The 210,229-nt window shown below is 40.0% G+C and overlaps 14 protein-coding genes, 3 long non-coding RNA genes, 2 other non-coding genes and 5 pseudogenes across 29 annotated transcripts; 12 read left to right on the top strand and 12 right to left on the bottom strand.

Annotated features, from left to right (window-relative positions):
* Window positions 1-12,761: 12,761 nt before the first annotated feature.
* LOC125315834 lies at window positions 12,762-13,547 on the top strand. Its single transcript, XM_048281778.1, has one exon. The coding sequence runs from the start codon at window positions 12,762-12,764 to the stop codon at window positions 13,545-13,547; it is 786 nt and encodes a 261-aa protein (XP_048137735.1).
* A 769-nt stretch (window positions 13,548-14,316) lies between these two features.
* LOC115745259 (oleosin L-like) lies at window positions 14,317-15,121 on the top strand. Its single transcript, XM_030680708.2, has one exon. The coding sequence runs from the start codon at window positions 14,450-14,452 to the stop codon at window positions 14,888-14,890; it is 441 nt and encodes a 146-aa protein (XP_030536568.1). The 5' UTR covers window positions 14,317-14,449; the 3' UTR covers window positions 14,891-15,121.
* Window positions 15,122-18,834: 3,713 nt separating this feature from the next.
* LOC115745232 (zinc finger CCCH domain-containing protein 54) lies at window positions 18,835-20,172 on the top strand. The gene has a single exon (XM_030680681.2). It carries the CDS (start codon window positions 19,265-19,267, stop codon window positions 19,973-19,975), a length of 711 nt encoding a protein of 236 aa, XP_030536541.1. The 5' UTR covers window positions 18,835-19,264; the 3' UTR covers window positions 19,976-20,172.
* An 806-nt stretch (window positions 20,173-20,978) lies between these two features.
* Window positions 20,979-23,578, top strand: LOC115740649 (probable transcription factor At5g61620). The gene is made up of 5 exons (XM_048281777.1): window positions 20,979-21,264; window positions 21,571-21,788; window positions 21,904-22,098; window positions 22,192-22,266; window positions 23,501-23,578. Exons 1-5 carry the CDS (start codon window positions 20,979-20,981, stop codon window positions 23,576-23,578), a joined length of 852 nt encoding a protein of 283 aa, XP_048137734.1.
* Window positions 23,579-26,409: 2,831 nt separating this feature from the next.
* LOC115745242 (blue copper protein) lies at window positions 26,410-27,427 on the top strand. The gene is made up of 2 exons (XM_030680691.2): window positions 26,410-26,697; window positions 26,956-27,427. Exons 1-2 carry the CDS (start codon window positions 26,442-26,444, stop codon window positions 27,339-27,341), a joined length of 642 nt encoding a protein of 213 aa, XP_030536551.1. The 5' UTR covers window positions 26,410-26,441; the 3' UTR covers window positions 27,342-27,427.
* A 6,912-nt stretch (window positions 27,428-34,339) lies between these two features.
* On the top strand, window positions 34,340-36,160 carry LOC115740694 (histone-lysine N-methyltransferase, H3 lysine-9 specific SUVH5-like). Its single transcript, XM_030674257.1, has one exon. It carries the CDS (start codon window positions 34,340-34,342, stop codon window positions 36,158-36,160), a length of 1,821 nt encoding a protein of 606 aa, XP_030530117.1.
* Window positions 36,161-37,782: 1,622 nt separating this feature from the next.
* On the bottom strand, window positions 37,783-38,578 carry LOC115743110 (putative glycine-rich cell wall structural protein 1). Its single transcript, XM_030677744.2, has one exon. The coding sequence runs from the start codon at window positions 38,561-38,563 to the stop codon at window positions 37,973-37,975; it is 591 nt and encodes a 196-aa protein (XP_030533604.2). The 5' UTR covers window positions 38,564-38,578; the 3' UTR covers window positions 37,783-37,972.
* Window positions 38,579-40,473: 1,895 nt separating this feature from the next.
* Window positions 40,474-40,557, bottom strand: LOC115746225. The gene has a single exon (XR_004016004.1). It is a non-coding gene; the product is annotated as a small nucleolar RNA SNORD34 (small nucleolar RNA).
* Window positions 40,558-40,772: 215 nt separating this feature from the next.
* LOC115746218 lies at window positions 40,773-40,857 on the bottom strand. The gene has a single exon (XR_004016003.1). It is a non-coding gene; the product is annotated as a small nucleolar RNA SNORD34 (small nucleolar RNA).
* Window positions 40,858-42,359: 1,502 nt separating this feature from the next.
* LOC115740710 (ATP-dependent DNA helicase SRS2-like protein At4g25120) lies at window positions 42,360-67,342 on the bottom strand. Of its 4 annotated transcripts, none has more exons than XM_030674282.2 (30): window positions 67,046-67,342; window positions 66,598-66,914; window positions 54,603-55,021; window positions 54,463-54,504; window positions 54,043-54,206; window positions 53,522-53,720; window positions 52,754-52,810; window positions 52,542-52,647; window positions 52,325-52,458; window positions 52,141-52,215; window positions 51,910-52,035; window positions 51,694-51,825; window positions 51,527-51,610; window positions 50,697-50,810; window positions 50,478-50,578; window positions 49,667-49,733; window positions 49,233-49,283; window positions 48,753-48,830; window positions 48,248-48,457; window positions 48,085-48,123; window positions 47,128-47,199; window positions 46,954-47,040; window positions 46,819-46,875; window positions 45,804-46,006; window positions 45,613-45,706; window positions 44,990-45,040; window positions 44,128-44,190; window positions 43,914-43,973; window positions 43,065-43,127; window positions 42,360-42,679 (listed from the first exon to the last, which is right to left on the bottom strand). In XM_030674282.2, exons 1-30 carry the CDS (start codon window positions 67,195-67,197, stop codon window positions 42,590-42,592), a joined length of 3,507 nt encoding a protein of 1,168 aa, XP_030530142.1. In that variant the 5' UTR covers window positions 67,198-67,342; the 3' UTR covers window positions 42,360-42,589. The 4 variants fall into 4 exon arrangements, with proteins under 4 accessions (XP_030530142.1, XP_030530150.1, XP_030530157.1 ...); XM_030674290.2 differs by having other exon boundaries at window positions 54,603-55,025; window positions 66,602-66,914; XM_030674297.2 differs by lacking the exons at window positions 66,598-66,914; window positions 67,046-67,342 and adding an exon at window positions 55,341-55,583 and having other exon boundaries at window positions 54,603-55,209.
* A 6,533-nt stretch (window positions 67,343-73,875) lies between these two features.
* LOC115740685 (pectinesterase PPME1-like) lies at window positions 73,876-75,659 on the bottom strand. Its single transcript, XM_030674246.2, has 4 exons — window positions 75,152-75,659; window positions 74,732-74,938; window positions 74,406-74,647; window positions 73,876-74,261 (listed from the first exon to the last, which is right to left on the bottom strand). The coding sequence occupies exons 1-4, from the start codon at window positions 75,647-75,649 to the stop codon at window positions 74,102-74,104; spliced, it is 1,107 nt and encodes a 368-aa protein (XP_030530106.2). The 5' UTR covers window positions 75,650-75,659; the 3' UTR covers window positions 73,876-74,101.
* An 875-nt stretch (window positions 75,660-76,534) lies between these two features.
* LOC115740742 (uncharacterized protein At1g28695-like) lies at window positions 76,535-78,419 on the bottom strand. Its single transcript, XM_030674326.2, has 3 exons — window positions 78,228-78,419; window positions 77,693-78,070; window positions 76,535-77,129 (listed from the first exon to the last, which is right to left on the bottom strand). Exons 1-3 carry the CDS (start codon window positions 78,375-78,377, stop codon window positions 76,629-76,631), a joined length of 1,029 nt encoding a protein of 342 aa, XP_030530186.1. The 5' UTR covers window positions 78,378-78,419; the 3' UTR covers window positions 76,535-76,628.
* Window positions 78,420-86,085: 7,666 nt separating this feature from the next.
* Window positions 86,086-91,751, top strand: LOC115740751 (superoxide dismutase [Fe], chloroplastic). Of its 4 annotated transcripts, none has more exons than XM_048282679.1 (9): window positions 86,086-86,324; window positions 86,446-86,498; window positions 86,638-86,712; window positions 90,015-90,203; window positions 90,432-90,603; window positions 90,724-90,812; window positions 90,993-91,019; window positions 91,165-91,188; window positions 91,304-91,751. In XM_048282679.1, the coding sequence occupies exons 1-9, from the start codon at window positions 86,261-86,263 to the stop codon at window positions 91,400-91,402; spliced, it is 792 nt and encodes a 263-aa protein (XP_048138636.1). In that variant the 5' UTR covers window positions 86,086-86,260; the 3' UTR covers window positions 91,403-91,751. The 4 variants fall into 4 exon arrangements, with proteins under 4 accessions (XP_048138636.1, XP_030530194.1, XP_048138637.1 ...); XM_030674334.2 differs by having other exon boundaries at window positions 86,091-86,324; window positions 90,730-90,812; XM_048282680.1 differs by lacking the exons at window positions 86,086-86,324; window positions 86,446-86,498; window positions 86,638-86,712 and adding an exon at window positions 89,548-89,848.
* Window positions 91,752-95,677: 3,926 nt separating this feature from the next.
* On the bottom strand, window positions 95,678-171,739 carry LOC115740676 (annotated as a pseudogene).
* LOC125316015 lies at window positions 100,561-101,830 on the top strand. The gene is made up of 2 exons (XR_007199308.1): window positions 100,561-100,819; window positions 101,464-101,830. It is a non-coding gene; the product is annotated as an uncharacterized LOC125316015 (long non-coding RNA).
* Window positions 138,710-145,850, top strand: LOC115740642 (annotated as a pseudogene).
* LOC125316013 (translocase of chloroplast 34, chloroplastic-like) lies at window positions 151,549-152,587 on the bottom strand. Of its 3 annotated transcripts, none has more exons than XM_048282682.1 (4): window positions 152,332-152,529; window positions 152,070-152,231; window positions 151,852-151,973; window positions 151,549-151,677 (listed from the first exon to the last, which is right to left on the bottom strand). In XM_048282682.1, the coding sequence occupies exons 1-3, from the start codon at window positions 152,476-152,478 to the stop codon at window positions 151,863-151,865; spliced, it is 420 nt and encodes a 139-aa protein (XP_048138639.1). In that variant the 5' UTR covers window positions 152,479-152,529; the 3' UTR covers window positions 151,549-151,677; window positions 151,852-151,862. The 3 variants fall into 3 exon arrangements, 2 of the variants coding, with proteins under 2 accessions (XP_048138639.1, XP_048138638.1); XR_007199304.1 differs by lacking the exon at window positions 151,549-151,677 and adding an exon at window positions 152,555-152,587 and having other exon boundaries at window positions 151,707-151,973; window positions 152,332-152,400; XM_048282681.1 differs by lacking the exon at window positions 151,549-151,677 and having other exon boundaries at window positions 151,707-151,973; window positions 152,332-152,528.
* On the top strand, window positions 152,679-157,703 carry LOC115740733 (annotated as a pseudogene).
* Window positions 158,160-162,863, bottom strand: LOC115743694 (annotated as a pseudogene).
* On the bottom strand, window positions 165,968-167,980 carry LOC115740775 (annotated as a pseudogene).
* A 2,401-nt stretch (window positions 171,740-174,140) lies between the features above and the next one.
* On the bottom strand, window positions 174,141-174,381 carry LOC125316014. Its single transcript, XR_007199307.1, has 2 exons — window positions 174,333-174,381; window positions 174,141-174,302 (listed from the first exon to the last, which is right to left on the bottom strand). It is a non-coding gene; the product is annotated as an uncharacterized LOC125316014 (long non-coding RNA).
* A 360-nt stretch (window positions 174,382-174,741) lies between these two features.
* LOC115740670 lies at window positions 174,742-176,020 on the top strand. Of its 2 annotated transcripts, none has more exons than XR_007199305.1 (3): window positions 174,742-174,942; window positions 175,441-175,601; window positions 175,916-176,020. It is a non-coding gene; the product is annotated as an uncharacterized LOC115740670 (long non-coding RNA). The 2 variants fall into 2 exon arrangements; XR_007199306.1 differs by lacking the exon at window positions 175,916-176,020 and having other exon boundaries at window positions 174,758-174,779; window positions 174,877-174,942; window positions 175,441-175,616.
* A 20,148-nt stretch (window positions 176,021-196,168) lies between these two features.
* On the bottom strand, window positions 196,169-198,933 carry LOC115740330 (translocase of chloroplast 34, chloroplastic-like). Of its 2 annotated transcripts, XM_030673824.2 has the most exons (8): window positions 198,605-198,933; window positions 198,097-198,204; window positions 197,903-198,027; window positions 197,567-197,831; window positions 197,344-197,412; window positions 197,082-197,243; window positions 196,848-196,969; window positions 196,169-196,673 (listed from the first exon to the last, which is right to left on the bottom strand). In XM_030673824.2, the coding sequence occupies exons 1-7, from the start codon at window positions 198,701-198,703 to the stop codon at window positions 196,859-196,861; spliced, it is 939 nt and encodes a 312-aa protein (XP_030529684.1). In that variant the 5' UTR covers window positions 198,704-198,933; the 3' UTR covers window positions 196,169-196,673; window positions 196,848-196,858. The 2 variants fall into 2 exon arrangements, with proteins under 2 accessions (XP_030529684.1, XP_030529679.1); XM_030673819.2 differs by lacking the exon at window positions 196,169-196,673 and having other exon boundaries at window positions 196,705-196,969.
* Window positions 198,934-200,415: 1,482 nt separating this feature from the next.
* On the top strand, window positions 200,416-204,187 carry LOC115744755. Its single transcript, XM_030680083.2, has 4 exons — window positions 200,416-200,830; window positions 201,931-201,984; window positions 202,402-202,527; window positions 203,594-204,187. The coding sequence occupies exons 1-4, from the start codon at window positions 200,456-200,458 to the stop codon at window positions 203,786-203,788; spliced, it is 750 nt and encodes a 249-aa protein (XP_030535943.1). The 5' UTR covers window positions 200,416-200,455; the 3' UTR covers window positions 203,789-204,187.
* The last annotated feature ends 6,042 nt before the right edge of the window (window positions 204,188-210,229 follow it).

Raw genomic sequence — 210,229 nt, 5'->3', positions numbered from 1 at the left:
CACGAAGATGACTATTTTCGACAATGAAAACATTCTTCAATTGATATAAATATTTCATGAGTTATAATCGATCGTTTTTCAAAAAATATTTTTCAAATCACATATTTTTGCGAAACAAACGGAGCCTATATTTATATATCATTAAACTTTCACACTACATACCAACAAATTATGGTCTATTCTATGAGGGTTGGAGTGATTAGGCTTAGCGAAGGTGGAGTGCACTTTCGCTTGAAAAGGTATGTCTCCAATTCTCTTGCCCGCAGCCGGCGAGGCTGCCCTCACCCGGACTATCGAGGCCGTCGCGGCTAGCGAGGGCCCAGCAATCGTCGCCGGCCATAGTAAGAGGAGAAAAAGATAAATAAAAGAAAATAAAAAACAAATAAAAAATCTAGAAATATGAAATATTATTAAGAATTGTTCACGTCGGTATCGCCGGTGTCCATGTCAACGATTCGTTGCTAAAATTGACCGGATGAATTGAATCGATATAACCGTAAAAAAATTTATAACTCAATTGACAAAAAAATATTAAAGACTGAATTAGCATAATTACAATAGATTTAAGACTTTTTTGTTTTTGTTGTTCTTTCATAATTTCATTAGCGGCGATATATGGCTTTTCGTCAACATCAAATGGTGCGTTAGCTTCAACTAATTCGAACCGGTAGTTGCGGGGTTTTAATTTGAAAGCTCCACAAATTCAAAGATTCAACTCTACGTCTTCTAAGTTTGATGATCTGATTAGAAGGAGTGGTTTGAGTTTAAAGCCTAAATATAGGAATTTTTTTTTTTTTTTGGAAATAAAATAAGAAAGCGGCGTGGAATTTTTTTTTTTTTTTTTTTGTGGACTAAAGTGGGGCGTGGGTTTGAGGACGTGGATTGTGTCGCGGAATTCAAAAGCCATGTGCGTTTGAAGTTTGACTCCTGGGGTCAATAATTTGAATTTTACGTGATGCGCAAATTCCGTCACGACAGAAGTTGCTTTGTGTGCGTACATTCTTTACTTTGGTGGGGCCCATCCGAAGGGCAAGAAGGTCAACTTTTTATCAAGTGGCCACTGGCCACTGTCAGAGAATCGCGGCCCCCTCTCTTGCCACGATATTTCCCTTGTTAGTGGCTTAAATATAAAAAAATGACAAATTGGGTTATTCTTTTTAAATGCAGACGTGGACAATTTGTTTATCCATAGTTCCAAAAAAAAAAATATATAGAAAAGTACGTGGGCCAATTGGTCAATTGCTTTGTTAGACTCGAAATCACAGGATTTGTTCGAATTTGCAACCTTAAACTTTTACCCTTCAAAGTTCATGCCTAAACGTAAGTTCTAGGACGATCACGATGGCCAAAAAAATCAAAACTAGGAACTCCCGCGATAATTTCGAAACCGCAAGCATCATGTCGGATTACCAAATCAAGGAGGATTCGATCCCAATGGAAACGAAAATATACTCGAGTCAAAAGGGACATTTCTCTTTGTTCTTTCTCTCTCATATCTCCCGAGAATGTTGGATCTCATTTATAGGCAAATTAGCTCATTAAGTGCGGTATGGGTCACTCTAGAACAATCTCAATCGAGTCGGGCCAACTTTCGTGCGACATATTGGCCAATCTTCGGATGGACGGAAAAATCTTCACATATCTCAAGAGACAAACGGTTCACACAAAAACGAATGATTGATCAACATCAGCATAGGAGGAACCTTCACCAAATCCACCAAATCAGACAGTCCTAGATGGGCATCTTCTCTTCAAATTCTATCTTGAAAAGTGATCGACCCTTTTAAGAGTCATCATAAAACACAAGACGTACAGATTTATATGGATTCTACTGAGCCACAAAATTACTTATTATTGAAGGCGGATTATGTTGGATTTAGGTGGATCACTAATAAGTTTGACCTAAATTTATCTATTTGAGTCATGTCGTCCTATTTATTTTCTAAATAGTTTAGATGACCAATACCCAATCCATCCATATCCAACTCAAACCCATCCATCTAACACGTCCTTAAAAAAAAAAAAAACAGCCCATCGAAAAAACATTGAAAAATCCCAACTTTTTGTCCTTCAAAATCACATGCAAGAAAACATTGAAAAATTAAGCTCCTCCTCTTACTCCGCCGCCGCCGCCGCCGCCGCTGCCCTCCATCCGCCTACCCCTCCGTCCCCCAGCTGCAATCCCCAACTATCGCTAGTTCCAAGCTCCCTCACATCCTCTCTGCCTCCAATGTCTCTTTTAACTCCACCTCCGATCGCAATCCTTCTTAGTGCGTCGGCGGCTCGTACCAGTACCACCAGCGACGCAAGAACGAGCTCATGAAGCTCCCTGACATCCTCTTTGAATCAAGCCCTACTCACTTCCCACGAAGCCTCAAATCCAATCGCCGGCTATTATCCAACCGCTTTTCCCAATCAACCTACACGAGCACGATGTCGCAGGCCTCTTCTGTCTGGAACCGGGGGAATTTCTACCCTCTTTATCCTCCCAACTCCTAGTTCTTCGATCGACGGACTCGCACCAGTAATAAGCAACAACCACAGCTCGAAAATGATGAAGAAGGGGATGAAGATGCGCCGGCCTCGGAGTGCGATCTCTTCACCCGCGATGTCCTAAGCAAAATTCAGGACGTCATTTCTGGCGAAGCCGCTGGCAAGATCGGCCACCGTGGGCAACATCGCCAACGACACAAGGGCATTTCTGGCGAAACAGAGTTCTCTGTTTCTTTTTTTTATTATTATATTTCTTCAGTTGTTAATATTTTTAACCTAAATGAGTTGCGAATAGGTTTGTCCTTAGACCGATTTAAGCCCATATATCATTAAAGTTACGACTCAAACCTATTGATAACTCATTTATTGAAACTTGACTAACCCATGTATGACCAAACTCATAAAATATGCATTAAAAATGTATTTTTAACCCATTTTGATACCTATACTTATCATCAAATTTCATGCATCGCTAGCTAGTCGAATATCGTGACCATCCAACTTGGTGGTCACGTGTTATATATGCAGTGACTCCATCAGTTACTAATGTGAATTTTAAAATGGAAAATTGTAAAAGGCCGTGCCATACAGATATTTGCTGCATATACATTTGATACTAAAAAATGAAAAACTTTTGATTATAATCGGCAAGTGACTTGCTTAGTCAGTAAAAATAGATTTTGGCGATCAACGAAAGTAATTGATGAAAAAACTATTGACAACTTGAAAAGTGTCAACATGTTGACAGATATGCGAATTGAATGCCAATCTCGGTCAATCATGGAAATGCAGCAGATTGCAAGGAATCAATTATGATAGGGTTAATACCATGAAAAACCCTAAACTGGTACACCCGTGACAAATTTACCCTAAATTATTTTTTGACCACGAAAAACTCCAAACTGGTACACTTGTGACAAATTTACCCCAAACTATTTTTTTGACCACCAAAAATCCTAAAATGGTATATCCGTGACAAATTTACCATAAACTAATTCTTTTGACCACGAAATACCCTAAACCGGTACACACGTGACAAATTTACCCCGATTAAATTGATTTAATATCACGAAAAATCTTAAATTGATAAATGCGTGACAAGCGGATGGTCAAAACTCCATACTGGTATACCCGTCAACTGTCACGTGTCACCAAATCAACAGTTTGATGCTTAAATTTAACGAAAATTAACGGAGGGTAAATTTGTCACATGTGTACCAGTTTAGGGTAAATTTGTCACAGGTATACCGGTTTGGAGTTTTATGTGGTCAAAAAAATAATTTGGGGTAAATTTGTCACAAGTGTACCGGTTTGGGGTTTTCCGTGGCATTAACCCATTATGATATTTTGGGATGAATTGTGAATCGAAAATTGATTTAAATTGATCTTATTATTCTTTCCTTTTTTACATACACTTTTTGTATTATAAATGTAGACATACAATTGTAATTCCAACATATATAGAAAATCTTCTCCTTCTTCTTCATCTTGTTACATGGTATCGGAGCGCTCCACGATCCTAAACCTAGCTTCCGCAAACCTTGATCCTAAGCTGGGATTAGACCGTCGTGAGATAGGTTAGTTTTAGCCTACAGATGATAGTGTCACAATAGTAATTCAACGGTACATCAAGTTGTTGGGGTCAATCAGCCGGTATCTTATGAACAATACCAGCAACTAATGAGAGCTCTAAAACTCATGGAAGTGGATAACAAAAAGGCTAGCTTCTCGGGTATTTCCTATTGCTTGATGAACTCAATTATGAATATTGCATGGGTGATTGATTCAGGGGCTAGTGATCACATTATTTGTGATGATAGTCTACATTCCTTTGTTTATGAAAAACACGATTCATCCACATTTGTACGACTCCCAAATGGAAACACCACTCCCGTCACAAAAATTGGCAAAGTTGAACTCGCTTCCCACATTACACTTCGAAACGTCCGCTATGTCCCACAAGTTACATTCAATCTCATTTCTATTTCTAGGGCATGTGAGGATAATTCCCGTCGGGTCCTTTTCAATTATGATAACCGTCTATTTCAGGACCTTTCGACTGGCAAACCAATGGGCTTGGGTAAAGTTTCAGAAGGGCTATATTTCTGGACTACATTCCCAAAGAATTTTCCTTTTCCTCATATTTCCCATAAAGGGCAATCACTATGTAATTCCAATAATAAAGTTTCCATTCTTCATCGGCGTCTTGGGCATAGTGCTTCTTATCCCTATCCTCAATGTCAAATTTGCCCCCTAGCAAATCAAGAATTCCTTTTCCATCAAGCAATACTCGCGCAACGAGTATTTTTGCCCTTATACATGTTGAAGTTTGGGGCCCATATCATACTCCAACCCGTGATGGGGCCAAATTTTTCCTTACAATTGTTGATGATTTTTCTTGAGCTACATGGGTATTTCTAATGCAATCGAAGAATCAAGTCTTTTCTAAATTGAAAATCTTTCTCCTAGTATCAAAAAATCAATTTGGAAAATCTGTTCAAAAAATTCGAATAGATAATGGGAGAGAATTTTTCAATCATGACTGTGAAGATCTTTTCTCTTCCCATGGAATTTTACATGAGAGTACTTGTACCTACACCTCTCAACAAAACGGTGTTGTTGAAAGGAAACATCATCATATTCTTGAAATCGCTCGTGCCCTAAAAGTCCAAGCCTCCATTCTTGAGACTTTCCGGGGCGATTGTGTGATCACAGCTACCTACTTAATTAATCACATGCCTACTCGAGTTCTCGGTGGTAGGAGCCCTTTTGAATTGCTCTATGGTAGGAAGCCCGAAACCAATCACCTTAAGGTTTTCGGGTGTCTTTGCTATGTTACAAATGTGGGTCCATGAGATAAACTAGATCCACGTGCTTGTCCTTGTATATTTATGGGATATCCAACCTTGCAAAAGGGATATCGTATATATGACCCCTCCTTTGGAGATTTTTTTCTCAGCAGAGACGTCATCTTTCATGAATAAGTTTTCCCCTTCCAGGAGATTGAATCTTCAATTGACAACACAGAATCGTCCTCACAAAACAACAAGTTCTTACTAGAAGAAGAGTTGATGCCAACCGCGCAATATCAAATGGCTATACCGACGAATGTACCAACTATTTTTCCAACGATTGAGAATGACATTCCCTCAACCAGCCACATTGGCACTTTCACTCCACCCACCGAGGAAGAAGTTTTGCCATTTAGAGGACATTTCTCTTCGGACATCGCGGATAACTCTAAATCTGAAAGATCTCTCTCTCCTATGATCGAGGAAGTTGCGCCACGGCGATCGGGCCGGATTATCCATCCCCCCACATGGACTAAGGATTATGTATGTACTTCATCCTATACAGCAGGTACTCCATATCCTATTTCGTCCTACGTATCTTTCGAGCGATTATCCCCGGATCATAAGTGTTGCGTCAGCCGTATTTCCGAGGTTCGGGAACCAACCTCATATCACGAAGCCGTTCGTGAACCACGTTGGCGTAAGGCTATGGAGCGCGAATGAAAAGCCTTAGTTGACAATCACACGTGGGATATAGTGCCATTACCCCATCATCATAACCCAATTGGGTGCAAATAGGTGTACAAGATTAAATACAGGGCTGATAGGTCAATCGAACGATACAAGGCACGCCTTGTATCCAAGGGGTTCACGCAGAAAGAAGGTTTTGATTACCACGAAACTTTCTCTCCTATAGCTAAGGATGTCACTGTCAGGTCCTTCCTATCCGTTGCTGCCGTCCGTGATTGGGAGCCGCATCAAATGGATGTTCACAACACATTCCTTCATGGCGATCTTGATGAAGAAATCTATATGGTCATTCCGGAAGGATTACGGAGACAGGGGGAGTCTAGAGTATGTCGTCTCCATAAATCCTTATATGGGCTCAAGTAGGCTTTGCGATAGTGGTACGCAAAATTCACAGCATCTCTCACCGGAGCAGGTTTTACACAATCGAAGCATGACTATGCCTTGTTCACGTGGAAAAAGGGTATGTCATGTATATATATGATAATCTATGTGGATGATATCCTTATCATGGGAAATGACGATTTGGCCATAGAAAGCTTGAAAGAATATCCGCATTCTACTTTTCATATCAAAGACCTGGGACCACCCAAGTACTTTCTAGGCATAGAAATTGCTCGCTTAGATTTTGGGATTTCTCTTAGCCAATGAAAGTTCATCTTGGAGATCATATCAGAGGCCGGATTGTCAAGATGTAAGCCACCTGTTATTCCTATTGAGCAAATATCAGGTTGACCACAGCTGAATATTATGAGGGAATATCATTCGAAATTAATGATTCGTTGCTCGAAGATCCATCCAGTTATCAGAGGTTGGTGGGGAAGCTAATTTATCTCACATGAATGCTGCTCTAAAAGTTGTGAAATATCTAAAGAAGTCACCGAGATTGGGTATTCTTTTATCTCGAGATTGCAATATGGAGATGACTGCCTATTGCGATACCGATTATACCACATGTCCGAAGAGTTGAAGATCGATCACTGGATTTTGCATTAAACTAGGAAAATCCCTACTTTCGTGGAAAACCAAGAAACACCCTCTTGTATAGGGGTGAGCATTGTTCTAGGGTAGAATCGAGAACCTAGAACCAAAACCTATAGGATCCGCTCTGGTTCCGGGTTTTAAGGCATGCGGGGTAGGTTCCGGGTTCTAAAAATTGAAGAACCTGTTCCAACGAATAGGTTCCAAGTTCCACTACCTAGAACCTAGAACCCGGAACCCGGACCCTAGATTCTGAAATAAATTTTTATATTTTTCTTGGTATATATATTTTTGCACAATCATACAATGTTATATGGCATCCGATGATGAGTGTATAATTTGGAGCCAAACAATTTTTTATGTTTCGGGTTCCAAAAAATGATAAATGTGTTCCAATGGATTGATTTCGGGTTCTAAATGTCACATGTACAGAGCCTAAAATACTCACCTCTACTTTCTCTTAGATGTTGTAGCGTTCACTCTCATTTTGCTTAACTAAAAATGAAAAAATAAAAGAAAATAAAAGAAATTGATAGGTTGTCGGGTACCTTGGAACCGACCCTAGAACCTATGACATGGTAGATTTTAGGTTCCAAGATATGATAGGTAGGTTTCGGGTTCCAAAAAATGAGAAACCTGTTCCGACGGGGTAGATTCTAGGTTCCAGGTGAAACCTATAAGGAACTTGGAACCGCTCACCCCTACTACTGTATCCCTATCATCAACCGAAGCGTAATACGGGGCAATGGCCAAGACCGTGTGGGAAATAGTCCGGTTACGAGGACTTCTCTTAGATCTTGGTATTCAAGTCAAGGGACCAACTACCTTATTTTGTGACAACGATGCGACAATCAAACTCACAGGGAATCCTATATTTCACGAGAGGACAGAGTATATAGAAGTGGACCGTCATTTCACCCGTGAAAAAATCCAGGAAGGAATAATCAAGACAAGTGGAATTAACACCACAAAACAACCGGCGAATATTTTCACCAAAGCCTTGTGTCAGAGACAACATGCATATCTATTGAGCAAGCTAGGCGTCTTGGATATATATAAGCCACCAGCTTGAGGGGGAGTGTTGACATATATGCAGATTGAATGCTAATCCTGGTCAATCATGGAAAGGCAGCAGATTGCAAGGAATAAATCATGATATTCCGGGATGAATTGTGAATCGAAAATTGATTTAAATTGATCTTATTATTCTTTCCTTTTTTACATACACTTTTTGTATTATAAATGTAGACATACAATTGTAATTCCAAAATAAATAGAAAATCTTCTCCTTCTTCTTCATCTTGTTACACGACAACTCATCCAAAAAGCGATCAAAATCGATCGTACTACCGAGCGTAACGATGTTTTCGAACATGCAACTTCTTTTAAATAAGTTTTACTATATAATAGGATTAGAAAATTATCTTATTAAATTCAATAACTGTTTTGAACTGTCAATTGTTGGTTGTAAATGGCCACATCGCATGCTTTGTGAATTTAATGTTCTCGTAATTTATCTTTATATTTACTTCTTGCAATTTAAATGGCCGGGCGCGATTACCTCTAATTCTTTATACTTTAAATTCCTTGTCATATACTTTTATATCCAAAATAAAAAATTTTTAAAAAAAGTCCCTTCATATGTATTGACGGTTCACACATTCATCCATCAATACTTTGAACGACATTTCATGGATTCTTTGCAGTGGAACAAGAGTCCATCAATGTTGCTGGCCCACTACCGCATAACTGTAACGAGGAGAAAATATTCTATGTTTTACGACGCCATGTGAATGGTCGATGTGGCATGCACTTATTTACTAATATCCAATTACATCTTCACACGTGGATATCAACTTGGACATTGAAAAAAAAAAAGTTCTCTCTTTTCCTACTCCATCTACTCCCACCGCTCCGCCCGAGCTTGGCTATCTCCACCGCCCAAGTGGCTGCTGCCTCCATCCATTAGCCACTGCCGCACCCTGGCCAACACGGTCAGTGGAGATGCTGTTGTGCTCATTGCCGGCAGCCATGTACGAGCCAAGATTCGAGCTCAAAGCGTTGAGCAGCAGACCGGCTTTGGCTATTGAGCGACGGTCGGCCACCGCGTCCAGGCTGAACTCCCCGTTGTCCCGAAAACTCAGCCTTGGCCACGAGCACTCTCTCGACCACAAATCTGGAGATGCAGAGCAGCGATCAGCCAATGGACGACCTCTCGTCCACATATCTGAGCGCCGACCTCCCGCGTCCACCCTCTCAGTCGTCGTGAACGTCCCGTCATTGCTCGCGGCCAAGGCTCTAGATCTGGTTGAACTTCCAGATGTAGAGCCATGATCGTGAGCGAAGGTTTCAGATTTGGAAGTTCACCGACCTCTGCGTCTTCCCCTGTATCGTCGTGTGTGAACGAGCTGTCATCGCTCTGGTACAAATGGAATTGGTTCTACATAATCGTTTTCTGTTTTGGCCGCATATCAACAAACCCGTACACTTCCAATCCGTGGATATTCTGTTGAGAGGTGGAAGGAGGAACCATCTTCATTCATGGTTTCTCTTCCGACCAAATCCAGTCCCTTGCCGGCAGACCTGGAAGTGAGGCATCGGCCGGAGGAGACAGGCAAGCTGGAGAGATGCAGCCCCAGCGTCTTCACCGGTGGCAATGGCGAAAGGAGGCACAGAGGTTGGGCTCGTGGCTACTGATGGAAGAGGAGGAAGGATGAAATCCAGTCTAATTTGGTAGATTTGTAATATATTATCAATTCCCACATTAAATATATATGCATCAATTTGTGCATTTTAATACTTCAGCCGTTGGGAAGCGGCGGAGGATAATCAACGTGAGGAAGTAGATCTTCTGATGATCACACTGATGAACAATTGAGGGAGATTGAACAAAAATCCAACATGGCGTCAGTCATGAGAAGAGTGTTTGAAGAAGTGACATGGACAATTACATTGTGAGTCATATAGCCGACGTGATCAAGCCGATTATCACGAATGCTGTGAATGATGTCCTCTTGATGGAAGGATCGTTCGAGGAGTGCATTAGTCCTTCTCCATTTATTGATGTTAATAATATTAGAGTAGTCAACCCCTGTAAAAATTATGCAAAAGCCTGAATCTTCTAATCAAGATTAGAATTATGAGAATAATTAGTCCAATATTGGACCGAATAACCACATATGTAATAGTAATTTGGAAAATCAAAATTGGTCGACAGGTTGGTCAACTGTAAAAAATGTGAGGCCAATGGCTCCATTGGTACCACTCAATATGAATATCCCTCTTAGGCCTATGATATTGATTAACGTAAAAATCCAGCAAGACCAGCATCGCCGCCTAGGGGACAATATGGCCAATTAAATCCACAATTTTATCCAACATAACTTGTCTAGTCTATGAAGTTCAATAACAATTGGGATTAGACAGTGTTGTTTATTATACCTGTTTCTAGGATGCCACATCTCAAATGCATTGATAATCAGCTTTTTTCAAGAGGTTTCAAAATGCCTAACTTTATCATTTTTACTGGTGAGAATGAACAATTGACCATCGAAAACGTTATGCATTTTATGGTCCGGTGTGGGGAAGCATGAAGACATGAGTTTCTAAGATTTAGATAATTTCATTTATCTTTGCCAAAACCTGTTTTTACTTGGTACAATTCCATTCTCATTTTTATAGAACAATACCTGAAGTATCATTGCTGATTTGGCTAGACTTTGTTTATATAATAATGAGTTGGTTGATTAATATGTTGCTTGATTTAAGAAGGCTAGGAATAAATGTCTTACTTCACTCTTAGAAAAAGAGTTTATGAATTTGGATTTCAGTAAATCAAAATTCAATTTAAGAAAAAAATTTGAAGGCCAAGACTTTGCCAATTTAGTTCAATTAGCAACAAGAATATTTAAGTATGAGCAATTTCTTAAAGGTAGAGATGAATGGCCTCGAGAAAACTTAGTACGAATGGTGGTTCTAATTAATGAAAAATTATGAGCGAGAGTCTGAATCTGATATGAATGAAAATGTTGAAATAAATGCGACAAAATAATGCTTGACGAGACTAACATTTGTCAATTCTTAAAGTCTGCCAAAATAAAAGAAACAAGAATAGTTAGGGCTGAAGATACTCAAGTTTACTCGTTTGGCATTAATAACTAGGCAAAATTTCGATTTACTCAATAAAGGATGGCAAGATAACATTAACGGAAGGCCAAGCAAAGAAGATACAATAAAAAAAATTATTGCAAATGGCATCATTCATGAAGTTATAACACAGTTTGTTGTGTCATTTTCAAGAAAATAATTCAAGGGGCAATTTGGTTGGGAAAAATCAAATTTGCTTTTAACAAGAGGGCATTCGATGACCCCTAACTATCTAAATCAAAAGAATTGAATGATCGACGAGTTATTCAATTCTTTTAACACAAGGCATATGTTGACACAAAAAAATGACGAACTTTTGGTTAGAAGTGACAAACCGAGCCGATAAAACCAATGTTTGGTGAACAAAAGAAGTCATCCGTAAAAAGAGCAATTGACAATTTGAAGAGCATCGGCAACTCGTTAATAAAGTCAATCACATCAATATGTAAATGCTGAGTAGTTATATTTTCGAATATATAATTTTTTTAAGACAAGTTTTTCTAGATAATAGGTAACTATTGGGCGGTTATGGTTGTTACCGCTATTTTAGGAAATCGTAATTTCTTGTGGATAACAACCCTAAGTTGGGTTAGGAAGTTACTTATTTTGAAGATAGGATTATGAAGTTTTCTTTTTAAATTCAATAATAATTTATAACAGTTGATTGTCGTTATAAATAGCCAATGATACTCTTTGTAAAGCAACCGCCATCATCAATCACTGAACTCAAGGTTTTCATAAATTTGCCTATTTACTTTCTTACAATTTAAATGACTGGCTGCGATTGCCTCTCGTCATCATACCTTTAAATTCCTTGTCATTTATGTTCCTGTCCAAAATAAACAAATCACCCTTCATGTCCTTTGTCGATTTACACATCGATCCATTGACACTATGAAAGATATTTCATCGACACTTTTCGGTGAAACAACTTCATGAGAAGGATGGTTTTGATTTTCAAAATATTGATTACACAAAAATATAAAAGTTGGTTTCAAAGGTAGGTGATGGAAACTCTTGCTATCTCATTAGTTTAAGTGGATGAATAAAACATTTTACAGTTTAAGTGAAAGGGGTATAAAATCGGGGTCTCCCCATCCGTAGGAGCAATAGATATACCATCTCCACTATAAGCATGTAGATTTTCTCGTCTATGCTTGCTAAACAATAGAGATAGAAAGACGCTATCGTGTCAGTTCTTTCCCATCAAACGATATTTCTGATCTGGTGAACATTTTCCAATCGACGATCACTTCTAATTATCGAGCAGTGTGTGCACGAAAAGTGAAAATTGATTGCGATTGGGTTCCTGATTCTTCTGGTGTTTGAAATATCCGTGCGTACGAAAAGGGGAGGGACCCTAATAAAGAACTGCACGGGTTTGCGTTTGCTCGTACCTTTTCTCCAACCGCATCATCACAAGTTCCCTCCAACTTACATTTATTACCAATTTTCCTTCCACCTTTTTCGCCCTTCTCTCAATGATGTTGGTCCTCCTAGTGAAGTACTATGCCAGCTACTACAGATCTAATTTCTTTTCTTTTGCCTATACAAAGGAGAACGTGATAGTATGGAAATGGCTGGCGAAACACACAAAAAGCAATGAAGAGCGAGAAATATCACCCGAGAGCACTCGACCTCAATGCCCCAATTCTGTCCACTAGGCGTCCTCCGCAGTCATCTTGTTGCATCAGTAAGGCATCGTCCAGAAGGGGTGTCCGTGATGGCATTCCGTTCTCATGGGAACAAGCTCCTGGCAAGCCCAAGACGAGCATCGGCGATGTGGCGGTTGGCGACTCGACCAGGGACGCGGACACACCCCGCCCTCGTCCTCCGCCTCGAATGGTCACGAAACCGAAGGGATATGGCGATGGCGGCGACATTTCTTCGTTGAGTAATGAAGAGGATGTGTTTTCTAACGCGGTGGACGTGTTCTCACTGTCGGAGGCGATAGACATCCTCGAGAGAGAGGAGAGACCGGACCACCGGCCGAACGATAACATCGACCAGCTGAAGTTGAGGATTGCGGAGTCAAGCGGCGGGGACTTGTCGCCCAACTTCATGATCAACCGGTTCCTCCCAGATGCCAGCGCATTGGCGTCGGCGGCGATGTCTTCAGCCCTTACTAATTACCATCACCATCCTTCTTGTAGCGAGGATGAGACCAAGGACTTGAGCTGTTGCACGAGGCAGGTGAGTTCATCATGTAGGTACAAAATAGAAGGGCTGGGATCATCAAGGGGATCAGCAACAACACAAGCTAGTGGAGCTCAGAAAGGGTGTGGAATGGAGAATCTCTTCCTTTGGCGCATGAAGCCCAGGTTCTGTGGTGTTCAAAAGGCTTCCCATGTTCAACCCTTCGCTACTTCCAAGCCCAAAAATATGTAATCACCTCTCAGATTTTCTCTTCTTTTGGTTTCCTTTTGTTGGCTAAACATGAGAAAATGCTATTAATTTGTAGTGATAGATAGGTATGTCGTTCATGCACATCCGCATTCTTGAATGTTCAGGATGGCGCATCATCTAATTTTCCACGTAATGATTAAGGAAGTAGTTTGCCTCTCTGAATTATGAGTGAAGTACAAATTCAAAAAGTTATAAAATTTGATTGCACAGAATAAAACTTATGATGACCAAGTTCGGGAACGCCCAAATCCCTAAACTTACCAGGAATAGACGTGTACTCAACCTCCTCCTAAACTTCATAGATATTTGTGTCCATTGGACTCGTGTTTAGGGGGCTGATGATCTATATTCTGGGCTTGTTGGGAAGAAACAAAATGCGGATTTAGGTCACGAGCTGGAGCAGAGCTATAATGAGCAGCGAGTCTAGTACAAAGTTTTGTTATCGCTAGAGAAATTTAGGCGATCCGAAACAAGAACGCACTCCGTTTGACTGTGCCAGAATGACTCGACAACCTTCTCGTAGACTCGATCAGCTTTCAAACGGAAACGGGGAAGGCTTTTTCGGGAAAAAAGAAAGGAAAGAAAGGAAAAAGAAAACATCAAACTCTCAGACAAAGATGAGGAGATAACGTACGTGTCGCGAGGCAACGACTCATGGCGACACGCAAGGCCTGCATGGGAAGCTCGTGAACACGTGACACTCCCTCCCTCAACACTTGCCCTCTCCCTCTCTTACTCACTCCCCCACCGTCTCTTCCTTCATATACTAGAAATCTCTCGCTCTGTCTCGCCTTGCCGATCTCCCCTGCTTCTTTGCATCCCCGTTCTGCTCAGAATTTCGCTACGCTTGATAGGGTTTGCGTTTGGGTCGTCTCTGACTAACCATGGCCGAGCATCACCCTTATGGCCAACCACAGTACCAGCACCCCCAGCAGCAGCACCGGCAACAGCCCCTGTCCCACCAGGTGGTCAAGGCTGTGACAGCCGCCACCGCGGGCGGATCCCTGCTCGTCCTGTCGGGGCTGATCCTCGCGGGCACAGTGATCGCCCTCACCATCGCCACGCCGCTGCTGGTGATATTCAGCCCGGTGCTGGTCCCCGCGGTGATCGCGGTGGGCCTGTTGATCACGGGGTTCCTGGCGTCGGGAGGGTTTGGGGTGGCGGCAGTGACGGTGCTGTCATGGATATACAGGTACGTGACGGGGAAGCACCCGCCGGGGGCAGACCAGCTAGACCAGGCGCGGATGAAGCTCGCGAGCAAGGCTCGGGAGATGAAGGACAGGGCCGAGCAGTTCGGGCAGCAGCATCTCACCAGCCAATCGTAGAGGGAAAGCACAGATGAACCGGTTCCCATGGCCGTTGATATCATGGAATCTTTCTTTCTTAGTGTGTTGCATGCCGGCATTGGTCTCTTCTCTCTGTGTAGAGATCACGAGGACAGATTCTGGCCCCCGAAATGCTGCTTTGTTTTTCAGTTACTCTGGTCTGTGTGGTTTCGTCTAGTTTGCATGTGAGTTTTGTCAATAATGAATTGATGGACGACTGGTCTTATCGGATATCCTTTTGGTTGGTGGATGAAATTTGAACTCAATCCGCAACCCAATTCCACATTTCGAATCAAAACAACTCCAATATTCCGATGGGAATTTGATTGATCTCCTATCAATTGAGAATCGACTCATCGCGGGGACTGAAAAACTCGGGTGTGTATGTACAAAAAGTGCCGTATGCCCCGTAAAGCTCGCCCATGCTCCTCGTTCTAACATTTGCTTTTATTTTCCTAAATGAGCATCAGCAAAGCTGGGTCCCACCCACCTCGAGTTTTACCGATGATTTCAACCTTAATGCTCGTGCAAATTTTGTGCCGGCTTAAGTTGGCCAGTGCCACGAATTACTAGCAGGCCGCGGCTGTAATTTTCATGTAAGGCACATTTATCACTTCTGCTTTATATACGGTTCATATGTTTAGATGAACCATTTACGTTTGTGCGATGTCGCACGTAATCATATCTTATTCACTGGGACATTTAACATGATTGGTTAGTGCTTGTGATGACTTTTTATGAATATGTTAGTGGAATATGTGAAACCTTCATTATTTTGGGGATTTATGTTTTGATACGTGCTCACAGAGACAAAATGGTGTGGTTTCTATGTTAAATTGAGAAAATTATTGCCAGAAAAAGTCTTAAACCTAGCCGATTCACCTGAATTTTTGTCGACAATTCAAGAGCTAGTCCTTATAATTAAATAATTTAGATTTTGTAACCACAGTCCAAACCCGTTTGCCCAACGATTTGGCCCTTCAATGATTAAATTGAAATAAGTGCTCATTGGGGACCCGCGAAATTTGAGTTTACATTGTCAGTCAAGGCTCGTTAAGATGCAAACACAGCCCATCAATTTATTACTTTGACCATGAAGGCCTTAGTCCAGGCGTGGGCTGATATTCCGGTCCACGAGTCGCCATCACAGGCAATAAGAATGGATCAAGCGAACCGCGGAGGAAGAAGGAAAATTCAAAAGAAAGAAAAGAGAAAAGAAAAGAAAATTTAAAAATAAAATAAAATAAAAATTGGATTTTTTAAAAAAAAATTGGTCTAGATGGACCGGGGTTTGGGTGCTGAGATCCCGCGCATGGGCATAGGAGTCTTGAGCATGGCCTTGATGGACCCGAGCCTGACCTTGATGGACTCGAGCTTTGGGTATCGAGGTGCAAGCATGGGCGCATGGTCTTGAACCTGGCCTCAATGTACCTAGGCAAAGGCACTTGGGACCTGGGCACGACATCGATTGAGCCAAGTCTGCCCACAATGCACCCGAGCGGGGTTTCGGGATCAACTTCAATGAATCTAGGCTCAGACGGTAGGGTCTTGGGCTCGAATGTCGAGGACCTAGCCACGGGCCTCAAGGTGCTGGACATGGGAGCTGTTCTCTTGAGCCCAACCTCATGGACTTGGGATCAGGCCGGACAACTTTAAACCCTGGTTATCTCGGCCCTGGCCTCTAAACTCGGGCTGGCTTCCAAGGGCTTGGGAATGAGTGTGGGGGTTCCGTGCCCGTGCATAGAGTTTATGGTCCAATCCCTGATAAAATAGTCATATTTTGAAAATTGATTTTCAATTGTTTTAAAGAGGAAGTAAAATTTTTGAACTTAAGCATAGATTTTCTATTTATTAGGAAAGTATTTTTTTGTTGACTCATTTTTGTAAGTGATCCAAACGTCGGAAAATGAAGAAAGTATTTTTTGAGAAATAAACGGAGCTTGAATAGACAAATAATTTCCCAATCCTTTTTGCGGTTATAATAAGTTGCACCATCCCCAATATCCTATTATTTGGCAATATTCATCTAACAATAAGTGATAAAAAAAATCCCAAATTAGCGGCTATAGACAAAACCGGTCATTAGTTATGTTTTTATGTGAGATTGTTCGTTGTCTATGACTTTATAGATAAATTCTCAAGTCTTATGCTCCGTTTGTTTCGCGGAAAATATAACATTCGCGGAGAATGTTTTTCGGGAAGTCATTTTCCAGGAAAATGACTTCCCTTTTCGATGTTTGGTAAAAACTTGAAAAAGTTGCAGAAAATATTTTCCGCCGTTTGGTAAGGAAAATTTGTCTTATTTTTTTTCAAAACAGGACTGCGGCGCTCACTATTTTTGAAGTCTCCTCTCTCTCTTAGCTTGCGTTTCTAGAGATAGAGAGAGAAACCCCGAAGGAGAGAGGCGTTGCGCAGAGGAAGCATGAGGCGACGGTACTTGGAGCTTTGGCGCCGCCCCGGCCCTCGATGTTGCCGGCGTTCACCGAGAAGCGTGTGGTCCCCGTTGATTGCGTCGCGAAGGTCTCGCGGCGCCTCCCGAGGCCACCCTCGGCATCGACCGTCAAATGCCTTGCCAACCCACTCGTCGACGTCAACTATGTCGGGGCGATGAGCCTCAAGACCAAGAAGGCCAACGTCGTCCCGCACGTCGAGTCCACCGCCGAGCTCCGCATGGAGCACAAGGAATTCGGGACGAACATCACGACTTTGTTCCTCGCTATAGCTTTCCTTGCTTGAAGCCGGAGCCACCGATTGCAGTCATGGCCGGTGACCAGTAGAGCCGAGGGAGAAGAAGGAATACTAAAAAAAAAAAAAAAGCGAAAAAGGAAAAAAAAAATAGAGAAAGTAATTAAAAAGTAAATTTTATCACAAAAATAAAAAATAAAAATTTCAAATTTTGAAAAAATAAATAAAAAAACGAAAAGAAAGCAAAAAAATAATTCAAAAGAAAAAATAGTTGAAAGAGAGGAGGAATGAAAAGTGTGGAAAATGTTTTCCTTTTCTCAAAATAAGGAAATCATTTTCCTTAGTTTTAGAATGTTTTTTTTGTTGACCGGAAAATATTTTCCGTTGACCGCTCATTTTCCGCCCCCCAAACACCAGAAATTGAGGAAAATATTTTCCAGAAAAATATTTTCCGTGAAGTAAACGAAACCTTAATGAAAGCCCTCGTCGATAAATTTCACATTACGTAGTCGACGACTTCATTGACAAGGCGTCGTCCGTTCATGTTTTCAACTCTTCCATCCTATTTTATCAATCAGATGTCAATTCCCTTCGATGTTTATTGGCTGACTTCTGCTTTTCATCAAATTCTACTCTTATCTACTAAAGAGCGTCGCTTGTCCATAATAATCGAAGGTTGATCAAAACATTTTTTTTTCTGGTTCTCGATGGATAATGATTACGTCGCATCATATAATCTAAAGGTCGAGTCCAATGAAATTCTGCCACGTCACCTGATTAATGCACCAATTTCGTAGGGAGCCTTGGATGTGCACATACACGTACACGTAGCATTGCGCGACGACAGAAGAAGGGCCAACAAAGTGAGGGAGTGGGCATGCGGGACACAAGTCGAGTCGGATCGGTGGGGGTGCTCAAACGCTGTCCGATTTTCTTCGGGATCACCTCACAACTGTCTCGCTGCGCCCACTCATGTTCACCTCTTGTCGCTCTTACCTTAACTCTCTCTCTCTCTCTCGTTCTTCCTTTGGTTTCTGACCTCACTCACTTGACTGTCCCATTGGGGAAACGTTGTCCGTTACGGTCAGGTCAGCTCAATGGCCCAAAACCGACAAACCAACAAACGTCGAGTTCACTTGTAACCTCACATTGGTTAAGACTGGACTACCTTAGTCCCTCCTAACCCGACCCGACCCGACACATTTTCCTATAAATGAATCTCCTCTTTCCCTCTGCTTCCAAACTCATCCCCATCTCACTCTGTGTAATTCAGGGTGTTGGCGTCTTTTTAGTAGTTTCTTCACCATTATCGGTCTCGTTGATCTCTCTCTCTCTCTCTCTCTCCTTTGTCAATTACGCCATAATTATCCAGTAACATTCAATTCAAGACTATACGCATTTCACGTGGGCCCCTTAAATTTCTTTGCACCAGTTCTATCGTCTTCCTCCTTCCCCTTCTGTTACAGAATACTCCTCCTTCGCGCTCTCTTCGGTAGAGTTGGGGTCGCTCGTTTCATCTTCAGGCACATATGTAACAGCCATCCTCCAACCTCTCCAGACGATACCGTCTTTTTGAAGGATTCGTCGCCTGCATGCACACATTGGTCGCTTTCATCTTTCTTCGGAGACAAGAGAGAAATCGAAGGGGAAGAAGTATTTCGACGCCCACCTCAGAGGAGGCCGCGTAACATGTTGAAAGGAATCAAGAATCGGAAAGGTGGCTGGGATTCCCTGGATGACCCCGCGTGCAACGTGCAGCGTTTCTCCGACAAGTTTGACGAGATTTACGGCTCCGACGAGTTTCGCATGTACGCGTACAAAGTGAAGCGCTGTCCCCGGACGCGAAGCCACGACTGGACGGAGTGCCCCTACGCCCACCGCGGCGAGAAGGCTCAGCGTCGCGACCCCCGCAAAGTCAGCTACGCCGCCGTCGCCTGTCCCGCCTTCCGCGTGGGCACCTGCCTCAAGGGCGGCTCTTGCGAGCTCGCCCACGGGGTCTTCGAGTACTGGCTCCATCCCGCCCGGTACCGCACGCGAGCGTGCAACGCCGGCGAGTTCTGCCAGCGCAAGGTCTGCTTCTTCGCCCACTCGCCCGACCAGCTCCGCCCCGAGACCAAGTACAAGTGCACCCGCGCGCACCGGACGCGCGTGGCGGAGATGGACGGATCGCGGAGTGCCACGCCGGCGAGGACGCCCCGGTCGGCCAGAGGAAACGTGGGGTCTGAAGTGGACGTGGGTGATGGAGTGTCGGATCTTTTGAGGAGCCTGAAGAGATTGAGCATAAGAGGCGGCGACGACGAGGACGGCGATGGTGAATCGGAAAAAGCGAAATCTGGGTGGGATGCCTCGGTTTTGGATTTATCACATCTTGGTTGGATCTCCGATTTAGTGGATAATTAGTTAAGTTTTAAGAAGATTAGATTAAACCTGTGACGAAGAACGTAATCTTCTGATTTGAGAAGTGGAAACTTATTGATATAGGCTGTAGTCTGGAGAAGTCCTAGGTTGTTCAGATTTCCATGTACGAGTCAATCGCGCCCCTTTTAATTTCGTTCTATCTTTGTATGGAAACAGTTAGTCAGGCCGAGAAATTTGATCCGAACAAGGAAAACAGGGATTTTATTTTCAATTTCGTTAGCTTTATGGTTAGATGGATTTCATTTTTGATATTTTTGAGAGATTATTACATTTTAATGTCTTCTTGATGTTTTATATTACTCATCAAATTATGATGTTTGTGATTTCTTTATCCATAATTTGTAAGACACGGAAAGCGGTCTAAATCACCTCGTTGAATCAGGATTTTCTGTTCAAAAAATAAAAACGACAGAAGTGATTAGTGATGATTAATGATTACACAGCATAAGTACGATGAATTTCAAATGATCTAGATAGAGACAATCAACAATTAGCTTACTTAATCTCCCCCGTTATATACTGTCCCAGGTTTTTTTTTTTTCTCTCTCTCTCTAAACCTCCTCGAACCTTTTATCATGGAAAAGTTGTCCAAAACCAGCTAGGCTTTACCTAGTTGGGCTGCGAAAGTCTCCTCCACCGAATTTAGAGGATCCAGCTTATTATCTGATTCATTGAAATTTGTTAAGCCACTTAAAGATAGCGAAAGCCAGCAATGACTAAGTTATTTTTACAGGAGAGAGAGCAGGCGTCGGATATCAAACACCTTGATTGTTTCATTAGAGAAAGAGATAAAGATCGTGCCAGAATCCTGACCAAAACCGCCATCATCCTCTCCGTCTGTTAATCGGATCCGACCATAAACCCTCGCAGGGCCATAAATATCTGCATGGTGCAATTGGGTTTTGTTCGATTTCGGTTCCGGAAACTGAAGAGAAGGGCTTGGAGCTCTCTGTTCCTCGAGCTGTAAAAAGAGTCGAAGGAACAGATGGTGAAAGAAGCGACCCCGTGCGGGGGTCGAAAGTGTTCGCATTGCGGGCACAATGGTCACAATGCGAGGACGTGCAACGGGAAGGGGTGTGTGAAGCTGTTCGGCGTGTACGTGTCGGAGAACTCGCGAGCGTCAATGAAGAAGAGCTCCAGCGCCGAGAACATGAGATCTCCGTCGTGCAACAAGAGCTCGGAATTGGCCGGGGTCGATCTGCTTGGTTATCTCTCTGACGACCCCAATCACCATTCTCCGGAAGCCAAAGCTGCTCGTGAAAGGAAGAAAGGTGTGTGCTTCTTCTTCTTTTCTCCAAGAACAAAAAGGAAAATGTGATTCTGCTCGCTTCTTTTTTTCCTGATGGTGTTCCGGAAACGAAAGAACAAGAAATGGAGCAACGATGGATTCTTTATTACATTACAGATATCCTGTACGTATGATCTTCATCATGATGCCCCAAACGATGTCGAGTTCAGGGATCGCTTATGTCACTTTCTAAAGATTGACCAAAGCGGTTCTGGTCCCCGACAAGTCATGTTCGGAACGAGCAAATGTGGAGAAAATTGTTCACTTTGTGCTTTTGAAAGTTTCTCAGGAAAACCATGGACTATGGAGGAGCACGTGACGTTTTTGGAGGGTCTGAAGAAGCTTGGGAAAGGGGATTGGAGAGGGATCAGCAAGAACTTCGTGCCCACCAGGACGCCAACTCAGGTCGCGAGCCATGCCCAGAAATACTTTCTGCGACAGGTGATCAACGACAAGAAGAAGCGCCGGACAAGCATGTTTGATTTGCATTCTCAAGACCACGACCATGTAATCTCTTTCTTCCTGTCTCTCTGTCTCTTTAGAACATTTCCAAAACTAGACCAATATGCTGTATCGTGAGTCGGAAGGACGATTCGATCTCATTTCTTGACTTCCAATGCAGGATGATGCCTCTCCAGATTCTCCGGTCATGCGTCCAAATGTGGCAACGGAAGCCCCAACATCACATTCACAGGCATGTCTCTCTGAACTCATAAGAACATGCTTTGTCCTGGATTTTCATTGTTCAAGGCTTACAGTCTTATCTTTATTGTTCCAGGCAGTTACTTCATCAAAATCTCTAGATGTCGCAGCACAGGTGAGCGTTGCTAGTAGCTTTTCTTTGTCATTTTAAATGAACATGCAAGAATCGTAATATCCGTCACTGACGACCTCTTTTGTCAATCATTAGAAGCAGAATGCTCTGCAAGTGGTGGAACAGTTTCCAGCTCTTTGCTTGGATAATCCTCCTGTCGGACCATGCCCGGTAAGAACAACTTATTCCATACTCCATCTTGTGTGTAATTGGTTTACATAATGTAAAATTCAATGCTTACTTTAAACGTTTATGGATGACCTTATGAACTTTCCTTGCCAAAACTTCAATGTTCTCGGCGCTGATTCTTCATCATAACTACCTTGATACCGTCATTCTTGATTGCCATAGATTTTAAACGCTCAATACTCATAGAATGTTGCAATTACATGACATCAAGTTGAGTTTTCACTCATGCAAAGGCGGGAAAGCTAGAAAATACTCTGTATTGACTGGTTGAAGTATGGTGTTTTGATTGTCTCAAAGAGAAAAGATTAGTCATGTATCATTCTTCTTCTTTTGAGCAAATGATATGATTTCTCATTGATATCCGGCAGTATTAACCATACTAAGTTGTGCAGGTAGGAATGCAGATGATACAACCAAACTTCCCACCACCTGATTGGAGTTTTCCCTTGTCATCCTATTATCAGATGGGAAATTTCCAGAGTTTTGTGCCCGGAAGCTTTCACACTTATTTGAACCCTCAAGTGCATCGCCCTTATATTCCTTTACCTTTGAACGTCCCATCTCAAGCTCGGATGGATCTTCCAATGTTGTCGCCGACACTTCGCGATCCCACGGAACTTCAGCTCGGAGGACCGCAATCCCCTAAAGAAGCGAATCGACAATCTTCCAAATCCGTGGCGTCCATACAAGTGAAATGACATGACGAATCCCCTTTTTATCCGAAAGCAACTCGGAGAATGAGTGTGCATATCTTTCAGCGACAGAATGCAGTAGACTCAACATTTTTGCATCACCTGGTTCTGGTTGATCCAATAAGTTAATTCGTGCACAGGCTAGAGGAACTCTTAGGCTGAGAATTTTTTTGGTGTTATAGTTTGTACTGTTTAATGAGCTGTATCAATCATTGCTACAAATTGACTTGTTTTTCCAATCCATTCACACTGAAAAGAGTTGAAACTACCACGACCATTTGTTCTTCAAACTAAGCTAAGATCTGCAAAATCACTGGCAGCCAAAGATATTCAGGAAATCCCAGGAACTACTCTCGTGATCACCAGCTCTTGTGCAGTCCGCATCTTCTCATCCATGCCCAAACTGTGGAGGCTAGCATTAGCCATCCATGGAACATAAATGTTCAAACTAGTCCCCTGTGGACCAAACTTGTGTACAAGCCATTCGTCAGCACTTCGATATGGTCTCCAATGTGAACCTGCAGCGCACCGTCGATGTTGGGTACTGGTTTCCACGTGCCGCCGTCCTCGGCATTCCTCTGGAGGCCCGGCGAGCCCAGTAGCAGAACTGTTGGGCAACTGTAGTCAGTGTGCGGGGAGCCCTAGTGCAAGGTCCGGGTTGGGGCCACGGTGGACAACAATTCACAGCCATCACTTGCATGCCATGGAACAGTCTGGGGGTGAGATCCGCTGATCCAATGCCCAGGCTCTCTGTAATGGCTTCCGGGAGCTCTATTGCAACTCTTAACCGTGCAAACTGCTTTCCCATCTTCTCTCTGTAGTGAGAAGAGTTCTCATATAGTAGAAATTTAGCAATGCTTCATTTTGCTCTTTGAGTAACACCGCAATGCAATGCCAAATGGCAACGTATCTGGGCCTAAGAAAGGAAGCCCTTGGCCAAACTATAATTATTGTGAAGAAAACTTTCGGACATAAAGGGTGTTGCCTTAGGGTTTTAGGCCTAAACGCTTGGCTTGTTCTATGGTATTGAAACACGTTTGATAGTGACATAAAATTCTTGTTCCTGGAAAAGAAATATTAATTTGATAATAGAATAAAATTTCTACTGTTACCGACCGAAGATCGGTAGACGACCATCGAAGACCGGGGATTGGGCGACGGCAATTGGCACCGGCAGACGCTAATCGGCGACCAAGGACGCGAGAGAGAGGGAGTGAGAGATGAGAATAATTTTGTTTCTTTTTCCATTTCAAAAATAGAAAAGCAAAAAATTTCTACTTCTCATTTTTGCTCTAAATCTATTTTTGAGCTAAAAATTTATCTAGGAAATAGAAAAATGAAACCACTTTACCGAACGGATTTATGTTCCAAATATGTTTTCGGAAACAGAAAAATAGAAAAACAGATAAATATAATGGTTATCATTCACGCCCATATTCTAACTCTGTCCACCGAGTTGACGATCAAGATTTGGAAATTTTTTTTTTTTTATGTCAACAGAGGGACAAGTTTCTACAGCTCTTACAAGAATTTGAAAGTTTTTTCTGCCCTTGCCTTTATCTAAAACCTTTAGATTGGCTTGGGTCTTTAGTGAAATTTCATGTGATGGTAATTCTTATATAACGGTCGGCATGGTCCGTTTCCCTCGAGAACCGTGGACCAGACCGGTGGTACCAATTCTCAATTTCAAGAACAGTGGACCGAACCGAATGTCCATGGAACCATGGACCGACCGGACCACCGGTCTAGTCCGGTTCCTGGTCGGTCCAATGGAATCGGTAAAATAAAAATAAAAAATAAAATGAAAACAAAAATATGAAACCCACATAACAGTTTGGGCATGCAAGAAAACCTGGAAAGATGCATGCGTGAAAATGAGATAGAGAAAACCAAAGCTCAATAGAAGAATATTGTAATTGGGCCACACCAGTGACCCAAAAAATGACTATTAGGTTTCCTTCTATCTTTTTTTAGAGAATCAAAATTGATTTATTTTTTTAATTAACTTATTTATTTAAAAAATAAAAATAAAAATTAGTCGGTCCGAGCGATTCGGTTCCATCATAGAATCGAGAACCGGACCGCCCGAACACCGGTTCCACTTTGAGGAATCGGGGACCGAACCGATGACCTCGAGAACCAGACCAAACCCGTCGGTCCAGTGCGGTCCTAGCGGTTTCCTATTCGGGTGGTCCACTTTGCTCACCCCTATTCTTATACCCAATTTTGTATGGTTGGATAGAAGAGATCGTAAGAGAAAGGAAATGAAGATATAGGCAATTTTGTTTCTCCTTTGAAGATACATTTATTCCTTAGGAGTGGACCTACCACCACCAGACTAGTTCCTTAGTGGCTGTGCGAGGCTTGACCCTCACCCGAGGCCGGCGAGGCGCAATTCAATTTCACCGGCCCTCACTTGTGGCTAGACCTACGACAGGAGGAGGAGAAAGAAGGGGGAAAAGGTAAGAAAAGAAAGAAAGAAAAAATCAATCTAATTTGCTTGGTATTCTGATAAATTGGAAGAATAAAATTATTTACATCAGTACTAACCATGTCGCATAGTACGATTAACGTTGACTAGACGGTTACATAAGCGGTTTGGACGGAATGACTAAATTGACAAATCGTCAAAAGGTTCATGATCGGATTGGCACAATTAAAAGGTTTAGCATTGAGTTTGATTTTCTAGACAATTTTCACAAGGGAAATACATGCCCCTCTCCGTAATCTAATTTGTTACATTTACGAAACAAGAACCAATTTTCAGAGTCTCTTTGCATAGGGTCAAACATGAAAGCAGAGGCGTTGGGAGGTGTTTAACTGCCTTCAACGGACAAAGCCCACCCTCCACCGACTCCAACCAACTCTCTGATTCCTAGATTTTCTTCCCTTACATTTGAGCCGTATCGGGCATTCCCTCGTATTTTTTCTAATTCGTTCTTCAATTACATAAACAAACTCCTAATCTTTTTTACAACTAATTATCACCCAATTGACCTTATCATATACTTGTTATCTTTTGAAAAAGAGAATAGATGGCCAGTTTGAAAACATCACGCATGTTTTGTCAAAGCTTGTTCACAAGAATCGATTTAAGACACTACTCTTTCTTAAAATATGTCAGAAATATCTCACATCGATTGTGGAAGAGGGTGGTGGTCGGTTTATGAGTGTGAGGAAAAACCTCATCGTTTGAGCTAATTTTCGAGATGAGAGAAACCTAAGACCGCTTAAAGAAAACTAGCTCATCTCACATGGAAGGAATATAAGTAGTTAGTACTAATTTCTTCAAACACGGGAACTTATACTAATAATTATCTTGCTGATTATTAGGCAATTAAAACTGCGCTGATGTGAATATTTGGGTACTCCATCCCATTAAAGTAAGTATTGAATTCTCAACCCGGGACAAGTTAGCTCAACACTTTCTTTAGAAGTTAGGTAATCTAATCGTATCAGTAGGCCATGCACACTCCCACATATATATCATCAAGATCAAACCCAGCTGCTCCAATCTCTTTCTTACTCCGTGTGGGGTGGTCGATCCTCGAACTCGAAATGGCAAAGCTGCTTCCGATTTGCATCGTCCTCATCCTCGGCGCCGTAGCTTCGACGTGCAAGGCCACCACTTACACGGTAGGGGACTCCTCCGGCTGGGATATTAGTACCGATCTCAACACTTGGGCCAAGGACAAGACCTTCGCCGTTGGCGACGTTTTATGTAAGTTTCTCATGCTAAATATCGCCCCGTGAAGTAGTCATAATTTCTATGCAATTGCACAGATCACGATCCCGTTCCATGTCTCTACCGACACTTTAGTAGATGGAAGTAGTCGATACTTTGTAAATCACAATCTTCATGAGTAAAAACCAAGGCGTATATCACAAGATTTAGCATTTGGAACATAAATGTCGTGAAAACCATGGAGGTTTAACCGTGAAAGGTTCTCTTTGTGTGCTTGCCATATCGTTGGTGAAGCGTTTCAGTACCAATCGTCGGAGACCGTGGAAGAAGTGAGCAAAGAGAGCTACGACAACTGTAGCACAACCAACGCTCTCCAAACATACTCGAACGGCAACACGTCCGTCCCGCTCACCAGATCCGGCGCGTGGTACTTCATTTCCGGTAACCGGTTATATTGCCTTGGAGGGATGAAGCTCCAGGTCGACGTGGTGCAGGCCGCTTCGCCCGGCGGCGCACCGCAAGCGGCTCCCGGGCCGGGTGCTCTGACCAAACCCGGTTCAAAGAGCAACACCCCATCTACTTCTTCTTCTTCAGATGGGCTTGTCCATGGTCGAAGTCATAAGGTGGTCTCGGGTTTGATAGGCCTTGTAGCCACTGTCCTGTGGGTGGCCCATGTATGATTGTTTTATCATTTACGAAATCAAATACGTTCATGTATTCAGAGAAGTACTTGTTTGTCTTATTTGAGGGTATTGTTGTTTCTGTTTTTTTTTTTTCCTCATTTTATGGGATGGAGTTTTTTTTTTTTTTTGGTCGAAATTTTATAGGACGGAATTATTGAAACATTATTTATGCACTCAAAATGACAAAATTGCGTGCTTTTTACTGCAGCTTGTGTGATAATCACCTAAGATCTTAGGAAGTTCGGAAAAATTATCAAAAACATCCTAAATTAAATATTACAAAATTGATCGAATAAATTAAAATGACACAGATATAAAAAAATTTAAAGCTCAATTAATATAATTACAATAAATTAAAAACTCTTTTTTTTAGTAATTTCCCTACAAAGTCTCGATCTAAACAGTAAACACCATCTTCTTGCTCTAAAAAGAGGCTACCCAGTGGGCACATCCTATGAAGTACTGTGTGTTGGTGTCGAACACGTGTCGCGTATCGAACACATCCGGATTCGCGGTCAACGAGGCGAATACGCCGGCGACACGCGAGTTGGCAAAGGAGGTGGAGGAGAGGTGGTGCGCGAGGTCGAAGAAGGCGAGGTAGGCGTCGGGGACGGCGGAGCGCTGAGAATCCACCGTCGGCGGATGTTCGCTTCACGAATATAAGCGCTAGTGTTTGCCAACCACCAGCAGATTAGATGTATGCTTCACTCGTCGGAAGTAGAAAATGAGCCGGAGCCGTCGATGGGCTCTTGAAGGGGACGGCGAAGGCAGCTTCGTTCTTGAAATTTCTAAGAAAATGGGAGGGGCAGGTCATTCTCGAGAGAGAGCAAAATTTGGGAGAGAAGAAACTAGGGATTGAAAAGGGAAAATTCTAAAAAAAGGACATCAAGCATCCTTATTTTCTCAAATAAGGATATGAAATAAATCTTATTTTAAATAAGGGCATGAATAGCCCCGATTGTGTCAAAAGGGCCTAAAGTGCATATTGTTTCAAGTAAAGGCCTAAAGTGATTATATTAATCTCAAAAAAGGGCTCGAGTCATTTTAGCTTGGAATATTTTGGTCATTTACTATTTTATTTTTTCTTTTTCTTTTTCTGTTTTTAAAAAAAATTTAAAAATTTAAAAAAAGGAAGAACACAGGCGGGGGATTTATTTGAGAAAATGAGGGTAATTAGGTCTTTGTCTTGAAAATTTTCCGGATTGAAAATGAGAAGAGGAAGCTTTGGCTCGAGAGGCGAAGAGGGAGGCGGAGAGGAGAGAGGCAACGGGTCGCGTTGCGTCACGTCAGTGAAGAGTCGCGTCAGTGAAGAGGGAGAGGGCAGGAGGAAGAGACGGTGTGTCAGAAACATTTCATTAATGGAGGGATGGAAAATTAATGGAGAGAGAGACAGAGAGAGAAGCCTGTCCGTTCAAAATTCTTGACAGTGGGACCCGTTTACTCCTTTTTTTTATTTTTATTTTTTTACTCTCTTTGTTTCATGAATTATTGAAATGAAGTTGGAATCAAATATAATTGAATTTGTAAATTCCAAAATAATGAATGATACGGTAAATAAATTAATTTATCATGTTTATATAAAAATATATCTATTTACATTTCGAAAATGCAACATCCCAAAGTATTTCTAGATCTATTTTGGGCTGAGGTCCTAAAGAGGTATTTGGAGATGCAATTGCATATCTTTAAAGTTGAGCAAAAAACAGATCACAAGCCATTTGTATTTGACAAAAGAACTTTAGGGCACCAAAACCTATTTGTAATGCTGGAACAAATGGAGCCTTGGTTGTGCATGTGAAAGTGTAACTCTCATTACCCGGATCCGGATCCCCTACCATAATAAAGGTAGGGGTGAGACATTGAGGGATCCGGGCCGTCCATTTCAAAATGGACGGTCCAAATTTATCCACATCACCTTTTATAAGAGAGGAAAAAAAATTTATGAAAAATTTCAAAATTTTAAAAAAAGTGGTGTGAATCAATTTGGACCATTCATTTTTTATTTGGACAGTCCGGATTAATCATGTCACCCGGGATCCAATTGCCCCATTACCCAGCCTCCGTTCAAAGAGCCGCAGGAGCAATTTCTTTTTCAAGCTCTCTGCTCTTTTAACTCCCCCTTCTTTTTAACGTTTTCCTCTCGGTGTCCCCCCCCAAAAATCCTCTCAGTTCAGTGAACGTTCGTCCCCTTCGGTGGTGTGCTCACAAGTTTTCTGGGTGTCAAGCCCTCTGTCCTCACAAGTTCCCATGAAAAAGCCCTCCATGAGCGCTGTCTTCCCTTTCCTTTTGTAGCCTGGAGGCCTGTTGCCTGTCGGGATTAGCAGGGCCATCCCAACTTCCTGTCTCCTCGAAGGGAAAGTCCGACGACCAGCCCAAAAAATGGCGTTGGTCTCCTCTGCCTTCTCGGTCAAAACCTCCCTGGAGCTCTCCCATGTTTCCATTTCGTAACCTGGGGCACAGCCGGAGGATCAAATTCAAAGGACCTCCTGACGTATATGGATATGGTCCGGCGTCTTACGTCGATGCCTATTCTGTCCTATTCTTACGAAGGGAGATGACGCCGCCTCTTTTTCTTTTTTCTTCTTTTTTGTTTTCCTCCCTTAAAACTAGCCAAGAGACCCCCGACTCCTCTTTTCACAGCTGCGTCCTCTTTAGGCCAGCTCATACTTTTTGTCTTGACATGCCTAGAGTACGTTTTTTTTATGGATTGTAAATGAAAACTCCAAAATGAGTCTAAAATATCTTTAAATTAGGTCAAACATTCGAATGTGCCCGAATTGTGAAATTAATTCGACCAAAAAGAAATTAAAAAAAATCTCTAAATCAAATGTCATAACTGAATCAAAATAAGAAAATAACTACAAAAGGTTCAATTTTTTTTGTTCGATTAAGGCGTGAAATCTCACGAGCTTGAGAAAACTATGACCCCAATCAAAATTTTTTTTATTCGAATTAGTGAATATTTTTTTACTATTTTTCTGACCACATTTAGCATTTTTCTCAAATTTTGACTATTTTCAAATTAAAATAAATTCCAAAAATTCTATAAAAAAATATGGAAAATATTTTGAATTTTATGAATTTTTCTTGATCTTCAATTAATTTTTCAAAATAAAAAATAATTAAAAATCAAATGTCAACGTCTACGCGTACAACCGACTATTGAATTGGTACTCCTTGATAGTATGGAGCCGTCATAGTGGCCCAGTGAAGCTGCGGTGGTTGTATTACATTATATAAATTTTAATTTAAACGCTTGCAAAAAGGTCGACAAAGACATTCAATTAGACATATCCGAATTATCATTTTACTTTTTATTTTTTAGTTTTATCTCTACATATTCACCTTTTTGGGTCGAATACATAGTCACTCGAGTCCTTGTGATCAATTACGTCCATTGATAGATTTTGTTACGTCCGCGATGTGATATTCTCGAATTTTCTTTTTTCATGTAGTTGCATTTCAAAATCTTTCCATTTTGATGTATATATGTCAAGTGATGAAAAATGCTTGATCTCGATATATATGGATTAAGCTTCGCAAGCGTCTATAAAATAAGAACCATATATTAGTGATAAGATATACATTTCTCGAACAAACAACCGAGATTAATGTCTTGAATTTAAATGCGATTTAACAATACGAAATTAAAATTCGAAATCCATTTCATAATTAAAGGGCGGCTCGCAACTCGTTTACATTTAATCCAAAATCAAAGCCCAAATTCATTTCATGATTTGGGGATACTTGACCCCGTCCATAAGGCGACCCTTGATCTTCCTCACTAACTTGACGAGCCAGTTCATGGAGCCATTCATTTTAGGGAAAATTTCAAATAAGGGCCTCGAGTGCCGTCATTTTCTCAATTAAGGACTTGAAATGAACTTTGTTTTTAAATAAGAGCATGAAGTGCCCTCATTGTTTCAAATAAGGGTATAAAAGTAGATATTATTTCAAATAAATGCCCAAAATGACCATATCAGTTTTAAAAAAGGATCGCTCACCAATTGATTAGGCGTATTTTCGTCATTTTTTTCTTTATTATTTCCTTTTTCTATTTTCTTAAAAAAAAAAAACACGGGCACAAAGTCAATTCCCTTCGGCCGGTGGGGCGGTAGAGGTCGGCGACCCCGCCAAGCTAAAGCGAGGGCCTTTGGCGCTTGCCACAGTCGAGAGATGGCCATCCCTCTCCTAGATCTAGAGGCAAGGGTCGTTGCCCTTGGCCGGACCTTAGGCGAGATATATGGTATTGTAAATAGAACAGATTAAATGAGTCGATTTGAAACGAATTATTTATGACTGGGCCCAATTTCACTTTTTTGACGAAGAAATTATTCAGTGGTTAGAATTCATCACGTCATCGCCTTACGTGGCGAGCGGATCCACATAAAATGCGACACTTGTCTTAAGACATGTCTAATTGGAAAATAAAAAATGAAAATGAAAGGGTTTCTTTTTTCTCTTTTCTGGTTTGACAGACTGAAAATGAAACATGCTTAAGTTGAAAAATTGCGCTTAAACTTCTCTCTCCTCTTTTCAATTTTGAGCGGCTTCTTTACTGAAAAACAACCAAAACACCCTACCCTCTCTCTTTCTTCGGTCCATCCCACCCCCTCCGCCTCTCCAGAGAGCCCCGTTGGTCACTCCGAGCTCCGATATGCCTCTGGCACCGCCTTCCCCAAGAGTCCTGCCGGTCGTAGCTTATGGTTCCCACAACCTCCAAGTCTAGTCCTGCTGGTCGTGGCTCTCTAGATCTCGATCTTGTAATCCACGATCTTCGCGTGTTGGGATGCATTATCACCTGCTAGCTCCGATAGCTTGCGATTTCGTGCTAGATCCGTTGCTTCGTTCTTGATTCTGTCATAGCTCGTTGTGTCGGTTGAGCTATTTCTGCGAGAGGGTTTACGTCCTCACGATGATTCTATTTTGCCATTGTGATCTTGTTGTAAGGAGATTTGGGATTTTACAAGGTTAGCTTCCATGGAGCGTCATCATTTCCTTCTACATGTGATGAGTTTCTATTAATCCCCTAGTCAACATTTAGTGGTAAAAATCATACCAGAGCTCAACCACGAGTTATGAATCTAGGCGATGCCTATGAAATGATCAATTTAGCGCCCTTACGACCTCTTATTGGCATGCAACAACACCTTACTAGCAAAAATGTCGATTGTGTTTAAGTACAACACCTCGCTACGTACCAAACATTGAGAAAGGGCTTAATTTCTGCTCATTCAAAATTGCAAATAATGCCACAATAGATGAAACAAAAAAGAGGAAGCATATTTAAAGGGCAACTACATATGCCAAAAGTTCATTGCGAAAACTAAATCCTTCGAAATTACATGATTACGTCTCAAAACAATCATAACAATTAAGCATAAGCTGGTGCTACGTCTTGCCTTGGTGCGGCTTCCGTAGCTGCATCACCACCAGCTCCATAAATCAGCAAATAAGCCAAAAAAAAATTCCATCACCAAGCTCAAAAAATAACATTATTTTCAAGGACAATCAGATAATTAAGAGCCAAGCTCGTTAAATTATTCTAAACCACTCTTGAACCAGTGAGGGACGTTGCGGATCGCCAGTTTCACTTTCAAGCTTTCGCACTCCAGTTATCTAAAAACAATGATTAAATACAATTCAATGTGAGACGAGGAGATTTGCACTTGCACTATGCTATCGCAAGAACGAGAGCACTTAATTTTTTACTAAAGAACGAGAACCGAAGAACGATAGCACTTAAGTTTACTTTCTAAAATTGCCGTCTTCTCATCCAGACCTCAAAGCTTCATCGAGTATATTTTCAAGCCCCTCAACTCTGCAAGTAACGAAAATAGAGGTTGTGTCAGCATTAACGACTTTCGATCCGAAAAGCGGGGAAAAGAAAATAATCGAAACTTTAGTGGTTACCAATCTTAATCCATATTGGATTCTTGCGTACATTTATGCCTTAGTAGATTTGAGATCACGACTCACGAGGTGCGGTTGTGGCCATCGACGATGCCGTCTGGGGAGCTCAAATGCCCGGAGAATGATGGCATAAAACTTAAAAGAGAGGTGGGAGGCGAGACGAGCAGACAAATATTACAGGGGGAAAGAGAGAAAGGAGAGAGAGGCGGAGAAGGGGAGCTAAGCCTAAGGGTCTTTAGAATAGTCGGAGGCGCAATGACTAAGACAAAGTGAAATGAAATTATTTGGTTTTGACGAAATTTGGTAGTGAATTTGTCATGACTGTACCGATTTAAGATTAATTATGATTAAAAATTAATTTGAGATAAATTTATTAAAATTTTATCACTCCGGAGTTCTTTACGGTAAAAAAATATGTCATGAATTTGTTACATATTTACCGATTTGAAGTTTTTGATGGTATTAATCCCGCGTTTTAAATTTTTAATGAACCGACTTATCCCAAATTACGAACCCGCGTTTTGTTATTCCACACTAGCTTCCCAAAACGCAGGCCGTTTTGGCCCCTGTTCGCAGCTTCAGCAGCTTTACGTCTAGTCTACTCATTTCATTTTGTTGTTCCGAGGCGGTTTTCAAAAAACACACACACACACACACTCTCTCTCTCTCTCTCTCTCTTCTTCCTCTTCTTCTCCTTCTTCGTCGTTCAGAACGGGCTTTCCTCTCGTTCTTCGCTCCCGTCTCGAGGCTTTACATCAGGTTCTCTTCTTCTTCTTCTTCTTCTTCCTCTTCGCCTTCCTCTACGTCACTCTTTGACTCAGCCTTTCTCTCTTCTTGCTCGCGCCATTACTACTTCACTTCTTCTATAGTTGAACTCATGTATCGTGTAAACCTAGGGATCTTTTCTTTCTCCTCGTTTTCGGTTTCCGGCTTCATGCTTCGCGCATCTTGCATTGTCGCTTTCTAGCCTTCTGTTCCCCCTACTCTGCTGTTCGCTTCTGATAATTTTCTGTTTTGCACGGTTCTTGCCGGTCCTGATAGCGACCAGAGTGCTTCGCTTTTCGTGACCTGCGGCTTCAGAAATGGGAGATAGGAGGTTTCACTCCCTGGGAAAGCGACTGAGAGTTGACAGCCCCGGAGGATGTCGTAAACCAGACGAACGCACCGAGTCCGCAGAGAATGGAGGAGGCAAAGGTGGCTGTTCATCCAAGAGTCGTTTGGACGGAGCCGGTGCTTCTTACTCCAAACCGGACGATGAAGCCGCGGTCGCCGTTCCAGTGCGCTCGAAGACGCGTCCTACTGAGGTAAATTCTGCCAAAGTGCCCTACGTTGATGCTTGCGGTGGTGTTGGGAGGAGAGACTTGAGAACTTCTGCTGCTCAAGGCAAGGAAGGTGTTAGTGATCAGATGAAGGTGAAGGAGGCGGTTCGCGCGTTTCACAAGATTTTTGAAGAGGTTAAAGGTGCGCGGAAGTCAAAGCATGTGTTTGAAAAAGACTCTGGAATTTCAGTTTTTAGCGAGGCTTTGGAGCGAATGAAAATGTCAAAGAAGTGTGTTAATCCTGGGAAATTGCGAGGCCCTGTGCCTGGTGTTGAAATAGGGCAGGAGTTCTGTTGTAGGGCCGAGCTGGTTGTGACTGGCGTTCACGGTCAAATTGTGAAAGGCATAGATTGGGTATCGAAGGACGGGAAACCTTATGCCACGAGTATTGTTGAGTCTGGCCAATACTCAAATTGCATGAAGTCCAAAGATGAGGTAATTTACTGTGGCGAAGGTGGAAACCGTGTATTCGGGGGAAGGGGTTGCCTCAAGGATCAAAAGCTTAGTGGGGGTAATCTTGCCCTGAGGAATAGCATGCATTCCAATCATCCCGTGCGCTTTGTTCGCAGATATAAGCTTACGAAGTGTGGTTCTGGCCCTAGGCATGCCAACCACGAGAGACTTTCTAACTGCAAGTATGTTTACCAAGGTATATTCTACGTGCGACGGTATTGGATAGAAAGAGGGCCTTTCGGAAAGCTGATGTACATGTTCAGATTGACCAGAGACTTGACGAGAAATAGCCATGATGGGACTTCGAATGTTTCAAGAGCTCTTGAACGTGTTTGTGTGGATGATATATCTCGAGGGAGAGAAAAGGTACCGATTCGAGTTTCCGGTGCAGTTGGTAAGGATGGACCTTCGCCTTTTAATTACATTGTTGATATCATCTATCCAGAGCAAAAGGATCTGTCTCCTCCAATCGGTTGCAATTGCGAGGAAGGATGTCATTCCATGATATGTTCTTGTGCAATAAAGAATGGAAGGGAATTGCCATACAAACAGGATGGAAGAATTTCCAAGTTTAAGCCCCTTGTTTATGAGTGTGGCCCATACTGTTCTTGCTCGCACTCTTGCATAAACAGAGCGAGCCAAAGCGGCATCAAGTTTGACCTAGAGATATTTCAAACTCGAGGAAAGGGGTGGGGCGTTAGATCACGGTCACACATCCCGTTAGGAAGTTTTGTCTGCGAGTACATTGGCAAAGTACTTCCAGATGTGTTAGCCTCGCCGGAGTTCAACAAACACCAGTACTTCTTTAATATCGGGGTTGTTGGTGCCACCCATGAGGAGAATGGTGAGTACTTTACTATTGATGCCAAGGCAAATGGAAACATTGGGAGGTTTATCAACCACAGTTGCTCTCCAAATCTGTATGCACAAAATGTGCTCTATGATCACGACGACAAGAGCATGCCTCACATAAAGTTTTTTGCTTCGAAAGACATACTGCCATTAACAGAGTTGACTTTTGATTACACAGTTAGCCATGTTCGTTGTGCTGATGTCCTGCAAAGGATGAAATGTTACTGTAATACTGTAGCATGTAAAGAAAAGCGTCCCAATGAAGAACGAAGTCGTTAGAGGTCATGCTGGAATATACATTTCCCTTTTTGACATTGCTATATGGAATCTAGTGTTTGTTTTCTGACTTCATCAGTTGTAAATTTGTTGGAGAACAGTCGGTAATATCAGCAATCATGCTGGAATATTGACTTTGTCTTGATGGATCTATTTCACAGAAAGTTGCATGACACTCTGCTTCCCAGAGCTGATGAAGGATTGTACAAATGGTTTTAAAGTTACTCAACTTTAGCTATGCATGTTTATCTGGCGGTTGTTTCTTTACCTGCAAAGGATAAGAGAGAGGTATTGACAAAGTTTTATTTATAGAATTGCAGGGAGGGAGAATTATCTTTTGGCTGTTTAAAGCTTAAGTTTCTTACCCTTCTTTTGCGTGGCTCTCACTTTTGATCCAAAATTTTTTTTCCCTTGGAAGGGCTGTGCTGCTGCAAAATCATGCTTCTAATCTACTTTTTATCATATCTTGGCTTAGTCATGGTTACAATTTTTGGAAAAGCAAAAAACTATGATCCATCTCTCTTTGCTCCGCACCATCCAGATTTTGCAAGCAATTTCAACAAAACTGTGCATTTTCAATTTTTAAAATTGGTCAGGAGAGAAGTTTTATCCGCATGGATCTCATTGTGAAGATAGTTGGCTTTCTAATATGAAGGCTTCAGATATGCCTGGACAAGGTTGAAGTGCTCGACATCAGCAGCAGTGATGGTAATTAGTTGGTTTATTTTACTGAAGCTGATTCGATCTGAATAGATACACATATTGAGCTTGACGAGACCACAGCTTTTAATAGGAATGTGGTGATGAGGTATGCTAATGGGCTCTGACAGCGTGCTCCTTTACAGTTTTGACCAATATGTTTTACCCCTCATCTATGTTATCAAGTCGTTGACCTTTTTAGACCCAGGGACGTACCTGTGAATCGAATAATGGTTATGCCCAAGGATCGTTTGGGACCAGGCTAGGCTTGGCTTGGCTATTTTGTTGAAGTTGTTCATGCATTCCCATGTGGAAGCTGAAGGCTCATGGCTCAGAAGCGCAACAACACGTCTTTGTTATGTTTGCTTTGTCATTGCTTGTTATTGTTTTGGCATTTGTTATTGCTGGAGAGCGGATATTTCAGCGTAGTAGTTGCTCGTTCCTTTGTTTTTATCTTTACTGATCCAATCAAAATATTGGGATTGGACTCACGATTCAGAAGCGATTGAATCTCATGGTTGTGTTTAGATCAAATGCTCTATGATGACCGAGAGATTTTGCAGTATACTCGGTTCCAAATGTAGCTGGAGCATGGTAGGGTCAATTTGTACGATCATGTGTAAGCTGTGTTTCTCTTTTGGTGTATCGAGTGAATTTAATGATTTGAGATGGATGTATCTGTTTATGGAGTCGTTAGTCTCATTGACCACAGTTTTATTTAATTTTCTTTACTTTAAGGGTGTGAGGAATGCCTCTTTCCATGGGATTCCTTATTGAAATTCTATCCTTCCAAAAACAAAGGAGACTTGATGTTGGTTTTGCTTGGAAGTTGAGGACACAGATTATTTGGACCGGAACTGACCGACCGACCGACTTTTGTTTGGTTACGGCTATTGGGCTGCTCTCAGTTAATATGTGCGGGCATGTGATCCAGAACATACATTGCTAATTCTGGTAGTATTAGTAGTATAAAAGATGGACATTGGTACTATCCTGCTGACATTATTCTGCCCATATATACCTATATCTCAGGCTGAAAACATCATCTCGTACATGGGGACTCTGTATTTTCTATAGAAGGTAAGCTCTTTCGTAAGCTTAATATGGCCTGCCATATTAACCAAGGTGGTCTCTGTCTCTAGAGTAGGATGGGGAGTGACTGCCGGAGCCGGATTCACCAGAACTGCTGCTCCAGCTGCCTGATCCACCACCTCCAGATCTGCCAGAGCCGCTTCCAAACCCGTAGCCTCCGCCGCGAGCACCTCCACCCGAACCATACCCGAACCCAGATCCTGATCCTGTCCCCGAGCCAGAACCATACCCGAATCCCTTGCCGAATCCAGTAGGCGAGCGGCCAGACCCCGAACCGAAGCCCCAGCCACTCCCGGGGCTTGAACCCCAGCCCCAGTTGTAGTCCCAGTTGGGGCCGTGGCCTGAGCCAGTGGCACCTGTTGGGCTCTCGGTTCCGCCGGCCTGGCCCGTGGACATGTCAGCCGCGGCTAACGTCCTCGCAGAACTCACCGACGATGAGAAGGCTATTGCCAAGAGCACGGCGAAGAGAAGGAACTGTGACATAGTTGAGGGGGCAAATGCAATTCCAGATTTGTGCTTATCTTGGATGGGAGCGAGTTTTATATAGAGCGGAAAAAGGCGGTTAGTGGCGTGTGACCTGTGAGATATATAGGGGCATGTAACCGAGTGCTGCATTTTTGTGGGTTGATGTTGATAGGAACGCCCGTGACTTGACACTTAGAAAAATTTAAATGGTGGGATACAATACTTGTCGGGATCTCAGATAAGTGTGCCCACAAACATTTGGGGCTTTCAATGACGCCGTGCACTGCACGCACCACCGCCTCTCAACTTAAAGAATTGACATCCATTTGATTGCTGCCCATTTCAGTTCGAGTCTTGCCTTTTGATTTTTCGTTTTTTCTTAATTTGCTCGTGTCCTACGGCTAATGAGTTCGAACGTTGAACGTCTATGTTATCTCTTCTGCTTCAAGATGAAAGTTATTCCCACCAAATTGGTACTTCACCGTCTTCAGCTTGAGGGCATTCGCTTTTTTGCGCTCACGTCGATTAAGAATGATGTCATGTCTAGGTTGCCATCACCAAATACAATGTCATGTTTGAGCTGACCTCACGGTCGAAGAATGGAAAACGTGTGAATTTGGCAAGTAGTACACGTTCCATCGTTGTTACCACCAAAGCAAATAATCTCCCATTGAAGCTTAGTTTATGCAATGAGCAGCGGACTCTATTCTTTTTATTCAGGTGGGGATTTCTGCTGTTCTAAGGAGTTGTAAAGTAGCAATATGGCAAAATTTACTTGGATATTTATTTTCCAGAACTTGGCCTGAAATTGATTCCGGAAGAAGTGGCCCTTTGCATTTATGAAAAGAATATGTGCCTCTATGTCGGCATAGAAACTAAAGTAACAAGGAACGAAAGATTTCCGTTGAATATATAGATTTTACCAGTTTTGTTTCCATTCGAGTTTACATACATTTGTATTTTCACAATCGAGTGTCCGTATTTCAGATCGAAGTTTTATTGGAGTACTTTCTTATTTCTTGCGAGAAGAACTGGGATCATAACGCGAACATTCAATTTTCAGTGCGCCGTGAGAAATATCTTGGGAGAAATGGAGGAATGGTCCACCCTCCACTCCTTGTGGTGCTTAATTTCCCACCGGCCGACCCACCAACACACGTGGCGACGTCGGCCTGCACACCGAACAGCGAATTCCAATCCGGTCAAGCAACATGATTTTTGGATGCCAGTCATAAAAATGTCATAACTGAAGATCAGAAACTTTGATCAGCTTATTGCTTGCTTATTCCCATCGCTTAGATCTTAACACGGAACAAAATGGAAGTTGACTTACTGCTGCACGTATTAACGTGTAAAGTTTCCACCCATTTCTGCAACAGCAAGAGACTTGTCCAAGAGGACATCTGAGAAGTTAAAAAGAGTAGATGGACCACATGATGTCTGCAAAGAAATCTACACAAAGATGGTTAAGAGTGACCCCAAATTTAAAGAACCCCCAGACTTATTGATGTCCACGCCACTGGCCAGACCTCACATGCCCGAAAGGCATTTTCATTGGAAAAGCATGCTCAGTTGAAGCCAACAATGCATTTGATTCCCAAGCTCTTCACAACCCCAGAATTCAATCTCTGTAGGGCTCATCCAGTTGCATCATTCTCGTATCTTTTTCTGCATTCTGCACTCGCAATTTCGGAACTCTGTGCAGTCTTTGCTGGACTCACGTACTGTATCCAAATGCATCACAGGCAGTGCCCAAGCATGAAGCACGTCCCCATCACAAGGCAATCCGCAAGCTCCAAAACAGTAAATAAACAGACTGGAGAAAGCTCAAAACAGCTAAAGAGTCGTATAAGATTCTACAGCAGCAGAGTGACAGTCCTGACAAAGAATTTTGATACCAACTTAAGGAAATTCATATTTGTGAAGTCAGCCTGGCCATCTCAGAAAAGTGTCCTTAAGCTATACTTAAGCTATATTGAATCAAGCTTTACGAAAGGGCGAGAACGATAAACGAGTTGAAAAAACAGAAAAGTGTCCTCAAGCGATCAAACCAAAATATAGAGAGCCTCGGAAAGTCGATGACATAATCATACGTATAGTCAGGCAATGTAGGCAAGACTGTAAGAAGATCATCACAGGCCTCCACTAACACAAAAACAGAAATCAAACAAAACGGGATTGTCCATATCAAGACAGGACACCAAAGAAAACCAACCAAAGCCAACGTAGAAAGAGAATTCGGTGCTACAAAAGAAAAAGACTTTAGCGACTCTATAGAGGAAAAAAAGCAAGGGATTTAAACCAAGCTGTAGCTCATAGTTTCTTAAGCCAATCAAACCAAAGCATTATATCTTAGCCAAGAGGCCTCAGAAAAGTCAATGACATAATCATAGATATAGTCAGGCAATGTAGGCAAGACTATAAGAAGATCATCACTGGCCTCCGCCTGACATGATAAACAAAACTAGATTATCCCCCACGCTTTTCAAGCAATCGCAGTATTCCGCAATTGAAATAGCATCTGAATCCTCCGTGTAGCGACGACTGGATCGAGAGAGCTTCGCCGATCGCCGCGCTTGGCGAAAGAAGTGATAGTAAAGAGCAGCCGCTGCAGGGGAAGAGACGATCGCTAGGGTTCATCGTCTCCGCAATCGCATCGCCGGAACGGGGAGCACATTTCCAACGGCTTGTTCTTTTGGGTTTGGGCTTGGGCTTCCCGGCCCAACATTTGACATCGAGAAGCCCGTGTGAGATAGAAACAAACCAAAAGGTGAAAAATGAGGTGAGGAGCTTGTCATCTTTAAAATAGATAAAATAAATAAAAAGGGTCCATGACCCAAATATGCGAGATAGGCATGTGTTACAAAGGCCGCACGATAAGGACGGGTAAAATAAAAAAAGTCATAAATCTACTATACTCTTACCAATTTAACCCTAAACTTTTTAATTATATCAATTGAACCCTAAATATTTTCACATTTTGCCCAAAAATCTTTTTTTCTTCCCTTTTATTTGTTCAAAGGGCCGGCAGCTGGCCCTTAGGTGAGGGCCACGAAGCCCTCACCAGCTGGGGCCGAGGGTAGCAACTGGAGGTGAGCTAGATCTGGCGAACCCTTGCTGTGGCCGGTGAGGGCGTCGCTAACCCTTATATTGCTTCTACATTGTACGTCTAAGGGATGTATGCGGATGAGGGAATGATGAAAATTTGCAAAAAGCAATGCGAGTGCACCCACGTGTGTCACATATGATCAAAACTAATGATTAGCAAGACCTTTAGCATGTAGATATTGATAAGTTAGCATTTGAAACAACCAAATACAAGTCAGCAAGCAGGCTGAAATAAGAATTGGGTATTTCTATAAAAATAAGCAGTTTTAATACAGCGATAAGCTATGCAAATAAACACTGGCAATTTACATAATTATTACTTCCACTAGATGGGCAGTCACCGACATGTAAAACTAAACAAGTTATCAATTAAAATTTTAGCTATCAACGCATTTTGAGAAATTATCGACACGGAATATTGTTCCGTATTTTCATGCATTGACGGATCACCAGAAATGTCAATTGCCTGTCCTCTCTTTCGTCCACTACAAGGTGTATCTTTTTACCAAGTCGTGCATTAACCGATCCAATTTAAAATGCGGAAGCTGAAACGAATTGGAAAATTGACAAGTACCCAAAGGCTAAATCAGTCCATTCTCAGACCAAAATTTTTCATTACTCGCAACATTTACCATTCGATTGTCGCTGCTAAACTTGCATGTTGCTGTACAAACCAACTCCCAATTTTTCCCATCATACAAAGATGCTATGATCGTAAGATCGCATGTGCGTTAAATAGCCGAGTCATGAAGGGATAAAGCTGCTTCCAGTAATTTCAATGGTGGCAGCTGGAATCTGAAGAGGCATAACCGAGTCATGAAGGGATAAAGCTGCTTCCAGTAATTTCAATGGTGGCAGCTGGAATCTGAAGAGGCATCCTTAAAACTACCGTTTGCTGCAGCAGATAGCTGAATGAGATATGTCGCTCATCATCCAATCAACGCATCTAGCGCTCCCAGTGCTCCTCGCCTTGCAATCTTTTGACTGAATTCAGCAACTCAATTCACACATTTCATCAGATGTTGCATCCGGAGGCAGCAGTCCATCTTGTTCAAGGCTATACTTCATTTACAGTGATTTGTACTGCTCAATCAGTCTTGAAGCATGGAGGCGTGATGTCGGGGCAATTGTACATCCCAACTTTTGCAGATAAGAAATCTGTTATTGGACAGGAGAGGCAATTAGAAAAAGCTCATTCACGTCTACTTTAGAAACAGTTCATTCAAACTACATTTTTCTTGGCCAATATTCAAACTACTTCACATTTAGACCTTCTAATTAATTGAGGTTCAGCATCCTATCAAAAAGACGGTATGCAATACCAGTTGCAATAGCAGATGGAAATGGAAATGCAAAGGTACTGAAAGATTAACGTAGGGAGGAAAAGGACATTGGTGTCGTTGAAACTTTTTATCAACATATCACCATGGAAATCCACCTTAGGTGTGTCTCACCAGCCACTAAATGACATGCAAAGTCACTGAAGCAAAAACACTGTCAAAAGGCAGAAATACTTATCCATGATAATTAGAGCGCCGGATACCTGCTTTGATGTGGGTACTGCTGAACCCATGGACTTCTCTATCCTTAGTTTCTGGAAGTGCTCCTGCAAGAGGGAATACAAGAAGTTAGGAATGCAGGCAAGAATCAGCGCTTAGACACATGAAGGTTTGCGGGCAATGATCAGAAGTCCATGAAGGGTCATCTGCCTAAACAAATTTAAATAGTTTGGTCAGAAGAATATGGGTGTCTTACAGAGCAGTCTTACGTGCCCATCTGGGCAGCTCCCATCAGATGGCGACGAATCTTAATTGTCAGAACTACTTGTTTTTCCTCTGACATCAAACACTAAAAGACAAGTGCAAATTGAATATTCCTAGCACTTTTCAGAGGCTGTTGTAAGCTTAATCACTTGGTAGAAATTTCATTGAAATAAAACAAAGAAGGTTCAGCTTTTTTAACTATTCTGCCTAGATAGAAATAATGACCTAGTCTTAAGTTACCAAAGCTGAAAGTGAAACACAAAAGGTCTTATGATGGGCGGCCGGATCAAACCATATGACAAAAATGGAGTCGATAGCTTTTCCTAATATGCAATTCACATCCGAAGTTCCGCACAAAGTAAACATGAGTGGAAACAGTTGCATGGAAGTACAATGCGAAGAGGAAAGGAACCGAGGTAGTAAGCTCTGAGTTCCACCAAGACGAGACTCTACTGGTACATCCACTCAAGACTCTGTTGTTTGCGGATAAGCACCAACAGAAAAACATAGTAGCCCAAATAAGTTGCAGTACATTTGCATGAAAATACATCCTATACTATGGATTATTGACAAGATAGATGATCAGGATATTGAAATTCAGCGATAAAAGGAAGAGTTAAAAAAATTGCCTGTTTCTCCTGCTTCACATGAGCACGTTCAACAGCAGGCATTTCTTCCCACCTCAAAACCTAGTGTTACACAGATATCACACCAAAAAAATTCTTAAGTACTTCCCAACTTTTAATGCAAATATTAGCGGTACTAATCAGTGAGTTTGTGTTATTGTCCACAAACTTCCAATGACATCTTAATGTTATTTAAAGAAACGATAAAAGTACTCACGTATTGTGCATAGTGAATTGCATCATCAGACTTCAAGCAACACTTCAATGCATGCAGGAGATCCTGGATTATCATGTATGAAACATTCAGGGAGACAGGAAGTAAATTAAATGAAAGTAGACGGGCAAACTTACATATAGGAAATTTGCGATGTAAGCTTCACACCCAAATTTACACATGCAACAAAATGGAAGGCATAGTTCAAGTGTATCCTATCCACATTTCAATTGACACGATGGATACACTTCTCTAATCAGATTAAGCGAAAGAACAAAGATTTTCATTTTTGCTTGTTAATTGCGAAAGACAAAATCACCCTGTAAGAACCAGCTGCCTTAACAAATATCGGAAAAAGTTGAAGAAATGTGCTTACTGAAATGTCTAGCTAAATCATCATCTACTAAAGTCGATTTTCCAGGACCATTGCAATTATGGTTCAATCAGCTAGAATTTAACTTAAAATAACTCCTAGATTTCCTTGAGCAAGGTAAGACCAATAGCACATGAGTTCCTATAAATTCCTCGTGCACTTTCCATGGTGATGTTCCTCTATCTTAACCCAGATATCAGATAGTAGATAAGAGCATCTATGTACGCAATCCCTGTCTTGGCTGTTCACAATGTCCTCCTTGTCAAGTAATAGAAAGCCATATGGATCATTGCCCACTTCAACTTCTCATAGGATTCTTTTACTACCGTGGATGAAAGATAAAGGACCATAAGCTGTTAGAGGGGCGGTGGCTCTAACTATAGAATGCTTAATCCAATCTAGTCTCCATTGAGGACAACAATTCATGAAATACACAAACGACATGGAGGGCCCTGATTTTCAGTGTCGTAACTACAGATAAAGTTGCATGACCTTGTGCTTGTTCTTATTGATCCTCAGCCGCTCATCGATCACGAAACCAACCTGCAAGGAAGAACACAAGATTAAAAAAGGATGTAATTTAAAAATAATTAGATCCACACTTGAGTTGACTAAATAAAGAAAAATGATAGACGTGAACATAATCATTTTGCAGATAATAGACTAATTGATTTACTTAACAACTATAGCTCAATAATGTCAAAGCAATGTTAGAGTAACTGGAAAGATTCCTTTTATCTTTTTGCAGATGAAATCCAATGAAGAGAAAACCTATGATTCTTGCATCCTTTTTCTCCAGCACAAGCATAAAAATGGTTGTCTGGCATTATTCACTCATTCAAATTTGAATATAGAGATTAAGATTAGAATATTTCTTTCAATATGAATAAGATGAGCCAAAGAAAACAACCAGTAATCAACAAGTCAGCAGATACCGAAAGATCAATTTTAGGAGCTGGTTTAGTGGCAATCAAAAGGATAGGCAACTAAAAGCAGTACGAAATAATGGATTCCGAAAAGATAGCCAGACAGGCCAAAGTTGCCTTTCATTTACTATGAAACCCGGTAATTACTTTAGACTGATCAAATATCTATTCAAGGGGACAAGACATCACCTTATTAAGCAACCTTTTGGGATCTTTAAATGCTTGCTTTTTGGCCCATTGATGGAACAGATGAGAAACAATTGATCTGTCCTCAACATTAAATCTGTAATGAAAGAGATTACATAGACCAGTTACAGTTGACAGTCATTACGCAATATTAAATATTCTAAGTCATGAAAAATGGTCCACAAGGAAGTGACCTTTTCAAGAAACTATTTCCATTATAGACGTCCACCATAGCACCTGAATCCTTGGCAGCCATGTCATTCTGATAGCTGTGCTCACAGGGCAACACTCCGCCATCAGGACATTGTATTTCTCTTGTACAAATGATGGGAAACTCCACATTGTCCTTTGAAATGACTTCATCGTTGGGTTTTAAATCTTTTGAACTCATTTCAATCTACAAATCACGTGGCCACACATTCATGAGGGAATTGGTGGTGAAGGCTAAAAGATTGGACTAACCGATAGTAATTTGCAGAAAGAACAAGTGAAGGGGACAGGTATATTTGATCATGTAATTATAATGCTGAACACTAACCCATCTCTGCCTTGAAGAAGATGATACTTGGCAACCAATTTATCTCTTCTCATTTTTCTTGCTTTAGACAATAGACACGATTTCACTAAAAATTAGTTCTTCTTATCCAAACACAGGAAAAAGCGCACGTCACTGAGATGGAGCCAACATTACCATACAAGCATTTTTTATGACAACAATAAAAAACAAATCACACAACCAGAACACTAAAGCAATCCATAGCTATGACAAATAGGCCCTCTAACTTTCTCCTGGAACAAAGAGCAAATGCATGTCAATATTACTTACCTTAATGTAATAGAAAGCAACTCAAATTTGGAAAAGTCGCTGATAATTTCTGGATTCATTCTCCAGAATGATTCATCAAAGAAAAGCGTTCCTCAAATTACTTAATATCAGCAAGTTCATAAATCCATCCCCCTGCCCCCGCAAAATAACTATGGTGTCCTTCATCGATTTCATTTTATCTATTTGGGCTACATATCTCTTTCCCAGGTGCCATTTTCAAAACAAAGACAAAAAATTGTCCCCCTGGTGTTTCAACCTGAATCCAACTCACAACACTGTTGAGAAGGCTATAAAGTGTATGCTCGATCACCTCAGGCAACAAGAATGATCTGACCTGAAAAAGGAATTGAAAAGGTATAGTTAAGTGGCGCTTTGGTACTTACTTGAACATCTAGAAGATGAACCGGGAGTTCTCTTAGAAAACGTGACGGTTGCAACATCTGAAAAGGAGAGTAAAGGATTATATAACTAACTTGACGAAGAAATATAATGACTATAAAGTTTGATATAGGCCAAACCTGCCAACTAGAGTCCATCATAACATACAAAATGAAAAGTTTCTGTCGGGCTCGAGTCATTGCCACATATAAGAGGCGCCTTTCCTCCTAAGATTGAAAAAAAGTATCACGCCAGTTGTACATACTCCTCAGGAGCTGGTCATGGCTCTTAAAGAATTTATGCACCTAGCTAACCTCCACCGAAGTCCCAATCTCCGAAGTAGCACCGTCAAATTCATGCAACAGTGGGATCTCAGATTCATTTGCCTATAGCAACAATTGGAAGATATCAAAGTTTCACATATTTTTGCTTATGAAGACCTCTTCTTGGATAAAGAAACAAATCCAACAGACAGCTTTGTGTTGTTAATAATCAATGATACAATGCTGAGTCGTTCACATCACTAGTGCTTATCAGCATCTACCGGTGGACTGCCAATGCAAACCAGTGACTTGTTTTTACTATCAAGACAATTCTCTAGTATGTCTTTCACATACTGATTTAACTAATCATTTATTTAACAATGCTTCTTGTTATTTCCAAGTATCTTCAATGGAGGAGCTTAGCATGAATATAGATGCAGTGTATTCCTGAAACAAATTAGCAAATAGCAAGTGCTAAATTTGGTGAAGCCACTCCCAAACATTGTACTGAATAAAGGAACAGAACGCATGTTTTTTTTTTCAAGCTATGTAACAAAAAGATAGCACATAAGATGGTAACTTAAACTTGAGAAATAGCACTACAGATAATCTAACATACACAGAGAGCATGATGTCAATACATTCTCCCACTCATTCATAAAATTCTGCCACATCAATCACCAATTTAAACATACTTGTGCAGAACGAACATTACATGTATGAATTGAAATAAAATGCCCATAAATAACATTATCTAGAGTGTTTTCTCCTTAATTTAATCAAAATAATTAAAGAATAACTTAAAGTGGACCCAGATAATTCCAAAATTGAAAGTCTCAAAGTTATACAAGTGACAACAAATAAGGCTATGGAAGTTTGACACGGTGAGAAGTAACCATCACGATATATAGTAGAGGAAATGAGAAATCGAGTAAGGAAAGGCATATCAAGTGGCCAGTAGCTTAAAAGACTAGGTAAAGTAAATATGGCACACTGCTTAAAAAGTACCTTCACTATGAAAACAATGTCCCACTCTAAGCCTTTTGACTGCAAGTGAAAGAAAGCATAAGAAGTTTCATACCAGAAAGACCGGAATGCACAATAAACAAAACCAGTAAGAACAAACTTTTCCTTCAGTCTAGTGATTACTTATTATGTCTGAGAAAAGTACCTGATGAATTGTGGTCAATGTTATGGAATTTTCATTGTCATGTCTCCGAGTGCGAAAATTTTTGCCTTCTCTCTCACATAAATGATCAAGAAAAGCTTTGAGCACGTTGCCACAGCCTCCTACTTCTTCCTTTGCGTGTGTATTGCCTTCTACAGCAAGTGCACGAGTTGATAAGAAGCTTGAGACATCATCCAGTAGGTACTGAAGAACCTGCAGAGAAGAGGAACCCCATCCAAATTGGACTCTAAATACATCGAACACACTCGAGCTAACATTCATGTATAATTTTTCTCTATCAACATGGCTGACATAACATGATGATGAAATTGTCAAGGTGATTATTCCGTATAGGTAACACTACAGTACCTTTGACAGAAAGCACCTAGGACTGTCAGTAATTATGCCGTTTTGGTTTCTAAAAGATAAATATACATCATTATGGACAAATGTGGCTGACTAGGTGATTAAGATTCTGCATTATGGTTCTCAAGGACAAAAAGCTTACAGATCTAAGGTCATTGTCTTCATTCAGCAGCTTTCCTCCATCCACATCTAGAACTGCTCGTTGCTCAAGGAGGTACTTCTATGGGAGAAAATCATACAACAATTACTAAAACATAATCCGAGAAGCAATTAGCAAATTTATTGGAGACCTCTATAGCTATTGCAAGAAACATAGAAATTGCTTTGGATATGATCTGAAATGATAAATGTTTGTGAAATACTATTTGAACCAACTGATTAAAGATCTTCATGACTTATTTTATATGAGAGAAGGGACAGTTTCATTCCCCTTCATGTTAAGGTTGATGGAAGTCATTGTAATTAACCAAAGACCAGCACCATGATCTACAACTGGTGGACTGAAAAAGGAATGGTGGCTGTGCAAGCCCGAGTGCGTGCGCGATGATGACTGTGTTGTACCTGAAGTTCTGAAGAACTAAAAAATACATTTATTAATTCTAAAATGGCAATGCAGACGGACCTGTGGAATCATATTTGCCACTGAAGCAATCACAGTGGAAATCGATTGCTCCTGCAATGAAAAAAGACTACAATAACGAAGATCTATTCTGAATGAATATAAAGTCCATGCTAAAAAAGAAACATTCACAGATAACTACCCATGTTTGGAAACAACACCCCTACTTGAATTAAAACATTCACAGAGAAGATTATAAAGTCCATGCTAAAAAAGAATAACACCCATATTTGGAAACATAAAAGTTAAGTTTTGCCCCAAAGCAAGAAAACTGCCTGGTATTCTCATTTAACCAAAGTAAAATTCAAAGAAAGAGAGGTTTGCAATGCTGATTTTCAGAAATAATATTTTCCCTCGAAGGTATCAGACGATTCAAAGCAACTATAACCTCTATTCATACTGACAAGAGGTCGAGGAACTTAGAAATAGCAATTTACCCTGCAAACCAGTCTAGATATCATCTCCAGAGTTGACAACACCTTGCGTCCTTGCGTAAGTTGACTCCTGTAAAAAGTACCGATCAGATCCTTAATAAGATGTCAAAAGAACAGAATAGCAAGATAATAGCACGAGATAAGATCCACGAGGCAGTTCACAAACTCAGGTAGCTATATGAATGAAATGCTACCGACAACATACATTGGGCCAATTTAACATCCTAGCATCCCAACTTTTACATCATCATGAGTCTCCTACTGCACTCTTTAATAATAAGTGCCATGACAAAGAATCAAATGATAGAACACCCTTCAGTATCTAGTTAAACCTAATACATGTATACCTGCTGGCTGTTACACATAGGGGCATATGTCAATTGTGGGTTAATAAACAATGTTTTTATATCTGTACCTATGTCATTCAACGGGAAATCTTATGCTATTCTCCCCTATTACAAATGACATTCATGAAATCAAACAATGTAATAGGTATCACATCACTTAAACTAAAAGCATAATAACTGTTCCATCCCTATAACTTTACAGCATATAAGCATGATACATTTCATGCTTATAGCATTACTGCAATCAAACGGGCTGCTAGGTTGCTTCACAAATCCCATGGCTGCAAAACCAAGTAATCCTATTTGAGAATAGACATCTGAATTAACAAAATCAAAGAGGAAAGCCGGGAAAACAGTCGTTATATATACTGCCAGACAGTAAACAAATGATGTGTAATTCAAGGAAAAAGAAGAAGAAATTCTTGTTCTCATCACATGATATTGTGTTTAGAGTCGAGAAAATAAACCTCTTAAATGTTCCAGAAATTTTTGCACTGAAGATGTCAGAGGCAACGGACATGAAGCTGCACTTCCTCACAGTTGATATCTTATCTATATGGTTAATTACCTGTCAGAGAGAGAGAGAGAGAAAACGAGTTCAACACTTGTTGGAAAAATTAAAAGGCATGCATGAATATCTTGCATGCCCTAATAAATTGAACCAGCCATCACTCGAAGACTCATACCCTCTTCTTTTCCTCTTTCTCAAAAGGAAGCAAAACCTTCAAGACTTGTCGATATGGACCATCATCACAGCCAGGCACTGCTGACTTCAGCATAGCAATTATGGCTCTAACTACCTATGGCAGAAGAAGGTTTCAGTCAACAAACAAGCATAATTCTTGTATGAAATTCTGCAGTTTGCCAGCGAATTAGATCAACTATTTCAATATTAGAGAAGGAGTTGTGTGTAAAGACTTTACAAATAAGTTTGGTTATGTCAAAACAACATTTTGGTCCTTTACAAGAGCTCAAATTTAGTTAAAAAGTCATTAGGAACTTCAAATCCATTTTCACTGGAAACTTCACCGTATTATGAAAGAACTGTTATGAAACATAACTATGCGGTAAAACAGGAAAGACAATTCAACAAGTTGTTCGCTCATATGAGACATCTTAACCAGCTAGCAGACTGCTACATAAAGAGATCCCTATATAGTCATAAGCAAAAATGAAGTCCATGCACACAAACTCGGTAGCTTCTGAGACATACTCCGGTTGATAAATTGCACCAGTTTTTATCATAAGGGCAAGCATAGCAATCATATATATGGGCTTGGGAATGCAGCACAGAAGATTTGAGAAATAAGTGGCTTTGGAAGAAAAGAAGGGCTACAAAAAAACTAGTTCGTGCATACTCCAATGGAAATATCAGCAAAATAATAGATTAACTCTGTTATTAACAGAAAATTGTTCTAAGTTTCCACGTATGTTAGAGACTTAATACTGAAATTTAAGATAAGGATATGACAGAGCCTTGAGAGTATGGCGATCCAGAAGAATTGAGGGGGGGAACCTTTTTTCTGTAAAAGGCCACACCATGCAAGTTGAAAGGAATTTTTCTTTCTCGAAAGGCACTTTGGAATGGTTTCCCAGAGACCTACAGAACCAGGATCATCAGAACAAATAGTCGCTAAATGGCTCTTTCCATCTATATAAAATAGAAGAACAATGAAGCTTGACCTGCCTACGGTAAAGGATAGCAATATCTCCATAAGAGCAATTAGCAGTGGAACCACCAGACATGGCTTCCAGAATCTTGTCAATAACAAATGTACACTGCGCATCCTCATTGCGACATTCTTTGACAGTAATCTACATATTTTAATCAATTCAGTATAAATTTATTGCTTGTGCCCCAAATTATTCTTCTACCAATAGGAAAGCGACAATAGACACCTTAGATCCTGTGGAATTGTCAGTGAGAACATTCTTAAATTGGCGCCTCTTCACATTATTTTTAATAAGTGATGATGCAGCCTCGACAATACACCTTGTGGAACGATAGTTTTTGACTAATCTAATCTGCACCATAAAGGCTATGTCAAGTCTAGTATGAAATACAAGCTCTGCTATTTTAAGACAGAGATAGGGAAGGGATCATAGAAAAAGCAGATTAGGGAAGCTGACCTCTTTATGCATTGGAAAATCTTCACGAAAAGAATCGAAACCAGATATATTCGCTCCACTAAAACTGAATATTGACTGCAGCACGAGTACGGGGTTTAACTCCAAAAAATGTAAAGACATAAATGTTTTGCAGTGACTTGCCAAAAATGGTCAAGATGTGGAAACCAAAAACGCGTGGACATACTTGATCATCATCTCCAACAATAGTTATGCGGTTATGAGATGCAAGAATCCGCAAGAGATTATACTGCATGGCACTCGTATCTTGGAACTCGTCTATTATGATGGCCTTATACATATCCTGACATTCCTTGAGCACTTGAAATTGGACATTGATAGATGTTAACTAGACTTGAACAATAGTTACTAATTTGAGGACTTCATATATAGGAAGTACTGACCTTCTGGAAAATCAGTGAGCAACTTCACGGAACAGCTAATTAGGTCATGGTAATCCAAAGCATTACAAGATCTCAATATATCATTGTAGTTGTGAAGAATTGCAGCCTAATTAAGGTCAAAACAAGAACTCAACAGCAGAATAACAAAAGAAAGTAAAGGAGCGAACTTTAATATTTAAGCTGAAGATATATCTAAAAGAGAATCAGCTTACTCCAGTATCATTGCCCGGCTTACTGCAATCTCGAGGTGTTTTTCCGGAAGCTTTAGCCTGAAAGAGAGAGCCTAATGTTTTGAAAAAGTACCTTTATACTTTTTCCCAGGTCAAACAGATGATATCCAAACAAAAACAAGTAGATTCAAGAAGCCACAAACATGTACTTGCTTGGACTTTGTTGCTCGTTGAAAGGTGAAAAGGTACTAGAAACCAACTCAAACACAAACCTAGGAGTCATTTATAGTCCGTAAGATACACATAATCCAAACAAAATAAGATGAATGATTTGAAGTGCCATGGACCCTTCATGAACCATACTCCCTCCCTCTCACCCCCCCCCACAACCAAAGAGAAGAGAAGCTTTAGCCTCAAAGAGAAAACGGTGCCATGACATAGAAAGTGGCCTATTCTCACTCTCTCCCTCCAAAAACTTTAGCCTGAAAGAGAGAGCACAAGTGCCTTGACATGTACAGTGCCCCCGTACTTTTTTCACTGGAAAAGCAATAAATTTTCCCAAAAAAGAGTAGTTTTAGGAGTGCCAAAATTGTGCTTGTGAAAAAGCGTTCCCCTTCCCTATGCTTTATCTGCACCTTTCACCTTTAACCAAATCACATGGCATGAATATCTGCGAAATCTAGGAGATGACATCAACTGAGAGATGATATTTCTTTCTTATATGAAGATAAATTTTACTGTAGCCCAAAACTGAGAATCTGAGAATGATTTTTAAACTTCAAGCAAAATGCTGCATAGCTGGCCACTGACCTGAGTAACAAACTTCTGCCACTTCTTTGATCTATCCTTGAAATGCTGAGGAGATGTCAAGCCATTGGGATCTTCAAAAAGGTCACCCACATCATTATTGTGTTTGTTATTTTCTTGTTCTAACAATCTTATGGCCTCAATTACTGCTTTTCTCTGTTGTCCATGGCCAAATATCTGAAACTCTGTTGTACGTGCTATCCTATATAACAATCAAATCAAACTTTAAATAAGTCAATACTTCATTATGAGAGGGAAATAATTAGGATAAGAATTTTGCGAAAGAGATGTCAACATTGGAACAAAGATGATCCTGAAAGAAAGATGAAAATTGGAAGTGAATCATATATTTGTGAAACATGGGAAGCTCCGGTGAATGCTGGGAGGAGATTTAAAAACCAATATTGGGACTACAGAACATGCAACCAATATACTGCTTTCATACACAAACCCAGAGGCAAAAAGTATGTTCTCTTTAAAGGTATAGATCTTGGAATGAAAAAGGTAAAATAAAAGAAGTGTACTTTTCAGCATGACTACGGCAGAGTTGCAAAGAAAATGAATGGAATGTGCTGATTGTAAGGTCTTTAACTGCTTCCTTCCCAGCAATAGCTCCAATTCTGTCTCTCATTTCAGAAGCAGCTGCAGTAGTGAAAGTCATTGCTAGAATGTTTGAAGGATCAAGACCCTGGAAAAAGTATCAGTTGAGAAAGAATACTTAATTGAGATGTGAGACATTCCACGAACTTGGAGATATGAACTGTTTCAATTTTAATTGAAGCAAAAAATCACATAGGACTTCTTTACCAAAAAAAAAAAAATCACATAGGACTTGCTAATTGGAACATAAAAAGGACCAAAAGAAAAGGTCAAATAGAAAGTAGAAGAGCTAGCTTGTTGTTTTATGCCAAAGACGAACAATCCAAGGATGCAGTAGGAAGTACCTGATTAAGTAATGTCAAAATGCGCCCAACCATTGTTGAAGTCTGAAATGAGAAAGAAAGGGAGTCACCGTTGCTGCGGAAGAAATGGTAAATCATTTTTGGGACGAGTGGAAGAAACAAATGACAAGAGAGAAGAAGACCTTTCCACTGCCTGGACCAGCAACAATCATCAAAGGAACTGAGATATCAGTGCAAGCCGCTTCTTGTTGCCTTTCATTTAGAGAATCCAAGTATTTTGAGTACCCTTCAGGCATGCTCGTGCTCTTTACAACCCTAAAGTCATCATCATTAGGACTTCCTTGGTTACCACTCCCAGTGTAGTCGTCAACAGCAACAAAAGCGGCACCGGTGTCAAGATCAGCAGGGCAGCTTACTTGAGCTGACGAGTCCCCTTGAACGAGGCCACCGTGACCTCCTGACCCGCATGCCGAAGATTTGCCCTCTGACAATGCATCAAGCTCTTCCAAGAGGACATCGTCAAAAGCATCGTCTAGAATGCTACAATTTGAAAATGAATCCCCAACGCTGCAGCATTCAGCTTGTTTCACCGGAGTCCTAAAAGAGTCCAATTCGCATCCGTCCCGTCCACTAATCCTCGCCTCTCGAATCTCGTCGACTGACTTAACCTCACTTAGACCGCTATCTAGTGGCTCAAATCCCTTCGACAACGGTGTGTTCGTCGAGATCTCCGAAAGAGGAACTCTTCGGATGCTCGATAGTGGGGAACGCGTAATCGCATTTTCAAGCCTGAGTTCGACACGACCGAATGCATACAATCACTGAGCACCAAAAGGAATCGATTGCATAAAACCCAAGCATCGGCAAGAGAAGAAGGTGGAAGAGGAGCGAAGCGAGTGACATATGGAGATCGACCGTACCTGCGGCGGAGAGGATCGGGGAAGGAGGGAGAGAGGGAAGGGCGCTTGCGAGCGAGCAGGGCCTTGGCAGCTCGGAACTTTTGGGAGATTCGAGCCATTTGTGCCTCCGTGATTTGTTCTTGAGACGAGGCGTCGGCGTTGTCGCTCGACATCTCTTCGAGGTTTTCGGGAGCGAAAAAGACGCTTACGCAGTCGCAGCACAAGCCTAAGCGCGGAGGTGAAGGCTTCGACTTCGAGCATCTGCAACTGCTGGAGACCGGAGCTGGACTTTCCCCCCTCTGCTGCCGAATTTCAAAAACTTTTTAAATGCTGGGTCTTTTTGGCAAAATGCAAAATTGCTTTAATTTTTTTTTTTCTTCTCTGTTGTGACAAAAAGGCCGGCCCATCTTCCTCCATAAATCTATAATAGGAAAAAAGTGACCGAGAGCGGATGATTTATATCAGATTATAAGCACAACTTGAAGGGCTAGACCAATCACTATTTGACAATTTCCATTGTAGTCTATGCGGCCAATTTTGACGGGATATTGATGACTTGAACGCCGGCCACTCTATATAGCCACCTGACGATGACATGGAAAATTTTTGAATTTTTTGAAAAAATAATTTTGTTTCCTTTTTATTGTTCCCGCCGGCCATTGGTCAAGGCCCGGCGAGCCCTCACCCACAAGTCCTCACCAACCACAGAGAGAGTCGCAACCCTCACCCAACTTTGAGTCGGGGTTGCGAGCCCTCACCCAAATCTGAGCGAGGGTCACAAGCCATCCTAACTTCATTAGCTGTTGGCAAGAACTTGTTGCTCTCATCCCGTAGCTCGCAAATGCCGGCCCTTAAAAATAAAAAGAAAAAAAAAAAAAGAAAGGAAAGGAAATTAAAAAAATAAGAATTTTTCATGTGAGCGTCAATCATGTCACGTAAAATGGCTAGCGTTCTCTTCATCAATATCCGGTCAAAATCGGCTAAATGAATTGCATTGACAAATTGTCAAAAGATTTACTATTAAATTGAGCAAATTAAAATATTCAAGATTAAATTGGCATAAATGCAATAAATTTAGGATTTTTTTCGATAATTTTCCAACAAGGAGTGACGGTCGGCACGAGCACACCTCCTTGATACCTTTCTCTCCACCTTGCACCTCTCAGAGTCACCGCAACGACATCCCAAACACCCCATATCACCAACCAAAGCACAGCTATCGCCACCATCATATTCCAACTTTCGGATTATTCTATTCAATCCTCGAGTTGGTTGATGGCGAATAACTCCGTAATTAGGATCAAGCGATGCTGAGTGCTTATATAGAATATTTTCTCATCGTTCTCCATGAATCTGGTCAACATCGACTTAGCCTGGCGGCGGGCTCAAATTATGCGCCAGGAGAATTTTTCCGAGTCAACCGATAGTATTTGTCAAAGACAAAAGAGAAGATACTTAGGCCAACATAATGAAGTTGCACGAATGTCATAAAAAAAATAATTATCCCAAAATTGTTGCAACAACAAGCACCACCACCATCATCATTCATCAGTCAGCACCACCAATCTATGCTTTTGCTGTGATTTTCTCACTAATTTCATGGAAATCAGCCGAACATGTCATCCTAAGTCACTTACGTTTTTGGTCAGTCAAAAGCTAAAGTCAACGTCGAGGGTCCCATTATACACTATAGTGTGGACTTGTGGAAGACTCGCAGGCCACATTCATTCACTTATAGACCAGATCCGTCATGGACCCACATGTACGGATCTAGCTGGAGTTATTCTTATTGGGGGCTCAAAATATGTCTATAATGACAAACAAATCAAGGAGGCGTGTTTTAAACATGAAAGCAATGTTCTTGTACGTAACAAATCTACCAAAAATTTGTACAGCATAGTTTTCGTCTATACATATATAACAGTTATATTGTTGGGACAGTGTATTAACCTTGTTGTCAATTCACGTGGGGGTAATTTGCCTTCAATAGCGATTTTCTACATTTAAGCAAAAGTAGCGTGACGGGTCAAAATAAGTGGCATATATCTGTCATAAGATATTGCGTGATGGTTTGAAAAGTTTTGAGAAGTACAAAATTTGTGAAGTTACAATTTTGTAAGCACCTTTGTTGTATTTCGTTTCTTTTTAACTCGTAAAAATGACGGGCCTAGCTCATTTTGGCATCTTGGGTGAGCATTTTCCTGACAACTTGCTATTGCTTGAAATTGGTCAAAACTTGATGAACAATGCAAAATTCTCATGAAATTAAGTGGCCGATATCAACTGGTCCAAGATTATAGGTCTCATGCATCAAGCGGAACGGATTCAGAATAATTTTCAAGGGCAAGCGTAATTACGAGACGACACCTCTCTCGAAATCTTTAACACCGGACGACATTTCATAATAGATTTCGGAAAGAAAAGAAAAGGGAAGATTGGCTAATACAAGAGAGACGTGATAGTTTTATTGATCCAGGCCATAGCTACATTACATCAGAGTGTCTCCAGCGAAATCCGTCGCGCTTGAGTATAATCTCTTATTCAAGTAAACCCTTTATTGTAGTAGCTATAGCGCAACCGCTTGCGGGATCGATCCTTGCTCAAGGGGTGGTGACACCTGCACCCAGTAAATTGACACGTTCAGAGTCAAGTCATCAGCAGGTTCTAAAGCTTCAGTTTCGACGATAAAACTACAGTAATGGAAACAAAAAAGGGGATGGAGATGAACTGATCATCATTGAGCTTCCGGCCGGTTGGTAGACACACACATAGAGAGAGAGAGAGAGAGAGAGAGAGAGAGAGAGAGCGCGCGACGTACTTCCACATTTTAAGTTGTGAGGGACGGGCCTTCCACAGCCCTCGACCTGCTTGATGGTGCGATCAACACCGAGAAGGGCAGCGAGTTTGGGGGTGACATAGGGGCACACGCACTCGAGATGGGTTGCCCTCACGTTCGCGCAACACTGGGGAGAGGGCTGTCTCCCGAACCTCACCGGCCAGCAGTTAGTCTCCAATTGCTTCCTCTCTTCCCTGCACTGGCCCGGGCTCGGCTGGCCGCTCACTGACTCGATGCTCATGGTCGCGACTGTCGTCACAACCACCACCAGCATCATCGTCACTCGTGACACTGATCTCATCCTTGATGCTCTATCTGCTCTCTCTTACCTTTTCTTTTCTTGGGCTCTCGAGTCGTACGAGGCTTATGCCTAAGACCGAAGAAATGCCCTTCAATTTATAGACATCATGAGCGGAGAAATCTGGCCGGCCACGAAGTAAACCGGTCCGCCGGAACACATGCTTTATGTTGACATCTACGCAAAAGATGTCCAAGACCAAGGAATTTACGACATGGAAAAAATGATCCAGTAGTGTGTTGATGTTACGTTGGGAGACCTAGGAAAATCGTGTTAGTAACGAGACTTTTCAATAGAAGCGCAGTTAAAACTACAACAATGTGTAGAAGACAACATTCATATTGGAGTCATGCATAAACTTCATAAATAATTTCGGTGACCTAACACATACTAAACACCCATATTCATGCGAAAACCGGACAAAGACAAGAAAATTATATTATCTCTTGAATGTGTGAAGTATCAAATGGAGGAAAACTTACGTTATATATCCAGCAAAATGCATGATTTAATAACTTCTTCTAGAGTCGAAATGAACGTTCTTAAATAACATCTATACTGAACAATAATAAAGTTGAAAGGTAATTCTTGAACGTAGAGTAGAGGTTAGCTACTGGAATGCGGTGACTTTGGAAATCACATATGACTGCTCTCTTTCTAGTTTGGCCTTCAGCTATTGTGGGCTTTCGCGATTCATGTTGAATTTGAAAGTTGAAGTAGTGCTGCCCCAGCGATTGCGATTGCGATTGCATAAGTTACCTTCTGACTACTTTCCCACAAAACTGATGAAGATAGGTTGACTGCGTAGTTGACCCGCAAAAGACCTACTATTGCAGAATTCTTCTCCGAAAGTGATACGATGAATTCTTACTTGAGAGGTAATGGAACCATTTGGTTGCGCATTTAACGGCCATTTGACTATCAAATCAGCATTTCCGTCCAAGCATTTGAGGGACTGACTAATATTACGCAAATCAAAGAAAAATCTAGAAAGCTGCTTGTCTAACAATCTAATAGTAGCGTCGGTTATTTCTAATCGCATGATTTTCCATCGGTGAGTGTTTTATGCAAAATACGCAGTAATGGTGTGTGGTGTTAGAATATATTATTATATAGGCTTTATTAAATTATTATTGTAAATATTAATTGGTCTAATAAAGAAAAAATATAAAGTTTCCTATTTAGTCTAATATGGAGTTGGATAGTGTGAGCTGAGATAAGCCTCATAATGAGGGGATAGGTTTCCATCTCTATAAATAGAGCTCAAGTTCTTCCTCTAAATCCTAATGTCCACATAACCTCACATAAAGAATGGTCGGAAGCGATACGTGAAAGGACGTCTCATTGAAGCCAATGCATAAAAGGGGTTCATAGAGAAGAAGCTCTTGAGCATTGGATCGTCGCAATTCCGCATAAAAAATGATAGATTCGAAATAAGGTGGGTAAAATTTCTCTACTTCGTTACGATAATTCATGTATCTAATCATGGTGATCTTGTGGCACTGCTAAAGTTTGTGATCGCAGCTTACATGTGGTATCAGAGCCGATATGATTTAGGTCACGAATTCACGTTTTGGGTATTTTTTTTTTTCAGAATTTTATTCGGTAAAATATATCATTGATGCTTTGATTCAGGAGTTTTGGGGTATTAATTAACCACCCCTCTTGCGCGAAAAATTTGACAACGATTCAATGATTGAACAGAGGGAAAATTCCAATTAAGGGCCTCAACTGTTCCGATTTTTTCAAATAAGAGCTTTAAGTGGACTTTGTTTCAAATAAGGGCTTAAAGTGCCCTCTTCATTTCAAATAAGGGTCTGGCCGAAGGGTATTTTTGTCTTTTACTTTTTTTTGCAATTTTTTTTCTGCTTTCCTTTTCTTTTCATTTTATCCTTTCCTTTTTTCTGTTCCTTTTCACCCTCCCCTCCCTTCCCCCAGCCACGGTCCACCATTGACATCTGACCTGCGCAGCTCAATCCTCCAAAAAAGAATGGCACAGCTCAATCCTCCCAAAAAGAAGGCACTCACCGTCTTCTCTGGAACAATGAGCACCTCCTCTTCAGGTCCAGGCTGTCCCCCCACGTTGTCCGCTCTCCATCCGTCCGAGTCTGTCGAGCAGTTGCTGGCTCCGCCGGATGGTGCGGCAGCCGCCGGTTCCACATCCCAAGCCACACCACCGGCTGATGGCGAAAAGCCTGAAGAAGAGCCACCTAACGAAGATGTGCCGCCGCCGGTGCCACCATCGACTGAAAATGCTCCTCCAAACGTCGATATTACTGTAGAAACTAAATCGCCCAAGACAGCAGAGGCAACTTCAGAGGACTCCCAAGAAGTGCCGCCACCGTTGCCGGCACCATCACGAACTTCCATGAGGCCCAAAATGGATGCAGCCTCTCATTGTGCATGCGGCGGGTCCTACACAGAGACTTCTAAGATGGAGGAGGACTCCGGCGCATCGCGGCCGAAAGCGAACGTCTAGTCCCACCTGAAGAAAGCGGTGAATGCGCTCTTGCGCGCGGGCTTGGACTTGATGTGAGTGTCGGAGAGGACGATCTTCACGACGGGACTTCCGTTGGTCGGCAAGTGCCGGGCTTTGACCACCCTGACGAAGAGGCAGTGCATCTTCTCCACCAGATCGAACGACGACCGCTCTGTGACGACGTTGTCCAACGAGTCCATTGTGTATGTCCTGGTCATCAGCGGCATCGGAGGATGTGGACCATTGAACCCCGCGAATTTGACTTCGAGGACTGATGCCGAGACGGAAGCAGCCATCACCTCCGGCGGCAGGGGAGGTGGAGGCACCCAATGAGAGGCTGCATCCATTTTGGGCTGCATGGAAGTTCGTGATGGTGCCGACGACGGTAGTGGCACTTCTTGGGAGTCTCTGAAGTTGCCTCTGCTGTCTCGGGTGATTCGGCATACTACTTGGCGGCTTGGTAGGGGAGGGGGAAAAGAAAAAGAATAAAGGAAAGGAAAAAATGGAAAGAAAGGGAAAGTAGTAAAAAAAGAGAAAATTGCAAAAAAAGAATGAAAGATAGAAATACTCTTCGGCCAGACCCTTATTTGAAATAAAGAGAGCACTTCATGTTCTTATTTGAAACAAAATCTACTTGAAACTTTTATTTGAGAAAATCAAAGCACTTGAGGCCATTAATTGGAATTTTTCCTTAAATAGATTTTGACGCGCTCTGTCGATGAAGGATTTGACGCTGTGGATATTTGTTTGAAGTCAAAATCTTTTCTTGTTACAACAATAGAACTACAAAAAGAAGGAAAATAAACAAAAAAATAATAATAAAAGAAGGGGGCAAAAACTGGTCCATCAAGAATCCAAATGCATGAAAGGGTTTTTTCCTTCTTTTTTTGGCGTTTTGTGCCTACACATTCGCCTAAGTTGGCGTGTTCTTCTTTTGTGGGGTCAAGCATGTACAAATCAAACTTCCTCCGACTCATCGTTGAATTCCCTTCAAAGAAAATCAGTACTGTTACTGTTTCGCTAAATAAAAAAAAAAGGCTATGTATATATATACATGTTCGGATTATATGGAGCACGCACCAAACAGTCCCGCGCATGCTAGATCTGGGCCCGCACGTGCACGGCACATGCAAGCTAAAGCCACCTGACATCACTCAAGCCCGGGTGACTCGACCCATCCAAGTGACTCGTCTCGGCCTGTGACCCCGACCCGAAGCGGTTAACGGTTGACCCGGGCTTCCCGGTCGAACCGATCGTTGACCGGTCAGATCGGTTAGCACGACCTAGTCCGCTGGTTCGATCAAGGGAAACAGTTGGACATATTTTCGCATCTGACCGAGACCGAACAAGCGCACATCACGTGTCGGTTCGTGGGGACCACGAGCAGAGAGAGAAAGGCAAGCGTGAGGGCGCATTTGTGATCCGTTCGAGGTATTTTAGGTATTGGCATGCTCGTATGCTTATGTTTTTATCAGGTGGTATATTTATTTTACATGCTTTGTGCTTTTTATGAAATGAAAAATATCTATGAAACTCCAAATATGTGTATTGTTTGGGGTATTTTTTGGTGTATTTCTATGTATTTCTATATAGTTTCGTAAAATAAAGGTGCAAGCTCACATGTAAGTACCATATACAAATATGTGGAGTGTAATTTATTTATTACATGTATGTGGTTTAACATGTATTATTGGGTGTATCAATGTGAATTAGCACGGCATGTGATTTTGTGGATAATTACCCCTAATTTCTAAAATTACATGCATACAATAAATATGAAATATAAAGTTTATATCCCAAATTAAAAAAAATCAATTGGGTTGTGACCGCCAAAGTGGCACATTTGATTGGGTTTAATAAATAACGGTTTATAAATTTTTGGGATGTCTCCTGTTTTAATGCGTAGTTATACTCTCAAAGGTGGTATTGTTGTATGAAGGGTTACATGTACAGTACATGATTGAGAATTGACTAGTCCAAGTGTTTTCATACACCTAAAAGGTGGTGATTAATGAAGATTAAAGAAAATTCTCACTTCTGCTGTAATGTAGAAAGCGTGCAACCGTATATCATGTTTTTTACCCAAATATGATTGTATGATGATGAATGTAACTATGAAGGTAAATTTTCACATTATTCTAATTATAACATTGATTATTTTTTCAGTCACCGTTTAAGGGAACGACAACTCTGTTAAAATTGAGGTTCATATTAGTTCAAATGTTAAGAACTGAATGGGGATTTTTTGTTTACAATGGACTGGCGAATATTAAAGATGTTGCTCTTATTAAATATAAATATGCATATCTCACTCTCATTAGTGAGGAATCCTGAAAAGCACTATATGTTGCTAGGGATAAGAGCAATAGAATCTGCTTATTTTTTGCTATAAAGAAATCCATTAAGGAACATTTGAAAAGTGTTTTTGCCAGTTGATTGTACTGTTAAATAGATGATGAAAGCCTTGGAGGCCTGGAACCATGTCTTGCCTAACATTAAGAGCGGTACACATATGCAATGATTCTTCAACATCGGGTGTGATGGTTCCGGTAAGATTAAAGATTACGTCTTAAAAATGGTAGATTTGTATATTAAGAGGTTTAGAAATCATATTCAAAAAGGAACTCATAAACCGCCGGTTATTTTGACGATTTGGGTCCATGAAAATTTTTTTTTAAGAGGGATGATGATCGTTACTTCTTTTATAGGAAGAACGGTCACATAAAGAAATACTGCAATAAAAATAAAATTTGATTGTTTAAATGTGAGCATAAAGATTATGATTCTTTAGTATTTCTTTATGAATCTAATATATCAAAAGCCCCATCTTGTTCGTGGTGGCTAAATATCGGCGCAACAAATCATGTTGCGTTTACCATAAACCGAAAGATACCAAATCAAGTTGAATCAAGCTCATTGTAGAAACAACTAAATTCGATGTTGAGTTTATGGGAATGTCATTTTGGATTATGGTTTTAACTTGACATTAAGAAATACATTTTTATGCACTTTTCTTTAAGACTGGACTTTGTTTCCGTATAAAGTCTGGACTTGTGTAGCTATTCTGCTGAAATAAAGGACACTAGTAGTTCTATGTTCTTTGACTTAGATAAGGTTGGGTGCTGCTATATGCCCAATGGATGGTACATATTGTGTTTAATTCCCAATAACATATACGTCGCTTATACGGCTGAAAGATTGGTTTCAAAAGATCTTACCTAAGCAAAAGTCTTACTCGTTATGGTATAAATGTCTTGGTCACATATCTAAGAAAATAGTGAAAAGACTGATAAAGACAAATATTCTGCCCACTCTTAAAAATGACCTAGACACAAGAGTAGATTGCAGTATATGTAAGATGACTAAAATAAAGAATCAAATTGCAGTCTACAGTTATGACCTATTGAAGGTCACTCACACTGATATAAGTGGATCATATACGGCAATATTGTGTGGAAATTTTTATTTCATCACATTTTTTTTTGGAATATATTTCATCACGTTTAAATGATGATTTTTCTCTATATGGTTTTCTGTACTTGATTAAAGAAAAGTTTAGGTTTCGTGACAAGTTCAAGATATTTCCAACTATAGTCAAGAAACATTTCAAAAAAAAAAAAAACATACAGGTCATCGGTTTTGACCGAGATAGTGAGTATTTTTGTAACGTCCGAGGGTTCCACTTGCACACTATTGTCCGCTTTGGGCTTTGCAACTCGCATGATTTTGTTTCTTTGGGCACCTAACCCAGAAAAGGCCTTATGCAAGTTAAAGAGCCCCCAACCTAGCCCATGACTCCCTCCTTAAGCGATGTGGGACAAAGAGATGTGCACCCCCTTAGCGGGATGTCAAATACTCTCCCCCTTCAGCGGCATAGTGTTCTCGTTGTGCCCTCGGTGGCACTAGCGAGTGCCCATTGCGTCCCACACGCTATCGGGAGTTGGCTTTGATACCAACTGTAAGGCCCGGGGATCCCACTTGCACGATATTGTCCGCTTTGGGCTTTGCAACCCGCACGGTTTTGTTTCTCTGGGCACCTAGCCCAGAAAAGGCCTCATACAAGTTAAAGAGCCCTAAACCCCTTATAAACTAGCCTATGACTCCCTCCATAAGTGATGTGGGACAAAGAGATGTGCACCACCATAGCGGGATGTCACATTTTGGCAGGTATGGTGATGCTGGATAACTTAAAGAGTCATTTACCAAATACTTAAGAAAATTCTGGGATAGTAACTCGGTTTGCTATTCGTGGGAGTCTTGAATTAAAAAGGTGCGGCCGAAAGGCGCAATTGCACCTTTATGGATATGAAGAAGATTATGATTTATAAAACCAACTTATATGATTTTCTGTGGGGTGAAACTTTGAAAGTAGCCCTCCTTACCAAAAAAAAAAAACTTTGAAAGTAGCCCTTTATATTGTAAATCGCGTTACTACCAAAACTGTTCCACTGACTTCTTTTGAGTCATAGACTGGATGTTAATATAGTTTAAACCATATTAAGGTTTGAGATGTTCCAGCAAGCTAAAGTTACATAATCCAACATTAGACAAGTTGGACTCCAAAATAACTCAATTTTATTTCGTATCTAACCTAGATCATTTAAAGGAGTATTGATTTGGAACAAAGACGATCCTGAAGGAAAGATGAAAATTGGAAGTGAATCATATATTTGTGAAATATGGGAAGCTCTGGTGAATGCTGGGAGGAGATTTAAAAACCAACATTGGGACTACAGAACATGCAACCAATATACTGCTTTCATACACAAACCCAGAGGCAAAAAGTATGTTCTCTTTAAAGGTATAGATCTTGGAATGAAAAAGGAAAAATAAAAGAAGTGTACTTTTCAGCATGACTGCGCCAGATATGCAAAGAAAATGAATGGAATGTGCTGATTGTAAGGTCCTTAGCTGCTTCCTTCCCAGCAATAGCTCCATTTCTGTCTCTCATTTCAGAAGCAGCTGCAGTAGTGAAAGTCATTGCAAGAATGTATGAAGGATCAAGACCCTGGAAAAAGTATCGGTTAAGAAAGAATACTTAATTGAGATGTGAGACATTCCACGAACTCGGAGATATGAACTGTTTCAACTTTAATTGAAGCGAAAAATCACATAGGACTTGCTAATTGGAACATAAAAAGGACAAAAAAAAAGTTCAAATAGAAAGTAGAAGAGCTAGCTCGTTGTTTTATGCCAAAGACGAACAATCCAATGATGCAGTAGGAAGTACCTGATTAAGTAATGTCAAAATGCGCCCAACCATTGTTGAAGTCTGAAATGAGAAAGAAAGAAAGGGAGTCATCTTTGCTGCGGAAGAAATGGTAAATCCTTTTTGGGAGGAGTGGAAGAAACAAAACGACAAGAGAGAAGAAGACCTTTCCACTGCCTGGACCAGCAACAATCATCAAAGGAACTGAGATATTAGTGCAAGCCGCTTCTTGCTGCCTTTCATTTAGAGAATCCAAGTATTTTGAGTACCCTTCAGGCATGCTCGTGCTCTTTACAACCCTAAAGTCATCATCATTAGGACTTCCTTGGTTACCACTCCCAGTGTTGTCGTCAACAGCAACAAAAGCGGCACCGGTGTCAAGATCAGCAGGGCAGCTTACTTGAGCTGACGATTCCCCTTGAACGAGGCCACCGTGACCTCCTGACCCGCATGCCGAAGATTTGCCTTCTGACAATGCATCAAGCTCTTCCAAGAGGACATCGTAAAAAGCATCGTCTAGAACGCTACAATTTGAAAACGAATCCCCAACGCTGCAGCATTCAGCTTGTTTCACCGAAGTCCTAAAAGAATCCAATTCGCATCCGTCCCATCCACTAATCCTCGCCTCTCGAATCTCGTTGACCGACTTAACCTCACTTAGACCGCTATCTAGCGGCTCAAATCCCTTCGACAATGGTGTGTTCGTCGAGATCTCCGAAAGAGGAACTCTTTGGATGCTCGATAGTGGGGAACGCGTAATCGCATTTTCAAGCCTGAGTTCGACACGACCGAATGCATACAATCACTGAGCACCAAAAGGAATCGATTGCATAAAACCTAAGTATCGGCAAGAGAAGAAGGTGCAAGAGGAGCGAAGCGAGTGACATATGGAGATCGACCGTACCTGCGGCGGAGAGGGTCGGGGAAGGAGGGAGAGAGGGAAGGGCGCTTGCGAGCGAGCAGGGCCTTGGCAGCTCGGAACTTTTGGGAGATTCGAGCCATTTGTGTCTCCGTGATTTGTTCTTGAGACGAGGCGTCGGCATTTTCGCTCGACATCTCTTCGAGGTTTTCGGGAGCGAAAAAGACGCTTACGCAGTCGCAGCACAAGCCTAAGCGCGGAGGTGAAGGCTTCGACTTCGAGCATCTGCACTGCAACTGCTGGAGACCGGAGCTGGACTTTCCCTCCTCGGCTGCCGAATTTCAAAAACTTTTTAAATGCTGGGTCTTTTTGGCAAAATGCAAAATTGCTTTAATTTTATTTTTCTCTGTTGTGCCAAAAAGGCCGGCCCATCTTCCTCCACAAATCTATAATAGGAAAAAAGTGACCGAGAGCCGATGATTTATCTCAGATTATAAGCACAACTTGAACGGCTAGACCAATCAGTATTTGACAATTCCCATTGTAGTCTATCCGGCCAATTTTGACGGGATATTGATGACTTGAATGCCGGCCATTCTATATAACCAGTAGACGATGACATGGAAAAGTTTTGAATTTTTTGAAAAAATAATTTTGTTTCCTTTTTATTGTTCCCGCTGGCCACTAATCAAGGCCCGGCGAGCCCTCACCCACAAGTCCTCGCCAACCACGGAGAGAGTCGCAGCCCTCGCCCAACTCCGAGTGGGGGTTGCGAGCCCTCACCCAAATCCGAGCAAGGGTCACGAGCCCTCCTAACTTCATTAGCTGTTGGCAAGAGCTTGTTGCTCTCATTCGGTAGCTAGCAGATTTCCGCCCTTAAAAATAAAAAGAAAAGAAAAAAAGAAAGGATAGGAAATTAAAAATATAAGAATTTTTCATGTGAGCGTTAGCCATGTAATGTAAAATGGCTAATGTTCTCTTCTTCAATATCCGATCAAAATTGGCTGAATGAACTACATTGATAAATTGTCAAAAGATTTACGATTAAATTGGGCAAATTGAAATATTCAAGATTGAGTTGGCATAAATGCAATAAATTTAGGATTTTTTTTTTGATAATTTTCCAACGAGGAATGATGGGGCAAACACACACTCTGACCGGAGTGATGGCCGGCATGGGCACACCTCCTTGATACCTTTCTCTCCTCCTTGCACTGCTCAGAGTCACTGTAGCAACATCCCAAACACCCCATATCACCAACCAAAGCACAACTATCACCACCATCATATTCCAGCTTTCGGATTATTCTATTCAATCATCGAGTTGGTTGATGGCGAATAACTCCGCAATCGGGATCAAGCAGTGCCGAGTGCTTATATAGAATATTTTCTCGTCGTGCTGTCTTGTCTTCTCCACGAATCTGGTCAACGTCGATTTAGCCTGGCGGCGAGCTCAAATTGTGCGCCGGGCGAATTTTTCCGAGTCAACCGATGGTATTTGTCAAAGACAAAAGAGAAGATACCTAGGCCAACATAATGAAGTTGCATGAATGTCATAAAAAAAATAATTATCCCAAAATTGTTGCAACAACAAGCACCACCACCATCATCATTCATCAGTCATCACCACCATTCTATGCTTCTGCTGTGATTTTCTCACTAATTTCGTGGAAATCAGCCGAACATGTCATCCTAAATCACTTACGTTTTTGGTCAGTCAAAAGCTAAAGTCAACGTCGGGGTTCCCATTATACACTGTAGTGTGGACTTGTGGAAGAGTCGCAGGCCGCATTCATTCACTTGTAGACCAGATCCGTCATGGACCCATATGTACGCATCTAGCTGGAGTTATTCTTATTGGGGGCTCAAAATATGTCTATAAACAAATCAAGGAGGCGTGTTTTAAACATGAAAGCAATGTTCTTATCCGTAACAAATCTACCAAAAATTTGTACAGTATAGTTTTCGTCTATGTATAACAGTTATATTGTTGGAACAGTGTATTAACCTTGTTGTCAATTCGCATGGGGGGAATTTACCTTTGATGGGTACAAAACCCTATTTAGATCTAAAATCTAATTGCGAAAACATGCCCAATGTTACACTTGAATCATTGATCGTGAATGATATATCACGAGAACATACCTTAATTGTCACAGGTTAAGAGCCCATTTGCGATCTTGGAAGTCCCTTGATGTTGATTGTCAATCAACAGTAAATTTTGGGAGAGAGAGCGTACGTTTTCTCTGTCGTGTTTTCTTGAACAAATGGCAAACAGAAGAAACGAGAGAGGAGTCGTTTCTTTTTACGTCCGTAAAGGAACGTGACTCATCACGTTTGAAAAAACAGATGATTGCTAGTGGGCGGGTGATTGCCCGCATGGGCGCACATCGTAAGTCCCACGCCCCAACAGCCTTCGATAGCGACTTTCTATATTTAGGCAAAAGTAGCGTGACAGGTCAAAACAAGTGACATATATCTGTCGTAAGATATCGCGTGATGGTTCAAAAAATTTTGAGAAGTAGAAAATTTGAGAAGTTACAATTTTGTAAGCACCTTTGTTGTATTTCATTTCTTTTTAACTTGTAAAAATGACGAGCCTAGCTCGTTTTGGCATCTTGGGTGAGCATTTTCCCGACAACTTGCTATTGCTTGAAATTGGTCAAAACTTGATGAGCAATGCAAAATTGTCACGAAATTAAGTGGCCTATATCAACTGGTCCAAGATTATAGGTCACATGCATCAAGCGGAACAGATCCAGAATAATTTTCAAGGGCAAGCATAATTACGAGACGACACCTCTCTCGAAATCTTTAACACCGGATGGCATTCCATTATAGATTTCGGAAAGAAAAGAAAAGGGAAGATTGGCTAATACAAGAGAGACGTCATATTGTTATTGATCCAGGCCATGGCTACATTACATCAGAGTGTCTCCAGCAAAATCCGTCGCGCTTGAGTATAATCTCTTACTTAAGTAAACCCTTTATTGTAGTAGCTATAGTGCAACCGCCTGCAGGATCGATCCTCGCTCAAGGGGTGGTGACACCTGCACCCAGTAAAATGACACGTTCAGAATTAGGTCATCAGCAGGTTCTAAAGCTTCAGTATCAACGATAAAACTACAGTAATGGAAACAAAAAGGGGACGAAGATGAACTGATCATCATTGAGCTTCCAGCCAGTTGGTAGATACATACAGAGAGGGAGAGAGAGAGAGAGAGAGAGAGAGAGAGATGTACTTCCACACTTTAAGTTGTGAGGTACGGTCCTTCCACAGCCCTCGACCTGCTTGATGGTGCGATCGACACCGAGAAGGGCGGCGAGTTTGGGGGTGACATAGGGGCACACACACTCGAGATGGGTCGCCCTCACGTTCGCGCAACACTGGGGAGTAGGCTGTCTCCCGAACATCACCAGCCTGCAGTTAGTCTCCAACTGCTTCCTCTCTTCCTTGCACTGGCCCGGGCTCGTCTGGCCGCTCACTGACTCGATGCTCATGGTCACCACTATCGTCACAACCACCACCAGCATCATCGTCACTCGTGACACTGATCTCATCCTTGATGCTCTGCCTGCTCTCTCTTACCTTTTCTTTTCTTGGGCTCTCGAGTCCTGCGAGGCTTATGCCTAAGACCGAAGAAATGCCCTTCAATTTATAGACATCAGGAGCGCATAAATCTGGCCGGCCACGAAGTAAACCGGTCTTCCGGAACACATGCTTCTGGAATGCGGTGATTTTGGAAATCACCTATGACTGCTCTCTTTCTAGTTTCGCCTTCAGCTATTGTGGGCTTTCGCAATACATGTTGAATTTGAAAGTTGAAGTAGTGGTGCCCTAGCGATTGCGATTGCCACCTTCTGACTACTTTCCCACAAAACTGATGAAGATAGGTTGACGCGTAGTTGACCCGCAAAAAGACCTGCTATTGCAGAATTCTTCTCCGAAAGCGATTCGATGAATTCTTAGTTGAGAGGTAATGGAACCATTTGGTTGCGCATTTAACGGCCATTTGACTACCAAATCAGCATTTCCGTCCAAGCATTTGAAGGATTGACTAATATTACACAAATCGAACAAAAAATCTAGAAAGTCGCTTGCCTAACGATCTGACAAGATCGTCGGTTATTTCCAACCACATGATTTTCCATCGTTGAGTGTTTTATGCAAAATATGCAGTAATGGTTTGTGGTGTTAGAATATATTATTATATAGACTTTATTAATTGTTATTGTAAATATTAATTGGTCTAATAAAGAAAAATATACAATTTCCTATTTAGTCTAATATGGAGTTGGATAATGTGAGTCGAGATAAGTCTCATAATGAGGGGATATGTTCAAATCTTTATAAATAGAGCTCAAGTGTTTCCTCTAAACCCTAATGTCCACATAACCTCATATAAAGAATCGTTACAAGTGATACGTAAGGCGCCGTCTCGTTAAAGCCGGTGCATAAAGGGGGTTCATAGAGGAGAAGCTCTTGAGCATCGAATAGTCGCAAGTCCGCATCAAGAATGATGGATTCGAAATAAGGTGCGTAAAATTCCTCTACTCCTTTATTGTGATTTGTGTATCTAATCATGTTGATCTTATGGCCCCGCTAAAGTTTATGAATGCAGCTTACATGTGGGTCTATGATTGAGATTACACGGTTTCCTGACAATACTGTCGGAGAAGTATTTCATGAAAGATGATGCAAAAGACAACATTGCCAGAAGCGAAAAGCTTATAGACCCTAACGCCATTGTCCCTTCGTTTAATCATAATGCGATTTCGCGGATGAAAATATGTATTTGGATGTTTGAATAAGAAGTTACGACATGACCTTTAAGTTATATTTTAGTTCGAATGCATGAGTCCTGTTCAGAGCGCGTGAACAACAAGAACTAAAATGAAGTCAAGTCGTTAAAAGGGAAAAAAAAAAAATCCATAGAGAGGGGAATAATTCCACGACTATGTAGACCCGTCAACCGCGACGACCCGGGGTCTTCGTCTTTGAATGGAAAGGGATGCAGCAACTTCTCTTTAACGTAAGGGACAAAAGGATTTTTGACAATCACGACATTTCCCAATATTCTCCTCAAACTAAAAAATTTGATATATTGTAGCTTACTTGACTGCTCTTTACTTTTCAATATTTGTAGCACTCTCTATAAATCTCAATTGATCTAAGTACAATTCCGTAGCGAAGTATACCAAAATATTCGACTACTCTTCTATTAACTAATGAAAAAATAACTCCAACATTACCTTTGTATATAAAAGTACGTGTCAAATTTTGAGTCGGAAGACTTATTAAACTAATTAATGCCATCCATGTTTTGTCACAATATACCCAAAGGGATACGATTGTGATGTCAATTCTGAATATTTTGATGACCCCTTTGGCGATTTAGAGATATTCAAAAGGATATTTGTCTCATTTGAAAATAGTGAGCTCCCTATGGTGTATAAGACATAATCGCATGCAATCATTACTATTTAAATTTCAAATTTGTGAATCAAGTGTGAAATATTTTATTTAGGAACCTAAATATAAACTTTGAACTTTCCAATTTGGCCAAAAATTCTTAGACACGTTGTAAGAATTTCGATTCAGTCATAAACTTTCTAATTTGGCCAATGTAGTCCTAAACCTTTTAAGATCATTCATGTTAGACGTTGGCCATGTCGAGCGGGATAGCTAAAGCTGCCTGGACCACCATATTAATGATTTTCAATCCAAATTATCCGGATGGAATATAATGGCATATTATCCAAATATTTAGGACTATATTGGTCAAATTGAAAAGTTTAGAACTTAATTTACATCTATACAATAGATATATGACTTTTTAGAATTTTTTTTTTAAATTATGAACTTCACAATTCGTAAATGCGCTATAAGCTACGTGAGCTTATGATCATGCAACTATTTGGTGAACTAAAAGGAGGGACAGAATGGAGAATAAACAAAGGGAAAAGTGAAAGTTAATATAGACTTATGAAAATGATAATTAAAAGGGAAAAGTGAAAGTTCATATAGACTTATGAAAATGATAATTAAAAGGGAAAAGAAGAAAGGAGGGAACAAAAGAATATGATATCAATTTAGTCAGCATATTAACTCTCTAGTGGGTGAACATATATATAGCCCGCATTCTTTCTTTTGTTTATATTGAATTTGCCATAATTGGATGATTTCTTCGACTCACCGACACAATCAATATTCCACCATTCGTGGTATTTTCTTTTTTTAAACTTCCATGCATTAATTTAAAGAAAACTAAATTCTAAGTGGTAAATAAAAAGTTCAACGAGATTGTACACATCAAATTCAAATTGATTGGATTTACGTGGGATCATGTCTTTATATTTTAGAACTCACTTATGTGTTAAAATTCAAATTGACTTAATTAGAAAAATGTTTGATATTTGTGGGGTTTCTACAATTTTCTTTCTTTGGAATGTGGCTAGGAAAAATTTGATTAAAGGGTAAATTTCATTGTGACCTAAAAGTAATCCAATTTCACTTTTACGATTACAATAGTAAAGATTCGGACCTATCGATTTCATTGAGGACTGGACAGCAACATGAGCACTTCAACTATTTAGGCATTTGAATCTTAGGGTGTGTTTGGTTGAGTGAAAAAAAATTCGTGAATTACTTTTCTCAACTTTGATGTGTTTGGTTGTTGAAAAGATCAGTTAATGAAAAATAATTTATTATTTAAAAATATGCACACTTAAAGTTCGGGAAACAAACTCTCTAACCTAATAAGGGAAAATCATGTTCCTGGAAAGCAATTTAAAATGTTCCAAGATAATTTTCAAATTTCGGCCGCTATGACCTCATACGTTGTGCTTGTTTGAAGAATACAAGTACAATAATTCAGACAAAGACGAGTATGCTCACGGGAAAACAATGCAATGTTTGCAACAAGAGAGATGTGGGAGGCATGAACAGTGCGACGGGATTGCGCCACATCACAATTCACTACATAAAAGATATACTCGGCAAGAGCGTGCTTTAAATAATTCAAAACGGTAGACGACATTCAGGCGGTCGTCGCGTTTTGGGTTGATCCAAATGGGAAGAGTTGGAGTACACACATCTTTCTATACTCTAGGGGGAGGAAGAAGCCATTTGGAGCCCACGATATAGGTCAAGGAGATGTAAGGCTGGACTTCTGCATCGCCTAGCTGCTTCCCGAATTTCGCCCGCCCCGCCGGGTTCGATCCCGGGCCGGAACACTTGTACTCTCCGAACATCACCGTCCTGCCAAATGTGAAGACCCTTTTTGTTACAACTTGCTATAAGAAACCCTGCATGATCTTGCTCAAGGGACTACGTCCGACCATCCATTTCATGAACTAGATTTGCGTGCAATGAAGCCTCGTGGTGAATGATATTGTCACGTACCTGTCGCGGTCGGGATGGAAGTTGTTGGACCAGCCGAGGGGGTTGATGACGCTGCTCATGTCCGTGTAGGAGTAGATCACCCTGGGGCTGGCCTTCCACGCTCTTCCCAAGTACGTGCTGTTGCCGGTTCCAGTGATGCTGCAATGCACGAACGAGTAGCCGGTGTCCTCCGCGTTGCTTTCCCTTGCTTGAGCCGTTATCATGGTCAATCCACTGTCTCCCAGGACGTGCAACTGAGTGCTCTGCAATGCGATTGAGCGTTTTTCAAAAAGGATCGATAAGTCTAAAGATCTTGGAGAATGAGTAGGGAGCAACGGTATGCATACCAAATAGAGAGAAGTCCCCGATCCGAAGATGAAATCCACGGTGCCTTCGATGTAGCAATCCTTGAAGAAATGGAAGCCCCTGTCGTCGCAGACCGTGTCCTGAAACCCTAGCAGTCTGCAGTTATAGAAGGCAGATTTGTCGCCGGAAACTCTCACGGCCACCGCTTGTGCGCCTGCTGTCTTCCCATCGGGCCTTGGCGCAGAATTCTGAAACAAACCGGGTCGCGATCAGCATGAGAACTCAGTACGCATGCGATGACGCATGCAACCGGTACAAAAAAAATTTGATACGTGCTATAAAAAAAAGAGGAAGCGGAAGAAAAGAAGTGTCAAGCTGCATCTGAAAGCTTGTAAACCTTGAAATGACGAAATTAAGGTTTCAGAATAGTTAAAAACACGAAGATTGCGATTGAAACGCACCGCGATAATAATGTTGGCAGCCACGAAATAATCGGACTCAACAATGAGGGTGGCACTGTCGACCGTCCCAAACTGAGCAGCCGTCCCTGGAAAGGAGAGCCTCGGCATGGCGTTAGGCGATCCGTACAAGGTCACGAAAGGCTTGGTCCTGTCGATCCTGATCTTCTCCTTGTATTCGCCGGCCCCAATCGACACGATCACGCGCTTGTTGTTCCCTGCGGGAATGCTTTTGACGGCGTCGGTCACCGTCTTGAAATCGCCGCTTCCATCTTGGCGTACCCTGATCACCCTCGAGCCAGCCTCGGCGGCCTCCAGGTTCGGGTCCAATGTGCCCTTTCGAGCCGTGTAAGGCTGCACGTTGCGTTGGAACCAGGCGTTCACCTGGGACCTATCAGCGGGAATCGGGTCGGAAACGGCGACCTGAGCGAGTGCGAGGAGGAGGGGAAGGATAGCAATCATAAGAGGAGGGAGTCGTCTCATTTCTAATGTCTTCGCCATCTTTTAAGAGTTGAACCTACGTAAGAATTACGAGATTGAAGAGGAAGAGTGGCGAAATATATAGGGAGGATTATGGGGGAAGAGTAATCCAAAAGTTTGGGAGGTGCAGAGAGGTCGACGCATGTTGCTTGTCATGTGTGGCCAAGAGCTGAGGATGAAAGTTGGCTTCTCTCTCTCTCTCTCTGCCTCTGTCTCTCTCGCACTCATATAATTAGCGTACCAATATCTAAATTAACTCCTTACATCATCGCTTTACACGTCATTTTTTAACGACAGAAGCTATTTTAGTGGATTCACTTATTGTCAAATACCATTAATTTTTTTTAAATTTGTTTTCAGCGCAAACAAACATTAGAAAATGGGTTTACATTCTTCGAAATTGAATTTCCTAGAAAAATCTTCCAGCAACAAAATGTTTTCAGTGAAACAAGTAATATGGTTAACTAAGCTAAACGCTATTTAGTTTTCACAATTAAAATTCTGATTTTTTCTTTTCGAAATTGACTTCTTATCAAGTTTTTTCAGGCAATTTGTTCGTAGGTTTAGTTAAATAAAACCATACAAATGTTGGTCGGCAGCTCAAATTGAAAGTTGGTAGGAGACCGTTTTCTAATTGAGGTTGTCAATTCTAAAAATAGTTGTAATAAAATGTCGGTAAGCAACTTAACTAAAAGTGATAACTCAATAGAAATGTTGGTGAAATAATAAGATATGGCTAAACAGTCTAACGAATATTGGTGACCCAAAACAAGTAAGTAACTTTATTAGAAACTAGTCGATAAGTCACGCGATAAGAAGGTTTGTAATTTCAGATAACAGTAGGTAAATTTAAGTCGTCGGTAAATAAAATTTGCTTATATCACATACATTAGAATCGACTCCGGTTGGTCAAGTCAAGCAAAGTTATAATAGTCAAGAATCACCGATCAATTGCTTCAAAGATGAATCTAATAACCAGGAGCTGAGGCCAAAGCTCTGCCTAATGCCACGAATCTTCGCAAGCCGAGTGCCGCGACCAAGCAAACGGCGCTGTACCATTTGCCGGAGGACTACTCTTGAACCTGTTCCAGTCATGGACAATCTTGGTGAGATCGGCCACTTTGGCCTTGATGGTGCGACAGCAGTTGGCGTGAACCGTGGACACGACCCTCACGTCCCTGCTGTCTTCACAGAACCCACTGAACAGGGTCGTCTCCAAGAACCTCACCCTTAGGCCCAGCCGCGAGAACACGCCCTCGTGCATCATCCGGTCCAGCACGTCCTGCTCCTTGAGCCCCAGGGACGTGTCCTTTCTCCGATACCATTCGCGAAAGAGCGCGACTGTCTTGTTGTTGGACCGGGCCATGTAGAAGCCGGTGTTGATGGGATTGGCTTGGCTCCACTCGTCGCCATCGAACCGGTCGTTGCTGATCTGGAGGTCGATGGTGTCTTCAGGGCTCAACCTTGGGAATGGGTCCCTTAGCCACATCACGTCCGTGTCCTAGCAAAGGCGAGCACGAAAATTTATCTAGCTATACTTCAACTCAGTGCAAGCCAGGTTGCGGCCAGAATAATGGAAACTTGAACAAGTATCACGTAGAGTTGAACTTCTTATTGTTTTAGGCATGGCTACGATAACTCGTCATCTATACTAGAGTCTCAAATGGAGCAGCACGGATCCTCGGTGGTGCCTGGATCAGCCATGGTACTTGGCTTTGCCTACTTTTAGAAGTCAACTCTAAAATTCTCTTGGCTTAGAGTTGAACTTCTTATTGTTTTAGGCATGACTACGATAACTCGTCATCTATACTAGAGTCTCAAATGGAGCAGCACGGACCCTCGGTGGTGCCTGGATCAGCCATGGTACTTGGTTTTGCCTACTTTTAGAAGTCAACTCTAAAATTCTCTTTTTCCCTCAACTGCAATACTACCACTACGTCTAAATATCAAGCTTACACTACCGAAATGTATCTGGAAGATTTTGCACAAATAAAAGTACTCCTCCAAACCATGAAAAATGCGAAACATTCGTAGGAGGGGATCGGACGAAATTGAAAGACATACCGTGAAAATGAAGCTGTAACCTCGCTCGAGCACGTCGCCCAAAAAAAGAGTTCGCCTCCACGTCATATCGATGAAGTCCTGAGACATGTACACTTTCTCTCCAGCTGAATCATTCTCTGTTTGGAGCTGGTAGCAGTGAAGCCTCAGAAACAAGCATCGCTCGAAGGCCGTTCGGTCGATCGCCACCAGTAAGAGATTGTCGACTAGGCCACGCGTGTCCTCGCCCAGCCAAAACCCGTCCAAGAACAAGTCGAGCATCGGCTTATCCCCTTCTACATAAGCCTTGTTCACCGTCGCTATGATCACCGTCTTGTTTGGCCTTGACGCCTTAGCCAATGCTTCCTCGAGCTCATCCTTATACTCGGTTGCGTTTGATCCCTAGACCACAGGTAACAACACAAAAAAACAACCCTAAATTACACCATGTGCACGAGTATCCCTTGGATTCACGTCTTGTACAGGCTGCGCTGGAGTATGTATAACGTAACTGACTTTGTCCCACGAAAAGTAAGGAAGAAAAGGGAAGTTCGCATACCGAAACGAGGGATGGATGAGTGTTCTTGCCTTGGAGCTGAAAGAGGAGGTGAGTGCCTGCAGGAGCCGAGTTGAAGAAAATGTACAGAAGACCCACCAAGAGAAGGCATGCGATGACCAAGTGATTGCCGCGATCCTTCAGACACTCCATCTCTGATTTGCGATTTGAGCGATTTCACAGGGGATCTGCACGGAATTTATATAAGCGTCGATACGAGATGAAGAGAGGGCTTACGACGTAACCAGGATTAGTCGGGTCATTTCACTTTGACTTCTCGATTTAAAAATTATAACTCACGCTTCACTAATCTTACCGAGCACGAATTTTAACTTTTGAAGCTCATTTTTGAAAAGAGAGTCGGGATCGAATTCGGATTAACTTTCAACCGTGATCTAACGGAGAACGTTAGGATCCAATCTCGATACCATCTTAAAAGGCCCAGGTTCCACCACAAGTAATGTGTGGTGTAGTGCTAAGGCAATTAATCATGTACAATAATTAATAAGCAAATCACCTCTTTAAAGTGTGCATAATTAAATAATGAATTTCCAAACACCGATGTTCAAAATAAGGAGTTAGCCACATACTCATTCCCTTATAACTCCCATCCTGCAAAATCATTTAACACCATAGTTAGGGATTTACCTGGAGTCCATGTTGCCAATCAAAATCATTTTTCATGAAATTTTTAGGCTTAAGTCCACTAAGGTTCAAATTTCAAAATTTTAAACCAATTCCCAGCGAAGTTGTTAAGCTGTCGCAACCCAAAAATTGAGATTCCGAAGTTAATGGATTATCAGATTAATTATTTAACTAACCTAGCTCGGACTCTCCCAAGCCCATATCAAATCGCAACTTAAGGTTCAATTGATTAATATGCAATATATTTTCAATTCGGAGCCGCCACTAATCGTTTTTTTGGTAGGTCGATCGAAACCTAAGTAAATTAGCGGAAGAACTAAATTACTTCTACGAACTAGAAATTAAGAGTCCTAGGACTTGATTACGCTATATTATTCTAATGCCCTTTCGGTACCATTTTCATTTCATAAAAAAAATATTTGAGAAGGCAACATTAATTGATTTTAACCTAAGTCACTAACAAAGGTTATCATGCGGGTGTACGATCAATTAATTAAATATCCAGAAATCAATATAATCCAAGGAGCATGCGCCACACATGATATTATTTCTCCCTTTTTTTTTCGATCTTTTATATGAATGAATGAACCTATTCTAAATGATGCAATGTCATGAATTAAATGTAAGACTAAACAAGATGACATGCAAATTAAATTAAATGAATGTACAAGTGGGACCATGGTTTAATTAAATTAACTACGTGACATGAAAATTAATTAAAACCTAAACATGCAATTCTAATATGCAATTTAAGTTAAAATGCAACCTAATATGACATGGCATAGATGACGTGGCAAGAATGACATGGCATAGATGACGTGGCATGGATGGTGTGGCAAGTATGGCTTGGCAAGGATGAATGATTTTTTTTTTAATTTTCGGATGAATTAATTTCCTAAAGTAGAACTATGCCAAAACAATATTTATCTTGCATATTTTAGAGTTTAAATTGACCTAAACCCTAATATATTACGAGAGATTATTTTAGACAAAAAATTATATTTAAACATGCAATTTCTATCCCAAAATGCAATCTAATCTAATTATTTTAAAAAAAAGATTAGATATGCAATTATCTACGTGAGGCTATTTTTTTTTTAAAAGATATGCAATTTGCAAATATGGAAAGTGAAAGAATGAAAATCTTTTAGAATTTTCGGGATTACATCATGCGATAGATATGTTCTAAAAAAAACATGACAATCAAACAACTCAAATCAAATACGGAAAGTAAATATGCCAATCAATTCAATCAAGAAAGTGGATATATCAATCAAATTTTGAAATATTTCGCGAATCTTTGAGTCAATCTTTAATTCGTAATCTACGATTAACGATTGAACCCAAATTCTTGCCTAATCGAGTATTCCATCAATAATCCTAAAGATGGACATTCTCGATCGTATGGCAAGTTGTGGATTAGGAAAGAAAATTTTCTTAATTAATCTGTATTTTGAAAATATATCCACTTTTATACAATACGTAATACATGCAAAATATATATGGAATATTCAAATTAGGCAAGGTAATATTTTATTAAGATAAGAAAATATACCTTCTGAATATTGCCTTCCTAATTTGAATTTGCACCAAATCTCGAGGATTGAACTTCAACTCTTCGGGTCGATCCCTCGAGGGAATATGCGCGCAAGGAATTGATCACGGTGCGGGACTCCTTGGGACAACTTCGGACGGCAATAATGGGACACCTAGCGTTGCTTTGAATACCCCCAAGAAGTACCTCTTGAGTTCACAGCTTATGTTTTTTCAAAAGAATAACGAAACACAATCGACTTGTCTCGTTGGCATCATAGGAGAAGACAACGGCAGCCTTGTTCATCAAGGCAGGACAACGGCAGACTTTTGGGCCTCAGAGGTACGGAAGTTCGGGGCTGCACGGGTTTGGGGCTGCAACGGCGACTCAGTTGGACGAAAACAAATCGGTGACCAGCTGTTTGAACGTGAAAAAGGCAGTTTCAAAGGCACCAAAAAGCAGCTTCGATAAGCAATAGGGCAACATCACCGATTGATCCTTTCGCCACAGCTGGAGGACAGCACCACCGGAAGCGGAGAGCACAGCAAGGGAAGAAAGATCAGCAAGTAGAACTGCAGCAAGAACCGAAGGGATGGTACTTCGGCTTCTAGACTCTCTTTTTTCTTTTTCTCACGTATGATCTGGAAAATTTTCAGAGTTTCTTCGCTCTCCCCTCGTTTTGTGAATGAAAGTCATCTGCCTTTTATAACAGAAGTCTCTCATATCTCTTTGGGAGTTCGGGATTCTCGACGGATTATTGCTCTCTCTTTGCAATCTTGTAATTTGCCCTTTTGCCTTGATTGCGTCCACGCTCATTCACCATCAGCCAGCTTATTCAATGAGCCTTGATCTCACATCAATATTCCAGTGATTCCTCCTAATCATATCCATATTCTTGCCCTTCTTAATTCGGAATATCCGCAAATCATGCTCCCATGCCTTGTATTCGTGGGATATAATTACCTTCTCTCCCTTTCTTTCTTGTTTTGTTTCTGTATGCCATGAAAATGAGCATCCAAATATCAAAGAGAAGATGCTTTACATTTCCCATTTTGCCATCAACCAAGTGTATAGACCTTGATTCTTTCTTCCGGAATTGCTCAAAGAGTAATCAATTTGCTGACCAAATTATGGCAAGGCTATCTATCTCTTTTTTTTATATTATTTCTCAAGCACATACTCCCATCCGAAATCTTCTCTTCCCGTGGATATGCCCAGTGTACTTCGATCAAGATTTATTTCCCAACATTCGACAAATTGTCAAATCCGTATAATTGGTATAGTTCAAAACTATTTATTTAGTCCCATTCATCATGATCCGAATCCTTCTCGCAGCGCAAAGCCCAGTCTAGGTGATTGATCCGGGTCAATTCATCACTGGTCCAAATGCAATGCAGATGCTGTGTCTTAAATTTTGCAAACTATGTGAAAAATGATTTCAATATTTTTGGGAGGGACTAAAATTAATCTCTGATTTTTTATGCAAAATAAATTATTAAAAGGATAATCAAAATTTAGGTGTCAACACACATTGATAAGTTAAAAAATTACATTGATTTCGCATTTCCTTTTACTCTCTCTTCTTGTTTTAACTCCACCCCCCCTCTCCCATGTTTGTACCCACAAAAAGGTCTTCTCCTTCAGAATTTGCAGAATGCGAGAGCGAGTGTGCGAGGACAATAACCACAACAAAATACGATATTGCGCGTGGAACCAAGAAGGTTTAACGGCAAATGCCGGAAGAGCCTTGAGAGCCCTAGAGACCCAAGAAGTAAAAAACTGAAAAAGAAAAACATATATATTGAAAGGAAATAGTGCAAATAAAGAACGAAATTCGATGTGTACTTACCGGTTGCCAAGGCTGGAGGCCACATTCCGAGAACTCATGAAGCATTGGGGAAGAAGATCGTTGCAAATTCCATGCTTCTCTATGCACCTCCAGATCGGCGTGATCGATCGAAAGCCCTAATCGACGTGGAGAATTCATGCATGTGTCTCTTCATCAGGTCAAGTAATTGGGCAGAAACGGAGTTCCACAGTGAGGACACATTCAATGCGATAAGGATGCAATTTTGAAGCAAAAGGAAATCGTAGTGCTGGAGATAAAGCATGTTTCCCTAATGACTTATGTCATTAGAAATTTTCCTTTTTTCTCGCAAGAGATAAGTATGTTTCATTTTTGGATAAAGTCAAATTTTTTTTTTTTGAATTACATCATTGTTGTTTCATTTTGACTTATATTGGATTTTTCCGGAAATATAGACTTCTGTATGCTTGAATCTATCTATTTATATTTCTGTATATCCGTTGGGGTTATACTTAAATATAATCTCAATCTAGTTTTGTCAAATTAGTCATTATATCTATCCGTCTATCATATGCTATATCTATTACAGTTGGTTCTATATGGGGAGGGTTGTAAGATAACCTAAAAAATATGTTTAACTTATATAGATATAACTTAATCTCTTTAGCCCAAGAAAAAATTAAAAGATTTTGATATCATAAGAGTCTTGGGGTGATTGTGAAAATAACAGTAAGTTTTGAGCCACAAATTATTAAAAGAGTGGACCCCATAATAATTTTTAATTAATTATTACTCATTTTTTTTGGGCAAAAAACAAACTATTAGTAAGTTTCCTTAATGACTTATGTCATTAGAAATTCCCTTTTTTTCTCGCAAGAGATAAGTATGTTTCATAATTGGATAAAAAAAGCCTCATGTAATCCAATATGTCCTCCAAATTCCAAATTTATTCTAGTCACGATTTTCTAAAGTTAGGGATAGTTATATGTGACCGTCACTTGCCTTTTACAAAAATTTTGAATTAGATTTCAATTGTTTTATGGCGACTCATAGTGGATTTTTCTGAAATATAGACTTCTGAATGTTCGAATCTGTCTATTTATATTCATGTATATCCGTTGAGGTTAGACTTAAATGAAAAATGTCAAAACAGTTTTGTCAAGTTAGTGATTATATCTATCCATTATTATATAATACATCTATTAGAGTTTGTCCAGGACATTATAGTTGTTCTTGGGTTGGACAAATTATCCGAAGAGGATCACTTAACCATAGCAAGAGGTTTAACTAATATAGAAATAGCTTTTAGTCTCCTCGGCCCAAGAATAATTTAAATTATCGCACTTTTACTAATTTTGGCCTAAGAAAGGTAAAATTTAACGCTCCTACGCAAAGAACATGTATCCGCAACATAAAAAGCTCAAGAATTAAAGTCTCTCATATGACAACATGAATTTGGAGATACAATTGAACTCCGTACAATTTAAAGAGATGAAATGCACCAGAGGTCCCTAAACTACTCTCGATCAGCCGATCCGGTCTTTGGGCTTTTTCTTATGCAATTGGATCTCCAATTTATAACTTATTTGATCAATTCAGTCCTTCCGTTGAGATAAAAAATGCTGATGTTGACAGATACACATCAACGCCGCGTCTTCATTGATTTGATAATTTTATGCTGACTAGGTTATGTATTAGGAAATTGAGAATAAAGATCAAATCGATAGAGAGAAAGAGGCCAGCTATATTTGGCTTGGGGTCGGGCAACTTTAGTAAGATCTAGCGATGGGTCATTGTGATCCCACGTGGGATCGTGTCACTCCATGAGGCCTTACCTTTAGGAACAACTCATTTGTTTTGCAAAAAATATAACATTTTTCGAGAATATTTTTTGGAAAGTCATTTTCTAGGTAAATGACAATATTTTTTGGTACTTAACTAAGACCTGAAAATAAAATGAGAAATATTTTTCATTTTTTGGTGAGGATTTGATTATGCTAAATAGACATAAACTATTGGGATGCTAATGGCTTATGCATGGGTAGCCAAATAACTGAATATGGGCACCGGTCTCTCGAGCCTGGATCCCCAACTCTCGGGTACAAGCACGGGCATAGCTCTTTGATCCATCAAATCAAACCTGAGAACTTGGTGCACGTGCCTTGCTCCTTGGTGCCTTAGCCCCAATCTATAGAGGCCAGACCTAGGTCATCGGTGCCCAAGCCTCGGTAGGACCTAGGCCCAAGACCCCAGTGCCCAAGCTAGGTCAATCAAGGCCGGACCCAAGACTCCAGTACCGATTCCCACACCTAGGTCTATCGAGGCCGAGCCTCGAGCCGAGCGCTCGAGGTCGGGCCCGAACGTTGGCACCCATGCTTGATTCCACCAAGTCTAGGCCCTAGTCCTTGATGCACAGGCTCGAGCCTCGCATCGATGGATCGAGGCACGGGCGTAGGGACTCGGGCACGAGAGTCCTAGGCCAAGCCTTGACGGACTCGAGCTCGGAAGTTGGGGACTTGGGCATGGGCGCCGGGGTCCGGCCTCGATATTACCGTGCCCGGACTTGATGGACCTAGGCTCGACGCCGGGGCTTAGCCCAACTTTTAAGGCCCAGGAACAAGTGTTGGGGTTCTAGTACCAAAGTACAGAGTTTCCGGTCCAAACACTGATACCTAGTGATATTTTGGAGGAAATCATTTCGTGAATTTGAGCTTTGATTGGAAATTGTTTTTTTCCGTTGACTAGGAAAATAGTTTCCATTAATTAGATTCATTTTCCTATACGCTCCAAATGCCGAAAAATGAAGAAAATGTTTTCCATGAGACAAACAAAGCCTGCATTACCGTTGAGCATGCCACTTTTTGTTTTTATTTTAAAGTTTGCTTATTTTTGAATTTGTTATTATTTTCTTGTTTTATATTAGTTTTTTTTTTTAAATTTTGTTTTGAGTTCTTTTAAAAAAAGTTGTGCAGGATGTCATATTTGCATGTAATGGAGACTCAAACGTCACATCACCATTTTCGTCCATAACTTTTACGGAAGGGCGATTTGGACAAAAAAGAAACACATGATTCAGTAATCCAATTGCAATATACATATAGAGAGTTTAGGGACCTGGATAAATAATTTGGAAAAAGTTAGGGACCTCTTTGGTCTCTTTTCCGTTGAGATATAATGGGTTGAGGAGAATGAAAAGATAAAAACATGTGCAATATAACATCAACTGATTTACCCAATGGCCAAATCTTAAAATTCTCCCCCAAAAGTTCTTCTGACGAAAATTTCAACATTCCCTAATTTTCACACCCACGTTCATTCACCAAAATTGTCATCCTTACCACAAACATACCATATACACTCGTACAATGCAAAATTACCCTTTGTTTTAAAGCAAGCTTCGTAATTTTGATCAAAACAAAACATTGTTTGAATTATATAGAGGATATGAAATGTATGTGATGGTTTTAAATGCTAATGTCTATATAAGGAGGTTGTGACAAAGTATGGTAAGACATTCGTTAAAAAAACGGAAGTGACACAAATAATTTCTGAACTTTTATCCGACTTGCAATATTGCTTTATTTAATATGGCTCGTGAACTTTTCCGTGCATATTCAATGTTATCTCTATATTTGAATTAATGAAAAGATAACGTCGATTATCTTCATGTAATCTGGGAACGAGGTTGAATATTTATTAAAAATTTAGATATCATACTGAACAAATCAAAAGTTAGAGATGATATTATATATTTAATTAAAATTTAAAATCTATTTTGTAATTATTGATTAAAAAATCACCAACCTTTTTTTTTTGTGGTTTTTCCTAGTACCACGTACTACACAGACTCCTCCCATGTGGCAACGGGCGAGTGGCAAGTACAGTGTACTGCACTTAATCTCCTGCCGACCCCAAAACCATCAGCAATCACCTGAAGCGCCATCAACGATCCTGCGCTACACACCAACACGAACCAAACCGCGTGGTCAGCACACTCCACACCATTACCGCCTCAGTTTCCTTCCATTCGATTCAATTAAGCGCGGATAAATGGCGACGGCGACGGCGACCACTTCTTCTGCCGTTCCGGCAACCGCTTTTTTACGGCGGCAAGGTCGTCCTTCTCATATGACCATGAGACCAACTAGCTGTCTGATCTCTTCTTACTTTCAGCTTAGATTTGCGGTTTTTTTCCAACAGCGTGTGTTGACAATGATCATGTGAACGAGTAACAGGGGCAAATGGAGGTGCGAACCGAAGCTTGCGATGGGCGAGGAACCAGCACCAGGTATGGAGTGAGGAGCACTACTCCATTTCTCTGTGTGGCCCCTTCATTTTGTGAATATATTACCTTCCGATTGTCCTGATAAATTGATCATTCTCGAACGCCCCTTGAGAGTGGAGACCATGTTCCTTGTTTGCTGCAGAGGTGGAGTCCGAGGAGGTCTGGTGCGGCTGTAATTACTGCGAAGTTCGACCTCAAGCCCCCTCCGTATCCCCAGGTAACGTTACCTGTCGTTTGTCGAAGGATCTCTAGTTGATAAAATTGTGGATGTGGGAAGCGTTCGTGAACGGATTAGCAAATCCGCAAGGGGAATGCGAGAAATCGCGTCCATGATGTGAAATTAAATACCCAATTTGAAAAATGTTTTCAAATTATTAAGTTTTTGCAAAGTAATCGGAGCATGAGAAATTAATGGCGAACGATAATCGTTCTTTTTTCCGAGAGTTATTTTGGGCTAAAAATAGAAACTATCGTTTAGATGAGTTTCTGTATAGAGTAAAGTATTTGATAAACATACGAAAGCTCTGGACCAAATTTGCTTATTCTTGGACCTCCCAAGAATTTAGGGTAATTGATCTTCGGAGAAATTACTCCACCCTGGACGTTCCTTTGCAGCTATGTCAACTTCCTTCCCTTTCGACAAAAAAAAAAAAAAAACTTCCTTCCCTCTGTTATTTAAGCCGAGCGCCACCAAGTTTGGGGTGTCAAATCAACAGTTGCCCCGCATCGTCTTGTTCTTGCTTTTGTGGAAAATCTGATTGTCATTCTACTTCCCCTAATTTTCGCTTATTGATTCGTCGGATAGGTGCTTCTGCCATCGTATTAACCACTAATAAGTTCTTTTGCTGATGAGTATTGTGGACGTATTAAGAAGTTTATTCGATAATAGCATAAGATTTGTATAGTTGTCCATGCCAGTCCTTCTATAGTTGTCGATGCCAGTCCACTACCGGCGACAAGAACGCGATAGGAAGACCGCACGCGGGTGAGAGGGAGTGAGCGATAAGAAGAATTTTTATTTTTATTAGAAAATTTCTGCTTTTCATTTTCTATTTCAAACTTACTTTTGAACTAAAAATTTGATTTAGAAATAGAAAAATAAAATTATATTACCAAACGAATTACTATTTTAATCATATTTTTGAAAATAGAAAAGTGAAAAAATAAAATGATTATCATGAACGTTTTAAGTATCTGATTTGAAGCTCAGAACGCGCTAGATCAAAATATAATCCAGTGGATATCTTGAGTGCTGATGTTGCATAGGAAGTATGACATGACTAGGAAATCCCGCAGCTCTTTTTTTTGTTTTTTCCTTTGGAAAAATTATATTAGATCAATTAATTTGAATGATTGTTGGTTGCCATGATTTGCGGCAAAATGTTTTTGTCAATTTTTTTTAAGGTTTCGTTTGTTTGACAAAAAATGAATAATTCAAAAAATATTTTTCAAAAAACGATTGCTCGTATTGCTTAAAATAATTAGTCAATGAAAAATATTTTTATTTTTGACAATAATTTATGACTTAATATTTATGCAAATGATGCAATTTTTTTATTAATGCGTTTTTGTAAGCGATACGAAAAATTCTATTTCGGAAAATATTTTTTAAATTATTATTATTTTTTTTTTTATAAATTTTATGTCTTTAGTATAGAATGAGATGAAATGACTAATGAGACTAGTCTACTGATTCACAATTTGGATAAAAGTCCAGAAGTTATAAGGATTCAAATAAAAGATCGAAATTCTAAATGTGATTGTCGCTTGCCTTTTCTAGAAATTTTGAATTAGACTTGGATCTTTTTATTTCACATTCGAGTTAGATCCCATGGCTACGAGAACGTTACTCGGATATTACTAGTCGAGGAAAATTGTCCAAAATGTTTCAAACCTATTGTACAACGATTAATAAAGTTCTAATTTTTTTTAGGTCTTGTCGAATTAGTTATAAACCTTTTGAAGAATTGCTAATGTAGTCATTTTGATTAATTTTGGTTGAAAATCACTAACGTGTTGATGCAATCAGCACCAGCTGTCTTATTATAGAATCTTTTATTATTTTTTTTCTTTTATTGCTTTTCTTTTTTTTTTCTTAATGTACCAACGGGGCCTCCGGCCTCTCGCAAGGTCACAAAGCCATTGCCGGGCACGACCCCCTCGCTATGGCTCACGAGGGCTTGGGCAAGAGCTCGCAATGCCCTCGACCGGTGGTCGGCAACCCCATCAACACATGAAGAAAAAAGAAAAAGAAAAAAAAAAAAATTCAGAAACTTAAATAAAAATTAAGAAAGATTGTCCATGTTAGCTCTGATTGTGCCACATAGGATGGTTGGCGTTGACTAGAGCCCTACGTCGGTGACTTTCGATCAAAATTAACCTAAAGAACATATTGGTAATTCGTTAAAAAGCTTATGACTAAATTGACAAATCATTAAAAGGTATATAACTAAATTAACAGAATTAAAAAGTTTAGAACTGAATTTACCGACGTACTATGGATTTATGACTAAAACGGTACAATTGAAAGGTTTGAGACTGAATTAATCGCTGTACTTTGGGTTCATGACTTTTTGGATAACTTTTCCGCACTTGTCGCGTGATCATTCTTTTGACCGTGATGCGTGCAGCACTTAGACGTCGACCCGTTTTGTTTGGTATTGCCCTCACTCTCATCTTTCACTAAAGGAAGGGAATTCTTAGTGAGAGAAAGCAAAGAGCGAAACTATGCACAATGCTATATTGCTCAAATGAGAGTGGTGCTGCAAGTGAAAGGGAGCTCCCCTATTTATACTAGAATGTTTTTCCATGTAATTTAAGGGCAGAGGATATCAATTATCTAATCGGTTTAACGGTTAGGATCAATTTGATATAATGGCGGTGGATATTGGTCCTCGTCATATTAATCCAACGATGATGATTTAAGTCTATCAAATGGTTTGGGATATGAATCATCGGATGGTGGAGATCGAATTTCCTTGCCGATCTACGGATGGTAAGGAATCCCTTTGGACCTACCACATGATTGATGACATCACAACTCTTGTCCGTGACGTACCGCACGCTTTGAAATGCATGTTCGTCTTGATTCATATAGTCAGTTCCGACTTCTAGTACACCGTACTACACAAAACTCCTCTGATGCAGCGATGGGCAAGTACAGTGTACTGCGCTTCATCTCCTACCCACCCCCAGACCGACATGAATAAAACCGTGTGTTCTGCACACTTTGCACCATTCACTTCGACATTGGAGTTCCTCAGTTTCCTTCGATTCCATCCAAGAAGGTGCAACAAATGGCGACTTCGACCCCTCCTGCAAAACTCGAGCTTAGGCCTCCCCCATATCCCCTGGTAACAGTTCCAGTAATTGGTCAAACCATGTCACTTAACCGGGTTTTAAGTTGATTTCGAAGCAGGAACGCGAGGAATCGCTCACGAGATTTCGTTCCTTGTGTGGCTGAATGAATTCCCTCTGAACCTGACTTTTTGCTTTTGTCGTGCCGATCATCCGTTGTAGGATGCGCTGGAACCACACATGAGCCAGAACACCATGTCGTTTCACTGGGGAAAGCATCACAGAGCATACGTCGATAATCTGAACAAGCAGATCGTCGGGACGGAGCTGCAAGGGAAGTCCTTGGAGGACGTTATGATTCGGACCTACAATAAGGGCGACCTCCTTCCTCCGTTCAATAACGCTGCTCAGGTATGGTGATATGGAGCTAACCAATTGTTTGAGATGTCTATGTGATGAGATGATTGCGTGGAGACGAACGAAAACACACCATGCGGCACGGAATCCTATATCCAATTTGAAAGGATCGTTTAACCTCACTCTCGGTCCCTCTGCTCAAACAATTCTAGCGATGCTTCATTAAGTCCTTTATCTTTTCTTCTTATTTCAGTTCTGCACTATTGATTGAATCGCTTGCAGGTCTGGAACCACGACTTCTTTTGGGATTCAATGAAACCTGGTGGGGGAGGAAAGCCATCTGGCGAGCTTCTGAAGGCGATCGAGAGAGATTTCGGTTCTTTTGAGAAGTTCTCTGAAGAGTTCAGATCGGCTGCTGCCACCCAGTTCGGTTCTGGTTGGGCTTGGCTTGTTTGTGAGTGAATCCGACCCTTCTAACATTCATTTCTTTCAAGAGGGTCGTCACACTGTTTGGCACTGTCCACTGTAGCGTTTCATGGGACAGAGGAAAGATTAACAGGCTTTGTTGTCGTAAATACAGTTAATCCCCGTCCATCGGATGGGAAGGAGCTTCTAGTGTTGAAGACTCCCAATGCTGTGAATCCCCTGGTTCTGGGCTACACGGTGAGTACTGTCCTCCTAGAATGAGGCACACCCTCTTTGAGTTTCTGGTGGAAAAGGAGTACGTTTTCCTCAAGCAAGCTTGCGAATTACCAAGCAGTTAATGCGACGTTATCCATAGGTTTTGGTCGCAAATGTTGCTCTTCGAATGATCTGAGGGTTATTTTTGTTGACTTTTTGCAGGCACTCCTCACGATCGATGTATGGGAGGTAAGGAGATTGTAGTGATTGTACCTCGTGCTTGTTCTTGTTCCCTTGTCAAATTTATCCTTAAGCTCCGTCTCTCGAATTCTTGCGAAAGAGACGGCAAATCTATGAAGTCACTAACTCTCGGAAACTTTGATGTGGATTGCAGCATGCTTACTACCTTGACTATCAGGTGAGTTTCTTCACAATTACACCTCAATACAGAAGTTCATGTTCCGAAATCTGGCATAGACGGTCAAAGGTAGTCTTAACTTGTTAACCAAACTCTATTTTGTGAGTTGTTGCAGAACCGACGACCTGATTACATATCAATCTTCATGGAGAAGCTTGTTTCCTGGGATGCAGTTAGTGCTAAACTTGAGGTTGCAAAGTCTCGAGTTGCCTAAAAGAGACGAGGAAGAAGAGAGAAGGGGCGGTAGCTGATTCTACAGAAGATGTTCAGAAGCACAATGTTTTTCTTGGTTTTTGTCCGAATAAGGTCCCATGATAACGGACCAAAACTTGCCATCCCTTTCTTGTTGTGCGAAATATCCAATACATGCGTGTGATCTATGAGGTGCCATTCCTTGTGCTCCGGGCAGCTATTTAGGAATCGTACCATTCTTATTCCGGCTTACTTTTAAAGAAACTTGACTTGCATGGGTCTGAGGAGGCTTTTAGGATGTCTATTACGACCAACTAGTTGGTATAAAAGATGGAAAATTTGTCCATACCCATTAATCTTGAGAAATTTTAGAAAAAAGTTTCAATCTTATTGTGTTTGTGTCAATTTGATCAATTTAGTTTTAAATGTTTTAATATTTTTCAATGTAGTCCATTCAATTAATTTTGAACTTGATAAGCACTGGTCCCTACTGTTGTTAATATGTATAGTTTTTGTAATTTTTTGAAATATATTTTAACTATTTTTATAATGTTCGTTTTTTTTTTTCTTTCTACTTTAGTCGTTGTGCCGCCTCGATGGCGAGGGTCGTCAAGGCTCGCTCTCACCAGCCTCCAATCACTCTCGTAGGGGTGAGGTCACGTTGCAAATATCTAGCGAGGGTCGAGTCGACCTTGCCCACCGAGCAAGGGTCACCATCATAGGACCGAGCGAGGGTCACCATTATAGGGGGAAAAATGAAAAAAAAAAAAGTTAACAAAAATTATTAAAAAAATGAAAAAAATTGAGCACGTCTACCAAATTTTGTGTATGTTAGGATCAGCAATATCACATAAGATGATCGACATTCGTGTCAGCGATTTTCGATCTAGCAAAATATTGGCTAAATTAAAAGGTTTATTACGCAATTGGTTGAGATTTTTGGATAATTTTTTCAATACTCTTGCATCTAACTATCGCAAGACTTAGGATTTTCAAGTGTTTATGTTTTCCATGGTTAAAACCTTATGCTCATCATAAACTAACTTTACTCCACTCAATACAATGTGCATAGATATATTTTTTTTTGGTAAGGTACAATGTGCATAGATATTTTGTCCCGACTTCAAAGAAGATTTTTCTTTCGAGGGATATCGTTTTCGATGAAAGTAAATTTCCTTTCGCCTCTCCTTCGTATACTTGATCTAGTAAATACCAATTGGGTAACGCTTATATTCCTTGTCCACTCTCCTGTGGAGCCGTCGCTTCTTCACAAGAGCAAAGAGGAATCACCCCCCACCTCACCAACTCCCATCTCCTATCTTCAAACCGAAACAAAAACCATTACACCACCAAGCATTGCCCGTTTCCCTCCCCCTTGGAGCCCACGTGGGTCATGCAAAGCCTTGAAACATCCCAAGTGGCGTGGCGACAAGCCATGCTGGAGGAGTTCACCGCTCTTCACTGCTCTTGCCCGCCAAAACACGTGGTAGTCTAGTCGGCCCATTTGAATTCAATTTATTACAAAATTAAAGAAGCTCAAAGCATGTGAGGATCTGCGAGAGAATGAATCTGGTCAAAGTCTGCGAGAGATCCTTCGAGTCTCCTTGGTGTGGTGACAAAAGGAAATCTGCGGAACGGCTTTGAGGGAATTAGCGGCTGTCGTCGTAGCTTAAAAACGGAGGGACAGCAAGCTCGAAGGGGGCTGTTCGTGCATGGATCAGCAACGACCGCGACATTGTCGGGGGAGGCAATGGCAACGTCGGGACTCCAAGGTTGAGGCGGCCGTGCAGCGGTAGTCAGAGAGACCTTTGGTTGAGGCGCTCTCTCTCTCTCTCTCTCTCTCTCTCTCCGTTGGTGTTTCTTACGTGATTCTCAGGAAAATAAGAACTCCTCTCCTCCGTATAGGCGAGAATATCAAATCCTAGACAAGGAAGAAAAATATGTACATTTCTATTCCCTCCCAATCAAGTGAGATTCATTTTTTTTACTTCTTCCCTTTTCCGAGTATGTGTGAATATGGCCAGAGAATCGTGCATCAATCCTTTCAAACCTGGGGATGTCTCTTGAAGGGGCGTCTCATGTCAGATGCAGTAGCAATGCTTTCGGGTTGTCTTCTATCAAACATAGCAATGCTGCTTTCGGGTGCGTCTCCTATCAAGGTAGTATGCGCATATATAGTCGAAAATGCACATTGTCACGATCCACGCTGCCCGGAGGGGTTACGCACGTTTAGAGATGTTCCAACAATCTTCGCGTGACATTCGAATTTTTTTTCTTTTTTTCATGATTTGGAAGCTAAACAATTAACTAAGAGTCGCTACAAACCTATTAAGATTGGCTAGAAATTAATCGACACACGGGATTGTGATCTCGATTCTAGCAAAACTAAAGAATTTAGGTTCGGAAACTTATTTATACTAATTATCTAATCAACGCCCTTTCGTTATCTAACCAGTTAATGTTTCCTAACATCACCATGGATTGTGCTTATCATTGAAAACCCACATATATCAAACCAGTGCTAGATGCTCATGCATTCGTTTTTTTCTGTCATTCTCGTAAAAATTTCTAGTCTAATCCTACCATAACATTAGGAAAGCGATTAACAAGCAATTTAATGAAATGCGGTGCCGTAAATAAACACGTAAGTGTTGAAAACAGCTAATTAGGGCTTGTTTGATTCAGCATTTACAAGTGGCTTCGAGGCTTTAAAGTCCCTTGGCCAAATACAAATAGCGTTTGGTTTGTTTTTTGCTCAACTTTGAAGAAATGCATTGCATTTCCAAAGGGCCCTGAAGGCTTTTAGCCTAAAGTAGCTCCGAAAGTACTTTGGAAAGTTGCATTTTCGAAATGCAACTATAATTTTTTATTTTTTAATATTTGTTATTTTTTTTATTTTTCTTTTCCTTTTTTCTTTTGTCCTTCTTCCTCCTTCCTCCGCCAATTGCGAACCTTGGTGACGGCGACCGCCGAACGATGAACCATGATGCCCGGGCCGATGAGCTTGGCCCCGCCGAATCGGGCTTAGCCGAGCTCGGCCTCGAGCTAGCGAGGCCCGGTCTCGCTCGAGGCCAGCGAGGTTTGGGGCAAGGCGGAGCCCGGCTTGTGGCCAGCAACATGCCGAGAAGAAATTAATGAAGAAAGGAGGGAAAAAAGAGAAATAAATAAATAAATAATTAATTAAAAATAAAAAATAGTTTTTATTTGAAAGAACAAAAATTCGAATTATTTAAAAATGGTATTTTTTACCAAACGGTATTTACGTCAAAGTTGCTTTTCAATGTATTTTTAAAATACACTTTACCAAACACTATTTACATTTTGAAAATCCTCTTTACCCCAAAGGTATTTGCATTTTTCCAAGGACATTTCCTAAAAGCTGAACCAAACAAGCCTTTACCAACTGGAATAGAAGCACGCAAACCATTCAATATTTAGTTACAATTCCAAAACATCAAACCCGAGACAGGATCGGGCGTACAAAAATCAAGACCATAGTGGATATTTGTCGACCGCCATCGCCAAACAGGTGCCTGAAAATTCTAATTAGGCTAAAAAGGATGTTCTCACATTGTTTTTTCCAATTTTTTTGGGATTTTTTCCAGATTTTTAATTTTATTTAAAAATCGAAAGGACGCGCCTGCCCACGCTTCCCAAGCATTTGGCATAAAGCCCCTTGAAAAAACCTACCAAATACCTCAAATTCTCCCCAAGGTGCCTCAGAAAAACTGAACCAAACGCACCCTAAACCGTTGCACTAGTGTTGCATACGCTAGAAAAATATGTTTCAAACATTTTCCTTTACTCGGTCACATAGAATTGATCTCGACCCATTTCCATTGGCCAACTTCGATGAATACATTTCTTTTTACAGGAATAACATCCCAAGGAACGTCATTGCTTCGTGGGCCGATCCGTCCTCAAAGCGATGAGTCAATGAAATGATCCGTAATCCATCTTTCCATGTCCTTCCACACAAAAGCCTCAAACTTTCCAGAGCGCAGGAATCGTGCGCGATTCATGGATCATATAGACCTACACATCATCACCTACCTGCTTTAGTCTTGCGGCGATATTGTGGTCATGCGCCGAGTTTATTTCCATATGTTGCGAGGAAAAAGATGCAACGACCGACGGATCTATGAGGGACTATATTGTCAGCCTCGAGCATCCAAAATCAGACGCCTCGAATCCTCTACGCAGCTCTAATAGACACTGAACCGTTAGGGTAAACAGATACTAGTCTCCTACTGGAGAGTGGAGACGCATGCTTCCAGCATTTAGGGCATGTTCAAGCTCCAAAACCAGAGAAAATCCATGAAATATCTGGCATAATGTAAGAAATCACGTTTGCTTTTATGAGAAAAATCTCGGAACCATCATAGTTAATCCAAAATCTTGCCATTTTACAGCAAAATTCCCATCTTTTCTCTGCTCCCTCACCGTCTCCCACCTGTAGATCTGCTCTTCTCCCTACGTCCCACAAAGTAGAAGCTAATGGACTTGAAATATCGTGACATTGAAATGTTTTTGCTCACAGTCCAGACTGTCAGGTTGAACATCTGTCAAATAAAATCCTCTCGATTACATGGACTTGCAAGGCATACGCTGGATCTATGGCTTTAACTCCTGGATGCTCAAGAAGCGAAAGGCCTGAAAACACCCACCAAGCAGAAAATAGATTTAACTAGCAATATTCCCAAAGATAACTCTAGTGGAGGAAAGTATATCGAGAGGCATGAAACAAACCCTTACCCAACGAAAGACCAGAAGAATGTAGAAGGGAGAAGGAAAAGAAAAGCAAGAGGGAGAAAACAACCGAAATGACACTAATATTTGCATTCTTGACCAATTAAAACTACCTAATCTTCTTCCTTAACAAGAGCATCGAGCTCAACTGCAGATAATGGACCTTCTAACATACTTGGTATCGCATTGACAGGTGCAAGGTTCATGCCAAGATCTAACTATTAATTACCTGCCACTCCGAAATACGCATGGTACACAACTACAGCATATCTTGTCTATCAGATAATCCACCATTTTCAGTGTCCTGAAATCACAAAGATAACAGATCAAAAGAGTTCTCTGAAAATCCAAACATAAGACAGGAACTCTATATCTTGAAAGATTTCCAGTTCTATATGCATACTAGGATGGACATGCAAATAAATAACCTGACAGTCCAAGATGAATTTGATGAGCTTTTCTTTGCCAATCCAGTGAACTCTGTCAATCATAATCAAGCTAGACAGGACCCACCAGGAGTGGCAGACCTGTGATGGTGCAAAAGATGAGTACAGACTCTACAAAAGTATTCACGTGCAATAGCTTAAACATTAGTTCTGGTGCCTACATCAGGGAGTTGCTCCGGGCAGGCATTCCACCCTCTGGATTTGACTTGGCGCTCACATAGCCAACAGCCAAGAATGTCCTTGTCAATGTGATGGAGTGAACCCGTGATAGCGAGAGCACCCGCATAACAAAATACTGCAGGAATGGCCTTTGGGAGTCTCTTCAATTCATATGCTTAAATCCACAAAGATAAAAGTGAAAATCAAAACTGACTTCTTTTTCAGCCTAATGGCTTCTCCATCAACTAGTATTTCGCACCAAAAGCCAACAAAATCCAAGTAAAAGCAAGCAGAATAAAAATCGGAAGCTGCTCTCTCTATTTTCCACTTCTTGCTTCTAGGTTTTAAATTGAGAGAATTCACGTAAAAAGTAATGTGTTTACATGCTATAGGGTGACCATGTACAAATACGACTCACAAACATTTTTATCATATATCGAGTAAAGGTTGCAGAAACCAATTGCACGATTACGACTTGAATTACTAAATGTGAGAAAAGTTGCAACCATTATCAAGAGGCAAAGGCCACAGTTAAAGATAATTTGAAATTGACCCTGACTGTTGAGGAGCAACAAAAGCGCCCATCGACTTGACATAAAAAAGGACAATAAAACTCGAATCAATTTTCCAGTAGCCATCTCTCTCTTAAACAAGTAATCAGGCAACTAATCTTCCTTTAACTCTATACGCGCTATTCTCTGACCCGTGATTTTCAAATTGCCATATCTCCTCCACTCCTATCAGTCTCATGTTGCTATGCTCCATCCCCTGTGGCGACAATACAAATTTTGCAGCAGACAATCACAGATTGCCACCACTTCAAAGGAAAAGCCACTGAACTTAGTTGGGAATCAAGTCCAAGCCAGCTTGTACAGTTTTAAAAAGTACCATAAAAATGAGTTCCACCCATTCTTAGCTACTGCCCTGCGCATATCATCATTGGCCAAAGCCCAGGTTTTCATCTCTCTCTAAACGACCCAAAAGATGGTTGGCTGGAAAGTGAGACATAATTGTTCGAGTCTGACATAGTACATCAATAGAAGCAGGAGATACGCCCAACCAAATGCTCATCCAGAAATGTGTCCAAATAATTTTGACACATAAGCTAAAGGTACTGCTTGGCTTCCAAGTATAATGGAGGAGCAGATAGATTTATCACTGTGTGATTGTAAAGTTGCAAGTGATAATAGGATTCAAAATTGAGCAAGCTAAAAGTACTTCAAACATTCTCTTGACCACCTAGAACAGAAGTTTATTTTGATGATAGAACAGTATTTTTCAACCACAGAAATACGCTACCCTGCATACACAAATATTTGACTCCCAAAGCACCTCTCAGAAAGCAAAATCAATGAAAAAGTTCCAGAGTAAGGTTATGACATACTTTGCGCTGCATGGGATTCTCCACCAGGAGTGCAGCCAAACGCACCATCCAAATTTTTGCAACTCACAACATACTTCACAGCCTTCTCCTTATGGCAATGTACGAGAATATTTGAAGAGAAAAAAATTGTGAAATGAATTTTGAGTGCTTAAGTGACATCCTTAAGAAGCACGAAAATCTCAAAGATCAATGACAAGGACCATACCGAGTATCAACTTCTCCCATATATCCCCTGGAAAGTATCCATCTTCTTTTTGCAGTGATGTCACATCTGAGTTTGAGCACAACAATATAAAAGCTTTCACGCCAGAAATTATCCCACAGTAAGATATCAATATCAGAGAGAGCTTCCTCATTTATGTTTGGCTGGCGATATATAGACAAAGCACTAAGATTAACAAAAGCTCTATAACATCCAAAAGTAGACGGATTTGTTGACCACTTCAAAAGAAACACAGACAATAAGGATTCACCAGTTCGTCCCCTATAAGTTAAATACTAGATGACATCTAGAACTGAAAGCCAGAACAACATGAACTCTTCATCCATGAATAGAGTTCAAATTAGACAATGCTCTATTCCAAAGGAATGAAGGATACGACCAGTCACCTTATCGATATCAAGAACTTCTAACTTACAGCAGATGCGGATCATGTCCAATTTTTCCACCAAAGCCGCCTGCAAAAAGAGCCCTGACAGATGCTCAAACTTGTTCTTTGAACAAGAGCTCTAAAGCGAACACAGCAACACCGCCATTCATCACTCGTGATACACTGTCATTATTGTATGGAGTCACAGTATCCTAGCCCCAAAAAAGGAAAGTTTAAACAGATAAGTAGCTCAAGTTAGGGACTATACTAAAAGCTGAACTATTGGCAAAGACCCTAATGTGGTATGTGGCCTAATAGTGTAGAGCTTATATGAACCAGTGAATATGTGATGCTGATATCCCGGATATATTTTTTTCACTTAGATAAACACAACCTTCGTTCGATATATATATATATTTTTTCACTTAGATAAACACAGCCCTCTTTTGATATATTTAACGAGTGTCTTGGATGCGACTATAAATATGTCTGCTCTGGAGCTAATCTGATCATGTCGGTTTAGCGGGGTTTATAGGTTCAGATAGGGGTGAGCAAGCTAGGCGTCCCAGGGCGTCCCTTTCTTGCTAAGCGGCTCTGTTAATCTCTTATTACATAAAGTGCATGCAGAAGACTAAAATCAAACAGAACATTAGGCCATACTGTTCACAAACCCGGAGAACACATGCGCCTAGAAATGGTATGGCCAATAGAGGGTTATCTATCATTTTGCTCAATTGTGTGTATATATTCGACCAGTTATATACATCATCCACTTCAAAAGATGAATATTTGGGATTATACAAAAAAATAACTCCTCCCAAGTCATAATCCCCATCATCTATCAATCCTACCGCCACCACCCCTGTGCACCTGCACTGCACGGCCATCATAAAAAAGGGACTACCATGCTTCTATTGTCCAAAAATGTGCCTGTACGGTCTACCCTCCATCACCGAAGTATGCTACTGAGTACTGACCACAGCCACTGCCGGTGCTACTGACACGACTACCGAGAGAAATAATACACGACCCGGCCAATTGGAGGCCCTACATCGACGACCACTGTGGTACGCATCATACGATAACGCATATAGTTCCCGGGATGCAAGCGGGTGATACGAACTGGTTCACCGTGAGCATGATGAACAATTGGAATCGAAGATGTCCGCATACTAACGATTTGAAAGATTAGTTTAAATCACAAGGAATGAGTATAAAACTCAGCAAATAGTGCATCTAAGCAAACGACCAGATCATTCATTTATCACTCGATCAAACAAACATATAACACAAATCAAACAAAAGCGTTTCAATCAAATTTTTCGCCTGTCAATCTCCTCTCGGCTCACACATGTAAGGCAGTTTCGTTCACAATATGTACATACAAATTCATCCAATGATGTAAACTAGATACCCCATAGCTACGAGATACCAAGATGTCAGTCAGATTTCATATGCCAGCCACACAACTCTATAAACAATTCCCCAATGCTCACGGCCGAAGACCCTTGTAGGTCCACGCTCAATTCGCTCCAACCCGATGGTAAACAAGACTATCAGATCTCATCTTCTAGTTACCATCTCTCTCTTTCTCTCTCTAGCTCACTCTTGTGACTCACCTAAGTGTTTAGTGGTCATTTTCTTCTGCTAATTCGTCTATAAGTAGCCTCCAGCTCATTCATCCCTCCGACATCGACCTCACACCCACCTCCCTCCCTCCCCTAAAGGCTAAAAGGCACCTATAATCAACACCCATACACTCCCAATCCCAATCCTCCATTCACTTCCCCACCCAATTCCCCCAATTTTGATGATCTTGTCTCGCAATTTTGGCAGCGGGGATTGCGCCGGAGTACCGATCGAGAACCAGAGGAGGCTGATGGACGCGGGAAGGGGAGCACTGAAGGACGGCAATGATGGGGAGTATCCAGAGTGGTTGGGGGAGAGAGAGAGAGAGGGAGTTGCTGGAGATGCCGGCGGCAGAGATATAGGCGGACATAGTGGTGGCGAAGGACGGAGGGAACGGGACGCACAAGACCATCGCGGAGGCGATCAAGAAGGCGCCGGATAACCAGTAATCGGAGGACCATCATCTACATGCGAGCTGGGAGGTAAAAGTTCCCTTCTTTCTTTCTTTCTTTCTTTTACACTTTTTCAAATTAAACTTGAATTGAGAGGGAAAAGAAAAAAGAAAATAAAGGGAAATGGACTTTTTGTCCTTGGCTTCTTTTTGTTCTTATGATAGAGAAGGACGGCTTTAATTAGTTAGATTGAACTCAGCCGCTTAATCATGCAAATTTAGTTATTGCATTTTTTTATAATTGGACAAAAAGGGTGTTCGATTTTATAAAGTGACCAATTATATAACAGAAAGTCGTTTTCACTTTACACAAACTTATTATGACTTGTGGATTCCACAAAATAATGTTATTTTTAAGATAATTGCCTTTACAATCTTCAATACAAGTACGGCATTGTCTGATGACCTTCTTTATTGTTGTCTGTAATCCGTGAACATCGAAATATATATTAGCGTCAATAAGATGTTAGAATTGCCTTTATTAGAATGTTAATATTAAATTACGCATTTATGTATCTGTCTAAACTTTTAAAATAGTTCATAATGATTTCAAAATATTTAAATATTCCAATTAACTGGATCATTGTTTTTTTATTTAGATTTCCATTGCAATTAACCACGGAGAAAAAATGATTGTGGATTAAAAATGAAAATTTACTTAATGGATGAATTTAGCTTCTCCATTTCAGGTACGAGGAGGATAACTTGAAGGTGGTGAGGAAGAAGAGGAACCTCATGTTCATCGGCGACGGGAAGGGCAAAACATTCATAATGGGCGGCAAAAGTGTCGCCGACAAGATGACCACGTTCCACACCGCCTCCTTCGGTAAGTTTCTTTTGCAATCTTTTATCCAAACTTCTAAAGTCAAAACTGCTGACTAGGTTATGCCAAATTAAACAATGGCATGGTGATTAATTAGATATAAATTTAATAAGACACTCTTAGATCTTAATTTGACATTTAGAATCACGAAAGACATTCCTGTCAATATCGAACTTAGAAATGTCAATAAGAACAGAGGGGGTTATTAGGAATGCTTGATGTAGAACGTTGCATGTGGGATGTCAATTGTTGATTCCCCCTTCAATTAATTTTGTGCTCCTTACAGCTGCAAGTGGACCGTATGTGATGCGCCTTAATCAGGACTATATGCGTCCATAAGATGTTAGGATGCCATTATTAGAGCTCTCAAACGGGGTGAATTAAGTTTGATTGAAAATAATCTGATCCAAGTAGACCAATTTAACTTATTTTGATCAAGTTTCATGCAATGCAAATTTAATGATAAATATCCGACCCGACCGTACTCATCACGACTCATATTACTAAAACACTTTCATATACAGCTCAATTTAAGAAAACTCATACTCAAACCGAGGTGAGAATGCAGAGCGAGCAAACGCGATATTGAGTGAAGATAAAAAAGAATGAAGAAAGAGCCATAGATGTAGGTTGGATCTAAGTAAGTTGTAAATTCATTTATGACCCATTTAACATCCATATTATAGCTAAATCCATTTGTGACAATTTACTAAATATAATTAACTTGTATAGCTACTCAAGCCATCAAGCATGAGTTAAGAAACGGATCTATGACCTATTTGACAAGCCTGGCTATTGCCGAGTGCTTCGGAGTAGTCCTTAAACATGCTCGAAAAGGAGTTGTTTGATCTTCAAAGTATCGGTTGCCCATGTTACGAAAATATTTAGTGCATCGAAAATTGCCACATTTTTCCATTCAATAGCTTAAAAAGTATTTTAGAAACACTTTCTAATGATGTACTAGACAAGTGATGGCATAATCCAAATTCCAAAGTAACAAAATTGAGAAATTTCATTGGACTTTAACAACACCATCTCTCGAAACATCAATAATATAAGATTCTCGAAATGTGTTAAGATTAACCCGAGGTTTCAATGATGGCAAATCACTAGGCACTTACTAGTGTGTGTTTGTGACGGGAAACGTTCGATATAGATTATTAAAGAGCTCGAATAGCCTAAAATATTCATTTTGTATTGAAAAGAAAAAGGCCATAGTTGTTGATATAATTAGATGACATTCCACCAAATTATACATGCATCAATTCACTTTTTCAATGAACATGTTGAGATATTTTGCCGCACCTACAATTTAGGAAAAAGTACACTAGAAGTGTCATAATTTTTGTATGACGTTCACTTGAGTACCATAACTTTTAAAACGTTTACTTAAGTGCCATAATTTTCAAAAAGCGTTTACTTGAGTGCCATGCTGACGTTGACACCGGAAAAGGCGACATGGCAGCCGGCAACCTGGCACGCTAGAAAAATTACCGTAGCACGCCAAAAAGTTACTGTAGCACCCCCGAAAGCTGACATGGCACGCCGTAGAAGTTACTAAAGCACTCAAGTGAACGATTTTGCCCCGACATAGCACTCAAGTGAACGAATTTTGAAATTATGGCACTTAAGTGAACGTTTTGAAAATTATGGCACTCAAGTAAACACCGTACATAAGTTATGACACTTCAAGTGTACTTTTCCTCTACAATTTGTAATCTCCGATCCAATCTTCTGGTCTCTTTATAAAGCCAACGATATTGCGATAATCTATTTAAACAATGAAAATTAGACCGATGTTGCTGGTCCCGACATGAAATCTATGGTTAAGAGAGATGGGAAGGGAATGGCATTATTTACTATTGATAGATCAACAGAAATCCAATACGTTCTTCATAAACTTAAAATCCAGGGTCATGCACTTTTGTTGTATTTATCAACAAAAATACCGAGCAATGACAAGAACAAATCATAAATTCTGAAGCAAACATGTCTCTGCACATTTTATCCAGTGACATGTCAATCAGAAGTACCTACATGTTAAAAGAAAAGCGGTTCATACAATCAAAGCTGGATGAATGCTGCTTGCGCAATAAAAGGCACCACGCAACCATCATCTTGACTAGCCTAACCATGCAAAGAATATCCCGTATAAGTTCGAGTTATGAAGTCATCAATGAAATCATTACTACCGATAGATCAACAGAAATCCAATACATTCTCTATAAACTTAAAACCCAGGGTCATGCTCTTTTGTTGTATTTATCAACAAAAATATTGAGTAGTGACAAGCACAAAACATAGACTCTGAAGCAAACATGTCTCTGCACATTTTATCCAGTGACATGCTAATCTGAAGTACATACATGCTAAAAGAATAGCAGTTCATATAGTCAAAGCCGGATGAATATCGCTTGCGCAATAAAAAGCACCACACAACCATCATCTTGTCTAGCCTAACCATGCAAAGAATATCCTAGTATAAGTGAGTTATGACGTCATCAACGAAACCATTGCTACTGATAGATCAATAGAAATCCAATACGTTCTCCATAAACTTAAAACCCAAGGTCATGCTCTTTTGTTGTATTTCTCAACAAAAATACTGAGCAACGACAAGCACAAAGCATAGACTTTGAAGCAAACATGTCTCTGCACATTTTATCCAATCACATGTCAATATGAAGTACCTACATGCTAAAAGAAAAGCAATTTATACAGTCACAATCCGGATGAATCTGCTTGCGCAATAAAAAGCACCACATAACCATCTTGCCTAGCCTAACCATACAAAGAATATATTGTATAAGTTCGAGTTATGAAGTCATCAACGAAAATGTGGGTATAAACCGGAATCAATGATTACAACATAGCCTTCAAAATAATGAAGAATGTCAACAAATATGTGCATACGTATATAAACAGGTATGATGGAGACTCCAACTTTGACAATTTCCGAGGCATCCAATACTCAAGGTTATTAAGACCATTATCCTGGATCTTATGCCAATTAGGAGGAATAACATAATAACAAACCATCAATTGATGTATAAGCCTGTTGCAAATCAAGTGCCACATATCCTAAAAAAACAACAAAAAATGGAAACCGATCTGCACATATGTACATAACCATGGTTATGAAAATTACATCATTCACTCAAAATTTCTGAGATATCAAATACACAATAAGGAAAGTATGGGGCTATTAAGACTAATATGTTTAACTCCAAAACAAACAGAAACTACGGACAAGTCCTTCATATAGGCTGATGTAGCCATCAACAACTTATGCTAAAAAAAAATCTAAAGATTACAGTGATTTCACTCATTTCGGAGGACTGTATGATCATCTCCACCAAGCCTTACAAGAACTCAAGACCACGATCAAATCCCAACCTAGACTCTTCCTAAGTTCAAATGATAGCCAAACACAGAACACGCTTCTGCGATTCTGAGTCCTAAGCGCATCGTTGCAAAATCTTCAACCTACTCGTCCTAAAATCTTCTTCATTCCGGTAACATGATTAAGTCCCACCACAACAACCGCGTCCCGATGGAAAGGGATAATCTCCCTCTTAATTTTATTGGTTATTATCTTACATCATAGAAAATTAAATTATACAATCAGAAATACAAATAACAAATTAAACCAAATTAATGCCCGCTCGTTTCTTTGATTGAGGATGATGCTCATCCCGTTGGGAAATTCAGTCTCTAAAACCTTGACTTGATCCTCCATAGAAAGGCTATCAAATTTATCGCGTTCTTCCTTGGTTTCCTTGATTTCGAACTTAACTATTTCCCAAAATGGTACTTTAGTCAATTTTAGGTCAGTCACCTAGAGTTAGTTAATCAAAAAGTCAGAACAATGAACCTAACAATAAACAAAACTCTTAATACAAAGAAAAGTCCTTACACTCTCTAATTCATCTCCCAACAAGAAGCCCGCTCCATAACTTCGGGATTCCTCAAAAGCCACATTAAACTCATTACATTTGTCTTGAAGGACTCATACCCGCTCGGGGCATAACTCTACCATAACCACCTCTGGATAAAAGTTTCTAAGCACACCTCGCACGAGGGAGCAGGATTCCTAAGACAAGAATAACTTTTAGTTAATTTTCTTTTTGTGAGACGAAAATTTAATTAAATAAACATTACCGTGGAATCATGCTCCACCCCAATCAAATATAAGTTGCATTCTCCTCCGTTGCTTCCCCACAGATTTTCAAAGGGGCAACTAATTCGATCCAAATAGACTTTGGATCTCATTAGCTCTTCCAAATTTACAGCAAGGTCACCGTCAATATGACGGTCTCTCCGAACAATCAACACGTAAGGCACTGTGATATAGTCATCCTCGTACGAGGGAGTAACTCAACAAATCTGTGGATACGTACATAAACAAGCGGGATGGAGCCTCCACCTTTGACAATTTCCGAGACATCCAATACTCAAGGTCATTGAGACCATTATCTCGGATCTCCTACCAATTATGAGGAATAACAAAATAACAAACAATCAATTGATGTATAATCATATTACAAATCAATAAGTGCTACATATCCTAAAAAACAACAAAAAATGGCAACCGATCCGCACATAAGTACATAACCATGGATACGAAGATTACATCATTCACTCAAACCTTCTGAGACATCAAATACGGAATAAGGAAAGTATGGCGCTATTAAGACTAATATGTTTGACTCGAAAACAAACAGAAACTATATACGGGTCCTTCATATAGGCTGATGCGACCATCGACAACTCATGCTAAAAACAAATCTAAAAATTACGGTGACTTCACTCATTTGAAAGGACTGTATGATCATCTCCACCAGGCCTTACAAGAACTCAAGACCACGATCAAATCCCAACCTAGGCTCTTCTTAAGTTCAAATGATAGCCAAACACGAACATGCTTCACGTAGTTATAGGTCCTAAGCGCATCGTTGCAAAATCTTCAACCTACTCGTCCCAAAATCTTCCTAATTCCGATAACATGATTAAGTCCCACCACAACAACCGCGTCCCGATGGAAAGGGATAATCTCCATCTTAGTTTTATTGGTTATTATCCTACATCATAGAAAATTAAATTATACAATCAGAAATACAAATAACAAATTAAACCAAATTAATGCCCGCTCGTTTCTTTGATTGAGGATGATGCTCATCTTGTTGGGAAATTCAATCTCTAAAACCTTGACCTGGTCATCCAAAGAAAAGGTATCAAATTTATCGCGTTCTTCCTTGGTTTCCATGATTTCGAACTTAACTATTTCCCAAAATGGTACTTTAGTTAATTTTAGGTCAGTCACCTAGAGTTAATTAATCAAAAAGTCAGAACAATGAACCTAACAATAAACAAAACTCTTAATACAAAGAAAAGTTCTCACACTCTCTAATTAATATCCCAACAAGAAGCCCGTTCCATAACTCCGGGATTCCTCAAAAGTCACACTAAACTCACTACATTTGTCTTGAAGGACTCCTATCCGCTCGGGGCATAGCTCTACCATAACCACCTCCGAATAAAAGGTTCTAAGAACACCTCGCACGAGGGAGCAGGATTTCTAAGACAAGAATAACTTTTAGTTAATTCTCTTTTTGTGGGACGAAAATTAAATTAAAGAAATATTACCGTGGAATCATGTTCCATCCCAATCAAATATAAGTTGCATTCTCCTCCGTTGTTTCCCCACAGATTTTCGGAGGGGCAACTAATCCGATCCAAAAAGACTTTGGATCTCGATAGCTCTTCCAAATTTCCAGTAAGCTCATCGTCAATATGACGGACTCTCCGAACAGTCAATACGTAAGGCACTGTGATATAGTCATCCTCACACGAGGGAGTAACTCAACAAATCTATGCATGCGTACATAAACGGGCGGGTTGGAGACTCCACCTTCGACAATTACCGAGTCATCCAATACTCAAGGTTATTAAGACCATTATCTTGGATCTCCTACCAATTAGAGGAATAACAAAATAACAAACAATCAATTGATGTATAATCCCGTTGCAAATCAACAAGTGCCACATATCCTAAAAAACAACAAAAAATGGCAACCGAGCTGCACATAAGTACATAACCATGGATACGAAGATTACATTCTTCACTCAAACCTTCCGAGACATCAAATACGCAATAAGGAAAGTACGGGGCTATTAAGACTAATATGTTTGACTCGAAAACAAATAGAAACTATAGACGGGTCCTACGTATAGGCTAATACAGCCATCGACAACTTATACTAAAAACAAATCTAAAGATTACGGTGACTTCACTCATTTCAAAGGATTGCATGATCATCTCCACCAGACCTTACAAGAACTCAAGACCACGATCAATTCCCAACCTAGGCTCTTCCTAAGTTCAAATGATGGCCAAACACAGGACACGCTTCTACGATTCTGGGTCCTAAGTTCTCACACTCTCTAATTCATATCCCAACAAGAAGCCCGCTCCATAACTCCGGGATTCCTCAAAAGTCACACTAAACTCACTACATTTGTCTTGAAGGACTCCTATCCGCTCGGGGCATAGCTCTACCATAACGACCTCTGAATAAAAGGTTCTAAGAACACCTCGCACGAGGGAGCAGGATTTCTAAGACAAGAATAACTTTTAGTTAATTCTCTTTTTGTGGGACGAAAATTAAATTAAAGAAACATTACCGTGGAATCATGTTCCATCCCAATCAAATATAAGTTGCATTCTCCTCCGTTGTTTCCCCACAGATTTTCGGAGGGGCAACTAATCCGATCCAAAAAGACTTTGCATCTCAATAGCTTTTCCAAATTTCCAGCAAGCTCATCGTCAATATGACGGTCTCTCCGAATAGTCAACACGTAAGACACCGTAATATAGTCATCCTCACACGAGGGAGTAGCTTAGCAAATCCGTGCATGCGTACATAAACAAGCGGGATGGAGACTCCACCTTCCACAATTACCGAGGCATCCAATACTCAAGGTCATTGAAACCAATATATTGGATCTCCTACCAATTAGAGGAATAACAAAATAACAAACAGTCAATTGATGTATAATCATGTTGCAAATCAACAAGTGCCACATATCCTAAAAAACAACAAAAAATGGCAACCGATCCGCACATAAGTACATAACCATGGATACGAAGATTACATTTTTCACTCAAACCTTCCGAGACATCAAATACGCAATAAGGAAAGTACGAGGCTATTAAGACTAATATGTTTGACTCAAAAATAAATAGAAACTATAAACAAGTCTTACGTATAGGCTAATGCAGCCATCGACAACTTATACTAAAAACAAATCTAAAGATTACAATGACTTCACTCATTTCAAAGGACTGCATGATCATCTCCACCAGGCCTTACAAGAACTCAAGACCACGATCAATTCCCAACCTAGGCTCTTCCTAAGTTCAAATGATAGCCAAACACGTAACACGCTTCTGCGATTCTGAGTCCTAAGCGCATTGTTGCAAAATCTTCAACCTACTCGTCTCAAAATCTTCCTCATTGCGCTAACATGATTAAGTCCCACCACAATAACCCGCGTCCCGATGGAAAGGGATAATATCCCTCTTAATTTTATTGGTCATTATCCTAAATCATAGAAAATTAAATTATACAATCAGAAATACAAATAACAAATTAAACCAAATTAATGCCCGCTCGTTTATTTGATATAGGATGATGCTCATCCCGTTGGGAAATTCAGTCTCTAAAACCTTGACCAGGTCCTCCAAAGAAAGCCTATCGAATTTATCGCGTTCTTCCTTGGTTTCCTTGATTTCGAACTTAACTATTTCCCAAAATGGTACTTTAGTCAATTTTAGGTCAGTCACCTAGAGTTAGTTAATCAAAAAGTCAGAACAATGAACCTAACAATAAAGAAAACTCTTAATACAAATAAAAGTTCTCACACTCTCTAATTCATCTCCTAACAAGAAGCCCGCTCTATAACTTCGGGATTCCTCAAAAGCCACATTAAACTCCACACATTTGTCTTGAAGGACTCCTACCCGCTCGGGGCATAGCTCTACCATAACCAACTCGGGATAAAAAGGTTCTAAGCGCACCTCGCACGAGGGAGCATGATTCCTAAGAAAAGAATAACTTTTAGATAATTTACTTTTTGTAGGACGAAAATTTAATTAAATAAACATTACCGTGGAATCATGTTCCACCCCAATCAAATATAAGTTGCATTCTCCTCCGTTGCTTCCCCACAAATTTTCAAAGGGGCAACTAATTCGATCCAAATAGACTTTGGATCTCATTAGCTCTTCCAAATTTCCAGCAAGCTCACCGTCAATATGACGGTCTCTCTGAACAGTCAATACATAAGGCACTGTGATATAGTCATCCTCGCACGAGGGAGTAGCTCAACAAATCTGTGCATGCGTACATAAACAGGCGGGATGGAGACTCCACCTTCGACAATTTCCGAGGCATCCAATACTCAAGGTTATTAAGACCATTATTTTGGATCTCATGTCAATTAGGCGTAATAACAGAATAACAAATCATCAATTGATGTATAAACCTGTTGCAAATCAACAAGTGCCACATATCCTAAAAAATAACAAAAAATGGCAACCGATTTGCACATGAGTACATAACCATGGATACGGAGATTACATCCTTCACTTAAACCTTCCGAGACATCAACTACGCAATAAGGAAAGTCCGGGGCTATTAAGACTAACATGTTTGACTCGAAAACAAATAGAAACTAGAGACAGGTCCTACATATAGGCCGATGCGGCCGTCGACAACTTCTGCTAAAAACAAATCTAAAGATTACAGCTACTTCACTCTTTTCAAACGATCGTATGATCATCTCCAGCAGGCCTTACAAGAACTCAAGACCACGATCAAATCCCAACCTATGCTCTTCCTAAGTTCAAATAATAGCCAAACACAGATCACACTTCTGCGATTACAGGTCCTAAGCGCATCGTTGCAAAATCTTCAACCTATTTGTCCCAAAATCTTCCTAATTCCGGTAACATGATTAAGTCCCACCACAACAGCCGCGTCCCAATGGAAATGGATAATCTCCCACTTAATTTTATTGGTCATTATCCTACATCATAGAAAATTAAATTATACAATCAGAAATACAAATAACAAAATAAACCAAATTAATGCCCGCTCGTTTCTTTGATTGAGGATGATGCTCATCCCGTTGGGAAATTCAATCTTTAAAACCTTGACCTGGTCCTCCATAGAAAGGCTATCAAATTTTTCGCGTTCTTCCTTGGTTTCCTTGATTTCGAACTTAACTATTTCCCAAAATGGTACTTTAGTCAATTTTAGGTCGGTCACCTAGAGTTAGTTAATCAAAAAGTCAGAACAATGAACCTAACAATAAAAAAAACTCTTAATAGAAAGAAAAGTTCTCACACTCTTTAATTCATCTCCTAACAAGAAGCCCGCTCCATAACTCCGGAATTCCTAAAAAGCCACACTAAACTCACTACATTTGTCTTGAAGGACTCATACCCGCTCGGAGCATAGCCCTACCATAACCACCTCCGGATAGAAGGTTCTAAACACACCTCGCACGAGGGAGCAGGATTCCTAAGACAAGAATAACTTTTAGTTAATTTTTTTTTTGTGAGACGATATTTTAATTAAATAAACATTACCATGGAATCATGCTTCACCCCAATCAAATATAAGTTGCATTCTCCTCCGTTGCTTTCCCACAGATTTTCGGTGGGGCAACTATTCCCATCCAAATAAACTTTGGATCTCATTAGCTCTTCCAAATTTCCAGTAAGCTCACCGTCAATATGACGGTCTCTCCGAACAGTCAATACGTAAGGCACCGTGATATAGTCATCCTCGTACGAGGGAGTAGCTCAATAAATGCGTGCATGCGTACATAAACAGGCGGGATGGAGACTCCACCTTCGACAATTTCCGAGGCATCCAATACTCAAGGTTATTAAGATCATTGTCTTGGATCTCCTACCAATTAGGAGGAATAACAAAATAACAAACAGTTAATTGATGTATAATCCTGCTGCAAATCAACAAGTGCCACATATCCTAAAAAATAATAAAAAATGGCAACCGATCCGCACATAAGTACATAACCATGGTTACGAAGATTACATCCTTCACTCAAATCTTTGGAGCCAACAAATACGCAATAAGGAAAGTATGGGGCTATTATGATTAATATGTTCGACTCGAAAACAAACAGAAACTATTGACGGGTCCTTCATATAAGCCGATGCAGCCAACGACAACTAATGCTAAATACAAATCTAAAGATTATAGTGACTTCACTCATTTCAAAGGATCGTATGATCATCTCCACCAGGCCCTACAAGAACTCAAGACCACGATCAAATCCCAACCTAGGCTCTTCTTAAGTTCAAATGATAGCCAAACACGTAACACGCTTCAGCGATTACAGGTCCTAAGCGCATTGTTGCAAAATCTTCAACCTACTCGTCTCAAAATCTTCCTCATTGCGCTAACATGATTAAGTCCCACCACAACAACCGCGTCCCGATGGAAAGGGATAATATCCCTCTTAATTTTATTGGTCATTATCCTAAATCATAGAAAATTAAATTATACAATCGAAAATACAAATAACAAATTAAACCAAATTAATGCCCGCTCGTTTATTTGATATAGGATGATGCTCATCCCGTTGGGAAATTCAGTCTCTAAAACCTTAACCAGGTCCTCCATAGAAAGAATATCAAATTTATCGCGTTCTTCCTTGGTTTCCTTGATTTCGAACTTAACTATTTCCCAAAATGGTACTTTAGTCAATTTTAGGTCGGTCACCTAGAGTTTGTTAATCAAAAAGTCAGAACAATGAACTTAACAATAAACAAAACTCTTAATACAAAGAAAAGTTCTCACACTCTCTAATTCATCTCTCAACAAGAAGCCCGCTCCATAACTTCGGGATTCCTCAAAAGTCACACTAAACTCAATATATTTGTCTTGAAGGACTCCTACCCGCTCGGGGCATAGCTCTACCATAACCACCTCTGGATAAAAGGTTCTAAGCACACCTCGCATGAGTGAGCAGGAATCCTCAGAGAAGAATAACTTTTAGTTAATTTTCTTTTTGTGGGACGAAAATTTAATTCAATAAACATTACCGTGGAATCATGCTCCACCCCAATCAAATATAAGTTGCATTCTCCTCCGTTGCTTCCCCACAAATTTTCAAAGGGGCAACTAATTCAATCCAAATAGTCTTTGGATCTCATTAGCTCTTCCAAATTTCCAGCAAGCTCACCGTCAATATGACGGTCTCTCCGAACGATCAATACGTAAGGCACTGTGATATAGTCATCCTCGCACGAGGGAGCAGCTCAACAAATCTATGCATGCGTACATAAACAGGCGGGATGTAGACTCCTCCTTCGACAATTTCCGAGGCATCCAATACTCAAGGTTATTAAGACCATTATTTTGGATCTCATGTCAATTAGGCGTAATAACAGAATAACAAATCATCAATTGATGTATAACCCCGTTGCAAATCAACAACCGCCACATATCCTAAAAAACAACAAAAAATGGCAACCGATTTGCACATAAGTACATAACCATGGATACGGAGATTACATCCTTCACTCAAACCTTCCGAGACATCAACTACGCAATAAGGAAAGTCTGGGGCTATTAAGACTAACATGTTTGACTCGAAAACAAACAGAAACTAGAGACAGGTCCTACATATAGGCCGATGCGGCCGTCGACAACTTCTGCTAAAAATAAATCTAAAGATTACATCTACTTCACTCATTTCAAACGACTATATGATCAACTCCACCAGGCCTTACAAGAACTCAAGACCACGATCAAATCCCAACCTAGGCTTTTCCTAAGTTCAAATGATAGCCAAACACAGAACACGCTTCTGCGATTACAGGTCCTAAGCGCATCGTTGCAAAATCTTTAACCTATTCGTCCCAAAATCTTCTTCATTCCGGTAACATGATTAAGTCCCACTACAACAACCGCGTCCCGATGGAAAGGGATAATCTCCCTCTTAATTTTATTGGTTATTATCCTACATCATAGAAAATTAAATTATACAATCAGAAATACAAATAACAAATTAAACCAAATTAATGCCCGCTCTTTTCTTTGATTGAGGATGATGCTCATCCTGTTGGGAAATTCAATCTCTAAAACCTTGACTTGATCCTCCATAGAAATGCTATCAAATTTATCGCGTTCTTCCTTGGTTTCCTTGATTTCGAACTTAACTATTTCCCAAAATGGTACTTTAGTCAATTTTAGGTCGATCACCTAGAGTTAGTTAATCAAAAAGTCAGAATAATGAACCTAACAATAAACAAAGCTCTTAATATAAAGAAAAAGTGCTCACACTCTCTAATTCATCTCCCAACAAGAAGCCTGCTCCATAACTCTGGGATTCCTCGAAAGCCACACTAAACTCACTACATTTGTCCCGAAGTACTCCTACCCTCTCGGGGCATAGCTCTACCATAACCACCTCTGGATAAAAGATTCTAAGCACACCTCGCACGAGGGAGCAGGATTCCTAAGACAAGAATAACTTTTAGTTAATTTTCTTTTTGTGAGACGAAAATTTAATTAAATAAACATTACCGTGGAATCATGCTCCACCCCAATCAAATATAAGTTGCATTCTCCTCCGTTGCTTCCCCACAGATTTTCAAAGGGACAACTAATTCGATCCAAATAGACTTTGGATCTCATTAGCTCTTCCAAATTTACAGCAAGGTCACCGTCAATATGACGGTCTCTCCGAATAGTCAATACGTAAGACACTATGATATAGTCATTCTCGCACGAGGGAGTAGCTCAGAAAATCCGTGCATGCGTACATAAACAGGCAAGATGGAGACTCCACCTTCGACAATTTCCGAGCTATTCAATACTCAAGGTTATTAAGACCATTATCTTGGATCTTCTATTAATTAGGAGGAATAACAAAATATCAAACAGTCAATTGATGTATAATCATATTACAAATCAATAAGTGCTACATGTCCTAAAAAACAACAAAAAATGGCAACCGATCCGGACATAAGTACATAACCATGATTACCAAAATTACATCCTTCACTCAAACCTTCCGAGACATCAAATACGCAATAAGGAAAGTATGGGGCTATTAAGACTAATATGTTTGACCCGAAAACAAACAGAAACTATAGACAGTTCCTTCATATAGGCCGATGCGACCATCGACAACTTATGCTAAAAACAAATCTAAAGATTACAGTGACTTTACTCATTTCAAAGGACTGCATGATCATCTCCACTAGGCCTTACAAGAACTCAAAACCACGATCAAATCCCAACCTAGGCTCTTCCTAAGTTCAAATGATAGCCAAACACCGAACACGCTTCTGCAGTTATAGGTCCTAAGTGCATCGTTGCAAAATCTTCAACCTACTCGTCCCAAAATCTTCATAATTACGGTAACCCGATTAAGTCCCACCATAATAGCCGCGTCCCGATGAAAAAGGATAATCTCCCTCTTAATTTTATTGGTCATTATCCTACATCATAGAAAATTAATTATACAATCAGAAATACAAATAACAAAATAAACCAAATTAATGCCCGCTTGTTTCTTTGATTGAGGATGATGCTCATCCCGTTGGAAAATTCAGTCTCTAAAACCTTAACCTGGTCCTCTACTGAAAGGCTATCAAATTTATCGCGTTCTTCCTTGGTTTCCTTGATTTCCTTGATTTCGAACTTAACTATTTCCCAAAATGGTACTTTAGTCAATTTTAGGTTAGTTACCTTGAGTTAGTTAATCAAAAAGTCAGAACAATGAACCTAACAATAAACAAAGCTCTTAATATAAAGAAAAAGTTCTCACACTCTCTAATTCATCTCCCAACAAGAAGCCTGCTCCATAACTCCGGGATTCCTCGAAAGCCACACTAAACTCACTACATTTGTCTTGAAGGACTCCTACCCGCTCGGGGCATTGCTCTACCATAACTACATCCGGATAAAAGGTTCTAAGTACACCTCGCACGAGGGAGCAAGATTCCTAAAAGAAGAATAACTTCAGTTAATTTTCTTTTTGCGGGACGAAAATTTAACTAAATAAACATTACCGTGGAATCATGCTGCACCCCAATCAAATATAAGTTGCATTCTCTTTTGTTGCTTCCCCACGGATTTTCGGAGGGGCAATTAATGTGATCCAAATAGACTTTGGATCTCATTAGCTCTTCCAAATTTCCAGCAAGATCACCGTCAATATGACGGTCTCTCCGAATAATCAATACGTAAGGCAATGTGATATAGTCATCCTCCCACCTGCAGCCGAGGTTTTGGTAACACATAAACACTTATTGATAAAGATAAAGATAGGAGTAGCTCGGACACACTAAAAATGTAAACCTAATTACTAGGGTTCTGACTAGGGTTCCGAAATGCCCATTCGAGATTGTCATTTATCAAGGCATTTGTACTAGGGCGGACGACTCGTGCAGCAAATGCAGCAAGAGATAGAGCTGGAAGCAGAGGTATCTAATTGATATTAACTTGTGTTAAATTAGACGGTATCTTGTGTTTGGGTTGAGCTAAGTAGGATGTATCTGGACTCTAAAACCATATGTGCTCCCCCAATTATTTAAAATGCCAAACAAGCTTGTAAAAGACCCCCGTTAGGCCAATGAAAAACACTTAGTTAGCTTCGTCTAAAGTAATGCAGTAGATCTTGTTTATACTATAGTAGAAATCTCATATGTACCAGAACCTCAAAGCTAAATCAATTATTTGAAATGTCTTGCACAATTAATTACTAGTATTTCTCTGAGTTTAATCGTATTTATACTATAGTAGCAACGGTAGAAATCTCCTTTGTACCAGAACCTCAAAGCCAAAGCCATTATTTAAAATGTCTTGCCCTATGTTTCGAGTTACGAAGTCATCAACGAAACCATTGCTACTGATAGATCAACAAAAATCCAATGCGTTCTCCATAAACTTAAAACCCAGGGTCATGCTCTTTTGTTGTATTTATCAACAAAAATATTGAGTAATGACAAGCACAAAACATAAACTCTGAAGCAAATATGTCTCTATACGTTTTATCCGGTGACATGTTAATCTGAAGTACATACATGCTAAAAGAAGACCAGTTCATACAGTCAAAGCTGGATAAATGCTGCTTGCGCAATAAAAAGCACCACACAACCATCATCTTGTCCAGCCTAACCATGCAAAGAATATCCCGTATAAGTAAGTTATGAAGTCATCAACGAAACCATTGCTACTGATAGATCAATAGAAATCCAACACATTCTCCATAAACTTAAAACCCAGGGTCATGCTCTTTTGTTGTATTTATCAACAAAAATATTGAGTAGTGACAAGCACAAAACATAGACTCTAAAGCAAACATGTCTCTGCACATTTTATCCAGTGACATGTAAATCTAAAGTACATACATGGTAAAAAAAGAGCAGTTCATACGGTCAAAACTAGATGAATGATGCTTGCGTAATAAAAAGCACCACATAACCATCTTGTCTAGCCTAACCATGCAAAGAATATCATGTATAAGTTCAAGTTATGAAGTCATCAATGAAACTGTGGGTATAAACCGGAATCAATAACTGCAACACATCCTTAAAAACAATGAAGAATGTCAACAAATCTATGCATGCGTACATAAACAGGTAGGATGGAGACTCCACCTTTGACAATTTTCCGAGGCATCTAATACTCAAGGTTATTAAGACTATTATCTTGGATCTCATGTCAATTAGGAGGAATAACATAATAACAAACCATCAATTGATGTATAATCCCGTAGCAAATCAACAAGTGCCACATATAAAAAAAAAACAACAAAAAATGGCAACTGATATGCATATAGGTACATAACCATGGTTATGAAGATTACATCCTTCACTCAAACCTTTTGAGACACCAAATACACAATAAGGAAAGTATGGGGTTATTAAGACTAATATGTTTGACTCGAAAACAAACAGAAACTATAGGCGGGTCCTTCATGTAGGCCGATGTAGCCAACGACAACTTATGCTAAAGACAAATCTAAAGATTAAAGTGACTTTCACTCATTTCAAAGGACTATATGATCATCTCCACCAGGCATTGCAAGAACTCAAGACCACAATCAAATCCCAACCTAGGATCTTCCTAAGTTCAAATGATAGCCAAACATAGAACATGCTTCAGCGATTACTGGTCCTAAGCGCAGCGTTGTAAAATCTTCAACCTATTCATCCCAAAATCTTCCCCATTCGGTTAACATGGTTATGTCCCACCACAATAGCCGCGTCCCGATGAAAAGGGATAATCTCCCTCTTAATTTTATTGGTCATTATTCTACATCATAGAAAATTAAATTGTACAATCAGAAATACAAATAAAAAATTAAACTAAATTAATGCCCGCTCATTTCTTTGATTGAGGATGATGCTCATCCCGTTGGGAAATTCAGTCTCTAAAACCTTGACCTGGTCCTCCACAAAAAGGCTATCAAATTTGTCACACTCTTCCTTGGTTTCCTTGATTTCCTTGATTTCGAACTTAACTATTTCCCAAAATGGTACTTTAGTCAATTTTAGGTTAGTCACCTAGAGTTAGTTAATCAAAAAGTCAGAATAATGAACCTAACAATAAACAAAACTCTTAATACAAAGAAAAAGTTCTCACACTCTCTAATTCAACTCCCAACAAGAAGCCCGCTCCATAACTCCGGGATTCCTCGAAAGCCACGTTAAACTCACTACATTTGTTTTGAAGGACTCCTACCCGCTCGGGGCATAGCTCTACCATAACCACCTCAAGATAAAAAGTTCTAAGCACACCTCGCATGAGGGAGCAGGATTCCTAAGAGAAGATTAACTTTTAGTTAATTTACTTTTTGTAAGACGAAAATTTAATTAAATAAACATTACTGTGGAATCATGCTCCACCCCAATGAAATATAAGTTGCATTCTCCTCCGTTGCTTCCCCACAGATTTTCAAAGGGGCAACTAATGCGATCTAAATCGACTTTCGATCTCATTAGCTCTTCTAAATTTCCAACAAGTTCACCGTCAATATGACGGCCTCTCTAAATAGTCAATACGTAAGGCATTGTGATATAGTCATCCTCCCACCTACAGCTAAGGTTTTGGTAACACAAAAATATTTATTGATAAAGATAAAGATAGGAGTAACTCGGGCACACTAAAAATTTAAACCTAATTACTAGGGTTCTTACTAGGGTTCCGAAATGCCCATTCCATCGAATCATTATTCTGATTAGGGTTCCGAAATGCCCATTCGAGATGGCCATTCATCGAGGCATTCGTACTAGGGCGGACGACTCGTGCAACAAACGCAGAAAGAGGTAGAGTAGGAAGCAGAGGTATCTAATTGATATTAACTAGTGTTAAATTGGACGGGATCTTGTGTTTGGGCTGAGCTAAGTAGGATGTATCTGGCCTTTAAAACCATAAATGCTCCCCCAATTGTTTAAAATGCCAAACAAGCTTGTAAAGGACCCCTGTTAGGACAATTAAAAAAAACTTAGTTAGCTTCGTCTGAAGCAATGTAGTAGATATTGTTTACACTATAGTAGAAATCTCCCGTATACCGTAACCTCAAAGCCAAAGCAATTATTTAAAATGTCTTGCACTATTAATTACTAGTATTTCTCTCGGTTTTACGGCATGTATACTATAGTAGCAGCCCATAAGTGCATGTAAACCATAAGTGCTCCTCTCGTCACACCCAATTAAAAATGTCTAAGCTTTAACAAGCTTGTAAAATACTCCCATTTGGCCAATGAAAAAACTTACTTAGGTTTATCTTGTTTAAATAGTATAAGATATCTCCCATGTGCCAAAACATCAAAGCAATTATTAGTAATTATTTAAAATGTCTTGCATTACTAGTATTTCTCCGAGTTTAACTGCATTTATATTATAGTAGTTGTGTGATTAGACTGCCAATAAGCCATAAGTGCTCCCCGCAATTATTTAAAATGTCAAGCAGTGATAAATAGTGCTCATAAATCAAGTACGGGTAGTTCTTTTCAATAGTAGGAAAGCTCTGACTTGCATAGATAGTTGCTTATTTTTTCCAAGCAAATAGCATTTCCTATTGATTTGTCTCCTGGACTGGACCTATTTTGATTATGATTTATCGGTAGCTACGCTGCTCAAATTCAACATACTCTAGCTGTGCCATCAACCAACCCAAACCTGTCTCAGTTATATTCTTTTATGCTAGTTTGCCAAATACTTATCAGCAAGGTGGTCAACATGGCTGCAAGTAGACCGGGTTTATGTGTTTGAATTTACTACGACCAAAGTGGCTACTTCAACCAAAAACAGGGCTACCCCTATGGTTGGGAAAAGTATACTAGAAGTGTCATAACTTTTGTACGATATTAACTAAAGTGCCATAATTTTCAAAACTTTCAAAAATCGTTCACTTGAGTGCCATGTTGACGCGGACCACGAAAAAACTAATGTGGCAGCCGGAAATCTGACGTGGCACGCCGGAAAAATTTCTGTAACACGCCGGAAAGCTGACGTGGCATGTCGGAAAAGTTACTGTAGCACTCAAGTGAACGATTTTACTCCGACGTATCACTCAAGTGAACGATTTTTGAAAGTTATGGCACTTAAGTGAATGTTTTGAAAGTTATAGCACTCAAGTGAACACCGTACATTAGTTATGACACTTCTAGTGTACTTTTCCCCCTATGGTTTAACAAGCTTGTAAAAGACCCCATTAGGGCAATGAAAAAAACTTAATTAGCTTCATCAAAGCAATGTAGTAGATCTTGTTTAGACTATAGTAGAATATATCTCCTATGTGCCATAACCTCAAATATTCATCAATGCCCAAGCAATTATTTAAAATGTCTTGCACTATGAATTACTAGTATTTCTCTGAGTTTAACTGCATTTATACTATAATAGCTGTGTGATTAGACTGCGTTATTAGCTTGGGTTATCGTGATTAGGTCTAAATTTTTAGTGTGCCCAAGCTACTCCTATATTTATCTTTATCAATAAGTGTTTATGTGTTATCAAAACCTTAGCTGCAGGTGGGAGGATGACTATATCACGATGCCTTACGTATCAACTATTCGGAGAGACCGTCATATTGACGGTGAGCTTACTGAAAATTTGGAAGAGCTAATGAGATCCAAAGTTTATTTGGATCGCATTAGTTGCCCCTTTGAAAATTTGTGGGGAAGCAACGGAGGAGAATATAACTTATATTCCACGGTAATGTTTATTTAATTAAATTTTCTTCCCACAAAAAAAAAATTAACTAAAGTTATTCTTCTCTTAGGAATCCTGCTCCCTCGTGCGAGGTGTGCTTAGAACCTTTTATCCAGAGATGGTTATGGTTGAGCTATGCCCCGAGCGGGTAGGAGTCCTTCAAGACAAATGTAGTGAGTTTAGTGTGGCTTTCGAGGAATCCTAGAGTTATGGAGCGGGCTTCTTGTTAGAAGATGAATTAGAGAGTGTGAGAACTTTTCTTTGTATTAAGAGTTTTGTTTATTGTTAGGTTTATTGTTCTAACTTTTTGATTAACTAACTCTAGGTGACTGACCTAAAATTGACTAAAGTACCATTTTGGGAAATAGTTAAGTTCGAAATCAAGGAAACCAAGGAAGAACGCGACAAATTTGATAGCCTTTCCGTGGAGGACCAGGTTAAGGTTTTAGAGACTGAATTTCCCAACAGGATGAACATCATTCTCAATCAAAGAAACGAGCGGGTATTAATTTGGTTTAATTTGTTATTTGTATTTCTGATTGTATAATTTAATTTTCTATGATGTAGGATAATGACCAATAAAATTAAGAGGGAGATTATCCCTTTCCATCGGGACGTGGCTGTTGTGGTGGGACTTAACCATGTTAGCGGAATGAGGAAGATTTTGGGATGAGTAGGTTGCTTGGCGGGCGTGGAAAGCAACCCGCAAAAGGAGCTCAAGCTGATACGGTGCTTGCCGAGGGATGTGGACACGAGACCAAATTGTTAGAGAATGGTTCGACCAAGCTATTGGAGAATGGGTGGCGCAACTCCAACACATTGCCTGCACATGCATGTAGGCTCATGAGGTGGGAACCGATATTGAGGGCTTGAAATCCATAATCTCCACTCTTAGGATGCATATGCGGGACTATGGCATACAACCCGCGAATGAGGGTGAACGCGAAATCAAGAGAGCTTCAATGTAAAAAAGGAGTTATACCCAATTGAAGGAGGATATCGATCCTCGAAGTCTTTTCCAAGAACTCCAAGAACCACAATACTTATCGAGACACGTTATTATCCTAACATATAGGAGCTTCAAGAAATTATTTTGCTCCAATAGGTTATTATAGTCGGGAACGGGGGGAAATATGAGGTAGTTCATTGCTTGGTCTAGCCTTTTGGAAAGGTTTATTTCTTTATGAACAAAATGGAAAAAAAGAATGGAGTCATGCTAAGGATTTAAGAGCTTACACGCACCCCTGAAGGGACCTAGGAGGCGACCTCGATACTCCGGGTCAACCGGTGGATGGAGGGGCGAAATCGATCTCAGCCATGGCTATGGTCGAGGCTCTCAATGGCCTTCTCTCTTGAGAGATTCAGCCCTAAATTAAAGTTTTCAAATATGGTAGATCAAAGCCCAAATGAAAAGGAATAGTGGCAGAAATAGCTCGGACACGACCAAAGGATGCACCTTTACCTTCGTGTCGACAGAAGTATATCTCTCAAGCGAGGGAAGGACTGGGTACTCCGTAACTCATCGGGTGCCTCATCGGGTCGACCGGTGGATGGAGGGTCAAAAACAGTTGCTTCGTCCTCACCGATGGTCAAAGCAATGGCTATGGTCGAGGCTATCAATTACAGAAGCTGTAGATTCAGCCTAAATCTATCAAAAAGTTTTCAGATCAAAGCGAATAGAGTGCAAATCGAGAGGAATAGGGGCAAAAATAGCTTGGACACGACTAAAGGATGCACCTATATCAAGCAAGGGAAGGAGTAGCGGCCTAGCTACTCTGTGACTCGGCTGCGGGTCAATTAGTGGATGGAAGGGAGGGGCGAAAACAATCTATGCTTCGTCCACATTGTTGGCCGAAGCCATGGCTATAGTCGAGGCTATCAATTGCCTTCTCTAACGGATGGCGGTTGTATTGTAAATTCAGCCTAAATTCATCGAAAAATTTTCAAAGTCGTGAGATCAAAGCAAATATAGTGCAAATCAAGAGAAATAGTGGCGAAAATAGCTTAAACACAATTAAATGATGCACCTTTACATTCGTGTCCATAGAGCTCTCATCCCTCAAGCGAGGGACGGAGCAGCGCCCTCACTACTCGGTGATTTGGCGGGTCGATTGGCGGATAGAGGGCTGAAAACGATCTACGCTTCATCGGTGTTGATGGCCGAAGCCATGGCTACGGGCGAGGCTCTCAATTGCCTTCTCTCTCCTCAAGACGATGAATCAAGAGACTTCCCGATCTCGGTGTTCACCCCGCGAGCGATGACCTAGTGTTTTGTTGAGATTTTTGCCGTTTTAGTCGAAGCTATCTCAAGCCCATCGTGCAACACGTGTGAGTCCGGCGCATACTTAGTGTCTCTAAATCTACTGTGGAATGCTTCGTGGGCCGAGAAGAAAGCAATTGGCCCAAGTTGATAAAGCGGAAGTTGTCCATTACTCCAAGTCGCCCATTGAATCGCTAAGGCCATCAAAACAAAATCCTCCCCACCAATTAGGCTTTGTATGGTAACGTTTCTATTTCCAAAACAACTTTTAAAATAGAAACACTTTTTTCTATTTCTGTTCCCAGAAATGATTTTTGAAAATAGAAACGCATTTGGTAACCGCAAAAAAAATCTGTTCTCGAAATAAAAAAAGAACATAAATGTGTTTGGTAACTGCATAAAATATGTTCTCGAAATAAAAAAAAAAGTAAATGGGTTTGGTAACTGAAAAAAATTGCTCCTAATTTTTTCATTTAACTAAAGAGACTAAATATATTAAAATTAAGATGTCTTTATCTTTTTAACTTACTAAATCAAATTAAATCCCATTTGTTCAATTTACTAAATCAAATTAGACCAATATATGTATAAGTAATTTATGCACGATTTATCAAATTACAATATGGATGAGATCAATTATATAAAAAAAAAAAAACTGAAAGAGAAGACGATTTGGAATTGGACAACAAGAACATCAAATATGATTTCTATAAATAGGAAAAATTAAAATTATGAGTCACACATAAATGTTCCCAAGTAATTAAAAATATGATTACCTTTAAATGGAGACCTCTAGAAAAATATTAATTGCACTTTGAATGAAATCGAGGACTAAAATGAAAAATATTTGTGCATTTAGCTCATTTTAGTCCAATGGCGCAATTTTTCGAAACATGATGACTGAAATGAGATGCAGGGTATCAAAGTCTCATGTCATGACTCTAAAAGTAAAAAAGTTGGCTAAAATTATTTAAAATGAAATTTTTTAGTCAATTTAGGATTATATTCAATGAAGAGGCATGTCGTCCCAAACTGAATTTTTAAAAATTTAAGAAGCCAAAATGAAAAGACAATTAAAATAAAAATATGAACTATTTTTGTGCATTTTTATGATCAGGAATACTTTTTTTCCTGATTTTCGGTTATTTTTATAATTAAAATAAATCCGAAAAATGTCAAACATTACGAAAAATATTTTTTGTTCAAAATTGGTTCCTAAGGCTAGGCCAAAGCTTCCAAGGTTGATTTTGTAATTTTATGAATTGTTTTGTTATTTTTAATTAATTTTTTAAAATAAAATAATAAAAAATGAGGTGTGTGCAAGAATAAAAGAGAAAAGAGTGTGTCCAAAAACAAAAATGTTCCAAATTGTTTCTAAAAAATGTTCCAAATGTATTTCTAATGGGAATAGAAACACTTTTTCTGGAGTGTTACCATACGCAGCCTTAGTTGTTTTTACTTCCTCAACCCCCTTGGATATTTTGTGTTCAGAAACTTACTTGTCTAGCTCTAGTACAACTTGCTTTATAAATGAATGAATTACGACAAAAAAAAAAATTTCTAAAGCCCATCTATGATCTCCTGGGAGGCCTGCGTCCCGATTTTAATTTATATAAAACTGCCAGTCAATTTCCCTAAAGCTATGGTGCCCTACAGAGCACAATATGAGTGAATATGCGAAATAAAAAAGAATTATCTCGAAATTGGGTATCATCCCCATCTCGAGCTCTTTGGGGTCTTCTCTGTAATGAAACCCACCTCTTGGGTTTTCCTCCTCGAATGTTATCAATGAAAAATTCTTGTTCGACCAAAAAGAAAAAGGGAATAAACACCTTGATTTAATTTGGTGGGAGAAATTCCACGCGAATTGGGTTAACAACTCTGATCAAAGGTTGTATATCACCAGCTAGTTATTATGCTACATCTCTGGGATTTAGATACCTTCTCAATTTGGTCTAGAAATCATAGACTATTATCTGTTTGGCCAAGGAAACGCGACGAGGATGTGGATTAATTATCTATTTAGTTAGAGTCAAGAGAGTATTTAAACTGAGAATTCTATTTTATTCCAAATTTTTTATTTGCAATATTCAGTAGTTAGAATGAGCAGAGTCCTAAGTCTAACTAAGGTGGTTAAGACTTAAACTGGGAATTCTAATTTTTCCAAACAAATTTTCCTAATTTCTTTTGTTATTCTTAAATTTTTGTTTACTAATTGGAGTTAGAGGTTAGAGATTACAATGAGCACGAGCATAAACTGAATTAGTCTTGGTGTTGTTATTTTGGGGTATTAATATTGATTCCTAATCCAATTTGTTATGATAATGTAGGTTTTCTTGTTAATGCTTCGGTTTCTAGGTTGGTTTCGGTTTCAGAAGGTTGGATCTCCATTTGGTGGGTTTGGTTAAGTTTAGGTAGGTTCCGTGGTCAATTGGTGTACTCTTGTTGCTTGGTATTTTTGATTGATGATACATCAACTCAAAATGCATCTAGACATCCTAAGAATTGGGCTTTTGCCTAATACCAAGTAGCTTGGTATGATGTGTATCTCTTGACATCCTACGAATTGGGCTTTTGCCTAAGGCCACGTAGCTTTCTGTGTTGTGTAGCTCAATGGTGAAGGATTCCAAAAAGAATTTATTTTTAGATTAAGGTTAACCTTATCTATAGCTTACTTAGTTTCTACTTCCCTAAATACTTGTATGCGTGCGTATTATATGTGTGTGTATATATATATTTGTATGACTTGGGCACTAAATTATTCTATTTTTCTCGAGTTTCCAACAACATGAAGATGAAGAAACACTTTGCCTTTTTTATGCATTACTACAACAATACACAACACAAGACAGGAATGGGGGAACTAAATGAAAGGAAAGATCTCTCTCTGCCCGTTTTATTTTTTTTTTTAAATCCACAGACATTTTGCTTATTGCCTCTTGCTTTGGTGTTTTTTGCTTTGGGTTTTTTTTCTTGATGTTTTTTCGGAGGGTTGGAGACCCAATTGTAAGGAAAAGACCCATTACTATTACGACAGGCCTTTGCAAGCCAGTCTGGAACCCAATTGGAATCTCCACCACAAGCAAGGTTTTGACCTTCTTAGTACTAAGCAGCTTTATGGGGTGTATGTGTCTTGAATTAGGCTTTTGCCTAATGCCAAATAGCTTCGGGTGGCGTCAAACCTTAACTTTATTTGTAGCTTCCTTGGTTTCTATTTCCCTGCATATCGCTTGTGCGCTACATTATTCTATTTTATTTCAGACTTGCCAACATGAAGACGAAGAAACACTTTGCCTTTCTAAAGTGTTAGTTGAACAAGAAAATAGGGGAACTAAATGAAAGGAAAGATCTCTCTCTAATCCCCCCCTTTTTTTAAATCGTAACCCATTTTGCTTGTTGGCTCTTGCTTTGGGTTTTTGCCTTATGTTTCAGTTTTATTTTTAGCTAGATTTTTTTTTTTAAATTTGTCAAGAGAGTGCTAAAACTCAGAATTCTATTTTACTCCAAATTTTTTATTTGCAATATTCATTAGAATTAGAATTAGCACAGCCTACCCAAGTCCAACTAGGTTAGACTCGATTAAGGCTTAAATCCGACTTCTAATTTTTCCAAATAAATTGAATTTTAACATAAAGATTTTATGTTACAGTTAGAAAGTTGTGACTGTTTTTTTTTAATTTTTATTTTTGTTTTTGCAATATTCCTTGAGCCCTTGCCACTATGGTGGTTAAGAGTTAAATCAGGACTACAAATTTTCCAAAATTTATTTTGTTTGGAATTTTAGATTTTTTTGGCTCAATTTTTCTTTTTGTTTTCCTATTGAGCCCATGGTTGTGGTTATAAAAAGTATTTGATTGTATTAAATTTGTTTATTATATTTATCTCATCTATCTGAACATATCTCATCTCCCCTGTTGGTGTGCAGAGGATTAGGATCATGATCAATAAAGGATCAATCCCTTAACCTCTTCACAATTTGATCTATTTCTAGATTTTACTTTTAGATGATAGTAGATTCTATCATTTGTTCTCTTTTCAGTGTAATTTTTTTAGCCTTTCAATTGTTTTAGGTTTATTTTATTTTATGTTAACGTTATCGAAGAACCACATTGTGCTAAACTAAAGCTCCTAGCTTTTAAGTAATTTTTTTCGGTCGAAGCTTTAAGTAATTTTAAATAGTTAAAATAGTACCTTTGTGAGGTACCTTGGTGTATGTATGTCTTGCTTCTCCAAGGTCACATTTTGGATTTGTTGTACTTCTTGCTGGTGGATTTGATCTTTAGGACGCTTCTAGCTAATTTTAATGGACTGGAGGATGGTGTGGTTCGGTGTTTTATATTGAATATATTCTTTTGGTTAATTGCTGAATTCGTCGAGTAGATGAATTATTGGTCAGCACCGTATTTAAGGGTGCTTACATCGTGCAGCAACATGATGACGTTGGTGAGGGTGAAGGAATTAGAAGTGGCAGCTTGACGTGTGTATCTAGGGATGAAATTACCGCATGTCGATATGACTTTCTCCTTTGAAATAATCCTTTCAAAATTTTAACAGGTCTTTTGTATAATAACGACATAGTTAGAGACTGGGCAGCCGAGTTATCTTGTAATTTGATCTTCTTATTTTAAATATTGTGAGTAGAAATTGTTACTAAACTGTAGTACTTCCCGTAATTTATTTCTCACACAGGGGCACAAAGATTGAGATCAATGCTTCTAGCCTATTCTGGATGAGCTTGATGCCCTTTTCCCCAATCGCTCCTGGGAAAGGTATACAGAATTTGGCTTCTTTCTAGTATATCAGTTTTCTTAAGGCTTTTGAATCTTTGACCCCATCAATAATTAAGTTGTTGATTTATTACTCACTGGGAGAGATGAAATAATGAGAAAATGCTGAGAGGAGAAGAAAAAGTACGGGAGTCCACTCCTGTAAGTAGGCAGAGGTCCAACGTCAAGGAGGCAACGGCCCCAGGACATCATAGGGTTTTTATAATTTAAGCTCATATATATATTATTGGTAGTTTGGTTTTGGACCCATCAATAGTTATTGCTCTATAAATTCTTTTTCGCTTGAGTGATGTAGCGAGATATGTAAAGTTCCACTTATAGTGGAATTCACCACTAAACGTAACCCTAGTTTAAAGGTGGACCATAATAAAATTTTGTGTTTAGATTTCTCTTTCTCGCTTTTACTCTTTATTTCATTGTGATTGGCGCTGAATCCTAGCAATGTCATGAACAACCTTGGAAGAAGCTCTATAATTAGACTCGAGCCTTCACCATCCATTGATTTTTTTTTTCTTTTTCATATGCCAAGATCTTATGAGGTAAATTTAGCCCTTTGATTTATACTTAGATTGAGCAAATCTGTGTCCCAAATAAGAGGCGATGTGTCAATAGAAGATCATAAAGAAACCCTCTTTACATTTCTTCGATGGCGCATGTAGTTCAGTTAAAAAAGGAGCATCAAGATGTCATATCGTATCGCGTAGTATACCCTAATGACAGCCTGACAGATGAAAACTCAACGACAGAGAAAAGTACCAACTTTAATTACTGTTTATCCCCTTCTACATCCTATTTTTGATTGGCAAATGACAGAAGAGACTCTCAAGCGGGCAAGTTCCAAGAAGTTTTCTTTCTTAACGTAGGATTCGAAGATCATTGGCGTAGCTTAGCCCTTTAGTTTGGAAGAAAGTTGATGGGAATAACTCTTAGTTGGGCTGTAAAGTGAGGGAAGTTCAAACATAAAGGAAGAAAAAGGAGAAGTATATGCTCCAATTTTGGCAATTAAGAGTGATGAAACGTGCACATAGGCTCGACTGGGGGCAGCACCACAGAATCTCAAATTCCCACATTTGGAAAAGGAGATTGTAGAGGGAAGCTCCATGGGAGCTTCAGGTACGCAACACTTGTCGACTGGAAGACGAAGCGGTTCCGATCGATGGAATTCGTCCGGCTGTCGAAGCCACGTCGCCATAGGGCAATCTTGACGTCTTGTTGACTTTAGCAGACAAAGAATGGGCAAATAGACAAAAGAAGATGCCTTGTGTTTCAACAATGTTATTGGGAAATTAAAAGCCAAGGGTTGGAGCCACATGATTCGACGTTGGTAAATGGAATACATTGCACCATCTCATCTTTAGGTCAAATTATTATAGTATTTCTTTCTTTGAGTCAATTAAAACAATTGGCATCGTAAATTGAAACTCAAACTTTGTTCTCATTAAAGTAAACCTCCAGATATGTGTCAATGATGCTACCTCTCATGTTTCTTATGCTTTACATAATGGCTAAATTCTTCTCATTTTCAAGGTTCACCAAGAGATGCACGAAGAACTCCAAAGAAACATATGAATAAGGTTTATACTAGCAAGAGTTTTTGAATCTTCATCAGGAAAGAGGAATTAGTTCGAACAAAATTAAAACAAGTATAAATTAGTTTAGAATAATGATGAAAATTTTCAGTGAGAAAAGAAGGATGAGACTTTTCAGTGAGAAAAGGTAATTATGATAGGCTGAGTATGATTTTCCTTAGCTATTGAGTTTCCAAGTTATTTGCTTCTTGTAACTTATTATATCGAGATTTATAAGTCCACCCTCGGTAGAGACTTCTATTTTTCAAAATAAACTACATTGATCTTACGGGAAAGTGTAGGAACTAAGGAGTTAGTCATGATAATCAAAAGTTAGCACTTTTTATGAGATTAACAGGCATCCTGTTGAACCTATTCATGGGGTGACTCGGTTGGTTAGGGCGTATTTGGGATTGTGTGGTTAGGTGCACTAGTCCCAGGTTCGATTCCCCAACCGAGTACCTGTGATTTAAGACCTAATAATGGTTTACAACATAATACTAACTGATGTCGTGCACTATTTCGACTGGCCATAGGCTTGCAGGCTCGATCGGCAAAGTAATATGGTGAATACATGGTCAATCGACCATGTTCATTACGCGTGCACTATTTCGACTGGCCATAGGCTTGCAGGCTCGGTCGGCAAAGTAATATGGTGAATACATGGTCAATCGACCATGTTCATTACGCTAAGATATAGCTTGTGAAAATTATTGCAAGGATTGGGGCTGTACTCCACTCTACTCTTTCTATTTTTACTTTTTTGGTCATACTCCGCTCTACTTCACTTGATGTTCTTTTGCAAGCACAGTTTCCTTCAACTAAAGGTTACCCAGAAAACATTACAAGAGATCAAAGTAAAAGTTCGAGGTACAAACCAAGGTTCGTACCATCTTGATCGTAACCTGCAGTAACTTTCAACATGCCACCCAGATGAACGAATCCATCATGATCCACCTGAACAAGGAATTTATTCCTTGTTTAAATAAGATTTTGACAGAGGTCAACCCAATAGCAATGCGTATGATGCTCCAGATATTGTACGAATACACAAAACACCCCACGTCAAATCTTTTTGTACTACCAACGTGCTATTTCAACGTTTTATGCCCTATAACCAAAATGTCAGCAGGGTCATTCACAATAATAACAACAGAAATGTCGGTAAAAATGAGAGCAAAATTACCACGAAGTTCCTGTTGATTCAGTTAAATAGTCCAATGCACCTAATACACGACTACGGAAAGATAAGTTCCCTGACTAACATGCTGAATTGAATGCCTGTATATCAACAAAGGCCAGCTTTCAAGCTTTGTTTGGGAGGGTGGGAGAAAGAAAAATTAGGTGCAAGTACACAAAATTAGGAGTGTGCAACCGGACAGGATTTACCCGGAACCCGGATCAGTCCATCCAAAAAATAGGATCGGAAATCGGTTCCCGCTCAAACAGGTCCGAGAATCGGTTCCAATTTTTGGAAACCGGTTGAAACCGGTCCGGTTTCCGGTTTTTGGTGAAAATCCACCCGGACCGATTTTAAAACCGGTTTTTAGTTACTTTTTAAAAAAAAAGAAATCCTGTTGCTTTTGGTGAATTGTAATTTTTATTTCTCATTTTATCGATACTCATATTATTTTGAAAAGAAAAAGGAAAACAGGTTCTGGGTAGATCTTGGAACAGGACCGAAACACAAGGTTGGTTCCAAAACATATTTCAAGACAAACATTGTTGGTTCTCGATTCTAAAAACTGGCAATCGGTTATAACAGGTTCGATTTCAGGTCTAGGTCTGGACCCAACCCACCTGGCCATGCTCACCTTACACAAAACTATGAATTTTCCTTCCATACTCTCACAAAAATTTCAAATTCTTACCCATTTCCACCCAAATTTTCATTTTCCTTCATCTCCCACACATAGTATAAGAGAACAAATCACCATTTACAGAATTCACTCATAAGCACCGCAGGGTATTTGGGAAGCACGTCACCTTGAGCTTTTTATCCATCTGATCTTTAAGGGAAAATCCCTCAACCTTCAAAAGAACTTCAGAGCCCTCCAACGCATGATTTCCATATGCATCAAAAACATCTGCAGGATGACACCTCTCGATGGAGACTCTGCACTTCGCTCGGGCAATTCCATGTATGACGACGCCCGTACGTTCAAGGCGAGTTGGCACTAGCGTCTCCGGAGCGACTGGGCAAGCGCGTTTCTTCTCGTCCTGGAGAAAGAGTGCTGGAGCTGGCTGTGTCATGTCGAGGAGATCGGCGAGCGGTGAACGCGACAGCGGCTTCGGTGGCTCGCCGTCGAAGGACGAGTTCGCGGTAGAAGATGGAGAGCAGAAATCTGAAGGTGGGGGTGGTGGTGGTGGGCTGGTGTTAGGTGTAGAGAGGGATGCCCCTGTCTCTGTTGTTGGGTTCAACCTCATTCCTCAGACACGACCTGGTAAGCGCGCGGTGGGATTTGATTTCTTTTCGATTCAGGATCTTTTTGCTTGCTTTCTGGTGCATTTTCGTTGTCAATGGGATGACTGATAGAATTCAGATAGGATCGTGCATTTTCATTTTTGTTTTCTCATTGAGTATCTTTGGAATATCTCGCAATCGCAAAATTAGATCACAAGATGAATCAAATTTGATTCTGTCCATGATTTAGACCCAAAAAATAAAAAAAACACGAAAAAAAAAATTGCACATTAAGGAAAGAGTCGTCTACCGGGAGAGTCTCAGTATCTCAGTTCACCGTCTCTGCTTCGCCTCGTCTCCATCGGTGTGTTTTGGCTTTGATGGTTGTGTGTGTTTTGCCTTTGATGGTTATGTGACGATGGCGAGTATTAGCCATTAGGTCTCGAGGTCTCGGGGTAGGGTACAAAACCATTCTGTTCGTGTTCTTCTTGTTCTTCTCTGTTTTGTGTCCGGGAACTCCCTCGGCTGGGCCGTTAGGTTGCCGGTTTCACAAGGTTGGATCTCGGTTTGGTTTCTGTTTTGCGGGTTTGGTTCCACAACAGGGTAAGCTCGTTACTTACCCCTTTTTCACAATCCACTGCCTTCCTTACCCGAAATCACACTCCCAAAGTTTAGGTAGTTTCCGTGGTCGATTGGTGTAGTGGTGTGTAGGGAAGGACTCCAAAAAGAATCTTATTAACTTGATTATTTTTACATATAGGCTTTCCTTTTCATGTCATTTCCTTGTTCCTCATCCACATATTTCGGGAATAGCTGAAAACTTAACTTTGATCGTACCTAAGCCTATTATAAAGGCTACTTGCCTTCTTCTTAATATAGGTTAACTTTATCTATACTTGCTTTAGTGGTACTCGTACATATACTGGTATATATGCTTGTAAATACTTGTACGCGACAACCAACCATCACTAGATGCACATCTGTTTGTTTGTTGCTGCCAGAGTTTAGCCCGAGTTTTGTTTTGTTGCAGCTGAGTTTGATATACTCTTTTTGAGCTGAGTTTGATCAAGAGGTGAAGAGGTGAACTCAGTGAGTGAGCGGAAGATAAGTAGGTTTAGATTTTTGAGTGTTAAATTTCTCGTATTTCTTTCTTATGAGCAAGTCTTATGCATCTTGTTTTGCCAGCAGTGTGCCTTCCTCTATTAACACAGCTAAGATGGGTTTGATTTCAACTTTATGATTTGATCTTTCTATTCCACAGGACCTTTGGTTTAAGGAAAGGAGAGTGAGTAGCTGATTACGCAATGTGTTACGGTCAGTGAAACTATGGTAGTGCAGGTCAAGGTCCTCTACCTTATGGTAGTGAAGGTCCTTCCTTCCAACCTTCTGCATGGCCCAACCTCAATGTCTAGGGCCCTTGTCTCAATTTTAATCTAGCCAATCCACATAATGTAGGGACCCAGAATCCTTACTACTTTCCAACTCCCTCGCTTCAACCTTCCCCCGACCTCCAACCTTCATTTCTCTACTTTCCAAATCCCTCAATTACTCCTCCCCTGGACCTGCAACCTTCACTACACCATTATTCAAATCCCTCACCTCCTCTTCCTCCCCTTGCTCTTGCTGGTCCATCTAATCAAGAGAGAAATAAAATGCAAAAGCTACGGAGGAAGAAGATCAAAGCAGGTATTCATGAGCGAAGTATTAGGACCAGGATAACAGATCCCAAGGTAATGCAGAAAATAATGGAAAATAGAAGAAGGAGGAAAATGAGGAAGAAGAGGAAGACTAACTCAGAGAAGAATGTCTGTGTTGTGAAGGAATTTTCCTCAACCTCTGGTAAGCAAAGTGACATTGAGAAGAATATGTGTTATAAGCACTCAATGGATTTCTAGTGTCAGATTTCACAGCTGCAATCTAAATCTTTGATGCTTGTATTTTCAGAACCTAAACTGCTCTTGAATGCTAGTCAGAATGCATCATGGGCTCAGCTACGTTCAAATGACCTGAACTTGCCACCCCCAACGGCTGAAGATGCGATGTCGAAAAACTAAGGTTCTCTTCATTTTGCTCCAATTACCCTGAAAAGGCTCTGAGAACTGAAACGAAATCTCAAATGCGCATCATATGCGCATATGAGCATAACATGGAGGATTGCACATATGAGCATAAAATGGAGAAGGTGGTCAGGAGGGAGCATTCCTTCGTTTTTTTTTTCTAATTACTCGCTTCAAAACTGGCAAGGCTGAGAGGTAAAGGAATAAGAAATGGGTTAATTTCTAGTAGAATGTTCACCGATACCAAATCTGGCCTCTATATAACCTTCTTGAGAAGATCAAAGAAAGAATAACTTTCTTTTCCTGCATTCTCGAGATAAAGGAATAAGAAATGAATTCTCTCTTGCATCAATGGCCCTTATAACAAGCAGCTATTAGGCTGAAGTTTCATGTTGGATAAGGTCAGTTAATAACCCTACAATCCGTAATTAGCACTTAATGATTGTAACTAAAGGCTTGAGAACAAAGGTCTTACTCATGTTATCTATTTGCTTGTTATCAATTAGCTTAGTTATCAATAAATAATTTGTTATATTCGAACATTGAGTAAATTAGTTTTCAATGGTCAATTAGCAATTCATTCTTAATGACCTTTTATAACTAAGCTGATCTTTATTTAATAAGTTTCAATTCTTAGTCATGTATAATAAGAGATCATTGATTTCTTTCCCTTTACTTAGTGATTTAGCAATAAATTATGATTTAGAAGAGATCATTTTTCAATGAGACTTAAAATGAAGACAATGCTTGATCTTTTTCCTCTTGCTTAGTGAAACATGGCAATGTGATGTTTGCCACTATGTAAGGATTCCGTGTGTGTGATGATTATGGGTGTTTTTCGCTTGATTGGGATTGGGGATGGACCGGTAATGTACTAAATACTCAACTCGTGCAAGTGGGAGCGCACTTTGAATGATTCCTTGAAGGATAGAAGACCTAATGAGAGAGAAAGTTCATTTGGATCGCATCACTTGTAGCTCCAATAATTTGTGGGAAAAAAATGGCGGAAAATGCAGCATATATTTGATTGGGGTTAAGTGTAAAGTCATGATACTATTTATTTAATTCAGCATTTTGGATAAATTTTCTAAAACTTGAACTAAAGTTATGTCTTCTCTTAGGATTCTCGCTCCCTTGTGGGAGGGGTGTTTAGGACATATTGTCCAAAGGTGGCAATGGTTGAGTTATGCTCTGAGCGAGTAGAAGTCCTTGAAGAACGAGATAGAGAGTTCCGGGTCACCTTCGAAGAATGTCGGAAATATGGTGCGGGCTTCTTACTTGGGGACCAGTGGACAAGTGTAAGAAACTTTTTCTTCTTTGTTGAGCTTAGGTTTGTTGTTCTTTTGACAATTTTTTGATTAACTCTAGGCGACTCAACGAAAATTAAGTGAAGCACTAATGAATGAGTTTTGATTGGAAATACAAGAAATTAAAGAATTTTGAAAGCCGTTCTATATGAGACCAAGTGAATCAGTTAGAGACCCACTTTTCCAAGAGGATGAAACTCATCCTCCATCAAAGAAACAAGTATCACTTTGTTTGTATTTCGATATTTTTTTGATTTTGTAATTTAATTTTCTTTGTTTACTATATATAGGATAATGACAGAAAAAATCAAAGGGGAGATTATCCCTTTCCACGGGTTGAGGGCCGCTGCGGTGGGCCTTTGCCATCTCAATGGAATGAGAAAGATTTTGGAAGTAGAAAGGTGAAGATCTAGTTGCTTTTTTTTTCTTAAACGAATGGACCTTTTCCTTAGAAGTAAGGAAAGACTTTCAAGATACTTTCCTATTCTTAAGCCTTAGGAAGAAATTGTCAATGAACTTCGAAATGCTTATACAGGTTACGCTTGTAGTATATGGGACTGTGTCCTCCCATAGTGTACTCATAGTACCGGCAAAACCGCTTAACTTGTGTGGTCGCAAGAATGTTGATGATCATCCTTTATTTGGGAATAGGAAATTGAGAATAGAAAATTGTCTTGAAAGTCTATCCTTACTCTTAAGAAAAGGGTCCATTCGTTTAAGAAAACAAAAGCAACTAGATCTTCACTCTTCTCCTTTCAAAATCTTCCTCATTCTGCCGAGATAGTAGAGGCCCACCACGGGGGCCGCCGACCCGTGAAAAGGGATAATCTCTCTTTTAATTTTTTTTGCCATTATCCTACATATAGTAGATAAAAAAAATTAAACTACAAAATCAAAAATATCGAAATACAAACAAACCGATACTCAATTGTTTCTCCGATGGAGGATGACTCCCATCCTCTTGGGAAAGTGGGTCTCTAACGACTTCACCTGGTCTTGTGTAGAATGGCTTTCAAAATTCTTCAATTTCTTGTATTTCCAATCAAAACTCTCTTTCGTTGATACTTCACTTACTGTTTGTTGAGTCACCTGGAGTTAATTAAAAAAATTGTCAAAAGAACAATAAACCTAAGCTTAACAAAGAAGAAAAAGTTTTTTACACTCGTCCACTGGTACCCAAACAAGAAGCTCGCACCATATCTCCGGCATTCTTCGAAGGCGACTCGGAACTCGCTACCTCGTTCTTCGAGGACTTCTACTCGACTAGGCCATAACTCAATCATTGCCACCTCTGGACAATATGTGCTAAGCAACCCTCCCACAAGGGAGCAAGAATCCTAAGAGAAGACATAACTTCAATTCATATTTTAGAAAATTTATCCAAAATGTTGAATTAAATAAACAGTGCCATGGTATCATACTTAACCCCAATCAAATATATGCTGCACTTTCCTTCATTCTTTTCCCACAGATTGTTAGAGCGACAAGTGATGCGATCCAAATGAACTTTCTCTCTCATTAGGTCTTCTATCTTTCGAGCAATCATCCAAAGTGCACTTCCACTTGGAGCAATTGAGTATCAATATGGTCCATCCCCAATCCCAATCAAGCTAAAAACACCCAAAATCATCACACACGTAATCATCGCATAGTGGCAAACATCACATTGCCATGTTTCGCTAAGCAAGAGAGAAAAGATCAAGCATTGTCTTCATTCTAAGTCTTATTGAAAAATGATCTTTTCTAAGTCATAGTTTATTGCTAAATCACTAAGTAAAGGGAAAGAAGTCAATGATCTCCGATTATACATAACTAAGAATTGAAACTTACGAAATAAATATTAGCTTTGTTAGAAGAGGTCATTGACCATTGAAACTTAATTTAATCAATATTCGAATATAACAGATTATTGATTGATAACTAAGCTAATTGATAACAAGCAAATTGATAACATGAGTAGGACCTTTGTTCTCAAGCCCTTAAGTACAATCACTAAGTGCTAATTACGGATTGTAGGGTCATTAACTGACCTTATCCAACATGAAACTTCGCCTAATAGCCGCTTGTTATCAATTAGCTTAGTTATGGCTATTATAAGGGTCATTGATGCAAGAGAAAATTCATTTCTTATTCCTTGTTTGAAGATGACCTGAACTTGCCACCCTCAATATCTAAAGATGTAATGTCAAAAGGCTCTCTTCATTTCACTCCAATTACCCCTGGAAAGGCTCTCAAAGCTGAAAAGAAAACTGCTTCTCAAATGCGCAACATATGCACGTATGAGCATAGCATGGAGGAGGTGGTCAGGGATGCCACCAAGAGGGTCAGACCTAATATAGGTCAACAAGATAAAGAGCTCCAAGAGCCTGTGATGGGGTCGCCATCTTCAGTTTCCACGTTCATGGACCCTCATAAGGGAGACCCCCAGATCATGAGCTTGAACAAAACTCTGAAAAGGACTCCTACAGCTTCAAAGTTTGCTGGTGGGGAGGGAAAGCCGAAAAGGAAAAGGACTCGGGGGCCTACAACTTCAAAGCTGACTGATGGGGAGGGAAAGCCGACAAGGACTCCGGGACCTACAGCTTCAAAGCCTGCTGATGGGGAGGGAAAGTTGAGGAAGAAGAGGAAGACTAACGAGGCTGTGGCGGAGAAGGATGTCTCTGCTGTGAAGGAACTTTCCTCAACCTCAGGTAAGCAAAGTGACATTGAGAAGAATGTATTTTGAGCACTCAGTGGATTTTTACAAGTGCACGTACATCTAATGAGTGTTTAATTATCACTTTTCCTCTTGAAATATGACTTCAATAAGTCAGTTTTCACAGCTGCAATATGACTCTTTAGTGCTTGTATTTTCAGAACCTAAACCACTCTTGAATACAAGTAAGAATGCATCATCTGCATGGGCTCAAATACATGCAAATGACCTGAACTTCCTCCCCCCCCTCCCCCCAAACCCCAAAATGGCTGAAGATGTAATGTCAAAAGGCTCTCTTCATTTCGCTCCAATTACCCCTGGAAAGGCTCTCGGAGCTGAAAAGAAAACTGCCTCTCAAATGCGCAACATACGCACATATGAGCATAACATGGAGTATTGCACATATGAGTGTAAAATGGAGAAGGTGGTCAGAGATGCCACCAAGAGGGTCGGACCTGATATAGGTCGACAAGAAAAAGAGCTCCAAGAGCCTGTGATGAGGTCGTCAACTTCAGTTTCCCCTTTGATGGACCCTTAGAAGGGAGACCCCCAGATCATGAGCTTGAACAGAACTCCGCAACAGAAGAAGATGATGAGAAGGAGAAAGCACAGGCCGAAGGTGGTGAAAGAGGGAAAGCCGGAAAGGAAAAGGACTCCGGGGCCTACGGCTTCAAACTACAGCTTCAAAGCCTGCTGATGGGGAGGGTCCGGGATCTACAGCTTCAAAGTCTGCCGATGGGGGGAAGACCATGGTTAAGAGAAAATATGTGCGGAGAAAAGGAGTCGAGGCTGAGGACTCCTCCATTGATCCTGAAGTACGCCAACTGCCTATAAAGTCCTGCAGGAAGGCCTTGAACTTTGACACTGAAGAACAGCCGAGAAAGACACAGACTGAGTCTATTGTTACTTCGGCCTATGGAGGTGCATTGCAGTTGCATGGACCACTTATCGTGCCCAGTAACCAAAGCACTTTCAACAGTTTATCAGGTACCTAAGCAAAAGCAAAAATTGACCTAAGAAAATCTATAAACTAATTGAATTCTTCTTTCCTCGCAGCTCAAACAGAGTTAGTGAGGAGACAGATGACCTTTGTAGATGCGACTGTCAAACAAGCGGAGCACCTAGATATAAACAGAGAGACTGATGTTAGTCAAAATGCATTAGCATCTTATGAAATGACAAATCATGAGCACAGTGCACTTGTTCTCTATGAGAAGGACGGAACCATCCAAGCGGAGCACCTAGATATCAACAGAGAGACTTATGAAATGATGAATCATGAGCACAATGCACTTGTTCTCTTTGGTTCTGATCTGATGAAGAAATGACGACCAAAAGTTAACCTTGATAAAGAAACCAGCCGAGTGTGGAAGCTTCTTTTGGGAAATATAAATAGCGAAGGTATTGATGAAATAGATGAAGAGAAGGCAAGGTGGTGGAAGAACGGAGAGTCTTCACGGGGCATGCATACTCATTTATCGAACAAATGCATCTTGTACAAGGTATTTTATTCAAAGGCTCCATGCGACTCCCAAAATCAATCTGCCGGATGGGTGGATAATGATCTAGTCCACCTAAATACCAAATTAAGAGAAGCTGATTAAGTTTCTCTCATCACGTCCCGTCTAATCTGTTTAGAGCACAAATGGAACTTATAACTCCTACTGGATCCGCTCATTGCATGCTGACCTAAGTCATGCCATTAAGGTGGACAAAGACTATGACTTGCTAAACTTGGAAAGTTTCAATAGATATCTTTAATGACCTTTGAGATTAACTAATGACAATACCCCACCTACCCTTTGCTAAATGACAGTAAGTGGGAGAATTCGAGAGGATCTCATATAAATTGTAAAACCTTTTATAAAGCTGTTGAAGCACGAGTGCTGACTGTAGAAATAGAAGCAGGGCGGTGAATGAGAAATACAAACAGACCATACCCATGGTTATAAGGTTTCCTTAAAAGCAATTGTAAAAATTATTAACCAAAATCCAGACGAAATTCAGAGTGCTGATACTATACAACATGTCATTGAAGAACTTCATTGCACTTATGTGACAGGTCTCAGCCGTCACTTACCAACTTCACTAACTGCTTAAAGAAGATAAACACTATGTATTTCTGCAGGTGACAGAGGGTTTTCTCCATGGAAAGGATCAGTGGTTGATTCAGTTGTAGGAGTTTATCTAACTCAAAATGCATCTGACCATCGATCCAGGTAGATAGGCCTTTCTAATACAATATTCTAGAGATCTTCCAATCTTTCACTGAAAGGATTCTCTCTTACCATTTTCTCGCTTTTGCAGTTCGGCATTCATGTCACTGGCAGCACGTTTTCCCCTAAAAGCGATTCCTGAAATGTGCTCTGACAAAGGAACTGCAATAATTATCCATGAACCTGACACGTGTATCTTGGAGATGGAGTACTGCTGGAGTGAAAAAAGTCCAAATGAAACAAGTGTGTGAAGAGAGCTCAGTGAACAATGAATATGAGAAGATTGAAACAAAAGAGGTTGTCAACAACAATAATTCTATCGTAAGTAAAGCTGTTGCATCTTAGCAGATGACCCAAAATGCCAGACACCAATTTTAGGTGCAAGTGTTTCAGAGAAGATATCTCCTTTCATTGAAGATATTTCAGCTGCTGCAATAACCCAAATAGATGAGGGTCATGTCAAAGGAGATGGGGAAGCAGAAAGTTCATTTCGAAATTTGGTGACACTATCTCAAAGTTCTGTGGACTTGCCACTAGCTCAGGATGCCAAAAGGACAGGATCAAGTTCAGATGTTTGATGAATACTTTTTTCCCAAACTGACAGCTTGGGTGGTTTTCAGTTATTTATGCAGCTATTTGATATGGCTGGCTCAAATGTTCCGCCAGAGGTTTCTTTTGGTGGAATTGAAGATGGTGAGGAAACGCTGCAAATGGACACTTCATGTACAAGATCTACCTTTCACCTGCTGTCTGGGACTTCCAGAAGTTGAATGCCCAAAAAAGCTCTTAAGAGAAACCAACTTTTCTGAGAGCTCCAAGAATGAGAACGACCAAGTTATCAAGGATGAAGCAGCAATAAGTTTCTCTATAACATACAGTAAGATGACAGAGATTTGTGAAGAATCGCGTGAGCATTCAATCAAGGATAATCAACCATGCAACAGCTTTGTAGGAGGTGAAAATTCTGAAGACAGGCCTTCTGCGGACCATGAGACAGCATGTCAAGGGGAAACCAGTAAAATACCGACAGATGTGTATTTCTCAAAACTTTCAGGGGAAAAAGGAATCACAGGTACAAGGGACATTTCAAAAGGCGCTGATCAAGAATTTGCATATACACACCCTTCTAAGCATGGAGATGACTCAAACAAGATGAAAAAAACAAATTCGAAAGGAAAGAGTAGAGGTGCTGGTAAGGAGAAAAATGAAGATTTTGACTGGGACAGCTTAAGAAGACAGGCAGAATCCAATGGAAGGAAGAGAGTTAGAACGCCAAACACGCTGGACTCTGCAGACTGGGAAGCTGTACGATGTACAGATGTCAATGAAATTGCTGATGCCATCAAGGAACGAGGAATGAAAAACATACTTGCAAAAAGAATCAAGGTAATACACAACCCATTAACGAAATTACAATTAGTTACATGAAGGAGGATTCATAATAATTTCACGGCCTGGCAATGTGCAGGATTTCCTCAATCGGCTTGCAATAGAACATGGAAGCATTGATCTAGAATGGCTCAGGGATGTTCCACCTGAGAAAGCAAAGTATGGTCTAAAAATGCTTTTGAATTCATTTGCACATTATGGCAAAATTCATTTTTTGACGAGTAAAATGCTTATATTTTTTTCTGTCAAAAGTAAATTTCATGCATTGTGCCCTGTAATTGCTATTATAGATTATTCTGAGGTAAGGCAATGTCAGTTAGTATATAGATGGAACTGTCCTCAATCCTCGCATCTGGCTCTGGTTTTGTAGAGAATATCTGCTAAGCATAAGAGGCTTGGGGTTGAAGAGCGTAGAGTGTGTGCGGCTTTTAACACTCCACCAGCTTGCTTTTCCAGTAAGTTGAAGGCATAACCAGATACATGGTGTCATTGTTTCGACAGATAATGTCAGCTAGCTGCCATTGTGAACCGGTAGACGCAAATGTTGGGAGTATAGCTGTAAGGCTTGGATGGTACCACTACAACCATTGCCTGAGTCACTTCAATTGCATCTTTTGGAACTGTAAGTATCATTGAGCCGCTTAATAACTGATTCGATGGTTTGCACAGGTATCCTGTCTTAGAATGTATTCAACAATATCTTCGGCCAAGATTGTGCAACCTCGATCTTTTGGAACTGTTAAGTATCATCCAGCCACAAACTAATCTTTGGGTTTGTACAGCTGTCCTGTCTTAGTATCTCTTCAACAGTATCTTTGGCCAAGATTGTGCAAGCTCGATCAGAGAACATTGTAAGGATGCTATTTTCTAATTTGTTGCACGATAACTACTCTAGATTGAATTTATGACAATCAGTTGAGTAACAAAATTTTTGCATGCAGGTATGAGCTGCATTACCAGATGATAACATTCGGAAAGGTTTGATGTTATTCTGTTCTAGACGTTCTTTTTCCCCCCTTTTTGGCCACTACAGATGAAGCATTCACTTTCACTTACAGTACTCATGGCAGTTGAGAGTGATCGACAGTGTGAAACTAATGCAGCTCTTCTGTACAAAAACCAAACCAAATTGCAATGCCTGTCCTTTGAGAGGAGAATGCAGACACTTTGCAAGTGCTTTCGCAAGGTATTCTTGTCTGCAGCAATTATGTTCCTGTCCTGTGGGAACAAAACCGCATTGAAGTTCCACACAAGCCGGACCAATACTTCCAAAACAACTGAGTTTTAGAAGCATAAAAATTAAAGCTGAAAAGTATGGCCTAGGCAAACAGTACAAGTAAGAGATGCACCTGCTTAGATCGTCTGTAACGAAGATATTAAATCTAGAAAATGGCACTTGACTTTCTACATCCAATTCTAATTAGTTGATGACCAATTATTGTTACCTTTTCATTGTGATAGTGATACTTCAATAGCAATTGGTAGCGTGATTTTCATTATCGGAGTACTGCAAAAATCATCAGACCAGAACACGTGTTTCCACATATTCAGTACTCATATTTTGTGCAGTGCAAGGCTTGCTCTACCTGGGCCAGAGGAGAAGAGCATAGTGTTGCATGGAACAGGAAGAAACATTGCCAGCCAAAACATTGGCAAGAACTTAGAAGAACAGCAACAAGAATGTAGAAGAACAGCAACAAGAATGTCAACCTATCATTGAGGAACCTGCGACCCCAGAACCAGACTACACTCAGATACCAGAAATTGACATGGAGGATATGTTTTCAGATGGTTTGAACGAAATTCCTACAATCAAACTCAACAAGGAAGAGTTCACTCAGAATTTACAGAAGTACATGCAGCACAACATGGACCTTCAAAAAGATGACATATCAAAAGCTTTAATTGCTTTAACTCCAGAAGCTGCCTCCATTACTGTGCCTAAGCTTAAAAACGTGAGCGGGTTACGGACTGAGCACCTAGTGTAAGTCTTACCTTCTTGACCACTCAAGTTACTCACATATGATTCTCATTCTTTGATTCAATAATGCTTTTCGTGGTGGCGAGACATTTTAGCAGACAATGACACTTGCATTTTCTTTTTCTGCCCTATGATATTTGCATACAAATGGTCTGATTCGAGAGTTCCTATATTCAATTTATCTAAAAATATTTATCAGATTTACTATTCCATGAGACCTAGAACAGCCAAGGACACCAAACAATAAGAGAAGAGTTTGATGAGGATAGCCTTAGATCTAAATGAAAGAAATGGCTCAATTTATCATGATATCTAGTAAAGTGCACATAGAAGTTAAATGGTTCTTTGCAATCTTATTGTTTATTATCTTGCAGGTATGAAATACCAAAGGATCATCCTCTGGCTCTTATGCATGGGTTCAGTTAACACCGCATCTTCTTGGAACTGTGATTATGTACATTCACTTTGTGTTAATGCCATTTTTCCATATGCAGCTGGACAAGCTAGAAGCAGATGATCCATCCAAATACCTCCTGGCAATATGGACACCAGGTGAGTAAAGAACATAAACAAGCTTAAAGAGTCCAAGCTCATGACGTTGATGGCTGTTTGCAGTGATATCAACAATATAAACTGAAAATTTTTGGCCAAGTTGACTTCAGTGTATTTTTTTGGGTGTTTAATGTTTTGATAATCCGGCGAAACAGCTTCTTCTGTTCAGCCACCTGAACATAGATGCAATTCCCCAGAATCTGGCACACTCTGCAACAAAATAAGCTGTCTCGTGTAACAGTTTAAGAGAAGGAAATTCGCAGACTGTTCGTGGGACAATTCTGGTTAGGATATCCATAATCTCTGCATTTATCCTGTACATAGCAGCAATACAATAAAATCCATCTGATTGGAGTACACATGATTGAGCAGATTCCATGCCATACAGCAATGAGGGGGAGATTTCTGCTAAATGGCACATACTTTCAAGTTAACGAGGTTGATATGCTCTGACTGTCTACATCGTTTGAACACCCTCCCTTAAGATCATGCTAACAGTGACTGCTATAATGCAGCTATTTGCTGATCATGAGACGAGTATGAATCCTATAAATGTTCCTAGGAGTTTGTTGTGGAAACTTGAAAGGAGGACTCTGTTCTTTGCAACCTCTGTATCATCAATATTGAAGGGTAAAAAATGAAAAACAATTGCTAAGTACCATGGTGTCTTATGGCTCCTAAAAGCTAATCTTTGCGTTATAGGTTGGTCAACAGTAGACATTCTGCTGCTTCTGGAGAGGTATGTGAATGACCACTTCTCCTTTTTATATTGAAGCATTTTTCTTTTTCTCCACGATTAACTGCTTTTTCAGATGTTTAATGAATATGCAGAACTCCCAAACTAGCAAGAAAAACATATGCCTATTTTTGCTTCAATCTTAAAGGCATCTGAAATCGGCAGACAAAAGAAGTCAAAGCATAACTAGCTATAGTTTCCAACGGCTAGCCCACGATATTTTCTATTTTTATTATAATTGGTGAAAGGTGACAATATGCTGCATCATCTCTATAGTCTCTGATTAAAAGAATTATTCGATCATTATAATAGATGAGTCAACATCCACACTGTAAATTTTCACTTCAATCAACTTGGAACACCTGATCCTGATTAGAGTTAGGAATGCCATCCACTAAACCTCCAATTACCCACTCACCCTACATCTCCATTTTTGCAGTCATATCTACTTGCGCCTCCATTTTAGGATGCCTTCACTTAGTAACTTCTTTGGAACTTTTTCCAGCTTCAATAGTTTAGATGCTTAAGACATCCAATAAACAACTCATGGCAACTCTTAAGAAAAAATTGTCATCATTGTCTATATTACAGTTAGTACATGTAACAATTTGAGTTCTCGTCCTTTTAACTCATGCATTGCTCATGTATTGCCTATGATATGGAGTCACCCAATCAACTGGCCTATTTCAGATTAGCAGAATCTTCACCAAGGGCTTCCTGAAGCCTTGTGAAGGATTCATGAAGCATTCGGCCTGTCAAAATCTTTCCAACTTCTTTGTTTCCAAAAGTCTCTCCTCCAGATAATATAGGTCTACATAGGTTTAGTACATACAAGAAGAAAAGTCAACATTTAGACTTCTTGCTAAATTAGCATCTTCCATGCAATCATGTGCTGCAGGATATGTTTGTGTGAGGGATTTGACAGGAAAACAAGGTCACCCCGTCCATTGGTGGCTAGACTGCACTTTCCGGCTAGTAAGTTACCTAAGACAAAAGGTAAGAAGGATGATGTTTGATAATTCGCACTATGTTGGGGTGCCACAAGACTAGATCAATAACCATGTCAAGCAAGGAACCATGCGTTGGATAGCAAATTCCAGGCATGAACCATGGTCAAAAGTTCCACGAAGCAGAGATTTACTGTTGCAGCTACTCAACTCTTGCTCAGGTTCAAGCCATTCTTTCATGTGAGAATACAAATTTTCTTTTTTTGGGTTGAAAGTTTTACAAATCAGTAAGCTTTGAACTATGGAGGTTTCTTTCAGGCTTTATGCAACTAGTAAATTTCCGTGAGGTTTTACAATTACGGACTGTGCTGTTTTGCAGGATTTGTTTGTGCGAGGGGATTGACAGGAAAACACTTGACAGGACAGCACGGGCAGCTGTCCATGGCCAGAAGGATGATGGTCAATGGTCAATAAGCACCTATTATGTTGTGTGTTTCGCCTCCTATACTTTTTTTTATTTTTTTGTGGAGGTCGGAAGTTTTCTTTATTTTGGTCAGAAGTTTACAAATCTGGAAGAAGATATGAAGGCTTTTCACGGGCTTGGCTTTACGCAAAAGCCTAAAATGTGATTTTATACTTCCTGTTTGTTTCACTTTTTAGTAAGATGTTCAAAGTGCAATGGAGAAACCAAGACCAGCCTTTGACGTTCATCTCTTCTTAGAACCTTTTAATTTGAGTCGTAAAATGTGTGGCTTTAGCTTCCTGATGTCAAAGTAAAGGCACGAATTTCCTGAGCAAGAACATTGTAAAAGTTCACATCTTTTGCTCCTTGTGTCATGGTAGCCAGCTAGTTCCCAGTCTTGGCCTCTGGTGGAAGTTGAATTAGCTTGTCATCTTCATTGGGCATTCGTCTAACATTAATTGTTTGAAAACCATTTTTATTGAGGAATGTTGTACATTTAAAAGAGATTGATGAAGGTGTTAGAATTTATGAAAAAATTAATTTAGTTTAATATAATTGTTGTTATGATAACATTCCCGATTTAAGGGCAATGTTAATGATATCAGTTCTTTTTTTGTTTTTTTTTTTAATCATGAGTCGAGTCAAAGATTACAAAATTCCAATTGTCATGAATACGCATGCACCCATAGCAAGGTATATCACCTACGTAGTTAAAGGCATCACTAGAGCCACATTAATGATGACATTCTCTCATGCACATTTCATATTCCATCGTCCCTAATCGAAATGCATTCATTTGTAATGGCCTGGATTCAACACTTGCAAGATATTGTCCGCTTTGGAGTGCAACAGCTCGCCAACTCCTTGTAGCACAAGACTCGCCAACTCCTCACGGTTTTGTTTCTCCGAAGGCTGCCCATACAACTCTCGAAAAAAGCGTCTTGCAAGTTTAGAAGGTCCAAGGCCATATAAACCATCCCAAGGTCCACTCCTAAGCCATGTGGGATAAGGATGTCATATAACCCTCATCTATTTAAATGATATACTAAGCTCTAAATTTCAGGGACAAAAATTTTATGAGGTAGGGAGAAACTGTCACACCCCATTTCTGTTGGTTCCTAACTAGGCATTAAAAAAAAAAATGGATTGGAAAGCTGACTCGTCGCAAAAAGGAGTCGCAGTGACAATGCAAACTCAAGAAGGAAGTTGAGCATAACTTTTGGAAAAAGGGACCTCGAGGGATGATTATCTATTGAGCCGAAATCCGCCTATGCAAGCTTAATATTACGAAGGGAGGAGAGCCTAAGGGGAAACGACTTGCGGCGAGGTTTGGATGTTTTTCTTGCTGGGCTAGTGAGCTCACCCATGTGGGTCTAACTATTTTCAGGTGAACGAAAGTGAGTTAGCTAGCAAATGAATGTGGTGGATAAGGGCAATGCATACGTTAAGATATCGGAACCAAGGTTAAGGTCAGGCTAATTTAGTGGTATCTATGAACCTCCGATACAATTTATTGTTAGGAGATCACATTAAACACACAATATGACAAGCAACACCACATAGTTGGTTAAATCAGCCAGCATGACTCATACTTTACGAAATGGATGAAACGTAAATTCACATGGACAATGCATGCTAGCATATCATGGCAATGCAGAATGGATCTATACATGGTTCATGCTTTCTCTGAGTGAACATTTGTAGTTTCTCATTGGATGCAAACGAGATCAGGCATATGACGTTTCAATTCCAAAGCCTCATGGTCCTAGACCATGGCATTTCCCGCACACAGCTCAGGGCATCTAACCACGGAATTTCCCCGCACACAGCTCAGGGACATCTCGATTCCTCCCAAGGCATCAACGAACTCATATGAACAATGGTTTAGGGTATTCATGTTACCGTGCCATGATAAATGCACTACAAGCCCATGTATGTTTAATGTGTTCTTTAGTTTTACATTTCCTGTTTCCTTTGGGGTACTGTCGACTTCAAGGCGATAAACTCTCTTGCTTTACCATTTATCACACATAATATCATGCACCTCAAACATCAGCACTCTTAGGATGCCCATGTACCTTAATACTTTGCTTCTTATATGATTTCGGTTCTAGACAACATGATACTGACATAAAAACTTAGAAGCCTCAACTTGATGCCATGAGAATTAGACTTCTTGATACACCACCGAGGAATGCCAAAGAAAACGTCCCATGTTCAAGACACCCATGTCCCTATTTCAATCCACTAAACCGATTCTAAAATAAAAACTTGCCTCTGGTTAGATCAAGTATGCGACTAGATGTGATAGAACGTCTATTAGGTTGGGGTTTAGCTAGATGTGAGTCTCAAATCTAGTGGAATCGATGGCCAATGTATGGCATACTTTATCTAACCGAGGTCGATATTGGGGTTATATGGGAAATACTGACAAGGAGGAGTGAATTAGTATCAATGACTGCTAAGATGGTTGGTAACTCCTTAGCCGTAACTTTTCTGGTGTGCCTCTCCTGGTGGTATTCGTTGTGTGCCTTGACTCGTTGTTTGTAGGATTTTACCTAAATATATGAATGAATGGACGGTTTAGTTGTTCGGCTAGATGCTCTTACTTGTTGAGCTGTGGTTAGCTCACTCCTATTTGGGGGCTATCTTTTCGGATACTCGGATGAGGGATGAGGAATAGGATCGTGCCCTAAAGATGGTGGTGAAGACGAAGCTAGTTGATGGTATCGATAGGATGAAAGTAGTCATCGTAGTTTGTAATATTTGAACATTTGTAAAGAATCTTCCAAAAGATATATATAATATTAAATAAACTTGATTTCATTTCTCGAGTCTAATTATTATTGATCGTGTGTTTTATTAGGTTTATGAACATTATGAAAAGCTTTACTCTTAGAGCGTCGTGCTTATCTTTTTATTCGTTTATACATGCACTTGTATCCTGTAGCGTCTTCCGCATGTGCCCTCTATTATAGACAATTAATAATAAATTAAAGCGAGAACACGCAAGCGGTGGCGGGGCCCAGGTCCCGACAATTCGCGATTTGAACTATGGATTTATGAAGGAATTAGGTTTACGCTAAACCTAAAATCGACCTAAAAATCGGGATTCTCATGTTAATAGATTATCAAATTAATTAAATTGAATTTACTAATCTAGTTCGAGTTCTCCCAAGCTCTATCAACTCGCAATTTAAGGTTCATGATTAATAATGCAAAAAAATATTTTCAATTTCGGAGCCGCCATTAATCTTTTGTGGTAGGAGATTAGAAACCTAAATAAATTATTCGGGAGAAAATACTTTGTTTCATGCGAACCAGAGATTAAAAGAATTCGGGAACTTGATTACATTGATTATTCAATTAATGCCCTTTTAATAACAAATTTTCATGACAAATCCTTGGTTTGGTGATTTGAATTAATTATTTTTTTGGGATTTTCTCTTGTTAAATGTAATGCAAATGTAATCTAACTATATGACGTATAAAATGTGATGACATGGAGAAAACTATGCTACATGCGAAAATTAATATGCAAAATAACGTGCCATTATGATATGAAAAATGCATGAATGACATGTATGTTGACCTCACAAAATATGCAATGACATGGCAATTATGACGTGGCAAAATATGCACGACATGGCATAATATGATGTGGCAAAATATGCATGACATCGCATTTTTGGGTTTTATTGTGTATTTTCGGATTTATGAAAAATTGAGATAAAAAGCTATCCTAAAGTGAAATAACACCAAATTTAATTCAAGAAATTGATTTCTCAATGTCCTAAACTTTACTATGGGTCATTTTCCATGCAAAAGGTATGAGAAAACATGGTTTAACTTAAGAAAACATAGCATATTTTTTTAGATTTTTCGGGAATTTATTTAAACCATGAAAAGGATGAAATTTGAACAAAAGTAAACAATATTGCCCATAAAATACCTTTAAATATGAAATTCTGATTTTTATTCACAACATTCCCCGAGATTGGGGCTATCAAGTGAATATATTATAGAATTACCGTCATCCCCATATACATAAGGAAACTTTGAAATTCTATTTAGGAATTATCAATTTGCTTCTCAAGATCTAGGATTTGATATAAAATTCACATGTGCGGACACAAGGTACAATATGTGCTACGGGCAATATTGTTGACTAATGTTCAAACTTTATAAAAATAAACAGAACACACAATAGCAAACAAGATGCAAAGATAAACAGACTAAACAAATCAACCATCAGACCACATTAATTTCGAAAATCATAGGGGGTTGCCGAAAATTGCCCTATACATCTGGATTCACATCTTTCGAATGAGGAAGTTATCTTATGATATTTTGAAAATATTCTCAGATGATCTCCAAATTAAAAGGTATTTTCAGTTTAAGCAAGATCAATCCACAATATCAAAAGATGTGCAGGATATTCAATTAGCATATGCAATCAACCAAATCAAATAACAAAGCATAAAATATTCTGAGGATGAGTATTTTGTTACCTGATTTGGCTAATCGAATTGCCAAATTTTGAACTCAAAGCACGTGAGGATCTGGGAGAGAATGAATTGGTGAAAGTCTACTTCCGATCTTAAAAGTCTATTTATGCTCTTAAACGAGCATCCGGCCATGGTATACAGAGCTTAGTTATTTTCTCGTAGATCTTGGGTTTATTCAATCAAAATGTAATGCATCCCTATTTATCTATTGCAACGAGGATGCTTGGGTTTTCTTTCTTGTATATGTCCACATTGATTCCGTGCAGGTTAACATAGTAATTGCGCTTTAGGAGGAAATTGTAAAAAAAAATCCTAAATCTCTTATACTTTTGCCAATTCAGTCCTAAATGTTTTCACCTTTTGTCAATTCATTCCTATTGGCCGGGAATCGTTGAGGTGAATGTCGGCCGTCCAAAAGAAAATGGGCGAAACACACAGATCTCCTATAGTCAAGAACCCTGAGGCGAAAAAATGTAACTTACAGATAAAGGTGAATGAATTGCAATGTTTATCTGAGTATACAAGAATACATGGTAGAGCACTCTCCCGAAAAATTCAATCTCTCAAGAGCCTCTTCCATCGATTCATAAAGTGGAAAGCCTGTAAAAAAGCTGATGCTCTGGCAGCTCTGTTCCAACTTAACCGGTCTTCTTAATGAATGAACATTTCATGGAGCACGTTATAGCTACAAAACCAGGGGTATCTGATATTTTTTGCTTTTGTCCCACAATTCAGACAAACATCATAGAACTAGCCCATCTGTTGAAAACCCACTGACAGCCTCATTGTGAATACTGGCAGGACTCATGCACGAGCATACATGTCGAGCCAGTCATGTAAGATAGCGACATATTTTGCTTGATCGAGTTCCATCTTCTATTGAGCTTTACCATCATTCTACTGCATTCCGGTCTGCACATTGATCCTATATACAAGTGGATGGAGTCAAAAGAGGAGATTTGCATACTGAATTCCTTCATCAAGATTTTCACTGTTCTATCATGTAGAAAAAGAATCTCGAATAACAAACCGCCAGAAAGTTCCATCCGCAGGGCATACACACTCAACACAAACATTGACAGCAACAGAATTTACGTACGTTATAGTTGATTAAAACTTTCGACTAGACAACCCAGTGTCCCTTAGCTCCCATGCTGGTCTTGTCTCCCTTGCCATATCATTCTTGATTGCCCGTTGTAGAGGTTTAATGATGAAGAAGTACTGTTAACAACCAAATACAACAAAAAAGAGCTTGCATCAACAACTGTCTGGCGGATGATGTGGAAAGAGCAATATGACAGTTCCATGGCAACTTACTTGGAATGCAAAAACTAATGGTATAAATTCTTTCCATCTCCTATCAGGATTTGGCCCTTCAATCAGCTTCTTGTTTACCAATATAGGTTTGCTTCCATTTAACGCGACCTCTGTGATTGTTTTAACTAAATTGGGAATCCAAGCTGTTCCACAAGGAAGAACCTGTGCACAGAAGGCACACAATAATTTTTGTCAATGGCTGCTCAAACAAACAAATCATAAAAAATAAAAAGGTGATAACTCATAGTGAACAGTGTCTGACCTTTTCAATGTTTTCATTCTTATTACATCTCCCACTGTTCTCAACCAAGGCAACAGGAATGGCATCGCCCTGGTAAAAACAAATGAAAAGTGAATAATTATGCATTACAGTGAGAGAAGTCACACAGAAAATATATGGAAGTTGCATGCTGTAGGTTGAGCGAAAGGCTCTTCACGGGAAAAGGTCGATGTTGACGGTAAATCTTGGGTAAAGACAAATTTACCCAAGTATCTTGCTTCTTTGTCTTGGCTCCAGCGCACCCTATATTGGTAATTTTCTTTTTTAAAAATAGACGTAAATTGGTAATTTGCTTTTTCTTTTTTATCATATTATGAAAAAAAGCGCCCACTTCTACCAGTTCCGCTTATTATTTTCATTCGACCATCAAATCAGACAGAGGATAGCAGGGAATCGTGTCAGTCTTGTTGACAACCTCTCCACAACGCTTCTCTCCTCCTCTTCCCTGCTCCTCTGTAAGGTAAGGCTCCTCATGCCCTGCTTTAATTTTTTGAGTTCTTTTCCATTGATTATGTCTTTGTTTTCAGTCGTCGATCGGTAGTAGATCGCTCGGCTTAAGTACACCCCAAGTGCCATAAGTTGTGTACGGCGTTCACTTTAGTGCCAAAACATTCAAATCGATCACTTTAGTGCTAAGTTTTTGTAACTTCGATCACTTAAGTGCTAACTTCTTTTAAAAACGACCACTTTAGTGCCGTAGCTAACGTGGCTTGCCGAAAATTCGACACGTGGTATTTTTTATTAATATTTGAGATGACGTGGCTCGGTGAATTTGACACTAAAGCGATCGTTTTTTAAAAATATTGGCACTTAAATGATCGTTTTTAAAAAAAGTTGGCACTTAAGTGATCATTTTGAAAGTTTTGGTACTGAAGTGATCGAAGTTACAAAAAATTAGCACTAAAGTGATCGATTTGAAAGTTTTGGCACTAAAGTGAGCGCCGTACACAACTTATGGCACTTGGGGTGTACTTAAGCCTAGATCGCTCCGTAATAAACCAATCGATATCGCGTCGAAGAATACCAGTCTAGTGATTTCTCAATCCGCGATTTCGCGCAATCTAGTTTTTTGAAATTTTTGACTCGTTTGGATTTCAAGGATGAAGACGATACCCTGCAATCAAGTTCTAATTTTGCTCATCAAGGCATGTTTTTTATGCTGGGGCTTTATTGATATCTTCTTCCTTTTTCCAAATGGGAATCTCGCAGAACTGTTTTCTATTGTTAGTCTGATCTCTGAGATTTGACCGTTGATATGGGGAGTGCGGCTGTTGATAAACTGCGATTTTGCATTGATAGAGGAGGGACTTTCACGGATGTTTATGCGGAAATTACGGGTGAGCTGGACGGCCGAGTTCTGAAGCTCTTGTTGGTTGACCCGGCGAATTACGGTGACGCTCCGGTGGACGAGATTAGGAGGATTCTCGAGGAGTACAGTGGGAAGAAAACCCCTCGTCAAAAATTCCGGCGGATAATATCAAATGGATAAGGATGGCCATGATGGTGGCGACAAATGCTCTCTTGGAAATAAAAGGGGAAAGGATTACTTTATGTGTGACACGGGGTTTCAAGGTATGCTGCAGATAGGTAACCAGGCCCAGCCTAAAATCTTTGACCTGACTGTGTCGAAACCCTCAAACCTTTACGGGGAAATAATAGAAGCTGATGAGAGAGTTGAGTTTGTTTCCGGTAAGGAGGAAGATGCTCAACATTCCTCCGCGAGATTGGTGACATTAGTCTCCGGTGAGCTCATCAGGATATTGAATCCACTTGATGAAGAGGCTTTGACTCCTTTACTAAAAGGATTGTTGGACAAAGGAATTAGCTGCTTTGCTGTAGTCTTGATGCACTCTTATACTTATCCAGGTCACGATATATCTGTGAGAGTTTAGCCGTAAAATGGGCTTCAGACACGTTTCTTTATCTTCAGCTTTGACTCCGATGGTTCGAGCAGTTCCTCGAGGCCTAACAGCCACTGGATGCATATTTGACACCTGTCAATAAAGAGTATCTGTCAGGGTTCGTCTCCTGGTTCGACGAAGGGTTGGACAAGGTGAATGTGTTGTTTATGCAATCCGATGGTGGACTAGCACCCGAAAGTAAGTTTTCGGGTCACAAAGCAATTATATCAGATCTGGCTGGTGGCGTAATTGGTTATTCACAAACTCTATTTGGGCTCGAGACAGACAAGCCCCTCATTGGGTTCAACATGGGAGGCACATCCACCAATGTGAGTCGATATGCAGGGAGCCATGAGCAAGTTTTAGAGACCCAAATTGCTGGTGCCATAATCCAAGCGCCTCAGCTAGACATAAACACTGTTGCTGCGGGCAGTGGGTCAAAGTTAAAGTTTCAGTTCGGAGCTTTCCGGGTTGGCCCAGAATCAGTGGGTGCACATCCTGGTCCAGTGTGTTATAGGAAAGGAGGGAAGCTTGCAGTTACAGACGCAAACCTGATTTTAGGTTATGTTATCCATGACTTTTTTCCATCTATCTTCAACCCAAATGAGGATCCGCCTCTAGATATCCCGGCAACAACGCAAGCATTTGAGAAGCTTGCTAAAGAAATTAATTCCTATAGATTGAGCCAGGATTCATTCGTGAAGGAAATGTCTGTCGAAGAGATTGCACTTGTATTTGTTATTGTGGCTAATGAGGCAATGTGTCATCCAATACGTCAACTGACTTAGATGAAGGGCCACGAAACAAGGAACCATGCTCTTGCTTGCTTTGGAGGAGCTGGCCCATAGCATGCCTGTGCAATTGCTCGGTCTTTGGGGATGAGCGAGGTAATAATACACAGATTCTGTGGCATTCTGAGTGCTTAGAGGCACAGGAGCCGTATTCTGCTGTTTATGGTCCTGAGTCGTAGAGGCTTCATGTGGAGAAGCTGCTCTATCAAGACAAGTAAAAGAAAAGCTACAAGAGCAAGGTTTCAAATAGGACAACATTGCAACGAGACATATCTAAATCTAAGGTATGAAGGTACGGATACTGCCATCATGGTGAAGAGGCATACTACTGAAGATGACTTCAGATTTGACTATGCTGAAGAATTTGTGAACCTCTTTCAGCAAGAATATGGATTTAAGCTGCAGAATAGGAACATCCTCATATGTGATGTGAGGATTCGGGGGATAGAGTCGCGAATATTTTGAAGCCAAGGTCCTCAGAACCTGCTTCTGGTTCTCCTGAAGTTGAAGGCCATTACAGGATCTACTTTGGGAATGGTTGGCATACACCGCCGCTTTTCAAGCTTGAGAATCTGGGTTATGGGCACAGTTTGCATGGTCCTGCTATAATCATGAATGGGAATAGCTCTGTCATAGTAGAACCAAACTGTAAAGCAACAATAACCAAGTATGGAAACATCAAAATTGACATTGAATCAGCTATTAATTCAATCAAATTAGCCGAAAAGTTTGCAGATGTCATGCAGCTGTCAATTTTCAATCACAGGTTTATGGGAATAGCCAAGCAAATAGGACGAACGCTGCAGAGAACTTCCATAACAATGAATATCAAGGAAGTTTTACACTTTTCTTGTGCTCTTTTTAGTCCTGATGGGGGACTATTTGCTAATGCTCCTCACGTTCCTGTCCATCTAGAGCAATGTCAAGTACAGTCTGCTGGCAGTTAGATTACTGGGGCGACAATTTAATTGAGGGAGATGTTCTGGTCACTAACCATCCCTGCTCCGGTGGAAGCCACTTTCCTGATATTACTGTTATTACACCCATTTTTGATAAAGGAAGCTGGTATTTTTCGTTGCAAGCAGGGGACATCATGCTGAGATCGCGGGCATCACTCCAGGAAGCATGCCGCCCTTTTCTAAATCCATATGTGAAGAGGGGGCTGCAATAAAAGCATTTAAGCTTGTCGAGAAAGGGATATTTCAATAGATAGGAATTGTGAAGTTACTTTGTTTCCCCTGTTCTGATGAATCGGAGCATAACATTCCGGGCACCTGCAGGCTTCAAGACAATTTGTCTGATCTTCATGCACAATTAGCCGCAAACCAGAGAGGAATTTTACTGATAAAAGAGCTAATTGACCAGTATGGTCTTGATACTGTTCATTCTTACATGATGTATGTGCAAAACAATGCAGAAGAAGCTGTGAGAGAAGCACAACTCGGTTGCTGCCAAAGTTTCTTCTCAGTTAAACAATACTAGGAACAAGGATTCTGTCATTATTGAAGAAGAGGATTACATGGATGATGGTTCCGGCATACATCTTAAAGTTACTATTGATTCTGTTAAAGGAGAAGCCGCTTTTGACTTCAGTGGGACCAGTCCAGAAGTCTATGGGAACTGGAATGCACCCGAGGCCGTGACACCTGCTGCAGTCATGTACTGCATATGGTGTTTGGTTGACGTTGATATACCTCTTAATCACGGATGTTGGGCTCCAGTCAAGATTCACATTCCAAAGGGTTCTTTCCTTTCTTCAAGTGATAAAGCTGCTGTTGTAGGAGGTAATATTCTGAATTCGCTGAGAGTTGCTGATGTTATACTCACCACCTTTCAAGCATGTGCAAGGGTTGCATGAATAACTTGACCTTTGGAGATGACACGTTTGGTTATTATGAAGCAATTGGGGGCAGGAGCAGGGCTGGTCCGACTTGAGATGGTACCAGTAGGGTCCAGTGCCATGTGACCAACACGCGCATGGCCGATCCCGAGATCTTCAAGCAGAGATACCCTGTTCTTCTGCACAAGTTTGGACTTAGAGAAAATAGCGGAGGGGCTGGGATTCATAAAGGGGGTGATGATCTTGTAAGGGAGATAGAGTTCAAGTCCCCAGTTGTAGTTAGTGTTTTGTCGGAGAGGCGTGTTCACGCTCCGAGGGGGTTAAGAGGAGGCAAAGACGGGGCACGCTGAGCAAACTTTAGAGGAGGCAAAGATGGGGCACGCTGAGCAAACTTTCTCATTACAAAGGACAAGCAGAGAATTTACCTTGGAAGCAAAAACACCGTTCAGGCGCGGATGGGGCTGTCGTCAGTCATTTTGCCAGTACAGAGAAAATGTTACTGTGGACTTTTTTTCTGCGTGTTAAACAATTAGGTGTATTGGCAGAGCTCTCATGATACAATCATATTCCTCCTGAACCCCCTTTCTTCTCGGTCCACAGAAACTATGTATAGGACTAGTGCCAGTGCTCTTTTACTAATCTGATTAGGTTCTTTGAGCATTTGTACTTTAAGTACTTCTATCCGAATGGTATTTGAATTGAAGTTTTCAGGATTCACCCGGCCGTTTCTTCGGAATGAGTTAGCTATTCGTTCTATCGTTTTGGAAACTAAATAGTTGGGTATGTTATGATGACCCCATAATAATGCTCTTTAGAGAAAATCTGAATGTTTGATTTGTAACAAGTCTAATATAATTTCAGATTCACAAAAGAGGAGACAAAAGAACTTCCAGAGCAGATCCTCTCCTGCTAATGTTTTCCTATTTTCTTCGTAAACACTTGTAACTGCATAGATCAAATGCCAATCTCTCGCCCTGAATATTCATAAATCAGCTTGAAGCCTATTTTGGATAAATATTGTTTACGTCCGATAGAGGTCACAAAAACTGGAGTAGCTCGTTTAGAGCTACAAGGTCGAAGGTTCAAACCCTTCCTCAAGCGCTTCCTTCCTTTCTTATGAACAGAAGTAGCTTCTTCTTCGGGTGCTGATATGAATACTAAATCGATTTCCCTCGAGTTCGGTTCATCTTCGTTGCTTCCAACAGGATATAGAAGCGATGTCTCACTCTGAGAGCCAACTACTGGTGTAGTAGTGAGTGCCGCCCCGTGACCAGAAGTCTATTCCCTGTCTGCAAGACTCGGTTGCTTGCAAATGTCCACCCCCCAGTCTCCTTCTGTGTCTTGCCAATCTTCACTTCCACTCTCAAAACCCATCAGTTGCTGAATCGGCACACCAGTTACTAATCCCTGCGAGCTCTGCGGCTTCCAAAATACTAGCACCGCATGAGTCCCATCCATTTTCCCATCGTTTGTGATTCCGACAACAATGTAGAATTGCAAATCCGCACATCTAATTGTTGTAATGTTGATAGCTTGAGCATTGGAGTCCGGGGGTATGCGGACTTTGGAACTGGAAAAGAGAATGTTGTGTGGCGCGAGCTTGGCGGCTTCCAAAATACTAGCACCACATGAGTCCCATCCATTTTCCCATCGTTCGTGTTCCGACAATGATGTAGAATTGCAAATCTGTACATTTAATTGCTGTAATGTTGATAGCTTGAGCATTGGAGTCCGGGGGCATGCGGACTTTGGAGCTGGAAAAGAGAATGTTGTGTGGATCGGATGCGGATGCCAATTGCACAAGTATAGTGGATGGGGCGGATCTGATGAATTTGGAATAGGAGTAGCAGCTCAGTCAGTGGCCAAACTGATAGACAGATTTTCCTGCGTAAAGACGGTGAGTTCTTCCAAGTAGTTAGTAGAGGTATTGGCTCTCATGTTCATGTCTCTCATCGGTACTTGATCGGCATACTCTTGTGGATGATACCATGTAAAGGGGGACCTTCCACCTAACAAAATTGCTAGTAGATTGTCAGTTTGCACATTGACAGCCCAAACAACCACAGTGCGTGCACGCATCAGTGCTTTCACGAGAGAGAGACAGACTACCTGGATTGTAATTCCCAAAGATGACTTGGGCCATGGCGTCTCCTCCATCTTGACCTGGATATCCAACCCACAGTATCCCCTTGATTTTCCTCAAGTGCTTTGTGAAGGAAACATCAACTGGACCGGTTGACATGATGACAAGAATCATGGTCCCGTTTGTCACTTCCGATCCCTCCATCACCAGCTTTTCCTGAAACCTTGGCAATGTCAAGTTCGCTCTGTCCAACCCCTTATCCTCAACCAATGTATGGAGCCCCACCACAACAACCACAACATCGGCTGTGGCAGTGATCTTAAACGCTGCCTCGAAAAGAGATCAGTTGCTGCATTCCACGTTGGTGCAACCGGGCTCATAGCTCACTGTGCGAACATACTTTTGCAGCCCTTGTAATGGACTGGTGTATTGGCTAGGTGTACCGGCATAGGCACTTATCATGACCTCTGTGGCATAAGCAGTTGGTCCTATAACAGATGTTTTATGTGGTAATTTAGGACAGTGGGAGTGCTCCCTTGTTGGCAAGAAGGACTATCCCTTGCTTTGTAGTGTCTAGTGCCAAGTGTTGATTTTCGTCGGTACATACATCCTGTGGACCAAGATTTCCAAATGAGAGAGATTTGGGTCTCCGTCAAAGAAGCCGAGTCTCATGAGGACTGCGTAGTTGTATACCAAGGCCTGATCCACAACAGACTCATCCACCTTCTTCTGGCCAACCGCATTTTGTGCGTACTTGCTTAGAAAATTCCCACAGTTCATGTTTAAACCTGCATACCACAGCATAAACGTTTCCAGACATTCAACATGGGTATGATGTTACCGTATTTCCCTCTGAGACTAGTATGATGGCATTATTTAACATTGTCAATACCTTCTTTTAGGGCAAGGGTGACTGCATCCTCAGGTGTAGCAGTGTAGTGAATGCTATTATAGTAAACCTCAATCGAGTCGCACTCCAAGACAATATAGGTGTTGGAGATGCAAAGCTTAGGCATTGACTATGATATAATCTTCATTTAGACTCCTTGTACATTCTAGTTTAAATGCGTTCTCTTAAGTCTCCAGTTTGCATTGTCCCTCAATTCTTACTGGACTAGACAATAAATGATGGATTCAGCAACCAGGTTTTTTTAACAGAAATTATACTGAAAAAACAAAAGCACTTAGTTTCATATGTCTGTAGTAAGACCAGATATGATCATAAGCTATCCTATCTGATTAAGTTTCTTTTCAAATTTGCGATTTACTTTGTTTATGGAGGACTTCTGTGCTGTGCTATGCAAAAGATTTAGAGAAAAATATTTAAGTTTCTTATCCAGATGATTTAATGTTGGTGGAACTTCTTTTGCAGATGAATGTTGAGTTGCGCAATCTTCCCTTTATCGAATCAATGCAGAAGCCCCTTAGTAAGTTGAAATGTTTTCTGTCTCACGTTTCTGCTAATTAATCACTAGTTATTTGACTGAAAGTTGATAAGACAGTGAATTTGAGGATAGAAACACAAACCCGTCAAGACCACCCCATCAATTTCTGACCATTCCTTTGAGCAGGTTTGGATTGGCACAGATCGGAACACTGTTCACCCTATTGTAAGAACGCATAACACTACTAACACGTCCCTCCTCTATGCTGCTCCTAAATGGTGGCTGATATGTGTCCTCCATGCCCTGATTTGTCACCTGCAAGGAGGAGCTATGCTCAACCTTCTAGGGAAGAAATGGCATTTTAGTGAAAGCTTCGCCTGAGATTTTTCTTTTTTCAGTCCTAGCTAATGCAATCAGTACACTTTTCCATACCCACGCATCAAATGCAACCGATCTACACAGTTCCAGCTATCGACATCATAAGCCGAATAATGCTTGCAGCACCTCTTGTAGTCCTCTCACATAGTTCACCCCATATCTGGATACAACCATCTTCTGGTGTTTCTTGGCCACGGCCCATCGTGGCTTCCGGAACACATTGACATTGGGGCTTCAGTATGTGAGCCCTGCTTGACCAACATTGTGCATGGCTCTAGCCTTGGTCAACACGACTTGGCCTGTCTTATGAAAAAGTGTGGTATTAAAACTTGCAGCCGAGAGTATAACTGCAGGAAAGCTTGTGGCCCCCTGCATTGTTCCATTGAAAAAGACAGCCCCGACACTTGCTACACCGTGAAGCGCCTCAGACCACCAATTGTATGGTGGCACACCAAGCCGGGAAATGCCGGTTGCACACAGTTCACCAATTGCTGCACATTTTATCTGAGGGCCAAGAGCGAGACTAGGTGTTTGGTGCAGTCTTGGTTGGGTAAAGAGGTATAGCAAAAGGGAAATTGGCTTGTCTCTGGGCACTTTTGTCACATGCATGTTGCTGAGAAGTGATTGTGACAATCAGAATGAACGAAACACAGAGATGAGAGACGCCGGCTCTTGAAAAGATGCGTATTTACTGCTTTGCTTGTAGTCGGGATATCACAAGCATTTGTGGCAGTGAATTTATAGTAGATGGAGAGACATTTGTTCCTATGCGCCGCGCATAAATGGAAGTTGCTCATAGATTGAGAATAAAGAGTTTTCCCCGTTTAGGGGTGATGATGCATAGATGCATTGGAAAAAGAAAAACCTCTCTTTTCCTCCGCACTAGTCTAATCCAAAGGTTAGTCTCAAGAGCATTCTCTGAAACTTGACTCGAAGACATAGCTAGATGAGACTTGTCATCCTAGGCCACTGTCCTAATTGCTACCGACTTTCACAGGAACTCTGCAACCAGAGATAGACATGAATCCTAGTTTTGGTATGTTCTGTTATAACCGACAAGTTGGTTTATCAGGGAAGTCTCGTGAATTGCCAGCATGAGGAAGCTCCGAGTTCCAAGTCATAGTTATGCTATCACTAGACGATAATTCCATCCATGCGTTTTGGCGATTAAGACATGTAACAAATGCATCCTGAAATGGTTGTCTGTCATATGACTCACACCCTAGTCCCCGCTTGATCAATTTTTCTTGTTCTTAAGCTGATAAAACAGAGCGACACTGGTGGCTCTATTCATATACACGCGCCTTTTCAACTGATGTTTCTTATCTTTTAGATTTAGGTTTAAGCCTTTGGGAAGAAACTAACTGCTGTGGTCCTTGTGGCTTTCAGCATAGCACAACATCATCATAGTTATCACTACCGTCCATCAAATAAATAGGTTAATTCAATATTTCGACATCTCAATCCTTAAAGATGACAGAGACCAGGGCAATCCACCCAGCCGTCTCTTCATCAAATTTGACCAGAGTCCGCTCAAAATCCACCAGCCCTGGGTGGAAATCTACCTCAATCAACACATTTCCTGAAATCCCAAGCCAACTAAGAACCACAAGTTCTCGTCCATCAACACTTTCATCTTTCAGGTCTTTGCTCTGTCACAGGCTAGAACAGCTCGTCCTTGTGAATCCCTTAGAGAACGGAAAAAAAAAAATCCATCCTTTTAAGATGATGCATTTCTTGTCACAGCGCACTCTATCCCCAAAATCAAATCTTTTTCTTTACCCAAGTAGGGACAAGTCAAAAGTTCATTGTGAAACTAATTTGATCTGCGGCCTTCAATTGAATTCCAAGACAAAATGTCAATCTTGAATCCTGGGGTTCTTGTCAGGCTTCTTGAAGGCATGAAAGGGAAGGAAATGGCCTGTGAAGATCAAAAAGCTGCCCTGTTACGAAATAGAAGCATAATGCCTGTCTTGTCCAAAGGGGAGCTCTGGCCTAACGGGGGATTTTACGTGAAAGTTTCTGATGCTTCTCACGCCATGAATGTTTCTTTGCCTCAAGAGCAAGTTGACTTGATTCTATGCAACAAATTACAGCCTGGCCAATATATATAAGCTGATAAGATGGAGGCGTCATATCCAGTTCCGGTGCTCAAAGGTGTGAAGCTCATTCCCGGCAGAAATTTGTGCAGTGAAGCTCCTAAAGATCTTGTTCCTCTGGAAAATCTGGTGGAGATTTGAGCAGCATCTGATCCTGATTCAATAAAAGAAATAATTGATTCTACAGAAGAGAAACCAAAGCAGTCTGTGAATGCTTCAAGGGCCAATGTAGCTAGGAAAAATTATGGAAGAGCAGCAAATGGCGTATCAAGAAAATGTGGTGTTGGTCGGTCATTATCTGATTCAGATGGTTTGCTTGGATGGGACAAAAACAGTGATTCCGATAGCACGGTATCGTCATGCTCTCGGAGACTTCGACCACAAAAAGAAGAAGCTGGAATGGAGTGGATAGTACAAGAACAGATTTTTCGAAATCTCGGATTCTCCAGCACAAATTAAAGCCCATATCAGTCAGCCATGACCGTTGTAGACATGTGGGTCTCAGTATGTCTTCTTTTCATGCTCATACGTATGACTGAGTGGAAAGCTGATGAGCATGAGAGAATTAATCCACTGTTGTGCTTGATTAACCTCTTCTCTGGTGATTAATTGCCTATTCAATTCAGTTTTATAGTTCTCTTTGTGATTGCATTGTGTAGTTAGGACAGTTCATGTATTTCTATTTGAAAAATGTGCTACAAGAGTTGGATCTCATGAATTTGAAGCTGGCCAAATTGATGTTTCTGCAGAAGTATTCAGATTTTAGAGAGCGATTTACCAATCATCACCTGCAAAATGCAGTTTCTAAAAGGAACCGATCTTTTGTGATATGAAAACTGATTCTGATATTCCAAGATATGCTAGCTTCAAGAGACTGTCAACTGATTCCTTCAAAATTTGCATGACTTCAAAAATCACACCTTTTCTTTTCTTGTCTTTGTGTATCGACAGGTTTCTCCAGTCCAATCCCTGCATGAGACCTCTTCTGACAGATCAAACTCCAAAATGATAAATAAAAACATCAGTGTGGCTACAAAATCCATCAAGACATTGAAGAGTAGGAACTCTGGAACACCAAAAAAGGTGAAGTTCCCTTGGATCCAGCAGCATTGTTTAGCGCAGTACCAAACGGAACAAGAACAGAAGACAAAATTCTATGGTCCTCTATTCTCTCAGCTTTAGTGAAGCTAGGCAAGGTACTGCGATCTTGAAACGTATGCTAAGTCTTTTGGTTCATTCTCTTCGAGTGAATGTCATACGAACAAAAAGACATGAAACGATTTTCTTAATGCACTCGTTCAATTCATGTTCCCTTAGGAGGTATTAAAGCAAAGAGATGCAGCTTTGCTTGCTTCTGTGGAGGCTCTTCAAGAGGCTTCCGCGGCTGAAAGATTGCTGAAATGCCTCAGGTATGTGAACATAAGTATTGTAGCATTGCATTTTGTATGTAAATTCTGTTTTCTTGGCATTTTTCACTGTGGATACCAGAAACAAAAGTTCACTGGTTAGTGCAAAAACTTCTTGACTATACTAAAAACAGCAAAGTCTGACAACTGTTCTTTTCTGGGAATTTCAGTGCAATTCAGAACTTCAGTCATCCAATTCAGAGGAAGAGCAGCTATCAGTTGTAAGTTTTTTAAGCTTCAAGATGACATGGCTCACAGTCGACTAGTTATTCAGCCACTGAACAATGCTACTCCAACAAGAGCAGCCGAAATCGAGCCCATTAACGCCAATTCCACAAGGGAAGCTTTTAAGCTTGCATTAGATAGGAAAAGAAATGCAAGTTTCTGGATTAAAGTAGCTATGGCATCTGATCTAGTTTCATTATCTACGATGGCAAGATCTGGCCTTCCATCTATTGAAGCCACTAAAGCTTTCAAACGGTCTTGTGTTGGATCTGCTGACAGTGTGCCAACAAGAAAGCACAAGAACTGTGAGGTAATGAGCGGGGTGACATCTGAGAATCACAAACTTGAATAGTCAAAAGAAAGTCCTACAAGTGCAACCGCTGATTTAGCCAATGGCCTGCAAGATGAATTCAGAACATTGTTTCTGGCATATGTGGAGCTGTACTTAGACGGCCTCAAGAGCCAATTCTCCATAGAGTCTACATCAAATAGCTAGACAATCCATGTGATGCGTCAGATCAAAAGAGTGAGTGATTGGTTGGACGTCATGGCCAAAAAGGAGGCTAGTTATGCAAAGATCGGATGCAGGGGGAGTTCCGAGTTGGAGGATCCAGAATTCGAGGTCTACAGTAGGGTTAGAAACAAAATTTATAGAATTCTGTTGATGCACATTGAGAAAACTGCCCTGGCATTGGAAAGTACGAATACAGCTGCAGAAACTTGAGTGCTTCAACAAAGAAGCTGCTTTTAACTCCTGCAACTAGATTGATGGGACTTCCATAACCGGAGATAAAACTCCATGTATGCGTTATCCCCATTGCAATTTGTGGAATGTTGGGGATTGACACCTTGTTTGTTTTTGCACAATGTAGCAGATGTAATTATCTTCTCCGACTGTATCTTCTTCCATTATGGAATTGCTCATGTTCAAATTGGAGAATTGTTTTTGGTGTATTTCTCACTCAGGATGTTACTTAGCTGTTTGATCCTTCATTTGTGCTGTTACAGTGCATCATCGTTGATAGCCCACCAATCTGATTTCTGAATAACCAAATTTTAGGTAACCATGAGGAAGCCTGGTTAAGGGTATGTAACTACAATGAGGATTCCTTTTGAATATGGAAGAGTTGACAACATTTTCTAATCATCTGGGTGTATACTTCAACTAATTGCACTTCACAAAGCAGAGTCCAGTCAATTATGACGACTGGTTTTGTTATTAAAGTCGCAGGAGTTACCCGCCTCGTTTTTTGCTGATTAAGCAATCGGTGCTGTGAAGATTTTCTTGGAGTTCTTTTCTCCTATTCAAGAAGCAAAGAGGCGTGCAGATGCAGGTTCCCCGACTCTCTTTTTAAGAATATGGACTAAAAGATGGATAAAGAGAGAAGAAAAGACTCGCTGGTTGTTTTTATTCCTTTAATTTCTGTCTTCACATTACTACGTAGAAAAGGGCAAGCAACAGAAAGCTGATTGATCCTGGCACTGCTGGGTGCTGGTAAAGAATGATCACCAGAAAATTTTATTTGCATTAAGTGTAAAGTTTCCACATTTGCAGATGAGAATAAAGCATATCAAACAAACATCAGTGGAGTATAAAACATGGGTCGTTCCTTCTTAACTAGCAACTTTACACGAGACATAGAACCGGTCTCCTAGCAGGAACACCTAGCTTTTCGAGGGGGATACTTGGCAATGGAGGAGAAAGGCTGAACTGAATTTATTCAATCACCCTTGATAATCACCTGTCTCCCAGCAGGAACACAGCTTTTGAGGCGGATACTTGGCATCTATGGAGGAGAGAAGGCTGAACTGAATTTATTCAATCACCCTTGATAATCCCTGCCAACGCGCCATAAAATCAACGAATCTCAGAACCAGTTGAGTGAGAATGGTCTTTCAACGGTTACTAACCAATATGCCTTATAGCAGACGGGCAGAGATTCGTTCTTTTCTCGAGAATTTCATTTGCACGATAACCTCTTCCTTTACAGGGAGCAAGATTTACTTAGCTTCAAATCAAGTCCAATGTCCATTCCGTTATACGCAATCGGTGCATACATCCACAAATCAGAACTCAAGAGCTGCGCAAATTCACACACAAGAAAACAATATCAATGTACATATCTCATTTTTCGGAAGCTTTGTGGTATGAAAGGCACTGTAGGATGATGTGATATAATCTAATGTAACTTCTTCAATCATTTGGGCTTACCTTTATTTGCAGCTGTAGAAACTGAGCATAGTGAACAGCTTCTTCAAGCATTGTGCTAACTAATGTCAACCTGTGAACAGAAACAACAGTTAAACATGAGACTAGATTTTAGTATCCAAGACAAGAACTATGATGCAGGACCCAATTACCTTAGTTCCATTTGGAACAAGGTTCTGTAGGATTCTGAGGCGCTCATTTATCCGTTCTCTTATTTTCTATAAGACGAAAGCAATGATCTGTTACTTTATTACTCTTGGAGATGAAAGATCTGTCAAGAAAAACATTCCGGGAATGGACAAATGCATAGCTTTATTTTAAAGTACTTACTCTTGCATAGAGAAACTGCGGATCCGTCGCCGAGCCCCTGCTGGCACTGCTTTTGCCATTAGGACTGAGAGATGGAGTTTCATTTGGACTCAAAACTTGAAGCAGCTCCTTTGTTAAGCTCCAGAGAAGAGCTAGAATCATCCTCTGAGAAGCAAGTAGTTGAGCTCTGCCCACCAGGGCGAGTTTCAGGTCTTTTGCTTGGCAAATCAAGTTTCAGGTCTTCCCTTAACCTGACATTTCTCTTGTTTTTCTGGAACGTCAGAGAAATAGAATCATAAGGAACCAAGAATTATTCTTAATTCACACAGCAGATCATCGAAAAAGCAGTATCCCAAATGCAAACTAGTGATTTTTGGACATGTACAACTTTTACTCACCTCTCCTAGGCTCCGAGATCTTTTCCTAGAAATGTCATATGAATCATCCCTATCATCTTTCGCAGCTGATATCACTGGTGGAATCTCAGACCCCCATTCAAGCTGCAGAGAGTTCTCCATAAAAGCTATTTCTCGGGGGGGCTAAACCCATCAACTTCGCTCGGTTCGATGAATCGTGAGAACCGGTTTGTCTCACATTGCTCATGGAAAGTTCATTGCAAGGGAAGCTCCTATTAGTGGCCAGAATTGGATTCCAGTCACTCAAATAGTAGTTGCTATAGCCTGAACTAGGGAAAGGAAGCTACTAACACTGTTATGAAATCTGTCATGTGGAGAAGAAGAATGTGAAGTTGGATGAAGAGTATCGGAAGAACAGAGTGCACTTCAGTCAACCCCTGCTAGGCTCACAGATCCATAGGTCGGCAGATATGCCGAATGCAATGCCTGAAAGCCTCCATATAGCTCGGCTGGTAACGAATACTTATCGAGCCATTGAGCCATGTGGTCAGGCTCTGCAGTGAAGTACATTCCACTGATAAAGCCCCATTCGACCTCAGAATTAGCCCCAAAGGTTTCCATTGTAATTAGTAGAAGCTTTGTGGGAGAATAAGATTGCTATTTTTCTCAGTTGTGAATGAGGAGAAGCTTGAATAGCTGAAAGCTTGAAGAGAAACAGGATCCACAAAAAATATTTATATGATACCAAGAAGAATGTAGCAAAGGCTCGACTTTCATTTGCATTATAAAATCATAGTGATTATATTTTTTTTTTCCTGCTAGCCACTTAGTTTGTCAATTATCAGTCATACGAGTCGCAAATGGGGCCATGTACAGCTAAGAGGAGGAACTAATTCTTCAAGCCATAGTTGGATTAGAGTAATGCATACCTCTTCATCGCCATTAAACGGCCCTGAGCTTAACTAATAACAGCAATGCGATAAATTCCAAAGTCAGATAGAATCATTGAGAACTGACTAGCTGTGATCAATTAGTACCATATAAAATTATGTGAACGGAATGTGGGTAGGATTCGGTAAAAGAGGAAGAATTGAGTTATGATCTATGGCAACAGAGAGAACGGGCCGGTCTTCTTGACTACAATAAGCTCAAATTAATTATGCAGAAGCAAGGCATCAAGGACAGTGAAAGATCACAGAAATTTGTATGAGATTCTTACAACTGCCTGGACCAAACAATAGATCATCTCACTCAGATCCTTGCCTCCTCAAAGTGCTATCTCTGTCAATCATAATCAAGCTAGACAGGACCCACAAGGAGTGGCAGACCCGTGATAGTGCAAAAGATGAGTACAGACTCGAAAAAACTATTCACGTGCAATAGCTTAAACATTAGTTCTGGTGCCTACATCAGGGAGTTTCTCCGGGCAGCCATTCAACCCTCCGGATTGACTTGGCGCTCACATAGCCAACAGCCAAGAATGTCCTTGTCAATGTGATGGAGTGAACCCGTGATAGCCAGAGCACCCGCACAACAAAATACTGCAGCAATGGCCTTTGGGCGTCTCTCTTCAATTCATATGCTTAAATCCACAAAGATGAAAGTGAAAATCAAAACTGACTTCTTTTTCAGCCTAATGGCTTCTCCATCAACTAGTATTTCGCACCAAAAGCCAATAAAATCCAAGTAAAAGCAAGCAGAATAAAAATCGGAAGCTGCTCTCTCTATTTTCCACTTCTTGCTTCTAGGTTTTAAATTGAGAGAATTCACGTAAAAAGTGACATGTTTACATGCTATAGGGTGACCATGTACAACTACGACTCACAAACATTTTTATCATATATCAAGTAAAGGTTGCAGAAACCAATTGCACAATTACGACTTCAATTACTAAATGTGAGAAAAGTTGCAACCATTATCAAGAGGCAAAGGCCACGGCTAAAGATAATTTGAAATTGACCCTGACTGTTGAGGAGCACCAAAAGCGCCCATTGACTTGACATAAAAAAGGACAATAAAACTCAAATCAATTTTCCAGTAGCCATCTCTCTCTTAAACAAGTAATCAGGCAACTAATCTTCCTTTAACTCTATACGCGCTATTCTCTGACCTGTGATTTTCAAATTGCCATCTCTCCTCCACTCCTATCAGTCTCATGTTGCTATGCTCCATCCCCTGTGGCGACAATACAAATTTTGTAGCAGATAATCACATATTGCCATCATTTCAAAGGAAAAGCCACTGAACTTAGTTGGGAATCAAGTCCAAGCCAGCTTGTACAGTTTTAAAAAGTACTATAAAAATGAGCTCCACCTATTCTTAGCTACTGCCCTGTGCATATAATCATTGGCCAAAGCCCAGGTTTTCATCTCTCTCTCTCTCTCTCTAAACAACCCAAAAGATGGTTGGCTGGAAAGTGAGATATAATTGTTTGAGTCTGACATAGTACATCAATAGAAGCAGGAGATACGCCAAACCAAATGCTCACCCAGAAATGTGTCTAAATAATTTTGTCACATAAGCTAAAGGGACTGCTTGGCTTCCAAGTATAATGGAGGAGCAGATAGATTTATCATTGCGTGATTGTAAAGTTGCAAGTGATAATAGGATTCAAAATTGAGCAAGCTAAAAGCACTTCAAACATTCTCTTGACCAACTAGAGCAGAATTTTATTTTGATGATAGAACAGTATTTTTCAACCACAGAAATACGCTACCCTGCATACACAAATATTTGACTCCCAAAGCACCTCTCAGAAAGTAAAATCAATGAAAAAGTTCCAGAGTAAGGTTATGACATACTTTGCGCTGCATGGGATTCTCCACCAGGAGTGCAACCAAACCCGCCATCCAAAGTTTTGCAACTTAAAACGTACTTCACAGCCTTCTCCACATCCGTCGAATCCAAGCATCGTGGTATTGAAAGACAGCATATGGCAATGTATGAGAATATTTGAAGAGAAAAAAATTGTGAAATGAATTTTGAGTGCTTAAGTGACATCCTTAAGAAGCACGAAAATCTCAAAGATCAACGACAAGGACCATACCGAGTATCAACTTCTCCCATATATCCCCTGGAAAGTATCCATCTTCTTTTTGCAGTGATGTCACATCTGAGTTTGAGCACAACAATATAAAAGCTTTCACGCCAGAAATTATCCCACAGTAAGATATCAATATCAGAGAGAGCTTCCTCATTTATGTTTGGCTGGCGATATATAGACAAAGCACTAAGATTAACAAAAGCTCCATAACATCCAAAAGTAGACGGATTTGTTGACCACTTCAAAAGAAACACAGACAATAAGGATTCACCAGTTCGTCCTCTATAAGTTAAATACTAGATGACATCCAGAACTGAAAGCCAGAACAACATGAACTCTCCATCCATGAATAGAGTTCAAATTATACAATGCTCTATTCCAAAGGAATGAAGGATACAACCAGTCACCTTATCAATATCAAGAACTTCTAACTTACAGCAGATGCGGATCATGTCCAATTTTTCCACCAAAGCCGCCTGCAAAAAGAGCCTTGACAGATGCTCAAACTTGTTCTTTGAACAAGAGTTCTAAAGCGAACACAGCAACACTGCCATTCATCACTCGTGATACACTGTCATTATTATATGGAGTCACAGCATCCTAGCCCCAAAAACGGAAAGTTTAAACAGATAAGTAGCTCAAGTTAGGGACTATACTACAAGATGAACTATTTAAGATGTTAGTTTCTGTTAGGTGCCTCTTTAATGTGGGTAAGCACAAGAAGAAGCCAAGAGATCTACAGATTCGTAGAAAGCAGACTCGCGTTGGCATTTCATGATCCACGAAACAACGTCCTCTGAATCCACGGTGTCAAGTTTTCCAAGAAGATCCTGTGTGGTTGGTCCCCAATAAGCTCCATTCATTCTCAAATACTCCATAAGCACAGAATGGAAATGATCTTTCCTCTGACCACAAGATGACCAAAAAACTAAATCAGTAAAATACTGAAACTGGATAGCAGATCTCAATGTGCATTTATATATAAATAAGCGATAAGTGCACTAGAAGTCCTAAAACTTATAATGTAAGTGCAAATGAGTCCTAAAACCTTCAAAAAGTTTAATCAAGTCCTAAAACTTGTCAAGAAAGAGCATTAGAGTCCTAAAACTTTCAAAAAGTGTAATGAAGCCCTAAAACTAGTCGCGAAAGTGCAATCAAGTCCTAAAATTTTCAAAAAGTGCAACCAATGGAAGGACTTCATTGAACTAATATGACAAGTTCTAGGACTTGATCGCACTTTTTGAAACTTTTAGGACTCGAATGTACTTTCATGACAAGTTTTAGGACTTACAATGTGCATTTCCCATATGTGTGTGTGTGTGTGTGTGTGTACTCGAGATGTTTATTGCCAACAAGCTCCCTCATTTGTCAATATTCAGACATAAATTTTCAGATGCAACATTACAATTCCATACCTCAAAGTGCAAGAGTTCATATTCCTAATTAGAATTTACTTCCAGTAGCATCAAAATCAAACACATGGATTCAGTCACAACATCATTTGAACCTTAGCACCTGCTCTTTTTAGCTGCAGATATTAGAAAAATACATGTCTCCAAAGTCAAACCAGTAAAAGGAAGCAACGATTCCTGACCTAATGTTCTCTTAGATTTTAAGATTCTGCACCCACAAAATATCCCACGCAAATCTCATTCAGCTGATAAGCTTCAGTCTGATCTTTACAGTTTTCCTGATGCTCATAGTAAGGAGAAAAAGAACAGACAAAGAAACGTCCACAACCTCTCTAACTACCCCAAGCTAAAATTTTTAGATGCTAATTTGCACAAAAGCTTTAAGTGAATTGCTTGATAAGAAGTCACGCCCAAGATTGAACCCTAAACATAATTCCAGCACCATTTCTTACGTGCGGGCATTCATAAATCAATTGAGCTCTACAAGAGAGGTATACTGAATGTAAAATGTAACAGCTTAATAGATAGTATCATAACCGACCAACACAAAAATAAGGGGGAATAGAGTGGCAACCGCTATCCAAACCAAGAACCAGAATCTAGTCATGTCAAGTAACTAAAAGGCCCAAACAACTGTTGAACTATAAATTTTTATCATGGCTGAAAGAACACAAGATAACGGAGAGCAGGGGCACATGTGACGAGGTGAGTGGGTGCTGCTCGAGTCAAAGCACGGGAAATACTTGCGGGAAGTCCTCTGGGAATTTCATCAACCAGTTAGAGTACAATATCTAGTTGACACGAACGCCCGATCCCGCCTATGGAGTGTAGTTTCTGCCCCAATAACCAAGAACTCCAAATCACTCTACGCAATCAATTTGCTTGATCAAGCGACCAACGAATAAAGGAAATTGTCCAAACAGATTGCTTCGACGATGATTAACAAGATGGGTGCTCTGGATTACGAAAGCGGAGGGAGATTGAATGGCAGTGAGTGGAATCAAGAGCTTACCTATCAAAGCGATCGGCTCCCTGGCACGGCCCTTGATAAGCTGATCGTAAAAAATAAAGATAAAAAAATAAATTTGGACTCTTTTGAATTCAACGAGCGTTACGGTCAAGTCCTGTTCGCTTAGCAGCGAAGTGAAGGCCACCTCTTCCCTTTGGGTTTCAGTTTTCTGAGATGGTTTACAAAAGTCTTGCACACTGGAGCCTTTGTCGACTGAGCCATGGCTGCCTAATGTTTGATTTTTTAGATATTGATCATGGCGACCAAGGGCGCGCATCCCACCAGTCTTATTTCCTTATTTTCTGATGATAGAACAATATTTTCCCCCCACAGAAAGAGGTTACCCTATGCATAGATAAATATCTAACTTCCAAAGCACCTATCAGAAAGTAAAATCAATGAAAAGTTTCCAGCATAAGGTTATGACATATTTTGCCATGCGTGGGACTCTCCCCTAGGAGTGCAACCAAATCCCCCATCCATATTTTTGCAACTCACAATGTAATTCGCTGCCTTCTCCACATCCATCGAATTTTAGATATTGAAAGGCAGTATATGGCAATGTACGATAGTCTTCGAATAGGAAATGTCAACCAAGTTGATGAAGATGGTTCATTCCTTCCCTATCGTTTGGAACTCTGATGCATTCCATCGCTCTTTTCATTCACTGAAAAAGCTAAAAGCAACAAGGAAAGGAACCAAAACATGAAAATGGAAGTAGCCACGTAAGTGGTCTGACGTGGAGAAATGCCATGAAAGAGTTTAGGGCTTTGTGTGGATATGATTCCTTCCTTATTGCAAGTGTATGTGGAAAGAAACGGGGCATTGGCCGGAGCTAGGCGAGCATCGCCAGCCTCTGCCCAGCCAACGGCCACCCCCCACCGACAAGGGTCAGCGGTGGCCCTTGTTTTTGCATTGTTCTCTTTTTTTTATGAATTAATTTGGATAAAAATTATATTAAAAATCAAGTTTGTATTACGTCATCATCACATAACAAAAAAATATATTAAAAAAAATCACGTTGGTATTTTTTCTTAATCAATTTAGACAGTGTCAATGGAAGGACTCCATTGCACAAAGTTTATAAGTTTTTGAATTGTACTGCAATTTTTGTAAATTTTAGGATTACAAGATTTGGTTTTATAAAAATGAAAAAAACTTGTGCTCCACGATAAAAAGAGATATATTCCCTCTTTTCCCCTCACTGTATGAAAAGCTGATCTAGGGCTTTCTCTATGGAGCTCCTCTGTTCTCTCTCCCCCTCACCCACCCCCCTCCTCCCTCCTCTGTGGAAGAATCTGCTCTTAGCTTCTTCTTCTTCTACTTTGCTAATTTATCAATAAAACGCGCGCAATGTTGCGAAAACCTTTCCATGGATGGGGGATCAAGCAAGAAATCCAGAAATTGACAGCCGTTCACACGCCTTCACCTAAATTTAACCCGCTTCGTGAATCACCCGGCTCGCCCACTCGCCCCACTCCACTCACCTCGCTCTCTCCACTCCCGCCTCTCTTCTTCTACTGCCAAAACTTCCCACCCACGTGTCACTTTCGTTTTACCAGCCAAGGCCTCTCCACCAGCTCCCAATACCCACCTCGAGGTTCCGAATCTCAATGTGGAGAGTCTTAGAGAGAGCTCCGATGACCGGAGGGAGAATGGTGGCGACAGCGAGGGATTCTGTTGCGGGAGAACGCTACCTGAGGAACGCGTCTTGATCTTGTGCGTGCTTGAGCGGCAAGTGCCGCGTGTACTGTTTTTGGACCAAGCAAGCTCTAAATTTTGGATTTGGAATGAAATCTGAAGAGAAATTGAAATGATACTTGTATTTGGGCTTGATGATCTGTTTGGTTGCCCACAAAATAATTAGGGTATACTCTGCAAAGTATCCGTTTAATGTTAGGCAAGTTCACGTGGTAAATGTAATGATGTGACTTTGGTTGCAGGAATTAGCTAAAGAAGAGTGATCACTTTCGTGGGACCAAATGTAATTGAGGGTTTTATTCATGCTAAATGATGGGTTTGCTTGGTTTGTGCATTGATTTATGCTTGAGAACGAACCTTGGGTTTCTGTTTGAGTGCAGGAGGTTGCTGTGAAGGTATTGCCATGTGATCTGGGATCGATTGAACGGCTGAAGCGGAACCGGAAGGTGTGTCTTTTTTGAATATTTATCGTGTTCCTCCCCCAAGCAATAAGTTTGGTGACACTTAGAACTTCCTTTACAATTTCTTACCTTTGTATCCCTAGATTCTCTAACATCTTGTCGGTTTTCCTTCTGACGAAGCACCAGAATATCGAGCATTATACTCAAGGAGAAGAGTAGCTTGACATATATTTTGTGGCAAATTTTTGTCATGGAAGTGAATTAGCGTACATTAAATGCTTTTTTGATCATCATTTGATACAAATCCAAAGGATCAATTTCATTTTATCTCCATCTGCGGGTGGGTTTCTAATGGTGGATCCAACCCAACCGCTATCCTTTTTATGACATGTCATGATTCAAGGCATGTTTTTCTGCAATCTGCTTCCAGTTTTGATGCTATAACTTGTGAGGTGTCTGCTTTAGACCAACTTTTATGTTTGCTATATCCTTTTGCGTCTCTTTTAACTGGACTCAGCATATATCCTTTCTGTTATTTATTAGGTTCTTAATAAGCTTGAGGTATGTCCCCGAGATGTGTATCATGTAGCAATGGAAGAAATAATGAAGTATGTTGGCAAGGTTATGCCTCTCCCAAAACAAGTATTGCCTTCTTTTCCCTTCTTCTCTAAGGTGTTCTGTTGCTGTTCTGAGCGATGGCTGTAGTGAGAGATGCTTATATGTAAATAGTTAGGGTGTCTGTTTCCAAGCCAACCGCTATCCTTTTTATGACATGTCATGATTCAAGGCATGCTTTTCTGCAATCTGCTTCCAGTTTTGATCCCTATAACTTGTGAGGTGTCTGCTTTAGACCAACTTTTATGTTTGCTATATCCTTTTGCATCTCTTTTAACTGGACTCAACATGTATCCTTTTTGTTATTTATTAGGTTCTTAATAAGCTTGAGGTATGTCCCCAAGATGGGTATCATGTAGCAATGGCTAAGGTGTTCTGTTGCTGTTCTGAGCGGTGGCTGTAGTGAGAGATGCTTTTATGTAATAGTTGGGGTGTAGTTCATTCTCCATGCATCTACTTCCAACGAAACGCAACACAATATCCTTTTGAGCAGCAGAGCATAGTCACTGAAGCAATCTTGCACCACTTGGCCAAGCCCAACTCATGCCACCTATCCCTCCTCCTAAAAGATTCTTTTTTGGTTTCTTTTCCATAGCCAAACTATCTTCTTTTCTTTGGTGCTTTGCAGCAGAGCATAACCACTTCATTCTGAAGCAACCCAGCGCCACTTGGCCAAGCCCAACTCATGCCACCTTTTCCTCCTCCCAAAAGATTGTTCTTTTGTTTCTTTCCCATAGCCAAACTATCTTCTTTTCTTTGGTCCTTTTCTTTTAACAAAAGTTTTTATGTTGTCTTTTTTATTTTCTTATTTTCTCCTTTTTCTCTCTCCCGTGGGATTCTTTCAAATTTTTTTCCTAGATCTTCAATAAAAATTGCCACAAAATTGACCATATTCCCAACAAAAAAAAAAAATAGTTACCTCGAAACGAATACGGAACAAGGGAAATTAGAAAGGACCAACAAGGATTTTTGGATGTGCGGATTTAGGACTATTGTTAAATTTGGTGAATTTTTTAGATGAAAAAAAAAAGTGGGGCAAACTCATTCGACCTTAGGACTATAGTCATCCTCCCACTTGCAACCGAGGTTTTGGTAACACGTAAACACTTATTGATAAAGATAGAGATAGGAGTAGCTCGAGCACACTAAAAATTTAAACTTAATCACGATAACGAAATTTGGAAGAGCTAATGAGATCCAAAGTCTTGGATTGCATTAGTTGCCCCTCCGAAAATGTGGGGAAGTAACGGAGGAGAATGCAACTTATATTTGATTGGGATGGAGCATGATTCCACAATAATGTTTATTTAATTAAATTTTCTTCCCACAAAAAGAAAATTAATTAAAGTTCTTCTCTTAGGAATCCCGCTCTCTCGTGCGAGGTGTGCTTAGAACCTTTTATCCGGAGGTAGTTATGGTAGAGCTATGCCCTGAGCGGGTAGGAATCCTTCAAGACAAATGTAGTGAATTTAGTGTGGCTTTCGAGAAATCCTGGAGTTATGGAGCGGGCTTCTTGTTGGGAGATAATTAGATAGTGTAAGAACTTTTTCTTTGTATTAAAAGCTTTGGTTATTGTTAGATTCATTGTTCTGACTTTTTGATTAACTAACTCTATGTGATCGACCTAAAATTGACTAAAGTACCATTTTGGAAAATAATTAAGTTCGAAATCAAGGAAATCAAGGAAACCAAGGAAGAACGCAACAAATTTGATAGCCTTTACGTGGAGGATCGGGTCAAGGTTTTAGAGACCGAATTTCCCAACACGATGAGCATCATCCTCAATCAAAGAAACGAGAGTGTATTAATTTGGTTTAATTTGTTATTTGTATTTCTGATTGTATAATTTAATTTTCTATGATGTAGGATAATGACCAATAAAATTAAGGGAGATCATCCCTTTCCATCGGGACGCGGCTGTTGTGGTGGGACTTAACCATGTTAGCGGAATGGGGAAGATTTTGGGACGAGTAGGTTGAAGATTTTGCAACGCTACGCTCGGGACCCGTAATTGCAAAACCAATAAAATTAAGAGGGAGATTATCCTTTTCTATCGGGACGCGGCAGTTGTGGTGGGACTTAACCATGTTAGTGGAATTAAGAGGGTGATGCTTGTTTGTTTGGAGTCTCCATCCCGCCTGTTTATGTATGCATCACCTTTGACAATTTTTGAGGTATCCAATACTCAAGGTTTATTAAGACCATTATCTTGGATCTCATGCCAATTAAGAGGAATAATAGAATACCAAATCATCAATTGATGTATAACCCCGTTGCAAATCAACAAGTGCCACATATCCTTAAAAACAACAAAAAATTGTAACTGATCCGCACATATGTACATAACCATGGTCATGAAGATTACATCCTTCACTCAAACCTTCCGAGACATCAAATACACAATAAGGAAAGTATAGGGCTATTAAGACTAATATGTTTGACTCGAAAACAAATAGAAACTATAGGCAAGTCCTTCATATAGGCCGATGCGACCATCGACAACTTATGCTAAAAACAAATCTAAAGATTACAGTGGCCGATGCAACCATCGACAACTTATGCTAAAAACAAATCTAAAGATTACAGTGACTTTCGCTCATTTCGGAGGACTGTATGATCATCTCCACCATGCCTTGCAAGAACTCAAGACCACGATCAAATCCCAACCTAAGCTCTTCCTAGATTCAAATGATAGCCAAACATAGAACACGCTTATGCAGTTACAAGTCCAAAGCGCAGCGTTACAAAATCTTCAACCTACTCGTTCCAAAATCTTTCTCATTTCGCTAACATGATTAAGGCCCACCACAACCGCCGCATCCCGATGGAAAGGGACAATCTCCTTCTTAATTTTATTGGTCATTATCCTACATTATAAAAAATTAAATTATACAATCAGAAATACAAATTAAGCCAAATTAATACCCACTCGTTTCTTTGATTGAGGATGATGCTCATCATGTTGGGAAATTTGATTTCTAAAACCTTGACCTAGTCTTCCACAGAAAGGCTATCAAATTTGTTGCGTTCTTCCTTGGTTTCCTTGATTTCGAACTTAACTATTTCCCAAAATGGTACTTTAGTCAATTTTAGGTCGGTCTCCTGGAGTTAATCAAAAAGTCAAAACAATGAACCTAACAATAACCAAAACTCTTAATACAAAGAAAAAGTTCTCACACTATCTAATTAATCCCCTAATAATAAGCCCGCTCCATTATTTCGGGATTCCTCGAAAGCCACACTAAACTCATTACGTTTGTCTTGAAGAACTCCTACCCGCTCGGGGCATAGTTCTACCATAACCACCTCTGGATAAAAGGTTCTAAGCACACCTCGCACGAGGGAGCGGGATTCTTAAGAAAAGAATCACTTTAGTTAATTTTCTTTTTGTGGGAGGAAAAATTAATTAAATAAACATTACCGTGGAATCATGCTCCACTCCAATCAAATATAAGTTGCATTCTGCTCCGTTGCTTCTCCACAGATTTTCGGAGGGGTAACTAATGCCATCCAAATAGATTTTGGATCTCATTAGCTCTTCCAAATTTCGTTATTGTGATTAGGTTCAAATTTTGTGTGCTCAAGCTACTCCTATTTCTATCTTTATCAATAAGTGTTTTATGTGTTACCAAAACCTCAACTCAGGGTGGGAGGATTACTATATCATAGTGCCTTACATATCGACTAAGGAATAGCTCAACGAAGGATTGCCATGGGGGTGCTGTCTTGGAAGAGAATTAGGGCGTCAGAATCGTGTCGGAGAGTAAAAAAAAAAGTGTGATGGTTCATAATATATATCCGCAATGTTTACTTGTTATCTCGCAAGATCCCTATTATCCAAATTAACGTCAAAATTTCTAAAATTAATTATGTACCACCAAAATTAAACCTTTCTATGTCGTATACTTGTTATCCAAATTACAATTATGTACCACCAAAATATTAAACCTTTCTTTGTCATATCAAAATTGAAACACTTTTTTTGTGTCATTTTCTTGACTAAAAAAGAAGTTTGACAAGAAAAAACCAAAGAAAATATAAAATTTTTAGGTCTACGGCTTAGAAATATAAAAACGTATGACCTTCAAACCTAAAAGAATTAAAGAAAAAGAAGTTTGAGCTATTAGTGTCACGGGGAAAAAAGCCAAAAAAAAAAATTAGCCTCTAGGCTCAGAAATATAAAAACTTACCAAAAAAAGAAATGGTTCTTCAATAACAAAAAGTAAAATGAACCTAAAAGACTTAAACAAAAAAAAAAAGGTTTAAGCTATTAGTGTCACGGAAAGAAAGCCAAAAAAATTTTAAAAAAATTTAGCTCTCGATTTACTGAAGAGCTAAGGCTCAAAAATATAAAAATATATTTAAAAAATTACAAAAAAAAAATAAATGTTCTTCAATAACAAAAACAAAAAGTAAAATAAACCTAAAAAAATTAAACAAAAAAAAAGTTTAAGCTATTAGTGTCACCCAAAAAAAGCAAAAAAAAATCTTAAAAAAATTTAGCTCCTAATTTACTCGGTTAAGAGTTCGAGCTCGAGGAAAAAAAAATGGTTCTTCAATAATAAAAATGTGTTGTTTTCATTGATGATAATCATCATGTAAGCATCATTGCACCGGGATTTGTGGTGTAGATTGTCTCCATGGTTTTCTCATTATGCATTTCAAAATATGAGAGATGTTTTTATATACAACCAAAAATAGAATAGATGCTTGAGGATTGCTGAAATGTCAGAATTACCCCAAATAAAGCAACCATTTTTACATCCTCATTTAAACCAAGTGATAAATTACTAAAACTCGATAATGATAACCAAACAGAAGAGAAAGACCTCCTCCAAGTGATATAGAAGAGGTCCCAAATTAATCCACATCTGCATATTTAGAAATTCAGTTAGAAATCCAATAGGAAGCATCGACCGGGCCAAATTTTTGGGGGGCGTGGAAAGCAACCCGCAAAAGGAGCTCAAGTTGATACAATGCTTGCTAAGGGATGTGGACGCGAGACCAAACTGTTGGAGAATGGGTCGATCAAGCCGTTGGAGAATGGGTCGATCAAGCTGTTGGAGAATGGGTGGCGCAACTCCAAGACATTGCCTATTGATGCCGAGCAAAGTGCACATGCATGCGGGCTCATGAGGTGGGAACCAACATTGAGGGCTTAAAATCCAGAATCTCTACTCTTAGGATGCATATGCGGGACTATGGCATACAACCCGCGAATGAGGGTGAACACGAAATCGGGAGAGCTTCAATGTCGAAAAGGAGTTATACCCAATTGAAGGAGGATATCGATCCTCGAGGTCTTTTCCAAGAACTCCAAGAACCACAGTACTTATCGAGACACGTTATTATCCTAACATATAGGAGCTTCAAGATATTATTTTGCTCCAAGAGGTTATTAGTTGGGAACCGGGGGAAATATGAGGTAGTTCATTGCTTGGTCCGGCCTTTTGGAAAGGTTTGTTTCTTTACGAACGAAATAGAAAAAAAGGATGGAGTCATGCTGAGGATTTAAGAGCTTACACGCACCCCTAAAGGCACCTAGGAGATGGCCTCGATACTCCGGGTTGAATGGTGGATGGAGGGGCGAAATTGATCTTAGCCATGGCTATGGTCGAGGCTCTCAATTGCCTTCTCTCTTGAGAGATTCAGCCCTAAATTGAAGTTTTCAAATATGGCAAATCAAAGCGCAAATGAAGAGGAATAATGGCAGAAATAGCTAGGGACGCACCTTTACCTTCGTGTCGACGAAGGTATATCCCTCAAGCGAGGGAAGGATTGGGTACTACGTGACTCATTGGGTGCCTCATCAAGTCGACCCGTGGATGGAGGGTCAAAAACAACCGCTTCGTCCTCACCGATGGCCGAAGCCATGGCTATGGTCGAGGCTATCAATTGCGTAAGCTGTAGATTCAGCCTAAATTCATCAAAAAGTTTTCAGATCAAAGCGAATAGAGTGCAAATCAAGAGGAATAGTGGCAGAAATAGCTTGGACACGACTAAAGGACAATTAAGAGGTCTACATTTTTCTATTTGACCGGATCTAATTCATAGTTGTTGATAGTTTGTGTGTTTGGATTGACCTAATTGATAGTTGTTGATAGTTTGTGTGTTTGGGTTGATCTAATTGATAGTTGTTGATAATTTGGGTGTTTGGGCTCTTGAACCACAAAGGTTTGATGTAATTGATAGTTGTTGATAGTTTGGGTGTTTAGGCTTAACGGTATTACTCGCTTCAAAACCGGCGTAACCAAGAGGTTAAAGGAATAAGAAATTTAATTTCTAGTAGAATGTTCACCGATACCAAATCTGGCTTCTATATAACCTTCTTGAGAAGATCAAAGAAAGAATAACTTTCTTCTCCTCCATTCTCGAGATAAAGGAATAAGAAATGAATTTTCTCTTTCATCAATGACCCTTATAACAAGTGGTTATTATGCTGAAGTTTCATGTTGGATAAGGTCAGTTAATGACCCTACAATCCGTAGTTAGCACTTAGTGATTGTAACTAAGGGCTTGAGAACAAAGGTCTTACTCATGTTATCCATTTGCTTATTATCAATTAGGTTAGTTATCAATAAATAATCTGTTATATTCGAACATTGAGTAAATTAGTTTTCATTGGTCAATTATAACTAAGCTGATGTTTATTTAGTAAGTTTCAATTCTTAGTCATGTATAATCAGAGATCATTGACTTATTTCCCTTTACTTAGTGATTTAGCAATAAGCTAAAACTTAAAAGAGATCATTTTTCAATGAGACTTAGAATGAAGACAATGCTTGATATCTTCCTTCTTACTTGGTGAAACATGGCAATGGGATGTTTGCCACTATGTGATGATTCTGGATGTTTTTAGTTTGATTGGGATTGGGAATGGACCGATAATGTCCTGATACTCAATTGCTGCAAGTGGGAGCGCACTTTGAATAATTGCTTGAAGGATAGAAGACCTAATAAGAGAGAAAGTTCATTTGGATCGCATCACTTGCCGCTCCAACAATCTGTAGGGAAAGAATGGAGGAAAGTGCAATATATATTTAATCGGGGTTAAGTATGATATCATGGCATTGTTTATTTAATTCAGCATTTTGGATAAACTTTCTAAAACTTGAACCGAAGTTATGTCTTCTCTTAGGATTCCTGCTCCTTTGTGGGAGGGGTGCTTAGGACATATTTTCCGGAGGTGGTAATAGTTGAGTTATACCTTGAGCGAGTAGAAGTCCTCGAAGAACGAGATAGAGAGTTCCGAGTCGCCTTCGAAGAATGCCAGAGATATGGTGCGGGTTTCTTACTTGGGGACCAGCTGGACGGTGTAAGAAACTTTTTCTTCTTTGTTAAGATTAGATTCATTGTTCTTTTGAAATTTTTTTGATTAACTCCAGGTGACTCAACGAAAATTAAGTGAAGCACCAATAAATGAGAGTTTTGATTGGAAATACAAGAAATTGAAGAATTTTGAAAGCCGTTCTATACAAGACCAGGTGAATCCGTTAAAGACTCACTTTTTCAAGAAGATGAAACTCATCCTCCATCGTAGAAACAAGTATTACTTTGTTTGTATTTCGATATTCTTTTGATTTTGTAATTTAATTTTCTTTGTTTACTAGATGTAAGATAATGACAGAAAAAAATAAAAGGGAGATTATCCATTTCCATAGGTTGAGAGCCGTTGTGGTAGGCCTTTGCCATCTCAGATGAATGAGGAAGATTTTGGAAGGAGAAGGGTGAAGATCTAGTTGCTTTTATTTTCTTAAACGAATGGACCCTTTCCTTAGAAGTAAGGAAAGACTTTCAAGATATTTTACTATTCTCAAGTCTTAGGAAGAAATTGTCAATGAACTTCGAAATGCTTATACGGGTTACGCTTGTAGTATATGGGATCGTGTCCGCCCATAGTGTACTCATAGTCCCGGCAAAATCGCTTAACTTGTGTGGTCGCGAAATCGCTTAACTTGTGTGATCGCAAGAATGTCGATGATCATCCTTTGTTTGAGGCTTATTCAAGCCCAAGCTGTTCTTTAATAACACGAGCTGTTCTTTAACATCTTAAGTTGTGAAAACATACAGTTGCACATTCAGCTTTAACCCGACGAAATTATATATTCTTGTGCCTAAATAAGCCTCAAACAAAGGATGATCATTGATTTTCTTGCGACCACACAAGTTCAGCGGTTTTGCCGGAACTATGAGTATACTATGGGAGGACACAATCCCATATACTACAAGCGTAACCCTATCCTATACAAGCATTACGAAGTTCACCGACATTTTCTTCTTGAGACTTGAGAATAGGAAATTGTCCCGAAAGTCTATCCTTACTCTTAAGGAAAAAAGTCCATTCGTTTAAGAAAACAACTCAATCTCCACTCTTCTCCTTCCAAAATCTTCCTCATTTTGCTGAGATGGTAAAGGCCCACCACAATGGCCGCCGACTTGTGAAAAGGGATAATCTCCCTTTTAATTTTTTTGTCATTATCCTACATATAGTAAATAAAGAAAATTAAATAAAAAAATATCGAAATACAAACAAACCGATACTCAATTGTTTCTCCGATTGAGGATGACTCCCATCTTCTTGGGAAAGTGGGTCTCTAACAGCTTCACCTAGTCTTGTATAGAATAGCTCTCAAAATTCTACAATTTCTTGTATTTTCAGTCAAAACTCTCTTTCATTGATACTTCACTTAATTTTGACGGAGTCACTTAGAGTTAATCAAAAAAATTTCAAAAGAACAATGGATCTAAGTTTAACAAAGAAGAAAAAGTTTTTTACATCGACCAGCTGGTCCCCAAGTAAGAATCTTGCACCATATCTCCAGCATTCTTCGAAGGCAACCCAGAACTCGCTATCTTGTTCTTCGAGGACTTCTACTCGACCAGGGCATAACTCCACCATTGCCACCTCTGGAAAATATGTTCTAAGCACCCTTCCCACAAAGGAGCAGGAATCCTAAGAGAAGACATAACTTCAGTTCAAGTTTTAGAAAATTTATCCAAAATGCTGAATTAAATAAACAATACCATGGTATCATACTTAATCCGCATCAAAATATATGCTGCACTTTCCTCCATTCTTTCCTCACAGATTGTTGGAGCGGCAAGTGATGCAATCCAAATGAACTCTCTCTCATTAGGTCTTCTATCTTTCGAGCAATCATCCAAAGTGCACTCTCATTAGCAGCAATTGAGTATCAATACATTAATGGTCCATCCCCAGTCCCAATCAAGCTAAAAACACCCAAAATCATCACACACACAGAATTATCACATAGTGGCTAACATCACATTGTCATGTTTCACTAAGCAAGAGGGAAAAGATCAAGCATTGTCTTCATTTTAAGTCTCATTAAAAACTAATCTCTTCTAAGTCATAGATTATTGTTAAATCACAAAGGGAAAGAAGTCAATGATCTCTGATTATACATAACTAAGAGTTGAAATTTACAAAATAAATATCAGCTTATTAGGAGAGGTCATTAAAAGTGAATTGCCAATTGACCATTGAAAATTAATTTAATCAATATTCGAATATAACAGAGTTTTGATTGATAACTAAGCTAATTGATAACATGAGTAGGACTTTTGTTCTCAAGCCCTTAATTACAATCACTAAGTGCTAATTACGGATCGTAGGGTCATTAACTGATCTTATTCAACATAAAACTTCAGCCTAATAGCTGCTTGTTATCAATTAGCTTAGTTATGGCTATTATAAGGGTCATTTGATGCAGGAGAAAATTCATTTCCTATTCCTTATTGGAAGATGACCTGAACTTGCCACCCTCAATGTCTGAAGATGTAATGTCAAAAAGCTCTCTTCATTTCACTCCAATTACCCCTGGAAAGGCTCTCAGAGCTGAAAAGAAAACTGCTTTTGAAATGTGCAATATATGCACATATGAGCACAACATGGAGGAGGTGGTCAGGGATGCCACCAAGAGGGTCGGACTTGATATAGGTCAACAAAATAAAGAGCTCCAAGAGCCTGTGATGGGGTCGCCATCTTCAGTTTACACGTTCATGGACCCTCAGAAGGGAGACCCCCAGATCATGAGCTTGAACAAAACTCTGAAAAGGACTCCTACAGCTTCAAAGCTTGCTGGTGGGGAGGGAAAGCCGAAAAGGAAAAGGACTCGGGGGCCTACAACTTCAAAGCCGACTGATGGGGAGGGAAAGCCGACAAGGACTCCGGGACCTGCAGCTTCAAAGCCTGCTGATGGGGAGGGAAAGTTGAGGAGGAAGACTAACGAGGCTGTGGCGGAGAAGGATGTCTCTGCTATGAAGGAACTTTCCTCAACCTTAGGTAAGCAAAGTGACATTGAGAAGAATGTGTTTTGAGCACTCAGTGGATTTCTACAAGTGCACGTACATCCAATGAGTGTTTAATTATGAATTTTCCTCTTGAAATATAACTTCAATAAATCAGTTTTCACAGCTGCAATCTGACTCTTTAGTGCTTGTATTTTCAGAACCTAAACCACTCTTGAATACGAGTAAGAATGCATCATCTGCATGGGCTCAAATACGTGCAAATGACCTGAACTTGCCACCCTCAATGGCTGAAGATGTAATGTCAAAAGGCTCTCTTAATTTCGCTCCAATTACCCCTTGGAAAGGCTCTTGGAGCTGAAAAGAAAATTGCTTCTCAAATGCGCAACATACGCACATATGAGCATAAAATGGAGAAGGTGGTCAGAGATGCCACCAAGAGGGTCGGACCTGATATAGGTCGACAAGAAAAAGAGCTCCAAGAGCCTGTGATGGGGTCACCATCTTCAGTTTCCCCTTTGATGGACCCTTAGAAGGGAGACCCCCAGATGATGAGCTTGAACAGAACTCCGCAACAGAAGAAGATGATGAGAAGGAAAAAGCACAGGCCGAAGGTGGTGAAAGAGGGAAAGCCGGAAAGGAAAAGGACTCCGGGGCCTACAGCTTCAAACCCTGCTAATGGGGAGGGAAAGACGAAAAGGACTCGGGGGCCTACAGCTTCAAAGCCTGCTGATGGGGAGGGAAAGCCGAAAAGGACGCTGGCACCTACAGCTTCAAAGCCTGCTGATAGGGAGGGAAACCGAAAAGGACTACAGCTTCAAAGCCTGCTGATGGGGAGGGTCCAGGATCTACAGCTTCAAAGTCTGCTGATGGGGGGAAGACCATGGTTAAGAGAAAATATGTGAGGAGAAAAGGAGTCAAGGCTGAGGACTCCTCCATTGATCCTGAAGTACGCCAACTGTCTATAAAGTCCTGCCGGAAGGCCTTGAACTTTGACACGGAAGAACAGCCGAGAAAGACACAGACCGAGTCTATTGTTACTTCGGCCTATGGAGGTGCATTGCAGTTGCATGGACCACTTATCGTGCCCAACAACCAAAGCACTTTCAACAGTTTATCAGGTACCTAAGCAAAAGCAAAAATTGACCTAAGAAAATCTATAAACTAATTGAATTCTTCTTTCCTCGCAGCTCAAACAGAGTTAGTGAGGAGACAGATGACCTTTGTAGATGCGACTGTCAAACAAGCGGAGCTCCTAGATATAAACAGAGAGACTGATGTTAGTCAAAATGCATTGACATCTTATGAAATGACGAATCATGAGCACAATTCCCTTTGTTCTCTATGAGAAGGACGGAACCATCCAAGCGGAGCACCTAGATATCAACAAAGAGACTTATGAAATGATGAATCGTGAGCACAATGCACTTGTTCTCTATGGTTCTGATCTGATGAAGAAACGACGACCAAAAATTAACCTTGATAAAGAAACCAGCCGAGTGTGGAAGCTTCTTTTGGGAAATATAAATAGCGAAGCTATTGATGAAATAGATGAAGAGAAGGCAAGGTGGTGGGAGGAAGAATGGAGAGTCTTCAGGGGGCATGCATACTCATTTATCGAACAAATGCATCTTGTACAAGGTATTTTATTCAAAGGCTCCATGCGACTCCCAAAATCAATCTGCCGGATGGGTGGATAATGATCTAGTCCACCTAAATACCAAATTAAGAGAAGCTGATTAAGTTTTCTCTCATCACGTCCCGTCTAATCTGTTTAGAGCACAAATGGAACTTATAACTCCTACTGGATCCGCTCATTGCATGATGACCTAAGTCATGCCATTAAGGTGGACAAGGACTTTGACTTGCTAAACTTGGAAAGTTTCAATAGATATCTTTAATGACCTTTCAGATTAACTGATGACAATACCCTACCTACCTTTCTAAGCATGGAGATGACTCAAACAAGATGAAAAAAACAAATTCGAAAGGAAAGAGTAGAGGTGCTGGTAAGGAGAAAAATGAAGATTTTGACTGGGACAGCTTAAGAAGACAGGCAGAATCCAATGGAAGGAAGAGAGTTAGAACACCAAACACGCTGGACTCTGCAGACTGGGAAGCTGTACGATGTACAGATGTCAATGAAATTGCTGATGCCATCGAGGAACGAGGAATGAAAAACATACTTGCAAAAAGAATCAAGGTAATACACAACCCATTAATGAAATTACAATTAGTTACATGAAGGAGGATTCATAATAATTTCACGGCCTGGCAATGTGCAGGATTTCCTCAATCGGCTTGCAATGGAACATGGAAGCATTGATCTAGAATGGCTCAGGGATGTTCCACCCGACAAAGCAAAGTATGGTCTAAAAATGCTTCTGAATTCATTTGCACATTATGGCAAAATTCATTTTTTGACGAGTAAAATGCTTATATTTTTTTCTGTCAAAAGTAAATTTCATGCATTGTGCCCTGTAATTGCTATTATAGATTATTCTGAGGTAAGGCAATGTCAGTTAGTATATAGATGGAACTGTCCTCAATCCTCGCATCTGGCTCTGGTTTTGTAGAGAATATCTGCTAAGCATAAGAGGCTTGGGGTTGAAGAGCGTAGAGTGTGTGCGGCTTTTAACACTCCACCAGCTTGCTTTTCCAGTAAGTTGAAGGCATAACCAGATACATGGTGTCATTGTTTCGACAGATAATGTCAGCTAGCTGCCATTCTGAACCGGTAGACACAAATGTTGGACGTATAGCTGTAAGGCTTGGATGGGTACCACTACAGATGAAGCATTCACTTTCACTTACAGTACTCATGGCAGTTGAGAGTGATCAACAGTGCGAAACTAATGCAGGTCTTCTGTACAAAAACCAAACCAAATTGCAATGCCTGTCCTTTGAGAGGAGGATGCAAACACTTTGCAAGTGCTTTCGCAAGGTATTCTCGTCTCCAGCAATTATGTTCCTGTCCTGTGGGAACAAAACCACATTGAAGTTCCACACAAGCAGGACCAATACTCCCAAAACAACTGAGTTTTAGAGGCATAATAATTAAAGCTGAAAAGCATGGCCTAGGCAAACAGTACAAGTAAGAGATGCACCTGCTTAGATCGTCTGTAACAAAGATATTAAATCTAGAAAATAGCACTTGGACTTTCTACATCCAATTCTAATTAGTTGATGACCAATTATTGTTACCTTTTCATTGTGATAGTGATACTTCAATAGCAATTGGTAGCGTGATTTTCATTATCGGAGTACTGCAAATATCGTCAGACCAGAACACGTGTTTCCACATATTCAGTACTCATATTTTGTGCAGTGCAAGGCTTGCTCTACCTGGGCCAGAGGAGAAGAGCATAGTGTTGCATGGAACAGGAAGAAACATTGCCAGCCAAAACATTGGCAAGAACTTAGAAGAACAGCAACAAGAATGTCAACCTATCATAGAGGAACCTGCGACCCCAGAACCAGACTACACTCAGATACCAGAAATTGACATGGAGGATATGTTTTCAGATGGTTTGAACAAAACTCCTACAATCAAACTCAACAAGGAAGAGTTCACTCAGAATTTACAGAAGTACATGCAGCAGATGACATATCAAAAGCTTTAATTGCTTTAACTCCAGAAGCTGCCTCCATTACTGTGCCTAAGCTTAAAAACGTGAGCGGGTTACGGACTGAGCACCTAGTGTAAGTCTAACCTTCTTGACCACTCAAGTTACTCACATATGATTCTCATTCTTTGATTAACTTGAATGGAGGACTCTGTTCTTTGGAACCTCTGTATCATCAATATTGAAGGGTAAAAAATGAAAAACAATTGCTAAGTACCACAGTGTCTTATGGCTCCTAAAAGCTGATCTTTGCGTTATAGGTTGGTCAACAGAAGACATTCAGCACTGCTTCTGGAGAGGTATGTAAATGACCACTTCTCCTTTTTATATTGAAGCATTTTTCTTTTTCTCCACGATTAACTGCTTTCTCAGATGTTTAATGAATATGCAGAACTCTCAAACTAGCAAGAAAAACATATGCCTATTTTTGCTTCAATCTTAAAGGCATCTGAAATCGGCAGACAAAAGAAGTCAGAGCATAACTAGCTATGGTTTCCAACAGCTAGCCCACGATATTTTCTATTTCTATTATAATTGGTGAAAGGTGACAATATGCTGCACCATCTCTATAGTCTCTAATTAAAAGAATTATTCGATCATTATAATAGATGAGTCAACATCCACACCGTAAATTTTCACTTCAATCAACTTGAACACCGGATCCTGATTAGAGTTAGGAATGCCATCCACTAAACCTCCAATTACCCACTCACCCTACATCTCCATTTTTGCAGTCATATCTACTTGCGCCTCCATTTTAGGATGCCTTCACTTAGTAACTTCTTAGGAACTTTTTCCCAGCTTCAATATTTTAGATGCTTAAGACATCCAATAAACAACTCAAGGCAACTCTTAAGAAAAAATTGTCATCATTGTCTATATTACAGTTAGTACATGTAACGACTTGAGTTCTCATCCTTTTAACTCATGCATTGCTCGTGTATTGCCTATGAAACGGAGTCACCCGATCAACTGGCCCATTTCAGATTAGCAGAATCTTCACCAAGGGCTTCCTGAAGCCTTGTGAAGGATTCATGAAGCATTCAGCCTGTCAAAATCTTTCCAACTTCTTTGTTTCCAAAAGTCTCTCCTCCAGATAATAGGTCTACATAGTTTTAGTACATACAAGAAGAAAAGTCAACATTTAGACATCTTGCTAAATTAGCATCTTCCATGCAATCATGTGCTGCAGGATATGTTTGTGTGAGGGGATTTGACAGGAAAACAAGGTCACCCAGTCCATTGGTGGCCAAACTGCACTTTCCGGCTAGTAAGTTACCTAAGACAAAAGGTAACAAGGATGATGTTTGATAATGCGCACTATGTTGGGGTGCCACAAGACTAGATCAATAACCATGTCAAGCAAGGAACCATGCGTTGGATAGCAAATTCCAGGCATGATCCATGGTCAGAAGTTCCACAAAGCAGAGATTTGCTGTTGCAGCTACTCAACTCTTGCTCAGGTTCAAGCCATTCTTTCATGTGAGAATACAAATTTTCTTTTTTTGGGTTGAAAGTCTTACAAATCAGTAAGCTTTGAACTATGGAGGTTTCTCTCAGGCTTTATGCAACTAGTAAATTTCCGTGACGTTTTACAATTACGGACTGTGCTGTTTTGCAGGATTTGTTTGTGCAAGGGGATTGACAGGAAAACACTTGACAGTACAGCACGGGCAGCTGTCCATGGCCAGAAGGATGATGGTGCATAAGCACCTATTATGTTGTGTGTTCTGCCTTCTACACAATTTTATTTTTTTTTTTTGTGTGGAGATCGGAAGTTTTCTTTATTTTGGTCAGAAGTTTACAAATCTGGAAGAAGATATGAAGGTTTTTCATGGGCTTGGCTTTACGCAAAAGCCTAAAATGTGATTTTATACTTCGTGTTTGTTTCACTTTTTAGTAAGATGTTCAAAATGCAATGGAGGAATGAACCTGCACCTTCTCATTTCTTTCATAGATAAAAAATCAGAAAAAGAAAATGTAATTTCAGTATCTGATACTCTATATAGCAGAAACCAAGAACAGCCTTTGACGTTCTTCTCTTCTTAGAACCTTTTAATTTGAGTTGTAAAATGTGTGGCTTTAGCTTCCTGATGTCAAAGTAAACGCACGAATTTCCTGAGCAAGGACATTGTAAAAGTTCACATCTTTTGTTCCTTGTGTCATGGTAGCCAGCTGGTTCCCAGTCTTGGCCTCTGGTGGAAGCTGAATGAGCTTGTCATCTTCATTGGTCATACGTCTAACATTAATTGTTTGAAAACCATTTTTATTGAGGAATGTTGTACATTCAAAAGAGATTGATGAAGGTGTTAGAATTTATGAAAAAATTAATTTAGTTTAATATAATTGTTGTTATGATAACATTCCCGATTTAAGGGCAATGTTAATGATATCAGTTCCTTTTTTTTAATCATGAGTCGAGTCAAAGATTACAAAATTCCAATTGTCATGAATACGCATGCACCCATAGCAAGATATATCACCCATACAGTTAAAGGCATCACCAGAGCCACATTAATGATAACATTCTCTCATGCACATTTCATATTCCATCGTCCCTAATCGAAGTGCATTCATTTGTCGGTGAGAAGAGAAGAGATATACATTACATATGTACCACTTGCAAAATATTGTCCGCTTTGGAGTGCAGCACAAGGCTCGCTAACTCCTTGCAGCACAAAGCTCGCCAACTCCTCATAGTTTTGTTTCTTCGAAAGCTGCTCGTATAACTCTCGAAAAAAGCGTCTTGCAAATTTAGAAGGTCCAAGGCCATATAAACCATCTCAAGGTCCGCTCCCTAAGCCATGTGGGATAAGGATGTCACATAACCCTCATCTATTTAAACAATATACTAAGCTCTAAATTTCGGGGACAAAATTTTATAAGGTGTGGAAAAACTATCACACCCCATTTCTATTAGTTCCTAACTGGGCAGGAAAAAAAAATGGAATGGAAAGTTGACTCGTCACAAAAAGGAGTCGCAGTGACAATGCAAACTCAAGAAGGAAGTTGAGCATAACTTTCGGAAAAAGGGACCTCGAGGGATGATTATCTATTGAGCCGAAATCCGGCTATGGAAGCTTAATATTACGAAGGGAGGAGAGCCTAAGGGGAAACGACTTGCAGTGAGGTTTGGATGTTTTTCTTGTTGGGCTAGTGAGCTCACCCATGTGGGTCTAACTATTTTTCAGGTGAACGAAAGTGAGTTAGCTAGCAAATGAACGTGGTGGATAAGGGCAAAGCATACGTTAAGTTATCGGAACCAAGGTTAAGGTCAGGCTAATTTAGTGGTATCTACGAACCTCCAATACAATTTATTGTTAGGAGATCACATTAAACACACAATATGACAAGCAACACCACATAGTTGGTTCAATCAGCCAGCATGATTCACACTTTACGGAATGGATGAAACGTAAATTCACATGGACAATGCATGCTAGCATATCATGGCAATGCAGAATGGATCTATACATGGTTCATGCTTTCTCTGAGTGAACATTTGTAGTTTCTCATTGGATGCAAGCGAGATCAGGCATATGACCTTTCAATTCCAAAGCCTCATGGTCCTAGACCATGGCATTCCCCGCGCACAGCTCAGGGCATCTAACCACGGAATTTCCCCGCACACAGCTCAGGGACATCTCGATTCCTCCCAAGGCATCAACGAACTCATATGAACAATGGTTTAGGGTATTCATGTTACCGTGCCATGATAAATGCACTACAAGCCCATGTATGTTTAATGTGTTCTTTAGTTTTACATTTCCGGTTTCCTTTGGGGTACTGTCGACTTCAAGGCGATAAACTCTCTTGCTTTACCATTTATCACACATAATGTCATGCACCTCAAACATCAGCACTCTTAGGATGCCCATGTACCTTAATACTTTGCTTCTTATATGATTTCGGTTCTAGACAACATGATACTGACATAAAAACTTAGAAGCCTCAACTTGATGCCATGAGAATTAGACTTCTTGATACACTACCGAGGAATGCCAAAGAAAACGTCCCATGTTCAAGACACCCATGTCCCTATTTCAACCCACTAAACCGATTCTAAAATAAAAACTTGCCTCTGGTTAGATCAAGTATGCGACTAGATGTGATAGAACGTCTATTAGGTTGGGGTTTAGCTAGATGTGAGTCTCGAATCCAGTGGAATCGATGGCCAATGTATGGCATACTTGATCTAACCGAGGTCGATAATGGGGTTATATGGGAAATACTGACAAGGAGGAGTGAATTAGTATCAATGACTGCTAAGATGGTTGGTAACTCCTTAGCCGTAACTTTTCTTGTGTGCCTCTCGTGGTGGTATTCGTTGTGTGCCTTGACTCGTTGTTTGTAGGATTTTACCTAAATATATGAATGAATGTACGGTTTAGTTGTTCGGTTAGATGCTCTTACTTGTTAAGCTGTGGTTAGCTCACTCCTATTTGGGGGCTATCTTTTCAGATACTCTGATGGGGAAAAGGATCGTGCCCTAAAGATGGTGGCGAAGACGAAGCTAGTTGATGGTATCGAGAGGATGAAAATAGTCATCGTAGTTTGTGATATTTGAACCTTTGTAAAGAATCTTCCAAAAGATATATATATAATATTAAATAAACTTGATTTCATTTCTCGAGTCTAATTATTATTGATCGTGTGTTTTATCGGGTTTATGAACATTATGAAAAGCTTTACTCTTAGAGCGTCGTGCTTATCTTTTTATTCGTTTATACATGCACTTGTATCCTGTAGCGTCTTCCGCATGTGCCCTCTATTATAGACAATTAATAGTAAATTAAAGCGGAACACGCAAGCAGGTGGCGGGGCCCGGGTCCCGACAACATACACCATTGTTTCTAGAGTTTCTATGAAATTCGCGATTTGAACTTTTGATTTATGAAGGAATTAGGTTTACGCTAAACCTAAAATTGACCTAAAAATAGGGATTCTTATGTTAATAGATTATCAAATTAATTAAATTGAATTTACTAATCTAGTTTGAGTTCTCCCAAGTTCTACCAACTCGCAACTTAAGGTTCATGATTAATTATGCAAAAAAACATTTTCAATTTCGGAGCCGCCATTAATCTTTTGTGGTAGGAGATTAGAAACCTAAATAAACTATTCGGGAGAAAATACTTTGTTCCATGCGAACCGGAGATTAAAAGAATTCGGGAACTTGATTACATTGATTATTCAATTAATGCCCTTTCAATAATAAATTTTCATGACAAATCCTTGGTTTGGTGATTTCAATTAATTATTTTTTTGGGATTTTCTCTTGTTAAATGCAATGCAAATGTAATCTAACTATATGACGTATAAAATGTGATGACATGGAAAAAACTATGCTACATGCGAAAATTAATATGCAAAATAACGTGCCATTATGATATGAAAAATGCATGAATGACGTGTATGTTGACCTCACAAAATATGCAATGACATGGCAATCATGACGTGGCAAAATATGCACGACATGGCATAATATGATGTAGCAAAATATGCATGACATCGCATTTTTGGGTATTATTGTGCATTTTCGGATTTATGAAAAATTGAGATAAAAAGCTATCCTAAAGTGAAATAACACCCAATTTAATTCAAGAAATTGATTTCTCAATGTCCTAAACTTTACTAGGGGTCATTTTCCATGCAAAAGGTATGAGAAAACATGGTTTAACTTAAGAAAACATAGAGTATTTTTTTAGATTTTTTGGGAATTTATTTAAACCATGAAAAGGATCAAATTTGAACAAAAGTAAACAATATTGCCCATAAAATACCTTTAACTATGAAATTCTGATTTTTATTCACAACATTCCCCGAGATTGGGGCTATCAAGTGAATATATTATAGAATTACCGGCATCCCCATATACATAAGAAAACTTTGAAATTCTATTTAGGAATTATCAATTTGCTTCTCAAGATCGAGGATTTGATATAAAATTCACACGTGCGGACACAAGGCACAATATGTGCTATGGGCAATCTTGTTGACTAATGTTCAAACTTTATAAAAATAAACAGAACACACAATAGCAAACAAGATGCAAAGATAAACATACTAAACAAATCAACCATCAGACCACATTAGTTTCGAAAATCATAGGGGGTTGCGGAAAATTGCCCTATTCATCTAGATTCACATCTTTCGAATGAGGAAGTTATCTTATGATATTTTGAAAATATTCTCAGATGATCTCCAAATTAAAAGGTATTTTCAGCTTAAGCAAGATCTATCCATAATATCAAAAGATGTGCAGGATATTCAATTAGGATATACAATCAACCAAATCAAATAACAAAGCATAAAATATTCTGAGGATGAGTATTTTGTTACCTGATTTGGCTAATCGAATTGCCAAATTTTGAACTCAAAGCACGTGAGGATCTGCGAGAGAATGAATTGGTGAAAGTCTACTTCCGATCTTAAAAGTCTATTTATGCTCTTAAACAAGCATCCGGCCATGGTATACAGAGCTTAGTTATTTTCTCGTAAATCTTGGGTTTATTCAATCAAAATGTAATGCATCCCTATTTATCTATTGCAACGAGGATGCTTGGGTTTTCTTTCTTGTATATGTCCACATTGATTCCGTGCAGGTTAACATAGTAATTGCACTTTAGGAGGAAATTGTCAAAAAAAATCCTAAATCTCTTATACTTTTGCCAATTCAGTCCTAAATTTTTTCACCTTTTGTCAATTCATTCCTATTGGCCGAGAATCATTGATGTGAACGTCGGCCGTCCAAAAGAAAATGGGCGAAACACACAGATCTCCTATAGTCAAGAACCCTGAGGCGAAAAAATGTAACTTACAGATAAAGGTGAATGAATTGCAATGGTTATCTGAGTATACAAGAATACATGGTAGAGCACTCTCCCGAAAAATTCAATCTCTCAAGAGCCTCTTCCATCGATTCACAAAGTGGAAAGCCTGTAAAAAAGCTGATGCTCTGGCAGCTCTGTTCCAACTTAACCGGTCTTCTTAATGAATGAACATTTCATGGAGCACGTTATAGCTACAAAACCAGGGGTATCTGATATCTTTTGCTTTTGTCCCACAATTCAGACAAACATCACAGAACTAGCCATCTGTTGAAAACCCACTGACAGCCTCATTGTGAATACTGGCAGGACTCATGCACGAGCATACATGTCGAGCCAGTCATGTAAGATAGCGACATATTTTGCTTGATCGAGTTCCATCTTCTATTGAGCTTTACCATCATTCTACTGCATTCCGGTCTGCACATTGATCCTATATACAAGTGGATGGAGTCAAAAGAGGAGATTTGCATACTGAATTCCTTCATCAAGAATTTCACTGTTCTATCATGTAGAAAAAGAATCTCGAATAACAAACCGCCAGAAAGTTCCATCCGCAGGGCAAACACACTCAACACAAACATTGACAGCAACAGAATTTACGTACGTTATAGTTGATTAAAACTTTCGACTAGACAACCCAGTGTCCCTTAGCTCCCATGCTGGTCTTGTCTCCCTTGCCATATCATTCTTGATTGCCCGTTGTAGAGGTTTAATGATGAAGAAGTACTGTTAACAACCAAATACAACAAAAAAGAGCTTGCATCAACAACTGTCTGGCGGATGATGTGTCTGGCGGATGATGTGGAAAGAGCAATATGACAGTTCCATGGCAACTTACTTGGAATGCAAAAACTAATGGTATAAATTCTTTCCATCTCCTATCAGGATTTGGCCCTTCAATCAGCTTCTTGTTTACCAATATAGGTTTGCTTCCATTTAACGCGACCTCTGTGATTGTTTTAACTAAATTGGGAATCCAAGCTGTTCCACAAGGAAGAACCTGTGCACAGAAGGCACACAATAATTTTTGTCAATGGCTGCTCAAACAAACAAATCATAAAAAATAAAAAGGTGATAACTCATAGTGAACAGTGTCTGACCTTTTCAATGTTTTCATTCTTATTACATCTCCCACTGTTCTCAACCAAGGCAACAGGAATGGCATCGCCCTGGTAAAAACAAATGAAAAGTGAATAATTATGCATTACAGTGAGAGAAGTCACACAGAAAATTTATGGAAGTTGCATGCTGTAGGTTGAGCGAAAGGCTCTTCACGGGAAAAGGTCGATGTTGACGGTAAATCTTGGGTAAAGACAAATTTACCCAAGTATCTTGCTTCTTTATCTTGGCTCCAGATCGAACAACTTTAAGAAGGGCCTCTGATCTTCCAGTGAAGAAAACATCATATTCCAGGCCATCCGGTGGCAAAAGCTGAGCATGCGTTAGGACAACCAAGGCTCTTTTCCATATCTCTTTACCAAAACTCTCTGTAACAGCCTTAACGACCTGCTTGTCCAAGTTATCCACCCTATATGTATCCAATCGGTCCACATAGAGGAGAATGTCTATGGTCTTGTTCACAAGGAAGCTACACAAAACGGAAAGAAACATAAGACAATCCAGATAAGTCGAGAACTGACGGATAAAGGTAAGACCAACCGCTTTATATTCTCAAGAGTCTGGTCATTAACATATCCCCCTTCTATGAGCCCAGGAGTGTCAATGACATTGAGCGTAAAACCAGCCGTTGAGCGTGAAACCATCACAGGTCGTGGAATTTCTGACTACAAGACAACTATTATGTATTAGACAACCCCAACAGCATTAACATGGATGAAAAGTAAACCATGTACCTGGAAAGCGCTGACGGCAACAGCCCTCTCCCCTATAATTGAATTAACAGTGGACGATTTTCCTATGCCTCCCTTCCCCATAACGAGGATTGTCAAGGTGCTGACATTCTGCGCGAATGGTACAAAAATTATGTCCCCCAGAAATGAGTGTGCAGAAATACTTGAGAAGCATGCCACTGCATTGGAAACTTAATTCTACAGCAACGGCTATCCCGAGGATCTGAAATAGCCGCTCAGGCATTTCCATTCACACATAATAATCTTTCTTGCTCGAGACAGAAGGCCGTGAAGAAACATATTTTGGCAAAATAGCATGAACCAATCTAGCACCACACGTATATTGAAACCATGCTTTTCAAAACATCAGAACAAGGACTGTAGTGCAAGTATAAAACGCAAGAAACGCTAGGTGTGCACCCGCAGCATCGTAATCCACTCGCTAAAGTGTAGCAAAAACAAACCACAAACATTTGCGCAGACATAAACATCGGAAATTGAGAAGTGAGACCTCCTGCTTGAGTTTGCCAAGCAATTCAAGCAACTTGGTCTGAGTGGCAGCTGGGAACTGTTGAATCCCCGTCCATTCGCGAATGAGTTGGGACGCCATCGCAGCCAAATGCGTAAGAAATCTTGAGAAATGTATGAAAAGCAAGGTGAAGAAAGAGTGAAAAAAAAAAAAAAAAAAAAAGGGCGGGCGTCCCGAATAGAGAGTGATAAACCCCAAACCCTGGACAAAGCAAAGACCGGCTGAGAATAGAATACTATGGCGATCAATTGATGAACGCCGTGTCCCTGCGCTTTCTGGTGAGAGCTGCTACGGCCTTATCGGTTGGAGGAGCCGTTGAATCCCGTCTCGTCTTCCGCGTATTTATATCCCTTGAGTCGAGTCGGGCCGAGCCGCCCCGCCCCGCCCAGCGAGTGCCTTCTGTTGCGGGTGTCGGGTCGGGTCGGGTCCAAGCCCCATCGGGCATGGCATTTGTTCTTTTGCCTTCTCATTAGGAGAAGTAAAATGTAAAAGGGTGAATAGAATTTCCCCTATAATCACTAAACCTTACGAGGATTTATCATCATATCATCGAATTTCTAATTCTATCAAGCAATTCCGTAAAGCTTTTATTGTTTTTAAATACATTCATTTTGGATAGGATTTGTCATGTGAACTCCTAATTTATGATAACATGACAACCACATAAACGATTCGCTGAAAAAAAAAATAGTCAAATTTTGACCAAGGTTCATCATTAAAAAAAAATTAGGAAAAGCATGATTTATTACGTGAATGAATTTTTAAGTCTCGCCAAGTTTTAATTTTGAAGTTTTTCATGTTATTTCGTGACTTTTTTCTATATCATTCTCTTATTACAAACAAATAATTCGTCTCTTGTTTTGTGACCCTTCAAGTTTAAAAGAACCTTTAAACCACCTAAAATTTGGTAACTCTTACACTTTGTCAGTAACCTTTTCTTGTATATTTCTAAGTTGCACGATACCATGGGAAGTAAGTTTTTCACGTGGTCCGATGAACATATCCATCACCAAAAAAAAAAAAAATCCTCTTGTGACAAATAAGTTATTTTTTCACACTTTAATAACAATAAGAAGAAATTTTTTTGACACGAAGTATGGGGTTGACTTTGAGTTTCTTATATGTAACTTTACAAAATTCAAATTTTGACTCTAAATTTAAACTGATAAGGCTCTCCATTGTAGGTTATTGTTTAACATAACAGTCTCTCTCTCTCTCTCTCTCTCTCTTTTGCTTTGATGTTCTCAGATTTTTTTTTTCTTGAAGCCCATTCACCTTCCTCAGCCCGAATAAGTTACAAGAGCTCTTGAGAGTGCGAGACAAGCACAAGGGAATGGAGAAAGGATTTTTTGCATGCGCGTTGTGAACTATCAAAGCTAAATCAACTCTTTTCGTAAAGTTTATAAAGCTGTGAAATTATGTATTGATAGAAGTTCGGGTTGCTGTTGAGCCGTGAGATTCCAAAAAGTCAATTTGAAAGATCGAAACGATATTTTTGAAATTTCACCCGCTTTTCTGGTTGATTACAAATAATTATTTTTTGGAAACCAGAACGGGCCAATTCTCGATAACTGGTCATTGACCCGACCTGAATCGGATCCCCTGCACTAAAATTGTCCCGTACATTTTGGCTTACCAAGAGGAATAAAAAAAAACAAAAGAAGAAGAAAAAGAAAAAGAAGCGCGGTAAATAACAGGACAGCCGCAGAACAGTCCATAATCTTCCAGAAAGGAAAAAAGAAGAAGAGAAATTGGTATATTCTTTTGTCAAAGTCAAAAGAGGCTTAGTTCATTTTCTTTTCTCCAATTCTTTACTTGCGTGGGCTGGTGGCGATGGTTACGACCACAAACCTCCCTTGGAACCCCACTCTGCCCGCCCGACCCCATCGCCTCCGTCCCTTCGCTCCGCGCCCCGCGACGCTTCCCGTCCGCTCCTTCCGGCGCAGCGACTTGGACCGCTTCGCCCAGAGAGTCGCCTCGGGCGAGGCCTGGAGGGATGCATGGCGGAGTGCCAACGACCGCTTCGAGCTTTTCCTCTTCGAGGCGAGGAAGACCACAGAGCGCATCGACCGCCGCTACTCGGTCTCCCGGCGGCTCGGCGCCGTGGCTCAATCGGCCGCCGATAGAGCGCGCGAGATCGACCGCGAGTTCGAGATCGGACAGCGGTGGCGGACTTTCACTCTGGATTTCAGCAGGAACTGGCCCCGGGTAAGCACTTGCTGTAGTTAATCGCGGTTGTGTGTGAGACAAGCTGGTGGTTCTTGCTGTAGTTGATCTCAGTTGGGTGTGAGACGAGCCTATGAGCTCGGCGTTTTCTTCTTCTTCTTTTATTGTTTTCTACTCGTTTTGATTGGATAACGAAATAATGCTAATGAAAATGATACACTTCCGCTAGGTGCTTTATGTACAGCGGAATTGCTTGTGAATTGCTTCTCTGCTTGTGTATGGATGAGGTGTTTAAGCTCGGTCGGTTCATTTTTATAGCAGAAGAGGTTGAGATGTTACTCAGCCCCTGTATTTGGTAAAACTTCTAAGCTCGATTGTAATTTCTGAGAATTGTGAAATTGAATAAGCCAGTGTTAGCTTCCCGTGGAGGAGCAAGAAGTAACGCTTGTTCAAAAGCAAAACAGGACCTTGTTGGAGATGCTCTGCTTTTGCTTCGTTTGGATGATTGGAAGAATGGTGAATGACACGCACCCTGTTGGAGTTTATGTTAAATAGGGTTTTGATGAAACTGTTGCTTTGTGTTTCCATTTACTCTACTTGTGCTACAATTTTGAGGCTGGAGAGCAAGTTTCTGTATTTGCACCTCAAGATGATATAATCCAGCTTTAGTTTTTAAATACTGTAATATCAATGGAGAGAAATTGACGTTACCATTTCATTGTTAAAAAGGGGAAGGATTTAGTTCAAGTGGTATCAAGAGAGTGCCTTCCCATTTACATTGGACATCTATGAGAAAAAGATCTCATTTACTTAGGAAATCACTTACTTTAGGACTCAACCCAGAAATAGTTTTGGCAGATGTCTCTCTCCTCTTTATTAGAAATTGATTTAGTTCTCTCCTTCTCCTAGTTAGGCAGAAGTTCACTATTGTCCACAAGTTTTGTACCTGTTCAACTGAATTATGGACAAATGTAGAAAAAATTGCACGACTCTGTGTGTGTGTGTGTGTGTGTCCCCCTTCCTCTAAGTTGCTGATTGACGATGTCTTCTGCACTTTCGCCATTAGTTTGTCAAGAAACCAAAGGGTTTTCTTCTTGATGTTTTTATGTACAGTTACAAGTTCTTTTTCCTTGTACTTGCAGTACAGGAAGGATCTCAATGACTTTTTGGAGACGCCACTAGGAAGAGGCTTTGCAGTGAGTATCATATGTAACTTGAAAATTATATGTTTATCAAGATAGTACTGTTTGTGTGATTTATTTCTTCATGATGCCTGTAGAAACCTTATAAGGAAGATGCAGTCCGAGTGTATAACTCTTCCTCTCACCCTCAATGATTCAGGGTTATTTGCTTTTCCCCCAGAGGAATTTTATTCTCGTATCCAGAATTGGTTCTAATTGAGTAGATAATTGGGTAACTCTGCTAGTGTGACATTGAGAATGCTTGAGTTGAGCAGCCCATGCATTAAACATTTATCTGCATCGTATCTTGTTTGTTCTTGTCCCTATCGGGTGCTCAGTCTGTTTTTTTTTTTTCCTTCTTTTCTTTTGCTCGAAGATTCTTTTGCCAATTGATCGCTCACATTCTATCTGTTTCCCTGTCCTTGTCTGTAGACAATTTTTTTCCTCTGGTTTGCATTATCCGGATGGCTCTTCCGATGTCTGATACTTGCTACCTGGATACTGCCTTTTGCTGGTCCCCTTCTCATTGGAACAGTTGCCAATAATCTCATCATCAAGGTATTGATTCTACCTTTACTTCCTTTAATCAAAAGCAGAACATCGCATTTTAGCTGTTTAATGCATGTGTATTGTAGGGCAGGGTTTCTTCTACTATTTCTGTTTATGTATATTGAGAACATTCCCAAATTTGATGTATTAAATGATATGACAAATTACAAGTGGAGATTGCAACAACTGGGTAGTACTGAACACGCAATTAAAGTCTAGCACACCAACTTATTATATTTTCTCAACGAGTCTTAAGTGTATTTGAAAACTCTCCAGTGACTTTGAAAGTTTTCTATGTGAAGGATGTATATTCTGCATTGGTATGGAAAGTTAAATTTTACGAGTCCCCGGTTGTCTTTCGTTTTGGGGCTGGAGAGTCTTCAGTTGGTTTACTCTTTGGAAATTTGATTGCTAGATATTAATCATGATCTCATATCAAACAGAGAAATAGGTTAATAGGGATTCATGATAAAAGAAGTAAGGAATATGGAAGAATATAAATTGAAACGGGAAAAAGATTTGTCTCAAACAGTAAGTCACCTCCTTAATTTCATACTTAGTTGGCTACAATGGGGCGAGAAGGGCTTCTATCCCTGCCTCTGAGTTAGTTTCTGTCTATATTTGAACACTGTTTAGTTGGAATGTATGTTTCTCTTCCCCACATGGAATCCAGTAACAAAACTATTGTTCCCCTGGCATTAATAATTCCATAATCTGAAGAGAGAAGTTAAAAAATCATTTTGTTCTTTAATTGCGTACTGAATTCTTAGGAAGCGACAGTGATTGAGTTGAGAAATGTAAGAGAAAGAGAAGTCCGCGAAAGATAAAATTGAACACGTGACTCTAGGTCAGATTGCAAACTGCCTGTCTATCAATGAGCAATAGAGTGGATTTCTCTCAATTGCAAGTTCTGCAGTGGTAATTTTGGTTAAACTGTTTCTTTGAGAATCTGTAAATGCAGTTCTATGTAAGATGTGAACGCACACGAAAGTTTTAGTGAACTTCTTGACTTGAAGCTCAGAGAGGAACTTGTCTTCTAGGATTTCTGAAACTTCTGACCGTGTGATGAACACAGGGCGCTTGTCCAGCTTGTAAAAGGCAGTTTGCTGGATACAAAAACCAAATCGTTCGTTGTGCCGGCTGTGGGAACATTGTATGGCAGCCGAAAGGGGACTTCTTTTCACGAGATGGGTTCTCAGGTGGTGGAAGACGCAACGCTTCTTCGAAGTCTGAACGTGACATTATCGATGTTGAGTTCGAGGAGAAATGACTGGATTTTATCAGTCCATGCGGCATAAGGAAGAACAGCTTGCTTTTAAGTGGCTCCATCTCTTCAGGTTCTTCTCCAAAGGTTCCTTTTTTAGAAGCTGCTCGATATGTATCATAGTTCTCTTATGCCACAGGAAAGTAGAAGAGGTTAGATATAAAATCCTTCCGCTTCGGTCGAAACGTTTGTATTTGTTGCTGCTGTCTCTGATAAGCCGTCACAGTTTGGCAATGTTGAGAATATCCTTGAGTATCATTGCTTGGTTTGTTAACTAGTTGTTCGACATCGGCGGAGCTTATCTTTCATTTAGGTTGCTGTTCCCCTACTCGATGATTTTGTCCTGGTAAAATTCAGCAGACATGGCTCATACTGAATAAAGGTTCTGTTGAAGATTTCATACCATTAGTGAAAGGTGATCGCCACGAGGGGCCTCATCCATAGACAGGTGGGGCCCCACCTAAACAAGTGGCGAAAGCTAAATGGAGTGACCTATCTGTTGACTTGGATACGTGACTGCTATGTGGAATAAAGCACTAAATTATCCTTCATCATACCCATGTACAAAATGAAAGCTTAGGGTACCTTGTGATCCTTTGTCCTCCCCTCTCGTTCGAAAAACCCTCCACCGAAAATGGCAAAGAGAATAAAATGAAAGTTCACTTACAAGATCTTGCCTAATTCAAACGCAATGTATTTAGGCAAACCATACATCGCGACAGATGTGGATTTCCGATGGCCAGTCAACCAATATAAACAAGAAGCTCTGTTAAAATTTTGTCCAATACCATCTTGAAATTCATGTGTCAACTATATTTTTGATAAACGAGAATTAATTGCGAGCGAGGTGTGTCAAGGGGTATCGATTTCAAATATTTCATGAGGCGAAAATTAATATGAAAGATTGCGTGAGTGAATCCAGCTCTTCAAGCAGTGGGAATAGCTCGCCTGTGATAAGTGACATTTAATGTCGGGACATCAAATGACATTTCTTTTTCTTAACCACCCTCTCCCTTGTCGCCCTCCAATAATAGGCGAATAGTACATTTTTTCCCATGCTGAGACATTCCACGGCCAATCATGCACACTTGAATGGTAAAGTTGCAAGACTTTCCTCATAACAAACTATTGTAATGACAGTCAAGCCAAACTGAAAAGTTTTGACGGACAAATAAGCCTTGTTTGGTGCTAAAACACCGTTTCCTCAGAGTTTCTTCTTCTTTACAGAGAGCTACAGCTTCGCCAATCGATCCCATTGCTACTTCAAGAGCCTGCTCATTCTTACTATCGATATCCTAGAAGATGGAGCATCATTGTTAATAGTAAATCCTTTATCGACTCAATGACAGGAGAAAAGAAGCTACACCAGAAGAGACAACAAGAATACTTCAAGAGCCTGCTCATTCTTACTATCGATATCCTAGAAGATGGAGCATCATTGTAAATAGTAAATCTTTTTTCGACTCAATGACAAGAGAAGAGAAGCTATACAAGAAAGATCCTAGAAGAAAAGTACTTGGGCAAAAATAGGACCGAATATACACGATTAGTCTTTCAATTCCTCGAGTTCCTCTAGATTAATCTTTACCTCTTTCATCTCTCAATTCCTCGAGTTCCTCTAGATTATTCTGTAAGGCAGCTAGCCAGACGTGTCAAACCTTTTACGGCCACTTCCAATTTCTTTTCAAGTTCAGACACTCTAAACTTGAAGGACTGCCTTTCTTGTTCAAAGTTTCTCTTGAGAATTTCCATTTGCATTTGCAGGAACTATTCAAGACAACTTCCAAGGAAAAAGAATCAGAATGATTGAGCTAAGATTAATTATAGGAGATGTCACCTCATCAACTGCTCTCTTCATGTTTTCTTCTGCTTGATGTGCCCTCTCAGCATATCGTTCTTTGCAGTACTCTCCGATGTTTGACTGCTCAACTTGGTCAATTTTGCTGCCAAGCTCCTCTTCTCTGAGGTTGCAGCCTGAAGGACAAAACAACCTATTCAAAAGAAACAAAAAGAAAGAGAAAAATGATAATTAGGCAGACGAATTGTACTTGAAGAGCTGTGTCTCTCTCGTGACAAAGAGCTTTTAGCCTAGCACAGTCCAGCATCATTTCAGTTAAGTTTTGCTTCTCCAATTTATCTCTCAGAGCCTCCATTTCTTCCCGCAGGGTCACTTCTTGCTTTCGATTTTCACATAATTCTTCCGACGGCTAATAACACAGCAGACCATATGAGTTTTCGTGAATGAGAAAGACCAAGTAAAGATATCATTAACTAACGGTGCATTCATATTATGCAATAGACAATCAGTTCCATCATGCAAAACCAGCCACAGAGAGATCCTTCAGTGCCCTTAAAAATTATCCATGAGAATGTTAGTGAATTACATAATTACTTGAGCCGCTAATTAACAAACTACAATTTCACAAGATACAGACTTTATCGTATCGGTTGAAAGAAAAACGTACCCTCAAAAGCTGTCGTCTCATCGCCAGTCAGAAATAAAAAGAAGAAAAACAAACAGGGGTCACTAGCACACTTCCGCCATCCCCACGGACAAAAGAGACAGAGGAAGGAAACGAACTCATATAAAAAATAAATAAATAAACTAGTTAAAGCACAAAATATATCTTTGTACCAACAAAGAAAAACTTACTCCAATTATAGTGTTACAGAAAACTTACTCCTGAGATTTAGAGTATTAGATCTTCTAAATTAATTGTATTCAATCACGGCGAACATATTTTTAGTGACAAAAATACCACGACCACCCGTTTGACCTAAACCCGAAACCTTAAAATCTAGAGCCAAAGCCATAAAACCCGAAAACCCTAAATCCTAAACCTGGCAAGATCAGATATAACCGTCTAAGACCATTGACATTACCCATTCCATCGCCTTATGGGTTTACGGGCATTCATTAAGGAAGAACGGAAGCATCCAACATTGAAGCTTATATCAATATCACTTTTGAAGCTTTTTGGCAAGATATTTATTTGTAATATGGCTAACTGCGTACATCTTATCAAAAGCACAAGTTAACACTTGTTTTTGTAATAAAAAAGTTGACTGATTTATCCAAGTTTATGTTATAATCTCGTTGGCATGGTATGACAAATTTTTTATTGATTTATTCAGAATATTCGGACAGAAATTTATAGACTTAGCTTAACTATAAAAAGAAATTAAACATCCTAATGTAGGATTGGCCTACAACAAAACACAAAAGTACGTCAAAGAAATTTGCTAGTAGTACATAGTATCGAGTATGACTCTACCAAAATTTATTGCTGGTAATAGTAACTTTTTCACACCATTGTGTTTGTCATTTTTTTTTTTTTTTACTTCTAATAATAAACGGTGAGTATCTTTTTGTCAAAGGAAGATGTGTTTTTTACTTGAGCAACAGGAAAATTACCAAAAAATTCATAAATCTATTACAATTATAACAATTCGGTGCTAAGCTTTTTTTTTAGCCAATTTAGTCCTAAAATTTTTGCATTTGCGTCCATCCGGCCAATTTGTGTCAGAAATTGCTTACATGCCCGGTCAGCCTACGTGGCACGTTTTCTTTTCATTTTCTAAATTCACATAATTTCTTTATTGTTTTGTTTTGTTTTGTTTCCTTTGTTTTTTTTTTCCCTTCTTCTTTCATGGCCGCCGGCCTCCTCGATGGCCAGCAACCGGCAACAGGCAAGGGCTGGTGCATGCTCCGACCTCAAACTTGCACTTCATTATGCTTCCGCAAAATCTCAACTTGCAACCTGTTCGAAATCGTCCCAAGAATCCTGAACTCGCTGTGATTCTCTTGAACCCGAGCTTCCACGCTCGACCCGTACTGCAAATCATCAACCAAATCAGAGATCCAGCGTAATTCCCTGTAAAATTGCTTGATGGCAGACAATCTCTGGAGATGAGAAACTCGCGCTTTATTAGCAGCCTTCGCGCTTTCCTCAACAAGCGACGCTTGTGCAGTTTGCAATTGCAATTTGCACATAAGAGAGATAATTACCACAAAAAAAAAGTCTTAACTTTATTATGTATCAACTCAATTCTAAACTTTTTTTTTGGCCAATTTAATCTTACACATTTTGTGTTTTGCCAATTCAATCCATCCGGCCAATTTTGGCCGGAAACTACTAACCCGAATGCCGATCGGCCTACGTGACACCATTAATTAGGGGTGTCAAAAAAGCCCTAGCTGGCCCAACCCGAGCCGGCCCAACCGAAAATTCATCTAATTTTCGGGCCTTTTCGGGCCGGGCTTCGATATTGTCCTCGTAAGGCTTGGGCCGGGCCTGCTCCGGCTTTTTTTTACACTCTCATTTTTTTAAAATTTATTTTCTTTTCATTTTTATTTTTTTATATTCTTTCATTCTACAAGCTTGCTAAGTGCTTTTGATTCCGAAAAAAAGAAAAAAAAAGGGAAAAAAAGAAGAAGAATCCAACCCTACCAAAAGAGTTGGGGGCATATGTAATTTGGGCCCGGGCCGAGACCCAGCCCGTTGACACCCCTACCATTAATGCTGATGTGGATAATTTTTGTAATTTTTTAGTATTTTTTCTATGACTTTTTTGTTTTGTTTTCTTCCTTTTTTTTTTTTCTTTTTTCTCTGCGATCTCCAACCCCCTCGATGGCCAATGAGGGCCGACCTTGCCCGCCGAGCAAGGCTCACCCGCAAGGGCGAGGTCGCCTCGCCGGCTTTGAGTGAGGCTTGCCCTCTCCCTTGCCCGAGGCCGGCGAGGGTCAACCTCCCCAGCTTCGGGCGAGGTTAGCTCTCTCTCTCTAGAGGTTGGCAACTCATCATGCTCGACTCTGCCAAGGAGTTCATCACCGGTCAGAGGGCCGTCATCATCAAGCACGATCTCTACAGAGCTGCTCCAACAGCGGGAGAAAAGAACTCTCAAATCTAAATCTAGATCAAAATATAAGAGCTTCCACTACTCGGAGAAGTGGTACAATCACTTCTAGTGCAGTACCGACTCACCGTACTCCTCAATCTTACTGGACTTCTTGTTTGGAGGATCTCAAGCAACAGATTGATTCCCAACGACAAAAACAGAAGATACGCTCAACGAGCAAAGAAAAAAGAAGAAGGAAAAACTATACAAAAATAGTAAAATTTGTTAGAACAAATCGGGAGAGAAAATCTTAATTCAAGTTTAGAAGATGGAGCATCCCTCGATTGTACGAGCTCTAACCAATCTGCAAAGAATAGAGGTCTTCTCTTTTATATTAAAGTACCGACAACTACATCACCAAATTAAATTAACATGGGTTATAACACAAATAAAAATCTTAAAGGACATGGTTTGATTGTATGGTTAATTTCACTTCCTATCTATATGGTTGCATGATTTTGATTGTCTGTATTCGTATATTAAATGAGTATGTTTAGAATATATACCATGACGGGTGGAGATGATAATTTTACCTTAGAGCTATTATTTCAGCAGAGATTGTACTCTCAAAACATGGATAAATTCAGCTTTTCCAGCTGGACAAGACTTATCGTCCACAAAAAGAAAAACTGAATAAGAGAATAATGATTTTTTATTTTATTCTACAAATTGGGAGTTATTCTAGCTCTGCCGCAATATCTCCTCTATTTTAGATAGAGATATATTCATTAAAAGTTCTAAAACTTATCACGAAAGCGCAATTGAGTCCTAAGATTTGCAAAAATGCAGTCAAGTTCTAAAACTTGTCAAATTGGTACAATAAGTCCTTTCATTAACACTGTCCAATTTGACTAATGAAAAATGACGACGTTGTTTGTTTTTAAATATTTTTTCTCTCATACATAGTGATAACGTGACTAAAACGATGTCGTTTTGATTAAAATTTGATTTCTAATATGATTTTTAGTAATTTAATTTATATATAAGGCGAGGGTCGTCAGCCCTTGCCCGGTTCTCCTCATATTATTGTTATTCGCACTCCTTTTTCCCCACAACATAATTCGAAGCTCATGTTTTCCATAAAATGGCGAAGGCTATTCGTTTCTTCGAGCTCAACACCGGGCCGAAGATCCCCTCCGTCGGGTTGGGCACTTGGCAGTCCGATCTTGGCGTCGGCGACCACCGCCATCAAGATTCTCTTTTCCAGCTCTTTTTTGCTTCTATCTTCTTTTACTTTCCTGATTTTCCTCGAGAAATTGCTGGGTCAATTTCGTGGGTGCAAGAACCAGTTGAGAGTCGATTGAAGTCTTTTTTCTCGTTTTTTCATGTTTTGTGGAGCAAAGTATGGTATGCAAGGTGGCTTCACGTCGAATCGGAGACCGGAGATTCGGAGATTAAAAAATGGGTTGCAACATTAGAGGGAAAAGTGATGGCCTCCTTTTGCAGTTCTTAGTTTTCCTTCTTTTTGTTTTTTTTTTTTTTGGGTCAAACTTAGTTTTTCTTCATTCGGTTCAAATTTATTTGATTCTGTGTTAAGCTGCAAAAATA

This window comes from Rhodamnia argentea, chromosome 7 (assembly GCF_020921035.1).
Source record: "Rhodamnia argentea isolate NSW1041297 chromosome 7, ASM2092103v1, whole genome shotgun sequence".
Lineage (NCBI taxonomy): Eukaryota > Viridiplantae > Streptophyta > Magnoliopsida > Myrtales > Myrtaceae > Rhodamnia > Rhodamnia argentea.
Note: the sequence above shows the minus strand (reverse complement) of the source record. Positions and strands in the feature narration are given on the sequence as shown.

Coding starts and splice junctions, on each gene's coding strand:
- LOC125315834 (XM_048281778.1), top strand. CDS start 12,762: ATGAAGAGCGAGAAATATCACCCGAGAGCACTCGACCTCAATGCCCCA.
- LOC115745259 (XM_030680708.2), top strand. CDS start 14,450: ATGGCCGAGCATCACCCTTATGGCCAACCACAGTACCAGCACCCCCAG.
- LOC115745232 (XM_030680681.2), top strand. CDS start 19,265: ATGTTGAAAGGAATCAAGAATCGGAAAGGTGGCTGGGATTCCCTGGAT.
- LOC115740649 (XM_048281777.1), top strand. CDS start 20,979: ATGGTGAAAGAAGCGACCCCGTGCGGGGGTCGAAAGTGTTCGCATTGC. Junction 21,789..21,903: donor ATTCTCAAGACCACGACCAT/GTAATCTCTTTC, acceptor CTTCCAATGCAG/GATGATGCCTCTCCAGATTC. Junction 22,267..23,500: donor CTCCTGTCGGACCATGCCCG/GTAAGAACAACT, acceptor GTGAACCTGCAG/CGCACCGTCGATGTTGGGTA.
- LOC115745242 (XM_030680691.2), top strand. CDS start 26,442: ATGCACACTCCCACATATATATCATCAAGATCAAACCCAGCTGCTCCA. Junction 26,698..26,955: donor CGCCGTTGGCGACGTTTTAT/GTAAGTTTCTCA, acceptor TCGTTGGTGAAG/CGTTTCAGTACCAATCGTCG.
- LOC115740694 (XM_030674257.1), top strand. CDS start 34,340: ATGGGAGATAGGAGGTTTCACTCCCTGGGAAAGCGACTGAGAGTTGAC.
- LOC115743110 (XM_030677744.2), bottom strand. CDS start 38,563: ATGCAGCACTCGGTTACATGCCCCTATATATCTCACAGGTCACACGCC.
- LOC115740710 (XM_030674282.2), bottom strand. CDS start 67,197: ATGTCGAGCGAAAATGCCGACGCCTCGTCTCAAGAACAAATCACGGAG. Junction 50,579..50,696: donor AGAAAGAGGAAAAGAAGAGG/GTATGAGTCTTC, acceptor TCTCTCTGACAG/GTAATTAACCATATAGATAA. Junction 47,041..47,127: donor AGATTGGGACTTCGGTGGAG/GTTAGCTAGGTG, acceptor TTTCAATCTTAG/GAGGAAAGGCGCCTCTTATA.
- LOC115740685 (XM_030674246.2), bottom strand. CDS start 75,649: ATGGCGAAGACATTAGAAATGAGACGACTCCCTCCTCTTATGATTGCT. Junction 74,939..75,151: donor CTGCCAACATTATTATCGCG/GTGCGTTTCAAT, acceptor GGTTTGTTTCAG/AATTCTGCGCCAAGGCCCGA. Junction 74,648..74,731: donor CGGGGACTTCTCTCTATTTG/GTATGCATACCG, acceptor ATCGCATTGCAG/AGCACTCAGTTGCACGTCCT.
- LOC115740742 (XM_030674326.2), bottom strand. CDS start 78,377: ATGGAGTGTCTGAAGGATCGCGGCAATCACTTGGTCATCGCATGCCTT. Junction 78,071..78,227: donor CTCATCCATCCCTCGTTTCG/GTATGCGAACTT, acceptor CCTGTGGTCTAG/GGATCAAACGCAACCGAGTA. Junction 77,130..77,692: donor GTTACAGCTTCATTTTCACG/GTATGTCTTTCA, acceptor CGCCTTTGCTAG/GACACGGACGTGATGTGGCT.
- LOC115740751 (XM_048282679.1), top strand. CDS start 86,261: ATGGCGACGGCGACGGCGACCACTTCTTCTGCCGTTCCGGCAACCGCT. Junction 86,713..90,014: donor AGCCCCCTCCGTATCCCCAG/GTAACGTTACCT, acceptor CATCCGTTGTAG/GATGCGCTGGAACCACACAT. Junction 91,020..91,164: donor TCACGATCGATGTATGGGAG/GTAAGGAGATTG, acceptor TGTGGATTGCAG/CATGCTTACTACCTTGACTA.
- LOC125316013 (XM_048282682.1), bottom strand. CDS start 152,478: ATGCAACTTCCATATATTTTCTGTGTGACTTCTCTCACTGTAATGCAT. Junction 152,232..152,331: donor AGAATGAAAACATTGAAAAG/GTCAGACACTGT, acceptor TTCTGTGCACAG/GTTCTTCCTTGTGGAACAGC. Junction 151,974..152,069: donor CATTAGTTTTTGCATTCCAA/GTAAGTTGCCAT, acceptor GGTTGTTAACAG/TACTTCTTCATCATTAAACC.
- LOC115740330 (XM_030673824.2), bottom strand. CDS start 198,703: ATGGCGTCCCAACTCATTCGCGAATGGACGGGGATTCAACAGTTCCCA. Junction 198,205..198,604: donor TTGGCAAACTCAAGCAGGAG/GTCTCACTTCTC, acceptor CCATTCGCGCAG/AATGTCAGCACCTTGACAAT. Junction 198,028..198,096: donor TTGCCGTCAGCGCTTTCCAG/GTACATGGTTTA, acceptor GTTGTCTTGTAG/TCAGAAATTCCACGACCTGT.
- LOC115744755 (XM_030680083.2), top strand. CDS start 200,456: ATGGTTACGACCACAAACCTCCCTTGGAACCCCACTCTGCCCGCCCGA. Junction 200,831..201,930: donor TCAGCAGGAACTGGCCCCGG/GTAAGCACTTGC, acceptor TTGTACTTGCAG/TACAGGAAGGATCTCAATGA. Junction 202,528..203,593: donor CCAATAATCTCATCATCAAG/GTATTGATTCTA, acceptor TGATGAACACAG/GGCGCTTGTCCAGCTTGTAA.